The sequence below is a fragment of the Oryzias latipes genome, chromosome 5, assembly GCF_053564925.1.
Source record: "Oryzias latipes strain Hd-rR chromosome 5, Olatipes_Hd-rR_3.1".
Lineage (NCBI taxonomy): Eukaryota > Metazoa > Chordata > Actinopteri > Beloniformes > Adrianichthyidae > Oryzias > Oryzias latipes.
In genome coordinates this window covers 6,879,377-7,166,398 of record NC_136241.1, presented here as the reverse complement: position 1 = coordinate 7,166,398, position 287,022 = coordinate 6,879,377, and the positions used below count along the sequence as shown (strand labels likewise).

General features: G+C 41.4%; 10 protein-coding genes and 4 long non-coding RNA genes across 42 annotated transcripts; 7 read left to right on the top strand and 7 right to left on the bottom strand.

Moving 5' to 3' along the window:
• Positions 1-4,135: 4,135 nt before the first annotated feature.
• On the bottom strand, positions 4,136-7,039 carry LOC144992121 (uncharacterized). The gene is made up of 4 exons (XR_013655918.1): positions 6,861-7,039; positions 5,952-6,047; positions 5,382-5,457; positions 4,136-4,219 (listed from the first exon to the last, which is right to left on the bottom strand). It is a non-coding gene; the product is annotated as an uncharacterized LOC144992121 (long non-coding RNA).
• Positions 7,040-28,879: 21,840 nt separating this feature from the next.
• Positions 28,880-39,214, bottom strand: LOC144992120 (uncharacterized). The gene is made up of 2 exons (XR_013655917.1): positions 38,475-39,214; positions 28,880-29,368 (listed from the first exon to the last, which is right to left on the bottom strand). It is a non-coding gene; the product is annotated as an uncharacterized LOC144992120 (long non-coding RNA).
• On the top strand, positions 36,799-52,631 carry LOC101159006 (G-protein coupled receptor 37-like 1). Its single transcript, XM_004068589.5, has 2 exons — positions 36,799-39,251; positions 48,869-52,631. Exons 1-2 carry the CDS (start codon positions 38,424-38,426, stop codon positions 49,844-49,846), a joined length of 1,806 nt encoding a protein of 601 aa, XP_004068637.5. The 5' UTR covers positions 36,799-38,423; the 3' UTR covers positions 49,847-52,631.
• Positions 52,632-60,689: 8,058 nt separating this feature from the next.
• On the top strand, positions 60,690-64,954 carry rpusd4 (RNA pseudouridine synthase D4). Its single transcript, XM_004068529.5, has 6 exons — positions 60,690-61,159; positions 61,657-61,864; positions 61,948-62,041; positions 62,224-62,374; positions 62,452-62,549; positions 64,344-64,954. The coding sequence occupies exons 1-6, from the start codon at positions 60,736-60,738 to the stop codon at positions 64,587-64,589; spliced, it is 1,221 nt and encodes a 406-aa protein (XP_004068577.2). The 5' UTR covers positions 60,690-60,735; the 3' UTR covers positions 64,590-64,954.
• Positions 64,828-74,278, bottom strand: qrich1 (glutamine-rich 1). 3 transcript variants are annotated; one of them, XM_011474729.4, is made up of 12 exons: positions 73,815-74,278; positions 72,607-72,866; positions 69,949-70,023; positions 68,186-68,323; positions 67,317-68,117; positions 66,901-67,060; positions 66,388-66,542; positions 66,196-66,310; positions 66,007-66,115; positions 65,776-65,927; positions 65,616-65,706; positions 64,828-65,537 (listed from the first exon to the last, which is right to left on the bottom strand). In XM_011474729.4, exons 2-12 carry the CDS (start codon positions 72,853-72,855, stop codon positions 65,348-65,350), a joined length of 2,235 nt encoding a protein of 744 aa, XP_011473031.1. In that variant the 5' UTR covers positions 72,856-72,866; positions 73,815-74,278; the 3' UTR covers positions 64,828-65,347. The 3 variants fall into 3 exon arrangements, with proteins under 3 accessions (XP_011473031.1, XP_011473032.1, XP_020558744.1); XM_011474730.4 differs by having other exon boundaries at positions 73,730-73,848; XM_020703085.3 differs by lacking the exon at positions 73,815-74,278 and adding an exon at positions 73,498-73,735.
• Positions 74,279-75,199: 921 nt separating this feature from the next.
• On the top strand, positions 75,200-78,756 carry LOC110015099 (uncharacterized). The gene is made up of 3 exons (XR_013655916.1): positions 75,200-75,317; positions 76,277-76,749; positions 76,851-78,756. It is a non-coding gene; the product is annotated as an uncharacterized LOC110015099 (long non-coding RNA).
• A 1,123-nt stretch (positions 78,757-79,879) lies between these two features.
• Positions 79,880-83,676, top strand: LOC100049323 (uncharacterized). Of its 2 annotated transcripts, none has more exons than XM_011474727.4 (6): positions 79,880-80,159; positions 81,743-81,847; positions 81,917-82,035; positions 82,122-82,272; positions 82,338-82,456; positions 82,533-83,676. In XM_011474727.4, the coding sequence occupies exons 1-6, from the start codon at positions 79,934-79,936 to the stop codon at positions 83,547-83,549; spliced, it is 1,737 nt and encodes a 578-aa protein (XP_011473029.1). In that variant the 5' UTR covers positions 79,880-79,933; the 3' UTR covers positions 83,550-83,676. The 2 variants fall into 2 exon arrangements, with proteins under 2 accessions (XP_011473029.1, XP_020558748.1); XM_020703089.3 differs by having other exon boundaries at positions 79,900-80,159; positions 81,914-82,035.
• A 155-nt stretch (positions 83,677-83,831) lies between these two features.
• Positions 83,832-105,452, top strand: tmcc1b (transmembrane and coiled-coil domain family 1b). Of its 4 annotated transcripts, none has more exons than XM_004068527.5 (8): positions 83,832-83,971; positions 86,724-86,887; positions 90,238-90,281; positions 91,246-92,018; positions 95,255-95,674; positions 103,472-103,956; positions 104,038-104,173; positions 104,254-105,452. In XM_004068527.5, the coding sequence occupies exons 4-8, from the start codon at positions 91,419-91,421 to the stop codon at positions 104,566-104,568; spliced, it is 1,956 nt and encodes a 651-aa protein (XP_004068575.1). In that variant the 5' UTR covers positions 83,832-83,971; positions 86,724-86,887; positions 90,238-90,281; positions 91,246-91,418; the 3' UTR covers positions 104,569-105,452. The 4 variants fall into 4 exon arrangements, with proteins under 4 accessions (XP_004068575.1, XP_078803081.1, XP_011473027.1 ...); XM_078946955.1 differs by having other exon boundaries at positions 83,914-84,336; positions 91,756-92,018; XM_011474725.4 differs by having other exon boundaries at positions 83,924-84,336.
• Positions 105,453-110,496: 5,044 nt separating this feature from the next.
• On the bottom strand, positions 110,497-113,469 carry h1m (linker histone H1M). The gene is made up of 5 exons (XM_004068525.5): positions 111,769-113,469; positions 111,431-111,690; positions 111,257-111,362; positions 111,121-111,167; positions 110,497-110,918 (listed from the first exon to the last, which is right to left on the bottom strand). Exons 1-5 carry the CDS (start codon positions 111,884-111,886, stop codon positions 110,676-110,678), a joined length of 774 nt encoding a protein of 257 aa, XP_004068573.4. The 5' UTR covers positions 111,887-113,469; the 3' UTR covers positions 110,497-110,675.
• A 4,354-nt stretch (positions 113,470-117,823) lies between these two features.
• On the bottom strand, positions 117,824-122,109 carry LOC101163163 (uncharacterized). Its single transcript, XR_002873256.2, has 4 exons — positions 119,216-122,109; positions 119,067-119,149; positions 118,720-118,972; positions 117,824-118,620 (listed from the first exon to the last, which is right to left on the bottom strand). It is a non-coding gene; the product is annotated as an uncharacterized LOC101163163 (long non-coding RNA).
• A 7,397-nt stretch (positions 122,110-129,506) lies between these two features.
• LOC101158268 (uncharacterized) lies at positions 129,507-149,605 on the top strand. 10 transcript variants are annotated; one of them, XM_078947963.1, is made up of 15 exons: positions 129,507-129,807; positions 129,907-129,933; positions 130,065-130,352; positions 130,478-130,753; positions 130,905-131,192; positions 131,558-131,845; positions 144,238-144,354; positions 144,628-144,702; positions 145,931-146,059; positions 146,179-146,197; positions 146,778-146,797; positions 146,903-146,955; positions 147,050-147,125; positions 148,521-148,561; positions 148,651-149,605. In XM_078947963.1, the coding sequence occupies exons 1-15, from the start codon at positions 129,774-129,776 to the stop codon at positions 148,741-148,743; spliced, it is 1,824 nt and encodes a 607-aa protein (XP_078804089.1). In that variant the 5' UTR covers positions 129,507-129,773; the 3' UTR covers positions 148,744-149,605. The 10 variants fall into 10 exon arrangements, with proteins under 10 accessions (XP_078804089.1, XP_020558742.2, XP_020558741.2 ...); XM_078947958.1 differs by having other exon boundaries at positions 129,508-129,807; positions 144,238-144,399; XM_078947959.1 differs by having other exon boundaries at positions 129,509-129,807; positions 144,229-144,399; positions 147,050-147,086.
• An 861-nt stretch (positions 149,606-150,466) lies between these two features.
• On the bottom strand, positions 150,467-191,046 carry LOC101158014 (voltage-dependent calcium channel subunit alpha-2/delta-3). Its single transcript, XM_023954788.2, has 39 exons — positions 190,734-191,046; positions 189,749-189,830; positions 187,222-187,449; positions 185,790-185,906; positions 183,182-183,241; positions 177,797-177,959; positions 177,232-177,363; positions 175,867-175,927; positions 175,617-175,767; positions 175,461-175,535; positions 175,293-175,382; positions 170,149-170,262; positions 169,258-169,336; positions 162,715-162,848; positions 162,355-162,372; positions 160,059-160,130; positions 159,182-159,262; positions 159,024-159,098; positions 158,229-158,312; positions 157,873-157,944; positions 157,716-157,777; positions 157,568-157,635; positions 157,267-157,312; positions 157,053-157,150; positions 156,863-156,956; positions 155,316-155,411; positions 155,080-155,201; positions 154,515-154,592; positions 154,371-154,432; positions 154,243-154,287; positions 154,095-154,157; positions 153,510-153,580; positions 153,344-153,419; positions 153,148-153,188; positions 152,995-153,050; positions 152,790-152,907; positions 152,592-152,704; positions 152,374-152,456; positions 150,467-151,155 (listed from the first exon to the last, which is right to left on the bottom strand). Exons 1-39 carry the CDS (start codon positions 191,024-191,026, stop codon positions 151,063-151,065), a joined length of 3,666 nt encoding a protein of 1,221 aa, XP_023810556.2. The 5' UTR covers positions 191,027-191,046; the 3' UTR covers positions 150,467-151,062.
• Positions 191,047-191,591: 545 nt separating this feature from the next.
• Positions 191,592-197,257, top strand: parapinopsina (parapinopsin a). 2 transcript variants are annotated; one of them, XM_020703079.3, is made up of 5 exons: positions 191,592-191,724; positions 194,825-195,112; positions 195,333-195,661; positions 196,591-196,833; positions 196,934-197,257. In XM_020703079.3, exons 2-5 carry the CDS (start codon positions 194,881-194,883, stop codon positions 197,045-197,047), a joined length of 918 nt encoding a protein of 305 aa, XP_020558738.1. In that variant the 5' UTR covers positions 191,592-191,724; positions 194,825-194,880; the 3' UTR covers positions 197,048-197,257. The 2 variants fall into 2 exon arrangements, with proteins under 2 accessions (XP_020558738.1, XP_004068632.3); XM_004068584.5 differs by lacking the exon at positions 191,592-191,724 and having other exon boundaries at positions 194,639-195,112.
• Positions 197,189-270,455, bottom strand: cacna1da (calcium channel, voltage-dependent, L type, alpha 1D subunit, a). 13 transcript variants are annotated; one of them, XM_023954780.2, is made up of 49 exons: positions 270,145-270,455; positions 266,271-266,712; positions 265,209-265,314; positions 245,768-245,907; positions 242,212-242,387; positions 241,682-241,834; positions 240,229-240,425; positions 238,973-239,076; positions 237,568-237,734; positions 235,777-235,851; positions 234,314-234,401; positions 234,131-234,157; positions 232,447-232,607; positions 231,987-232,212; positions 230,151-230,358; positions 229,527-229,647; positions 228,493-228,580; positions 228,370-228,400; positions 228,137-228,291; positions 227,908-228,037; positions 224,796-224,855; positions 224,658-224,717; positions 223,289-223,395; positions 221,560-221,647; positions 221,364-221,471; positions 221,223-221,275; positions 220,997-221,143; positions 220,470-220,671; positions 219,967-220,125; positions 218,602-218,712; positions 217,045-217,128; positions 212,381-212,413; positions 211,382-211,510; positions 211,223-211,288; positions 211,050-211,141; positions 210,805-210,964; positions 209,280-209,407; positions 209,085-209,181; positions 208,896-208,998; positions 208,640-208,741; positions 207,302-207,435; positions 205,105-205,221; positions 204,369-204,757; positions 203,474-203,500; positions 201,607-201,735; positions 201,314-201,453; positions 200,770-200,876; positions 200,373-200,690; positions 197,189-200,280 (listed from the first exon to the last, which is right to left on the bottom strand). In XM_023954780.2, exons 2-49 carry the CDS (start codon positions 266,564-266,566, stop codon positions 199,975-199,977), a joined length of 6,405 nt encoding a protein of 2,134 aa, XP_023810548.1. In that variant the 5' UTR covers positions 266,567-266,712; positions 270,145-270,455; the 3' UTR covers positions 197,189-199,974. The 13 variants fall into 13 exon arrangements, with proteins under 13 accessions (XP_023810548.1, XP_078803072.1, XP_023810549.1 ...); XM_078946946.1 differs by lacking the exon at positions 224,658-224,717; XM_023954781.2 differs by lacking the exon at positions 224,796-224,855.
• Between the last annotated feature and the right edge of the window lie 16,567 nt (positions 270,456-287,022).

Sequence of the window (287,022 nt, the reverse complement as noted above, 5' to 3'; positions counted from 1 at the left end):
ATGTTAACCTTCAGGCTTTAGATCCCACTTCCCTGATTTATGAAGGGGAGAATCTGGCAAGAAAACCAAATTAATGTTTCTGCACCTTCATGCAGAGAGAAATGAGATGAAATTAAACCTTAAATCAAAACGTTACAGCAATAAATGCAGCTCGGTGGAAATGTTTTTCCCTCAGCAGCGGTGAAAAGGAACAATTCCTTCATGAAGACAGTTCAGAGGAAATTGTGCACGTTTTCCTGAGCTGCTGTTTGGATGTGAACTGTCTCCCACCCTCAGAGATCCTTTGCTTGAGGTTGCTCCCAAGGTCCTCAATACGGTTGAGGTCAGGGGAGGATGGAGGCCACACCATCAGGTTATCAGCTTTTCTACCCATAGCAGCCAACGATGCAGAAGTATTCCTTGCAGCATGAGAGGAAGCATCGTCATGCATGAAGGATTTCATTAAATGATATCAGCTTCAAGGTGGACCTCATGGAATCACACTTTCATGTCAATGTGAAGGGTGTTCATTTCACAAACCACACCTGGGGATGATGGTGGTGGTGATGAGGTGGGGGGGAGGGGTTAGACGGGTATACTTATCTCGCCAGTTTTGAACCTCGAGAATTGTGGTTGGATTTGTGGGAAAGAGCAGGTTCCACCAGGTTTTGGAGCATCATATTTGTGAGACCTGTGACTGTGACCTACGGTGGCCGAGAACCGCCATTGCAGCAAAAAAATGAATAAATAAAAGGAGCAAAAAATGCGAATAAATAATAAATGCTGCAAATAATAACCGCTATCAAAGCAAAAAAGAAAAAAAGTGATGCAAACACAAAAAAAGCGATGCATCTACGAAAACAGCTGCAAATAAAAGGAAAGCCACAACAGAAATGACATCACCAGGAAAGTGACGCCACAACAGATCGGGGATCAGTTCACCGAAGGCACACCAGAAGGGGATTGCCTTTTGCAATACACACCGCTGCACATCCATGATGCCATCCATGATGCCAAGGGTAGGTTGGTTGTTCGATTCCTGCCAAACCTGCCCATGTGTTAAAGTGTCCTTGGGAAAGATGAAAAACTCCACATTGCCTCCGGTGGTTATAGGTTGGCGCCACGGCCAACCTATAACCACGTAAGGCCTTCCCAGATTTGGATAGTTAAGTACACCAAAAATCTAATGTGCAGTGGGAAAAGAAAAATCACACAAGAGTCTACATACAGTTGCCTACCTTTGAAAAGGGAGAGCCAGGTGGATAGCAGGAAAGAAGTGCTCTGCCTCTATTATTATCTAACAGATTAACATGTGTAAATCAAGTCATACAAGTCATATGGCTCTGTGTCTGTCTGTACAAGTATGAGATTAAGAGACCAACACTTTCTGGAGTGAATGACATTTGGGTCTGCATCCCTACACATTTTTATTTTCTGTTCAATGAGCAATTCATCACAGACAAAAAACAGAGACAGCCTTTAGCACTTCCATGTCCTTATATGGTGGTGCATGCCGGTTCCGCTTGCAGTAATTATTACAACACACAATGTTCATGTATACAAAGAAAGAGGTAAATGAAAAGATGAAGCGTGGAGATTCTGTTGGAATGAAACTGCACAGATGGGGAGTTTCCGATTCAAACCAAAGATTTATTACCCTAACAATATTTCTAATACAGATGTCCGGGCTCAATCAATTTCCCTGAATGCCCATTATTAAAACACGGCTTACAGCAAACTCCCCACTGAAGTTTGTTATGAGGGGCCGTATAAGACATTATTTATTCTGAACCATTCACATTCATACATTCTTGCTCTCACAGTCATATATACTCTTTCGCATACATATATTCTCTTACGCATCCATATATTCTCTCTCTCACATTCATACATTCTTGCTCTCACAGTCATATATACTCTCTTTCGCATACATATATTCTCTTACGCATCCATATATTCTCTCTCTCACATTCATACATTCTTGCTCTCACAGTCATATATACTCTCTTTCGCATACATATATTCTCACTTGCACATCCATATATTCTCTCTCTCGCATGCATATATATTACTTTACACATACATACATTCTCACTCTCATTGTCACTCTTAAAAAAGAATGTATGTATGTGAAAGACAAGTATATATGTACGTGTGAGGAAGAGTTTATATGTGTGTGTGAGAGAGGAGTATGCATGAAACGGAAGTGACTTTGCATGAAAAGGAAGGCACTTTGAATGAAAAGGAAGGCACTTTGCATGAAACGGATGGCAGATGATTTCTCATGCTCTGATTGGACGAGAGGCCGCCACCTCCCATTTTGAACAGACGCTAACATGAACCAATAAGAAGGCCATCGGAACCTTAAGAAATATTTTATCTTCACCTCAAGTGGTCACAAATCTGTCTGCATCTCTAGAGACACAAAGGAATGTCTCAAATACCAATAATGGTAATAGAAGTGCCACCGAAACAGAAAATCCGTATCCACCTTATTCCTAGCCCCCATGAGCCTTTGCATGAATTATGGGCGACACTTCCTGTAGACGCCGGAACACGCATTTACATTAAAACAAATTCCTCTTGTTTTCGATCCCTAACTACATATAAATGTGGGAAAACCAGCTGTCATTTCTTAAAAAAGGCAACGGTGAGGTGGAGATGAAATATTTGTTAAGGTTCCGATGGCTGCAGGACCCCCGTGGCTACTTCTTGCCGGTTCGTTTTTTTAAAAAAAATAAACTTTATTAACAATATCTTGCACATACAAAATACCAAACACAAAACTCCACTGTGTGCAATATACAATCTTCACGTTCGCCATGAGAATGAACAAAAAAAATATAATGATAACCATGTAAAACAGGTTATGCAAAAAGAAAACAAAAATAATAAGGCAAAGGAATCTTTTAAAGTTTCAGGAGAGACCATGTTTCAACTGTTCTGACAGCTTTTTTGTTAGTGGAAGATTTAATAGTGTTCACATACAAAACCATTTCTTTCTGAAAAACATAAAACACGTTTTTTTTGTTGGCATATTTACATTTGTGTATAAAGTATTTAGCCATAATTATAAGTAAATTAACTACATATATTTTTTCTGCATTAAGTCTTCCTTGTGTAAAATATCCAAAAATAATATGCTCGTAAAATAATCTATAATCTTCACATAGATGAGTTCTTATAAAATGTATCACATCTTTCCAAAATAGTTGAGTGAAATAGCAAAACCAAATAAGATGAGGCACAGTTTCTGGTGAGGAATGACAATGAACAGTTTATGTCCAGATCTTTTTTAAACTTAGTAAAGAAATGTTTCACTGGATAAAATTTGTGAAGAATTTTGAAAGAAATTTCTCTGATTTTATTGGTGATGAAATACTTTTGTGGCAGGGTCCAAACCTTTTCCCACTGAATTCTACATCCAAAGCTGTTCCAATCTGAGATAACATACGGTTTTGTGGCAATCTCATTTTGAAACAGAGAACGGATACTTTGATTATTACTGCTAGCTGAAAAGCATACCTTTCCACACCACAAGTCTGTTAATTTGGGATTTCTTGCTGGTTCATGTTAGCGTCTGCACTGTAATCCCTAGCGAGTTGACTGAACTTAAAAATTATTGTGTAACAGATTACGCAACAGTTAAGTTATATTATTAAAACTTTTTATTAAAACATTTATTAAAATTCATATTGTCAGTTGGCTTACATTTTTATTATTTCATATAAAAAATATTAAGATTCCTCAACTTATAAAAGAGAGATTATTTACTTAAAGTTTTTAATATTTTCCAACTAAAAAACGCTTTAACTAACTATATTTTTATATTACTCAACTCATAAAATATGTAAAATTCACTCAAATGCTTTATAAATTCTTTAACTCATTAAATGTGTAGCATTGAAAATATTTAAAATTCTTCAGCTTAAAATGTATTCTAAACAGAGATATTGATACTGCCCCACTACATTTTAAAGGCTAACATTGATAAAAACCAACAAACGTGAAGGCCACACAATAGTGATTGCTTAATACACTTTTTTTAATTGCTCTTTAAAAAAAAAAGCACAAATATCAAGAGGATGAAGAAACAATAAGTACAATAAAACTGCATTATAGGAGTGCCACACAACATATTGACAAAAAGAGTTGGTTCAAGTTTTTTGGGGTGCTGTAGGTCCAGAGCATAGATGTCCCCGAAGAGTTAGAAGAGATCAGTCAGCCAGATGTGTGGGACCTAGGGTTGGGCGATGTCCCCTAATTTGGCCGTTGACGATGTTTGCTGTCAACCATCGGGATGGACGATGACATCGTCGGGGGGGGGGGGGGGGGGGGGTATTTTTACATTTTTCGTTCTTATATAACTGCTATTCGTTATTTTGCTTTTTTCCTTTTATTTCCCAACTAATGGTTAATCCGCGATGATCCAGTATAAACTGAGGGAAGTGACTTTTACAGAAAAAGTAACAAGCAAAATAGAAAAGAAGTGGTCCGCTCCCGCACTTAACTGGCGGAGTGGACCGGCGGAGGGCGGATTTACACTTTATGTTTGATGGGAAGGGGGGGGGGTACATGAGGCTCGTGTGGGAGATTTAAGACTGCGATCCGTCCCGCAGCTCTAGGGGTACGAGCTATCAAACTCAGAACCGGGTCTAAACGTGTGTCTGAGCACAGTTCGGATCGTCAGCACACACAGCGGTTTGAGCTTCAAAGCAGAAATGTCGCTCAGTCCTTAGAAAACATTCAATCACGTGGATTTGTGTTTCCAGTCGTGTCCCGACTAAATAAAGGCTGATGTTATTCACAGGATGCAGCGCCACCCAAAGCTAATGTTGTTAGCCCGTGTTAGCATACTGCTAATCCTGGCTACGTTCAGAAAAAGCACTGACCACACGGATTAAAATTCAAATGATGAGCGAACAGGTGTTTCATAATAACCGTAACATTATTAAAAGCACGTTTAGAAGATCGTCTCGTATTTTACCGAGCTGACATGTCAATGCATATAGCCGCTCGGCGCTGTTATCGTTTTGTATTGAATTGTTACCTTCAATAAAGTTTGGAAAAAAAGCCGCTCGGCGGAAGTTGTATCCTCTTCCGGTTTTCAAACTGCGCATGTGCGAATACTGCGCGTGTGCGAATGATGTATTCCGACCGAAATTGTGACCTTAGTGAACGTTTTTATATTCTGAAAACATTTTTCTGGGCCCATGTACACGGTTGGATTCTAATCCGACCATTGATCCCATCAGGATATTTTGTACATGTAACCGCGGCTTATGGTGTCGACGCGCAACGTGGCGGGGGCGTGGCATCACGATGGTGGTCTCTCCATCGGGATGTCAGTCACCCATCACGATGGACCATGATATCGTCCATCGGCACAACCCTAGTGGGACCACTGACGGCAGCATCAGGAGCATCACCACGACAACTGAGAAGATACCCACAGAAGTGTCTGTGAGGTCTGGTATTCTGGAAAATACAAAACAAAAAACACAGATGAGTTCAGACCCTCAAAGATATTCATCACACTAATGTCCAAAACTGACATTCCTGCCATCTGTCAATGGGAATCTTTTCATGCTAACATTCTGTTAGCTTTTAATCAACTGGCTGTGATGTTTTAAGGACCAACTCCAATTAAAATTGTGTTTTTAAAAAGTTCTTTAGCATTTTTCTGAAGGAGGACATTTATAAAATAATTTAAGACTAAAGCTTCATTTTTCTTTATTCAAATAATGATGGATCAGGAGCAGAAAAAGGTAAATGAAAATGTTCCCACTCCTTCCAATCAGGAGTCCCTGATGTTCGCCTTTCATCTTCCGTCTCATTTTTAAAACCATTTAAAAATATCACTCAGTTTACAAACTACAAACAATTGCCCTATTTATTATGTCACTCAATAAAATCTCAATCAATATTAAAGGATTAGTGAAAAACATTGACAGGGAGTCGTGTGCACTTACTGTACAGGTCTTGAAGAAGTTGGAGGCATCTTCATGCAGATAAACAGGAAGTGCATGGAGGACAAGTGCCCGTCTCATGTTCACGTCACGCTGGTCCTAAAAGAATAAAAAGAAATATCCATTACCATTGAAGCAAATGCAGAGCAAACACTTCCAATATTTATTGAAGGAACTTTAAGAAATAATAAAATGATACCTTTTCTAGATGTCTATTTCTAGTGAGAGGACAATACAGTGTTCATGGCATGATCCACTTCAGGTCAAAGACCCAAAGTCATTTTTAAGGCAAGTTACACCTTGGCTTCTTACAGCTGTTTACAAATGATTTGTTATCCGTTTTTGAATTATGCACATTAGAAATTCACCTGGAGGTCATAAATCCTAACCAAGCTGGCCAGTTCCTGTCTGTTTTGGTGGACTTAGTCTCAGAAAAGGGCAGCTTTAAGTTACACAAACATGTAAAAACTGCACAATTTCCTCTGACTGCATCTACTCTACATAAATCCATTTCAGATCTTGACAGATGAGTTTTCATGGTTTCAAATGATGGAATGGTGCTAATGCAACATCATTTTATTATTGTAATATACTGTCATAAAGACATGACAATATTCCAAAGTGTCTCCACATACATGGCAGTGGAAACACTTTGGAATATTGGCTATGTAGTACTGCAGTATTATATGTAGTACTGCATAGTGCCAAAGTAGCAGAACACAACTTGCACCTCCATTCCATTGTGCCACCTTCAGCCTGCAATCTAAATATGTTTAGTTAAATTGTAAATAATTTCAACTCTATTTAGACCTTTGGCTAAGTTAAAATGTGCATAAATGTTTCCATGCTGCCGTATAAATCTAATAATGGTAATAGTTCAGGATGAATGTATTAAATAAGTATAAAACTCACCCACTGACACCTCTTTTCTGGTGAAATGGTGACTTTCTGGTGAACTTTCTGAAGTTCAGTATCTGAAAAAGTCCAAAAGAGATTTTTCAATGTTAAAAAATGTTTCAATTATATTCTGATCAAAAAAACATTTATTGCACTACACAACCTATTGCATTTTTTGTTTTTTTTTAAATAGCTCTAGACAAATAACTGAGACAAGTTACCTGGCTGGCCTTGGCGTCTACCTGGAGGTGAAACACTGAACACTCTGTAGTTCGGTACCTGAACTTGAACACAACACGAGCACGTTGATTCATTTATTTTTACAAAAACCTTTTTTATAATGGAGATCAGTGATTTATAAAAGCTTAAAACTGCATTCAAAACCCAATGCTTCCATGTAGCAACCAGGCTTAAAACTTTTGGCGGTAGCTCCTCCCACACAACCGTTAGAGGCTTCGAGTGACATTTTTGGACAAATGTCCAGCAGCAAACTTTAGCCACAGACAGAAGCCTCCAACGCGAATTTCACACGCGGATCACGTTTAGTGTGATTGCAGCATAACAGATCATTTCTACCTCTGAAAAAAAAAAAAACTCATCACTGTCGTAACTTACGGGCAGAAATGCATTTTGGGTTTGGCTCGCCATACTTCTGCTATGACAAACTAATCATGTATACATTTCCACATTAATCTCTAAAACAATCATAACACACATATGTTTAAACAACAGTAAACCACATTTACGGTTGTATAAGAGCATTTTAAAGCATTCATTCAAAATAAACCATGAACGATACTTAACTTACCAAGTTAAATCAGGGCTGAAGACAAGACGGCACCATCAGCGATGAGGCGGATGGAAAAAAAAACCCGAGGTTGGGGCGTCTTGAAGCGGGACGAAATCGCAACGCTTTGCAGAAAAATAAAATGCTCGACTTTCAATTTCAAACGTCGCATACTCGCGTTCGGCAAATCCAACATGGCCACCTGAGCTAACGTAGAGAAAACGAAAGACCCTCCCACCAGTACGTGATGACGTTATGACGCTACTTCAGGGATCTTAAAATTTTTGAGTGCTAGATACAAATAAGCTTTAAAATATTTAGCACTGTTAAGTTAAATTTGAAAAAATCTTGATAGAGCTTAATACTTTATAGTTGAATCAACTACAAAATGACATTTAAGTTGTGTAACCTTAATAGTTATGAGTCAGTACAAGTGATAGGGTTTAGAGTGTGTTCAAAATGGGAGGTGGCGGCCTCTCGTCCAATCAGAGCACGAGAAATCATCTGCCTTCCGTTTCATGCAAAGTGCCTTCCTTTTCATGCAAAGTCACTTCCGTTTCATGCATACTCCTCTCTCACACACACATATAAACTCTTCCTCACACGTACATATATACTTGTCTTTCACATACATACATTCTTTTTTAAGAGTGACAATGAGAGTGAGAATGTATGTATGTGTAAAGTAATATATATGCATGCGAGAGAGAGAATATATGGATGTGCAAGTGAGAATATATGTATGCGAAAGAGAGTATATATGACTGTGAGAGCAAGAATGTATGAATGTGAGAGAGAGAATATATGGATGCGTAAGAGAATATATGTATGCGAAAGAGAGTATATATGACTGTGAGAGCAAGAATGTATGAATGTGAATGGTTCAGAATAAATAATGTCTTATATGGCCCCTCATAGTTTGTCCCAAACTTCAGTGGGGCCTCTCACATGTATGGCATGCATGATCTGCTGACAATAATCCTGATCCAGTTCTATGGGTTATATATTCTTCAATAATCAAAATGTATAAAAGTATAATGAACTTAGTAATCATTCCACAAGTACTTTGGGCCTTCTGGGAAGGTAGAAAAGCGCTTTACAAGTATCCGCCATTTCCCTTTTACGAACTGCTGGCTCCTGAGCTAAGGCACAACAATCTGACAGAGAAGTTGAGGAGCTGTCAGTCTTAAATACAGTCACAGGTGAAATGAAAGAGAATGTTTAGGATGCACAGGATGAGAGGAGAAAGTGATGAGTTAAATCTACCAGAGATCTTTTCACAAACCAGTTTGCTGAAATAAAACTAAATTGTTGTCATATTTGTGACAGCTGTCACTCTGTGATGCATGATGCAAATGTTCTTGAAGAAGTCTGGACAAAGCTGCGATTTTCTTTGTGTTTATTAACCCTTTCAACCATACACAACACATGCAAAGTTCATCTTTTGCATTTGCTTTTTTAGAGAACAGAGCAGTGTGCATGAGTGTTCTGTTTGTTTTGTGTAGAAGAGATGATTCAAGATCTAGGACACATGTCAAACTCAAGGCCTGCGGGCCAAATGTGGCCCACCATGTCACTTTGTGTGGCCCACGAGAGCATAAAGGTTTTGAATTTCTTAAAATAAAAATGTTTAATTGATTACATATTATTTATATGTAGCTGCTGTTGTAATTATTCAATGTTTGCAGGTCTTATGTGTGTATGCAGACAAAGTGTTGTCATCAAACCATCAGTTGGATGCAAGGCTGTGTGCAGCCTTTTTTTTTGTAAAATGTTACACGTGTAATACATGTTCTTTGCAGCTCCGTTTTATGTCATTTTTCTTTATTCACTTGGACAGTTTGATTCAATTCAAATTCACAAACTCATATCGGTAATTGAAAAAGTGAAACATAAACTCAAAAGGATCGTAAATACATAGAATTCAATAGGAAAATACTAAATTGAACTAACAAACTGACTAGACTTGACTTGACTGGACATCCCTGCCCTTAGACCCTCCTTCCCGGTAAGGAAAAACTCCTAAAAAAACGGATTCCGGAAAAAACAAAGAAACCACAGGGGTGCCCACATGAAGGAGGGATGCTCCCCCACGACGGACAGGCGATTTACCAGAACTCTTAGACAAGACCCCCCTTAGTACACACACCCCTCCCCCTTCAATATATACATTCTAACATAAACACACACACATGCACACAAACACCCTCTCAAACACCCATACACGCACACACATTTTACAAGGAAGGTGGGACCTGGGTCCATCTGTCCCCTACCCCTTCCCTGGTGGGGGGTGCGGGCCCCTTGGCGATGGCGGCCGTGTCCCTTGGGTGCCGGCTCCCTGGGCCCGGCGGTGCTCTCTCCGCGCGGTGGGGGGGTTCATATTACACCTGAGCCGGGGGTGTTCGTGTCCCTGGGGGGTGGGTCCTGGTCCTTGCCCCTGGGCGCTGGGCCCCGCCAAACTTCCAACATGGCCGAGCCTGGTCGGGCCATATTTATAACATCCCTTGTGGGCCGCCCTTTTTTCCCCGGGGTTCCCCCCTCCTGGGCGGGGGCGGCGGGCCCCTGCCTTGCTCCTACCTGGACCAACCGTGGGCCGGGTGGGTGGCTGCCTGGAGTGCGGAGCGGGTCTCCCTTGGGGGGTCCTGGCTCGTACCTGGGGTCGGGGCGGGGGGATGCCCGGAACTCCTGGGTGGTGGTGGGGTGCTCGTCTGGGGCTGTGGGCGTCCCTCTCCGGTGGGGCCCTGCGTTGGGCTCTTCCGGCGCGGCGGGGGGCTGCTTTCCTGGCTGGGCTGGGGCGGCGCTCTCTTTCCCTCTGCGCCTCCCTGCTCTCTGGCTCTGGGGGCCTCGCGGCGGTCCTGCTGGCCCTGGCCTGGGTGGCGGTCTTGGTCGCCCGGGGGGCGGTTGTTCCCTGCCTGTTCCCGTGTGGTGTTGGGGGAATTCCGGCTGCCGCTGCTGCTGCGGCGGGGGTATGGGTGTGGGGGTGGCTGGGCGCTCCTCCTCCTTCTTTTCACATTCCACCATCCATTTTAGAAGAACATAAACACTCACCTGAGCACAGGTGTTAGCTCACCTTTGCACTAATAGTTTGCATGATTGAATGAATGAAAGATTTCACACTAGTTGGTTTAAAGGCATAGGTATGCGTTCGTGAACACTATCTGTTTTGTGTGCATGTTGACATGTGGACATTTTTGCGGCTAGCAGGTGTGTTGATAATATTTGAGTGTGTGTGAACAGGCCCCGCCCTTTTTGTACTACATTTGAACCGTTCCGTAACGATAAACAACCAGTAAACCTGGCTGCTCTATGCTGCTTCATGGTCTTACCCCCCTTCCCCTCTTATTATCACCCTCCTACCCCCCCCTCTCTCTAACGTCCGTCTCTCTTCTTCCCCTCTTTCCTTTTCCGTCCGGTCCAACACCAAAGATTTTCAAACATGATTGAAATTAATAAAGTTTGGCCTCAATTACAAAAGGGGTTTATTCAGACATACCTTTGGTTTGTCTGAAGATGAATAACCCCTCTTGTTAAAATAAAATATGTCCAACAAAAGAGGCCCTCAGCTCTCATCTGTTTGCCTAGCTGTTGGACAGGACAAGTTAAAAAAAAAAAAAAAAAAAAAAAAAAAAAGAACTCATAGACAAGAATTACTTATCTAACTCTACAGCTACACTGACCAAAAAAATAAACGCAACACTTTTGTTATTGCTTGAAATATTGTTCACAAATCTGTCTAAATCTGTGATAGTGAGCACTTCTTCTTTGCCAAGACAATCCATCCCACCTCGCAGGTGTGCCATATCAAGATGCTGATTAGACAGCATGATTAATGGACAGGTGTGCCTTAGACTGGCCACAAGAAAAGGCCACTCTGAAATCTTCAGTTTTGTTTTATTGAGGGGGTCAGGGGACTCAGACAACCAGTCAGTATCTGGTGTGACCACCATTTGCCTCATGAAGTGGGACGATGCTCTAATCTTTGGAGTAAAATACTGTGGTCGATAGTGTCAAAGGCTGCACTGAGGTCCAACAGGACCAGAATAGAAAGTAGTCTCTTTTCTGAGGCCAATAACAAGTCATTAGAGACTCTAACTAGTGCAGTTTCCGTACTGTGGTGGGGTCTAAACCCCGACTGAAAGTCTTCAAAGTGGCTATTGTCCTGTAGGTGGCAGTAAAGCTCCCTAACTACTCTTGCTAGGATTTTAGAAATAAAGGGGAGGTTTGATATCGGTCTATAGTTGGCCAAGTTGCTACGATCCAAACTGGGCTTTTTCAGAAGAGGTTTAACAACTGCATATTTAAAAGACTGTGGCACGTAACCCATTTCCAGAGAGGTATTTATCATTGTTAATATGGGATCATCAATTAGGGGAAAAGTTTCTTTAAAAAGTCTAGTGGGAATTGGGTCTAACAGAGGAGGACGTAATAATTGATGTTATTTCCACTTGATCCACAATAGTGAAGCAGTCCAATGTTACAGAGGTTTCTATGGATGCCTCCACTTCTACCGCTTCAGCCTGCTCTGGGCTGATAGTAGGAATAACTTGATTCAACTTATGTCTAATATTTGAGATTTTACTATTATCATCAGAGCTGAGAGAAACAGGAACATGTGGTTCTACTGTGCTCTGACTGCGAGTTAATCCAGCAATAGTGCTAAAAAGAAATCTTGGATTGTTTCCATTCTCTGATATTAAGGTTGAATAGTACTGGCTTCTAGCGATACGCAGAGCATTTTTATAATTTATTAGGCTATGTTTCCAGGTATTCAGAGACTGCTCTGAGCCATTCTCTTTCCAATTTACGGGTTTCTTGTTTAAGAGAATGTGTTTCAGCGTTAAACCACGGTGCTACTCGGTTTTGTCTGACGAACTTAGGTTTCAAGGGGGCAACAACATCGAGTGTACTCCTGAGGGCTTGGAAGGCATCATTAACAAACTTTTCATTTATACTAGGACTGATGCTATGGGAGCTGGACTCTGAGTATTTTCTTAGAATGTCACTAAGTACTGGCTGAACTTTGAGTTTAAACTCAGACACAGAACGGTCAGATAAGGTTCTTCTAAGCTGTTTCTTATTCACTGGGGCAGCGGCATGTTCTAATGTAAACTGGAAGGTAATCAGGAAGTGATCAGAAATGATGGGATTAAGAGGAAGGACACTCAGCTGGTTGATCTCTACACCATAGGTTAAAACAAGGTCCAGGGTGTGCTTATGACAGTGAGTGGGTTCATTCACACTTTGGGTGGAACCAACATCATCTAATAAAGCTGCAAAAGCCTTTCCTAGGCAGTCACTGGGGTCATCAACATGAATATTAAAATCCCCTAATATTATAGTTTGATCAGAATCTAAGACAATAGTCGATAGTAAGTCGGAAAACTCAGTTAAAAATTCTGAATAGGGGCCGGGGCGGCGATAAATAATTATGAGTAAAACAGGTTTTCAAGTCTTCCTGTTTGGGTGATTTATAGACAATATGATGCTTTCAAATGAGTTATAAACATTTTTAACTTTAGGTCTGAGAAGTAATCTAGACTGTGATATTACTGCTAAACCACCTCCTTTCCCTGAAATTCTGGATTTCTGATAGTTAGCATAAGTGTGTGTGTGTGTGTGTGTGGGGGGGGGGGGGGGGTCCTTCATTCAGTCTAACATAGTCATCCTGTTGGAGCCAAGTTTCTGTTAAGGCTAGAAGACTAAGGTTGTTATCATTGATTACCTCATTGACTAAGAGGGACAATGGAACTAATGTTTATTAAACCACATTTAATGACATTATAATTCTGCTTGTTATCATTGAGAGTACTGCTGTCTGTCACTTTAAGGTTTCTGTGTCTCACTCCTTTCATTTGTCTTTCAGCACATAAGCTAAAGCTGAGCTCAGAGAAACGTTTTACACTGCTGCTCTGCGCCCGGGTCTCGTCTCTGGGTCGTCAGGTTGACCGACTAAGGCTAGCAGAAATGTTTCTGGAAAGAAGAGCGCCACCGTCCAGAGTGATTCTTCATTAATGGAGTTATGTGGGTTTTAATTAGCGGACAATTTTTAAAAGAACTTATGCTAGAGTGACAAGCAAAAATATGTTTTCTGTGCAACTGTAATTGTCACTTTCAAAAGTTATAATAAATAAATATTGAGTTATTTAACATTAAGGAGTGGTTACATTCATTTTTCATTACATTTAGTTACATGAATAAGTTACATCTGGCCCTTTGAGGACAACCACTGTGCTGATGTGGCCCTCGGGGAAAATGAGTTTGACACCCCTGATCTAGGAGATTAGGCCAAACAGAGTCAGTTCCTGCCTCTGCAGGCCTAACATGGACGTAAGCTTTCTGAACAGCTCTCTCTACTGGTGTTTTGGTGGCAGAGAAAAAAACCAGCAGTGACATCCATTCATATTCAGTTATAAACTGTGAACGTTTCTTCTTCCAGTTCTGGTTGAATGTCTGACAATAGCAAAAACATAATTCAAAAACAATCAAAATCGTTTTATTTTTTCTGAGAATGTCGCACACTTAGATTCTGTCACTGGAGCTCCTAATGTATTATTTATTCAAAGAAAATGTGATTTTTATTTCATATTTCATAGTCATCTCAAGCACTAAAACGTTAAAATTATAAGACTGATTTTAGGCACAATAATACAACAAACAAATCAAACTTGTTATTTTCTGACTTTTTTCATAATAGTCATCATAACTTTGTGTATAGTGTACAGGTTACTTAGACCTCTGAAATATTTTAGCAGAACTGAAAAACACAGCTTGATACCAGCAGTAATGGTGTATCTAATGTTCCTCAAACCATCTCTAAACCATCTCACATTAATTTGGGCATGCAATCAGGTGATTGAGCTGTAAATTCTGGTATTTACATTATTTAATAATACAAACAGAAAATACGTATAGCCTTTGAATTCTAACTTCAGTCAATCATCTATGTAGGGTAAAAACAGGTCGAATGCAGGTTTAATGTTGTCCATTACAGACAGAGCCACCATGACACAATTCCCCTATATCCAATGCCAGCTCCATTCAGCTGCTGCAGAGGGGATTCCTGCCTCTTTAGCGTTACACAGAGTGCTGCAGTACTCATTTATGTGTCCGCTGCGGCAGAGAGCAGTTCTGCAGCTTCCAGTTCTCCCTCCCACACAGAGCCTGAAGCACAGGTTCATGCACACTGTTGCTGGAGTGAAGGGAAACACCGCAGCTAGGTCTGTTACTGTTGTCTGTGATGGAGTTCAGGATGAAGGGTGAAAGTGAGTTTTGTTCAGCCTGAGGATGTCACAGCTACAGCAACAACGGTAATCCTAAACTGTCCAAGTGTCTTCATCTCCGTACACAAAGAATTAAGGAACACCGTGAATCCTTTGAAAAAAAACATGAATGTCATTCATCCCAAATACATCAGTGAAGATAGAATAAAGAGTATTGTGCACACATTTGTTATTTAAACAAATGTGTGCACAAATGTTGTAGCAGCTGTTAAGGAAGTGCATATATATATATAAACCTTGCAGCAGTGATAGTTGGTGCAATTACAGTGCAAATATGAATTATTGTGTGTGTGTTCATACAAGAGAGAGAGTGTGTTCAGAAGAGTTCAAATCTTTGAAAAAATACTTTTTACATGTATGTTATATACATACCTGTTGGCTCAAAAAATATTCACATGTCAACATGTACACAATACAAATAATGTTCACACACATATACCTATGCATTCAGTAGTGTGAATTACTTCATTCAATCCTGGTAACCTGTGCTCGAGTGAGTGTTTATGTTCCTCTAAAATGGATGATGGAATATAAAAAGGAGGGAGAGTGCCCAGTCATCCCCACACCAAGACCGCCGCGGCAGCTAGAACCCCCCAACACCAGCACGGAAGCAGATAGAAAACAACTGCCCCCCGGATGATCACATCCGCCACCCAGACCAGGGCCAGTAGGACCGCCACGGGGCCCCCCAAAGCCAGAGAGCAGGGAGTCATGGGGGGACAGAGAGTGCAAGCTCCAGCCCAACCCGGAGAGCAGCCCAATGTGGGCCCTCGCCCCAGAAGAGCGCCCACAGCCACAGACGAGCACCTCACTAACACCCACAAACACCCAATTTTTCAGTTACACTGCAGATGAGGGTGTTATTTCGTATTTTCAAATTGATTGGGCGTTTTTTCTGCTGTTCTTATTTTCTTGGTTCAGTTGGGACCTCTCCCTTTAGGTCGGCTGCTGTTCAGCCACTGCGGCTCTGGATGGGAAACTGCATCACAGTTTCTGCATTTGGCTGTCTATGCGGCTGTTCACAGAGAGGGAGGTTCCAATTATCAACGTTTCAAACATCTTGTTTTCATGCTAAGCCTGTTTCTCATTGTCTTTCCCCATCAGTTAGGGGGTGGGAGGTGTGAAAGAAGTGGGGGGCTAGGCACGGGGAGGGGGGCCCTATTTTTTAATTTTTGTGCTTGTTTATTTTAATCGTAATGCTTTTTTTATATTTTGTTGTGTTTTAATGTAAAGCACTTTGGTTATATTTTTAAATGAAAAGTGCCTTATAGATAAAGTTTTGATTTGATTTGATTTTGATGTTTTACACGGAGCTACTTTAGTTAGCTTAAGCTTGCGGCTCTCCTGGGACTTTCTGTCAAGCTATTTGTGTCTTCCAATGTCAGTAAAACTTTGTTTGTTTGTTTCACCTGTATTATTTCTGTCTTTGTACAGAGACACTACAGTTTTATTGAATGATGAAAAAACAATGCCTGGGTAAAAACAAGAATTAAGGACTAAAATTGGTTCATATTTATTTCTTTTGTAAGTGATCATGGTATATAAAGATAACATTAATAAATGTGAAATACTGTTATGTTTGTGTTTAAAATGATGAAGAGGCCTAGTTAGCTTCCAGTAACTTCTTTAATTAGCCACGTTATGTTACATTGATCACGTCACTTTCTTCTTCTATGGTATAACCTGAATACTAACCGGTAGTTACAAGTTACTGCATACAATCACAACATATACTAGGCATGTGTGATTATATATTAACATGTACTTTTTGACTTTCCGTGCTCTGTACATTGTCATGTGGGACCAATGTGTTTTCAGTGAGGTGTGTGTAAATTGTGATCAGTTTGTGTTGAGTGAATTCAAGACTCTTTTGGGTTGTGGCACAAACTGACCTACTCTGTATTTATTTCTCCAAAGGAAAACATGCAGCAAATAAGAAGATGGTGGTGTCTTCATCTAATAACTAACTTTCCAATGTCGTAAGAGCTTTTTATTTGATCGCACTTTTTAAAAAAAATTTCTTACTATATGTTTTACTGAAAATTCTATGGATTGACCTCATATTAAAGTTTCGATAGTCAACATTCAATGTCATTGATTCACCAAGGTCTAAAAAAGACAGAATGCAGCCAGAAAAAGGAGGAGCAGAAACTACAGGTGAGAGGAGACTACGCTGAAGTTGGCTTGCGATTCACAGCTTCCGATTCGCGAGGGCACTAAAGGAACATTCCCCTGCATTTTTCGCACTAAGATCACCCAGAACTAGGTCCTGTTGAAAAACCACAGGACCTGGACTGCTCAAACCTGGATTAAATTATGCATTAGATACGAAAGAATAAATTAAGCACAGTTTCTGATTTGTGAAACCTTCCAAGCAGGAAGTTGAAACCTTTATTTGATTTCTCAAAATGAGGAAGGGAGAGATACGATCAATGGAGGAGAGAAGATATATGAACAACAGAGAAAGAGATTGGTGAAACTGAAATGGGAAGAGATAACCATTAACATATCAAGGTCCAAAAAGGGAGGGGTTATATTACAAGTTACTTTGGTCACGGCATGTGTAATTATATATTAACATGTACTTTTTGACTTTCCGTGCTCTGTACATTGTCATGTGGGCCCAATGTGATTTCAGTGAGGTGTGTGTAAATTGTGATCAGTTTGTGTTGATTGAATTCAAGACACTTTTGGGTTGTGGCACAAACTGACCTACTCTGTATTTATTTCTCCAAAGGAAAACATGCAGCAAATAAGAAGATGGTGGTGTCTTCATCTAATAACTCAAGGGGGACCTGATCTGTGTTCGTCATAAGTTGTCCATAACAGACACCATGTTTGAGCACAAGGGTGTCCATCAATACACCTGGCATCAGGACAGCCTAGGCAGGAAGTCGTTGATCGACTTTGTAGTTGTCTCAGGCGACCTTTGGCCCTGTGTCTTGGACACTCGGGTTAAGAGAGGGGCAGAGCTGTCCACCGATCACTACCTGTTGGTGAGTTGGATTCGCTGGCGGGGAAGGAGGCCAGAAAGACTTGGAAGACCTAAATGCACTGTGAGGGGCTGCTGGGAATGTCTGGCTGAGCCCTCCGTTAGAGAAGTCTTTAACTCCCACATCCGGGAGAACTTCAAACAGGTACCAAGGAAGGTGGGGGATATTGAATCCGAGTGGACCATGTTCTCCACTTCCGTTGTCTCTGCTGCTGCTCGGAGCTTTGGCCACAAGGTCTCTGGTGCCTGTCCCAGCCGTGACCCCTTACCTTGGTGGCGGACACCGGAAGTAAGGGATGCCGTCAAGCTGAAGAAAGAGTCCTACCAGGACTGGCTGGCTTGTGGGACTCCAGAGGCAGCTGACAGTTATCGGCAGTCTGAGCGAGCTGCGGCGCGGACTGTTGCGGAGGCAAAAACTTAGTCCTGGGAGGAGTTCGGTGAGGCCATGGAGAAGGACTATAGGTTGGCCTCGAAGAGATTCTGGAAAACCATCCGGCGCCTCAGGAAGGGAAAACAATTCTCTACAGGTGCAGGTGGGGAGCTGTTGATTTCAACTGGGGACATTGTCTGGCAGTGGAAGGAATACTTCGAGGATCTCCTCAATCCCACTGACACGCCTTCTTTTGAAGAAGCAGAGAATGAGGACTTTGGGGTGAGGCTGTCTATTACCCAAGCTGAAGTCCCTGATGTAGTCAATGAGCTCCTCGGTGGCAAGGCTCCGGGAGTAGATGAAGTCCGCGCTGAGTACCTCAAGTCTCTGGATGCTGTGGGTGTGTCTTGGCTAACACGTATCTGCAGCATCGCGTGGCAGTCGGGAACTGTACCACTGGATTGGTAGACAGGGGTGGTGGTTCGCCTCTATAAGAAGGGGGACCAGAGGGTGTGTTCCAACTACCGGGGAATCACACTCCTCAGCCTCCCTGGGAAAGTCTATGCCAGGGTACCGGAGAGGAGAGTCCATCCGTTGGTCGAACCTCAGATTCAGGAACAACAGTACGGTTTCCGTCCTGGCCGTGGAACAGTGGACCAACTCTACACCCTCTTTAGGATGCTGGAGGGATTGTGGGAGTTTGCTTATCCAGTCCATATGTGTTTTGTTGAGTTGGAGAAGGCATTTCCCCATGGTATCCTGTGGAGGGTGCTCTGGGAGTATGGGGTCCGGGGTACCTTAGTGAGGGCTGTCTCTGTATGACCGGAGTATGACCCTGGAGAGATGTTCCAGGCATGTCCCACTGGGCGGAGGCCCTGGTAAAGATCCAGGACACGTTGGAGAGACGTTGTCTGTCGGCTGGCCTGGGAATGCCTCGGGGTCCCCCCAAAGGAGCTGGAGGAAGTGGCTGGGGTGAGGGAAGTCTGGGCATCTCTGTTTAGACTGCTGCCCCGGCGACCCAGTACTGGATAAGCGGAGGAAGATGGATAGATGTATCCCGGCCACTTGCTGGTGAAGGCAGGGAACATCCTGGACAGGTCACCAGTCTTTTGCAGGACCACAATCACACACCCATACACTCTCACATTCACACCTATGGACACTTTAGAGTGACCAATTTACCTATTAAGTATGTTTTTGGACGGTGGGAGGAGGGCCCGGAGGAAACCCACGCATGCATGTCTAGCATGGGGTCAGAGGTTTTACTTTCCACATTTAACTGACCTGAGACTATGCACTCCTTGAGTTGTGTGAGACTGAGCATAAATACACAACAGTTATTGCACAATATCTTGGTGGAACCTAAGTGTGATAAATTAAGTATTTTAAATTGTGATATAATTTTACATATAATAATAAACCGTTGATCAATAAATGACAGGTAGATTTAAACTTTATTTCCAAGAGACAATGTTAGTCAGCAGCATTGTTCAGTCTGTTCAGTCTTTTCTTTTCTCCTGTAGCCATATATAAAAGGGAGCATTTTAAAAAAACAATTCTTAAAGCACGATTGGACATATCCTAAAGGCGGTTAATTGCATTTATTTACATGCGTTCAAACACAAAAACTTATGGAAATTCACGTTGGGCGCTTGTAATGCACGCAGACAAGATGCACATTGCTCCATTGTCCGCACATGTTTTAAGTGCGTCCAAGGATAAAAGTCGGCCACACATACTTCCTCGGGGTCCGTTAAGCCAAGTAAAAAGTACTGCTTTTGAGCCTTAATTTGATTAACTCACTAATGTTGCACATGGAAACTTGTGAAATGCATCTAAGAAGACGGCAATCGCGGTATAACTTCCCTAATCTGGTAGGTGGCAATATTGCACATGGAAACTTGTAAAATGCGAAGAAGACAGGCTCAACGTGGGCTGGATTAGCATTCCACCGCGTAATGTGGGCGAGGTTAACATTCTACAGCGTTCGAGCAACTCCAACTTTGAGCGTTTCTCAGGCCGCAGCCAGGGGTAGTTGCAGGGACAAGGACACCCCCAGGCTCAGATGTGATGTGATCCCTGGCTCATTGTCTTGCCAGAGAACTCAGGGATCCCTCTCCCTGCGTGGAGAGAGGGCTGCCGGGCCAAGGGAGCCAGCATTCAAGGGACACGGGGTAACAGGTCGAGGGCCTGTTACCCCCCTCCAGGGATGGGGTAGGGGACAGATGGTCCAAGGTCCCCCCTTTCTTGTGAAATGCATGTGTATGTGTTTGTGAGGGTGTGTGTCCATGGAAGTGTGTTTGTGTTGGAGTGTATATTTCGAGGGGTAAAGGGTGTGTGTACTAAGGGGGTGCAGGTTAAAATTGGCGGGTAGGGCACTGAGAGGACATCTCCTGATTATTCACAGTGATGTCCAATCACCCTCCCCAACAAGGAGCCCTAAATGTCTAAGGTGTCCCCAAATGTCTAATATTAGACGACAACCATGGGAGGGGACCACTGCCCCCCCCCCCCAAGCAACCCCGGGCCCCCGCCCCCAGGCACTGCCTCCTGGGAGAGCTCTGGTCAGGCCTCGACGGGACCGGGGCATCAAACCAGCACGGGCTAAAACAGTTTGAGCATGTTTTTATTGGGTCAAATTACTCTGGAAGTGTGAGTATACTTCCAGAGATTTGTACTTACTCTGTTGTTTCATGTCCAAAAGCATACGCCATTAGACGCTATTTAAACTACCACTAGGTTCTGCCCTAAATGTGGAGGAAGTCAAATAAAAAAATAAAATAAAATAAAAAATGTTCTGGTAGAATATCGGGATACGTATCGTATCGTATTGTGGGGCGCGTGTAGGGATACCTATCGTATCCCCAGACTCTTGTCAATACACACCTCTAATATGAATCAAAAGCCTAGATCTAGATAGCATTTTTCAAAGCCAATCTATAACTTAAGGTTCATATCTCACTTTGGTTTGAGAAGGCGTTGTACTGGTCTTTACACTAAAATGTCTTTTTGTTTATTGTCTTATTATTTTGCTTAAGTCTTAATAGGTCTACATCACAATTTAAGATTTAAATCTATATCTGTTGTTTTTAATTTTATGTGTTTACTGTGAAAATCAAACTTTTACTTTACCTTTTTTTTTTTTTTTAATAAAACAGGAAATGGCATGTATGCATGACAGGCTTTGATCCAGATCCTTTGTTGTTTTGCTCTCAGTAGAAACAGGGAGGGTTTTTGGATGTGACTTTCATCGAGACTGGCAGCTGCAGCAGAGAGAGCCCGCTTAAGAAGCTTCTAGTAATTACTGGATTATAGAAGGGTAAAAGTAACACTTGGCCAATCTGAGGCTCTCATGATCATGATCATAAACATCAACACCCTCCTCCTCTCAGAAGCCATCTATTCCACAGTCTCCCCTCCTCCACCTGCTCTCCTTAGAGTGCTGAGTGGAGGAGGCAGAGCTGCTGGGAATCCCACAGTCATATATTATACAACCACTCTGTGCTGCAGTCATGGTGCACAGACTTTGGTCCTTAATAAGTGGTGGCTGTTTCTCTGAATCCAGCAACTCAGCCTCCACATGGAAAGATGAAATATTTTCCATTAAACTTATCAATTTCCTTTACAGCTCTTTCAAAAGAATCCCATCAGCTTCTTGTCAGCACACCCAGAGAAATAAGAATGCAGTTGTCCATATGTGTTACCCAAGCAACTGTTAGAAGCACAATTGTGGGGAGGGTGCGTAATGGTGTTCTTAATTTAGACATTCAGGTAGAAAACAAATCTGATTTAAAAAGCATTTGCCTTTTGTGTCCAACAAAAGCTAATACACTATCTTCCAACAAAGATCTGCTTTTGTGATATTCGTTCAAATAAACACTGTTCAGTTATAAGGTGGCCTGTTCGGGGCATTTCCTGGATCTGCCTCATATTGGTTTTTGAGAAGGAGCTTGTCTTAAGTGCCTCCATTCCGACTGAAGATGTAATTCCAAAGGATGTATTTGCTTTGGTTATAAGGATGTTATTAAAAGTGTGGTTTTCTTACTAGCTCACCAAAACTTCCTTTTGTCAGTGTGAGACTTTACTGCTGTGTTTGTGTGGCAGATACCTCAGTCGCTTGAAAGGTGAGAAGCTTCAAAGATGCCGGTTGCTGCTGTCATGACTGGTTTGAAGAGTGCACACATTAAACCTCTTTGTAAAAAAAGAAAACAGACCACATAACTTTTCACAAACATAGTAGTAGTTCTGGACTTAGTTTTTAAAGTTAGAAGACGTTTCACCTCTTATCCAAAAGGCTTTGTCAATTCTGACCCTTTTGGATAAGAGGTGAAACGTCTTCTAACTTTAAAAACTAAGTCCAGATGACAGCCCCTAAACCTACTACTATGATGGAATCAACCTGGATGAATGAGAGTCTTCATCGACAACTTCTCACTAACTCAAAATCAAGACCTAAAGACACTGAGGATAAATTAACAAATAGTTAAAATAATTGGCAAGTAAAACCAGGGGACTCAGGGCTCCAGACTGCGACCAAATGGTCGAAATCCCTTGTTACGCATACACGAAGCCAAAGTTACGCACGGATCTACCGTGAGACTGTTTTCACGTCTCACAAATTCGTCCGTAATTGCTGCGTTTAAATACCAGTGGAATGCTTGGTCATTAGAATTTTCCTATCAGCCTTCCCTTCTGTCCCAGGATCAGGTTGTAGGGCAAAGGCCGATTGCCTTTATGAGCAGGGAGCTAAAACCTACTGGAATGAATAAGTCTAACTACAGTTTTAGAAATCTTGGGTTTTTGGCCCTCAAGTGTCTGTGACACAGAAATTTAGTTTTAAGAGTATTTGTTGGGAAATAGGCTTGTTGTCCTCATGGACAATAACCCACTCAGTTACCTGCAAACGGCAAAACTTAGCGCTGTGGAGCTAGCAGTGTTATTTACTTTCAAATAAAGAACTCTCCTCTGCCCAGCTAACTGGAATGCTAATCTGACCTTTCAAGCGCAGTTTTCAAGCATATCTTTAGCTGCTCTGGGTCTGGCCGTACCAGAGGAAGCCTGACTATCACAACACCATCCTTCTCAGTTGATGGTTCTAGTTATACAATCGCTGCCCTCCCTGCCGACCCTGACTTGTTGATGCTCCAAGCTGCACATCTCATCATTGGCCGGTCCTTAAGTTCTGAAACAAAGGCCCCCTTCTAGGCCTGGACTGAAAGAGGCATGCAGGGAATTGAGGAAAATGGCCAAACAACGATCAAGGATAGGTGCAAGAGGAATTGTTTTGTATCACCAACTACAGCCCCCAGTGAAAGCAGATGTTTTTCAGCTCCTACTGTCCAAATACCTTTGAGTTAAGGTCCTAAAAGGTCTTCATGATGATCACGATCATCAGGACATTGACCGCACTGGTAGTCTGGTACGGCAGCCGTGCTACTTGCCCTGCATGAGACATGATGAATGGTTCATCCAACAATGTCACCGGTGTATTTTGGCCAAGGCAGCGCAGCCTGAAGATGCATTCAGGAGATGCCTGACTCCGTCCAAACCACTTGAAATTGTAGCTACAGACTTCACTGTCTTAGAAATAGTTTTAGAAGGAAGAGAAAGTGTCTTGATAGTCACCAACATTTATTCCAAATTTGCCCAAGCTTACGCAACCTGTGACCAGCGAGTAAGTACAGGGGCCAAGCCCCTCACAAGGGAAGTGGTTTTACATAAATGGAGCTTCTAAAAGGATCCAGAGTGACTAAGGAAATAATTTTTACTGAGACTTATTGAGGCGTCTCTGCAACTTAAATGGCATTAAGAAAGGTGGGACGACCCCTTCCACCCTGAGGGTAATCGACAGTGTGAACGGTTCAACAGCACTTTAAAAAAACAAAAAGAGATGGCCCCAGCATTTGCCGGAAGTTATGCGTACAACACCACTGAGCACCAGTCGACAGATTTTTACCTTAAGGGTTAATGTTTTGGCCAGCTACCCAGATTGCCAGAGAATTTCTTGCTAGGCACATCACAGGAAGACCCAACCACTAGAATTATACAGAACTGGGTGGAAGAACATCGTGGCACCCTGATCTCAGTTTATGTGAAGGCTAAACGATAAGTTGCAACAAGCAACAGGAAGGTAAATGAGCTATATCAGCCTAATGTAACAACCGTTCCCTCACCTGGAATGCTGTGTACAGAAAGAGCTACCACCTGGGCCGTCATAACATACAGAATTTGTGGGACCCCAGAGTATACATGGTGGTTAAGACTCCTGACCCAGAGGCCAGAGTATACCAGATACATCCCTGTTATGCTGTGGGACCATTAAAGAATGTTAACAGAGTTGAATTGAAGGTACTGCCTGCTGCCTCTTCCCAGCCATGCCAAAATCAACTGCTTCCAGACTCTGGTATTCATGATGACCCCCCCGGCAGACCTCATCTGATTCGGCTGATAAAAGTAAAGTAGAAGCAGTTGTTGTCACTCTAGCACTGAGGGTCAGGAAACCATTTCTTCCTGCAGCTAAGGCAGTGACAACAGGCTAAGCAGGACATAACTTCCCACGGTTGAATGGCTTGACACCTGTGGCTGGGCGAGAGCAGATGAGCTGTCAGGGTCGGCCCCAGAACATGACTACCAGGCAGCACAGCAATGTGCATCACCTTCCAAATTCAGCCAACCAGTCCTCCCAAATGGATAAATAAAGTTATCTATCTATCTATCTATCTATCTATCTATCTATCTATCTATCTATCTATCTATCTATCTATCTATCTATCTATCTATCTATCTATCTATCTATCTATCTATCTATCTATCTATCTATCTATCTATCTATCTATCTATCTATCTATCTATCTATCTATCTATCTATCTATCTATCTATCTATCTATCTATCTATCTATCTATCTATCTATCTATCTATCTATCTATCTATCTATCTATCTATCTATCTATCTTAGACGTTTAGTCCAAGGCCTAAATGTGACAGCACTGTCCATCCTCCGCTCCTTTTACTGGGAGGCAGCGCTGGACGAGGTGCGCCACAATCTGTGAATGGATTGTGGAAGCTTGGGCTAAAGTGTCTGCTAGCACTGTTGTTCGAGTTTTCACAAAGGCCGGCATGATTTATGAGGAGCCGCACGGCAACGAGACGGACTTTGACGATGATGAAAGGGAACCTGCCGTGTTTCATAGAAACGTATCCCAGCTGTTCATTTCAGATACAAAAGATGAGGACTTTGTGGATTTTTAGATGCTGATTGATGACTGAAAAAATAAACTCAGTTTTGCTCCCTCTGCCTTTTTAAAACACACACTAGCATGGATATTTTACCAGTAGTTTTATTGTTAAATACAGAAAAAAAAAAAACACTCATAACTGAAACTGTGGCCTTTAATCCAGTGCTGTTGTATTGTATGGAGAGTAGTGTGTGTTTGGAAATAATATAGCTTTAATTGCGTGTTTGTGTGTGTATGTCTGGCAGGTCAATGCGTGGCTCTTTGACTATCACAGTTAAAAATTTTGGCTCTTTGAGTCAAATTTGTTCGCCACCCCTGTTATAGTACCTTTACTGGCATAAAAATGATGTAATGTGGATTAAAATGTTAACCAAAGACCCCAGACCAAGTTAAGAAAGTGCAGTGGGTTTTTTTTTTTTTGCTGTGAGTTTTCTTGTGTGAAAATCACTGAATTTGTGTTTTCATCAACGTTTTAATCCATGTTACATATTGTTTTTCTTTTAAAGCCTCTATGTAATGGTCTGGGTTTCTTTGCCTTAGTTTATGGCTTTCATTTTGTTTCTGTCATGTTGGAGGTTTTTTTCCTGTTTTAGGTTGAAAGTTTTCCTGCATGTCATGGTTTTGAGTTTTACTTCCCTGGTCTCAATCTCTCCTGATCATGTTCACCTGTGTCTTGTCAGTTCTGTGTTTATTTAAGTCTTGTCTCTGCCTTCCTCTTGTGCTGGTCCATACTATCGTTTCCCTGTCCGTCTTCTACCCTGTTTGCCTGTTTACCACAAAGATTTTTGTTTTGGGTTCCCTGCTCGGCAGCGCTTTTGTTTGAGAATAAACCACTTGCCCTGGAACCGTGTGCCTCCTGTCTCTGTATTTTGGGTCTTTCATGCTGATCAAGCCTCGAACCTGACAGAATGGACCAATCATACTTCTTCCTGGACCCAGCAGAGTGAGACATGCGGTTACTGGAGGCTTACTGCTTCGAAGCAGAGAGGACCAGGTCATATTGGTCTTTCAACCGACCCAGACGACTGGTCCGACCTGCCGCCACCCGAGGACTGGCCCAATCTGCCAGCGCACCCTTACCTTTCCACGCCTGCGCTTTTCTTTGAAAATGAACCCCTTGCCCTGGAACCGTGTGCCTCCTGTCTCTGCATTTTGGGTCCTTCATGCTCATCAAGCCTCAAACCTGACACTCTAAAAAAAACGAAAGTCCCGCCCCGCTGCCTCGCTGGATTTGACATTAAAATCAGATCAACCAGAAAGGTCCCCCCCCCCCCCCCCCAAGTGACAAACACACGCCCTTAACACCGCCCCTAAGTGACGAAAACACCCCTTAAAACTATGCGCAAACCCAGTGAGCGCGCAGGATTGACACTCAGTTTAGACTGCAACCCTGCAGTTGTAAAATGCGGGGTCGCTCGGTTAGCATTGCGTTTGTGCGGTTGGAAGGATCGTTCACTCAGTTCCTGAATACACTTGCTCAGTTGTCGTTGCGCTGGTTCAATTAATGGCAGCCATGAAACTTCTAAACCGCGCGCACCGATTTCCAAACCGTGTCCACGGATTGATCAATTGTGCTCGTGTTGCGCAATCTAGCATGCACATACATTGCATGTGCATGTCTGATCAGAGCAGCTGGACTCAGTCATAGCTTCATGTTTGCAGGCAGTGGGGGGTGCTTAGTTACGGTGTGCAACGGAGGAAGCTTTGGACCGCTGTCCGTCATTATGTCGGACTCAGGAGAACCATGTCTCTCGGGAGATTTGGATCTATAAGCAGTAAAGCATCTTTGGGACGGGTGGAGGGCTCCGTAGATCTTACCTGAAGCTGCTCTGTAAAAACAGAAAGAGGCAGGAAAACCAATGTGCTTTTTGTGACATTGATATGAAAACAAAACATAATTTGTTTTATGATTGCATTGGTCATGCACGTGTTGGGGAGAATTTTTGCTGTTGGTATTGGAAAAACAACAAATGTGTTTTGGAGTCATGCCAGTTTTTTTTTCATTTTGTTCTTAACGTTGTCTTAATTACTGGGAAATGTTACATAAGAATAGGGTTTTGAAAACCAAATCCCTCTTTCTTGCGTTTCACAAAGACATTTTCTTTATTTTTTTTACCTCACCTAAATTAATGAAAATTAAAAACACAAGAACAATTTTCACTATTGTCCATGAGAGGCTATTAAGTTTATGTACAACTCCCACAGTGTTGAATCCTTTATGTAAGTTTTTTTCACTTTCCCTTGTCTTTTTGTAAAATGTCTGGTCGTTATAAAGTTCAACAGGAGTCAACTATTTCATGTTATTTTCTGACTGACTGCAGAAAAGGTCGATGTAATATCATTAAAATTGGTTAAATCAAGAAGTAATAATAATGGATGATTAATCATTATATGTGAGGACTCTAAATATGGAAGTTGTAATGGGGTATCAGAAGCTGCACAAACATTCAGTCTTCACATCCAACACCTACATGCAGGCTGGACAGAAAACTGCACTGTTTCTTAGTACCATCCAGGAAGGTTTCATGACCTCTGCAGAGGATGTCACAGTATTACTCAACTGTCCTGCTGGTCTTCTCATATCAACATTGATGTTTACATAGAAAGACTGGGCAGAATTCACATCTGACATGGATGTAAAGTTGAGGAGGAAGTGAAGCAAGGCAGCCCCCTGGTGGTATGATGTTAATGTTGCCCACACAAACCTTTCCTTGTATCTAAACAGGGAAGGAAACCTCACATTTTGAAGTTTTTTTGGGGATGTTGAGCACAAATGTGATGGTTTATATTTTTTTCCTTTCTATTTTCAACTCTTTCATAGATCACTTAATTTACGATGCAGCATTAAATCCAGGACTCATTTTCATTTAGCTACACCTTGAATGAAGAGATTATTGAAGAATATTCTCATAAGTAACTGTAAATAAATTCAGGCATGAAGGGGTTAAGGCCTGGGTGCCGGATGGTCACATTCACATGGGGCCCCCCCATGGAAATGTGACCATGGGCTGACCTGGGCTTGCCAAACCTGGCTGGGGGCATGTGGGAAGACAGAGCAGGAACTGAATCTGCAATCCTCAAATCAGAGACTCGCCGCTCTACGACTGCACCACAGCCACCCCTTAAAATAACTATAAATACATTAAGATATGATCAGTTTAGCAATGATTCATCTAGAAGAGGGTTTAGGGATGATTTCACTTTGAGACCACATCAAGGCCGTGTGAAGTCAGGATCTTGCTCACAAACCGAATGTAAATGGAGCTCACTCTGCAGATGATTCCATGGGTTTCTTTTGAGGCTTCATGTACATCGTGTGTTTTGTAACCAGTAAAACATTTGCACAAGAAAAGAAAAAAAGGTTTGATCTTCCATCTGTAGTTTAGTCCAATAACCCTTATCTCAAAAGGAACAGGCTGTTATAATCTCATTCTAGCTCTAAAAAAAAAACTGGCACGATAAACATTCAACTGGTGAGTGTTGTTGGTTCTCAGAAACAAAGAGTAAACCAACATTTGCTTTGGGATCAGCTGTCTGGTTGGTGTTAATCTTTAAAGTCTGTCTTTGAATGAGGCTTTTCTTCCTGCCTGAGAGCTGTGGAGTGAATGAAAGCTATTTCTGCTCAAAGGAACCCCCAGAGTGGGTTTAAGGGTTCACTCATGTTTCCTGTGTTGTCTTGAAGGCTAGAGAGGATGTTGCCCAGTCTGTCCTTCACCTAGCATAAGAGCAGGCCTCCGGCCAGCCACCACCGCCTGCCATCTTACACTGACAGTAAGCAGACAGCCTCAGTGTTTGGAGGAAGCATCCAGTTCTGGTGCTGATGGGAACCAACAGTATCCAGCTTCCTGTGGGAGCTGTGGGAAAATTAAAGAATAATCATTAGCACTGTAATTTATATTGAGCTTAAATGCTTAAATTATCAAAAAAGTTTAACCAATGACTTGACATGAATATTAACACTGGTGTTTTATTTTTTCTGTTTACAGGAACCTTTAATCTGATTAAAGGAAACAGGTCTGAAGTCTTGGAAAAGGAAGGTGTTTTTTTTTTTTTTTTACAAAAACAAAAGTGTGAAATATTTCAGGGAAAATGTCTTTTTGTGACTTTTTGTTTTCACTTTTGCTCCGTTCTCACAAACTCACGCAAGGCTGGTTTGCGTGCAGGAGACCCTCATCATCTGTCTGCTGCAGATCAGGCAGAAGTTTAAAAAGCAGGTAAGGAAAGTCTCTCAGACGTTTTCCAAGGGCTTATTGGTCTTGTTTACTGGGTAAAACACCACTCAATTTGTTTTTTAATTTTTATGGATCAACTGGGGTTCATTCATAGTGCACTATTTTTGCTCAGTGGTCCTTTGACTTTAAAATATTGTGCTGGGTTTGGAAATTAGCCCTGGTCATGAAAAATAAACATTTTAAACACTCTGCATCTCTTTGTCATTTAGCATAGAAAGAGTTGTTTTCCTCGTGATATCATTTTTGTAAATTAGTTTAAAATATTTGTTTTGATGTCTGATTAGCTGGAAACTGTTATAGAATGTGGCGTCTTTGAGGCTCATCAGAAGGATCAGGAACGTTTCTCCGAGCCTCTCATGCTCCCTTAATTCCTTTACACATTAATTTTGTATTTGCAAGTAAATGTTTTCACTACAGAACTTTTCATTCTGCAGTGCACAGGCATGTTTACATGTCTCACGTCTCAGGAGACATGGATCCTACGCCATTCCTCTGCTGTGAGCTTAAAGCTCACACATTCAGTACTCAGAACATTGGGTTGACAGTTTGCTACATAAAGACTCACACAGCCTCAACAACACAGCAGGGTTAGGCCTCTGCTTTCTTTCAACTGGGCACAGTTTTAGGCCCCCATGCTGTTGTGTTTCAACAGGTTTCCTAGGTAACAGAGAGCAGTACCGCTGGGTTTCCTGCCTATCTGACTGGAGCACAGCGGCTCCTCCCCTGCATCTCCCTTCTCTTCCTCCTCTCAGCTTGGAGGCTGGGGCAATTGGTGGAGGGTGGTGGGTGCTGTAGCTTAGCAACTCCCCCGGGGGATGGCTCGGCTGATATGCAGCTTTGTTGTAGAGTCCCTCTTTTAGCCAAGGAGGGGGTGCCAGAACAAAGCAAGCCTTATTGAGGCCTCCCCTCCTTCTTTTACCCAGGAACATCATCGTGGGAGGACAAATTTTTCAGCTGAACTGAACTGAGGCTCAGTTTACGTCTGAAAGAGAAACTTTCCACACAGCAGAAACTGAAGATTTCAACTAAGCAGACAAATGGCAAAAAGGAAATTTAAATATTCTCCATTGTTATTCACTAGCATCATTTTCACTTAGTTTTAACATTTTAGAAAACTCACCATAACTGTGTCCTTTTTCTTACGTATGGGTTATCTATCCTGCAACTTATCCAAAGAACGACAGCTCAATGTGACGGCAGGTTGGACTGTGAGCAGGTATGGCACATGAGACGGCACAGAACAAAGACTCAGTCTGGGCCTCATGTAACATCCCTGCTCTAGATTACTGGCCAAGTAGGAGTAGGCCTGCTCTCTCATCCAGCTGCTCCATCCCTGACTGAGAACCTTCTCTAAAAACACTGTTGTTAGAGTCTCTTCCATTTTCCTTCATGCAGCTGCAAATCTCTCCAGACATTCTCTGCTCAATAATATAAACTTTACGAAATTGTTTTAATAGCACTGATGTTGCAAGAATACAGAACTTTGCATGAAGATACTGCTTTAGATTCGTCACTTCAGGAGGGTGTGGGGGGTGGGGTGTGTTGAAGACTGCTCAGTGTTAGCTTTCAAGGATTCAAGGAGTGATTATTGCCATTTTCAGTGAACAGAGCAGTTTCACAGAACTGGAACTTGCTCCGGTGCTAGTGTGCAACATAAAACACTTAAGAACGGAAAGATAGAGCTGACAGTTGACTGTGGAATATTTAGAAGTGAGGAAATTTCCCTACTGGATTTGTTAAACAGGTGGTGTCAAAACAACAGGCAGACTGCTGGATCTGGATATCAGGCATTAGATCATCAAAGGAGAGACAGGGTGGTCAAAATCTAGGCGTGGGCCAGGGCAGGCGGCAGGCAAACAGAGTAAGAAACAGGGTCAGGAGACAGAAGATCATGTCTAGATATAACACTTAGTAAGGAAGGCAGAGTGGCACAAACAATACTTCGCACTGTGTGAAGTATGCTGTGGTTGATTGAGTGAATTAGAATCAGGTGTGTAGTATCTAGGACTTGGTGTTAGAACTCTGGAGATGCTTCTCACTGGTGACCAGAGGGGGAGACAAAATTCTGACTTCTGACAGAGCCCCCCCTCTTGCGAGCGGCTCCCGAAGCGAGGGGCCCTCCGACGCCGAAGTCAACTCCAAGGTCAGGGCGCTGGTCTGTCTGGGTGGCAACGATGGAAGTCGCTGCTCAGTGAAGGGTCAAAGATGTCGTCAGCGGTGACATGGGGGCGTTCCTCTGTTGCGTACCCTTCCCAATCCACCAGATATTAAAGCCAACCCTCCAGGAGCCCATAGTGTCTGTTACGTCCACAAATGTACAGGTCTAGGGCTGGAGTGTACGTAACATAAACACACACAATGTAAGAATTGTAAGGGTTTTATTGAACGAGGAGGAGGGGAGGTGGGAACTAAGGTTGGGCCATAGGAAGGAAATAAATAGAACAAAACCCAGCCTGGCTATCAAAGCTCTAAAACTAAGACAAGAAAACCAAAGTCTCACTGACTTATCTATAAAGTGGTGATAAAACATACAAGGAGTGGCACCAACCAACTTACCTAGTGTGTCTAACATAAAGCAAGCTTCACTCAGCACTTGAAGCACATGCAAAGGAAGGAAATAAGACAGACAATGAAAAACCCCTGCATGTAACAGTGTCTATAAGCTTTTCTGGCGTTTCCAATGCTGCGGGCAGCTCAGGCAACGGGATCAGCCGGCAAAATTTAGAGAAACGACCACTATCTGAGAGGATGATGGCAGTACCTCTCGACCGGGGTAGATTTGTAAATTAAAAAAAATGCTCCTTTTACCTTTCCACGGTTGGTTTCTCATCCAAGATTGGGTCCTCTACCAGAGGCCTGGGAGCTTGAGGGTCCTGCAGTATCTTAGCTGTTCCTAGCACTGCACTTTTCTGGACTGAGAGGTCTGAGGTCTTTCCAGGGATCTGTTGTAGCCACTCCTCCAGCTTGGGGGTTACTGCCCCGAGTGCTCCAATTACCACAGGCACCACTGTCACCTTCACTTTCCAGGCTTTCTCCAGTTCTTCTCTGAGTCCCAGGTATTTCTCCAGTTTCTCATGTTCCTTCTTCCCGATGTTCCCATCACTTGGCACTGCCTCATCCACCACAGCAACTTTCCTCTGTTCTTTATCCACCACTACAATGTCTGGTTGGTTTGCCATTACCAACCTATCAGTCTGGATCTGGAAGTCCCACAGGATCCTTGCCCTCTCATTCTCTACCACCTTCAGGTGTTTTCCATTTTGACCTTGGGGTATCCAGTCCTTATTCTGAACACATGTTCCTGTATATTATTCCAGCCACTTGATTGTGACGCTCCATGTATGCTTTCCCCTCCAGCATCTTACACCCTGCAGTTATACGCTGGATTGTTTCAGGCACCTCTTTACACTTATTGTCTGGTGTGGTAGATCTGAGCCTCTACCGCTCTGGTGCTCAGGGCTTGTTCCTGAGCTGCCAGGTCAGGACCATAAATATTTGGACAGAGACACATTCTTTCTAATTTTGTTTCTGTACATTACCACAGTGAATTTTAAATAAAACAACTCAGATGCCATTGAAGTCCAGACTTTCAGCTTTTATTCCATGGGTTGAACAAAAAGATTGCATAAAAATGTGAAAAACGAAAGCATTTTTTAAACACAATCCTTTCATTTCATGAGCTCGTACGTAATTGGACAAATGAAATAACTAAAAACAAAATGGTCATTACAAATATTTGGTTGAAAAGCCTTTGTTGGCAATGACAGCCTGAAGTCTTGAACTCATGGACATCACCAGATGCTGGGTTATCTCCTACTGAATGCTCTGCCAGGCCTTTACTGCAGCGGCTTTCAGTTGCTGTTTGTCTGTGGGCGTTTCTGTCTGAAGTTTAGTCTTCAACAAGTGAAATGCCGCTCAATTGGGTTAAGATCAGGTGACTGACTTGGCCATTCAAGAATATTCCACTTCTTTGCTTTACTAAACTCCTGAGTTGCTTTGACTGTATGTTTTGGGTCGTTGTCCATCTGTATTATGAAACGCCGTCCAATCAGTTTGGCTGCATTCACCTGGATCTGTGCAGACAGCATGTCTCTGAACACCTCAGAATTCATTGGGCTGCTTCTGTCCTGTGTCACGTCATCAACAACACTAGTGTCCCAGTGCCACTAGCAGCCATGCACGCCCAGACCATCACACTGCCTCCACAGGGTTTTACTGATGATGTAGTTTGCTTTGGATCATGAGCTTCTCCACGCCTTCTCCATACTTTTCTCTTGCCCTCTTTGAGGGCAAACGAAACCAAAATCAACCTCTTTGAGGTTGATTTTGGTTTCATCTGTCCAAAGAATGTTTTTCCAGAACTGTGCTGGCTTTTTTAGATGCTTTTTAGCAAAGTCCAATCTAGCCTTCCTATTCTTGAGGCTTATGAGTGGCTTGCATCTTGCAGCGTACCCTCTGGATCTACTTTCATGCAGTCTTCTTTTTATGGTAGACTTGGATATTGATCCGCCTACCTCCTGGAGAGTGTTGTTCACTTGGTTGGCTGTTGTGAACGGGTTCCTCTTCACCATGGAAATGATACTGCGAACATCCACCACTGTTGTCTTCCGTGGACGTCAAGGTCTTTTTGCGTTGCTGAGTTCACCAGTTCTTTCTTTCTCTCTCACGATGTACCACACTGTTGATTTTGCCACTCCTAGTACTGTAGCATTTTCTGGCATGTTTTTTATTCTGCTTTTCTCAGCTTAACCCTTGTGCTATCTTAGATGACCCCACCCTTACATTGACGTGTTCTCCCTACCATGACAAAGGTGGATAAAGGTGGAAAGATTTCATGTAATCCATGGACACCAGTGAAGATCACAAATCATTGAAGAAAAAAGGTTCAGAGCACTGTCTAGTGGGTCTAGATGACCCAACTCCCAATGGTAAAGTGCCTAGGATAGCACAAGGGTTAATGATGGCTCCTTTCACCTGCATGGAGAGCTCCTTTGACCGCATGTTGTCTGTTCACAGCAAAATCTTCAAAATGCAAGCACGAGTCCTCTAATCAACTCCAGGCCTTTTATCTGCTTCACTCATAATGACATAACAAGGGAATTGCCACACCTGCCCATGCAATAGCATGGAAGTCATTTGTCCATCACTTACAAGCCCATGAAATGAAGGGATTGTGCTTAAAAAATGCTTTAGTTTTTCACATTTTTATGCAATCTTTTTGTTCAACCCATGGAATAGAAGCTGAAAGTCTGCACTTTAATGGCATCTGAGTTGTTTTATTTACAATTCACTGTGGTGATGTACAGAAACAAAATTAGAAGAAGATGCAAGAGGGACAAAGATATGGAGGAAATGAAGAAACGTTTCTGTAAATGTTTGAGAGACAGCAGGTACGTCATAGCAGTGTTAAAAACAGGCTTGAAAAACATTCAGGCTAAAGCTACTATGGTCACAAGTGTCTTGCAGCTGTTTTGAGCAGAATTTACAGCATCACTAATCATGAAGAGAAGTTAAAGGAGCTTGTTTGTGTTGATTTTGTTTCAGACAGACATAAATAATTTCTTTAACTAGATGTACCAAAACACTGAAAGATTTTTTATCCTATGACTGTAACAGCACTAAATAATGATAAAAGCTGCTCGGATGGGCAGAAGGGTGAAGTATGTGTGATGGTGGGTTAGATGGTGTTTTTGTTTCTTTTTATAGTAAAAGTTTGGATAATTATTTTTTGTGAGTGACTATTTAGTTTACAGCCTTTTGCTTTTAATATCACTTTGGGTGAACGACACTTTGGATTTTAGTTGAACATTTGGAGATGTTTGACAACCATAAAGATTTATATTCTATTCTATCCCACCACTAACTGACATCCATCAAATATATAATTTTAAATGTTTCTATTTTTACACATAGTTTAGTCACTGTATTCTTTGAAAATCTTCCTAACACAAAGTTTGTATCAAACAGCTGTGAGGATGGAGAGAAAGAGGAGAAGAGAGAGAAAAAATCAGGACAGAAGGAGAAAAGAAACAGGTTGGTCTTATGGTGGACGTTCAGGGCAAAGCCAGTTCATACCAAGTCAGTCATTTTTAAATAGTATTCTTCATTTAAAAAAAATGCATTAGCAAGATGTTTAATTTATGTAAAATATTAAATGATTGTTGCTTGGCCGTATGATTTAGTGGAGAAGAACACAGGCAAGAGGTGAAGTGATAGACATGAGGTTGGTGATGCATCTGAAATCAAAGAGAGCAGAGATGACTTCAGGTAGGAATAATTAAACTATTGAAGTCACAAAAACGTAGATGCTCATTAGTTTAAACTTCTGCTACCACCTGTTCACTTACTTTGGGAAAACAAGTGTACACATACATGTCAATCAGTCCTAACAGAGAAGAATGAGGAGAGAAGTTTTGATTTGAATTTTTATTTTATTTGAAATGGTTTATTTCAAGCAATCAAATAGAAGTAGTACACAAAAGCAATATAATCATCAGTTATACATTCATACAGTAACTAATCAAACTTAGGATAATTAGACATAATTAATAAAAATTGCTTGAAAGGGAGTGGAAGGAAGCGAACTTATATAATCCCACCCCGTTATACTATAACCATTTTATTACATGATTTATCAATATCCGGTTCCTAGGTTTTATCAGACAGAATTAAGACTCATAAGGTATCAATAAAGCAAATGCCAAAGATGAATTACTTAAGTACTACGTCAAAAATAACTATTTTAGAAATCAACATGGCAAATGCAGCATCTGAAATATATGCAAATTATGTTACTTTTAAAAGTCATTCATATGCTTTAAAACATAATACTATATCAATAAAATAGACAACACTGTTTCAGGAATTTTCATAGCAAAATTTCATCAAGTATCAAAGTTAAAAACATGTGCAAAGTTATGCTACATTAGGAAAGATTTTTGAATCATTTTATCAATTTTAGGAGCTAGTGAAGTAATATCATCAAAAGTCAATCAATTTAACAATTTTCAATAAGTGATTAATCATTTGTTTTACTTTTTTAAATATTTTTTTGTATTTTTTTTTGTATTTTTTTTTTATAATAAGGTAATGCTGTAAGGGAAAATAAAAAGGGTCCATAATCTGTCGATTGTCCAAGGTTGGCATTTCTTCTTTTACTGATAACAGCTGATCTCCTGGGTTCAAAACAGTTAATAGTTTTCTTCGATGTTATGTCTGCAGACATTAGATTCAGGTCCATATCCTTCTTCAGCTGATATCAGCGACGGTGAAAGTTGAGGTCAAGTTGTCTGCAGGTCAGAACTCTCTGCTGTTATTCAGGTTACGTTAAAGTGATGAATCCAGGTGTCATATTTCTTGAAATAATTTGGCTCTTTGATTTATTACTCCACGTTGTTTCCGACAACCGTAATCAAGCACTTCTCAAAGTCCTTCATGGTGTGCACGACCATAACCTTGGCTCGGTCCGGTGGACCGAGTGGTTTGACGTAAATCCTGCAGCCTTTAACCCAAGTGTTCTCAATCTGCTTACGCTTCCTGAGAAGCCTGGCATGTTTTGAGATTTCAGCATTCCTTCTGGTCAGATGGTCGTTCAGATAAGCAGCCGAACCTTTCAGGTTCTTCCTTTGGTTCATCAAAGCTAGCTTGTGTTTGTGATTCACAAACCTGATGAGGATCGCTGGTTTATCCGTCTCCTTTCTCCTGGGGAGCAGGTGGCAGGTCTCGATGGTATTGAGATCCAGGGAAATCCCTTTAGATGTGAGAAATGAATGTATTTGCTGTTCCAGCGACGCTGCATCTATCTCCGTATTAGCACTGCTAGCTACGCTAGCGCTAGCATTAGCAGTGCTAGCTCCAGCTGTATTCAGCTTCGCTCGAGGCTTGATCGGTACTCCAGTGAGAATGACATTATTCATCCTTACTTGCTGTTCCACATCGTCCAGTCTTTTCTCCAGAATCTCGACCCGGTTTTCTCGCTGCTCGTTTTGAGCCCGAAATCTTCGGAACTCTTCCATCATATCCCAAAGGGGCGTTAGCTTAGCGGACACTTGATCCATAAAACTTTTCAGCGTTTCTTGAATAATGTCAAGAGATTTTTTGAGCTCTTCATATTCCTGGGGTTTCTTCGGGGGCATGGTCAGCTCCCTTTTTGGAGAAAATCAACTTCTTAAGTAATTTGAAGATAGTATCCGCAGAGAGCCGCGACCACGCGTCTTGCCTTAACCCGGAACCGGAAAAAAAAAAAACATTCAGATGATGATGATAATGATAGAGAGAAAGAGAGACGATCAGCTGATAATGAAGAGGGAGAAGAACAGAGAGGTAGAGAGGAGAAGGCTGGGGCAAGGCATTTCTTCAGAAGATCCTTCTGAATGGCCTTCACCACACAAATTTGGGGAATCATTGAGGCAAAACAATGTTGAAAAAAGCTCACAAAAATGTTCTGCTGGGTCTTATCCATGATCAGATAAGAAGTAATTAGATTAATACATTTAAACAATAAAGGTGTTGTGTGGGTGTTTAGATAGCTTTACGAGGGGTGGATGGGACGTTTTATTGTGTGCATTATTGTGTGCATTTATGCCTGTGTGTGTGTTTGTGTGTGTGTGTGGCCGCGTACCCCTATGAAATTAAGTGATTGTGCCCGTTTGTATGCACTGATTGGCTGGAGAAAAACATGCTTCGGCGCTCCGAAGTGCTTCTGATGTTTTATTTTGAAAGGTCTCACCGGAAGCTCGTATTAATGCTTGGAGAAAACCCTGAAGTCACTTTTTGGGGAGGGGACGTCCAGGGGGTGTCGCACAGGCTGCGTCCAGAGCTCGTCTCTGTCATTAGGGACTCCCGCAGCAGAAGCATGAGGCTGCGGTGGTGGCTTTGGCTCGTCCTCTTGCGGCCAGCGGAGCTCCGTGCCGCCCTCCCCGCCCAGGGGCAGGTGGAGGTGCACCGGGTGGAGGATGCTGGGAATGCGGGAACAGGCGGGGGTCCAAGGACTGAAAGAAGCTTTCCGTTCCGAACCCAAGGTTCGGGACTTGAGGAACTGAGGCGGATCACTCGGGGAGCCAAGGAGGGGAAGTTCAGGAAAAGTGATCCTTTCCATCATGTGGGTAGCGGCGAGGATCCACGCCGCCGCGAGGATCCGAGTGGATACTTCACCACCACCCGGTCCTACCGGCGCCCCGCCGCCCCGCTAAGAAACTCTTCTGTCGGCCGCGGCCCGAGGCTCCTGAACCCGCTGTATCCGATCACCGACGGCTCGTACTGGGCGTACGCGGTCATGCTGCTCGCGCTCGTAGTGTTCGTCGTGGGCATCGTGGGGAACCTCGCGCTCATGTGCACAGTGTGGCACAACTTCTACCTGAAGAGCGCGTGGAACTGCATCCTGGCGGGACTGGCCTTCTGGGACTTCCTCGTGCTTTTCTTCTGCCTCCCCGTGGTCATCTTCCACGAGCTGACGCTGAAAAGGTTGCTAGGAGACATTTCCTGTCGGCTCGTGCCGTACCTGGAGGTGAGGTGTTAGTAGTAGAAGATCCAAAATTCAGAAGAAATTTACTCAGCTGTAATGACTAAAGTAATCATCAAACTAATAAAAGAAAAGAAAAATACAGAAAATTAGTTTAAACATTTCCGATTTCTATTCTAAAAGTCGCTGAATCAGACAAAACCAATCACAATTGGAACTCGTGAAAATTGAAGCTTTTGCACAAACTGGAACATGAAAATAAATAAGATGTGTGTAAAAAAAAAACAACATGATCTAAGCTTGTGTCTTCCAACCAAAATCATTCAGCGTATATATCAACATTTTGCGGAGAAAACCTCGATGCAAACCTTTTCTTTCCTTTACTTCACTCCCACTCGTTATGCTTTCACGTGGAGACCCCTTTGAGATCCTGTCTGTGACGCAGAAATCCCTCTGTTGGGTCACAGAGGAGTCCAAATTCCAATAAGAGGCCTTTTTGATAAACATGTGGCAGGTAGTTGTGGAAAAGGTTCTGCTGGTTGAGGTGATGGCTGTTTGTGCCTTGACTCTTCGTTTCAGCTGCTGGCTCGCTTTTGAACAAACATTGACTCTGTTCCTGATCCAGCAGGCTTGTTAGGTCTCTTCTTCATGGATCCAAATAGCAAACCCCCTGTCCAGAACAGCAGCAAAGCTGGAGGTGCCAATCAAAGGAGAGAACACATTTTATTTCATTTTTTAAAATTATGACTTAGAAAAAAACTCTACCTGAATTTCAATACCTCTTCCATTGTAATAAAATGATCAAATTCGGTTAATTTAATGATCACAATGTTCTGCAAATATATCTCATATAAATAAGTTGCTTTTACCCAGGAAAATTCATAGTGCTTTTATTTTGGTAACTCAAAATATAGAAAGGGAATAATCAACATTGTCTAACTTTCACAACAAAATATTTTTCAGTATAAGAAAAAAAACTGAATGAATGTGCCCTGACCAATAAGGTTTTATAATTAGGGTATGAGTAAATAAAGTGCTGTTTTTTTTTAATATTGCTTAATGTAGCTTCTCCAGAACTTTTCAACAGGTCAGGAGCCTAAACGGTCCTTCAAAAATACAAGTTCTTCCCAGAAACAAGAAAGTGTGATGATGAGGCTGCATGACAGGGTGAAAGAAAGTTGCTTTAATGTGGCAAAGATGCTGTGTTGACATATCAGTCTGCACTGCAGAGCTGCAGCTCCGCTTTCTCACACGCAGAATAAACTAGTAACGGTCATCGCCACGACGTTGGCCTTCTATCGGAGCATTGTATACATCACTCTGATCCAACAAGTCGCAAAACTAGGATCTATTGCTGTTAAGTTCTGCAGAACTTTGGCCCGCATTGCCGACCGCATTTGCCAGATGCTATCCTCGTTCCTATCTGAGTCTGCTAAAAAGCACTGCAATTTTAGAGACCGGCAGCAAGTAAAAACTAAGTGGTAGATGTGTCATAACAACAAAAAAAGCTGCCTGTAAAATGGTAAAGGGCGTATACTTATATAGCGTTTTCTACCTTCTTACGAAGGCCCAAAGCGCTTTACAGTCACAGTCCCATTCATCCATGCACACACACATTCCCACACACATTCACACACTGATGGCGGCTCCAGTGCCGAACACTGGCGCCAACCTCCCACCAGAGGCAAGGTGGGCTTCAGTGTCTTGCCCAAGGACACTTCGACACATGGGCGTGCAAGGCGGGAATCGAACCTGCAATGTTACGATCATGGGTCGACCGCCCTACCGCTGCACCACGGCCGCCCCAGCGAAGGTCTTCCTGTTGTTTTGTGCAGAGTAGAGCTGCTCAAAGAGGCTCAGTAGGCTGTGCTGCCAACTAGCAGTCTGGGGTCTAAGTGGAAAACAAGAGCCAGCTGCTGAAGGACGCTCATGAATAATTAAATAAATATCGTGGTAAAAGCATTTTGAATCGATACAAGTATGCTAAATGATCCTATCGCAATATCTCGTCGAAACGATTCTTTCAAACACCTAATTTGCAGTAAAACACACACAGGAGCAGTGAATGCTGCAGGATGAGCAGGATGAGCCCTCTACTGTTGATGGGGAAGCATTTGTGGGGGGGGGGACAGGACGTCCCTCTGGGCGATGCAGAATTTCTGTTGCCTCTACAGCTATCAAGTCACTTAAATCCCATTTTGGTCATAAGCAAAAACATCTTAGAAGAAGCCGCCATCACAACATCATACTGATAATCTTCTCCTTGTCTCTCTTTTTTTGTAAATGGTTGAATCTCTTTCCTGCCAGTTCAGTAACTTTTTTCTTCTTAATTTCCTTTCGCAGCAGCCTTCAACGAGGGTCAGGCTCCTATCTGCCTCTGCCTTCTCTGTTAGCTTAACTAATCTCATGCTAATTAAGGCTCAGTGTTAGTTTTCTTATATTCAATTCAATTCAATTCAATTTTATTTGTATAGCCCAAAATCACAACAACAGTCGTCTCGATGGGCTTCGAAGTAAAACATGAAATCAAAAGGATCACGAATACAAAGAGTTCAATAGAAAAATACTAAAATGAACTAACAAACTGACTAAGCTATACTGGCATCCCTGCCCTTAGACCCCCCTTCGCGGTAAGGAAAAACTCCCAAAAAAACCGGATTCCGGAAAAAACGAAGAAACCTCAGGGGTGCCCACATGAAGGAGGGATCCTCCCCCAGGACGGACAGGCGATTTACCAGAAATCTTAGAGAAGAATTAACTTATCTAAATCTACAACTACATATATAAAAGTCCAGCAGACGAGCTTCATCCAGCCGTGGTTGTGGGGACAGTCAAAGGCGCTAGTCGAGCCACAGTCAGGAACCACAGCCAGGTGTAGGAGCAGGAGCAGAGACGAGGTACTCGGTCAGGTACAGAGCAGAGACGAGCCAGAGATGAGCCAGAGGCAGGATCCACAGCCAGGTGTCAGAGCAGGAGCAAAGGCGAGGTAAACGGTCAGGAACTGGAGCACGGATGAACCAACTGGAGTCTGGAAGCACTCCCACTCCCCAGGAGGGGAGAGGAAAAGAGGGACAATACATGAATCGCACTGCACCAAACAGAGGCATGGAGAACTAAATGATAAATTATGATCAAGAATAGAGGAGAGGAAGGGTAGAAGTAAAAAAGGAAAGAGGACAGAACCCCAGTGCACCATAGTTACCCCAGCTTCAACTTCTAGCAGCCTTTTAAAAGAAATAGTTATTATTAAGTTTAATTTAAACAAATTAACATTAAGTTAAATAATCTCTGAATACTAACTAGTCTGACAATAAGCCTGTCCAAAGAGGAATGTTTTCAGTCTAGCTTTGAATGTAGAAACTGAGTCGGCCTCTCTTACATGAGCTGGGAGTTTATTCCATAAGACAGGGGCTTGGTGACTAAACGCTCTACCTCCAACCGTACTTTTACTAATTCTAGGAACCACAAGCAGTCCTGCATTTTGCGAGCGAAGTGTTCTCATTGGATAGTAAGGGACTATGAGGTCCTTAATATAGGACGGGGCCATTCCATGTAAGGCCTTATAGGTTAACAGGAGGATCTTGAACTTGATTCTAGAATCAACTGGGAGCCAATGGAGCAAAACTAACACAGGAGTGATGTGATCTCTTCTGCTGGTTCCAGCTAACAATCTAGCTGCTGCGTTCTGAACAAGCTGGAGACTTCTTAAGGAACTCTTAGGACACGCTGCTAACAAGGAGTTACAGTAATCCAGCCTCGACGTAACAAATGCATGGATGAGTTTTTCAGCATCACTCTTAGAAAGTATATTTCTGATCTTAGCAATATTCCGCAGGTGAAAAAAGGCAGTTCTGCACGCCTGAGATATGTGAGCCTTAAATGATAAATCAGTAGTAAAACCCCAAGGTTTCTAACTGTGGAATTGGGGGTTATACTTATGCCATCCAGGGAGACTATCTGAGCAGACAGAGTATCTCTGAGGTTTTTAGGACCAAGTATAATGACCTCAGTTTTTTCTGGGTTCAAGAGGAGGTAATTAATTGTCATCCAGGTCTTGATGTCACTGATGCAGGCGTTCAGTTTCTCTATCTGGTCATTCTGGTCAGGCTTCATGGATAAATACAACTGCGTATCGTCGGCATAACAATGAAAATTAATGCTGTGTTTCCTGATTATGTTTCCTAGGGGTAGCATATAAAGCGTAAACAGGATCGGTCCCAAGACTGAGCCCTGTGGGACTCCATAGTTGACTCGAGTGCACTGAGAGGAATGGCCATTTACATTAACGAACTGATACCTATCGGACAGATAGGATTTAAACCACTGGAGAGCAGATCCTCTGATCCCTATGTCCTGCTCTAATCTATGGAGTAAAATACCGTGGTCGATAGTGTCAAAGGCTGCACTGAGGTCCAACAGGACCAGAATAGAAAGTAGTCCCTTTTCTGAGGCCAATAACAAGTCATTAGAGACTCTAACTAGTGCAGTTTCCGTACTATGGTGAGGTCTAAACCCCGACTGAAAGTCTTCAAAGTGGCTGTTGTCCTGTAGGTGGCAGTAAAGCTGCTTAACTACAACTCTTTCTAGGATTTTAGAAATAAAGGGCAGGTTTGATATCGGTCTATAGTTGGCCAAGATGCTAGGATCCAAACTGGGCTTTTTCAGAAGAGGTTTAACAACTGCATATTTAAAAGACTGTGGCACGTAACCCGTTTCCAGAGAGGCATTTATCATTGTTAATATGGGATCATTAATTAGGGGAAAAGTTTCTTTAAAAAGTCTAGTGGGAATTGGGTCTAACAGACACGTTGAGGATTTGGAGGACGTAATAATTGATGTTATTTCCGCTTGATCCACAGCAGTGAAGCAGTCTAATGTTACAGAGGTTTCTATGGATGCCTCCACTTCTACAGCTTCAGCCTGCTCTGGGCTGATAGTAGGAATAACTTGATTTAACTTATGTCTAATATTTGAGATTTTACTGTTGAAAAATGTAAGAAAATCATCAGAGCTGAGAGAAACAGGAACATGTGGTTCTACTGAGCTCTGACTGCGAGTTAATTTAGCTATAGTGCTAAAAAGAAATCTTGGATTATTTCCATTCTCTGATATTAAGGTTGAATAGTACTGGCTTCTAGCTCTACGCAGGGCTTTTTTATAATTTAAAAGGCTATGTTTCCAGGTATTCAGAGACTGCTCTGAACAGGAGCGGCGCCATTCCCTTTCCAACTTACGGGTTTCTTGTTTAAGAGAACGAGTTTCAGCGTTAAACCACGGTGCTACTCGGTTTTGTCTGACGAACTTAGGTTTCAAGGGGGCAACAACATCGAGTGTACTCCTGAGGGCTTGTAAGGCATCATTAACAAAGTGGTCATTTATATTAGGACTGATAATATGGGAGCTGGTCTCAGAGTATTTTCTCAGAATGTCACTAAGTACTGGCTGAACTGTGTGTTTAAACTCAGACACAGAACGGTCAGTTAAGGTTCTTCTAAGCTGTTTCTTATTCACTGGGACAGAAGGATGTTCCAGTGTAAACTGGAAGGTATTTAGAAAGTGATCAGAAATGATGGGGTTAAGAGGAAGGACACTCAGCTGGCTGATCTCTATACCATGGGTTAGAACAAGGTCCAGGGTGTGCTTATGACAGTGAGTGGGTTCATTCACACTTTGGGTGAAACCAACATCATCTAATAAAGCTGCAAAAGCCTTTCCTAGGCAGTCACTGGGGTCATCAACATGAATATTAAAATCCCCTAATATTATAGTTTGATCAGAATCTAAGACAATAGTCGATAGGAAGTCGGAAAACTCAGTTAAAAATTCTGAATATGGGCCGGGGGGGCGATAGATAATTATAAGTAAAACAGGTTTTGGAGTTTTCCTGTTTGGGTGACTTAAAGACAATATGATGTTTTCAAATGAATTATAAGCATTTTTAACTTTAGGGCTGAGAAGTAAGCTAGACTGTGATATTACTGCCAAACCACCTCCTTTCCCTGAAATCCTGGATTTCTGATAGTTAGCATAAGTGGGGGGGGTTGCTTCATTCAATCTAACATAGTCATCCTGATGGAGCCAAGTTTCTGTTAAGGCTAAAAGACTGAGGTTTTTATCAGTAATTAACTCATTGACTAAGAGGGACTTAGAGGAAATGGATCTAATGTTTAATAAACCGCATTTAATTACATCATAATTCTGCTTGTGAGAACTGCTGTCTGTCACTTTAAGGTTTCTATGACGCGCTCCTTTCATTTGTCTTTCAGCACATAAGCTAAAGCTAGGACCTGCTTGACTTTCCCTGCATGGGTTTTGCACCGGCACTAACCCTAAGGGAGGCTCAGAGGAGCGTTTTACACTGCTGCTCTGCGCCCGGGTCTCGTCTCTGGATTGTCAGGTTAACAGACTAAGGCTAGCAGAAATGTTTCTAGAAAGAAGAGCGGCACCGTCCCGGGTGGGATGGACGCCGTCTCTCCGCATGAGACCGGGCTTCCCCCAAAACGCGCTCCAGTTATCCACAAAACCAACGCCGTTTTCTGGGCACCATCTAGAAAGCCAGCGGTTAAATGATGAAAAGCGGCTGTACATTTCATCACTGACTAAGTTCGGCAGGGGACCAGAGAAAATTACAGTGTCGGACATCGTCTTAGCCAGTTTACACACCGAAGTTACGTTTAACTTAACCACCTTTGACTGTCTCCGTCGGGCATCATTACCGCCTGCGTGAATCACGACTCGACGGAACCTGGACTTATTCTGAGCTAACATCCTAAGGTTCCCCTCGATGTCACCAACTCTGGCCCCCGGATAACACCTGACTGTAGCTGCTGGGAGCTCCACGTTTCTAACTTCAGAAGAGCCTATAACCAGAGTTGAGTGTTCAGCGGGTGTGTCGCTGAGGGGGGAGAACCTATTACTAACGTGGAGTCTCGGGTGCTCTAAGTTTTTGCGTTTAGCACTATGTTTCCTCCCAACCGGTACAAACCCCTGACTGTCTCCCGGCTGTTGGGAGGGCCTGGGGTGCTAGCTAAGTTAGCCCTGGTAGCGCGGCCCGCGCTACGAGTAACGACCTGGCTAGCCGGCTTAGCTTCAACTGTGCGGAGCCGCGCTTCTAACTGCTCCAACCTGGCCTCCAAGTCTAACACAAGACTACACTTAACACAACTACCTCTATTTTCACTAAAGGAGGCAGGATCATCACTAAACATATGGCACATGGGGCAGGAGAGAGGAGGAGAGGCGGAAGGAGTGGTGGCCATGCCAGGTTTTAAGCTAAGGCTAGCGGTGTATAGGTAAAGAGAAGTGGTCTATTTAGCAAAATGAGAAAGTGAACAGCAAGCAGTTTAACAGTGGTGAATTCGCTAATAAAAGGTACTAGATGTGAATAATAACCCAGATAACCCTTAGAGTAAGCAATAGTAGTAAGGCTAATGCCAAACAAGAGGACAGCAGTCACACACGACTAGCACTGGGAATAGCTCACCCGGAAATGACGTCACAGGAAACCGTCCGCTCCCATATTGGGTCTGAACTGTACAAAGTCATTGAACATTTTAGAAAGCAGGTCTGCCCACGACCCCCACCTGACCTTCAAAGTGTGTGAGGCACAAAAACATCACCAGACTGCAGGAAGGACCCCCCCCCCCACCAAAAAAAAAGTTTTACTTATATTGCCCACTCTCTGCTCATTTGTTAAACATTTAACAATAAAATTCCGACATGGATGTTAAACTTCCTCAGAACCATGGATGTTCCCTAACAAGGAGTTGCCTTCACTTCATAGTGAAATGCATGTTGGGAAATGTTTGCATTAATAACTTTTCAGATGTAAAACGTTGCACCAAGTTCCTCAGACACAAATATCACCAGAGAGTTGCTTGGCGAGTGATAACAAAGCGTAGCATTGGGTTGGCTTTTACTCACAGAAAAACAGTGCAGCAGCATTTAAAGTTGGTTTCTCATTCTATGTTCGACACAAGAAACCTCCTCTGGATGCTCTTCAGTGGAGCGTCATGCTTTGATCAAAGCCTGTTGTCACAACACAATGGTGATGGTTAGAGCTGCACGATATGAGGAAAACCCGGGATGTGCGATATTAGTGATCAATATTGTGATAAATGAACAAATAGCAAAAACATCTCCATTTCACTGCAAAAGTTTAATTTTAATAAGAGTCAAAATACCTTCAATTATTCTCCAAAGACCCTCGTCTTATTAGGAGGGCAACATCTAACATAAGAGCTCCATCTGATTGGATAAGGGGATTTTTTTCAATTCATTAAATAGTTCAAGTTGCCATAAGATTGTTCTAGCACATTTACGGTTTACCATTTATTGCAATTTTCACCATCTTTTGCAATATGGATATTGCACAGCTTGTGTGCCGGCTGGGTCATTTTTTCACACAGACGAGAGGCATTCGAGTTCCTTGTACTGCTGTTTAATGTGGTGTTCCTTACTTTAAACTTTACACCGCATCAACATCCGTAGAACTAGCAGACAAAAGTAATAATTAACTATAACATATGAATTTCACATCTTCATAGAAATAATGCACAAAATAATACACATACATACCACTTTGGCCTGCTAATGAACCAACCGGTGAACTAAAACACAAAAAATCTTCTTAATTGTTCTCTTATTGCCGTCTGTCGTGCTGACTTCACATGTGCTGCCCTTATAGGAAACAGGAAGTGCCTCTCACAACCTGTAGCTGAACTCAGGTAATCTAAACATTAAAAAACTCTTCAAAATTAAATCTTACTGCTCCTAAAGCTTCATAAGTGTGATATAAAATGTAGAAAATACAAATATTTAAAACTACAAATTAAAGAAAAATAATTAAAAACGTTTTAGGTAGCACTGCGGCAGAGCGCCCTCTGCTGTCTAAATAAATAACTACTAACACATCAACTGCTATAGCTTGAAATCCCGATAACGATAAATTTGCGATTACTTGTGCAGGCTTAGTGATGGTGGACAGCTTTGTGTGTTTGTACCTAATGCGTCAGACCCGGTAAGTTAAACGCTTTTGCACCTTGACGATCTGAACACTTTGGTCTGCTGAAGCAGCAATGCCACCTCATGCACAAACATGGGCGGAGGACATTTGTTGAGAGGTTGCCATGGAAACTCATTGAGGCGGCAGACAGATCTGATACGGTGTGTCTTTTGGAAGTGTGGGAATCTGCTGCAGCAAACTGGCGGCCTGTTCAGGTTAAACCCCGCCTTCGTCCAACAATAGCTAGGTTGGCTCGGTGACCCCGAAACAGATTAAGCAGATTCAGAAGATGGATGGGTGGAGTAATCTGGTCACTGTGGAAACGGACATGAGAAGATCAAAGTGCTGGTTCTGCCTGGTAAATAATGGGGGTATCAGCCCCTGCCCCTCTTTAGAGACATGGTAAGATAGGCTGCAAAAACACGCTGTGATGTTGGTGATAGAGCTCCCCAGTTTTATGTGGGCACCACATCATTGTTCTGAACACTGAAGTTGGCTCTTTTTGCCTGCAGGCTTTGACACCTTGTCTTTCTTATGTTTGTGTGTTTACAACGCTCACACCTTCAGTGAAAGGAAAGAGCTGGAAGTGTCGTGAAGGGGTTGTGTTGGGTCAGTTGCATGAATTTTAAATGCTTCTTCTCTCTGCTGTTTCTGACAGGTAAGCTCTTTGGGCGTGGCCACGTTCAGTCTCTGTGCTCTGAGCATTGACCACTTCCATGCAGCCACTGGCCCCACCCCCATTCAGACTCCAAAGATAGAGCCATGTCAGTCCATACTGTCCAAATTGGGTGTTATCTGGCTGGGCTCCATGGTGCTGGCGGCTCCGGAGCTGCTGCTGTGGCAGCTGCTGCAGGAAGCCGGGAACCTGCCGGCTCCGCCCTCCAGCGTGCTGCAGAGCCAGCCTACTGGCTCCCTGATGGCTGCTCTCGGAGCTCCACCCGACACGCTGAAGATGGATGTCTGTGTCCGTGAACCATCTCAGGAGCTCCCGGAGAGCGTCTACGCCCTGGTGCTGACCTACCATGAGGCCCGCATTTGGTGGATCTTTGGCTGCTACATCTGTATGCCGCTGCTCTTCACTCTGGCCTGTGACTTGGTGACTCGGCACGTGTTAGCCCAGCGTCTTCCTCAAAATCCCATCTGCGAGAAAGTAAGCAGCAGGTGTTCCTCTTTGCCGTCATCCACAACAAGCAAAAAGCAGCACATGAGGGAGCAGAAGCTCCGCTCCACTGTGATGGCACTCAGCATCCTGTACGTCACATGCAACCTTCCCCAGAGCATTTGCAGCATCACCCTGACGTACATGTCTGCCCCTCTGATGGCTGCCCTTCCACCTCTAGTTCTGCCCGCCTTGGCTCTGCTGGAGCAGTTCCTGCTGTTCGCACGCTGCGCAGCCACTCCGGTGCTGCTGCTCTGTCTGTGCCGCTCGCTCGGCCAGGCTTTCATGGATTGCTGCTGCTGCTGCTGTGAAGAGTGCCTCCCTGACAGCACCTCCTCCTCAGCATCCTCTGCCTCCACAGCTGCCACCTCCGCCCTCTCCTCGCCTTTGTCTCTGTTACCGTCCAGCAAAGAGGAGATGAAGATCCTGCTGTCCACAGAGCCGGCAGGTGGCGCAGCTTTAGGAACGCCATGCTGAGCTCCACAAGCGCACCAGACCATCCTCTCAGTTCATCCCAATCTGCTGCTCACTGGATCGTCTTTTTTTTGATTATCTACTATTTGAACACTGAGATATTGAACCCTGAAAGAATGATGACAGCTTTGACACTGATTGTAATTAGAAGTCATCCAATCACACAACGTTTGGGTTTAATCTTCCTAAAAAACCTTTTTTAGAATCCACATTACAACAAAGACAAATTAAACTGCTGTGGTCCGCTGTGTGATGTACAACTCAACGGAAAAAAACATCTGTAGAATTTCTCTTATTTTCTCTTTTACATCTAATATTTTCCTAGTGAAGTGAAACATGGAAACCAAAACGTCGCAGGTTTCTTTTATGAAGCTCCTTTTATCAGTTAACCCTTGTGCTATCTTAGATGACCCCACCCTTAAGGCCTGTTCACACCGGGACGAATTTCGCCGGCGATTTTCGCCGACGTTTAACGCCTCGTGACTAAACAAAGGGCACCAACGAGAGTGTGCACACCGACGCGAAAAAACGCCAGGCGTTAAAGCGTCAAAAAAAAAAAACGCCTCGGGTTCGTTTTTTTTTTTCGACGCGTCGCGTCGAAATCTACTTGACCAATGAGAATGGCGCTTTTGCTCACGTGTCTGGAGCTTCTGAAGTTACAGCAAAACACAACTTGGGGGCGCTCAAACACAAAACTGCCTTGCTGAGCACACATACCAGCGAAGAAGATAGACGCCGAGTAGCGTCTACACTGCCGCGAAGCAATAATGACGGACATTCTAAAATATCCCCGAACCAAGCACCAGTTGGAGCTACTGGTGTTTGAAATATTCATGTTTTCTTTGTTTGATTCTGACAAGCGCGTAAATACTTGCTCTCTTCTTCTGAGTGAAAAGCGACTTTAAGAAGCGTAAAGTTGCGCAGCGCCACCTTGTGTACAGGAGTATTTCTGTTTTACATTAAGCGCCATCTAATGTCAGGGAATGAAATTGCATGTTCGCTCGGCTCATCGTCAGCGAAAATCGCCTGGGTGTGAACACAAAAAACGTGGCGAAAAACGCTGGCGAATAACGCCTGGCGAATATTCATCCCGGTGTGTACGGGCCTTTACATTTACGTGTTATTCCTTCCATGACAAAGGTGGATAAAGGTGGAAAGATTTCATGTAATCCATGGACACCAGTGAAGATCACAAATCATTGAAGAAAATAGTGTAACTATCCAGAGGGGAAGCAAAAGCCAACTGCTCATAAAGACGCTTCAAGGGAGAGCTGTCCGTCTCCCATAAACCGCATGACCCCGGACAGTCTCAGGCAGGAATTAACAATTAGCCAGGCAATAATTCCTTTTGAGCAAGAGCCCGTTCACTCCAACTCGCACAAACAGCCAAACAGCATAGAGGGTCACTTCAGTGCACAACCCTCTGACTCAAGGTTTCACCCTAAAGCTCCCTACTTCCCATGAGCCTTTGAGGTTGAAGGCAGGGCCAACCCCCAGGTCGCTACAATAGGTTCAGAACACTGTCTAGTGGGTCTAGACCAGTGTTTTTCAACCAGTGTGCCGCGGCACACTAATGTGCCGTGGGAAATGGTCAAGTGCGCCGTGGAGAAATTGCCCTCATTCACTGAACTTAAAACCTTTTCCATCTCCAGGAAATCAGCTCTTTGTTCATCCAAACAGGCCCTGATAAAACACTGAGTAGTTAGGAATATAAAAAATCTTAAAATTACTTTTTCTTTGTGTTTATTTAATTCTATTAAAGACATTTTGATAAGAATCACGGTACCGCGATTTAGCTGCAGCTATAACTGTGTAAGGAAAAGTCCCGCCCCTTTAACTGTCTCCGCCAATCATTCTAGGAGGCTTAATCACATGTCATCATTCTGACCAATCTGAAGTTGTTAAAGTCTTCACTTCACTTTTGTTAGTCGCTCAGTTCTAACAAAAATACCATCTCTTAGAAAAAAACAGCCGCAACTTCCTGCTTTTTCTGCCACAATTATCACAAAAATCCACGTGAGATTGCGCGGGGGGGGGCTGTCAATCAATACAGACCATGAATTTCTGCTTCTTTTTGTTTTTTTGGATGCAGGTGTGCCGTGGGATTTTTGTCAAGGTTAAAGTGTGCCGTGGCTCAAAAAAGGTTGAAAAACACTGGTCTAGATGACCCAACTCCCAATGGTAAAGTGCCTAGGATAGCACAGGGGTTACACACATTGTGAGACTTTTCCAAACCTCAGCTGCTCTTTGAGTTCCTCTTTCCAGCTCTCCTCTCTGCACTGCAGGTCTGAGTCCAGAGCTGCATCCCCTTTTTCCTCCACTTCTGTTTGCTTAAATCACGTAGCAGAGGAACAAGCGTCCACCTTTGGTCTTATTTTGGTGAACCCACACATCCAGCTGTGGTGACATTTGTTTAGAAGCCAGCCGGTCAACCATGACAGAGTCATCAATCAGCTGAGCAATATAGACAAAATAGTGCCAAGTAGGAATTTTAAATGTGTAATGTCGCTGTGTAGAAAAGGCAGTGACTAGGCTAGACACTGTTTTAATCAAAACAAGCGTAGAATTTGTTATTGACAGACTTATTTTTTTGCATTTTGTAGTTATTTCTAATGTTCTAATGCTAATTTGGAAGAATTCCAAATATTGTTTTAAAAGGGAATCACATGATCTGAGGATTGTGAAAGTGTAATGACAGGATTATTTGCAAGTTCAACTTTCTGTTGGTTATTGATCTTTTGTATATGCTACTGGTAAAATAAAACATGGTGTTTTTTTAGAAAAGAAATGTTTCGTCTCAGGAATTCCTCGTGTTTTTTTCCACCGTGAGAGGGTGATAAGACCACATATGGATGTTGTAAAGATAAACTTTTTTACATTGATCTAACTTAATTGTTTGCTTCAGTTAAGATAAATAATTCTTTTGAGTTCAGTCAACCTAAAAATAACACGTAGTTATCAGATAGTTATTTTACTTCAAGTCAAATTAATTTAATTAATTAGGTATAACTTTGGTGCTGCTGTTAGATCGACAATCAAAGGAATTGTGGGATACCATTCCCTTTGCCTGTCTGGGCAGATTTGTTTACTTCTTTCTGCACCATGAGTGAGAGGGAAGAAGAGGGTGTGAATTTATTTAGCACCACTAGAGCCATATGATATAGCAAAAACTGAAGACTCAGAGTCATGATAACTGTAAATGAGTTACATATTGCAAATCCACACTGTCATTCATTTTAATGATGAAAAATAAGAATATCTGCGACCTCAAACTTAAACATATGAGAGTTCAAGAAGTACAATAAATTAAGATGGAAAACCAATTCATTGAATTGGAATAAGATGACATTTAGTTAGATTAAAATGTAAATTTGAGTTGTAAAAACAATTATGGAGTTGGATAGACATAAGAAATTAGGTTGAATACACACACATATATATATATATATATATATATATATATATATATATATATATATATATATATATATATATATATATATATATATTAATTCATTCATTCATCTTCTTCTGTTTTGTCCCTTTTGGGGTCACGGGGCTGCCACTGGTGGGCGAAGGCAGGGGACATCCTGGACAGGTTGCCAGTCTGTCGCAGGGCCACATATGGGAAGAACGTGCAAACTCCACACGGAAAGATATACTATATATTGACATTCTGTTTCAAGTCCCCCAGCTGAATCCCATTGAACATCAGTGGAAGGCGCTGAAACATGCCATTTGGAGAAGACACCCATCAAACCTGAGACAACTGGAGCAGTTTGCTCATGAGGAGTGGGCCAGAATACCTGTGGACAGGTACAGAAGGCTCACTGACAAATACAGAAACCGTTTAATTGCAGTGATTGCCTCAAAAGGTTGTGTAACAAAATATTAAGTTATGGGTACCATCATTTTTGTCCAGCCCTATTTCATCAGTTTTTTAAAGTAATTCTTTTAACAAAAAACTCAAAAGTAGTGGCTGATTTTGATTATTTAATTTTCAATAAATTTTAAGTTATTGTTACTTTCAAACATTTGAAGTCATTTCAGTGAGCATTGTGGACTTTCTTTCTTTAACTGAGGGGTACCAACAATTTTCTCCACCACTGTAGATCAAACTGAGTTTGATCTACAGTGGTGGACAGTATTATTACAGTATTATTATTATTATTAATTAATATCTGAGCACTTCGGTTTCCCCACAGTAATTGTTGGTAATTAACTAGTGACTAATGAATTCCCCTCCCCGAATCGCCAAATTTTCGTGGTGGAGGGGTTTGCATGCTCGAATGACCCCAGGAGTGGTGTTGCTAGAAGCATTTGCCCTGTTGGGCTGTTTCATGGTAAACTGCTCCTGGGGGACGGGCCGGACTAAGGGCGATTCAAACAAAAAAACATTTCATTACAGGATACAATTATTCCTCCCAACAAGATTGACCTGGGCCTCAGCCTGGAACCAGAACTGGAGGAGGGACTAGTTTGTAATGGCTGTTACTTCCACCGTGTTTTCTTTTGGGGTCAGTCCAAATGAGCTCCATGGCTCCACCTCTGATTCTGTTTGTAACTTTGATGGACAGAACTGCTTTGGGAAGCAACACAGAGATTTGACTTCACCAGCCTTAGAATGGCATCTAGACAGTTATGAGCTGAGTGGTGTTCAGAGAGTGGGTCCTTTTCCCAGCAGAAACAAACTCAGACTTGGAGCTATGCAGCTTTCTGAAACGGTTCAATTTTCACCATTTCAGTCTGGACTCAGGGGAGGAAGTGGAGGGGGGCGGAGACAGTCCAGTTAGCTGAAACTTGGCTAGCCTAGGTTCCTGTCATGTTTGGTCAAAAAACATAAAGACACTGATAATGGTATGCCTGTTTTAGCAGGTTAGGGTTCGATTCCCTAGGATGCCCCGCAAAATATTTGGACTTTTACAAATGAAAAATGAGCATTGTAACAATAAAGCTGGATCAATGCTTATGTCCGCCTGAGGATCAGAGAAGAGTATGAGTGGAAGACGGCTTTCAACATTTGAAATGCTTGGTTCTGCAGTTCTGTCTAGCTGACGCCCCCACGGTCTGTTAAGTCATGGTGAACAACGTTCTTCATGGCTTTTTGTACACCTTTGTTTTTGAATACCTTGATCTTGATTTTCTCCAGAAATCAGTCCGACCACGTTCATCATGTCTGATTTGTTTTGCAACTCTTAAAGCAGAAAAATGTGAGCTCCACTCTCCTTTAACCCTTGTGCTATCTTAGATGACCCCACCCTTACATTGACGTGTTCTCCCACCATGACAAAGGTGGATAAAGATGGAAAGATTTCATGTAATCCATGGACACCAGTGAAGATCACAAATCATTGAAGAAAAAAGGTTCAGAGCACTGTCTAGTGGGTCTAGATGACCCAACTCCCAATGTCATAGGGCCAGTGGCGGTTCTACACTAACTTACTCCCTGGGCGAGTAACCCCACAAGCGCCCCGCCCCCTCCCGCACACATACAAAATTTGACAACATCCTGTTGTGTTCCCTATCTTCTATTTAGCTATTTTACACAAAAAATGCATGACTTTTCTAGACTCGTATTACAGGGGGGTCAAACTCAGTCACACAGGGGCCTAAGTTAAAACCATGCTTAAGGTTTTGGGCCGAAGAAGATAAACATTTACTGATCACACTAAAGCTAAACTTTTAAACCTTTTAAACAGAACTTTTTTAACATAAATATGAATAAAAACAGGAACACAAGTTAACTTAAACCCTAAATAACTTGTAATATTTTACCTAAAATTGTGCAACACCAACAGTAGAAATCCTCCAAAAAAACTCAATCCATAAAAAATGGTCTGCGCCCACCACCCCTGTTACGGTTTCTGATTCTTTGCCCTTGTGATTTATTTCCTTTTTGTTCTGGCATGTTTTGAGTTTAACTTCCTGTTTTATTTTGTAGGGTTTCCTGTTTCGTTTTTGTTGTGAGTTTTACTTTGGTTCCCCATCCTTCGTGATTGTGTTCACCTGTGTCTCGGTTGTCTGTATGTATTTAAGTCTTGTCATTCCCTTCCTCCTGGTCTGGTTTAGTGTTTCGAGTTTCTAGCCTGCCGTCTGCAGTGGTTTTGGTTTTGTGTCCTTAGTTTTGTTTATTAAAGCCCCCGTTCCCCTGCAACCTCCTGCCTCCTCTCGCTCTCTGCGCCTGGGTGCTTCCTCCCTTCTCCCCCCGTAACAACCCCTCCCCCTCCCCTTCCCTCTGACACACGCGGCTCCGTCTCTATGACGGGAGGCGCAGCTGCGGCCCAGAGTTGATTGTCAGATAGGAAAAGACTCCCAATCACCTGTTAGTGTGATTCAGCCAGCCACCGGCGAGTTGCGCCCCCCTCTCGAGCTTTTTGACTTATGTTCCAAAGACTACCGCAAAGAGGCATCTTGCAGCAGAGGGCGGTGGTCACGTGCGCGTCGGGTCTGCTGTGTCGGAGCAAGTAATTGTGGGAAATAATCCCCATTGCCTGCTTTTGTCGAAATTGGGTTGAGCACGGGTGTTTGTTCTGCCTAATTCCTTTTTATGTGCCTGTTTTACGTTGTTTCACTCTGAGTTATTTCATCTTTTTTTTTTTTTTTTTTTTTTTTTTTTTTTTTTTTTGCACCATAAGTGTGAAGAGGAAACAGGATGAAGACATTCTTAAGAGTCTGATGTGTCATATCAAAAGAGTTAAGTGTCGGCAGCTGAAGCAATTTCAAATTAAAAGCGCGAAGCTTCCTCTTTGAATATAGTAGCTTCTTTGAATATAGTAGCACATTATGTGTAACGCATCGGGCACGGCAAATGCCGCCCCCTATGAAGTGCCGCCCTGGGCGATCGCCCACATCAAAAACCGCCACTGCATAGGGCCTAGGATAGCACAAGGGTTACTCAGCTTTTTTGGATACATTTTGGTCTCTGAATCATTCAGTTCTCTCAAAAACAAGTTTTCTTCTGCACCAATTCGGACCCAAACTGACCCTGAAAAGCCATTTGATGTAGAAGTGGATGCATCAGACTCTGCTGTGGGTTCTGTGCTCTCATCATTTTCTGACTCTGATAACAGTCATGTGCTTTCTTCTCCAGCAAACTGACCTCATCTATAAAAACTACAACATAAGGGACAAAGAGCTACTAGCCATTAAACTGGTGCTTGAAGGAAGGAGGATTTAGGCGCGGAACATCCATTCACAATTTAGACTGATCATAAGAACCTCTCTTACCTGTAAGACGGGAAACGCCAAAACCCCCGGCAAGCCAGAGGGTCTTTGTTCCTCTACCACTTCCCTTTTCCTGTTCCTTCAGAACTGGAACCAAGAACCAGAAATCTGATGCTGTCTCTGGACAATATTCCTTGGACCATGACTTCCTTTGTACCAGAAGCCATCCAGCCTCTCTCCTGTGTCATTACTGCGACACTTCGGCCACAGAATCAGTGGTGAGAGAAGTTCAAAGTCCAAAACCACTGAACCCAAAGACCAACGCTGTCTTCCAGAAGCTACACGCTCCCAGATGTTGAAGTTATTTTTCATGTCATCCTGGATTTTTTTAAAGATGATTTATTTGTTGATATACAGGATGTTGACCAATTTTTCATGATCGTTATAAAAAATAAAGCAATTAATTAACTTTTAACTTGTTAAAAAGCTACTTTAATAAAGTTTTAATAAAAACCACAGTAGATATCTGCTCAGCTCTGATTGTGGAATTAAAGACATCTAAACAGACGGGATGTGGGCCATGTACTTGTTTCATCTTAAAAGAGGAAGTTCATCGCTTTCCACAGCTCCTTAAGCTCCGATCAAACCTGCGCATGCGCAAATATGATGTCACTTCCTCTGTGTGGCCAACATTGCAACAGCGCTTGAGGGGGAAAAAAATCTGCGCCGCTATGATAATAATAATAATAATAATAATACATTTTATTTAAAAGTGCCTTTCAAAACACTCAAGGATACTGTCCCAGTTCAAAAGTAAAACCAGAACATGTTAAAAACAATAAATAAATTGAAAGCATTAATAAATCAGATAACAGAAGATGAAGAATTCTGATCTGTAAATTTAAACAGGTTTTGAGTCTGGATTTAAAAATTGAAAAGGAGTCAACGTTATGGCACTGTGACGGTAGAGTCTCCAGAGGTTTATTGCTGTGATGTTTTGTTAGTCTGTGACAAAGTGAGCAAATTCATGTACAAATTTGTTTTAGACCTAAAAATGATATTCGTTATTACATCTTTTGAACAATCCGATCACTCTGATGCGTTTCACAAAAGCCCATTCAGGACGTCACACATCAGTAATAAACTTGTTGTTCAACAACGGTGCCATCTCTGAAAAAATGGACAAAAGAGCAAAGAAAACGGATTGGATTCGATTTGTTATTGCTGAAAAGCACACATTTTATTTTTCTTTCCAGTCTTTGCTTTTTTTCTTCAGCATGTTTATTTTGGTATCATTTTGACAAGACATATTTTGATGGAGAGCAAAATGTTACACGATATTTAAGGTATTTGTTCTGCATTCATATTTTGTTTTCATTCATATTAAGATTTTCAAAAAGTTTAGTTTTATACTTTATGTTCAGAGTGTTCAATAAATGCTTATCCTGTTCAGCAGAACCTATAGCATCTTGTGGATTTTGGCCCCCTGTCTGATTGAGTTTGACACCTCTCTCTGTAAAATGAGTAGGCTCTATAAAACTCTTGCATTTGTTAGTTGTTGTGTGAAATGGCCAAAATAAAAATAGGGAACACAAAACGATGTGGTCCATTGGGGTGGGGGTGGGGGTGGGGGCGAGTCCTGGAGAGTAAGTCAGTGTGGAACAGCCACTAGTGGAGGTTATTTTAGTCCAGTGAACTCGTTATGTTTTTTACATGTTCTTGTTGAATTTTCATCATCTTGGAGGACATATGTAAAGAAGATTAAGATTCAAACTGTGTTTCTGAGTATTTCTTTATTCACACTGTGGTGAGTCAGAAGCAAACAAAAAATGCCCTTTGAAAAAGCTTGTAACGTACAAACTACAATCAGCAGGTCACAAGCTTCCTGCTCCGCTCCATTCTGATGCCTCCACTGTCAGACAAATAGATCTATGTACGTCTTTGATTTCCTGGTCTGAGCTGGAATCTGGATCAGAACTGAACGGCTCGAATGCTCCGGTATTGCTCAACATTTTCTGTTGCACTGCTAAGTCTATGAATTGATGTGGTTTATATATATGACAATAAACAAACCATAAACAACATTAACATCAGTGGTTGAGCATAAAATTGCATAATTTCAACAAAAAGATTGCTTCATGTTGACAGTCCTTACAGTTTGTCTGTCGTCCTCTTGTGGTTACATACAGAACAACAAATAGCTTGCACTGAGGCTAAAGGATGGAAGCACTTTTAGAAAAGCATAATTAAGAAAAAAGTCAAAACCAGAAATTCTTTTCATTTTCAAAATGAAGCTGCAGTTTTTGACTCAAAATGAAAAATAAATCCTTCAAAATGCTTTTTCATTTTCTACTTTAAAACTGCTTTCATTTTAATTGTGAGTCAAAAACTGCAGCTTCATTCTGAAAAGGAAAAAGCATTTCTTGTATTGACTTTTATTTTTAATGATGCTACACAAATGCTTTTATACTGAAGGAGCAATTGGTAAGTAAAAATCTAAATATTTTTTTCCCAATATTTAAACTACAGTCCATTTTGTAGCCTACATTATCATCATGTTTGTTTGAACTGGGTTGAGCATATTAATGCCCTTATTGTGGCGGATCAACCTGAATTATTTTAATGAATTTAAAAATTGAATATGTTTTTTATGTCAAAGTGTTCAATTGACTGCATCTGAATACTGATGTTGAGTGTTGGGAACCTAAAGGTGGAGCGGATCTTTATACTGTATCATCTGAGTCACATTGAACAGGATTGTTTGCACTTTTTCACTGAATAAAAAAAAAAAAAAAACGACACAAACTTCAAGTTAAAAAGTGTTTCCTCCGCTGTCCTTAACCTGCGTCCTCAAGCCGCATTTCTGGAGCACGTGTGGCGTTAAATGACCCTGACCACTGCCGTCAGTGCTCTGCTGGGCCCCGCTCAAACCCCCTCAACGTGCCCTGCTACTGCTCTGGTAAACACTTTGCTTCACAAAAACTCTTTTGGGACCTGAAGTCTTTTTGGAGCACTTCTCATGAAGCCATACAGTGGAGCCACTGTAATGCAGACAAAGGTCAAGCAAAATGAATTTTGTTTAGTCTATCGCAGAGAGTCTGTAGGTAAAATGTTGATGATATATTGTAGTAGAAAAGGGTTAGAAACCATTAGACCTGCTGTTTACATACATGGACATCACATTTTGGGCTCCTTCTACCAGAGACTTAGTGAACTACTTAGTGGGAAGTGTTAGTATAAACAAAGTCATACAACCAGCACAACACAATTATTTTATGTTACACAAGTCTCAAATAAGGAAGGGCTAATGGCTGACGAAGTATGCATTATCACTTTCTAATGCACGCCATGGAAGCCTGACGGTTGCTTACCTCTACATGTAATGCGTTTTAAAATAAAATTTAACGATTCTTTTAAAAGTTAAAATTTCATACAGTTTATTTGGATTAGTTTAAAAGAAATATTCGTCTTTTTGTGTTTCACAACTTTATTTTAGAGACATGAAGCTCAGAAATAATTCACCTTTACTCCATTTTTTGTTTTAAAAAATAATTCATAATATTTGAATTTTTAAAAAAAATGGGCAGAACAAATTTTATATTTCATTCATTTTTATTATGCATATTAAGTATTGTTTTATAAAATTGCGTTTAATCTCATTTGCTCATCAGACATTTACTTTGAAAGGTGTGACCCGGAAGTTTTCTCGTTGATTTGCTTCCGTGTGTATGTCAATGTTGTGCAGCTCTGCTATGGTTGTCCTCAGGAAGATCCTCCATGTGAGTAAAAGCATCTCCAGCTTCAGGAGTTTCGAGGCTCCGTTTAGCCGCCTCCGTGGTCCGGAGAGCAGAGACGCTCTCACCCGGAGTCAGAGCTCCGCGGCCGGCCGCGCTCCAGCGCCACACTCCGGGGACAAACCGCGGCTCAGAGCGATCGACCTGGCTCACGAAGTCCGACAGGAGAAGGCAGAGACGGGGCGGCCGGGGCCCGCGGCGTCCGCTCGTCCTGGGCGGGTGGCGGAGCTGAAACGGTTCAGTCAGCAGCTCCAGAACGTCCATCCCAACGTCCTGGCCAAGCAGCTCCGCAGAAGCGTCCTGTACGCGGATGAGGACGTGGTGGTCATCAGCAAACCCCACGGGGTTCCTGTCAGAGGTCAGTGTGCAAGAAAACACTAGTCCGACTGCTGCCCACTAACGCTGCACGAGAGACTGTATCACGTGAAACTTCATTTGTAGCACTTTTCCTGCTGCAAAGCATCGCAAAGTGCTTTCCTTAACCCGTGTGCTAGCCTATGGGGTCAAAATGACCCCACTCTTACATTGACGTGTTATCCCTACCATGATTAAGGTGGAGAGGATTTCATGTAATCCATAGTGTAGATCACAAATCATTGAAAAAAATAAAGGCTCAGCGCACTGTCTAGTAGGGTCCAGATGACCCCACTCCCAACGTTAACGTGCCTCCAACTACACTCCTACTACAACCTAGCACAAGGGTTAAGTAGACTGATGTGAACGTCTGCTCTCAGCTGTAACTTCAGCTCCAGTGGAACAAACAGAACTGCTGGAAAATCCATTTTACTCAACGACAAAGTCCGTCTGTTTAGATGTTGTCTGACAGAATGACGGGAATTTTCTCTGCTCTCTCAGAGGACGCAGGAGCCAATTCCATCTCCTCTGTCCTTCCTGTTCTCTCCAAAATGATGAGCGGGATGAAAGTCAGGTCCGAATCTCAGCTTCTCCCCTGCCTGGGCCTGGAGAAAGACTCAACAGGAGCCCTCCTGCTGGCCAGGAACGAGGACGTGGTGGAGCACATCCTCTCCCTGAGAAGAAACAACCAAGTCCAGAGGAAATATTGGTGAGATCAGGTGTGGTCATTGCGGACCGACAAGCTGGAGACAAAGAGTCCCGTTCATGTCACTCAACCCCCGCGTTGTGCAGGGTTGTTGCAGTCGGTGTTCCTGTTCCGTCTGAAGGACTGGTGGACATCCCCATCATTGAAAGAGAGGTTGCAGGCTCTCAGCCTCACTTCAAGGTGAACCTCTTCTTGGTTTTTCTAAAGTCTTTCCATTTGTCAAGCGATTGTAGGAATTAGGTTTTTTAGACTTTATTTTTATAATTTACTATGTTTCTTATTTTTTTTCACTCCAAGAAAAGTGTGTTTGTACATGTGTGAGGATTCTTTGTAAAGCCTAAAGGACATGTCGTTGTTGTCAGATGGATCTGAGTCCGCTCTTTCGGATGAGCGATGCAGGAGACGGCTTGATCCGGGTCCGAGGCCAGCGCCAAGCCCATCCTGCTGTCACCAAGTACCGGGTCCTGGAGAGCGGCGGCGGCTGCAGCCTGGTGGAGCTCCAACCTTTTACCGGTACCACCGTCTGCTTTTTTAAAGTGCTCCGGTGGGGAATTCCACCCTTTTTACTGTTTGGATTCTTCCGTGCACAGAAGTGAAGCATCAGATGAGGGTCCACATGGCTATTGCTCTGGACTGCCCTATTCTCGGTGACCACAAGTACTCTCATCGGAACAAACTGGCACCACAGGTAAACATGCCCAAGCATTACTTCCAGACAAAATGTTACAAGAAGCCATTTTAGCGGGAGAAAGATGTGGCGTTTCATGGCTGCCGTTCATCGAACTAGTCCAAAGAAAACTGAGCGAGTGTGTTCAGGAACCGAGGGAGGAACCTTACAACCGCTAATGCTAACCGGGCGACCCCGCATTTTACAACTGCACGGGTGCAATCCTAACTGAGCGCGCTCCTGCACGCTCGCTGGGTTTGCTAGCAGTGTTCAGGGGGCGTGTTTGTCACGTTGGGGTGGTAACCTTTCTGGTTGTTCTTATTGGCCGAAATTGGCAAGTCAAATCCGCCGAGGCAGCAGGGCGGGACTTTTGTTTTTTTAAGAGGTTTTAAAAGAAAGAAAACGGTGGATGTAACGTGGATAAAAACGTTAACGAACGCTCAAGAACAAGGTGAGAAAGTGCAGCGGGTTGTTTTGTGCTGGACGTTTTTCTCATGTGAAAATCACTTTATCAGGTACATATACATGTAGACTATAGTTAGCCTGAGACAGCTACTACGCAACTCAAAGTACAGGAAGCGTGTATTAGCATGTGGCTAACAAATGCTAACGATGGAGCGGCATCTCACCCATGAAGCATGAAATGAATCTTCATTTTATGCTTCATTTTCTTTTGTGTTGCTAGTTAAATGAAGACCTGATTGTTAATCCTCACTGCTTGGAGTTGTTAAATCTTCTGAAGTATTTCTGCGATGAAAAACCCCGCTGCCCTTTCTTACCTTGGTCTTGTTAACGTGTTAATCTATGTCACATCGTCACACCGTTTGGTTTCTATAATGCCTCTAAAAAATGAAAGCCCCGCCCAGCTGGATGTGACCTGCTAATTTCAGCCAATCACATCAACCAGAAAGGTTACCGCCCCCAAGTGACAAACACAAACACGCCCCCTGACGAGCAAGCGAGCGCACGCCGTCAGAGCTTTACGATCACTCAGTTCCTGAATCCACTCACTGTCATAGCCATTAAACGCCGTAGAAAGAGCAAAGGCGGTTCTTATTAGCATGTGAAACTTCTTTAACCCTTGTGCTATCTTAGATGACCCCACCCTTACATTGACGTGTTCTCCCTACCATGACAAAGGTGGATAAAGGTGGAAAGATTTCATGTAATCCATGGACACCAGTGAAGATCACAAATCATTGAAGAAAAAAGGTTCAGAGCACTGTCTAGTGGGTCTAGATGACCCAACTCTCAACGTTAAAGTGCCTAGGATAGCACAAGGGTTACAGACCCACTGTAATGAACATGTTTTTCCAACATGCTCTTGTGGCTGTTTTCTGATGATGCACATATGTCTACATACACACACATAGGATTAAAACTGCATTTTTAAATCATACCGTTGTGAATCAGGAGCAGACGAAACAATATCTGTGATGTAGAAAACATGCTAGGCAGGCCACAAGCACCCTGCCAACTCAAGTTAATGAATTACTGCCGCTCTGCAGAAGCTAGGTCCTAGAAAACAACCCAGGCTTTCTGATTTGGGCTAAAAGTGGCATGACTAAAAGATCATTGCGAACCCTTTAAAAATGGATCAGGAGATGATGGGAGTGACACTAAGTTTCTGCCGTAGAAACATCCTTTTGACTTCCTGGTTTTCAGTAAAATGTTAAGTTGGGAGAGACACAACTTACACAAAATCCCTTTTGGAATATCCCGGAGCATGTTTACTGTCAATATGCTAAACGAATTAAAGACCTACATGTCCTTGTTGTTTTGGTACCAACCTTTCAAAACTGCTTTGATCCACAGAAACTGCCAGAACACATGTTGAAAAAGCTGGGGCTGGAACAAAGCCAGATCCGCTACCTTCCCCTTCATCTCCACGCCAGACAGCTGATCCTACCTGCAAGAAGCGGCCAAGCAGACATCCGGGTTTCCTGTCCTCTGCCCAAGTACTTCCTGCAAACACTGAATCGACTGCGCTTGAACTTCAGAGAAGACAAAGGAGACAAATCACCTTCTGAAATCCAGGAAACACCCGTCCAGAAGCGATAGCCGGGGCTTGTGAAGCGTGCTTCTGCCACACGCAGGAAGTGGGCGATTTGACCATTTAAATGAAATGGGCCGTTACCTGCAAGGCTGGGTTATAGCAGTCTTGTTGTTTAAGATGAACCAGCACAGGAGGAGCTGTAGAGCTGGACAAAATGCTTGGATAATAAACTGTCTCTGTGTTCCTGAGTCCTCCTCACCGCTCTCGCTCAGTGATGAAGCTCTATTGGAAACTACGACACAATGAAGAAAGGAACTGGCTTTTTTATTTTCAAATATAGCTTTTGTGAATCAGTGAGGGTCACCTCTTCCATTCGCTGTTCTGAATTATCGTTTGGAAAATAATAAAAAAGAAAAAAAAACAGGCACAAGTTTGGACATAAATACATGGTTTAAACTGCAGTGAGATCAACTGAAAGGTGGTCCCTTTAATGATCTGTTGAGCTTTAATGCATGAAGGTGAGACTAGAGAACAGTTGGATAAACGTTGAGTCACGTGGCTAAGACTTCTGCAGGGACACCTCTTTCTCACGAGCATTAACCGTGACCCGTCAGTGAGACTTAAAAAAGGTTGTCTTCCAGAGGAAGCGTCCTCTTCTGTAGCTGCAAAAGCTACGAGACGAGAAAGATCTCCGAAAAACCCGGCCAGTGTGGTTATGAGCAAAAATCCAAAATGATTGTTCCGAATGTTGTCCCGCTCTGAGGGGATTTCAGAGTCGGGACGGGCACTGCATAGTCAGTCCACTCAGCCCCCCCCCTCCACTTTAGCTCACACTGTTTTGACTGGCAGAGATGATCTCCTGGATCTCTCGGACCACGATGATTCGGGCCAGCATGTGCTCCACCTGCTGGCTGGCGAGGGGCTGAGACGAGTACCACATGGGGCTGTTTGGTGCCACCACAGGCTCTGGAGTCATGTAGTAGGCGTCGTTGCGGCCTTTGACACTCTGAGGACTGAAAAACAAAAGCAAAGCCCGACTGAAGTGCAAGTTCAAAATCCCGTCAGACTTTTTGTCTTCAGCAGCTGCTCACCATTTGAAGAGGTAAAAGTCATAAAGTTTTATGGGACAGCGAAGCGGATTCTCAGCGTCCTCCACCTGCTCTTCGTACATCTCGTCGGCTCCTGAAAGAGAGGTCAGGTGAGGTCATGAAGGCGCTCACACCCGGACCTCAGGAGGACCCAGGACCTCACCCTTCTGTCCGGCGCCGTGTTGGCCTTGAACTTTGAGAAGGCGGATGCTGGTTGCTTTGTCCTTGGCGTTCGCGGGGTTCTTCCTCGTGTGTCTCAACACTTTCGAGAAGGAAACTCTCATGTGCTGCTCTGGAGTCATCAGGTGGAAATACCTGCAAAACACCAGTGGGTCCTTAGCCTGTGACGCTCGGGGTCCCACAGGAAAAACTCCTGCTGCTGCTGCTCACTTACTTAGTGTTGAAATACATTAGAGTTGTGAGCAATGTGGACGGTGAATGTGCACCGAGCTGTTTGCACTCCCACAGCATCTCCTCTGTCACATGAGTTGGAATGATGTAACCTAGGACGCAGATAAAGAACAAGTCTGGGATTTTTGCTACGAAAGCAATTCCCCCAAAGTAAAAGCAGAATGTGCCGCACCTAAAGGATGAACACTGGGCTTCCAGTCATGCAGGATTTTGTGTAAACTCTCACAAAATCGTGTGTAATATGGATCGGAGAAAATGTCATCCACGCGTCCATTATCAGACAGATACTAAAAAAAGTAGAACAAAAGAAAGCAAGACGTTAACTGTGTTCCAATGGTCGGCTCCCTAAGAGCAAGAGACTAACCTTCTGTATACACAGGAACACGTAGTACAGAACATCAGGTGCAAAGTGTTCCTCCTCGGACCCTCGTGCCTCCTGCGTCATCAGGGAAAGGCCCAGGTTCAGCTCGGCTACGGCGCTGGATATCAGGTCCTCCTGGAAACGCAGAGGCTGACGACCTGGAAGGGACACGGACACGCTTTCACATGAAGCTCCAAGAGGAGACGTTTGAGCAGTGCTCCCTCGCTCATCATGGGGGTGCAATCCGTAAATAACCCCCCACAGGAGAAATCCACCAAGTAGGATTAGGAATATTTAAGGCTGGAGAACTCCTCACTACCCACGTTCTACACTTTTCTCAGACAGACGGGAACATTTTCACACTTTTCTCTTTTGTTTAAAGTCCAAAGTTCATAGAAAAATAAGTTCAGTATTACAGAATTAAAATAAACATCTGCTCATAGTTGAAGGTTTATGTAATTCTTAGACAGCCAATCAAGAAAACGGAGCACTGAACAGAATGAAAGGTTTACTGACGTCCTATTGGGGCAAAGCTGGTATTTTCCTGCTTGTTCAGTTCGGCGTTTTTTCGACTGGCCCAGAGGCGCCACACCTCCAGGCCCTCCTCCGGCTTCAGAGAGACTGGAACCAGGATCTCTGTCGGGGGTTCAGCATCACCCTCCGCCTCCCCTTGGCTCTGTTTGAAATCAAGAGGAAAATGTGAAAGTCTGCAGAAACGCACACAGCCATGCACCGCTTCTGGATTCCTCACTGCTCATTTGGCTTCAGACTGTCAGGACAAAAAAAAACTGAAGTGCGGGTTTAAAAAGAATATTGATATTTTTCAACTATTTTAAAAGAACAAGAGCAGCTGTATTGTCTGATGTTATATTTGCTGTATTGACCAACACAAAGACTAATCTTAGAAGTGAAGCTACAGGAAACGCTCTAACCTGCAGGTGAAGTTGTTGCTCTTGCCCTCCCCCTAGGCTCTGTTGGTGGTTGGGGTCCCATATCTGCACCGACTGTGTGGTGTTGTACGTCCCTCCGACGGTTTGCACTGCCACTGGGATGTGAATGTTCCCGTTCATGAACTGTGCAGGGAACAGCGTCTGGACTATTTCCTCCTGTGTTGCTGTGGAGGCTGACTGAACGTCTCCAGAACTGGACACAGAGCTGTTGGACATTTTGTCTTTGCTGTTGGTGGTGGTGACCTGCACTGTGCTATACGTCTCTTGTGGTATAGCGATGTGGGTGACACCTTGCTGCTGCGGGGTGGAGTACACTGGGATGGTCCACGTCTCCCCTGTGGGAGCTGTGATTGTTCCTGTAGTGCTGTACAGTTGAGTACTGTCAACGGTGAGCAGGTCTGGCCGCAGGGACACATAACTTTGCTGCTGTCCTTGAGGGATGGCCAGAACCGTGGCCACCTGCTGGCCCTGGGGAACAGCGTAGGACACCGCTAACGGTACATCTACCTTACGCTTCTTTGCCGGTTGGAGGACGGCTGCAACTGTGCCGGGCCTTCTTTCGGCCTCCCTGGGGGACTCCTGTTGGGAAGGAGACACGGCCTCTATGGTTTGGATCTGGATCTGTTGACCACCTTGGAGCTGGATCTGCTGGCCAGCCTGGAGTTGAATGTGCTGACCCCCTGGCAGCTGAATGTGCTGCGCTCCTTGTAGCTGAATCTGTTCGCCACTCGACAACTGGATCTGCTGGCCTCCAGCAACAGCTGCAACCAACTGAGCCTGGATCTGTGAAAGGAAGGAAGCTTAGTCCCAAAGTACCAACGTCAAACCTGTGAGGAAACCATGCATCATACCTGCTGCTGCTGCTCCTCAGTGAGCTCTCCTTGTTGGACAAACTGGGCTGTTGAAATCCCCACCAAGTCTTGCTGAGAGGGGGAAGTCACCTGAAGGACTTGACCGACGGTTTGACCCTGCTGCTCCTGGATCTGAACCTGACAGACAGGAAGCAAGACAGATATATCATCCCTAGTAATTTTGCCATCAATTCATAATAAGAATAGAGGCACAACGTGCAGGTTGTGTGTCATCTCAAGACCACAAGCTTCCCTTTAAACTTTTTACAAACAGGTATGTTTTCAACTGTAATGAGAAAAAAAACGCTGCTTAGAAGAGAAATGTTTTAGCTAGAATAAAGAAATTACATGTTTTACTTTGTCAATAATTACAGCATTTCTCACAAGCTAATCTTGTAGTTCTTTCTTTCACACTTAACACGCATCCGTTGATTTCAAACGAAAAAGCTTCAGGTTCATAAGTTAAAGAGGCCATCAATGGAACGGTGCAGGTTCTGTTGCAAACCCCACAAATAGAATCTACTTAATGCCCCATGCACAATAGAATTAGGAGAAGAGAATTACCAGTATATATTAACCAAATTGTTAAAGAGACATTTAATAAAAATATAAGAAAACCTGTGAAAAAAAACAGAATCCAGTTCTTCTTTCATTTAGTCTACTGCACCCTAGTTTTCTCCCTTTGAAATGTAATTTTATTTCCTAGATCCTTATACTTCCATCACTTCCTTAACCCTTCTGCTGTCCTAGGCACTTTACCATTGGGAGTTGGGTCATCTAGACCAGTGTTTTTCAACCAGTGTGCCGCGGCACACTAGTGTGCCGTGGGAGATGGTCAAGTGTGCCGTGAGAAATTGCCCTCATTAACTGATCTAAAAACATTTACTATCTCCAGGAAATCAGCTCTTTGTTCATCCAAACAGGCCCTGATAAAACACTGAGAAGTTAAGAATATGAAATATCATAAAATTATTTTTTCTTTGTTTATATGATTCTATTAAAGATATTTTGATAAGAATAACGGGATAGCGCGATTTAGCTGCAGCTATAAGAGTGTAAGGAAAAGTCCCGCCCCTTTAACTGTCTCCACCAATCATTCTTGAAGGCTTAATCACATGTCATCAGTCTGACCAATCAGAAGTGGTTAAAGTATTCACTTCCTTGTTTCGATTTAGCGCAAAAAAGTCTCTGTTCTAACAAAAATACCAGCTAAAGCTCGTCTTTAGCGGTGTAGCTTTCCAGAGAATCTGGTATCAGACTGGAACAAGTGAACAAAACCATGAAGCTCAAAGACGCTGGTCTTTCTGCGGTCGGCGCATTACGGGCACTACATCTCCCATGATGCAGTAAAGTGACTGTCTTAGCGCACAATGAGTCTCTCCTCTTAACGTCTTAAAACAACGAACACACATCAAACAGTTTTTGGATCTTTTGACTTAATTTTTAATACATCTTTTAGAAAAAACAGCTGCAGCTTCCAGGGTTTTCTGCAACAATTATCACAAAAATGCATGTGAGGTTGCGGAGGGGCTGTAGATCAATACAGACTGAGCTGTGCCGTGGCTCAAAAAAGGTTGAAAAACACTGATCTAGACCCACTAGACAGTGCTCTGAACCTTTTTTCTTCAATGATTTGTGATCTTCACTGGTGTCCATGGATTACATGAAATCTTTCCACCTTTATCCACCTTTGTCATAGTAGGGAGAACACGTCAATGTAAGGGTGGGGTCATAATAAATACAAAGTATGTTTATGAACTCACCTGCACCTGGAGCTGTTGCTCAGTCCCGTGATGGGCTGACATTTGAGGTGAAATCTCTGCTGACGTCACCTGCACCTGTAAACAAATACATACCGGTACATGTCAGGAATACAGCTACAGAACACCCCCGGAAGTCGCACTCCCATAATCCAAGGGTCTATTGTAAAAGCATCCCAGTGGTCTTTTAAGTGGACTAATATGAGAGTGCTATTTTCTATTTTATTATTCTGTTTGTGTTTTCAAACTTGTCCTAAATGTTACCCTAACATTGTGCTTCTTGTGTCCTTTTTCTCAACACTTGACTGTAAGAACACTTCTGAGGTCATGTAACATGTCTCAATGACAATAAAGCCTACTCTATTTTATTAATTTAGATAATGACATTTTTAGGCAAAATCAAAAAACGTGTCATTTTCTAGAATCTAGGACATCGTTTCTGACAAGCGCCAGTAGTTCATTAGAAATTTGCCTCGGAGTTATGGGCAGGACTGTTGTCGCCGAGGAAGCCCGCCCCCACTTCCCGTCATCCCACTTGCTCTCCCCAACGCTGAGAACTTTCAGTTTAGATGCTCTTCCACTAGCTTACAGCCCCTCACAACTCCAAGCTAACATTACTGGTGCAACAGAAATGGCCAGCAATATTGGAGCCATCTGCCCGTACAGTTTAGACCCAGATTCCAGCTGAGACGAGGCAAAGGAAGATGTACACGCAACAACGGTTTTTCCTATGGGCAATGTGGCAGTCGCCCAGGGTGCAATCTTCTGGGGGGCTCAGGAGCGCCCAAAAACACAGAACAAAAACCTTCCTCCTCTCCCTGCAGTTTTTCTAGACTCCAAGTTCTCATCATTGTCAACTTGCTGCTGTAATGACAGTGCTTTGCGTTGTCTGTGTGGAACACGCTGGAGGAGCGCACGGGGGCGTTGGGGGCAAAACCAACTCGCAGCTGCAGAGGCTGTGAACAGGTGGAGGACAAACAGGTAGAGAGGCAGGGAGGGGCTTAGACTCACTGCTTATGATTCCAGACCCTGCAACAAACTAACAGCTGCTGCCTGATAAAACAGAGTTTTCTTTCATGAAATTCATTTACTTTATTGAGAAGGAGTCTGCATCAAAGTGAATCTGTTTCCATCATCTCCCTCTTTTTAACTCTGGTGTTTGGCAGACAGAAAAGTCTATTGTGGGAAATGGACAAAAGATCAAAGGAAACATCAGTTTAGAGAGAAGAGGAAGGATGAGGAATGCAGGCGGGGTCCAAAATTAACAGCCGCTAGGGGCCAAATACGACCACATGTACTGATGGAGAGAAGACTTGGAGCAACATTAGGCTAATGATGGTTTGCACTTAATAAGACTGGTCTTCTTAACTATGTTACTGGTGGATTTCATCTAAACTTCTGCTGTTCTCATAAACAGTCAATGCTTCAGATGCAATCAACACAATCCTTTGTCTCGATCAGTTTCATGTGACACTTAAGCTCAAAAACAGAAGAATGTGTCCTTCAGTTTCCATTGATGCTCATTCATGAAGCAAACAGAAATATATTTATTCATAATTGGTGTCAGGGTCGTGTTCAAGAAAAAAAAAGAACAGAAAAATGTGGGAATTTTACCAGAAGCAGCCATCAAAAGAAAACAAGCTGATGCGTGTTAAGTGTGAACTAACTACAAACTAGATGTGAATCATGAATTCTACTATACAAGTATGTTTTACGTATATTTAACAATAAAGTAATATAGATGATATTTTGTTCTTGTGTTTTAACGGATGCTTTATGATGTTTCACCCAGGGCACCACACTAGCCAGGACCGCCTCTGTGTTCATGGATCCATTTGTCTGCAAGTGAATGCATCAGAATGGAGTGGAGCAGGAAGCTTGTAGCCCACTCACCGTAATAAAGGAATACGCAAATGTAAAATGTCCTTTTCATATATATATATATATATATATATTCAAAGAATTCTTTATTTTCATGACTATGAAAATTGTAGAGTCACACTGAAGGCATCAAAAATATGAATTAACACATGTGGAATTATATATTGTCACATTGTAGGTTCTTCATAGTAGCCACCTTTTGCTTTGATTACTGCTTTGTACACTCTTGGCATTCTCTTGATGAGCTTCTAGAGGTAGTCACCTGAAATGTTTTTCACTTCACAGCTGTCAGGTTTAATAAGTGGGATTTCTTGCCTTATAAATGGTGTTGAGACCATCAGTTCTGTTGTGCTGAATTCCACATGTGTTAATTCATAGTTTTGATGCCTTCAGTGTGAATCTACAATTTTCATAGTCATGAAAATAAAGAAAACTCTTTGAATGAGGTGTGTTCAAGCTTTTGGTCTGCACTGTATATGAAACAATAAAGGAAATTTCTATCGTCTTGTTCTTGACAGGAAAATTGCATTGCCTCTTATGTGCTTTGACTAATCTTCCTAAGTTGTTATTGTTCTAAACTTCACATAAAATGTGCATTTTCTGGCTCAAAATCATAATTTCTACACACATCTACACGTCTCTGTCAACCACACACTAGGTTTGTTTCATTTGAATCCCCAAAGCCTTGCATTGTTGTTTTCTCAGATGGGCTGAATATGAAGACACCTTCTGAGCAACAGAACAACATAGTAAGAGAAAGAGGAGTTTAAAGGTTCTTACTGGGCATGCCAGCTCCAGAAGAGATCCAGCCACCTCTGTGCTGTCAGTGTACACACAGTTGGCGACCTGCTGCTGGTACACCATGGTGGTTGTGGTGGCAGCCCCATCCTGTTGGCTGAACTCCTGCAGCACCTCTGGGCCCTTGGCGAGAGACTCCAGGAACTCCTTCATTCGGTGCTGAGGCACAGTGCGGGCCTTCTGCCGCACATACTCGTCAAAGGACACCACCCCACCCTCCTGCTCATTCATTCTTGATGGACCTGAGAAGTGATATTAAACAATACTCTTTAATGCAGACCAGCGTGTCATGTTGGTTCAGTGTAATGGATGCACAGACAACCTTCATGAGGGACTGTATATCATTGAACGTGGGTTTGACCATCTGAACACGTCAAACTATTCTCAGTTATCTCAGGATAACGTGATGAGAACTTGGAGCCCAACAATAGCTATACGAATGTAATGGATTTTTCTCAAATAATATAGTCATGTGATATACATTCAGATATGTCTTCAACAAATCCAGGGCTTCCCGTTTTTTTTAAACAATCTAGGAATTAGAGACACAAACGAACAATAAGATGACCTAATGTAGATTCCATCAGTTGTATTTCTGTTTGAAAATGGGTTATAGCATGCTAGCTTCACAGCGTTAGCAAGAGGCTGTTTGGTTACGGTCAGAATATGAGATTTGTGTTTATCGTTAAAGGGGTTCAAATAGTTATATTAGGTATAATTAACATGGTAGCTAGTCGGCATAGTTTACTGTAACGCAACATCAAAGCAGAAGTTCATTCATTGCACTAACTCGAGCCTAAAACTGCTAGTTGGGCTACTGTTAGCCAACTAGCTAGCTAGCTAGCTCGATAGCCGTGGATCCTGTCATGCTACCTTAAATAAAACGAAATCTTTTCCTTTCCGCCAAGGCACGGCGTTTAAAACCAAAAAGCCGATAAACGCATTACTGGTACCGCCAGCATGCTATTCTTTTGACCACATTGCCGTTTTGATATAAGCAAACCATGCCGTGACTACATCGCTATGAAATTTAACAACAGCAGCAAACAGTTTATGACGTCTGCACATTTTAAGCCTAGGTCTGAGGTCCTTTCTACGAACTCACGTCCTCACTGCTGGGGAGCCACGGGGTTTATTAATTCTCTGACATCTTTAAAAAAAAAAAGAAAAAAAGTTACCCTGACACTTACACTGGACCGCGATTCTTGCGACAGCCGTCTATCCAGATAACGGAAGTGCAGGCCCTAAAAACAACGCGACTTCTCGGCAGACTGCTCTGTCAGCTCCCAGCGGCCTGACGAACTGCGCTGCTCAACGGCAGTTTCCATCCCGAGACAAACGGCAGGAAAACCCCAAAAGTTTAAAAATAAAACCAAATTCACACCTTTAAACAAATGCTATTGACTGATTTCCAGTGCAAGGGACACATTTAGTCAATTGGATTCGGACACAAGATAATTTACATGTAATTAACTTTTTGCCCAAACTATCTCAACTTATAGTACAAATGTACTGTACAGCTGTAGTTTTTTATTGTTTTGTATAAGTCTAGCCTATTGTTTTTAATAAAAATACTTTATTTTCCAACTTTACAAAAGCGTCGTGTTTTCCCTGTAACAGGAATCTGACTTTCATTTCTACAATCCTATTTGTTGACATAGCCCGCAACACTGCTGATTGCGTAAATAGTAGGGGAACGCTTTGCGTGAAGTTTTAGGAAAGCCCGCTAAACACTGGACTACATGTGCCTTTAATAAAGTCTAACTTCCCCAGTCTGCCTTAAAGAGCCAGGCATGTGCCGGTGAGGGCGTCCCCTTGCTCTTTCCACAACAAACTGCCCCGCGCTGCTCTTAAGGTAGACCGGGTTAGATACCTTTTGCTAATAGGATGTGTTCATAGTCAACCGGCAGTGAAAGAGTTAATTTCCACTTTTTATTAAAACCTCCTGTGATATTGCAAGTACTATGGTGGAGCTGGTGTTGTCAATTATAAAACATGCATGACTGCATAATGTAGGTGTTTTCATGCATTCAGGAGAAAAAAGGTGAATTAAAGTGGTATTTTTTCCTGTATTGCATCACACACAAAAATTAACACCATCTGCAGCTCTTTGCAATTTTAACCCGAAGGTTGCTACAAAAGCTTGTTTATATTTACTCAGTCCATTAAATCAGCATGTTAGTTGCATGCACTGTAAATCAAAGTTAACTGGCTTGGTGGAACTTCCTCAGTCATTGTGGTGTCAGCTTGGCTTCATGTCTTCATGTGACTTTGTGACAGTAAGAATCTTAAAGTAATCCCTCAGGAGGCAGATTTACCATCAAACAGCTGCTGCAGGAAACCAGGTTTGTTGTGACCAGTTTCTCATCTACAACCTCTGAATATTCATTTTAAGATATTGTTTGTTCTACTTTTGCTGTTGTTGAAAGCTATCTTTAAGCATTTGCTCTGGAATTCACGGGATCCCCTCTTTGTTCTGGTTTTACAGGTAAGACAATGATGGGAGGTTGCCAAGATACCAGCTGGTTCGGTAAGTGGAATAAGCGGTCAGGTGGAAGATTTGATGCCTGTTAGTGTGCCTGTTAACTCACTGATGGTTGCGATCTTCATGGAGCGCTGTAGAAATTCTTGTGCTGCAGCTTCTCATATTGAGTACAAATTAAACGGAGGACGGAGAGGATAAGCAAAATCAGGTATCTTTACACTGTTAGCTTGTTTTAATGGGCGTTAAGAATATTAGTTTTAATAAATAAATTGTTTTCAAAAGAATAACATTTTGTTATTTGATAATTTCGTTGTAAACATGTTTGTTTGAGGGAAATTAACTTCTGTGTTTTAGCCACAATAATTGCTAATTATTTTTGAATGTTCATTTTCTGAGCATTACTATATGCTTTGTTAATTGTCAAAAGCATTAGACTGTACTATGCAAACCCCTTCATTCTATGTTTAAAATCAGTTTGCAGTTTTTGGTCCTCTGAGCTAAAAACCATGAATGATTGTTGCATTTTATTGGTTATTCATTCATTGTTGTAATGGATTAACTATTTTTGCAATGCAAGTCTTTTTGTGTAATAAAATGCAAATGACAGCTTGACATCTATGACCCAAAGGGTGCAAACAGATCAAACTGTGTCATTGTGAGAACCACCATGCTTTCATTTTGTTGTGTTATGCTTTGTTTGCGCTCAGATTAACAGTCAGGGTTATAGAGTGTGCAAACCCTCCAGATTACACAGGGAATTACAGGATTAAAGCAAAAGATCGTCAAAGGATCTGTGTGACTTCTAACCAATTCTTACCACTTTCAACTGTTTAATATTTATTTGGAAGTGTCTAGAAATGCCATCAAAGTTCTGGTTCATTTGTGGTCTTTTGGACCATTGAATGCATTGATGGTAGGTTGTAATTTTTTGGCCAGGAAGATAATAATCTGGTTGTTAATCTAAAGGGAGTTTACGGGAAGTACTCGAAAACTGGGGGACCAAATAAATGAATGAACTAAATACATTATAAGAGGTTTTAATATCACAGTTGTCCTAACAGAATTGCTTTAGAAGCAGCAGTAAAACATTTAAAAATTACTCTTTGAAGTGTAATTGTACTCAGATTTTTATGTTAATTAAAAAAATGTTTCTTTTTCTCTCCACAGAGATTTTGAGCTTTTAGTTTTAAAAATGAGGAACTCGCTTTATTTCCCTTTCAGAGTAAATGTTGTACTCTTTATAATTGGAAGTCTTTTTCGAATATCCCACTTCGTGGACATCTCTGATGGTGGCACAGACAGAAGGATGTATGCGGCAGCCGGAGAAACAGTCCCGCATTCAGAGAGCTCTAATGAGGACATTGGAAACAGTTATGGCAGAGCAGCATCACCACAATCCAGCAATGACCCCATCAGCCTGGAGGAGAGGAAACAAGGCGGCTTTGAAAATCCTTCTGGATCTGAATTCCCAGAAAAATCCCAACCTGCCTCAGGCCCACATTACACGGGGGCACCCAACCAAGAGCTGGACAGAGTAAAAACATCAGTTAGACACAACACTCCCTCCTCTCTACTCTCAGAGCACGGCAGCCATTTAACAGGGAGTCCAGCATCTTCTGTAACATCTGACTCTCTGACCAGTAAGCAAATGTATATACTTTGACTCAACACCCTGGAATATCAGAGTTTAGTGTAGTTGCCATATTTGGAAAAACTTACTCGACATTTTTCTGTCTTTCAGGTTTGGACAAATTCAATCAGCCAGTCCGAAGCAGTGTTCATAGCCTGCCTGAAACTGGGGATCCCTGTGTGATTGGGGTCACACCTTGTCCCATTTTAACAAACGTCAGTGGAACCAGTCTTCTTTGGGGCGATATGAAGCGCACTCTAGCTTTTGCATGGGAGCTGCATGTCTTTGGATCTGCCAGCCTTTTCATTCTAATAGCTCTGCTGGCAGTTTTGGGGATGGCTGGAGCATTCTCTCTTCCTCATCCTCTCAGCAATATCTTGACCTTATCAAATAGTCTACTCTTTACAAGTGGTGCTTTGCGCGCCACCCTCCTACTGCTCGATCCTTATGGTACCCGGCAGGTCCTGCCTCATGCCGCTTTAGTTGCTCTACATAATGCTCCTCTGCAGGTACTCGTCTGGATACAAATTCTTCTTGCTCTGGTCGCAGTTAAAGATTTAAATATGTTACTTCTCTCAATGAAGCTGCAGCACCCGTGGATGATTGGATGTTTGAGCATGCTGCACTGTACCGTCTTACTTATTGCAGACCTGTACTCCTCAGCCTTGTCCCCTGCTCTGCCTCTGATGCTGCAAACCCTGTCTCTTTGCCTGGGGGGCCCTATGTGCTTGTGCATCCTCATAAAGTCTCTTTCCAGTCACCAAACATCTTTTGGATCTTCTGTACCCCAGTGGGTTTCCTCACAGAAGACAGAGCGACTGGGAAAGCGAGTGACCGCAGTGTGTGCTTTCATTGGAGTGTTGTGCTGCAGCCTTCAGATGTACAGCCTCCTCTGGCTTCACGGGCTTCTGGGAAACTGGAGGCGCTTTAGTTGGGGTTGGTGGCTCGTTCAGTTTTGGGCCAGAAATCTTGAGTTGGCATGGGGGTTCTCTCTGCTATTCTTGGGGTCTTGGATCTTCTGGACACCATCTAGGACTCACACAAGAGGGGACCATTGGCAGGGTAGAAGTGAGGCGTCTAAAAGAAAAGAGGAAAAAAGCTTGAGGAGCAAAGTGTTGGGCAGGTTGCAGAAAGGCCTGCTGAGAAAATCTGAGTCTTCTTTGGAGGACCTGATACCAAACAACTGGGACAAGTTTAAAATGTCTAGAACAGGTATCAGCAACAATGCGATGTCCCCATATGATGAAGAACCAGCTACACTCACGTCTGAGTACAAACATGATCCCTTCAGCAGCTGCTGCAGCTCTGACTCTCAGGCTGCTCTGTATTGGCAAAAAGTTGGAGAACGAGAATGTGTTCTTTCCCTAATAGAGTTTGACATGCGACCTCCATCTCCTATCAACTTGCGGCGCAGCATCGATAACGCCCTTCATCACGGACACCTTGTGGCAGGAAGTCTTTTCACGCCTCCGCCTCCCTCCTGGACTCACATCATGGGCGTGGAAAGAGACGGCGATCTGACAACAGCTCCTCCAGCATATGGAGGCTATGGGTGGATGTTGGACACAGAGTCCCTGTCTGCTTCTCTAGACCATTTCCAGGCAAAGGAGCCTGCACAGTCACTCAGCACCACTCCTGATTGTGATGCCAGCATTGGATCTCCGGCTGCTGTACCACAGGAAGAAGAAATGTCCTCAGTAATGCATCAGCCCGACTGGTCTGACGATGACTGCGTCACTAACCTCTGAAGAAGCCCCTCGCACTCATCCAGCCTTTATCCATGGTCATTATCGCAAACATTAACATGGATTTTTCAATACATTCGTATTAATTAGAATCAGGTCCTTTTGGATTGTCATGTTTAGTGTTTAGGACATCTTAACATTAAATGGAAATATCAAGAAAGAAAGCACTTAATATAAACTAATGTTTCACTTAGTAAAGCTGGTATCAAACGACATGCTTGTAAATGAATGTGCTTCCTTTATTATTTATAGATAAAAATTTGCCACTAATCTGATTTGCCTGAATGCTCATTTCTTCCTTTTTATGACTTTTTCTGTCAACAAATAATTAAATGTAGTGAAATTCTCAGATGCAGACCTGAGCTATTTTTTAAATATTTTTTGTGTTTCTATTTTTTTAACCCTTGTGCTATCTTAGATGACCCCCCCCTTACATTGACGTGTTCTCCCTACCATGACAAAGATGGATAAAGGTGGAAAGATTTCATGTAATCCATGGACACCAGTGAAGATCACAAATCATTGAAGAAAAAAGGTTCAGCGCACTGTCTAGTGGGTCTAGATGACCCAACTCCCAATGATAAAGTGCCTAGGATAGCACAAGGGGTAAAGAAATTTACCGCACAAAATGGAAGTAAATACAGTATAAAACACAATTTTACACAATAATATTCAAACATTCCAGGGGAGCATAGATATAACGTGCATTTTACATCAAAACACTCAAGGCTCTACAACCTTTATATATACCGGTACATATATCTTTACGGTTTAGGCCTTTGGTGATAAAATGGAGATGCATTTCAATTTTTTTTAATTTATATGGGAGGAAAAAATATTATGGGATTTTGCATTCATGGATATATCATTTTCCAAATACAATATTAACATTAATTATGAGGGTTTCTTTTTGAGTCCACATTTTTACAATGGAAATGTACAAAAGCACATGTTCAAATATCAGAGTGAAGTTGGGGTGAATATGTTCTTTGATAAATTGCAAACACTTTCTCCAAAAAAAAGTCTACTTTCAGTACAATTCCAAAAAACATGGTTAATTGTTTCTGGGTATTCTTTGCAAAAGGTAGTTAGGGTCAATTGTTTTCATGTGTCTTAGCATGAATTGATTGGTGGGGTACATTTTGTGCATTATTTTAAAAGAAAGTTCTTTCATCTTATTATTTATCATGAATTTTTGGGTCACACTCCAGCCTTTTCTCTAAATACTGTTGAGGACAAACTGTCTCCAGTAGGTTTTGGTGCAGAAATCTCTCTGATTCAAGGCAAACCTCAGCATTCAGGGTCATTCGAATACAAAAGCTGATCATGTAGCCCCGCCCACAACAGGTGCAACTCGGTGGTGATTGGTTGCTCAATTAACCAACATTCTACAGAACCTATATGAATGTCGGTTCGAATCCGGTGTGAGAGCTCAGCGGAACGTTTCTAATGCACACGCCTAACGTAACGACAAGCGGTGCGATGACGCTAAAAAGTGGGTTTTTGTTGGTGGTCATGGCGGTTCTCGCGTCCTGGAAGCTCTGCGCCGCAGATGCGGTGCGGGGCAGATATCGCCTTAGAAGTTTGGTGACGGGCCTGGAAGTCGATCCCGCGGCCCAAAAGAGGCTCGGTTCGCTCACATTCCGAAATAAGGCCGACATAAATTCAACAAAAGGCAAGTTCTCCTTTGGTTTCAGACTTTCTATGTGGTTCTGCCTCAAAGCAGCAGCTGCAGCTGCCTTGTCAATTATATGAATGTCAATTATAGTCAAACCTGAGATAAATGGATTTTCATTTCATTTGTAGCCCATAATCACTTATTCTGAAAATGACTCCTCAAATGTAATACAGAGAAGTTGAATTTTATTTTTTTGTTTAGTTATCTTTTATTATAGCAATCTGAAGTTTAATAGATCTCAGAATGACTTTGGGGGAAATGGGTATAAATGTAACTAGAATGCTCAGCATGCTTGTTCTAAACTTCTATTTTACAGCTATTAGGAAGTGTTTCTTTGGTGTCCTGCTCAATCTTTGTCTCCAATGCACCTGAGTCAAATCACCTCATCAGTTCTCATGTTGACCCAGGTCTGGAGGAGCAGGAAAAAGGGAATAAAACATGTAGAAAGAGTTGAGGACCATGGTTGATAAACCATTAGTGTCCAATGATCTCCCCCCCCCTCTTTTTTTCTAATGTCAGAGGCTACTATGGAGAAAAATTGACCAAATGGTTGGAGATCTGAACAGTTAAGTGTTTCCACCTATGCAGTTAAACTTTTGGATGGGCCTTTTTTTTCCCCTATAGATTCTGAAGAAATGAAAAAATTGTATCTGAGCAAAATGCAACGTGTAACATAAGTGGGAAATTGACTATTTTTGTTTTATTCTTGACTCATAGGAACTCAGACACCCTATTTTTTCCCCCCCCTTGAAGTTGAAGCTGGTTATGAACTCGAAGGACAGTGTCACTTTAACTGACCTTCAACCAAGTCTGACTTTTTGGCTAGTATGATGGATTTGACCAACTATATGAGCACAATGTATTTTTTTTTCTTCAGAGTTGTTGCCAGAAACTATAAAAACTTTTTAAGTCATTTGATCAGAATTGTCTAAACGTATTTTCTGCCGAACTATCAGATCATTTGATCTACCTTATAGTAGCACTTGAAACTTGTCTGCTTGGGCTCAGAGAACCATAACTGCACAACTAAAGTAAAATGCAAACATTGTGTTGATGCAGTCTGCACTTTCAACACTTACAGACCATTACTACAACCGGTCAAGGGACGGATTGCTGTTGTTGTTGGAGCATGTGGTTGTACTTTTTATTGTTAAAAGGCATTGTGAATGCCTCTTAAACCATATCTATAGAATACCAGCAAATGCTGCTGGTCTGGTTTTTACAATGTATTTTATGAAGAAGCAGTTGATCTTCAAAGTAGTTTTAATTTACTTGGATAATGACTCCTAAATTATATTTGGGTAATGGGACTTCATTTACTTTGTGTGGTTTTCATTCTAGATGCTGTCATAGGCTGCTTTTTTTTATTGTAGCCATTGAAATCTCTTCACAACTTACTTTTGTGCTCATGTTGAGACTAGATACACATGTCAGTTGCTTGATCTACCATTTAGATGTTGTCATTAATTTTATTTGTATGAAATTCAAGAAAATTTAAAGATAAATGGACAAAATGTTAAGTTTGAACATGCATGAGTAAATGATCAGAACTGTTTGACTTGAATACACTTTGTTTCCAGTGTTATCAAAACTACAGCAGATGGCTCCTTCGGTGCAGTGTGGTGACAACCTGATGACCCTTGCAGTCAAAAGGACAGGTGCTCCACCCTTTCTAGTGGACAGTGGTGGGTTCCAGATCACAACTGCAAATGCTACTTTATTTTTCTGTCGCCTAATAGTGTTCATCCCAGCAGGTCAGGCTCCTCTTGTTCCTCTGTCTCAGATGCCCCACTATTGTGGGTTTTCTATGAAGAGGTCCCGCAGAGATATTCAGTATTCCACGCCCTATCGAGGCTGTTATGTTAACAAACAAGTGAGTGCTATTTCTCCAACATGGAAAGTCAATGAGGCTCATCTTATCAGCACATGATGTTCAAACTTGGCGTTTTCTCTCTGTAGGATGGTGATTATGTACTGCCGCTGCGTTTAATGGGGGAGCCAATGGCCATGTCTTGTCCTACAACATTACCAATGCCATACATTTTCTGCTTTCCATCAAGGATGCTTGTCAGGATGGCAGGTGTCTCAGCTAATGAATTCAAAGTAAAAAGTAGGTAAAGACATTTATTGACTTTCTAACGTACCTAGACAATCATCTCATGATGAGCATTGCAGTGTCAGGCACATGGCAGCCCCTGCTGTCGGCCCATTCCTGTGGATTGACTTTTCAAGAACTTAACGGGGAGTTGGTGATCCTCGCTCCCTACAGAAAAGCCTCATGTATAGAAACTAAGGTATGACGTTGAACCTTTTTTTTTTTAACCAAAAAACAGAAGATTCATTTGACTGACCGGTTGTTTAACTTTTCAGGATGATGAATATAGGCTGTCTCTCCAGTGGGCAGACTTTGAACTCTTGGCAACATGTCCTCCTGTAGAGCAGACAGATATTGACAAAGGAACTAATGCTATACCCAGAGACACTGATGTCGTCATGCAGCAACCTCCGTACACTTTTTTACCAATGTATTCCCAGTACGGACAACACCAGTCGATGCACAATCCACCTCGTTTGGTTCAACTACCCCAACCGCAGCTCCCTATTCTTACTGCAGACTCTCCTGAAAGCCCAAAGGAGTCTTTGGCTCAGCAACCACCCTTTAATTTTCTACAGTTGCCTCCATTCTTCTATTTCCCCCCACCTGAATTACCAGCACAAGCACCTGGAAAAGAGAATTCTGCTGCTCCACAGATCCAGATGCCTCCCATGCTGCAGTCTCCCCCGATCCAGATGCCTCCCATGCTGCAGTCTTCCCAGTATAAGTTCCCCATGTTCCCACAGTTTCCCATGATGCCGGAAATTTCCCAACCGACGCCTTCTTCTGCTCCCACGACCACTAAGGCTTTGGTTACAACACCTCCACCTTCCACTGAGCCAAAAGGGAAGCATGAAGTTCCTCGCCACCCACAGTTTCCATTGCTGCCTCAGTATCCTTTTCTACCAATTTCTAAACCTTCATCTCCAAAGTCGGACGCCACCAATGACCCCAACATCGCCCAGCCAGTCAAACCACAGCACCAGCTTCATCCGTCGTTCTCATTCCCTGTGTTGTATCCTCCCCTTGATCCTCATTCTTCAAGACAACTCCAACAGACTCGGACTCCTGCCTCACCTGCAGAAGTCACAAAGGAGCCTCCTGCTCAAGAGTCATTTTACCAGCCACACCCACTCATGCCATTATATTTAATTCCTAAACAGGCTCCTGTACCTTTATTTCTTAATCCCTCTGATAACCCAGCCCAGTCTCAGCCCTTTTACCCAGCCATGCCTCATATGTATTCTTTCCTCCCTGAACAGAGGCAGGTGCAGCTTGCAAGAAGCTGGTGAGGGTACCTGCTCGGTACCATGTGACTCTATAGATCCCTTTCCTGCAGACTTAAAATCATTAGTGCAATGGTGAGATGAATCATAAATGCACAATCATGCAAGGAAATAAAGTTGAATTTCAATTAAATTGACTTATTTTTTTTAACCTGATTTAAAAAACAAATTAATTTGTTTTTCCTTTCCATGTTTTTCAAAACCTTAAATCTAAGGCATTTTAAAGCCGCAGCAGTTGCTCATATCAACATCAAACGGTGATAACGGGGGGCTGAATCTGACCAGGCACACAGTGCCCGCGTGCACACCTGCGTGACTCGCTGGAACGGCCTGTCCGTCCGCACTGACGTTGACGTTGTGACGTCACCGTGGGAGTGTCCACCACCGGGGAGAATTGAACGGTCATCCACACAATTCCACGAGCGCTCGTAAGTTAAAACCCAACGAAAAACAGCCAAACCAAGCGGGGCGCGTTTACGGTCTGAATGGCGAGGGGGGCTTTCTTCTGGCGCTGTTCATGATGGGATGTCGGACTCGGGTGGCGGTGACGCGTTTCCTGGCTGTCCGCCTTTTCGCCTGTAGCTAACCAGGACTGGGGCGATGTTTTTTAGCTAGAGCTTAGCCAACCTGCTAATTCTGACAGCAGTAAGCTGCTTCTCCACCCAGATCTTCCCGGTTGAGTCACTAGCCTTTTAAACGGTGGGGAGAAGAGAAAAATTAACAAAAATAAACCTGACAAATTAAGTTCAACTTGAAGGACAACACTCGGCGCAATGGTTTATTTATGGGAATGGTAAGTTAACCGAATGAATCTCTTGTTTCAATGACGTTAATTGAAAGGATGGACGGGCTAACGCCGGTTGGGACCGCCTGTCTGCGGATTTCTCCGTCATGAGAACTCGTGTTCTGTGTGATCAGACCTGATGGGATGTGTTGCAGCGATGGCAGCTCAGTGTCTCGGTCTAAACCGGATAATTGAGCTTTTAACGCCTCTATGCATTTCTGTCGACACCCGCCTGCTTCTCTTTAACGCAGCACAAACTGCCACCGTTTAAAGGTCTCGTTTATCACGATTTAGTCATTTAGATGTTCTTTGCACAACACATACACCCCCCCCCCCCCACCACCATATTAAACCGTTTTTAGTAAGTTCACGACTTTGTTAAAAAATTTTGGCACGAATGTGGCTGATCAGCAGATCATGTTAGAAAATAAGATCAAAATGTTAGAATTGATTTTAGAAGCTCAAACTATAGATCAGTCTTGTTTGGGATGAAAGAATTGCACTTGACAATCACAAACTAGCTATACCACTCTTATATTTACATTTAATGTTTTTATAGTAAAAAAAAACCCAAAAGGGTTGGTCACAGTTAAACGTTACTTGTGGGACAGGTTTGATTTAATAGCTGGAGGTGTCTAGTTGAGCTCTAACACATTTACCACATAGACAGGCTTACAGTGAAGCCTCGCCGCCACACCGGTGTACGCCGTGAAGCGAAGCGAACGCCCTCTGGACACCCCGCTTTAGCTTCACCGCTAGCTGCTAGTCAGTGGAGCCGCCTTCGTGGGAGCTGCAGCCTTCAGCCTCCCGTGACCGCGTGGAAACGGCTCTCGTTTCAAATAAAGCAGTCGTGTTGACAAACTGTTCACCTGAATGTTTAGGTTGCTTTTTAAAGCCTGAGTGGGATCTTTGATTATTAGCGACTCGCTAATTTCACCCTCTTTATCTTTAGCTAACCGCCAGAGCTCGGACTATATTTGCTGTAATTTAACTTGTAAATAAAGTAGGAAGTAGGAATTCAATAAGTTTACACACATCAAGATTCGTGTAATAATATCCCCGTTACTCAGCAATTTAGTTAATTAAGCTGGGGTTGAATGCTGGCGGTAAACAAACAGCTTGTGTACTTTTTGTGCATTGTCAAGAGGAATGAGCATCGTTTGTCACTCAGCTAGAGGATGCTGTGCCTTTCGTTGACTCACTTTGTCCTCCATCGGAACATCTATGTATGAATGTATGTTAATTCTGTGTTCCTGTCAGGGGATTATTATTATTATTTTCATTTTCATGTCAGGGTTGACACACACAGGTTCCCTAGAGTGTTCTGAGCTGATGGCAAACGCATAAAGGTGAATTCCTCCGAGTGTCCTGAACAGAATGAAGCCACAGGCAGTGGACTGGATTCATACCAACAGTTCACCTAAATGTACAAAGTGAATATTGCATGAAAAAAAAAAATCATACGTTATTTTAATTGAGAAATAATCAATACAAAGAGACTCAAAGACTCCCATCATCCTTTGACCTATTTTAAAGATTCATGCCAATGAAAATTGAGTTTAACTCGTTCGATCAAAACTGACAGTTCCAATATTGCTCACTATATTTGTTGTAATGTTGGGTTGGGAGAGTGAGGGGCTGTAAGCTAGTGGGTGGGAGAGAGTGTAGACAATGGGATCATGGGAAGTGTGGGGAGGCTTACCACTGTCCTGCCCACAAATCTGAGGTGAATTTCTAATGAACTCCTGCTGCTCTGCTGAATTGAGTCTTTTGATCTGGACCAAAAATGCGGTAATCGTAACTAGAAGACCACTGGGAACACAGATCAAAAGATGAGTGGAGTGGGACTTACAGCGTGGTTTTCTTTGACACTTAAGTGATCCCCGGTGCTGAGGCCTCCCTTTTATAAACGCTCTCGCACAACTGCGACCTAACGTTATCCACGCAACAGAAATGGCGAGCAGTATTGAAGCTAGAAAGACCTACAAGGATCTAGTCGTCTACAAGTGGAGCATCAGAATGGAGCGGAGCTGGACGCTTGTGACCCGCCCAGTGTATTTTCTACATAATCTTTTTTTCCAACCAGATTTTTTCGTCTGCTTCTGATTTGCAATGTTTTGAATCAGGAAATACTCAGAAATGTATTTTTAAGCTGAAATTTCTTTAGATAAATATTCCATCATCAGAAAAACATCTAAAAAACACGATTTTCATTAAGTGGATCTTTAAAGCTAATTAATCTCTTAAAAGTAAAAGTAAAAATGTGGGTGTTTTTGAAATATAAAAATGTTTTTAAATAATTTGGTAAGAGAAAACAATATTGTGGACTTTAATTCTCTTTTTTTTCTGATATTTTTTCCTATTTAGAGTTGACTAATTGTTTTGTTTCTTTGCAGCATGTGTTTGCAAACTTTCCATGGAATCCCGTGACTGAAATTGACCTTTTTAAATTGGAAATTTTACCCCGACAACGTATTTTTGGATATTTTCTGGGATTATTCATCATTTTGTGAGGGTGGAAGGATCACCACCAATCTGCTGTGGATGGCCACATCTAAAGGTACGTGGATCTTTCATTTTACTCATGGTAAGCAAATCTTTTTTTATCCCTTGTGCTATCTTGTGGGGTCCAGATGACCCCACTCCTAACGTTACACGTGCCTCCAAGGCAAGACCCGTTGGGACAAGGCAAAAGTCGCTGAGCCTTTTTTCTTCAATGATTTGTGATCTTCCCTGGTGTCCATGGATTACTTGAAATCTTTCCACCTTTATCCACCTTTGTCATGGTAGGGAGAACATGTCAATGTAAGGGTGGGGTCATCTGGACCCCACAAGATAGCACAAGGGTTAGTCCGTCTTTCCTACATAAATTCTCTCATTTAAATGCAGAACATTATAGAATTTAAGTATGGCATTTCAGCTGGACATTGTCCAGATTCTTATGATCCCTGTCAGTTGACTTTCCTTCAATAGGATTGTCTCCTGTGCAAAGGTTTTCTAACATCTGGCATAGCCTGGATTGATTCATATGCACAGACTGTGCAGGTTTCAGGGATGGACCTTATATGATAAAGATATGACAGAAACTAACATGCTATTGTGCATCCGGAAGTCTCACCATCATGCTCACCACCGCCCTAAACGTCCCCGTCACCTTTCACAGCTGCACACACAGCTAATGCGTCTTTGGAGCACGCTCTGCACAGGCTGCTGGGTGGATGCAGCTCCAGACAACACTTTAGCCTCAGCCTCGGGGAGGGAGTCCGATGATGCTGCGTGGATGTCAGATAGGTTTTTTGATTGCGTGTTTGTCTTGGAATGGTTTGAGCAGGAAGCTCCTGGGATAAGAAGGTCAGTTTTTACAATGTCGTTTTTAAAGAAACTGTTGTTCTAGATAAAGCTTGAATGCTTGAACAAGTGAAGCATGTAATCCGTTAGCTACCCAGTTACTGCGTATGAAAACACACAATTTTACTGGACACGGTGTAACAAACCAGGTCACATTTAAACAGAAATTGTCCTCATGGCTGTAAGACTAAGTGTACTTTGCAGATTATAACTTAATTACGGTTCTCTGCTTCTTTCTACCGTAATTAAATGTACGAAAATGCATTTATGGCTTTTAGGCTCACTATCATGGCAGGTCTGTGCAAAGGCTTTTATAGCAGCTCTTATGGTGTTCAGTAGCAGTGTTTAGGAGCACTTTGTTTGATTTTTGCCACTAAAGATGTGCTGGGTTACCAAATGATCCTCTGTGGCCGCGCTGAGCCATGGGCTCATTTTTCTACACGTCTGCAAAAATAATCATGTTTTCATTGTCAGGGGCGCAATCGAAGTTTCACTTGTTTCTCTCTGGCCGCCAGTGGAAAAATGGACACTTTTTTTCTAATAATGCCTGTCAAAAAGAAACCAAAGGCTTTAAGAACCACTCCGATCATCTTATGAGCTACCTTAAAGGCATTCTCATTGGTATTTAAATTATAATTCGGATGTTTTCTTAGTCGAATTAAAAAGCTGATCCAGATTCCAGCTCAGACGAGAAAAACAGACGTACATGGATCTATTCGTCTGCAAGTGGATGCATCAGAATGGAACAGAGCAGGGAGCTTGTGGCTCCGCCCAGCGTAGTTTCTACATCACACCTACAACCTTTTTTAAACGGCTTATCACTTTTTCATCTTTCCCTGATTCCTGTTTTGACTAAAAGAAATACTTAGAACTGACATTTAAAGCTTAATTTCCCGTATATATGTCCTCCATCTGGAGAAAATTGCTTGAAGAACATGTTACAAACACCAAAAACATCATCGTTATCAGAGTGGGTCATCAACGCTCAGCTGCCCTCCAATATTTAAACCAACAAATACTAGAAAAATGCATGACATCTGTCATGAATTCATGGCTTCAATCAAATGAAATCCTCTGAGTTTAGAGGCAACATTGGAAGCACAAAAAAACAGCTGTTTGTGAATGAATGAAATGTAAACGTTTGATTTAAATTACAGCAAACATTGTGAGATTATAGATATAAAAGAAAGTAGCTTTTTTTTATTTTTACAGTTTTCTCATTAATCTGCACATGTAGAACGCTACTAACGGACATAATTAACTAACTGGGAGTTTTCTAAATCAGTAATATAACAAATACTTTTTATGCACTACAGAACATGAAAATGGAATAAATGTTGGAACATTTAACATTTCAATCTACCAAATAAGTTTATAAACAATGTGTTAGTCAGAAAACAGCAGGGATAGCAGTTACAGTCAGGACCATAACTATGTGGACAGAGACACATTTAGTTTCTGCACATCACCACAGTGAATTGTAAATAAAACAACTCAGATGCCATTGAAGTGCAGACTTTCAGCTTTTATTCCATGGGTTGAAATAAAATATTTTGTTTGTGTTTAAAAAATGCTTTCGTTTTTCACATTTTTATGCAATCTTTTAGTGTGTCAAATGTGTCTGTGTCCACATATTTATGGTCCTGACTGTATGCATGCCTAAAAGCCTTGAAAAGATTCTGCTGTGGAACCGTGTACTGATGAAGGTCACCGACATCAGAGTTAGGTAGATGTCTTCAAGAAACACCTGAAAGAATGAAAAGAAGCTTTCCAGTTTGTCAAGAAGTTTGTAATAATTCAATAAAACAATATTCTTCAATGTCATTTGGCAATGGCTTTGAAAGTGAATAAATATTGCGATATATTGTTACACATCATAAATAATCTACCAAAGGTGAACACAAAATTTGTAGGAGCTGTTGTGAAAGCAAACTCAAACACCAGAGCTCCTGAAAGTTGTAATGAAAATGCGGCGTCATGGTTACAAGCTCCCGTTCTAACTATTAGGTGACCCGCTGTGAGCTCTGTTGGAATAGAAGGATACAATTCTCAATAGTAATATTGACATTACATTTCAGGGGGTGTTTGGGTGAAGTGGTTTTCTAGAATTCAAAATTTAAATTTTAAAACATTCCATATAAAAAATTGGGGTTTTACATTTCAGCCAGAAAACAAGGGATAGTAAGTAAAAACCAGAAAAGGGCTTTTTCAGGTTTGAAATGGTTTGGTTTGTATTTGTGGGTTTTCTAAAACCAAAGATCTCATTCTGACCATATCAAGGATTTGTACAGAACTATAATGATTTTATGTTTTATTTTCAGCAGTCGGTATACTGTAGATGTGATTTCTATAGGAATGTAATCCAATTATTTGAGTAAAATGTGAGGTCAGCTTGTTGAATGAGACTGGATTAGTGCTATCATTCTAGACGTAAATTAACCCTTCTGCTATCTTGTGATAGCACAGGATAGCACAAGGGTTAATAGATAAACCAGACTGTTTTAAACTATCTGTTACTAAAAACGGTGTTTTTTCCCCCCCATTGTTTTGTGCTTCATGCAGCCTGACCGGAGCTGGGAGTCAGAAGCAAACAGGTTGGACTCATGGTGAGCTCTCTGTCACCCACTCCTGCCTACTGTGTTATTTACTCTCTGTATCTTTAACCGTACAACACATCAGATTTAATATTAACTTTGACATGATGGGATTTAGGCTTACACAAGAAATTGTAAATTAATCTGGATATCAGTCTCTGCGTCGCTAACGATGGCGTAAACTGCAATAAATGTTTACTCACATATCATCTCACGGCAGCGTGAAGTGTGATTGACCCTTTTACAACGATGACCAATCAAAAGGAGTCTTTTGATGTTAGATGCCTGCTTTTAAACATAAAACTGTTGCATTGAAATGGTAATGATGTATTTGGTTGTTTTACCATTTGTTCATGTATTGCAAGTCATATCATCAGCGTAATATTGATCGCTAACATCGCAGGTTTTCCTGCTTTGTGCAGCCCTGATGGGATTCAGGATTGTTTGGACTTCAGAGCACCGCATTCATCTAAATTACACAGTGGTGGCCATTTATTTTATGCTTTATTTAGTGCACATTTATTATTTCTTCTAGTTTTCTGTGAGTTGCATCTGAGCACCGAATCTGAGCTGTTCAGTGAATTCTTATGAAATGTGACTTTCCATGTTCTCTCAAACCTTTGACCTTTCATGTGGTGAAACTTTAAAACCAAATGGGTCTCATCTCACATTTTATAAAGTTTTCACAAGAACATTTTCACTTTTTGAATTTGCTTTTGTTTTTGCATTCCTGGGTTGACGATTTAAGATATTCTGATTGACGAGGAACTGACATCAGCACCTGCGTTGTCTTTGTTTTCAATGTTTGGAAAGAAAAAAAAAACTTTTTTAAGAAGACTCATGCTGAGATGATGTAAAGCATTGTTGAAGTCGGTGTCAGCCCAGTGGATGCTGCAGATGTTTTACGTTTTGCTTCTGCTCATTCCTTCCTCACTGCTGCATGCTGTAATGCATTTTATTTTCCTTTTTGTGGTAGACAAGCATGACATTGAGCCAGGCCACAGATGCATGCCCACTCAAAAGGTCCGACTGAGCGCCCAGCCCTCCGCTTCCCCGGCTTTCACCCTGCCTCCCGGGGGGGTGACGGCGGGGCGTAGCTAGCTTCCTGCACCCCTAAGTAGAAACTGGCTGTGAAGCTGGAGGTCTCTGATGGATCAGGGTAGTAGTGAGCAGAGTCCAGAGGAGCCGGACTCAGCGGGCCGAGCGGAGCTGGAGGTTGGCAGGAGGGCGTCGGAGTCGGAGCACGGCTTGTCCAAAATCACCCATAATGCCCTGGAAAACATGGGAGCACTTGGTCACGGTTTGAAGCAGCTCTTCCAACCCCAGCGCCGGCGCTCCTCAGTTTCTCCGCACGAGTCCGCCTCGACCCTCGCAGGCGCCCTACCCTCTGAGCCCGCAGACGTAGGGCCAGATGTAGGCGACACGCCCGCCTCCTCGGGCCTCCCTCCGGATTCTGACTGCCCTGCCACTTCCGCTCCTCCTGCAGCTCTGAGTCGCGTTCTGCAGCAGATCAGAGGCCCACCGATGATGAAGCGAGGCACCAGCCTGCAGAGCCGCCGCAGCAAGTCCGGGGTGAGCGGGGACCCTCCTCCCAAAGGAAGCCCGCAGATTCACCGGCGGAGCACTCATGAAGCACTTCTGCAGGCTGGGCGCCCACGCTCCTCCTCCACCACGGATACACCCAGCTGCCCCGCTCTGGTGGACATACTAACAACCTCCGGATACCACTCCACTGAAGAGCCTGACAAGGTGGGTTCTTATCTCTCCCAGTCAGTCCTTAGTCATACAGCTGTGGACTCTGTACATAAAAGAAGGACTTTGATGGGTCTGCTAATGTGATAGACTCTCACATTACTCTCACATTTACAGCTTCTTTTAGTTTATAGTGGATCTGGCCGAAATCCTGGCTTCCTGAAATCCTTCTCTCCTGTTGTGTCATGAAAAGGTTTGTCCAAAAGCACAATTTCCTAAAGTCCCACTCTGATCATCTTTTGAATTATTTTCAAAGCGTTCCCAGTGGTCTTTTAGTTATGATTAAGCCAAAATCAGAAAACCTGTGTGGTTTTCTAGGACATAGATTGTTGACACAGAGTAAGCCCGTCCCCACTTCCCCTCACTGTTGATCCCAGCTCTCTCTTTACATTCTCTCCCACTAGCTTACAGCCCTTCACACCCCCAAGCTAGCATTCACTGGTGGAACAAAAATGGCAGCAATATCAGAGCTGTCCAGCCGTACGGGTTAGATCCAGATTCCAGCTCAGACCAGGAAAACAAAGACCTTCATGGATCTATTGGTCTGACAGTGGAGGCATCACAACGGATCAGGGAGCTTGTGGCTCGCCAAGAAGCATTTTTTCATCTGCTTTATATTCACAAAGAATTTAATAAAGAAATACTCAGCAGTTTTGAGCTTAATGTTCTTTATATGTCCTCCATCATCAGAAAAATGCAAGATGTTAAAACACCAAAAAAAATCCATTTTAAATACCTGACTGATTCTGCTGTTGCCCTTTTAAATAGTAGCTCTTTCATAAAACAACAAAAAGCAGATTTCTGATTAGACTAGTGAAAAGTGCTACACAGACGAGAGGAGATGTGTGCTATATTTGTTTGACTTTTAAAGTTAAAAAAAGACTTTGCAGTGTCGACTGACTCACGCACTAATAAGTCTGTGCCAAGTGAACCGTCAGAATTGGAGTAAAGGTCTGTTAATGGTTTAGATGTGCTCGGATGCACCACTGAACGGAGAAAAGAGCTGTCAGGGTTGGAGGGTCAGAGATAGCCTTTGACTGGTTTGGTTGGTTGCTATGTGCTTTAAGCCTTTCTAAATTTAGCATTTGTCTTCTCTGTGTACTTCAGGTCAGAGGAAGCTTGCAGGGGTAAACAAACTCAAACTTATGTGATGATTTCTTGTGTTGACGCGTGATGTTTAAGGTGAAACATGGCCATTCACAGACTTTTTTAATGAAAGGGATTTAGATAATCTTCTTGGAGTCTGTAACTGACCGCAGAGAACACATTTTTGCAGAATATTTAATAAATCTTTCTATAATTATGAATTCTGAAGACAGTTTGCTAGTGGAAAATTCTTTAAAGCAGGGTTTGTAATGCAGAAAAATTCTTTGACTCATGTTTTGGAAAGAAGGGTTTCAGATTCCATCCTTGAGCTTTTATGGAGAAAATTCATACAAAAAATGTGAGTGGGTGATACAACATCACCCACTCACTCTGCATTTGTCTCACAGATGGCTTCACATAGATACCATAGTCACTTGTCCAGCATAGATGATGGGGACTTGGATTGTTACCAATTATCTAAATAGACAGAATCAATGGGAGCTTGCAGTGTCCCTCATGGACTATAAAGAGCCTGCTGCCTTCATGGATGCAGGACTGAGAAAGAGCAATGTATCTGAAGCTGATCATATTTGACATAAACCGACATGAAGAGAAATGATAAATGGTGTATAAAACAATTTACCACCTTCTTAGAAGGTCCAAAGCACGTCCCATTCATGCACTGATTGCTGAACACTGGTGACAACTTATAACCACCAGGGGAATTTAGGGTTCAGTATCTTGCTAAAAGACACTTCCACACATGGACACGCAGAGCGGTAACTGACCCTGTGATCTTCCAGTCAGAGGCTGACTGCTCTACCCTATATGATGCTTAGATAAAGTTGTGGCCTTGTGAATCTAGGGTTAGGATTAATCTGACCTAAAACCGATGGCGGCCCCCAAAGAGGTATGTTTGGTGCTGTTTAATGTGCACATTTAACAATGGAAACGCTCCAAATACCGGACTGGACGGGACCGCTCAGTGGAAACGAGGCTTATGTTTTTAGGTGTCACTGATACAGAATCACCAAAGGCAGGGATGCAATCCTAGGACCACTGTACCCATTTCCTGAGTTTCTAGTGGCGAGTTTTTGATGATAGATTCTTAAGAATATCTTATGTGGTGCCAAATACTGGGAATGTTCATTTAGCATGCACCATATGCTGATGACAATGTGAAGTTATGAGTTAACTGTTGGGTCAAGTCAACTCTAGCACTGGACAGTTGCCTGTTAGTGTGTGAGGAGAACAGGCTTACAGGCAAACATCTTAGCTGAACCTGGATGCAGATTATGAACCAAACTGCAAACAAGTGTTGTTATTGGCTACTAAAAAAAGAGGACAGAGCATGGAGAAAAGTGTTACAATCTGGAAAACAAGTAGTGAGAACAGTATAAAAGATGATAACGGTAAGAGATACAGAGTGGTGAGAAAGATCATCTGGATCACATAAACGGAGGAGTTTGAACCGTGACCATTGACTGTTTATCAGTGTTGGACCAAGTGAGAGTGACGTCACCCACAGTTACTTCCTGCTGCAACAAAATGGAGACAAGGCAGTCGGTCGAGTCAACATTTCTTTGACAACCACTCCTTCTTTTCGGGAGAGAGCTTGTTGAAAGTCCACGCCCCTTCTACTTGAAAGCAGGAGACCGCATACTTTCATTCATTCATCTAATTGGTCAATTTATAACAGAATAACTTGTAATAAAGAAAAAAAGACAAAACTTTAACTACAAAAAAATCTACAAAACATGTTAAAAGGGGGGTAGGGGTCACACAGTCCAGTTCTCATCTACAGTGCGACAAATGCCTGAGAATCCAAATAATGTTGGTTGCAGTTCATGTTTGTGATGTCCCATGAAGATAATTAGCTGGCCTGCCAGTTTTGAAGTGTGTTCAATTGTCATACAAAATGATGCTGCAGGCGGTGTTTTAATCTGCACTCCAAGTCTTTTTAAGCACGTTGAAGACACAATGTTGTGCCCAGTTCAATTGTCATACAAAATGATGCTGCAGGCGGTGTTTTAATCTGCACTCCAAGTCTTTTTAAGCACGTTGAAGACACAATGTTGTGCCCAGTTTTAGAAAAAGGACCGTAATGATCAAAAGAAATGTCTCTTTTTTGTTTTGCCTCTAAACAGGTGGATCGGTATGACGGATCAGGCCCTGCTGTGTCGCCAAATGCCCTCCCTTATGGGGCAGACGGTTATGATGCTGTTGACGGCACCCCAGACCCCCAGCGCACCAAACAGGCCATAGCTCAGCTGCAGCAGAAGATTCTCAAGCTGACAGAACAAATCAAGATCGAACAAACTGCTCGCGACGACAATGTGGCCGAATACCTGAAACTGGCCAACAACGCAGACAAACAGCAGAGTGCACGCATCAAACAGGTGTTTGAGAAGAAGAACCAAAAGTCGGCTCAGACTATCCAGCAACTGCAGAGGAAGCTGGAGCACTACCACAGGAAGCTCCGTGAGGTCGAGCACAACGGCATCCCTCGACAACCCAAAGATGTTTTTCGAGATATGCACCAAGGACTGAAAGATGTTGGAGCGAAGGTTTGTGTCACAGAACATTTCCATTCTCGTTCCTGACAGGGATGTATCGATCCAAATTTTTTTGTGGCCCCTTTCCAGTTCAGAGTAATTTGATTTTAAGTATCTTCCGGTACCGAGTCCCAAACTGATACACATTTAGAAAATGAACAAATATAACAAACAGATGCAGGTTGTCCTTGATTTGTATGTTATTTACCTTCTTTAGTCATTTAATACTTGAACAGTCCACTTCTGTCATATCATATCAATGTAAGCATTTATAAGTTTTGTTTTGGAGACATAATTTGTTTTTCAGATAACCTTTTCTCAGAGCTTGCACTGTGTAGACAGTCGCTTTGCAGCCATCTCAATGCCGTCTCCGTTTAATTCTCGTTAAAAGTATAAAAATAAATCTATTTTTAATGTCTTTTAGGGTTTCTCTTTGTGTTAAAGGGCCTATATCATGATTTTCTTAAGCATTTTAGAGTAAACGATATCCATATATATACATTTTTTTGGATGAAATATGAGTTATTTTTGTAGTTCTTTTTTTTTACCATGAAGTAAGACAACTCGATCTCTGAGGCTCCGCCTTTCTCTTCTTGTGGGTGCCGCCAATTCCATGATGTCATCCTAGTGCCGGCCTCAGCAGTGTGTCTGCGTCTCGTCCACGAAAACAAACAAACTCCAAACTTTTGCAATGATGGATGAGGATATTGTTGATATAAAATGAAAGCGTTTAGCCGATCACTGCTAGCTTCGTGGAGAAAGTGGGCGTGTCTGTTGACCTTGGTGGCGGGGGGCTGGCAGGGCACACTCTTCCTGGAAGTGGCTGATCTTCACTTTGTGATGTCACAATGGGAGGACCCACTCATTTTTGGGGGTTGTCAGAGAGCAGGTTTTATAGGAAAACTCAGAACGGATGTGTGAACGGATCAAAATACCACTTTGGGGTTGTTGTTTTTTTGTGAGGAATTAACATTATAATCCACTTAAAAGCCCAAAAAGTTGATTTTGCATGATATAGACCTTTAAAGACAAACCGACAGAGACGCTTGCTGTCAGCTTAAAACATTTAATAATAATAATAACACATTTAGTTTAAAAGGCGCCTTTCTGAGCACTCAAGGTCGCCTTACAACAGATATACAGTATATAAAACACAATAAACAGTTTAAACAACAACAAATTAAATACATACACATTTACATAAAATTTATATAAAAACATGAAGATGTTATTGTTGCAGTTCACTTTAACAGTAACTTTTTCATGTTTTTATATAAATTGTATTTAAATTTGTTAGTATTTAAATTGTTGCTGTTTATAGTTTTGATTTGGAATGTGGGAGTTTGTCAGTGATGTGGAGAAAACCTGATAGAAGAGGAGGAGCGGAGAGAGCGAGCATGGGTGGCGACATGGAGGAGGTCAGAGAGACATGGAGGTGCAAGGTGGTGAAAGGCTTTAAATGTGTGGAGCAAGATTTAGTGTCGAATGCGGTGGGATGGGATGACTTATTCAAAGAGTTATTGAGCCTGGAATGTCTGTGAATATCTTGCTAGCTTTAATGAGATTTTTGTCTGCCTCCTGCTCAAGCTACTGACCAATTCTGTGATCTGTTCATGATCTGCACATTTCTAGTAGAGAATCTGTATTACCGTAAAATGCTTGAAACATATAGCACTGATCAAATTAATAACATCTGGGGATGTCCCGGTCTGATCATGTATGTATGTCTGTCTGTCTGTCTGTCTGTCTGTCTGTCTGTCTGTCTGTCTGTCTGTCTGTCTGTCTGTCTGTCTGTCTGTCTGTCTGTCTGTCTGTCTGTCTGTCTGTCTGTCTGTCTGTCTGTCTGTCTGTCTGTCTGTCTGTCTGTCTGTCTGTCTGTCTGTCTGTCTGTCTGTCTGTCTGTCTGTCTGTCTGTCTGTCTGTCTGTCTGTCTGTCTGTCTGTCTGTCTGTCTGTCTGTCTGTCTGTCTGTCTGTCTGTCTGTCTGTCTGTCTGTCTGTCTGTCTGTCTGTCTGTCTGTCTGTCTGTCTGTCTGTCTGTCTGTCTGTCTGTCTGTCTGTCTGTCTGTCTGTCTGTCTGTCTGTCTGTCTGTCTGTCTGTCTGTCTGTCTGTCTGTCTGTCTGTCTGTCTGTCTGTCTGTCTGTCTGTCTGTCTGTCTGTCTGTCTGTCTGTCTGTCTGTCTGTCTGTCTGTCTGTCTGTCTGTCTGTCTGTCTGTCTGTCTGTCTGTCTGTCTGTCTGTCTGTCTGTCTGTCTGTCTGTCTGTCTGTCTGTCTGTCTGTCTGTCTGTCTGTCTGTCTGTCTGTCTGTCTGTCTGTCTGTCTGTCTGTCTGTCTGTCTGTCTGTCTGTCTGTCTGTCTGTCTGTCTGTCTGTCTGTCTGTCTGTCTGTCTGTCTGTCTGTCTGTCTGTCTGTCTGTCTGTCTGTCTGTCTGTCTGTCTGTCTGTCTGTCTGTCTGTCTGTCTGTCTGTCTGTCTGTCTGTCTGTCTGTCTGTCTGTCTGTCTGTCTGTCTGTCTGTCTGTCTGTCTGTCTGTCTGTCTGTCTGTCTGTCTGTCTGTCTGTCTGTCTGTCTGTCTGTCTGTCTGTCTGTCTGTCTGTCTGTCTGTCTGTCTGTCTGTCTGTCTGTCTGTCTGTCTGTCTGTCTGTCTGTCTGTCTGTCTGTCTGTCTGTCTGTCTGTCTGTCTGTCTGTCTGTCTGTCTGTCTGTCTGTCTGTCTGTCTGTCTGTCTGTCTGTCTGTCTGTCTGTCTGTCTGTCTGTCTGTCTGTCTGTCTGTCTGTCTGTCTGTCTGTCTGTCTGTCTGTCTGTCTGTCTGTCTGTCTGTCTGTCTGTCTGTCTGTCTGTCTGTCTGTCTGTCTGTCTGTCTGTCTGTCTGTCTGTCTGTCTGTCTGTCTGTCTGTCTGTCTGTCTGTCTGTCTGTCTGTCTGTCTGTCTGTCTGTCTGTCTGTCTGTCTGTCTGTCTGTCTGTCTGTCTGTCTGTCTGTCTGTCTGTCTGTCTGTCTGTCTGTCTGTCTGTCTGTCTGTCTGTCTGTCTGTCTGTCTGTCTGTCTGTCTGTCTGTCTGTCTGTCTGTCTAGGATCAAGACACAAAGTTAAGTTAGCAGGATTTTCACAGATTCAGGCTCCAAAAGTCTTTTAATAAATGTTGTAAACGGACAGACAGTGTCTATTGCATTTCGTCTTAACGCAAACAACCACCTTTAAAAAGACAAATAAATAAATCCATAATCTTTGAAAAACAACCAAAACTAATAAATGGTTCCATTAATCTGATTTAGTCATGAATACACTTCATCATATTCATGCTTCAACAACGATTTTCATTGTTTTTTATTTTTATTTGAATCAAGTATGATCCAAAAGGTTCAATAGTTCTGAAGATACTGAAGCTACAGTCTGAGTAATCATCACCCTACTGCTGTACTGCAACCAAGATTTTTTTCATTTCTATTAAAAAAAAAAAGATTTTGAATGTAAACATGGATCATAATTAGTCAAAAAAGACGTATAGTTCTAAAGGTGCTAACGCTATAGTTTCCAAACTCTGATGAGTAATGATCTATTTTGTAATAGTTGACATTTTTCTAGTTGGTGTCCTATTTTTACTTCACAGAATGTCTCTGACCAACCTGGATCTGTTTCTTCTGTTTTTTCCTTTTTAAAACAATGTTTTATAAAAGTATCAGATCGGGACTCTGCATGGGCACATCCTCAAAATCATAAGACCCTGAATCAGATCGGGACCCACTCATAATAAAATAAACATCTAAACACTGACCTGAATACAACATTTGATTCTGATTGGGCCCAAATTCTGAAACCTGATTGGATGGGGGTGTGCATAGTTTCTACTTATCATTAGTTTAAAGAATTTTAAAAATAGCCACAGAGGCAGTGTTTGATTCCTCCGCTGAAGGGCAATCATCATGAGTGGGTATGAGTGATTATGGTAAAGGCCCAGCAGAAGAGCTTATGTGCCTACAGTCTTAATGAGGGCTGTGGAAATGACCCACAGCCCCACGCGTAACTACAGCACTGTTGTTTCTATGGTGGTAACGTCTCATCAGTGGCTCTATGTGTGTGCGCTGGAGTCGTTGTACAGCTTTTTAAAGCTGTACAAAGGCGCAAAAAGGTCAGAACCAGCTCTATAGGCATCGCCGTACATAGCACAAGTCAGATGTCTTTCACATACTTAAAAAAAGAATCATTTTTTTATTTTTAAAAGTCAAATTTGAGATTATTCTGCCGGAGCTGATCCATTTTTCCTTACAGGTGCCCCTGTTTCAGCTGCTGGTGTGTGTAGGAATTCTCTATAAACCTGTGGTCTGTAGCTGCTGCTGCTTAGCTTGATCAGGTGATTCTAGATTCTGATTGGCTGAAATCACCTAATCCAGGTAAACAGCAGCAACAAGAGCGAGTGCTGAAACAACAGGGCAGTAGCTCTCACTGATCAGTGTTTACGGCATAGTTAGGAAAAAATGTTGGAAATTTAATGAATCTATGGACATGTTTTTAGTTTTTAAGAGTCATACATGAGGGATGTGGAATCCAGCCCACCTTAAACCTAATAAACTGATATGTAACTAAAAGAAATGCAAAAGTTAATGTTTAATGTCATTGTTACACAGTGCTCCTGTGTTTATAAGAAATGACCTGCAATGGGTGAAATCCACAGAGTAGAATTACAGATGTTTTACCTGTATCGTGTAAAATCCATTTTAAGTGTATTATAATGCCCAGTTTTCACAAAAAACAACCCCATAGCATTTTGATCCATTCACGCATCAGCTGCATTCACACCGGCCACATGTAGCAATGTGCCGTTTCATGAACACGCGTTCGGCCGCTGGTGTTCACACTGGACACTCAGAGAGCGGCAGGGATTCTTCTTCTTTGGTTTTTATATTGTCTACTAGCGCTCGTCCACCACCTACCAGAGATGGAGGCTCGCATTCAAAGTGGTGCAAATCCCATTAATCCTGTTCAACTTTCAGCGTTTGATCAATGAACACCCAATTTGTGCGTAGAGCCCGCGACCGGACTAAAAAACTTGCGTAGCGACGTGTGATCACGAGCGTTTCGGACGCAGAAGCCTGAAATTCTAGTTTACGCACATTTGCCTAGACTTGATCGCAAGTTGATGCAGCTGCTGTGTAAGCGTCATTACTCACCAGCCCCTCCCAATCCACAAAACAATCGGGTTTTCACATTGTGACATCACAAAGTGGAGAGCAGCCCCTTCCAGGAAGAGTTTGCTCCGCCCCCAGGCTAGCAGACACACCCACTTTCTCTGTGGAGCTATCGGTGATCGGCTGAAGACATCCTGCTGAGGCGGGCTCTAGGCTGACGTCATGAAATGGGCGGAGCCCACAAGGAGCAAAAGGCGGAGCCTCCGAGATTGATTCGTCTTATAAACTGGAAAATATGCTGTGAAAACAACTCATATTTAATTAAAAAATTTCTAGTTTCTAGTTTGTCAAAGGTAATACATTATCAATTATATGGGTGTAGTTAACTTTGAAAGGCTTAAGAAATGGAGGATATAAACTCTTTAAGACTGTAAAACTCCTCACTACAAACTCTTGACACTTATCTCACAGACATGAACATTTTCACTCTTTCTCTCTTGTTTAAAGTCTCAAAGTTCAAAGCATTCATCACTCTTTTCGTAATGTTCGAAGACTCTTAAATATTCTTCATCATCCCTCTCCACCAGATACAGCAGAAATAGTTCTCTCACTCGTTGCTGAGAAAGCATTCGACCGGGTGGAGTGGGACTACCGTTTTTATTCACTTAAAACATTTGGCTTTGGCCCAAGGTTTATCTCATGGATGCGTATTCTCTACTCTTCCCCAGTCGCAGCAATTCGTACCAATAATAATCATTCACCTTTTGTTAAGCTGGGACGTGGAACAAGGCAAGGATGCCCTTTATCACCTTTATTATTCGCTTTGGTCATTGAACCTCTGGTAATTCCTCTTCGAGGCGATGATTCTATTAAAGGTATTCAGAGAGGAGATTCTGAACACAAAGTGTCTCTGTATGCGGACGACACACTACTATATATATCTGATCCACTACACAGCCTGCCTCATTTACTCACACTTTTGCGTAAATTTGGAAAAATATAAGGCTACAAAATAAATATGCACAAAAGTGAACTGATGCCCATAAATCCTGTTGCACTAAAAGATGTGTAAAAATTCCACACCATTTAAATTAAGCCAGCATAAATTCAAGTATCTAGGGATTTGGATCGCAAGCAATCATAAACAAACTTTTTCCATTGTTAGATAGTTTAAAACAAGACTTGCAATGCTGGCAATCCTTACCAATTTATTTGGGAGGCAGAATTATTGTTGTTAAAAGGAACATCCTACGTAAGTTTCTATATCTTTTTCAGTCGATACCTTTATTTTTAACAAAAAAATTATTTTCTAACCTAAATAAATTGATTTAATCATTTATATGGAATGGAAAGACTGCCCGCATTCGCAAAAATATTTTACAATACCACAAAGATTATTGGGGAATGTCACTTCCCAATTTCCAATACTATTACTGGGCTGCCAATATCCGTACATTGCTTTATTGGCTAAAGACATCAAGTCATAAGGATCTTAAATGGTTAAATCTTGAACGAATGTCATGTCAATCTGCCTCTTTACACTCTCTGCTTTGTTCAACAATACCACTGTCACAATCTCTCAACAAATTTTCTCAGAACCCAGTAGTTAAACATTCACTTAAAATCTGGGCACAATTTAAGAGAAGCCTGGGCCTTAAAAATATATCTATATATGCCCCAGTTGTGAGAAATATTATGTTTATCCCTTCTATAATTGATACATCTTTTACATATTGGTCCGCAAATGGTTTAAGAACCCTGAAGGATCTGTTCATCGAAGGTCAATTAGTTTCATTTCAGAGACTAAGAAGTGAATTTCGAATTCCCGATGTCCACTTCTTCAGATACCTTCAACTTCAAAGTTTTTATCTACCACACTCACCCATTTCCCCTTGCCACCACCAGACTCACTTCTTAAAAACATCTCCACCTTTAATCCACAATCAAAAGGACTCATCAGCAAAATCTACACAGCAATCAACTCATCCAACACAGATGCACTGAGAAAGTGGGAGGAAGATTTGGCTACAGACCTATCAGAGGATGTATGGCAGACTGCTCTTCAGGATATCTATATCTATTCATCTATTCATCCTCAATATGCTTAAGACAAAGGGTTACTCCCATCAAATTCTTGTTTATTGTATTGAATTATTTTTCTTTTATCGTGCAACAGGGTGGGTTTGTTTGTTTGGGGTATTAAAAAAAAGAGGTTTGAATGTCTTTTATACTGTATATGTTGCTGAATACTCAAATAAAAAGAAACTTGGTATAAAAAAAAATTCAAAGCATTCGTAGTAAAATAAGTCCAGTATTCCAGAATGAGAACTTGAGATCTGATCACGATAAAGATTTATTTAGATTTGGCAGACTGACTGCATGGTGTACAGGAGACACAACACAGAGAAGACTGACTGACAATCATGGCGCTGGACATGTGCAGGAAAAAAGAAAGTCTGCAAAATTGTACTGAAAGGAATCTGCGAAACAGCCAGAGCATGAACAATAAATCACGATATAATGAGGGAACAAAAAACAAAGGAAAAGAACATTACTGCACCTTATAGAAAATGGATTTATGTCACACAGCTTTTATACTGAAAATACTTTAGAAACATTTTCTCTCTTTATAGTCATCGGTCTTATGTCACTGAGAAATTTCTGTTTCTGGTTGTGCTTATTTCAGGTCACAGGGGGTTTGTCAAGCTTTTCACAAGCGACTCACTCGGCCGCTGGAGCTGTGGTCTCCAAACCCAGAGAAATCGCCTCCCTGCTCCGCAACAAGTTTGGGAGTGCTGATAACATTGCAGCTCTGAAGGACTCTTTGGATGAAACCCAGGGAGACGAGGGCGTCGGGCCTGGGGCATCACGGAACCTCGGGACCGGACAATTACAATCCAGCCCAAAGTACGGCAGCGAGGATGACTGTTCCAGTGCGACGTCCGGTTCTGCAGGAGCCAACAGCACCCCCGGAGCACCTGGAGGTCCTCCCAGCTCCAGGGTCAACACTCTGGACCAAGCCCAAGCCTCAGGCTTTGATGTCGTCCTCCACGAGATCCAGGAGCTCCGGGAAAACCAAAGCCGACTGGAGGAATCTTTTGACAACCTGAAAGCCCACTACCAGCGAGATTACACGATGATCCTGGAGGCCCTGCAGGAAGAGCGGTACAGGTATCAGGAGCAGAGACACCGGTTCATTGGATCTGCGTGTTTGTCTGTTTTCATGCATTTTTATCTGTTTGTGGTTTGCAGGTGTGAACGCTTAGAAGAACAACTAAATGACCTGACGGAGCTGCACCAGAATGAAATTCTAAACCTAAAACAAGAACTCGCCAGCATGGAGGAAAAGATCGCCTACCAGTCTTATGAAAGAGCCAGAGACACGCAGGTAAGTCTCACCTAGAGCATCTCCTAGTTCCTGCTTCACGAGATATTCCTCTAAGGTTTTTTTTCAAACTGAACTCGTAGGAGGCACTGGAGGCTTGCCAGACGCGCATCTCCAAGATGGAACTGCAGCAGCAGCAGCAGCAGGTGGTGCAGCTGGAGGGGTTGGAAAACGCCACGGCGCGGACTCTCCTCGGAAAGCTGATCAACGTGCTGCTGGCCGTGATGGCCGTGCTTCTGGTGTTCGTGTCCACCGTGGCCAACTGCGTCGTTCCCTTGATGAAAACGCGCAGCCGCACCTTCTCCACGCTCCTCCTGGTGATCCTGCTCGCCTTCCTCTGGAGACACTGGGAGGCCATTTCCGAGTACTTTCATCGCTTTCTGCTGCACCCCAGATGACCGGCTCAGAGAGGAACGTGAGGGAGGAGCAGAAGGAAGCCAGCGCGCGGTTTCCCTCCTTACCCGTGTCTGACATTCATTTGGAGAATAAACAGAGCGAGGCTGAATGTTTGGAGGAAACTTTGTGTCTTACGTGCAATGGTGGCGCCAGCACACGCTGCAGGAATCAGTGGAGGGACTTGAAGGATGCCCGGAGAGAACTGCACAATTGATTTCTCTCTTCTGAGTGAATTTGTTTACACGAGGAAAATTGTATTATTTCTTCAGAGGAAATTAGTTCTATTACTTTATGATGATTTCAGTGGTATTTTGAAAGTCACTGCTATTTTAATACAGCTGTTTTTTAAATGGTCTTTAACAGTGATGAGCTGACAGTGTTCTTAAGATTTTTTTATCCATGTTCCTTTCTTTCTCAAGCTTCCTCACTATCTTTGTGTCTTGAATTTCTTTCGGCCTGCTTCTGCCCTTTAGTCCGTTTTTCTGAGCTCGGGTGACCAAGTACGACTCTGTGCGCTCGCCGTACCTGCAGGTTGTGGTGCCTCCGCGTCAGCGTCCTTCTTCTGGAGTCACACTGGATCAAAAAGTTGTGCATTTGGGACTGTTTTATCTGGATGTGGTGAGTCAATAACACTGGTTCTGCCACAGCTGCGGTTCCACTATCAAAGGTGTGCGTTTGGAGTTGCGCCCCGCCAACTGGCTGCTACGTCTAAAGCTCTTTATTTGCAGAGAAACTGAATGAACATACTTGAAGAGCCGCTAATGTGCTCACAGACTCAGTGCTTCCGTACTGTTTCTACTAGTGACAATGAAACAGAAATCCTTATTGGTTTATTTTTTGTTTACTTTTGAAATGATGAATAAATTTCATGTTTTTGAAAGCTGAAGTGTGCGACTGTTCCTGAAACAAATTTGGGTTGAGATCCTTGGATGTACGCTTATCAAATCTTGGGTCTAAATTTAAACTCTTGAACTTGACTGATTATTAGAAGTCTCTTAGCTCATGTGTTATCTAGTGGGGTCCAGATGACCCCACCCTTACATTGACGTGTTCTCCCTACCATGACAAAGGTGGAAAAAGGTGGAGAGGATTTAAAGGAATCCGTGGACACCAGTGAAGATCACAAATCATTCAGTGCACTGTCTTGTGGGGTCCAGATGACCCCACTCCCAAAAATACAACTCTGTATTTTTGTAGTACCACTATCGCATCCAATGAGTACCTCCTAATTATTTTGAGCTGTCCAAACGGTTCTTCTCATCCCAAGCACTGAATAGCTTTGTTGTCCTGCATCTAATGAATAAAGCTTTATTCTTCTGTACATTCAGACGTGAAAAAGCCTGAAGCTGGATGGCCATTTTTCTTTTTTTAATTTTTCTCCCCTTAACTCCAACATTTCAAAAAACTGGGAACAGAAAAAGGGTCAAATGACTCGAGCCTGTCTATTGGATAAATTCACCTGCCAATCAAAAAGTGATTTGTTGTAACTGGGCTGTAGAAAGTCTTACTTGAAGTGTAAAGTTGACTCTTTAACTACAAACTACATGTGAGGTTTTTTTTTAATTGACAAATTTAATTAATTTAAACAACTAAAAAACTGCAAACAAATTTCTTAGTTGACAGTGAAATAGTGGATGGGTTTTCTGGACTCAATCCCAGTGATTTCAGAGCAAAGGTACACGCTGCACGGCTTGGCCGTCCATCGCCGGTCCACACACTCCTGAGATATCATGACGAGTCAAATGTCTTCCTCTGCTACATGTTTTTGGGCAGTGGGAGAAAGTCAGATGCATGCTATTAAAATGTGAAAGCATGGACCGCTATTAAAGGTTAATGAGTAAGTGAGTTTAGTGCTGCTGGATCTAAACATGAGACTCATATATGTTATGTGTCGCCTTTGCAAATCAGTGAACCTCTTTGCCTTTCCGCTGCTCCCTTTAGAGGTCGCCATGGCAAATAGTTGGTCTCATCAAATCCTCTCCTTTGCATCTTCCTTCTTCATATACCATCCATCCTCGTGTAGCAGGATGATGCTGCACATCTGCAGGCAATCCCCCTGACTACCTAGGGGCAGTTTAAAAACGGTTTGGTCCAGTACTCAAGCACTTGGTGTCTGGTGCTCAAACCCCATCCATTTTCTGGTGGCTAACCCTCTGTGCTTCCTGGTAAGTGTGGTGCTGCTGTCTCCCTGGGAATCTGCTTTGGGATTTTTAACCTAATTGTGTTTTTAGCTGGGAAAAGAGCTCTGGTATCCAGAGCTCCCCTCTACGCCCCAGTGCGCTTAAGGCGTGGATGAGTTTCTCCTCACTGCTCAGGTGATCTGTGTTTTGTTTGGTCTGAGCCTCTGCCTGTTTTTCAACATCTATTACTTGGATTTTAACTGATTTTTGTCTGTATTTAGGGGCAGCAGAGGCACACAGCTGCTTTTGTTTGGCTTTTTTGTTTTCTTTTTTCTTCCTGCTGTGACCACTTGCCACTCGTGTCCTCCCCTACATCCATGAACCTCTCTGGTCTTCCTCTTTCCTAGCTTTAATCTCAGCATCCTTTTGCCAGAATCTTCCCCGTTCCTCCTCTCAACTTGTCCAAAAATCTCCATCTGCTTCCCTGCATTTATCTTCAGAACATCTACCATGATCTGTTCCTCTGGATTTATTTCTGATCTGTCCTGTTCTCAAAGAGAACTGTAACCATCTTCATCTCTGCTTCCTCTAGCTCAGCCTCGGAGCCTCTAAACCAACAGCATGGCTGCTCTTGACACTGTCTTCTCCATCTCTCCGTTCATTCTTGATGACACTCTTTAGTCAAACATCTCACCTGAAACCTTCCTCCACTCGTTCCAGCCTGCTTGAGCCAGACTCTACACCTCTTTCATTTGCTCTGACATCACCTCCATGCTGCCTCAACCACTCTATGCTGCTCACACGCAGAGGAAACTTTTGTCTAGTCCACCTGACAATGTTCCTCCACCTCATGGCACGCTGGTGTTTGATGATCCCGGCTCTAATTGTTTGCAGCTGCAGCTCTGACAGGATCTCCTGCAGAAAAAGAAATGCAGACGCAGAGGAAGTATTTGCGTCTAACGCAGTGTTTATGTGAAACTGATCCGATGTGTGAGTGGAAATCTTCCAGGAGCTGCATTTCTGTTCCCGTCTTTCAGGATCATTGAACAGCGGTTTGACCTTCCAGGGGTGGCGCTGCTGCGTCTGTCTCTGTGTCGCTGCTTCCTCCACCTTTGTCCTGTCAGTCACTCAGACGGAGAAAACAAGAGTTCATTCGCTTGTGGGTTTCATCAAACCATTTGGAGATGTTTAGTGGAAGCCACATTTCAATTTTGCAGTCTTTCAAATTAAAACTTTTTCTTTACCATTAGTTGTGTTGGCATCTAATTATAGAAACCTTTTATCTGTTCTACTTATACCTTTTTCAACTCTCATAACAGAAACTTCTTTATTTTTGTTAAAATTCAAAGCTTCGTCACCTCTTATTGAGCTGCTTTGTCATTTATAGAGAGAAGCAAACATGACATTAAAATAAACCACATTGAGAAATGTCTGGGGTGATGTTTAATACATCTTATACTTCATTTATTTTTTTAATACAGTTAAATAGTAAACAATTCTCATTTTGGGCTGAAGGACAGTGAAGAGATGAGACCAGCCTTAACAGCGGCCAGGATCACTACAGTATCTTTAGTCATTCATGACTAAAAAGGTTTTCATTTCCAAAATTATTTGAGAGTCAACATCTGCAGAAACACGGATACCCATTTGATTGAAACATGTTTTTGTGAGGGCATGGAGACGCTTCCTTCTGGTGATGAGTTTGTGTTGAAATAACTATAAACACTGGCTCAAATAAAACCTTCTCGACAGACAACAGATCCTATACTTAGCAACCGATTCAGAGAGCTGTAAAGAGCCGCACAAGCTTTAACCCTTGTGCTATCTTAGATGACCCCACCCTTACACTGACGTGTTCTCCCTACCATGACAAAGGTGGATAAAGGTGGAAAGATTTCATGTAATCCATGGACACCAGTGAAGATCACAAATCATTGAAGAAAAAAGGTTCAGAGCACTGTCTAGTGGGTCTAGATGACCCAACTCCCAATGTTAAAGTGCCTAGGATAGAACAAGGGTTACAATATAGCTCTTGGTGTAAACAAAAACTGAGCTAAACTTCGGACTGGAAGAAGCTAAGCTGGATTTTGTAGGATGGAGTTTGTAGGAATAAGAAGGTAGATGCATTATATAATTTTTCTCAGTGCAACGTTTCTTTTGTGCACGTTCTCTGATCACCTTCAAGGAAAAAAATGTCTTTGGAAACAAATTAAAATGTGGGTGTGTGCATGGTTCAAGTGACCCAATTCGGATTTTTTCCTCTCATGTGGCACAGATCGGATATGACCGGTGAACATGTAAGCAGGAAAAAAAAGCGCATGAATTCAGATAGTCAGATCGGAATCAGGCCTCATTCATGTGGAAATAAATCGGATACATGCATTTGCGTGTGCCATGTAAGCAGACAAATCTGATACTCCCCAGTAATGCGAGTCGTACATCAGTGACGTCAACTCAGGACACCAACTGAGATCACATGACTTAAGGTGCTTTTGTGCGCTGATTTTGCTGTTCGAGGACAGCTGGAGCCACATCAGCGTGTTACCTTTGAGCCTCAGGCTTCAGACCCTAGTCGGAAACCGCCGTTATGTCCGTTCGCAAACGGTAACTAATGAAGCAGGACACCGTTGCTTTGGAACAGGATACAAGCCGTTTCTTTGCTTGGATCAAACTGTTGGTACAGCACGTCTGCAAACACTTCCTCATTCAAAACTCAGAGATCACATAAGCCGTCCGAGCAGCCCTCCTTTTTCCTCACGCCTCCAGTCGCTGCGTTGCTTCCATGACAGCCGCAGTAACAAAAGTCAGGAGGTCCGCGGAAGGCGGTAATGCTTCTACGTTACGTAGTCCTCAGAATGTCTATGTTTGATAGTTTCAGCATTGTATTGTGTAAATGTAAAAATCGGATACGGGTCACTTTTAAAAGATGTAAGCGGGTCGTCAAACAAAAACGGATGTAGAGAGAAAATTGGATTTGGGCATCAAGACCTGCAGTGAAAATGCAGCCTAAAGGCCCGTACACACATGGACGAATTTCGCCGACGTTTAACGCCTCGTGACTAAACAAAGGGCACCAATGTGAGTGGGCACACCGATGCGAAAAAACGCCACGCGTCAAAAAAAAAAAAAAAACTCCTCTGGTTCGTTTTTTTTCCGACGCGTCGAAATCTATTCGACCAATGAGAATGGCGCTTTTGCACACATGTCTGGAGCTTTTGAAGTTACAGTAAAACACAACTTGGGGGCGCTCAAACAAAAAACTGCCTTGCTGAGCACACATACCAGCGAAGAAGATAGACGTCTACTCTGCCGCGAAGAAATAATGACTGACATTCTAAAATATCCCCTTACCAAGTACCAGTTGGAGCTACTGGTGCTTAAAATATTCATGTTTTCTTTGTATTATTCTGACAAGCACGTAAATACTCTCTTCTTCTGAGTGAAAAGCGACTTTAAGAAGCGTAAAGTTGCGCAGCGCCACCTTGTGTACAGGAGTATTTCTGTTTTACATTAAGCGCCATCTAATGTCAGGGAATGAAATTGCATGTTCACTCGGCTCATCGTCAGCGAAAAAAAAAAAAAAAAAATAAAAATAAAAAAAAAAAATTCGCCTGGGTGTGAACACAAAAAACGTGGCGAAAAAAAGCTGGCGAATAACGCCTGGCGAATATTCGTCCCGGTGTGTACGGGCCTTAAGAGCACAAGGGTTAAGGAGGGGCTACCAACCCAAAACTGAATACGGGGGGGGAAGAAACTTGTGTAATTACAAACAGATTTCATCCAGTTACATCTGCACAAGGAAACCAGTACTGAGATTCAAGAAGATTTTATTGTTAAACAAATTCACAACAGCAAATTAAAAAATGTTCAAATGTTTGCATTTAAGTTGCAAATGCTCTGAAAAGAATAGACAGACATTCTTAAGGCAAAGATCTGAATGCAAATCCATTCTAAAAGATGAGGCTTTTGCTAAAAACAGAATTTAAATCTTATTCCTTTTTCCCTCTTTTGCCAGTTCTTTTAGAAGCGGGGGCCTCACCATCAGCCTTGGCCACCCTCTGGGATACTTTTGTTGTCCTTTTGGTCGACTTTGCCACTTCAGTTGCAGTTGAAGTGGAGCTTTCTTCAGGCTCTTTAGATTCAACTTTCTTAGCTTTTGGCTTCTTTGCTGGAGCAGCAGCCTTTGGAGGAACATTTTCATCTTTCTTTGACTTTTTGGGAGGCTTCGGTTCCTTAAAGAGAAGTGATAATTCCAACGATTCAAATCATCCAAATTTCAGTCCTTCAGTGGTCAAAGAACAATTTCCAAAACCCTATATAGTCATTTCATTGTGTGAATGGAAGATTCCCATATGACAGTTTGAATTTCCCTTCTAAAGAGCTTCAAAAGTAAAATTTCTCTTTTAACTGTAAAATCTCTTAAGCTCATCTCACCTTTGAGGCCTTTTTCTCCCCATTTGCAGAGGTCTTGGCAGTGGCCCCTGGGGAAAAAAAAGATCAGAGTGAGGGAAATGATTAATTTAAATAAAAGCCTTTTTGCTTCAATTCAGACAAAACCTCATCTTCACACCTGTTTTTTTGGTCTTCGTTCCATCCTTTGCCGCTTTAACAGCTTTCTGCACATTTGGGTCCACATTTTCAGCTTTTGGCTTTAACTCCTTGACTTTTGGAGCCAGCTAAACCACAGGAAGCAACTGTCAGTGAGTTCCGTTAATGAGTAGCTGTGCAATTGGCATGATCTTACTTTAAATTTGCCCTGCGCGCCTGTGGTGGCGGCGGCGGCGTTGGCTGGCCTCACCAACGTGCCGCTCTCCATTCCTTTTTTCAGCGCGTTGCGGACCAAGTGCTTCAGCCTCACCACGTCCACAGAGGGATACGACTGTTTGATGTAGCTCTGGATGGCTTGAGAAGAAGCGCCTTTGCGGGAGTCGAGAGCAGTGAGGGCCTCTTTCACCATGACCGCTGTCGGCGGATGAGCGGCGAGTTTACGCAGCGCCACGGCGTCTAGACAGGAAGGTCAAGTTGACAGGTTATGGTTGAGACGCGTAAAGTTTGGAGACGTTTCTGCGGTTCTGTACGGACCTGGCGTCTTCTCAGCGGTCCGGCTCCGTGCATCACCTGAAGTGGACTCAGCGGAACCAACGGGGTCCATGGACGACTTTTTGGAAGGCAAAACCGAACAGGCGTAAATCTGCGCCATCGTGCCGCGCGCTTTATGCTGCCGTTTCCGGTAAAACGAGACCAGGTGAATCTAATCTGACCTGATTAGACCAAACCAACAGGCAAAGCAAGCACAAAGACCGTTTTCCAATTCGACAAAGTAAAAATCCCGTAATGAAGTGTGATTTGCACTGTGCTGTTTTCAATTATGATTAATGTTGTCTATAATAATTCCACCGGATATGAATTTGGGATAGGAAGGCATTCTTTGCAGATGATGGAGCCTTGTTGGGAGAGGGGACGTAATCCGTTCTGTGGAGAGAAAGGTGCAAGACGCAGATAAGTTATGGAGGTGGGAAACTGCTCCTATGATTGGGGTTTCACATTTTCAGGGGCTAAACCACAATGCATGTTTGTGAACATAAAATTATATGGAGAAGTATTGGAGCAGGATGTTCAATAGAGGTGCAACGATTCATTTTCAACAACCATTTGATTCATATCATAATTTCTGGCTGCCGATATGATATATAGTTGATATTGGTTCATTTTGAATGATCCGATTCTCTGACCTAAAGTGGATCCAGAACATCTTTATCCAAACTTCCAGCAGTGAGACTCAGACAGAAATTCCTGCTACTGAACAGTGAAGTTTTCCACATTCTTGGATTTCTTCCAGATCATCAAGTGTAAATGAAATATGTGTCCAAACAAACAAGTAAACAAGAATGAATGTCAAATAGAGATAGAGATATAGATATTCTTTATTGATCCCACATTGGGGAAATTCAATTGCTACAGCAGTTTAAAAAGCAGAGGAGAAGAATGACAGCAATGTGCAAAAGAATGAAGAGTGTTCAAAATGTGCAAAAATACAATAAGTGCAAAATTAGAAAAAGTAATGACTTATGTACACTATTAATTACGACATTCACATTTTAGTTTCCTAAAGTTCAGCCCACTGTTGTTTTTTTACATCCAAAGAATCCAAAGGGAACATTCTTAGAACATTCCAGCACACTGGATGGTCACATGACTTTATACAAAGTCTGTCCACACATTGGACTGGAATGATGGACTGATCTGTGTTTGATGATGTCATCACGTGTGTAGTCTGCTGTGATGCACTTGATGGTTTTTCTGTTATAGTAAAATAAATCCAAATGGTATATTCCACACAATTAGTGATATAGTTGGTTTAATTAATTTTGAAATGACTTTACAATGTTTTAGGTCGATTCTATTAACAACTTACCTCTGACAGATGGATCTGGTTGGATCATTCATCGATTAAGTCGATTAATCGGTACACCCCTAATGTTCATGCCCCCACAGATCCAAATCTGTCTCCATAGTTTCCATATGGATCTACCGGATGATATTTTACAGGATCCACAGATCATTATTTCTGTATTTAATTCAACTTTCAGTGACATTCTGTGAGAGCTAAAAGCACTGACTGTGATGAGGGGAGATTTTCAGACAACACAACTTCACTAAAACTAAAGTCAGCCAAAGTATTTCTCAATGTTGAAGCCGGCACAGAAGTGATGCATTAAGAAAACTCTTCTCTGTGTTTAAAATGTGTAAACATGTATGTACAAACTGTTTCTTTCAGGAGAAAAACTTGACTCAAACGGTGACTTCTCTGCATTTCATGAACACCACAAGATGGCGCCAAACAAGCTCAAGTTACCTCTAAGAAACCTCTAAGAAAACTCGTGATATAAATGCATTACAGCTCAGTGATGATTATCAGACTGATTGAGATAATTGGGAGTTTTGGGTCAATTTATAAATGTTAGAATTTTATTATAACATGAGGAATTTTGATTCAGTACTTGCAGTTTTAACTGTTTAAATGAATCTGTGTTCGGACATGATGAATTAAAACTGAAGATGGACATGAAACTGAATGGATGCAAGGAAATGCAAAAGAAAAATACATTTAATATCCAACAGCATGCGACCTCTATCTATGGCAGCATTATTATCTCATAATTCAAAATATTAATCTATGCCAGAAATGTTTTTTTTTGATTTTCCCAATGAAGCTGCGTTCGTCTATAATGAAAAAAAAAAGAAAAAGCAATCTGCCAACCCCCCCCCCCCCTTTTTTTCTTCTTCAATGCTGCTCATTCTGTAACTTAATTAAAATGATTTAAATACATGGTATTTGATATTTCATTTTCAAAAATTTCTCTGGTAAATGTACAGCAAAATTAAACAAGACATATCCAATTTGACAATTATAATGGATTATAATTGCCAAGAGCGGATTGCATTTTTCACATCCTCCTCGCAAAAAGTGTTGCATAATTTAATTCCAGTCAGCATTTCCGGGGAAGTGGGGGGTGTCATTGTGAATGCTAACTATAAAGTGAGATGGGGTGCTTGTCAACCAGGGCCTAGCTAAAATGACTGTGTGGGATACATTTAATAGATTTTTATTTAAAATCAGAATTTTTTCTGCTGTGCTGGGTCTCAGCCTGGTTCTTCTTTGGCTGACGACTTCGCCAGCCTTAGAGAAAATCCTCTTACAGGGCACAGAGGAAGCTGGTGTGCATAAAAACAGTTGTGGGTATCAAAACTTGTGGACAACCCAGCATCTCAGTGGGTCCTCAGTTCTCGGAATGAGGATACTTTAAGCACCTAGAAAGAAATCAATAGCCTCTTGTCATGCACCAGCTTAAAATGAGCATACAGTGGTGGACAAAATTGTTGGAATCCCTCAGTTAAAGAAAGAAAGTCCACAATTCTCACTGAAACGACTTAAAACGTTCAAAAGTAACAATAACTTAAAATTTTTCGAAAATTAAATAATCCAAATCAGCCATTACTTTTGAGTTTTTGATTAACAGAATTAAAAAAAAAAAAAAACTACTGAAATAGGGCTGGACAAAAATGATGGTACCCATAACTTAATATTTTGTTGCACAACCGTTTGAGGCAATCACTGCAATTAAACGGTTTCTGTATTTGTCAATGAGCCTTCTGGGGGGTATTCCAGGAAGCATGTTTAAACTAGCCTGACTTTAACCCTTAACTCTGGCTGAAATCTGCCTGAACTTGCTTACTCTGGGTATGTCTGTTCCAAAAGACCGGAAATGAGTTGGCGTAATTACGCTTGATTCGGTAACCTTAGGTTAATGCACGTGCACAGCAGGTACATAAAGACATTCTCAATAGATCGCCAATTTCCGGAGTCACCATGGAAACGCGTCGTGGAAAAAAAAAAGAAAGCGCTACACTTCAGTGAGACAGAGTCTGAGATTATAATGACGGCGTATGAAGATTATACATCCATCAAAAAAGTAACACGGCTGCATCATCAAAAGAAAGAGTTTCTGCTTGGAGAAAAAGAAAAGACAAAGTAAACGCACGAGTTTCTGATCTTATTTCCATTTGCCTTGTGACGCATATATATATATTAACTAATCCAATTTTGCCAACTTAAATGAAATACTTCTATTGGTAACAAGTTGAGTTAAATTTATTCAACCCAATTTCTTACGTCTATAAAAATCAATAATTGTTTATACAACTCAAATATACATATTTATCTAACTAATAACTTCAATTCAATTAATCTTTTTTTCCATATTAATTAATTATAATTCTTGAACTCTCATATGTCTAAGTTTGAGCAGGCAGATATACTCATTTGTATAGCAATGAAAAGAATGAAACAATATCCACAGCGTGCATAAATTCAGTTAGGAATTTTCCACCATTGTTCTTACAGTCATTGATGGTAAGGGTGCTATATAAACTCATCATCCTCTCCCTCCCTCTCACTCATGGTGCAGAGACTTAAGCACAGTAGGACAAAATAACTCGGCAAAACACAGTAAAACAGCTAAACAACTAAACACATTTGGTCAAAAACCCACACTTAAACCCAAATCCGTCCAGACAGGAAAAGGGAATGGTATCCCACAATCCCTTGCACTGCCCATCTAACAGCAGCACCAAAGGTACACCTACTTAATTGAATTAATGTAAATGAAAGTAAAATAACTGTCTGAAAACTTGGTGTTATTTTTAAGCTGACTTAACAAAAAATGATTTATCTTAACTGAAGCAAATAATTAAGTTAGATCAACAATGTAAAAAAGTTTATCTTTACAACATCCATATGTGGTCTTATCATCCTCTCATGGTGGAAAAAGTATTATCTGAGCTTCTTCATCCACTAAATCATCTTCAAATGGACACGCCATGCTGCTTCACCTCTCTGAAAACAAACTAACCTTCAACTAAACCTGCTCCAGACCAGGTTATGTTCAGAGCATGAGTTGCCATGGCAACTTGAAATACCCTGAAACATAACTCCACTTCTGGAACCGAAAGCTGACGTTATCAACTTCCTTATCCTCAAACTTACCGTGGGAGCTAGCATAACCTGCTTTCTGGAATACCCCCTGCACCTGTCCACAGGTATTTTGGCCCACTCCTCATGAGCAAACTGCTCCAGTTGTCTCAGGTTTGACGGGTGTCTTCTCCAAATGGCATGTTTCAGCTCCTTCCACAGATGTTCAATGGGATTCAGATCTGGGCTCATAGAAGGCCACTTCAGAATAGACCAACGCTTTTCTCTGAGCCATTCTTGGGGGTTTTTGGCTGTGTGTTTTGGATCGTTGTCCTGTTGGAAGACCCATGACCTGAGACTGAGACCAAGCTTTCTGACACTAGGCAGCACATTTCTACCCAGAATGCCTTGATAATCTGGAGATTTCATTTTACTTTGCACAACTTCAAGACACCCTGTGGCAGATGCAGCAAAGCAGCCCCAAAACAGAACTGAGCCTCCTCCATGTTTCACAGTAGGGACAGTGTTCTTTTGGTTGTATGCTTCATTTATGAGTCTACCAACATAGAGCAGATGTGTCTTACCAAAAAGCTCCAGTTTTGTCTCATCTGTCCAAAAGACATTTTCCCAGAAGCTTTGTGGTTTGTCAACATGCATTTTTGCAAATTCCAGTCTGGCTTTTTTATGATTTCCTTTCAACAGTGGTGTCCTCCTTGGTCGTCTCCCATGAAGTCCACTCTGGCTCAAACAACGACGAATGGTGCGATCTGACACTGATGTACCTTGATCTAGGAGTTCACCTTTAATGTCTTTGGAGGTTGTTCTTGTCTCTTTGGATACAGTTCGAACTGTCTCCTCAATTTGTCATCAATTTTCCTCTTCCACGTCCAGGGAGGTTGGCTACTGTCCTGTGGGTCTTAAACTTCTGAATAATATGTGCCACTGTCGTCACAGGAACTTCAAGCTGCTTAGAGATGGTTTTATAGCCTTTACCTTTACCATGTTTGTTTATAACTTTGTTTCTAATGTCCTGGGACAATTCTCTCCTTCTCTTTCTGTGGTCCATGTTCAGTGTGGTACACACCTTTTCACCAAACAGCAACGTGACTATTTGTCTCCCTTTGAATAGGCAGACTGACTGATTATGGGTTTGAAAACAGCTGAGATGTCAATTAAAGTACATACCTGGGTTCATCATGACCCCCTTGGCAATTATTTCTCAGTCTTTACATCTACTCTTCCCGCTGTCTTAGCAGAGCTGGGAAGATCATAAAAGACAGTTCCCACCCAGGCTCTGGACTGTTTGACCTGTTGCTCTCAGGCAGGCGCTACAGATGCATCAGATCAAGGACAAACCACCTCAAAAACAGTTTTTTTCCCCAAAGCTATAACCATCCTGAACTCCCACATGCACTGACACTGACAGCTCCACCCCCATGTCTCCCTCTTTCACTATGCGCATCATGTCAACACCATCTCAATATGTGCGATATATTCCCATCAATGTGCAACATAGTAAGTGCAATACATCTCTGCCATCATGGGCATAACTGTTTTTTGTTTTATTTTAACTACTACCTCTCCGTGGAAATTTTCTATTTTCTATTGCACATTTTGCACCTCTGTACATTTTTTGGTACTTGGTATATTGTATTCTTCATTTTGTGAAAATATTTTATTATTCTATTATTTCTGTGAAATCATTTTCTATGCATGTCAGCACAAAATTGTGAGCGGCTTTTTTTTTCTCATTTCATTGTAAACACATATGATGCAAATTGTACATGTGCACAGTGACAAAGGTTTTTTTTCATCTTTTTCTTCTTCTTTTCTGGAGGTACCATCATTTTTGTCCAACCCTATTTCATTAGTTTGTTTTTTTAATTAATTCTGTTAATCAAAAACTCAAAGGTAATGGCTGATTTTGATTATTACATTTTCAATAAATTTTAATTTATTGTCACTTTTGAACATTTCAAGTCATTTCAGTGAGCATTGTGGACTTTCTTTCTATAACTGAGGGGTACCAACAATTTTGTCCACCACTGTAAATGAGGATGAGGATGGTAAGCCAGCTCTTTAAATCTTGGCTCCAATAAGGTTGCCATTGACAGAGCTGTGACCTTCTCCAGAGCTGAAAACCTCTCACATAGATAATTCATCCGGTTAGTGGCCAGTTTCTCCCCCAGTGGGCGTGTAATCTGTCCACATCGGCTTGAGATGTAATGTTTCAGCATTTTAATTATTAGAATGACTTTGGAGGCCGACACCCATTTTTCTGCAGAAAGCTCAGCCGTGGCCAGTTGAAATGGCAAAAGAACGCTCAAGCAGTGGACATGGTAGTCCTCTGAGGTGAATGGAGGGAGGTCCGTATGGAGGGTGGCCAGAGCTGCCCTCAGTGGCTCTCTCTCCTTCAACAGCGTTTCCAACATACTGAATGTGCTGTTCCATCTTGTTTCCACCTAAGATAAGACGGCAAGTACGTTTTATGGAGAGAAGAAAATAACACAATTACATTAACTACAACAAAAGCAAAATCTTAACAGCCAAGCAGTAATCACCTCTTGAATTAATTTATGCTCTGGCCTGGCCAGCTGTTTCTGCATCTCTGACAGCTTCTCCTTGGCTGTGGTGCTGGATTTAAAAAGACCAACGATCCTACGGCCCCTACTTCGGGTGTCCTCCAGCTCAGGGGGTTTGGGCAAGGGACCTTTTCACCATCAAATTAAAAATATGTGCAAAACACATTACATGCTGAAGAAGAAGTGCACACGCAACCATGTTGGGAGCACAGTCTGTAACCAGGCCTGTCACCTGGAAGAAAGATTCCAACATGTTCACAAATCATGTGTATTAGGTAGTGGGAGGCCATATTGATGAATAATCTGGACTTGTATTGATCTCACACCTTCCCTTTAATTCCCCATTCTTCCATGAGGAGATTTTTGGGGAAACTTCTGAACCCCCCAGGACCACACAGGCCAGCTTCACCTAGAATGAACAAAATCAAACTGAGATAAATAAACTGAAGCAATGCTCAAAGCAGGATGTACCTACCTCCTCAGTGATAAAATGTCATGTTCCAGCCCAGTAGGCATCCATGCGAATGGATGTCCACATGGCTGCTGTTAGGCTGACAGCAGAGGCCCTGCTAAGCACAGCTAAGGCCTTCTCCTTTTTGGCATTGTACTTTTCCTCCACCAACCATTGTCCTCAAGGCCTTCCTACTAGGAATTGTGTAGGAGGGGTCCAAAAGGCTGAAAAAGGCTTAGAAGTGTCTTTAAATGAAATACAGCTCATTATGTACACAAGCATAGATAATGTAAATGCTACATAACTATTAGCCACCTGGGGCGGCCATGGTGCAGCGGTAGGGCGGTCAACCCATGATCATAAGATTGCAGGTTCAATTCCCACCTTGCACGCCCATGTGTCAAAGTGTCCTTGGGCAAGCCACTGAACCCCACCTTGCCTCTGGTGGGAGGTTGGCGCCAGTGTCCGGCAGCAGAGCCGCCGCCAGTGTGTGGATGTGTGTGTGCATGGGTGAATGGGACTGTGACTGTAAAGCACTTTGGGCCTTTGTAAGAAGGTAGAAAGCGCTATATAAGTATTTACCATTTACCTTATCTTGAAGCCCTTGACTTTAACAATTGAACATAGTTGTGCATTCATTACAATCATATCCACCAATGCAGCATCAAGCTCTTGCTTTCTTGACACTGCAAAACATACATCACATGAAGAAAATAAACGCTAGGCAAAAATGGTAAAATATTTGTCTTAAACCCATGGCACGTTAAGGCACGTTAATGTTGGTAGCGGGGTCATCTGGACCTTTTTTTTTCAATGATTTGTGATCTTCACTGGTGTCCATGAATTACATGAAATCCTCTCCACCTGTATCCACCTTTGTCATGGTAGGGAGAACACGTCAATGTAAGGGTGGGGTCATCTGGACCCCACAAGATGGCACAGGGGATATAAAGGATTCCTTTTTAAAATGACAGAAATACCTATTTCAACTACAATTATCAGCAATAGCTATTAAATAATGTTAATAGTGTATTACCTTATTGGGAGAAACCTAGATGAAATGATCCTAAGCCACAGAACGTTTTTTACCAGGAGCCATGATGTTGATTGCGATACAGGGCAACAACCGAACTGATCTGGAAATGTTGTTTGGGATTCATTTGTATTTATAGACATTAGCGCGCCTGACTGTTCAAACACAAGTGACATCTGATCCCTGGTTCGACCGAACGATGCATTCGGCGCGTCATCAACCACGTGATCTGCCAAACATTGGCCCCCCGAAACATTGTGCTGAACCACTCTGCTCCATGACGATGAAGCATCCGTGTCAAACGGGCCATCCCTACTGTTTTCTGTCTGCCATTAAACCTATTGCACATGGATCCAAACGCCTCCGCCTCGTTGTCACACATGAACACAGAAACATAAAGGCCTGTTCAGCGGCCACATTTGTTACAAAAACCAACCATGAAGATATTTCTGTTGGATATCAGCAGCCAACATAGACACACCAACATCAAATGTTTATCTGAAAAATGTTTAGAGGAATTTTTGATCATTTACCAAATCCAAAACTGATCATAATCTATATCGAATGAAGTCATTGTAGTCATTATACCCAGGTGCCATTTTTTCTGGATGTTTTTCATAATGATGCTAAGTAAGTGGTTCATCAATGCACAGATGTAAGAACTGAAGCTGCGTACATGGAACTTGCACTTTTTTACACCAACAAATGAGTGTTTTGCTTCACAGCAGTCATAAGTTCTCCACTCATTGTGTTTGTACAAATGTGTCCCTATTGTCCTACTTCTCCCCCCTTACTAGCATATACAGATCACATATGAAAAGTTCTGATAAAGGGGCATTTTTATAAACACTTTTTAAAAAAAAAAAAGTCTCAATGCTTGTGGTAAACAGCTGGAGATTTTTGTACTCATTTTCTGAAGCAGTTAACAAGCAAGCTCCTTCAGTTTTCTATGTAAAGATCAAGAACTGTAGGTTTAATATTATCCACCATGTAGCAATAGCTGTTGCATTGTTGTAGTCAGAAAGTTAACGAAAGTTGAAAACGTTTTAAACTTTCTCTGCTTTCGTGTCAGATGATATATTAACTGTTCCTGACTTTGTTTTTAATCATTATATTCTCAAAGGTGCACCAAACCCAAGCTTCAAAATTCTTGTAAAATTCAGTTCCTGATAAATCAAAAGACTTTACAAAAAGTCTTAAGCTGATTGTGTTGCTCAGCCTTTGACACTTTTCTTTGAAAGTTTTTCATGTTCTTCATGTGCATGCAAAGGTCTTCCTTGGTGCAGCAGTGTTACTGTCTAAACATTTCAGCATGAAGTCTTGGTTAGTGTGTGTGTGTGTGTGTGTGTGTGTGTGTGTGTGTGTGGCTTGTTGCCCTTATAAAACTGACTGAAGTGGACTTAACGATCAGAAGCAGGAGTGTCCTGGCCACAGACACTGTTGTGTTCTTGTGACACAAAACAATAAAAATGAAATGTGGGAAAACAGTAAGTCGACTGCTTGTTGTAAAAGAGATTAAAGTTAGAAAACTTGATAAACAAGGCAAGAAACAGATCTGAATCATGTTCGCACTAAGGTGGTGGACTTTGTACAGAGATGTTGACACCGTCCGGATTCCAGCCCAGGTTTTCCTACCTTCTCCATTCCAGTCTTCACACCTGCAGCTCCTCACAATCAGCCCAGCATGAAGCAGCCAAGATCCAAGACTCCTCTGCCAGATGATCTTCTGATTCTGCTCTGTTTCAGATCAGCTCCAGCTCACTGTCCAACTCCACCATCACCGCTAGAATCTCTGCCTCCAATGCGGAAATGCTGTGGCGTTTCATCGCTGCCATAAATTGAACGAGCGCAAAGACAACCGAGCGGGTGTATTCAGGAACTGAGTGAGGAACCTTACAACCGCGCAGGCGCAATGCTAACCGAGCGACCCAGCAATTTACAACTGCACGCCTGCAATCCAAACTGAGCGGTGATCCTGTGCGCTCACTTCCCCTTGCGCGCTCGGCTGGGTTTGCGCGCAGTGTTAAGGGGGCGTTTTTGTCACTTTGGGGGGTGGTGTTCAGGGGTGTCTTTGTCACTTGGGGGCGGTAACGTTTCTGGTTTATCTGATTGGCCGAAATTTGCATGTCAAATCCAGCGGGATTTTTATTTTTTTAGAGCAGCGGGTGGCTTGAGCTGCATGCGACTCTGCTTCTTATTGTATTTTCTATATACCGTACTTTCACAACCATAAGGCACATTTAAAAGTCTTAAATTTTCTCCAAAATGTACGGAGCGGCCTTAATGTGTTGTGTGACTTCGGTAAAGAGGACCTAGGAGAGAACAGCTTGAGAAGGGTACGGAGAGAGGTGAGGATGTGAAAGAAGACACCCCCCCCCCCCCCATAGTAAAAAGGTGCAGATATGTTCGTAATGCAGAACAACTTCGTTTTGGAAACCCTGGTAATGCAAAGAGAAGCGATTATGAAGCACAAACTGCAAGTTATCAGCTACTCGGAGGAACATGGGAATCTCAACTCAACTCAGCTCTCAAGTCAAGCTCTGCTACAGCTTCAGCTCCAGCCTTCAGGTCAAGTTCTGCCTCAGCCCTGCGCTTCTGCTCCTGACCTCAGACCAAGCTTTGGTTCTGTTCTGCACCAGCCCTTTGGCTCAGCTCTGCCTCAGTCCAGCATTGGCTCGGCTCCAACCCACAAACCAAAATCCACTCCTGCTCTCTGGTTCCAGTACAAGTTCCAGTTCTCGGACTCAGCCCAGCCAATCTCTCAGTTCTGCAAAGTCTGTTAAAAAAAAACAACTCTTTGACTAACCTCTGTTGTTGTGTGCCTGTGTCCCCTCTTACAGATGTGGCATCTGCATTGACCGTGAATAATATATACAGTCAGGACCATAAAAATTTGGGCAGAGACACATTCTTTCTAATTTAGTTTCTGTACATCACCAAAGTGAATTTTAAATAAAACAACTCAGATGCCATTGAAGTGCAGACTTTCAGCTTTTATTCCATGGGTTGAACAAAAAGATTGCATAAAAATGTGAAAAACTAAAGCATTTTTGAAAAAACAATCCCTTCATTTCATGGGCTCGTAAGTAATTTGACAATTGACCTCCATGCTATTGCATGGGCAGATGTGGGCAATTACCTTGTTATGTCATTATGAGTGAAGCAGATAAAAGGCCTGGACTTGATTAGAGGTGCTTGCATTTTGAAGATTTTGCTGTGAACAGACAACATGCAGTCAAAGGAGCTCTCCATGCGGGTGAAAGGAGCCATCATTGAGCTGAGAAAACAGAAAAAAAACATGTGAGAAATTGCTACAGTATTAGGAGTGGCAAACTCAACAGTGTGGTACATCCTGAGATAGAAAAAGAAAGCACTGGTGAACTCAGCAACTCAAAAAGACCCGGACGTCCATGGAAGACAACAGTGGTGGATGATCGCAGAATCTTTTCCATGGTGAAGAGGAACCCGTTCAGAACAGCCAACCAAGTGAACAACACTTTCCAGGAGGTAGGCGTATCAATATCCAAGTCTACCATAAAAAGACAACTGCATTAAAGTAGATCCAGAGGGTACACTGCAAGATGCAAGTGTGACCGAATGCCCTCTTATATTCACGCCCCAAATGGAGACTGGATTTGGTAGTGGTTAAAAATATACAATTTATTAAAAACTTAACACAAGTTCCATAAAAGAGACATTTACTGTATACTCTGACAGTTGGACTGTGCCTCAATGATGGTGGCTGCCTCCAAGGACTCCTCAACCCCACTACACTGGTGGGTAGCCAACTAACAACACCAAGGGATATCGCCAATCCAACCCTAGCCAGGAGGGACCTGCTCAGGGCCCAAATACACAAACAAACACAACACCAAGGTTATAATAGTTTCGGATTTTTTATTAGTTTTAGTTTTTATTTCGTTTTGAATTTTTCTTTTTAAATTTATTTAGTTTTAATTAGTTTTTAGAGGCAGCTTTACTAGTTTTTATTAGTTTTTATTTTTTTGAAATTGCTTCGTTTTAGTTTAGTTTTTATTAGTTTTAGTGTTAGTTTTAGTTTTTTCTTTTTTTTTTTTTTTTGTAAATTAGGATATTTATCAGGTGCATGATTCAAAATCACCAGAATAAGTATTGTATAATAAAAACTCAATCAAAGATACATTTTGAAACACTTATTATTCAGAGGACACAAGGACAACCATCCTTAAATCAAAATACAACAGCCGATGACAGCATTACGTTATCTGCTCTCGCTTCTTTTTCGGGGGAGGGCGGGCAACAGGCTAGCTTGTCTAGGTACTGTTGATTTGCATTTTTGCGTGCGCTTCTTAAATGTACTTTAGGTTCGTAGGGTTTTTCCCTTTGAGGAGCGTTCCACAAATTTTGTCTCCTGCTTCGACTACAAGGCACTTATTTTTGTTTTCGACGCTGTTATATCCAAAAAAGTCCCAAATAGGACTCTCCCGCTTTCTCCCAACTTTTAATGCAGCCATCACGCTCATGTAAATGTCTATGACCACGCTAGCCGGCAGTGTCTGACAGACATCATGTGACGTCACAGTCAACGTGATGCCGTAAGGGTCAGATACACAGTAAAATTATCAGCGTGAAGTAAATAAACTTTATTTCAACCCAAAAGACTTATGTATTAACAAAGACGAAAACTAAGTCTTTTTTGGGGTTAATATTATTTAGTTTCAGTTCGTTTTATTCACACAACAAACAGTTTTAGTTAGTTTTCGTTTTTTTAAAAACTCTTGTTTTTATTTTTATTTCAGTTAACGAAAATGTTTTTTCAGTTCTAGTTTTAGTTTTTTCGTTCGTTTTCGTTAACTATAATAACCTTGCACAACACAACCCCAAACGTGATTAAAATAAAATACAAAACAGAGGAAGTGCACCTGAGCAGGACACAACTACTTGTAGGCTGAAACAGGGGTCCCCCTTACACAATGCTACCAGCTACTGAAAGGAGGAAGGGAGAAAGCAGCCACCCCCAGCCAGGTCCAACAACAAGAGACTAAAAGTTTAAAAAGGATAAAAACAAGGGTGTCAAGTTTGATTAAAACATTAAAAGCAAAACAGCAGTGGCAACTCTGCTGGAAAAAGACAAATAAGTTAGTTCTCCCTGGGACAAACACATCCTGTTTACAAACCCTTATGTTACCTCTCATGCCCGAGGGTCAGAACTCATTCCACCACCTGTTAGTATAAATACAGTTTGAAATGTTGCAAACTCAAATGCTTAAAAACTTTAGTAAAAGGACTCAAAAGCTTAAAAACTTTAGTAAAAAAGGTCCACATGTCAAGCTCACCCACCAAAGTCAAACCAGCATCTAGCTGGGACTTCCACAGCTGCTATTTATCAGCCTCATGGGCCAATCACAGCTCAACAGACAGGTGCTGGCCATGAATGTTAACCTATGGTACACCATGAGGGACAAACTACCACCCACAGCCCTGCCTGTCACATTTACCCCCCCCCCCCCCCCTTTTTTTGTATCCGTGCCCCATGGATGAAAAAACAAAACATGAACAAATCTACCTACTTAACACCATGGTCGAAAAACGGCTGTAATGCAACCGTCTTGCCTAGTTACCTGGGAGTTTGTAGCCCCATCTGCCCGATTTAGCACTGATGCTGGGAGATGATGCAGGTTTCTATGTCGTCCTGCTGTGGCGCGTGTAGTCCTCCTCGGACCTTCTGGGTCAGCCCCAGTGGGTACCATTGGAGCTAGGAAAGGTTCTGTAGGATGGACGCACTCTTCTTGAGCTGTAGCATTGTCCACAAGGTCACTTTGAAAGGGGATTTGTACTTTAGATGGTTCAGGTTGGCCTCCTATGGGGTCAAGCATGACCCATGCACCCTGGTTGTCCTCCCACCCACTAGACTGCATTCTGGTTACCTGAGGCACTGCCTGCGTGTGAGGCAGCTCTGAGGCCCGATCCACATTGGTCGCCTTCATCATGGTTCGGTGCACTTGACGAATCCTACCCAGATCTTGAACGGGTGCAACTGAGTACACAACTCCATCTGGTGCAGGGGCCTGTATTACCTTATGTAAAATAGGACTCCAGGCATCCTGAATCTTGGTGCGACCGCGCACCAAGATTCCAGGTACACTAGCTGCCCCTCTGCCAATGGATCACAGAGGGTTTGTCGGTCATGCCGGTCTTTGCGCTTTAGTGCAGCTGCCTGTAGACGTTCCCTGGCACCATGGAAGGCCACTGCAAGTCGTCGCTGGTGTTCTCGCACCCAGTCAGTCACTTGCCCCTGTTCGGACTCTTCTATCCTGCCCAGAAGGAAATTGACAGGCAGTTGAGGTTCTTGACCAAACATCAAGTAGTACGGTGACTCACTTGTCAACTGATGAATAGTTGTGTTGTAACAGAACACCAATTGCGACAAGTATTTTGGCCAGTGTCTTTTCCTCTCTGCTGGCAGTGAGCGCAACAAGTCATGCATTGTCGGATTGAACCGCTCACACCGCCCATTTCCCTGGGGGTTGTATGGTGTAGTCCGGGATTTCTGCACTCCGTACAGGTTACACAGCTGACTGACAATAGCATTTTCAAAGCTGCATCCCTAGTCGGAGTGGAGGCGAGTGGGAACCCCAAAACGGAAAAACCACTCCCGAACAAGGGCGCTGGCCACCGTTGTGGATTTCTGGTCTCTGGTAGGCACTGCCTGTGTGAATTTAGAAAATACATCTGTCATTATCAAGACATGCTCTCTCCCGTCAGTAGCTGGCTCCAGAAGGGTAAAGTCCACTGCTAATATCTGGTTTCGGCGGGAAGCCAACAAATGCCCCATGGGTGCACTGAGTTTTGGGCTGAGAGGTCTTTGCCTTACTAGCTCAGCTGTGTGTTCAATCCCCTGGTGATTATGGTCATCATGCAGCTGCTGCAGGACTTCTTCTTTGAGGCACATAGGCAACAGCAGTCGTAGGACCTCCTCCCCTCCATCTGGCCGCTATACCTTGCGAAAGATTAAACCATCCTTACTTGTGATCTTGTCCCACTGCCGTAACAACAGTACTCGAAGCGGTCCTGACAGTTTGTCCCGGGCACTGGAACTTGGGGCTTTCTATGCCTTCCAGAATTCAAGAAAGGCACCAATAGTTGGGTCTGCTTCCTGTAACAATTTGAGATCATTTAGAGTATGTGAGGGAAAAGCAGAGACAGCCGACTGGGACATGCGGCTCCTGTTGAACAGCTTGATGTATAGCAACCGGGACTGCTACTCCTTCCAACATTGACCCAGTACTCATCCTTGTCATTGCTGTGGGTGGCTGCCTAGACAATGCATCTGCATTTGTATTAGCCCGCCCCGGTCGATATCTTATATCATAGCTGAATGCAGACAGCTCAGCCATCCAACGATGCTCAGTCGGCCCCAGCTTGGCTGTTTCCAAATGACTTAATGGATTGTTCTCAGTCCACACAGTGCAATGCTGGCCCCACAAATACTCCCTAAACCTTTCAGAAACTCTAATTTCATGGAACTATAGTTTTTCTCTGCTGAGCTGAGGCTTTGACTGGAATAGGCGATGGGTCTAACCCTGCCATCCTGCTCTTGGGACAAAACTGCTCCAAGGCCTGCATGGCTTGCATCCACTTCCAAAATAAATGGGAGGTTAAAATTGGCAAATGCCAGGGTGGGTGCACTCACCAGTCTTCTCCTAAGCTCATTGAAAGCTGCCTCACATGCATTGCTCCAGTGGCTGCCCAGTGGTGGTTCTTTTCCTTCTGCCTGCCAATTCAGCAACCAGGCGATGTAATGGCACAGCCAGCTTTGAAAACCCCTCCACAAACTGCCTGTAATAACTGGCAAATCCAAGGAAGGACCGAAGCTCGGAAACAGTTGTGGGGTGTGGCCAATTGGCCACAGCTGACACCTTGGATGGATACTCCTTCACGGGAGACCAGATGGCCAAGGTAATTAACCTCCTTCCTGAAAAAACAACACTTTACCAGCTTAACTTTTAGTCCTTCTTTCTGCAGTCGACTCTGCACCCGATCCAGATGATTTAAGTGATCCTCCACATTGGAAGAGAACACAATAATATCATCCAGATATAGTAGGAGTGATTGACAATGCTCTGCCCCAAACATCCTCTCCATCAGCTCCTAGGGCCGACTCCCACAGCTGCTGTTTATCAGCCACATGGGCCAATCACAGCTCAACAGACAGGTGCTGGCCATGAATGTTAACCTATGGTACACCATGAGGGACAAACTACCACCCACAGCCCTGCCTGTCACACAAGCCACTCAGAAGCCTCAAGAATAGGAAGGCTAGATTGGACTTTGCTAAAAAGCATCTAAAAAAGCCAGCACAGTTGTGGAAAAACATTCTTTGGACAGATGAAACCAAAATCAACCTCTACCATGGCAAGAGAAAAGTATGGAGAAGGCGTGGAGAAACTCCTGATCCAAAGCACACTACATCATCAGTAAAACACTGTGGAGGCAGTGTGATGGTCTGGGCGTGCATGGCTGCTGGTGGCACTGGGACACTAGTGTTTATTGATGACGTGACACAGGACAGAAGCAGCCCAATGAGTTCTGAGGTGTTCAGAGACAAACTGTCTGCGCAGATCCAGGTGAATGCAGCCAATCTGAATGGGCGGCGTTTCATAATACAGATGGACAACGGCCCAAAACATACAGCCAAAGCAACTCAGGAGTTTATTAAAGCAAAGGAGTGGAAGATTCTTGAATGACCAAGTCAGTCACCTGATCTTAACCCAATTGAGCAGCATTTCACTTGTTGAAGGCTAAACTTCAGACAGAAAGGCGCACCAACAAACAGCAACTGAAAGCCACTGCAGTAAAGGCCTGGCAGAGCATTCAGAAGGAAAAAACCCAGCATCTGGTGATGTCCACGAGTTCAAGACTTCAGGCTGTCATTGCCAACAAAGGCTTTTCAACCAAATATTAGTAATGACCATTTTGTTTTCAGTTATTTCATTTGTCCATTACTTACGAGCCCATGAAATGAAGGGATTGTGTTTAAAAAATGCTTTATTTTTTCACATTTTTATGCAATCTTTTTGTTCAACCCATGGAATAAAAGCTGAAAGTCTGCACTTCAATGGCATCTGAGTTGTTTTATCTAAAATTCACTTTGGTAATGTACAGAAACTAAATTAGAAAGAATGTGTCTCTGTCCAAATATTTATGGTCCTGACTGTAGAAGTGTGTTTCTGTGGTCATCTGCTGTGCTTCAAGTCTGAAAGCAAATTTAGAGATCATTTTATTTTTTTATTTATTGTGCGCGATTTTATATTACTTGTTTTGGTGTATAGAACTTTGTGTTATGTTACATATGAAAAGTGTTAGATAAATAAAGATTGATTTCATTTAATTTGAACAGATATCTACACCATATTTATACTCCGGCCATATGTGCTGCACAACATGCGAGAGGAAGTGTTTCTGTGGTCAGCCGCTGTGCTTCACTGCTGAAAGTAAGTTTAGAGATGTGACAAAAGGCAAAAAGCCTAGAAGACAGAGAGGGGTACAAAGTTGAGAACATTCAGCTTCATGATGAAACCTCAACTGCTCTTCACACTGATGTGTAAGTCTCTCCTTTGAGTTTTAGTATGAACTATAATCTAGAGTTACCTTAAACCAGAGGAGCAAACATTGATATATTCGTGTTTTCTTGTTTCCACAGATTTTTTTCTGGTGTTGGAAGCAAACGGTCAGTCTCTGAGTTCAGTGTAGCTGCGATCTTTACATTTTCTGTGATTTGTTAACAGTAAAATGCTTTGAGGATGTCATTTACAGATGAATGTGAGCCATTAAGTGTCATGTCGTCCTCTGAAATTTCAGATCTTTCTCCGGCCAAACTGACGGTGGATGTAGCCGTGATCACAGAAACCGATTTGGTGACATTAAAGTGTCAGATTCCATCTTCAGCTTCTGGATGCACTTTCTTCACTCCAAGTGAAACGTTCTTTGAGGGCAGCTGTCTGCTGAGGCTGACAGGAGCTGAACTTCTGAATCTGACTAAAAGAAGATCTCCTGCTACCATTGAAGTTAGATGTTTTTACACAGAGAAGAGAGGAGCTTTCAATTTGACATCTGTGGACAGTGATCCATCCATCATCGAGATAAACAGTAAATTTTTGTGTTTTTAAAGTTGCTTAAAATATATTTAATAGAAATGTTGTGTTGTAGGTTTTTTGCTGAATCCAGCTGAAAAGTTTTAATGTGATCTTTAATTTCCTTTATGTCATTTTCAGACCTTCTTCCTCCTGATCTGAGTGTGAATTCACAGGCGATCACAGAAACAGATTCAGTCACATTAAACTGTCAGCCTCCGGTGTCTGTGACAAAATGTAATTGGCACTTTAAGGGAAAAAAGCGTGCCGAACAATTCTCCTGTTCTAAGACACTGACTGGAGCTGAGCTGTTAAGAATGGCGAGTCAAAGTGTTCCTGCTAAAGTTCAAGTTTGGTGTACTTACCTTAATGGTCATCAATCTCCAAAAAGTCAGCGGATGACCATCACTGTCCAGTGTGAGTAAACACAACTGCTGTGGTTTAGCAGTGAAAGTGGAGAGAATGAGTTAAAGTCAGATTTGATCTTCTTAAGGAGGAACATTGTAAGAAAAATCTGCTTTTTTATTTTCAGTCAGAGGTTTCAGCCATGAAATGTGTTTTTTTTCAGTTCCTCCTCCTGAACTAAGAGTGAATCCGGCTGTGATCACAGAGAGAGACTCGGCCACGTTGGACTGTGTGACTCCATCATCTCTTTCTGTCACTGAATGTCATTTCTACTTTGTGAGAACAAAAACTACCAGAAGCAGCTCCTGCATGCAGACGCTGACAGCAGCTGAACTTCTGTTCCTGTCAGGACAAAGTTCACCTGCTGAGGTTCAGCTGATGTGTTTTTACCCTGTGGAAAGAGACGCAAACTCTCTGTCTCCACACAGCAATATCAGCTCCATCCACATAGGTGAGTGATCAATCAGGTTTTTTTAACAACAGTGTATGAATGTGATCACTTGTACAGTTCTGATAATGTTGTAGGTCCTTTAGAAAAGACCTTGACAACAACACAGAGTACGTTAACTCACAGAGAAACCTCGGTTATCTCAACAACAATCAAAGAAATCATTTTAACATCAGCACCTGTCAGCTCAGGAAGAACCACGGGTAGATCATTTCTTACATCTCTGACATCTGTGAATCATCAACCAGCTAACAGACTTAAGCATTAAATATGAAAACATGAATAAAAATATCATCTATATAAAATGCTCCAGTTTATTTGCTAAGTGCTAGTTTGTGTTTTAACCCATGAAATGTGTTTTTTTTCAGTTCCTCCTCCTGAACTAAGAGTGAATCCGGCTGTGATCACAGAGAGAGACTTGGCCACGTTGGCCTGTGTGACTCCATCATCTCTTTCTGTCACTGAATGTCATTTCTACTTTGTGAGAACAAAAACTACCAGAAGCAGCTCCTGCATGCAGACGCTGACAGCAGCTGAACTTCTGCTTCTGTCAGGACAAAGTTCACCTGCTGAGGTTCAGCTGATGTGTTTTTACCCTGTGGAAAGAGACGCAAACTCTCTGTCTCCACACAGCAATGTCAGCTCCATCCACATAGGTGAGTGATTAGCTAATGTGTTTTTTTATCTGCCTTATTTAAATATGGAAATTGAGAGGTTCAGTTACACTTTAATATTTGTATGATAAAATTTTCTTTCAAAATTTCAACTGTGACTCCAGCAGACTGTCGATCCAGAGGTGAGACACACATATAACAGTTGTGTAAAATATTTGATACAAGCAGCTGAATGCAACATTTTTCTATAATCCAATAAATATAATAACCGACTCACCAAAGAGCTCTCGTAGTTCACTTTCTACCTCTCTGACATCAGGGAATCCCGTTTCAACACAACGCTAACTCTAATACAGTCAACCTTTACAGGCGGTAAAATGTTTCTTAATTTACAACAAATTATGTAAATAGTGTAGTACTTTTTCTAAGAACAAATGGTTTGATTAAATATGTGTTTAGTTTTCAAAGAAACAGTTGTGTTTGAGGCTTATAACTGCTGTACGAGCTGAGACACTTGTGTTTCTGACTGACTTCAGTCAACTGTAACTAAAACTAGTCTTTTCACTAAAACAAAGGATTGACATTAATAACATTGTTGTTTTTTGCTCATGTTTCTTTTTGAAACAACAACCCTTTTCCCTTTTCAGTCTTCAGCTTGGTCCTGGTAATAGTCAATCTAGTTTATTGAAATGCAGGTTTAACTTCTTTAGATTTTTTTGGTCAAAGTGCCTTTTGGCAAGAGATGGTGACAAAGACTGTCCTCAGTTGCCAGATTCACTCAGATCATTGTGAGACTAAGTGCTAGAGTAAAGAAAAAACAAATGAGCATTTTAAAGAGCTTTGAACAAACACAGAGATAATAACCAATTGCAGTTAAGAAGGATAGACACTCGGCAGCAGATTATTGACGGACTCAAGCTCAGGTGTTTAATTTTATTTTTTCTTTTACATGTTTTCTTCTCAGAAAACCAACAGATACATCTTTCCAACAGAGAAGAGTGGAAAAAGCTTTTAGCCTTGCCAGGTGCTGTGGTAACTGTGGGCGTTATTATACTGGGATTGACACTCTTCTGGTCCAACAGAGAAAGTGGTAAGAACAATGATAACTCCTCTAACCTTTAAGGAGAAAAAGTTGCTGCTCCTGCATCTGCTGCTTTGTGTCATGGTCTACCAAAGCCCCTGACTTCTCATTAGTCTGCCAGCTTGGTAAATTTGAGCTCAAGTCCACATGACTGCAAAAATATAAAAAGTATTCCACCAAGTTTCTGAGAGAGTTTCTATAGTTTTTATAACATGTCATCTCTTTTAAACCAATGAACAAGGCAGACTTTGATCATTTTGCGTTGCACATGAATACCAGCTGGATGGTTCAGTTGGCTGGGTAGGAGTGTTACTTTGTTTAGAACTTCAGAAAATGCATTTTTAAATCAGTTAGATAAGTGGTTTGCTAAGTTTTTCAAGAAGGTGAGGTATTAATGTTTTCACTGTAGATGTGTCATTTTATGTACGTATACTATGTTCTGTTGATAGAAAATACACACCATTTCTTTTCTCTTCTTCCTCAGATTTCCAGAGGAATGTTCTGGTAATGCACACATTTGCTAATTAAGCATTTATTTATCTATAATGACATCAGCTAAATTGGGCCACTTTTTGGTTAATCGCTTGGGAAACTGAGAAAAAACAATGTATAGCATTTGATTTTGTTCTTAATATTAATAATACTTGTTTTTAATGCTTTTGAGTTGCATTCAGAAGATAGAATTTTATTGTTAAAACGCTACAGTACGGTGGCCAACAGGGCTCACACTACATACAAAGGAAACAACGCAACGGCATTACCCGAAGCACAACAAAGTTACCCTAAGCACAACGAAATTACCCGCAACACAATGACATAACCTCAGCAACAGCATTAACCTCAGCACAACTTAAATGAGGATTTTTTGTTTCCTACCGGTGGAAAAAAACAATTCAGTTACAAACTACTCGGTTCGATGGAGTTGTAGGGCCACCAAAAAAAGTAAAATTACGAGATTTGAAGACATAAATTTACAAGAAAAACTTTTGTAATTTTACAAGATTAAAGTGGAGGTGAGCAGCCAGAGCATCAGCAAGGTAAAATGTGATTAGGTATAATGTACCACTCAAAGTGCAGAGTTAAACGGACATGTTAAGCTTTATAATAAAATTATATTACACCCCTAATAAATATGTATACAGTATATATACACACCTCATCCTGGATAGTGGCTTCTATGCTCACTAGTTTCGGACCTTCTTCCTTGCGGCTAGCATACAGTCTCAGGGTGCTGGATTTGGGATGGAACCCTCCATGCATGGTGAGGAGCTTTCGTGTTTTAACATCCGTGGTCTGTATGTCTTCCTTTGGCCATCTTATTATTCCTGCAGGGTTTCTGATAACTGGCAATACGTAGCTGTTTATTGCCCAGGTCTTATTTTTGCAGTTGAGCTGGCTTCTCAGGACTTGCCTTACTTGTAACGATCATTTGTTAGTCTGTTGTGTTTTGTTTGATAAATGTTGATTTAAAAAAGTTTATTTTGAAGGTAATTTTATTTTGAAAATACCAGAAGTGCTTACCTTGCTTAGCGCAAATTGTATGGACAGAGAAGAGAGACGCTGGAAGCAGAAGCACCACGTTTGTATGCAAAGAATACCAGATGTGGATGAGAGGACACTAAGAGTAACTCGCATCTCGGCATGCAGCCAACGAGGTGATTTATTTATTTGTTTAACTGTCTGTTTACAATGTATGTTCGTTGTCAAAGAAGTTTCTATTATGTTTGTATGTGCAGTTTTCACGGTGGATTTGGAGAGACCAAATAAACCGTTATGAGAACCATTTGCGTCTGTAAACGCCTGGTGTGGAGATACATTACTCGTTGGAGGTATTTAGCTGTTGCTAACACTCGCTCTTAGCATATAGCTTGATGTCATCCATGTAGAGGAGGTGCCTGATGTTGGCCCCATTTCTGAGTCGGTATCTATAGCCAGTCTTGTTGATTATTTGGCTGAGGGGGTTCAGACCTATGCAGAACAGCAGTGGGGACAGAGCATCACCTTGGTATATCCCACATTTAATGGACACTTGTGCAAGTGGCTTCCCATTGGCTTCAAGGGTGGTTTTCCACAGCTGCCGGTGCTGTCCAGTTCTTCATACCTGAGACTCTTTCTTGGATGTCTGCCACTGTGATGGATACTGGATTCTGTTCAGGGAGGTTGCTATGTTCTTTTCTCAGAGAGACCAGCCATTGGGCATTGCTGTTATGTGCTGCCTCTTTCTCCCATATGTTTTTCCAGTACTGTTCAATTTCCAGCCTAGGTGGGTCTGCTCGACTGTTTTGACAGTCTATGACTACTACGACTATGATTACGACTATGAGTTTCTCCTTTTTTTTTTACATTTTTTGATGCTGGTGTGCAGCGGGATTTTTGTCAAGGTTTAAGTGTGCCGTGGCTCAAATAAGATTGCACGAGGGGAGAAGATAACTTGGAGCTGCAGAGGATGAGTACAGGTAGAGAGGCGGGGGCGGGGCTTAGACTCACTGCTTATGAGTCCAGACCCGCAACAAACTAACAGCTGCTTCCTAATAAAAAATAGTTGTCACGCATAAAATTCATTTAGTTTATCGGGTTTAATGGATTCAAAAAAAAGAATAGAAAGGAGTCTGCATCACGGTGAATTTGTTTCCATCGTCTCCCTCATCTTCACTCTGGGTGTTTGACAGACAGAAAAGTTTATTCGAGGTTGTGGAAAATGGAGAAAAGATCAAAGGAAACATCACGCTAGTAAATAATTAAAATAAATAAATAAATAAATATCCTGACAACATTTTGAATTGATACAAGTATCGCCAAATGATCTATCTCAATGTATCGGTAAAACCCTTATTTTCTAACCCCCCTAGTGTTGCGGCTCCCTGTGCTTTCATTTCTGTGGGAAACTGATCCAAATGGCTCTTTGAGTGGTAAAGGTTGCAGATCCCTGGTCTAACCGCATGTGAACCATTTTACCAGATGGCCCGATTTAGCTGATGTCTCCCTAAGTCTTGTTTAAATGACATTAATATTTCCTTTTTCTCCTTCTGCTACATGGAGAATTCACAAAATCCTGATGGAGGACTGGTAACTTTTCACTTTTTTGTCAGATATTTCTCCAGTTTATCTAAGTTTTCAAGTGTCTAAAACAAAAAAGTAAGAAAACAAACAAACAACATAAGGAATTGTTTTTTCTTTACATGCCAAAGAACTTCAACCCAGGAAACAATGAAACCTTCAGCTTGGTCACCTACCTACCCGTAAATGTTCATTCTACAGGTGAGCTGCTGATGTTAAACCTAAGAAAACAAGCAAAACACAATTTATTCTTTTCAAGACTGCCGCTCTTTACCTTAAAGGGGATAACATGAGTACAAAGTTTAAGGAAAAACAGACTAAAATTGTTAGAGAATGTATATAGTAAATTCTGTTCAGTGCTGCCAGACAGTGTTTTACAGCCCAAAAGTCATCTGAAAACCCCCGGACCCAGCAAAAAACCCTTTTATGGCTGTGGACCATAGGGAGTGGTGAACGGACCCTACCCGCCACATAAAAAACGTCTCTTAATTTCGGCGTGGTCCTCGAGGTCTTTTAGGTGGGCCCAGATGTCTGTGATGCAAAGTTTGCAATGAACCTTACTCTCATCGCTAATTGATGGTAACTGAAGGTCACTGTTGCTTTTCCACTCCTTTCTCTAACTTTTCCATATTGTGCTCACTTTGGCATTTTTGCGCTAGACTACCACTGTCTCTTGCTTGTAACTAGCTGGCTGGCAAATGACCAAAGCCTGCGCTACATTCAAACAACAATCCTACACTAGATGACGGGTGCAGCGCAGAGGTCTGGCAGCAGCGCGATTGGAGAAGGCGTGGCCAGAGTTCAAATATTTCAACTTTGGCGTGGTTGTGGTGTCAACAAATCAGGGACTCAATTTTTTTGGTGCTCGAGAAACGCGTGCTACTGGAAAACACTGCTGCCTGGACAGCTGTGTCAGAGGGCCGACTCCAGATCGAAGAGGCACGTGGGGCGATCCAGCCCTCAGTAAACACTCCAGTGGGCCGGAGTGGTCTTCTGCCGGGGACTTGACGTTCTGTGGGGCAAGTAGCGACTTTGTGATGACAGACAGAATTTGCACTCAGTGTATTTAAAAACGCATGTGCAGTGACGTATGTATCAGAAGATGTTTGATTGGCCGTTCTGCCAACGTCAATCAAATCATGTACTTCTCAGTGAGGATTGTGATTTGCAGACGCATTTTTTAGAAATATATTCTGATATTTTTGATTATTCATCTTTGCTGGCCTGTGATCTACCTTCATGTCCTTGAAGATCAACCGGTCAATTGCAATATAGATATATACATATATACATACATACATACATGTCCCCTGTTCTAGACAGTCTGTCGCAGAGGCCATGACCCCGTTTCTGGAGGAAGCTTCAGATTTAACTCCAGTTAAACTAAAATGATTTTTTTTCTGGTATTTTTTCAAAAACGAATTATCTGTTTTTTTTCTTTCAGAGTTTGTGCCAGTCCAATCAGAGTGAATCCGCCTTTACGTTTCCAATGAGTTTGCTGCAAAGAAGATTGAACAAATCTGAAGAGTCCATATCCATGTCTGATACAAAATGCATTTTTAAAAATTGTAAAAGGAGTTTGTACTTTAAATGAAAAAAAAAGCTATTGTACTTTTTACCATTGATGCTAAGTTTTAAACATATAAAATTGCAACGTCTCATTTGAACTTCTATTCGAGTCAATATTTGTGTTTGCCGATTAGATTCAATTCGATTTTGGTTCATTTTAAAGGATATAATTCAATCAGATGTACTGACCTAAGATCGATCCCGGACATCTTGAACCAAAAACCAGTGTGACTGAGGTATAAATACTTGTAAAGCATTTCACAACTTTATTACGGTAAAATGAAATACACTACAATTTCTGTGTACTCTATTTTATTTTACAGTAATAAAGCTTTAAAATAAAATACAATACAGTGCATAAGTACTTTATTGTATTTTTTTTTTACAGTTTTACTACCCTAGAATGAAAAACTAGTTACTGGCATCCAACTGCCAGTAGTTATTGTAAATGTTGCGACAGTAATTGTACTGTACCTTGTTTTATGTCTCTTTTACGTATTTTCATTTCCAGTTTATTAACATTAAAATAAATATGGTAAATAAAAAGTTACTCTGGTTCTCTTATGACAACTACTGTCACAAGAACAGGCAGACGGTTGGTTCCAAATCTAGCTGTTACGGTTTCTGTTTCTTTGCCCTTGTTTAGTGGTTTGTATGTTTCGAGTCTCTAGCCTGCCGTATGCAGTGGTTTTGTTTTTTGTAGTTTTGTTTATTAAAGCCCCGTTTCCCCTGCAACCTCCTGCCTCCTCTCCTCTCTGCGCCTGGGTACTCCCTCATCCTGTCCCCGTAACATTATGGACCAGCCATACCAGTACCCAGCAGAGGGGACCTGTCTCTGGTGGACCCCTGGCTCTTCCCAGATCTACAAGGACTTCAAGGGGAGTCCCCTGTTCGGAGTCGCCTAAGAGGGGGGTCGTCGTCATCACCGCCGCCCCCATTCTGAGTCCTCCCCTGTTTCCTGGATGCAGCAGGACGTTCTCCGGCATAGGTCCTTCCTGGACCCCCTGGACCAGGACCTATGGCTCTGGGAGGACTTAATCCTGGAGGAGGAGGAGGGGGCCGCGACCCAGTGGACCTCTGAGTGTTTTCAGCTCCCTGCCTCTGTCTTCAACGAGAGTCTAGTGGCTGTAAGAGGGGGCCGCCGTCGTCGCTGCCGCCGCCCTTCTCGGTGTCCCGTCGTGGACCTGGAGGCACCCCAACCCGTTCCGGCTCCGAGGAGGGTTCCGGACCCACCACGACCCGGTCCCGCTCCGAGGGGGGTGCCGGACCCACCACGACCCGTTCCTGCTCCTAGGAGGGTCCTGGACAGGGGGAAGGCAGACCCTGCGGAGGGGTTGAGGAGGCGGAGTCAACCAATCAGAGAGCAGGATTCGGTAAAGTTAGAAAGAGCTTCACAGCTTCAGATTTCCTGCTTCAATAACTCTTCTAATAAACGTTCAAATGTGACAGCAAGTATCTTAATCATTCTGTATCGACACAGAAAGTGAACTACAAATGCATTTCTAAATAAAAAATTCATTTTTTTCCCTCTATTTTAATGAGAAATGATCTCTTCGTGCTTTAAATGCAGACATGTAGCTAGACGGCTGTCATTGGCCCGTCAGCAGGAAGATCATCTTTGTTGTAGCAGGACAATAGGGCCAGGGCTATTGAGCACCTTTATTATAAATCGTATGGATTAACATTTGAAAAAATATATTTGATTAGATCAACGTGTTCCCTGCAGCTGTCGCGGACCCAGGCGCTGCGACGGCACAGTCGCTCAGCGGGATCCTCTTTCTAACTTTACCAAATCATCTGAGTGCTTCACTCTGATTGGTTGACTCCGCCTCCTCTAACCCTCCCTCCCCCCATAGTTTCATTTTTTGGACACATATCAGTTTTGACACAAGTTTCTCACAAAGAATGTGTCAGAGTTCAAAGCGCAGTTGTAGCGCACTTGCGATTTGCGCCAGCAGATTCAGTCACACGCAGAATCACATTTGAGCAGTTGTAATCACAGTTTTGAAGTTGTAACTCTAAATGAACACATGAAAATGGGAAATTTCTCAGTTCACAGCAGAAGATTTTTACTAAACAATGCAGATTTTTGGTGCACAAGTTTTCACATTCTATTTTACAAGTTCTCAGATCAAATCTACAAGTGCGTTCTTTTTGGAGCATATTTACCTTGATAGAGTCTGGGCAGACGGCAAGCAAACAGAGCAAGGGTCAGAAGACAAGGTCTAGATACAACACTCGGTTATGAAGACAAAGTAGCACAAACAATACTTCACATTGTGCTCTGCTCAATGCAGTACTTCGTCGGTGTGCGACAGAAGGAAGTTGAGAGTGAATGTGGAAAAGAGTAAGGCGATGAGGTGTACGAGGTTAAAGGGTGAACGTAGATTGAATGTGGCATTAAATGGGGAGTTGTTGGAAGAGGTAGAGTGTTTTCAGTATTTGGGGTCGTGTGTCTGTGTGGATGGTGGAATAGGGGGAGAGGTAGAGTTTAGAATGAACAAAGTAAAAAAAAAAAAAGATAATGCATTAGGTTGATTTAATTCGATGCTGGCTCAGACCAATGTGGTTTTAATTATTTTAATAGAAGTCGATTAATCTATTAATATTACACCCCTATTAAACATTGTCAGGTTTTCTAATGTCTCCTTTTTCCAAACAATGTCAAATGAATATGTACATAAAAATGAATACTAAATAATAAAAGTTATAGTGAACCTTAGAATAAATCATGGTTCCATTTGTTGAAAGCTGAAACAGCAGGGTAACTTTATTTTCCCCACTTCTCACTTCTTCTTACCTTTATCATTGGTGACAACAATGTATCTTACAGGTGAGCTTCCAGAGCAGATGTCTTTAACTACTCTAGAGAGATCAACAGGGAGTGTGGGAGAGAGGTGGAGAGGCATGTGTAAGCAGGTTGGGATGGGTGGAAGAAGGTTTCAGGTGTGATGTGTAAGCAATGATTGTCATCAAGAATGAAAGGAAAAGTGTTAAAGACTGTGGTGAGAGCAGCCATGTAGTTGGACCAAAGATCTGTCTAAGGACACCAGAAACCAAATTGTTGACCTGCACCCGGCTGGGAAGAATCTGCAATAGGTAACGGAGGAGCATTTCAAGGTCCTGGAGTGGCCTAGCCAGTCTCCAGATCTCAACCCCATAGAAAATCTTTGGAGGGAGTTGAAAGTCCGTGTTGTCCAGCGACAGTCCCAAACATCACTGCTCTAGAGTAGATCTGCATGGAGGAATGGGCCAAAATACCAGCAACAGTTTGTGAAAACCTTGTAAAGACTTACGCAGACAGCCCATATCAAGCTGCAATAGCAGTGGTGACTAAGGCTTTAGGGTGACCGCAATCCGGTCACTGATGTATGGGGGGGCGTTAAAAATACTGGTTGTCATTCTGCACTACCAGTATGGCCACACTCACTATCAGCTCAATAGTGAGCACCTGTGAGACTCAGCCAGACACTTATTTAACTCAGCCAGCTTGCATTCCCCTCCCTTTCTGGTGTCCTTAGACAGATCTTTGGTCCAACTACATGGCTGCTCTCACCACAGTCTTTAACACTTTTCCTTTGATTCTTGATGACAATCATTGCTTACACATCACACCTGAAACCTTCTTCCACCCATCCCAACCTGCTTACACATGCCTCTACCAGGGGAAGAAGCTGTCCCAGCCAAATGCCTACCACAGATCAGTCCATGTCCAGCTAAGTGGATGCGTCATTGACGTATGTTGTATCATCAAAGTCAAGTCAAAGAAAACTTTATTGTCAATCTCTACAATGTTTTCACATGCATAGAAATTGAAATTCCGTTTCTCTTCAAAATCCGGTGTAAAACAGGGAATCTAACTTAAAGTTACTGAATAAATAGAATAAGACGAACCAATAAGGAGACTTTAAAAAGAGAAAAAAAAGAAGTGACTGTAAAAATTAGAAAAAATAAAATTACTGTAGTATAATTATTCATTTTTTTCATTTTTTTTCATTTCAGTGCTGATGAGGTAGATGATGTGTGTGTGTCAGAGTTCACCAGGACAGGGGGCAACGGGGGGGGGGGGGGGGGGGGGGTGGCTGGGAGAGAGTTCAGCTTCCTGACAGCCTGGAGGAGAAAACTGCATTTAATTTCAGCTAAAACTGACTATGCACCTCATCTGTCAACTTAAATAAATTGATGCCAATAGAGTTTGGTACCGGTAGTTTGATTTCTGAATGTGGATAATAAAACTGCCTGCTGTGGGCTTGTAAGCTCAGAGTGGGATCACATCTTAAGAAAGCACTCCACCACCTGGCTCTCCCTTTAAACTTTATGCAGACTCTTATGTGATTTATTCTTTTCCCACTGCACACTAGGCTTTTGGTGTCCTGAGCAATCTGAACTTGGAGAGGCCTTCCACGGCCACAAATTAATCGGAAAATTTTCTAGGTAGAATCCACATTTGTTTTTCTTACACTTATAAATGAAACTTCATTTACACATTCACTGGTCACCTGTCCAACTGCTCGTTATTTCTAATCAGCCAATCGGATGGTAAGTTAACCCTAGTGTTATCCTAGGCACTTTAACATTGGGAGTTGGGTCATCTAGACCCACTAGACAGTGCTCTGAACCTTTTTTCTTCAATGATTTGTGATCTTCACTGGTGTCCATGGATTACATGAAATCTTTCCACCTTTATCCACCTTTGTCATGGTAGGGAGAACACGTCAGTGTAAGAGTGGGGTCATCTAAGACAGCACAAGGGTTAAACTAAAAAAGAAAGAACCTGCATAATCTGCGTTTGTTTTTCTAATGCTTTTAGGTCTTATGGTTTTTGTCTGCATCTTATTGCCTAAATACAAAGTGTCCTTCCTACGAGTGGGATAGGACACCTGGTAGCCCTGTGACCCCAAAAGGGACAAAACAGGTTCAGAAGATGAATGAATGAACTTTCTGAATTCAGTTGTTAGAGGAATAAATAATGAACAAATGTACTGACTTTTAAAAAAGAGCAAACTTAACAAACCAATTCACAGTTCTCTGAAAGACAAAGAGTTCGAAACCACATTATCAGGGCTGTGTCTTATACTCCGGCCGTGTGGGCTGCACAACATGCGAGAGGAAGTGTTTCTGTGGTCAGCTTCTGTGCTTCACTGCTGAAAGTAAGTTTAGAGATGTGACAAAAGGCAAAAAGCCTAGAAGACAGAGAGCTGTACAAAGTTGAGAACATTCAGCTTCATGATGAAACCTCAACTGCTCTTCACACTGATGTGTAAGTCTCTCCTTTGAGTTTTAGTATGAACTATAATCTAGAGTTACCTTAAACCACAGGAGCAAACATTGATGCATTCGTGTTTTCTTGTTTCCACAGATTTCTTTCTGGTGTTGGAAGCAAACGGTCAGTCTCTGAGTTCAGTGTAGCTGCGATCTTTACATTTTCTGTGATTTGTTAACAGTAAAATGCTTTGAGGATGTCATTTACAGATGAATGTGAGCCATTAAGTGTCACGTCGTCCTTTGAAATTTCAGATCTTTCTCCGGCCAAACTGACGGTGGATGTAGCCGTGATCACAGAAACCGATTCGGTGACATTAAAGTGTCAGATTCCATCTTCAGCTTCTGGATGCACTTTCTTCACTCCAAGTGAAACGTTCTTTGTGGGCAGCTGTCTGCTGAGGCTGACAGGAGCTGAACTTCTGAATCTGACTAAAAGAAGATCTCCTGCTACCATTGAAGTTAGATGTTTTTACACAGAGAAGAGAGGAGCTTTCAATTTGACATCTGTGGACAGTGATCCATCCATCATCGAGATAAACAGTAAATTGTTGTGTTTTTAAAGTTGCTTAAAATATATTTAATAGAGATGTTATGTTGTAGGTTTTTTGCTGAAACCAGCTAAAACGTTTTAATGTGATCTTTAATTTCCTTTGTCATTATCAGACCTTCTTCCTCCCGATCTGAGTGTGAATTCACAGGCGATCACAGAAACAGATTCAGTCACATTAAACTGTCAGCCTCCGGTGTCTGTGACAAAATGTAATTGGCACTTTAAGGGAAAAAAGCGTGCCGAACAATTCTCCTGTTCTAAGACACTGACTGGAGCTGAGCTGTTAAGAATGGCGAGTCAAAGTGTTCCTGCTAAAGTTCAAGTTTGGTGTACTTACCTTAATGGTCATCAATCTCCAAAAAGTCAGCGGATGACCATCACTGTCCAGTGTGAGTAAACACAACTGCTGTGGTTTAGCAGTGAAAGTGGAGAGAATGAGTTAAAGTCAGATTTGATCTTCTTAAGGAGGAACATTGTAAGAAAAATCTGCTTTTTTATTTTCAGTCAGAGGTTTCACCCATGAAAATTGTTTTTTTTTTTCAGTTCCTCCTCCTGAACTAAGAGTGAATCCGGCTGTGATCACAGAGAGAGACTCGGCCACGTTGGCCTGTGTGACTCCATCATCTCTTTCTGTCACTGAATGTCATTTCTACTATGTGAGATCAAAAACTACCAGAAGCAGCTCCTGCATGCAGACGCTGACAGCAGCTGAACTTCTGTTCCTGTCAGGACAAAGTTCACCTGCTGAGGTTCAGCTGATGTGTTTTTACCCTGTGGAAAGAGACACAAACTCTCTGTCTCCACACAGCAATGTCAGCTCCATCCACATAAGTGAGTGATCAATCAGGTTTTTAACAACAGTGTATGAATGTGATCACTTGTACAGTGCTGATAATGTTGTAGGTCCTTTAGAAAAGACCTTGACAACAACACAGAGGACGTCAACTCACAGAACAAGCTCGGTTATCTCAACAACAATCAAGGAAATCATTTTAACATCAGCACCTGTCAGCTCAGCAAGACCCACAGGTAGATCAATTCTTACTTCTCTGACATCTGTGAATCATCAACCAGGTAACATTTAGCATTAAATATGAAAACATGAACATGTACACTATTTATTTGCTATATACTAGTTACTGTTAAACTATTCCAGTTTCATGTTCCTAGGTCATGGTTAAATATTTTTTACTTCTATCATATTAGTAATACTGAAAAATACCTCTAGTGTTAAAGAGAGCGTGCTGTTCTGCCAATTTGATGTCTTAAGACTTTTTGCTTTCATTTGTCTTCTGGAAACAGCTGTCACTGAAGAGACTCATGCCACAACGACCTTACTTTGGACGTCTAATGTGATTTCTGCGACTCAAATCAAAAGTGAGTTTTGTAAACATCTCATAAAATGAAACAAGCTTCAGCATTTGCATTCACTGTCTTTTAGCATAAATGCGTGTTTTGGGTTTCCGCGGTCAGAACCTTCACATTCGTGTGTGTCAATTTTCTGGATCGATGTACGAAACACGAGCCTATTGAACACACTGAAGGTTTACCAGTTGAACTTTGACGAATCAGGGACTTGGATTTGGTAGTGATGTATGAGTAAGCAACAGTCCAGTGTGAATACCCGCATGGAATTATATACAAGGAATTATATATGGAATTATAAATGTTATAAATTGGGATAGAGCTGTTAAGGAAATGGCCTGAAGCAAGATTCACAAGTTTTTCTCCGCTTCAACATTTCACACTAAGCCTCTTTCAACCGTAGGTACTTGCACTGGTATAGGGTAGCCACAGTGTGAACACCATATGCTAGAAGTACCTTCAACTGCCGCGTTTAATGTGTTTTTGAATGGGGATTACATGCCCAGTGTGTACATAGCATTTACATGAAAATACACACACATCGTGCTATGTACACACTGGCTATGTGATGCCTGTACAAGAACACGTTAACCCTTGTACTATCCTAAGCTCTTTAACATTGGGAGTTGGGTCATCTAGACCCACTAGACAGTGCTCTGAACCTATTTTCTTCAATGATTTGTGATCTTCACTGGTGTCCATGGATTACATGAAATCTTTCCACCTTTATCCACCTTTGTCATGGTAGGAATAACACGACAATGTAAGGGTGGGGTCATGGGATAGCACAAGGGTTAAAAAGCAGTTCTTGAGTGCGCTTTTAGCATATGGTGTTCGCCATGTTGCAACCCTATACTTTTCTTTCACAGGTCTTATTCGATATATGAAATAAATAATTCCATCTGGGTACAAACCGCAATCATCAATTTGTCCTCCGCGATCAATTTTCAAATGGTTGACAGTTCCGTGACTTAAAGAGGACGCCATCCATTAGTCACTACCAAATCCAAGTCCTTACTTGGTCAACTTTCAACTGGTTTAATTTTCAACATGTGTTCAATGGCTGCGTCTTTTGTGCCTAGAGCCCAAACACACACAATTCCTTTGTGGTTTTTTGTGTGTAAATGTTTCCATTGAATTCATTAGAATTATACTTCCTGTAAGTACACCTTTTTCAGTTGGTTTGGACCCTCTGAAAGTAAAGTGAAACTGAATCTTTGTGGGCATGGTTTCCTTCCAGAAACACAACAGGAATCTGAATCAAACTGGAAACGCATGTTGTACACGTTTGTGATCGGACCGGGTTTTGGAGTTACAGTGGGAGTCGTCTTACTGGGAGTGACACTTCTCTGTTCCAAAAGAAGAAGAAGTAAGACCTGTACTTTCTCACGACTCTAACAGATTTCTGTTCCTAAGACCACAAGGGTTTTATATCTTGATGATGTCATTGGTCACTGATGGCTGTTTTCTTTTTTCAATAATTTTCAGAAAAATATGCCACAAAGAGGTAAGGCATTAGTTACTGTGCTCGGCTCAACCACAGGTTCAAGGTAAACCCTACCTGCTAGGTAATTTGGCATCATCTTGCTAGACTTATGTATGACAAACTAAATAAAACAAAAACAGAATTAATTCTTCTTAAAAAAAAAAAAACTACATTTGGGACCTTTAATTAAGTTGTTGTCTAAATCTATTTATTTAGTTACAGGGTCATCTAGAATTTGAAACACACGTACGCAGGCATGCACGCACGCATACACGTGTAACAAGGCAAACAAAATGAAACATGGGGATGCAGGAACATAAAAACAACACTCCCAGAAAAGAAATAGAGCAACAAATCATTGTTTTTCTTTTTCTTAAATCAGTTAGAATTTTTTAGTTTTTTTCATTTTAATTACTTTATTAAGAATGTTGTTTATTTGGTAGAATATGAAAAATCATATTCTATGTGTGTTTAAAAGCATTTACATAAAAAAAAAAAACAATTTAAGCTATTTTTTTTTAACTTTATTTATTTATTTGTCAAGACCTGTACTTACTTTGGGGTTGCATTAAAGATTTCTTTGATTTCTCTCTTCACACAGATCTAAAGTTTACTCTACTGGTAATGCACACATTCATTGACCCAAGAAAGATTAAAGCTTTACCACTGATCATCTTTAACTTGATTTGATTCTATTAACAGAGATTTTGTCTGATCTGATTTCAGCTGACATCATGGACACGAGGAATAGTCACAGCGAAGACCAGGAAACGGCTAAAGTTAGTATTTTATTTATTTATTTATTTTGAATGTGAAAGTGGACAAATCAGTAACTTTACACTTTATCAATCCTCTCTTGTCTTCAAAACCTAGTTCACTGCAGGTCCTTATCATGAAATCACAACCTTAGGTATGAACAACATTTTTCCTGCAGTCAACTGTCCAGCTGGTGAGTTCACATGTGAAGTGAAAGTTCTCGCTCTTCCTCTAACGGCACATGGTTTTGTTTTGAAATCACTAATCACTCAACGCTCTAATGAGTACTACATTTATCATTGCTTTCTTTGTTGGCTTTCATCAACAACCACTTTTATTTTTCACACACTTTGAAATAGCATTCCTCACTTTAAATTAGGGATGGGTATCGTTAGGGTTTTAATGGTACTACTACTCTTATTGATACTGCTTATCGATCCGGTATTTTAACGATACTCTTATCGATACTTGTTGGGGACGAAAAATAAATAAATAAATTAAGAACATATCGTGTTCTATTTCCTCATCATGCACCAACATTGTTTTTTTTTTTTTTTGTTTTTTTTTTTAACTTGTCCTGTCCAACAGCTAGGCAAACAGATGAGAGCTGAGGGCCTCTTGTGTTGGACATATTTTATTTTAACAAGAGGGGTTATTCATCTTCAGACAAACCAAAGGTATGTCTGAATAAACCCCTTTTGTAATTGAGGCCAAACTTTATTAATTTCAATCATGTTTGAAAATCTTTGGTGTTGGACCGGACGGAAAAGGAAAGAGGGGAAGAAGAGAGAGGGACGTTAGAGAGAGGGGGGGGTAGGAGGGTGATAATAGGAGGGGAAGGGGGGTAAGACCATGAAGCAGCATAGAGCAGACAGGTTTACTGGTTGTTTATCGTTACGGTACGGTTCAAATGTAGTACAAAAAGGGCGGGGCCTGTTCACACACACTCAAATATTATCAACACACCTGCTAGCCGCAAAAAATGTCCACATGTCAACATGCACACAAGACAGATAGTGTTCACGAACGCATACCTATGCCTTTAAACCAACTAGTGTGAAATCTTTCATTCATTCAATCATGCAAACTATTAGTGCAAAGGTGAGCTAACACCTGTGTTCAGGTGAGTGTTTATGTTCTTCTAAAATGGATGGTGAAATGTGAAAAGAAGGAGGAGGAGCGCCCAGCCACCAACATTGTTTTTTGACAAAACATTTTACTTTATAAATTTTTCAAACTTGAAAAGTAAAACACATGAAAAAAGAAGTTATTTAAAGAAAAATAAACAGCAATGTTTTACATATTGCTGTCATGATGTAAATACAAACCGCGACACTGCGACTCCTGCTGCTTTATCAGCGTGGTGATCAAAAATCCCACACCGTCACAGCTTTAGTTTATATCTTGTGGGCCACAAAAAAAAAAGCGGCTTCTCCAGTACCGATAGCAGAACCGTTTAGGTCAGATCTTACCGATACTGCGGTCTTGAAGAATGTTGCCCCGGGGCTCGTTTAATACCGGGGGTCGGTACCCATCCCTACTTTTCATGTTTTTTAAATTGTATTGATTGCTAATCTATTTTACACAGAGTTTGAGTGGAAAACGGACCAGCAGTCCCAAAATGAAAGTGTAAGCAACACGCAAACCTGTTTAGTCTATTTGCTGTGAACAAAACAAGCTACAAGTTTAAGAAGCTGTTGATGCTTCTCTGTCATCAGTCAGACGTCTACCACGTTTATGCCAGCATCGCTGAAGAGGATTCTGCACCGGCACTCAGAGATGTTATGTACCACAAGCTGCAGTCCCACTGACAAACTTCTACTCTACGTCTACCGTCCAAACAGCAGAGGAGTGTGTGTTAATGTAAAAAAAGAATCCACAGTTTGGAAGAGTAAAGGAAGAGTTTGCAATGCTTGAATCTCACGATTGACAGCAATGTTTATCCTTGTTTCCCCATTTACATCTTCATTTTCTTTGCCTGGGCTGAAATCCAGCTCAAAACCGTTCCAACATTGCTCACCACTTTTGTTGCACCGGTAATGTCAGGTTGGGGGTGTGAGGGGGCTGAAAGCTAGCTGGAGAGTTACAGCAGAGTTAGCCTATGGATGACAGGAAGTTGAGCAGGCTTACTCTGGCTTACTCTGGTTTACTCTGCTCTAACGGTCCCACCCACAGCTCAGAGATGAATTTCTGATGAAATACTGCAGCTCTGTAGAAACTATTTTCTGGAAAACAAACACAGGTTTTTTTGGATTTTGGCAAAAAAACAAAATAATGATAAAAAGGCCCCTGGGAACACTTTTACAATAATAGATCAAAAGACGAACTGTGATTATCATGACATGTGACTTTTCTCTCCTTAAAGCATTTTGTTTACTCACCTTTGTGTTAATTTGTCTTTTCTGCCTGTTAAACCTTCGCTGCAGTTTGTTGAGGGAAATACTGGTTTAGGCGTAAATAATAGTAAATCTTTGTGCCTTTTCACGATGCTGAATTTATTTACAAATCTGTCTGAACATCTTGACTAAAAAGCCACATGTAGATTTTATCACCCAAATGACTGTCATTGTTTTGTGTACTGTAAAGGTGGAATTGTGCATCCAGGTATTTGGTGATGATTAAAACAAAAAGGTAAAAACCACACTTCAAAAATAAATAACCTTAAATACTGAAGCTCATCTTCTTCTTCCTCTGTCAAACCTCTCAACCACCAAAGAAATCAGTCTCTTCAAATTTGATTACATAGTAATTTAATATTATTTACCATTTTAGCCTCTTTTTTTTGGACATCATCCACTTTCTAAAGCTGCCTATTCCTGCTCATAGTCACCGGGGTGCTGGGGACCACCCAGCTACTGTTGAGTAAAGGCAAGGTACAACCGAAATGCTTTGCCTGTCCTTTGCAGAGCCACACAACCACACGCATTCACATTAACCCCCAAGAGACAATTTAGAGTCGCCAATTAACCTAAGAAGTTTTCGGACTATGGGAGGAGGTCAGAGTGTCCCGAGAAAACCCACAAACACGCACAAACAAACTCCACAAAGAACACCCGTTCAGGATTTGAACCAGAGCTTTCTTACTGTGAGGCAAACGTGAGGCTAACCACTTTACCACTGTGGAACCCTTTAGTTTAGATCATATCTTCAATTATAAATAGTGCATAGCTTTTTAATAAATTCTCAAATATCGCACGGTCTCCAAGGATTCTCCAATAATTGGAGCTAAAATTCCTTCCGATTTTAAAACGAATGATGATTATGCTCATGAAGGATTGTGAAATTTGCAACTAAATCTAAAAAACCATTTCTGTGGTTTTTTCATAAGATTGTCCAAAAATGCATATACCCAAAATTATGAAGGTTTGTGAAATCCAAATGCATTTTTCTCTGTGAGGTTCTGAATGTCATTTTTTTTAATAAAACCCATTTTTATTGGTTTAATATTTATAAAAATCTTAGCTCATTCTACCAAAAGAATGAAAAAGCTTTCAAACATGCATGAAGGAAAAAAGCACCAGAAACAAGCAAAAGGAAAATACACATTATTTTTATTTGTTCATGATCGTTTCTGGACATATGAGGACATCATGAAAACTCATAGTTAAATACATCAATATAGCAACCTTCAAAAACAGTCTGCAACATGCATCTTTAGTTCCTCTCAGCTCTCTGTGTCGCTGGATATCTCACATTATTTAAACAATTCTTCATTTAGATAAAAACAACTCTTGTAAATTTTATGCCTAAGGATATGAGAGCATCATGACATTTGTTTTTAGTAATTTACGGCCCGTTTGAAAGGTTTCCCACTAAACAACATCCTTTTTTTCTTCTCAGAAAAAGAAACTGCACTGTAAAAACATTTAAGATGTTACTATCCTCCTCTGCACAATGACGTTTTTCAGACAGACGATAAAGCTCTCTATGTATTTAACTATAATGATTCAGCACAGTTTCAGAACAAGGTGAGAAACTGTCAGCACTGTAGTTTCATTGGACCCAATAAGGTCACCAAGCGCTTCCATTATCTGGTGGTTTCTGCTTTTGTGGAAGCAAAGCTTACTGAAAGGTGTGTGAGCAGTTTGATGTCTGACTGATCATGTGAATCCAAGCGCCTTGACTCATGGTCACCTGCTGATGGTCGCTGCGACCAGAGGCAGCAGGCCTGCCGTCAGCGGGCTGGAGAGACGCGAGGCTGAACCGCACTCCATGGCATTCTCCTGAAAGAAACATACAGTTTTGTCTAAATGTATGCATAAAAACTAGAACAGCAGAAATCTTTGGGCACTTACTGAAACATGGTTAAGAAAAATGCGTAAAAAATAAAAGTATTTGTTCTTCTAACACATTCACACCAAATAAATCACATTTTGATGACCTGAAACTGTTTTGGTAATGGATAGATATCTGATAAATCATGTAATATAAGGGTTACGGTAGAACAGTGGTCGGATTATGTAAATCCACTTCCTTCCACTCTCTTTCAAGCATTCTTTGATTTAATGTCTAACTATCCTAAATTCTATTCTTCTTGGTATAACTGCTGACTGTATTGTTTTGTGCATTATTCTTGCTTTGATTGCTTTAAATAAACCATTTAAAATAAAAATTGTTTTATAATAGCAATTTAAAGCTACAGTTGTGTGGTGGCCACATGTAAAAAAGGCAAGAAAATCATCAAAAATAGATAAAATAAAAAACAATAGTTTAAAATTATGATATTCTCAAAATGTATATCTAAATGTATTTCTAATAAATAATATATCATAGATATTTAAAAAGTTTAGTAACCAACATATAACATATTATTATTTTAAATTTCTCTAATTACAGGTTCTAGTCTCTGTGTAAATTTTCTTAGTGATAAAATGTGCAGCACGGATCTCTAAAAGGACACAAGTTGGCTGTTTAAGGCCATGAGAGGATCCGTGGGAACCCTCAGGGCTGTTTCAGTTCCATAAAGTCCTTTAAATCTGAACTGAAAGTCACCAGACAATGTCTGTCACAGGGTCCCGTGGTTGAGCGACAAGTTGTTTTAAAAACTGTAGGAATTTAAGGTTCACCTAAATTTCAGGAAATGTTTAATTGCACAAGTTTTAAAAGCCTTAACACTAAAAGGTCTCATGAGTCAAATTTTGGAACAATTTTAAACAACATTTAGCTATTTTTTCTTTTTTTCCCCTCATTTTTTTGTTATAGTGTTAAATTCTTTTTGTCTTGTTTTTTTGTTTTTTTCAAACTTTATAAATGGAATCTATGAAAACACACCATATAAATCCTATAACTGCAGACTGTTCAGCACAAGACTAACAAACTAAATAATGTGTCACACTTTTTAATGTCTTTTACCGAGAACCTCCATGTAAACGGGCTAAAGCAGAAGCATCACACAGACTGGGAACTGGAACTGGAACATTCAGACTGTGCGCTTTTCATACCTCAGGATGGAAAGGGTGACAGGATTCAGGCTTTTTTCTGTCTTTCTGGAACTTCAGTCTGTCACATTTTAGTGACTCATTGTGTTCAAAGCAGTCAAGGAGGGACATTCACAAACAGGACAAGCTTAAACGTGCAAAATAAACACATTTTACTACCTCTCACAAGAAATTCCTAAGTAATAGTTTGAATCATTCTGTTTTAAATCCAGAAAGGATATACATGATCTCGATAGGGTCCATGGTCACAGGAGGAATGCTGCTGCAGTCACACTTGTTGTCCACAACAACCATAAAGAGGTTACTGCTGGGAATCTGCTGTATGACAAATGATCTGCAGCCCAAACGCAGAGTTCCGATGTTACAGTCAGAACCTCAAAGGTCCACTAAGACACGAGGTCCATGGCCTGAATCAATACCTGACACAGTTGTCGCACTGAATGTTGCCCGTCGTTTCTTTGATGGTGCGTTCAGAGACGAAAGCAGGGTACTCTGTGTCACACGGTACCATCATGGTTTTACCCCGAGATCTTTGAGCTAAATGCGAGAAGCGATCAAACTGGAAGTTCAATGTCATGTTGAAAAAGTCATACAGAAGTTTCAAATTACAGAAGTGACAAATACCTTTTACGGTGAGATCAACGTTCCACCAACTGTACAAGTTGAACTCCAGCAAGAAACTAAGAAGACACAAACACCAGGGGTAACTGTTTCTTTCTTTTTTTTTTTTTCAATCTAAGTTCTAATTCATGTATTCACTTTAATTGAAACACTTACATAACTAGTTCTGTCAGAAGCCACCTTACCACGGAAAAAGGCTAGAGGAGAAGTGAAGCATTAGAGCGCAACTAAACCACTGAACTCAATCAACAGTCTGCATCAACCGGCTCTAAAAATGTCTCCACAGCTAGGTAGGTGAGATCATTTAGAGTAGAAATGCACAAAACCACAGACATGCACTCCTCATACTCACATCCGATAAGGTGCGTGCACTGTCGCTGCTGCCAGAATAGTCTCTGCAAAGGGCCTGGTAGTCGTACAGAGTGATCCTACAACATTTTCAGCTCATGAGAAATACAAATCAAATGCAAGAGCTTGATGAAGAAAAGCTTTAGACTCTCATCCATTTATTTACTGACCGTTTGAAGGATCCCATTTGAAGAAGCTTGTTCATGACGGCCCCCTCCACCTCTCCAAAGAACAGCCCTGTCTGAAACAAATAACTGCTCCTGATTTGAATACAAATATAATGAACGTCTGTTTCTAAGAGATGCAATATGTGGTTTTAGTCATGAAAAAAATCTGTTCATGCTTTTACTCTGATCAGATCAGTAAGCACAGGTTGTTGCCACACTTTCATCCTACACAAGTTAAGAAGTTTCACTTTAGGTTTTTATCAGGTTGGCCTGTACAGAAGAAAACACCAAACCTGTTGTTTCATGACGTAATGTTGAAAACAGGAAAGAGAAACTCTCATAAGGAACCCATCGTAAAACATTGAAAAATAAAAATTATTTTATAGTAATTTTTTTTTAGTTTAGAATCATTTGTCGTATTTTGATTAGTTGTATTGTCCTAACAATAAATCATCAAAAACAACATGTGAAATCATTTTCTTTTAATTATCCAAAAAAATTCTTACCGGACTTTTAAACTGCAAACTTCTGGGTTCTGATTGATCAGAACATGTCATTGAAAGTGAATAGAAATGTAAGAAAAATTACCTGAGATTGTTCTTCAGTAACAAGAATGAAGCCGTTGTTGTCAATTAGGTAACAATTGACGTCCTAAATTGATTAGGAATAAAAAGATTATTAAAAAAAACATGACAATGTAAAGTTTATTGAACTTCAGGTCCCTGACTGTACTCACATCATTATCACAGCTGATACTGCACTTTCCATCCAGGGCTGTACACTAAAATTAAAACAAAGCCAGTTTAGCTTCCAAGATAGTCAAAAAATGAGTTATTTGTTTAAAATGAGTCAGAATGTGGTAACCTGTCTGCAGGCAGTCCAGAACTTCCTCTGAAAGTACTCCAGCTTCATCTGGATCCCCACAGCTGAACACAAGACCAAAGAACAGTCAGTTTTCTGTGTCACTGGGAGTCTGCTGGTGGCAGAAATAGATTTTGAGGTTATTACCAGCAAATATTGGGGATTTTCTATCGTCTTGGAGCTGAATTGCAGTGCTGGCCAAAACCACGCTCTTGTTTTCTAAAGCTGCAAGGAAACAGGAAAGAGTTTGATGAAACTACCTAATCTGGTCACTAGATAGCAGCGTGCACTCACCTGATTGCACGTGATGATGCTAATGAGGTAAAAGTATCAGCTCGTGAATGTACACTGATGGTGTCGAGTTAAAATGGGATGGCTCCCATAGTTCAAAAATGACAGCTTAACCTAAAAATTGGAAATTGTGATTCCAAAGTCAGTCTGGATGAAGTCTGTGTTTAGTATCCTACACAGTTTACAGTCAGTTCCTCCATGTGCCATTCATCCACTGAAAGGTTGTCAACAAGTAAGATGTACTGCACTTGAAGAAACTGTTATGAAGTGTGCTGCGCTGGAGAATAACATCTTTATGATGGAATAGCACGATGCCAAAGTAATAGCAATGTCAGGCATTATTCTTTACAGGCACAGGGAGCTGTTTAAATTTTACAATCCACTCATCAAACGCTCTGAACAAAGGCTCTGCTGAGCGTACCTGTGCTGAAAGGAATGGAGTAGACAAATGTGCCCGGGACCTGCTCCGCCGCTCGCTTGTACCAGAGAGGGAAGTGATCAGCATTAAACACTCCCTCCTTGTCCTCTGCTGTCAGGAAATCTCTGCAGAGACAAAGAGAATATAGCTGAGGTGAGGAATGAATGATTCCATTCATCAGGCACAATCACCATGTGCTGTAAGTAATGATTAGAGAAGCGTTGAGCAGCAGAACTCACTGATTGGAGAGCTGATCGCTGGGTATAAACAGGTTGATTCTCGACAGACCACTGCGGGTTCCCAGGAAAGTAATCTCCACTCCTTTGTCTGAGTTCCTGATGGTGTGGTGGAGAACAGGGAAGGCATACAACATCCGTATATGAGCTTCCCTGCATTTCTGTGAAGGGTATTTGGTAGATCTTTCATGACTGTGGCTCTGAAAAATGATTTCTAACTGCTGCTGATACAGAGAAGGAAGGGATTTGATGCAGGTCAGAGGGCTCAATAAACTGAATGAAAAATATGAGGAAAGTTGTTCTGTTTAGGATTATTTCATTAACTGAGGAAAAAAATGTTTGTCCAGTTATACATTCATTTTATATTCCCATTCATTCTTGGTTGCTGGAGCCTACCCACTGCTGTCTGATCAAGGCAGGGAACGCACTGGACTCCCGTCCATTGCAATGCCAAATGACCAAACCCACACTCACATAGACACCTAAGGGACAACCTTAGAGTCACTAATTGACCTATGAAGTGTGTTTTTGGACTGGGGAGGAAACTACAGGCATCCATAAAGAGAACACGCAAACTCCACACAGAAAGTATTCAGCTGGGATTTGAACCACGTCCTTCTCAATGTGAGTTGAGAGTGCTAGACACTATAGCACTGTTCAGTGTGCTAGGGCTCTGTATGTTTTGCGCTCAGTTGGTTTGATACGCATCTTGATACACGCACGGTACAGAAAAGATTCAACTAACTTTGTGACGATGCAGTCCAATTCTTTTACCTAAATGGATGCAGCCTTGATATCTATTCTTCAAGTGGCAATTAAAACAATGAATACAAATTACTTATATCATTGCTTTCTGTTTTTTACAGACAATTATTTATTTCAAGAAACAAAAACCAAAAGTTTTTTGACAGAAGAGCTTCAAACATTTTGGGTCTTTTAGACAGATGTGTGCAATAATAATGCTTTCTAATCAGCATCTCGATATGTGAGATTATCTCAGTAAAGGAGAAAAATCACAGACTTAGACAGATTTGTAAAAAAAAATATTTGAAATAATTGGTTATTTTGTGCATTTAGAAAATGTTTCAAATCTTTGAGTTCATATATGACAAATAGCAGCAAAAACAATAGTGTTTCATTCAAAATTTGTATTTATTTCCCACAAGTCTATTTTTTAAAATCTTTTAACTTGTCCTGTCCAGCAGCTGGGCAAACAGATAAGAGCTGAATGCCTCTTGTATTGGACAGATTTTACTGTTAGAATAAGGGTTTATGGATCCTCAGGCACAGGAGGTGTATATTTGTATAAACCCCTTTTGTATTTGAGGCTAAACTTTATTTGTATTAATTATATTTGTATGTATTCCTTGTTGGACCAGACGAAAAGAGAAGTCTATGCAATAATGCTTTGTAGATTTATAAAGTAATAAATGACTAAAAGGAGAAAAATCTCCTTCAGTTTATTAGTGGCATTGCAATAGCTATAAAGACTCAGACATCTACTTGGTTGAAGCTGGTACAAAGAGGATTTGATAGCAAAAAATTCTCACTCTGACTTGTTGAGCGCCAGTCCGGTCCAGTACGCCTCCAGAGGAGCAGTGACCACGGCATCAAATAAAACCTCCTGGATCAGCTCTCTGTCACCTGTGGGGATCAACACCTGTTTTTCCCTGTAGACTTCAATATTTCCAAAAAAAACAAGGTTCTCAATGCCTCAATGGTGATCCAGATGTCTCTTACACTTGAGGTTGAGTCGGCGGCCTGTCATGAAGAGTTTGATGGCTTGAATCTGGGTCAGGTGGCGGTGCTCATGCTCCTCTTCTGTGTTGCAGTACGTCCTATACGTGTGGTCAAAAAAACAGAGCCACACTGTTAGGCCTCAGGATGCCTGGCGAACAGAGCAAAGAATTTCTGTCACGCATGAACAGTCGTTTCCGCACAGCCCCTTCCTCACCATTCATCTGCAAGGGCAACATCTGGCTGCTCCAGATCACGAAGCCCTGAAAAACACAAGTCAGTTACGCTTCAGCAACGTCAGTAAGTGCTGGCTAACGCACCCCGTTTGTTTTACATGAGCTAAAGTAGCGACAGCAGCGTGTTCTGACAGTCTGAATTAGGCCCACAAATGTGTTGTCTCATGCAGATTCCGTAATCTATTTTCAGGCTGTGTCAGCACAAATCATGACAAGACCTTTTCCAGGAGGCTGATCATTCCCTGCACAAGCACACTGTAGAACAGACAAAGACAGAATTACCTGCATCAACGGATACATTTCCTCTGAAAAAATACTTCCCATGACCTCTTGAGAGAGCTACACCAACACTGCAGGCAAAAAAAATAAAACAGATTTAATCTAATCTAAGATCAGGACATTAATATGCAGAATATAAGCTTCTTTCCACCTGAATGGAGTTCCTTTGATGTCAGTGTAGTAATAGTCGTAGTGCATCTTGAGCACTCGCCTCTAAACAAGACAGGAAAGGATTATCTGCTTTGAGAGGACAAAGAACAGCCGTCGTTTTTTATGCAGACGGGAAACTTCCTTATCTGCCTCCTCACCCCTCTGTCCACAGTCTTCTTGGTCTCCATTGAGAAGGTCCCTGTCCTCCTGTTCACCATGGCGTTCCGCAGCTGAGAGATAAAGTGCATAAAAAAGGAAGAAGCAGAGAGATCCAAGTTGGGTGAAGGATCCAGCCGGTTGGATTTCAACGTTATCTCCATGTGACACTGAAAACTATTACACTATCAGGATCATTCTCCAGCTCATTTCATCTAATCTAAAGTCTTTGTACGATTGGATAATGTTATGAAAAAGTAATGTTGCAGATCGAAACGCATTTACCCTGTCATGTTGTGGGAAATGTATGCGTTAGAAATAAAGACAGTCAAACAGGCTTTTTTTTTTTTGCTCTTACAATGTCATCTTTGTCTTCCCACTCCACCTCTGACAGATCCACGCTGCTGTAGTGGGGCTTCCTCCTTTTCTGACTCCCCTGGTACTGCACAGAGTATCACAATGTTTGCAGTTTAACACTGCGTTAGAAAGATGGACTCTACTTTATACATGAACGGTCTTAGTTAACCTACAGATGGTTTACTTTATTTTTTTTACTGCATGAAAACTTGCCATACACTCTTGTTGACATAGCATGGTGAGAAGCTTGTGACAATTTAATAAATTATCTGTGAAATTAATGCTGTCAGGTGAATTATGAACAATTAACATGATTGAAAGAAGTCTGCATCTCAGCATAAAGTGAACATGTCTGCTGCTGCATGTTGCCCCGATCTGCATGAGACGACAGAAGACTACAACCACAGCCACGAAGAGACATTTACAAAGACCCAACACAGACCAACACACACAGGTGCACAGAGAGGAGTCGCACTAACACTGGCACACACAGATCCACTAGCACAGCCAAGGCCCCAGAGGAACCACTGGTCCTAGAGCGAGGGGGCTGTGGTCTGCCAGCAAGTGTTAAGTTACCTCTGGGAAATCTCAGGCCAGCCTGCCCTATGAGCGGCCTTTATCCCTGCATGCATACATCAAAGGAAAAGGTGGGGATTACAGACCATACGAGCCCATGTAGCTCTCTAACCAGATAACACATCAGGCTCTGTGTGCCCTCATATTTTCCGTTACATTGGAAAAAAAAACACAAAAAAACTGGGTAAAGTCAGGGTATGCTGTGAGAAAGCTGAGTTACCAAAGGGCGGAGGTCGGGGTGGATCAGGATATAGCCATTATTTGTGATGGCAAACACATAACCATGGATCCCCAACTGGAGACAGAAAAAAGACATGAGTGAGGCACACAGAAGGAACGCATGGAAGCATTAATCTGGTATAAGACTGCTGTTTGTACCATATGTTTTGGGATGAGCTTCATCAGCTCCTGCAGAGGAATGTCTGTTCCTACAACCCCCAGCAGAATACCCTGGTTCTTCTGCATGAAAAGCCACAAAGCAAATGAACAACTTTAGTTCGACTCAGCATTCATCCTTAGTCACTTTAAGGAAAAGTAATAAAAATAAAAAGTTGAAAAGACAAATGAACAAATGTGCATGTGTGTCAGCTACCATGAAGGCAGAATGTCAATTCACTGATTCACGAGTAAAATTTGTCTTGATGATGTCAAGAAAAAGACAGAAATAAATCTTTAGACTCACCTGTGGTTGAATGCCTGTTAATTAGAATTGTGCAGTCTTAAGTTTGGCTTTTCTCCTAAGACTATGACTGGGGTGTACTCATTTTTGTAACATGGGCTTGAATTCATTTGGTAGGAAAATCCCTTTTTTGTGTAAAAACACAGCGTGTCCACGGCTCAGCTGCAGCACAGATGCGCTTTTCCTCCCTGCTCTGAGTCAAAGACCCGGACTGAAGGCATAGATTGGATGCTCTGAGCGGGCAGCTGTTGTCACCGCTTTGATCTGACTCCACGATGCAGTTTGAAGACCCCCACTGAGCTGACATCACTGCTCCTCCGTTTGGAGGCTCAAACCCGGGACAGGAAGCATGTCGAGTGTCTGCCTTTGACACTGTAGTTGGAGGTTTGTGTGGGAAAATTGCTAACGCAGAGTCTCAACTTAAGGACCGCTGCTTTAACTTAAACCCAAAAAATGTTCACTCATGACTAAATAATATATTAGTCTAAAATGATGAAAACAGTTTGTAAAAAAAAGACAATGAGCCTTTTTTTGGAAGAATCTTACCAAAATATTCCAAATGAGGAATGTCCTTACCGTTTCGTTCTTTGTACTGAAGACTGGCATGGCCACAGTTGTTGTCAGAGATGGACCGGATTTGACTTTCAGCTGAAAAAGAAATCAAAAGTTTCTTCTGAAGCTCACAAGCTTTAAATGTTTCCAGTTCTTTTATCCCTTGTGCTATCCTAGGCACTTCAACATAGGGAGTTGGGTCATCTAGACCCACTAGACAGTGCTCTGAACCTTTTTTCTTCAATTATTTGTGATCTTCACTGGTGTCCATGGATTACATGAAATCTTTCCACCTTTATCCACTTTTGTCATGGTAGGGAGAACACATCAATGTAAGGGGGGGGGGGGGTCATCTAAGATAGCACAAGGATTAAGGAGCCAAGGCCTGCAGTTTTTCATAACCAAAGCAGGAATAATATCTTGTGTAATGTATTTAGTATACATTTAGAATAGTAGAAAAAAGTGTTCATAAATGTATCATAATGAAATCTAGCTCTGACTAAATCTGGTTTAGATTTAGAAATCATAAGGAAGCAGCTGTTTGTATTTCAAAATCAAGCATCTTTTTCTTGAAAGTCCCACCCTGATCATCTTCTAATGTATTACTGAAGTTCCCAGAGGTCTTTTAATTATGATGATTATGCCGTTTTTAGCCAAAACGAAAAATATTGTGTTGTTTTTCTAGGACATGGTTTCTGCAAAGTGGCAAGAATTCATCAGAAATTCACCTCTGAGATGTGGCATAGAGCAACCCCACCCTCTATCCCTTTTTCTTCAATGATTTGTGATCTTCACTGGTGTCCATGGATTACATGAAATCTTTCCACCTTTATCCACCTTTGTCATGGTAGGGAGAACACGTCAGTGTAAGGGTGTGGGGTCATCTAAGATAGGACAAGGGTTATTCGTACATCAAAGTGATGGTTCCTACGCCATCCATGGGTATGTATACATGAATGAAACATTGTTGTCCCTCTTTGAACTAATGAGAAACAAATGCTTTTCAATGATTAGGTAAGGCAACTTTGTTTATAGTGGTCACTTTTTTAACGCAATAAATCAAGCTCTACTTGACTTTAGTCAATGATCACTGTTTTAAATTAAGCATATGTGATTTAAGTGTCTTTTTAGTTCTGTTTTCAGTTTTTTTTAATCTATGCATTTTATCATTGCTGTAATGAGTTTGACAAATCTGTTTACATTCTTTATTGCTTTGACTACAATTCTTGAAATAAATCAATAAATCAAATCAAATCAAATCAATCACTGTTGATAACTGATAACTGAGGGGGGAGGGTGTTTTTTTATTATTATAATACTGTGTGCTTTATGTTTTAAATGTAAAGTGTTTCGAGTTGAGCAAGGCATGACAAGCACTTCTTTTGTAAAATAAAGTTTGATTTGATTAGAAAAACATTGGATTTCATTATTCCATTATTGGATGAAGACTAAACCAAAAATCACTGCCTTCTCCAGTTTGAACCTTTATTTTTTTGAGCAAACGCGAAGCTTAATGGTTTAAAAATAAGCCAGATTTACTGACTGCGGATCTAGAATTTGCTTTACTCATGGAAGGATGCAGCATCCACTTAGGTCTTGCAGCGTGCAGGCTGGCATGACGTTAGATGGGTTTCCATTTCCGCACGCTCGTGCTCACGTAGGCCGCAACACGTGAAGCTCCGCGTGTTCAGGCCAGCTTGACAAAATGAAGAATGGAGGGGCTGCAGTATTCATCATTTCTCACAAAGGAGCAGGTTTCTCGGTTGCTTTCCTCTCCACGAACATGTGTGCACGCCAACATGCACACAGGTAAACCCAGCGACGCCTCTCCCACCCCCATCCTTCTCTACCTCTCCTCTGCCTCTTGCTTGGTCCGCTCTCCAATGTCAGTTTTATTATGGGCTTTAGGAGATAAAGTGCAATGATCCACAGAATGATGAATGGTGTGTCTGAGGGTGAGATACAAGAGCACACACCCCAGCGGATTATCTGCCAGCTCTTCTGTGCACGTGTGTTTTGCCGTGTACGTTCTCTCCAAACTGGAAGGAAGTGCAGTAAATGCACCTATGCTGCTCGTGTCCCTCAGAGGGAAAAGCCTCCTCGCACTTGCAGCTCTTTGGGGAATAATGAAGCATGAGGATGATACTTTACTATTTAACCTCTCAAGTCACTTTCACTTTACACAACACAGCACGGATTTGCTGAGTGTGTGTGTAGAAAACCTCTGTTATCTGCCTGTGTAAGGCTCCCAGCTGTTCTCTCAGCCACTGGCTGGTTCTTATCCATGACAAGACCGAAATGACAGAAATGTGATATTCACCTTATGAGCCTGAGAAAGCTGATCGGGAAGAAGAAGCACAAAGAAAGAACAGTCAGGAATTTCATAAATGAACAGTCTGCTTTGACTTTGTGGACACAGATGCACATGGGGGGGGGGGGGGGGGGGGGTCTATGCAAATTAATGAAGCTCATAATGAAGAATCATTCCAGCAGCAAGAAGAATGATGATGAGAAGGCCAGCCCACTAATGGCCACTTTCACAGTACAGAGTAGGCATCTTACTGTAGCCTGCAATGCAGCCTGAAGGATGTGGGGACGTCGTAACGGTGGATGCCGACATTAGGAAAGAGAGGCATGATGGGTGCTCAAGTAAATGGACAAGGAAGCATCACATACTTACAGCACTGTCCACATAAGCTTCGGTCCACACAGTGTCGTGCTCGTGATCGATGACTTTCGGTCGACTCATGACATGAAGATACCGCATCACATTTTCCTGAACGTCAGCCAGGGTGGAAATCTGACTAAAATATCCTACAAGGAAACATGGGAAACCAGACTGAGAAACATGGATTCAAATGAGCAAAGTTGGGTAACACTTTATATTAAGATTCATTAACAAGCTTTGTTAACACATTAACAAGCATTATAAATGAATTTATAGGGTGTTAGTAAGACATTTATTAGTACAATAAGTCTAATAAGGTTTATTAAATTACTTAGTTAACACATTTACAAGCATTATTATTAGGATGTTTTCAAGATGCTAATGATGTATTTACTGATACTGTAGGTGCCTAACAAATGTGTCAGTGTTAATAAGCTTAATAAGATTTATTAACAACCTTTGTTAACAAATTAAGAAGTATTATTATTGTTTGGGGTTCTAGTAAGATATTTATTAGCATTATAGATGTCTCACACAAGCCTTAGTGTTCATAAGCTTAATAAGTTTTATTAACTAACTTAACAAATTAATAGGCTTTATTAATATGTCAGATGCTGGTAAGATATTTATTAGCATTATAGATGTCTTGCAAATACCTGAAAGTGTTAATAAGATTCATTAACATCTAAAGTCAGACCATTGTCTTCTGAATCCATATTACTAAACTGCTTATAAGCTTTACAAATGTATTAATTAACTTTGTTAATAGTTTATTAATTGTTTTGCAGCACCTCATCTAAAAAGTGTGGACGTTTTTTACCACAAACAACCACAAAGCATAAAGATTGTAAAAAGAACTTTATGACATTAAAACAGACTAAACATACACAAATCGTTCTGTAAAAGATATAATAATTTAATTCAGACAAATGATTTTTTTTGTTAAAAACATATATATTGGTGTTGGATGACTAGCATCATAGCTAATAGGATAAAGTATTAGCCTCTATCCTGAGTGAAACATTCATTGCAAATCCCATCACCAGGAGACAGTTCTCTGCATTCAATGCCAACAGCATTCAACCACATTTGCCTTGCTTCAAAGTCCACAAGAAAGTTGCAAAAGCCAGTAATTTTTGAAGAACGAAGACAATAAACCTACAGGAGCCATGCTAAAGCTAACACGCTAACGACCGACCGGTAAAGAATAAAACATGGGCGGGGCTTTTTTCGTCACCTGTGTGAAAGCAAAGTCTGAGAGGCCATTCAATTGGCTGAAAGTGAGCACGCCTGTTTTGCTGATGAGTTTGATTGACAGATTCATTAGCCAATGGGGACATTAGTTAACCTGCTCATCTTTGATTCTTTTCATTATCAAAGGTGGGCAGGTTAGCGTGTTAGCGTTAGCACGGCTCCTGTAGGTTTATTGTCTTCGGTCTTCAAAAATGACTGGCTTGTGTAACTTTCTTGTGGACTTTGAAGCAAGGCAAATGTGGTTGAATGCTGTTGGCATTGAATGCAGAGAACTGTCTCCTGGTGATGGGATTTGCAATGAATGTTTCACTCAGGATAGATGCTAATACTTTATCCTATTAGCTATGATGCTAGAGTCATCCAACACCAGTCTATATATGTTTTTTAATATTTTTTATTTGTCTGAATTAAATTATTATATATCTTTTACAGAACGATTTGTGTATGTTTAGTCTGTTTTAATGTCATAAAGTTCTTTTTACAATCTTTATGCTTTGTGGTTGTTTGTGCTAAAAATTAAAAACGTCCACACTTTAGATGAGGTGCTGCAAAACAATTAATAAACTATTAACAAAGTTAATTAATACATTTGTAAAGCTGATAAGCAGTTTAGTAATATGGATTTAGAAAATAATGGTCTGCCTTTAGTTGTTAATAAATCTTATTAACACTTACAGGTATTTGCAAGACATCTATAATGCTAATAAATATCTTACCAGCATCTGACATATTAATAAAGCCTATTAATTCGTTAAGTTAGTTAATAAAACTTATTAAGCTTATGAACACTAAGGCTTGTGTGAGACATCTATAATGCTAATAAATATCTTACTAGAACCCCAAACAATAATAATACTTCTTAATTTGTTAACAAAGGTTGTTAATTAAGCTTATTAACACTGACAAATTTGTTAGGCACCTATAATATCAGTAAATGCATCATTAGCATCTTGAAAACATCCTAATAATAATGCTTGTAAATGTGTTAACTAAGTAATTTAATAAACCTTATTAGACTTATTGTACTAATAAATGTCTTACTAACACCCTATAAATTCATTTATAATGCTTGCTAATGTGTTAACAAAGCTTGTTAAGGAATCTTAATATAAAGTGTTACCCAAAGTTCTTCCGTCACACAGGCGGTAAAGCATGATATTGCGCCATGTGGCAAAAACATCCTTAAGTTTCTCAAAATATCTAAAATGACTATAGTCTTATACCTAAAATCCATATTTTAACCCTGGAAAACCCATGGGGTCAAATTTGTTTTTACTTTAATTTAATTTTTAAAATTGTATTTATTCATGGCAATTTTGTTTTTATCCTTTTAGTTTGAACTTTTTTGGCCACTTTTAATTGCTACAATTTAAGAGCAAAAAAATGTTCTTGGTTAAAATAGTTTCCTTTTTTTATTTTTGGGTTTGATGCACAGCTTCTAATGTTTATCCTTAACTTCTGAATTTATTGTTAAAGTAAATGAATTTCTTCTGAGGATACTTAGATAATGAAATAAAAGCAAACCCTTCTGAATGAGTTTTTTTTCTGTTGGCCCTCATTTCTGTCGACTCAAGCCTCCTGCAAAATCTTTGAAGTCCCCCTTTGATGAAAATCATGTTTTTTGAGATTTGAATAAGGTCGCTCGGTTGGATTTAATGAGCTTTTGTGATGTCACAACGGCCCAGTGGCGCAGTGCGCACGCTCCCTGATCGGCCCCGTCCAGCGTGCAAAAGCTCAGGTGCGGGAGAGGAAGAGATGGCGCATTGCTGCATTCCCCGCACACATTTTAAGAGCATTGTTGGCTGCACATAGTTAAAATGAAAGTCAAAGTCCTAAATGTGTTCTCCGCATTTGTGTCTCTCTCTGACCGAGTTTAAAGGCTGGCAGTCTCCCCCATTTACCAGAGAGGGTAAAACCAAAAACAAGAATCAAATGAGGGGACCTTTTATATTATTGCTTCGATTAAATTAAGAAAAATATCTTAAGGTTCAGGAGGCCCTGGCAGGCTGGCTCCCCAACCCGCAACGCGTTTCTCTCTGGCCCCCAGCTTGCCTCCCGGGAGCCGCCATAGCGATCAGGACCGCTCCAGTTCTATCGGCCCTGTGACAGACTGTCCAGGGTGTGGCAAGGCTTGTGCTTCAAAAATGTTTTCATTTTATGTGGTGTGCAAGTTAATTTAACAATTCATCACATCAGTTCTGAGCCACAGCCAGTTCTGCTTCCTGCTGCAATGCAGCCTAAATTATATTTGTCATTCAAAACATTGTTCATGGTCTTATCAAAGTTTTTTTTGGTGTAATTTTATTAAACAGCAGGTCATGTACACATTTGTATTGTCGTTCCAAACATTGTGTCAGTTTGGAAACGAAACGAAGTCACTTTTCACGTTTTCTTTATTGCTAAAGGGAGTAGAGACTGTCAGTCAGTGTTGTTTATGCCCCCCCCCCCCCCCCCCTCGTGTTAAGCTCTTCTCTCATGCAAGACACAGATTGTAGAATATGGAGTCTAAAAATAATAATGACCTTTTGCAATCACACAATCAACCAATAAATCTCTCATTAATACACAAAAAGATTATGAAATTGTTAAAAACCTGCACACAGGTTTTAAATTACCCATTATTTTATTAAATATATTTCAGTTTGCTTTAAAAAAACCTGTTTATAATTTTAAAGCAGCATTTTTATGGCGTTTCATCGCTGCCATAAAGTGAAAGGGCGCAAAGACAACTGAGTGGGCGCATTCAGGAACTGAGTGAGGGACCTTACAATCGCACAGGCGCAATCCTAACTGAGCCGTGATCCTGTGCGCTCACTTCCCTCCTGTGCGCTCCCAGGGTTTGGGCGCAGTGTTAAGGGGGCGTTTTTGTCACTTGGGGGCGGTAACCTTTCTGGTTGATCTGATTGGCTGAAATTTGCATGTCAAATCCGCCGAGGCAGCGGTGTCGGGACTTTCTTTTAGAGGCTTTAATAGGAAAAAAGCAGCGGCTGTAACGTGGGTTGAGCGGCTGGGTAGCTCGGTTGGTAAGGAAAAGGCTACCATGCAGGATTCGATTCCCGGAGTGGAATGAACAATGGCACTGGGGGCAATTGCCATATCAATGGAGAGCAATTAACATCACCCGATGAGGGTCTTTGCGTAAGACTCTTAACCCTTGTGCTATCCTATGACCCCCCCCTTACATTGATGTGTTCTCCCTACCATGACAAAGGTGAATAAAGGTGGAAAGATTTCATGTAATCCATGGACACCAGTGAAGATCACAAATCATTGAAGAAAAAAGGTTCAGAGCACTGTCTAGTGGGTCTAGATGACCCAACTCCAAATGGTAAAGTGCCTAGGATAGCACAAGGGTTAACGCTACTGCCTCCCGCGCGCTTCGACTGTAGCTCACCGCTGGATGGGTGAAATGCGGAGAAGAATTTCCCCATTGTGGGATAAATAAAGTAAAATGTTAAAGAATGCAGTGATTTTCACATGAGAAAAACTTCAAGCACAGAAAAACCCGCTGCACTTTCTTACCTTGGTTTTGGGTTGTTGGTTAAGGTATTAATCCACGTTACATCCGCCGTATGTCACAGGTTTGACACAAAGAGCCGAAATTTCTAACTGTGATAGTTAAAAAGCCACGCAGGCATTGACCTACCGGACATACACACGCAAACACGCAATTAAAGCCATATTATTTCCAATAACACACTCCTCTCCTTACAATATAACAGCACTGGATTGAACTGCGCCGTTTCAGTTATGGATGTTTTTTTTCTGTATTTAACGTTGAAACATACCAGTAAAACATGCATGCTAGTGTGTGTTTTAAAAAGGAAACGAGCGCAAAACTGAGTTGGTTGGGATTTCTTTTTCCAGTCATTTATCAGCATCCAAAAATCCATCAAAGTCCTCATCTTCTGTATCAGAAATGAACAGCTGGGATAAATTTCTATCAAATACGGCAGCTTCCCCTCCATAATCGTGTCTCTTTGCTTTTCCAGGGTTTCCAAGACAAAGTTGTTCTGCATTATGCTCATATCTGCACCTTTGTACTATGGGGGGGGGGCTTTTTTTCACGTCCTCACCTCTCTCCGTTCCGTTCTCAAGCTGTTCTCTCCTAAAATCTTTACCGAAGTCACACAACAACACAGTAGGGCCGCTCCGTACATTTTGGAGAAAATGTAAGACTTTCAAGTGCGCCTTATGGTTGTGAAAGTACTGTACATAGAAAATATGATGAGAGGCAGAGAGCCGCTCAAGAGCTGCCTTTTAGCCACCCCCTGCTCTGAAAAATGAAAGTCCCACCCCGCCGCCTCGCCGGATTTGACACGCAAATTTCGGCCAATCAGATCAACTAGAAAGGTTACCACCCACCAAGTGACAAAAACGCCGTCTTAACACTGCGCCCAAACCCAGGGAGCTCGCAGGAGTGAAGTGAGCGCGCAGGATCAATATTTTAGGTAATTTAAAATGGTTTTTCACAATTTCATGATGTTTTTGTTTATTTATGAGAGATTTATTGGTTTACTGTGTGAGTGCACAAGGTCATAATTTTTTTTATTATGAACAATTTGGGGCTCCACAGCAGAAAGGGGGATCAAGGGCGGGGCTACTCCGCTCAGCAACAATGGCCACGCCCACATAGAGGAAACACGAAAAATGGCCTTTTAAGACATTTAGGTTGTTAGGTTTTGGCTAAAAACGTCTTAATCATAATTAAAACACCACTGAGAATGTTTTTATTTTAAAAAATTGTGATGTGGGACTTTAAATATTTGTCATTATTTATATTTCTCTCATCATAAACTCTCTGAGCAGTGGCACAAACTTCGTAATGACCTGGTAAATTTCCGGTTTCGGGGCTTGGAGCTGAAGAAATCATTTCGGTCCAGCTCCTGCTAATGCTAAATTGTGCTTTGCACTGAATGTGTGAGACTGTTTAACAGTGGGGGATTTTGGGGGGGGGAGGGGGGGTTGGGCCTTGTCATTCTGCAACCCCTCTGCGATCTGTTTTCCTGGCTGTGACTTTCCCTGTCAGAGGGCACTCATCCAGAGAGTTGACATGCAGAAGCCATCAGCAGAGAGCAGCTGAGAGGTAGGCAATGACAAGAAGAGGGATTAGAGCGGATTGACCTCTGACCCCCCCTAGAGTGACACTCCATTGCTTCTTGGAAGACAGAGTTTGAGCCACCGCAAGCATGCACACAGAAATGCATATGACACACAAAGGTGGCAGACACCCACACACATCTCCTCATAGTTCTAAAGTAAAACCGAGCTGTAAAGTGCTTCATAAAAAACGTTTCCAACCTTTGTTTGCACAAGCCATCCATTTAAGGTTATCAGCAAATGCAGACTCTCGTCCAATCAGGTAGGGGAATATGCGCACCTGAGCAAAGGACACAAGAATGAGGCAGCTTCAGAAAACTGAATAAATGCAGCCACACACATCAGTGCTGCAATCCAACTCTTTTTGTGCTTCAAATAATTGTAATTCATGGATCCAATGTTATTATTCCTTTTCTTTGTCTGCTTTGGACAATGAGGCTGTGCAAGTGTCTTTTTAAAGAATGCTGTTTGACACTTTGCCAGACCTGCACGGCTCATTGGCTCCAGATGCCTTGCTAAGCATAAAGCACATAGAAAACACGGAATAGCTGCTATGTCGTAACCCTGAGGGTACACGGGCTAGAAGGGGTGGGGTACCACACACTGCCAACACACATGCTTGATAGGACTAGAAAACCCCCTGCAGCTGATGCTTTTAATGCTCTGCAAACCCCGCAGCAGTTGATTTCATTTCAATCGCATTTAAATCTCACAAAGACAGGATTCCAAAGCTAACAGTGAGGCCAGGAGGAGCTGTGGGGAGCCTTTCAGACTGAGCTCTAACACATGCACTGCCCTTGAAAGCAGTTAATGTCCCATGCTTTACTCCTTATGGGGAAAATATTGAGCCTTAATGCATCATGTTCAAAAAAATGTCTCACGCTGACATGGATTTTACATTACAGGGTACTAATGAAGTAAAAAACCAATTCCTCACAACATCAGACAGGAGTTTGAAATGGCATGAAGCATTAGAATGTGCATTTACTCCTGAAGAAAAAGTGCAGAGAAAGCAAAAAGTTTAGGAAACTGTGTCGCAGTCAGAACTGTGCAGAACAAGAGAGCAACACGGAAAGTTAGGTCAAGACTCACTTTTCTTTCTGGCCAGTTGAACTTCTCAAAAACGTCATCGTACATTTCAGTTGCGCCGTCAGTCACCAGCATGATGGCCTGGCTGCAGACACTGCCGCGTCCGGTCTGATTGAACTGCAGGGAGAAGCAAGGAAAACCTGAATTACCCACACAGCCTAGGTCTGCTCATGAGCGCTAAGGCTCACGGGTTTCTGTAATGTGTGCTTTATGCAGATGCCAGAAGACGCAGTGCGGTAATTAAGTGGTTTATTGACCTGTGATGCTGTGAACGTGGAGGTAAAGGAAGGCGCTCGCTGACACAGTTGCAGGATGAGTCCTTCTGAGCTCATCTGCTCTTGCACCGCACAGGGCAAGAGTGAGTAAATGTTCAGCAGCTACAACAGGTTATAAAACACAATCCTGGATTGCTGACATCAAACTTGAGTTGAAGTCCCACTCCAATCATCTGTTGATCTATTGCAAAAGCGTTCCCAGCTGTTTTTTTATTATGAATTTGTCATTTTTAGCCAAAACCAAACCACCCGGGTCACCTTTGGTTTCTGCAGAGACGCAGTAGTTCATTAGAAAATTTACCTCTGAGTTGTAACTGGAACTGTGGGTGCGGAGCAACTCCACCCGCTTCCTGCTGCTGAGAGCTTTCTGTTTACACTCTCCCGCTAGCTTACAGCCCTTCGCACCCTCAACGTAACCTAAGGGTGCGATAAAAATGCCGAGCAACATCAGAGCTAGATGTCAGCTCAGACGAGCAAAGCAAAGACGTTCATGGATCTATTCGTCCACCAGTGAATGCATCGGAATGGAGCGGAGCAGAAGAGCGCTAGTGTCTCTCCGACAGCAGCGTCACAGCTACAGGCTTTTTTTGTCTTCTCCGCTACCACCATTTGAATAAAGAAATACTCAAAAATTCGGTTTCAATCTTGATTTTCTTTATATATATGTCCTCCATCATGACAAAAATAGCACCAGAACATTTAAAAAAAACCCAAAGTGGAAATCTTTTGCTGTAGTGGGTCTTTAAGAATCGAGAGGTGCTCCATAGCAGCAACAGTATTTTTCATACATGACAGGAAATAATCCTTTGTGTGTGAACAGCACATAGAAGCACAGCATTGAGAGATTCACAAAAACGAGTTTCATAAGTGGAAGTATTTCAGTTCTTGTTATAACATTTACACTTGATTGTTTAATTTATAAATCTGCTGCACAAAAATCCATCCATCCATCCATCCATCCATCCATCCATCCATCCATCCATCCATCCATCCATCCATCCATCCATCCATCCATCCATCCATTAACCTGCTGTATCTCCTTTGGGGTCATGGTGGCTGCCAGGTGGGGCAAACCCTGCATAAGTTGCCAGCCTGTTGCAACTTTAAATGAATTACACTCAAAAGGAGTGTAATTCATTTCTTGAAAAGTAGTGGAATGAAGCAAACGTGTACGATCCCTATCCAATTCAATGTCAAATTGTATTAGTGGAAAATTTAAAAAACAAAAACATCACATTGGAGGCATAGAAAGGCCAAACTGTATAATGCAAAGTTAGCTTAATGTATTATATGACATTTAAAAAAAAACTTAAATACAACAAGTAGGCACAAAACATGACACACTTTTGCTTCAATACATGGCATTTTTCAAAAAGAATTGTGATTGAAAATGTTGAATCATTGAAAAAGACCGACTGTCACTCTTTGTAAATGTTGAGACTCTAGAAAAATGAGGAACCTGCTGTCATCAGATGGTGCCTGAGCGTGTTTGAGCTCCGTGTAATCCACTCTCTGTGCCTGAGTCTGCATTGTTGAAGTGGTATGTTACTGGTGTTATTCGTAAATACCCTGTTGTATAAATGAATGCTAATTACACCAGACACAATCAATGAGCGGGATCCATAGTGAATTGATGCCGATAAAATCTAATCAATCCAAAACCCTTCCAGCAAAATGGTTGAGTCAACATTTGCTGCTCTGAAAGAATTGAACCGAAAATGTGTTCTGATGTTCTCAGACAAATGCAAACATAAACATGAAGGATTCATGAAGAATAGATGTGGGTAATGCTAAGTATCTGTGCAGTTCAAAACAGAGTTTGGAACTCTGTTGCTTTAACCCTTGTGCTATCCTAGGCACTTTACCATTGGGAGTTGGGTCATTTAGACCCACTAAACAGTGCTCTGAACCTTTTTTCTTCAATGATTTGTGATCTTCACTGGTGTCCATGGATTACATGAAATTAGTTAGTGTGACTTATCTTATATTTAGTAAAATCTTGGGTTTAGGAAAGCTCTATTTTCCTCCAGTCACAACACGCCAGTGTTTGGTTTCTACTTAGCTGTGTTTAGGTCCAGAGTTTTCTTTTTTTCTCTGCTGCGTTCTCCTGCTGCCTTACGGCACCTTGGTTTTTGGTCTTTGTTACTCGTTTTTTAGTTTAGACTTTCTTTTCTCCTGTTTTATATTTTTCTTTTACTGAGTTCAACTTATTTCAACTAAGTCCCATTAAAACTTCACATGACTATAGCAGAAAAGGGTTTTTTTTATACTTCTTTGTGCCTTTGGTTTACTAATTTTAATATTGTATGTTAGAAAACTTTTAGTTTGTTTGAGGTAGCATTAACTTATAAAACCTATGGCAATCAAATTACGTTTTAAAATGTTGAAATGGTCTCGGATCAGGATCCTCTTGGGGTTATCCAGACTAAAAATTGTTGTTCTGGATTGTCAGGGGAAACAAACTCTGGTTCACTTGAAGCTAACCAAATGTGTCCACTCTGAATACACCCTAAGACATAAAAACATTGACTTGAGCGTTCAGGAAAAAAAGTTTCTTATTTACCCACTGTCTTAAATTTGATCCACACATTTTCAATATATTGTAGCTGTATTAAAAAGAATTATGTATCAACAAATTGGAATTCTTTTGAAACAGCAAGTATTTCATTTAAAAAAATGAATAACAATAGAGGAAGTACAATTTTAATCTATTTTCAAAGTTTTCCCAGTGGTCTTTTAGTTATGATTGTGCCGTTTTTAGCCAAAATTAAAATAAAAACGGTGGTGTTTTCTATGGCATAGTTCCTGTAGAGCGGCAGGAGTTCATCAGAAATGTACCTCTAAGTTGTGGGCGGGACTGTTTGGGAAGAGCAGCCCCGCCCCCCTTCCCCTCTCTGTTAGAAGCGAAGCATACCCGGGAGCTTGTGGGCAGCCTGGCGTTCATTCTACATCACAAATGAACAGCATTTTCTCCTCTGCTCCTGACTCTCAACAATTTGAATAAAGAAAAACTCAGAAATGCAATCTTAATCCTAATTTTATTTATATATGCCCTCCATCATCAAAAAAGGCCACAAGAACCTAATATAAACACCAAAAACACAATTTTCAGTGAATTGGGTCTTTAAGAGCTTGCTGTGTTTCCTTACACGACAGAGTTTTAGGGCCACCAAAACAAAAAAAAAGTAAAATTACGAGATTTAAAAATGTAAATTCACAAGCTTTTTTTAGCAGCAGAGCAGACTGACTTAACTTAGTTGAACAGGTGAGCTGAATGTTTATTGATAACGTTCCAAATGTTTGGAGTTTCATTTGATTGATTTATGATTTATTCATATTTATTTATTGATGGGTGGTTTGCAGGATCTCTGCAGCCGTTGATGAAGACGTCGGTGTCCCTGCAGCTGTCCACTTCAATCCTTTCTTCCCCCATGAAACCAAGATCTCTAAGTCTGTGCGATGCTTCCGTCTGAGGAGGAACACTTTTTGGCATTTTCAACGTTGTGATGCTACTAGTACAGACTATTTTCATTCATCTTTGTTGTTTTATGTTCAAACGGGGAGTTTCATCTGGAGGAGGGGGCGTATGTAACACTGGTTACACATTGGTGTCCTGTGCATGCCAGGTTCATGACGTAATGAGAATCAAATGGACTTCAGGGTATCTGAATGAAAAGGAAAATAAAGTATTGGTCCTCCTCACCCAAATGTGTCTCTGAGCTCCTTATTTCACTTATGAAACTCTGCTTTACCGACACTGAACCCCGGAAAGACGGCTACACTGACAAGAATCTGATTTTGTGTCGCCAAAAAGTTCATAATTTCTTTGTTTTTTGAAACCTATCCGGAAATAAAGCTTCACAAAATGCTCCACATCTGTCCTCTTCAAGCTAGGCTCTGATAAACAGACAACATTGGTGCTTTTTCCTTGTTAATCTGTGACTTCTTTGTCGTAAATGTACAACTTAAAAGTCGTAATTAAAAAAAAAATGTTTGTAAACTGACCCTAAAACTCTGTTGTATCCTTAAAATGCTGATTAATAGCAATATATATTTCTGCGCCTCTGTTATTCTTCTTTCTGGTATTTCTAGGGTAGTCACTGCTTATGTAAAGACAGCATCTCTTTGATTCTTAGATATACTGCTGACTTTTAAAGACTCAGCCCACTGGACATTAATGTAGCTGTGAATTTGAGCAGTGGGGAAACCTGATTTCCATATTCACTGTGGAGCTTTAATTAATCTGACAAAAGCAGAGGTGAAAGCTGCGCTCCCTCGGCTTCAGCAATGAAGCCACAGCTCGCCTGAAAACAGGGAGATAAAAGAAGTGCAGCCTGGCTCCTAGCCTTATCTCCTCTGTGTTCTAATCAGTGGCATTATTAATCACTGACATTAATGAGAGCCATTAATCACTCTTCAGAATGGATGTGTCTGTATTTGGAGGGTGGAACGGAGATTGCACCGGCGCGTTTCGACAGCCGACAAACCTCCCGAATGCTCGCACATATTCGACTGCTTTCTGTGATTAGCTGGAACATCCAGGCTGTTGTACATGAACACTTTCTGTCAGCCAAAACAAATGTGGCTTGTAAAAATGAAATTTTTTCCCTCTGTTCTAGTCAGCTGGAGCTCTTGAATTAAATGGGAAGATAATGCATTCGTCAAAGCTGGGGAACTCACACTCATTTATTCCTTTTATGTCAAACAAAGTGATCAATAAATGAATCATTCCATGAAGAATGTATTCCTGCCAGAAAGCACTGAACAAGAGCAGATCTGCCTTTTAATGCGTTTAAGTGGGATTTCTGCAGGAAAGATGAATGAACGACATCTTTGTTTAACTTTTGTCAAGCTTTACGCAGTGACACTTACGTCATTGAGGATTGTGAAGGCTTCAGACAGAGCTTCACCCAGCAGCCCGATCCCTTTGGCAAACAGCTTGTCCAGATGTTCCCGGAAGTGCTGACAGACGAAAGAAAGCGCTTCAACTCCTATTGAAAAGCAGGATCACGACGCGATCCATAATTATGAGGGACTCACGTCTTTGTTGGTTCTGTCAGCCCGAACCAGAGTTCCATTCAAACAAGGCTCCACATAGTGGATCTCCTGATTGTACTGTGGAAAAAGAAAGGGCATACAGTGAAAAGCCAGACAGTGGCTTTTATTAAAAACTGTGACTTCTTTGTGTGAACGTACTGCTATTATATTAAAGAAGTCATCGTCTCCCAGAGTGTCCAGTATGGAGGAAACAGTCTGCCTGGCGATGGTCAACCTCAGTCCTTTCATGCTTCCACTGACATCCACCAGGATCACCACATCCTTGGGAGATGTAGCTGCCTGGATGTACCTGTAACAAGAAATTCAATTTTACACTCTACTGTTAGGGAAATAAGAGACATTCTCATTTTTCTTCCACTATTTTGTATGGATTTGCATGGATATAAACCATTTTCGATTCCTGCAGTCAAAGCCGATGACACCATGCTCATCTGGATGCCATTTTACTCCTAGAAGATAGATATTAGACATTTAATTACTGTACGAAAAAGGGGACATGTAGTTTATTGTACATAAGTATGTTGTAGCTGGAGGCAAACTGAGACAGGACATTTGATTAAAAAAAAACTTAGGGTAGGTTAGGCTGATCAAAGAGCATCACTTTTAACATTTTTAAAGCATTTTTATTAGTCCATATGATGCTATTTTTGCTGCATATGTTTAAAATCATAACAGTTAACCAGATTTGTTTAAGACTTTAAAATCAGGACTTCATCAATGAATCTTTGGTGCCACATTTACTCCTATGGATGCATGCGGCTGCAAAAGTTCCACTACATTCAAATGTACATGACTTCATTTTTGAAAAATGATTGAAAGGCAAAACATTAAGATGTTTATGTGTAAAATTAAAAAAAATATGTTTTCCATAGCAAAAAGTTCCAAAGAGGCTTTTAAGTTTGAATTTTGATATCCTGGGAAACACATTTGTGCCTCATAAAAAGCAGATTTTCAATGTTATTTTGAGTTAGACACAGATTTGTCATCAAACTGCTGAAGTCACTAATGCATAGAAATCTGACTAATCCTCAGTTTGGTTCTTGATTCAAACCTGCAATACAGTACTACTGTGGAGTCAACAGTTCACATATCAAACATAACATTTTTGTGGTTTAAGTTGACATATTTGAGATCGGTAATTGTGGAATATTTTTGTTTGTCCACAAAATATATTTTGATTGATTACCTATTTGTTAACATGAAATACACGCTTAAGATAACAAAAAATTAAAGCTCAAATGATTTATTTTCTTTTTAAAGAATATTTCTGCATTTTCACAAATATCAACTTCAGCTAAATAACCCTCTTCATGATCCTATGGTGGTGTACGGATAGTTTGTTATTGATTTGTGTTTTTCAGATCAGGTTCTGTTTTATGTTCAGGTTTTTTCAGGTTATGTTTTGTGTTATGTTTCTGTTTCCAGGTGTCTGTCCAGTCAGTCCATGGTTCAAGTTCAGTCGTCCGACTTGGTTTCTGTTTTTTCTGTCCCTGTTCTCTGGTTTATCCCCTTCTTTTTCTTTTAAGTTTTTCTTTTTTTTTTTTCTTTGTCAGAGCCTTTCCTCCAGAATTGGTGTCCTCCAAACCACCATTCCTGACAGATGTGTCTAAAGTTGAAACAGGATGCTTAAGAGTTTAACAAAAAGTACTGCCATATGCAACTAAATTAAGAAAAAAATTCTTTGTATTTCCCTATCATTGAAATGAACAGATGTGCAAACAAGACACCTGTAAAAAAAACAGAGAAAGCCCACCTGGATACTGCCTGAAGAAGCCTTTGGCACTCCCAAAGTACTGCCAAATAAGAGTCGGATCTGTTTCAAAATTATCCACAAACACTTTGTTCAAGGCCTCGGACCAGTAAACCCCATTCACTATGTCTGGATCTGAAGATGAACAGAGATGGGGGGGGGGAAGAAAGACACAAGTTAATTAAATGGTGATAAGGGAAACCATTTTGGTCACCATTACTGTCTGCAAGATTGACCTCTGTTCCTTATTGACTCCCTCTGATGGAGCTACAAAGGCTGTGACTAAACTGCCCCCTCCCTGCCTGCTCCAGGAGGGGCCTGGCTTTGTGTTGTGAGCGGAGTTATAGTGAGTTCATTACAGCTGCACAAAAGCCAATGGATGACGCTCGGGGGGGAGAGTGACGGCCCACAGAGACGGAACAGCCGGGTTTGAACTGCACTCCAGAAGAGAGGCCTGCGTTTGGCTTTTATTGATCCCTCAGCTCTACTCGGTGACACGGAAACAGCTTCAGCTTCTTCTTCTATCAGCTTCCTGTTTTGTAGCTTCATTATTTTTGCAGAATCTCACCTTTGTTGTACATGTTGGTGGGCACCTGCACCACACTGTGGCTCAGGTTAACTGACAGGTTGTTGAAGTGATCATTGGGCTCCAGAATGAACTCTCCCCCCAGCTCCACGTTGTTGCCTTCCTCATCCACTTCGTTGATCAGCACGGCGTTGAAGTACTCGTACTGAAAAGGAACAGAAATTGGAAAAGGTTCACCTATATGCAGAAAGCTCGTACTTTTGTTTTGTTTTTTACATTCAATGATTTCATGGACTCATCACACTGGAAACTAAACTAGCTAATGCTAAAAAAAAATAGCTCATAAGCAACATTTTAGGACCTAGTCTATTAACCCTTGTGCTATCTTATGGGGTCCAGTTGACCCCACCCTTCCATTGACGTGTTCTCCCTACCATGACAAAGGTGGATAAAGGTGGAGAGGATTTCATGTAATCCATGGACACCAGTAAAGATCAAAAATCATTGAACAAAAAATTTTCAGCGCACTGTCTAGCGGGGTGTAGATCAGTGGTCCCCAACCTTTTTAGCGCCACGGCCCGGTATGACGTCACACAAAGTTTTCACTTACCGGTCTTTTTTTTTTTTTTTCAATAAACTTTGTGCACATTTTTTAATTTAACGGACCGGTCTTTAAGATGTTGGCGGAGGATTACTGTAGCAATGCCACACAGAAGGAGGAACAGATACGTGACTACACAAACCCAAAGGTTTTATTTTGACACGCATGGATACAACATCGCACAGGAGTCATCCTCCTCTCCCCTTCCCACACTCATGGTGCAAAAAAGAAGTACTGTCTATTGAATGTAGCTTTCTTTTTTTGGAAGTGGATGGCTTCTCTTCTATCTCCTGGCTGGGCCTTTTCCTCTTGGCAAAGAAACTTTCCAAAAACGTTTGGTTTTCCTCATTTTGCTAGTTCCTGGGGTTTATTTTACCGGTAACCTATCACGTGACCGAGAAGAGCGTCTTTGCCCGCGTTAATGGTGACATAGACGGATGTGACAGAGAATCGGGCAATTTTTCAAAATAAAACATCTTTCAGATTCAGATATAAATAAACCGGAAGTGAAGTATGTTATTTATTATTTCTGTGCGGCCCGGTACCAAATGACCCACGGACCGGTACCGGTCCACGGCCCGGGGGTTGGGGACCACTGGTCTAGATGACCCCACAAGATAGCACTAGGGAAAAAGGGAATTTACAGACTTAGTTCAAACTGGTGGGCTATGCCAAATTCTATCAACTCTGCTTTTTGTATTAGAAGTGCTTGACACTGCTGCAGATAGAATTGCTGGTTGTTCCATAAAATCCATTATAAATGTGTGAACAGAACTGAATGACATGAAGAATAGAAGTGATAATAGCAATTGTTCAAAATGTTTTTCTGGAATAAAAGTGTCATTCGTACATTAGCGCAAGACTATGTTCAAAACTATTGTAAAATTATAGCTAAAAATGTATCAATGATAATAATAATGCAATATTCTTTACTGATCATAATCATTAAGCACTCCGCTTTGTTACAAGCCCTTCATTTTGATACTGGTTCTGTGATAAGTCATAATAATCTCTCGAATGTTGTAATATTTTTTCTGATGCCAATATAAAGCACTCCATTCTGACTCTTGTCATGGGTTATGTTAAGGATTTCTGGAATAATGTTATGTCTTTAATTAAAAGTACGAAGAGAAATACAATAAACATGTAAAGAAAAAAAAAGGAAAATAGTTAAGTAAAGTGTAGGGATGTGTTTTTATTTAAATGTGCTTCCTCCCACTCCTTTACAAGCAATTAATGTCTATTGATGCTTAAGAGTAATTATAATAACATCTTTGACATTTGTCTGTGTATTTGCATGTCTTCTTTTATTTTTAATATTTTTATTTTCCAACCAAATCAGGACTTACCATCTTAAGTTTGATATTTCTATGTATAGATGTATCTCTCTTTTGTCTTTTGTTTGTCTTAATTTCTTTTGTTTGACAGATTAAAATATAACAATTACACATCCAAATCTAATACATCGTTCCATTGCTCCAATTAAATTTGGTTTCTTAATAGCGTTCATTTTGAAACACTCTTTTCATCTACAGACTATCGTGGTGCCCCTTTTATTTTATCTGTAAGGCCAAGGTTCTGTCTTATTGCTTTATAGGCCATTAGCATTCAGAGTATAGTGAACTGTCCCAGGGTTCACTTGCAAGTGAACACAGTGTTTTCGGGCAGACAACAGTTCACTATTTGGTCCACGTAACGTTTCTAAAGCTTTCACATCTGTTCAATGAAGGTGGACAAAATCTGGTTCCTAACAACATCAGGATGAAATCCATTTTAAAATGAGCTTCTAAAAAAACTAAGAACCTCCTGAAAGGAGCCAAACTTTGAAAAGAATTAGATCTTTCATTTGCAATGAAACTTTTTTTTTCTTCCTAAAATATAACATGACGTCATTGTCTGTGGTTTTATGAGACTGGTTTGCTTTGTGTTTCTTCTGGACACATGAGCTTTGACAGGAATTTGGTGTACATTTTCTTTTTCTGCTCAGCTTTATTCTAATGAAAGACCTAAAACAAAGTAAAGCTACGAAAATATTTAAGGGACAAACAAGAGTAAAAATGTAAATACACCAAAACAGATTCCAAGTATTTGCAGACACACATTTACAGAACATGACTGCAAATGCTGGTAAAGTGTTTCAATTTCAGACAAAATGGCTCATTTGTTGTTGTTTTTTTAATCCATTTTTAGGATAAATGTTAAGACTTGGGATTCATTTGAGGAAGTTTAACTCAAGTAAAACACTTTGAGCTCCTAATAGTTTGCCTGCCCTGTCCTTCACTGTCTGCTGCTGAAGAAGAAGGACTAACTCATCCTGTCTTAGCGGCCTCTCCGTGGCCTCCAGTCCTTAATATTTTTACTGAGAGAGAGAGGGAGATGGAGGGGGGGAGAGGGGGAGGAAGAGACGGCTGATGGACTCCCCAGCATCACTCTCAGGGGGGACTGAGCGGGCATCACCATCAAGCAGCCCCTGACAGCTCATCCCACGCCTGAGCAGCTCTGTGACGAGCTGCGGCAAGGAGGGCGGGTGGGGCGGGAGCTGTGGAGGGGGAGAGAAAGTTGCAGACTCAGCAGAACCTGAGTGCTGTAGAGATGTGCGTTAACCACCGGCGTTTTAGCCGTAGAGCAGGCCGCGGGACACTGCGGCTCCCGAGACAGCTGACTGACTCTCAGTGCTGCAGTGGCAGGAGGCCGTGCTGCAGAGCTCTGTCCTCCATCACAGGCTGCCGGGGCCTGAAACCTGGGCCCCCGCGTCCTGTGGTTATTCACATTCAACCCTTCTCCCCCCCCTGCTGTGCTGCAGATGGATTCAGTCAGCTGATTGGGCTTTTATGCTTAACGCTTTGGTTTGTTCTCATTTAGATCAAATATCCCTGCTCATCTTTTATTTCATTAGCAAATTTTCTAAATTTTTACAAGAGTTTACTTATAACTTTATCTGATTGTGGCGTCAGCAAAAACATATACAAACATAACAAAATACACTTTCATTCAAATTTTTTGGGGAGTAAGTAATAGGATCAATCCAAAATATTAGTTTTTTTTTCTCTAAAACATGCAAACATCTTTAACTCATATAAAAGACTAAACTTTTTGTAAAAATACAAAGATATTTTTGTGTAAATTATTGTTAGAAAAGATGCTTTACTTATTTATTTATTGGTTTATTCGACAGGGACGTTGCACATAAAAAGCATTTCTGTAAATGTACCAAAGTTAACCTAAAGGCTATTTTTCATCTAGTCCCTGGAAAGGTGTTTAATTTTTCTCCCTAAAAACTGAAATGCAACATAAACATAGATGAGAATTATAGTGTATATAAACATGGCAAAGGAATACAATAATATAGGTAAAAATGAGCAATAAAAACGATCTTAACAGGTAAAAACGAAATGTTTATGAAAAGTTCTTACTCTGCAGTTTCCTTCATTCCCAAAAAAAGGAGTAGAAAATAGGAAGTACTATAATATTTTAAATGAGTTTTTGTGTTGTGGTTTCATTGAAGTTAAGCTTTAGGACACAGTTTGATAAGTGAACTCTCAGACCCTGAAAGTGCTGAGTGGACTCAGGTCGGAGCAAAGCTTCAGACTGTCCTGCAGGAAGCAGCAGAGATAAGAGCAGCTGGCTTCGCCGGCTGTGGTTACTGAAATGTGAAAAATGTGCAGCAGAGGAGCCCAGATTCACTAAATGACGCCACAAGGAGCAATGACTGCCCATTATCACAGGTTGATGTTGAACTTGCCCTAATAAAATGGAATACGACATGTAAATTGAAATGAAAAAAATCTTGTTGTCATGCATTAATTGTATACTAATTAAACTCTAAAAAAAATAAATGTTTTAATCAATATTTTGACCAAATGTTTTGTGAAATCTAATTAATATAGACTTAATAAATGTATAATAATTCAAATTATGAAAGAACTTTGTATGCAATTTTACTTATGTTCGACTTAAATGAAATTTACCTTTTAAATGTTCAAATAACGTTTAATTGAAGAATTTTGCATTGAGACAGGCTCTTAAAAAACAATAAAATCCTGGATACTGCAGGCCTGTGATTCACCTGATTTGAACGCTTTCTTGCAATGTTATTGTCACAAATTGGAAACTCTCCAAGTGTCTGGTTTGCTCTAAAACAGACAAAGAAAAAGCCCTTTTCTCTTCAAATAAATAAGATATACACGTTATTGTTTCACGCGCGTCTGTTTGCGCAACAAAGAAATGGACACAAAACAAGGAAACCAAAAGGATTCGCATGATGTAAATGCTTCTATTAAGCGCAAAGTGCTTTCTGTTTTATGTTGCTCCAGTGGGTTTCCAATCAAGAGCCATGTAAGTGAGTCAACGCTCCTCACAAAACCCGTCCATTTATCTTTGTCCAGCGCGCAGAAAGACGCAGAGCTGGAATCCTGCATTCCGCCGGTAGAGACACGCAGGGGGCTGGAAATCCGCAGTGACTGAAGCACATTCCATGAAGGAAAGCAAAAAAAGCAACTAAAGACTTTTCAATTTCGTCTTTATTTTACTTTCAGTTGCAGAAAAATATGAGAAAGGATGCAAAAAATCTCAGCTTAAAAAAAAAGTGTCATCCACCTGCAAGCTGCACACAATTCAGCACCAACTGCGTTATTTAAATGCACTTTCTCCAGTTAAGGTGACTTATGATCCTCTAGTAGCGCAGCCTTCATCGTGTGGGACGTTCAATATCAGCAAAACGCATGTATCAACGCGCTGACAGCACAATTAAAAACTTCAAGTGCCTTTTACCCGCGTTCACCTTGTAGCCTCTGCACCCCCCCCCCCCCCTTTCTTCCATGGCTCACCTGCAGGTCGGGATTTTCCTCGTGTTGTCGGTGAGCTTCTTCTGCTGCCTCCACCAGCCGCTGGAGGAAGGAAAACGCTGGTTAACAATATTTTGTATAGTCCGTCAAAGACAAATACTCTGTAAAATCCACTTTGAAGCAATGCACCACATGTTTCCTGAACTGGGATGCGTTTCACAGAAGATATTTGCTTTTTTTTTACATTTTATTTTGCGCATTGCAGGCGACGTTTAAAACGGTTATTTATTTTTATTTTTATTCAAGTTAATTAAATTTAGTAATGCAAAGGATGTCTTGAAAACCAATTATTCCTGCAGAGGTTATGTGGCGTATATGCCACAAAAATGGTGTTAAATGTTTGGGTGGAGGTTGGCGCAGGATTTTTACCACCCTCATGGAGAGAGAAAAAAATGCTTTTTTTCAGTTAAACGGAGCTGAAATCACTTTCGCCTTTGGAGCCGAGGAAGTAATTAACATCTGTCAAATGTGTCAAAAATAAGTGCTGCGTAAACACAACCGCTGGGCCGTGGTGGCCAAATTCAATTGAGCTCATTTCGAGATGTTGTGTCGTCAGCAGAGAGCTTCCTGCGCTGGATGGAACACTTTTCCGATGTGGAAAGGATGCTGCAGTGGAGGCCTGTTTCCAGAGGACTCAGTCCGTCTCAACTCCTGGAGCCACTGCGCCTTTTGAAATCTATCATTACTAAACACTCTCAAACGTACTTTGTACTAAAAATAACCATGTTATCTTTTCTTTAAATGTATTTGGAACTCTTCCTTGTTATGATTTATCGCTCACGTGGGATTATCTGCAGGAAGATAAACGTTATCGTCCCCCAGCAGTCCCCGCAGAGGTGTTCTTTAACAATGATTACGAGCGCGGAGGGCGCAGAGAGGCGGCGGCTGTCAGGATCAGACCCTGCAGCGCGCCGAGGCTCCGTGGGATGACTGACTCCTTCAAATGACACATTAATTAGAGCTAATGACGGAACTGTAGCGGGGATTGATGGACGCTCAATGTCACGACTTCATGTTTCATAAAACATCTTCCAGGATGGTCTGATCAAAAACAGAAGTCTCTCATGCTCCAGTGGAACAGAGAGTGAACGAGAATTGTTTTCATCTCAACCGTTTCTAATTAAAAGGAAGTGAATGGAGTCAGTGGTGTTTGGGTCTCTGGGTATCAGTCAGCGGCGTGTCAGACTTGATTTCCCGCTGACAGGTGAGCGGGCTCAGTGCGCGCGCACAGTCACGGAGATGCGTTAAAGCGCGCGTTTGAGTTGTTTTGATCGTGTCGTTTCAGGGATTACCTCTTCACACAAAAGATGCGTGGTTCCCACTTGTAGTTACTTCTAAAAATACTTTTTTTACTCCATCACAGTATTTTAATATGATGTTGACGCATAAAAAAAAGGTTTGTTTTATAAAAAGCAGCAACAATTTAGTTTACTAAACAATGCTTTTTATTCACTACTCGTGTTTTTTCCCTCACAAATCCTTCGCACAATCCAACTTTGTTCATGTTTAAGACAACAATCTTCTTCCACTTTCGGCTTCTCCCATCAGGGGTCGCCACAGCGAACAAGTCGCATGGTAAATTTGGCAATGTTTTACGCCGGATGCCCTTCCTGACGCAACCTTCTCTAACCGGGCTTGGAACCGGCAGAGGTAGAGAAGGGAACAGGGAGCAGCCTGGAGTCGAACCCGGGTTTCACGGACGGAAGGCGCCGCAAACCAGCACGAGCTAAACTGTTTAAGACAACAATAAATAATTAAAATAACTTTATTTTATACTTTTCTTCAAAAAATCTACAAATAAAACAAATCATTTTGATTTCATCCATCTTCACACAATAACAACTAACATTCTAGTGTGTCAACTAAAGATTAACTAACTTAATCCAACCATATTGATCTGTCTGAGGCAAGTTGTCAATCAAATAGACCTATACCATTAGTTTCAAAATGAAAGAAATCGATTATCAGTATTGGAAAATACCATTTGGATTGAGACACGGTAGGTTTATTTTACTGTAATGTAGAAACGATCAAGTGCATCATAGCAGACAACACGTGATGACATCACAACACGGATCATTCCATCATTCCAGTCCAATGTGTGGATAGACTTTGAATGAAGTCATGTGACCATCCAGTGTCTAGAATGTTCTAAGAATGTTCTCTTTGGATTCTTTGGATGTGGGAAAACAACAGTGGACTAAACTTTAGGAAACTAAAATGTGAATGGATCTGTTCAGTAGCAGGAATTTCTTTCTGAGACTCACTGCTGGAAGTTTGGATAAAGATGATCTGGATCTATTTTAGTTCAGAGGATTGGATAAAATTGGATTGTTCAAAAGCATTGTTAAAAGGAATCGTCATTATGTTTCAATTCTTTAATTCACTGATTGGATTTTTTTTCCATTACTGCCGAACTTTGAAATTATACAGCACTTTTATGTATCATTTTGCTTTTTCCAGTAAAAAATCTAATTTGGTTAATTGGCTCTGATCAAGCAAACATAAAGTAACCATTAAGCCCAACATGTGCACACTCTACACACACCAAAATAAGCCAATAAAACATGGGATCTTCCTCTGAACATACCCTCGTGGCCTCCGCCTTTTTCCGGAACATTTCCTCCATCTTCACGGCCAGATTTTTCACCAGTTTCACACCATCGATCTCCTCCACTTTGACTGACTTTACAAGTTCTTTACGTTTCTGAAAATGTCCAAAGAGAAAGCTTTCACATTAACTCACGCCACAACTGGAACTTACAGAGATCACCTGCGCTTTAATTGTTCACTGAATAAGACAAGACAGGCGATCAATGAGACAATCATCTCTTCTTTGTGCACACTGGATCATCACCTCTGCAACCCCCCCACCCCCACACACCTCCCTGAGCGACAGGGAATTGTTAAACAAGGCTTATAAGGCTTCACATGTTGGCTGACGAGATACAGGCAGCCAGCCTCAGATGAGCGGCTGATAAAATCTTTGCTGCAGCACAGAATGACTGATAGTCCTGATCTGGTCTCAGTTATTGGCTGCACATGCTGTGCTTCTCTGTGCTGGATTGGCTGGAGACGGTCATGTTGGGTGGCCGCGGTGGGGGCGGGGCTGGATGGGGAGGCTGTGCATGGAAAGAGGGTAATTGAAAAGGAGTCAAAGCACAGGAGAAAGATAATAACGTGACAAGCTTGGGCAGCTCTGGGTAATGAAGTAAACCTCACATAATGCTGATTCTGCTGGATACTCTGGACCTCCAGAGACAGAACAAAGCCCCCCAGCGCTCAGAGGAATATGACGTTACATAATTCCACACCTCCCGGGCACCAACACGCACGCACACAAAATAATACCCCTCGATCCTCTCCCCGGTCATCCACGCCGACGATAAACCAAGCTCTGGCCACAAAAGGTTTGTGGCACTCATTCAAATCCCGTCCTCGTTTTCTGGACAGGATGCGCACAAAGAAACACACACACTACTACATGAGGCGACAAATTACCTACTGAAAGAAAGTGTGTGGAGTTGCAGTGGAGCAGAACAGTTCATTTCACGCCTGTCCTCCTTGCCCCAGCACCCCGAGTCCCAATGTCCCGGCCCAGACCCCCACCGCCCCGCCTCCCCAGCCCCGAAACCATCAAGCAGGGGTTAAGCTCCATCCATCAAACGCTCTGATCATGATTATTGATCAGAGTAATGACCAGTGCAGGGGGCTGTGGGCCTGAGGAGCCTCAGTCTTTCCACATTTTACAGAAATCAGAGTGAAATCAAGAAAAATCACCATGAAAGCAACTAATGATCATCCTTAATGACGAAGCCCTAACGACCCGTCAGTTTCCTCACGGCTCACTGCTCTGTGCTGGCTGGCTCAGCATAGCTAGTCCGCACACAGGAGCATGAGCAAAGTGCTTACATGAAATAATGGACACGTTTGTGGGTCGGATTGTAAAAAGGACAAAACCCATTATATGGTGACATATTTGCTCTACCTGCAGTTTAGTCTCATATAAAGGTGGTTGTTACCTCAGGGCAGGATAGACCTGGACTCTGCGCCTTGAGCCTCTTTCTGAATGCAGTTTGAACACTTTCTCCATATTTGCGAGGACCTCCTCTGACAGATGCACCTTCCTCCCACAATCCAGGACAAGCAGCCAAAATTCTGGAATTAATCCTGGTGTTGCCTTTGATGGACGGGCTGCTCTCAGAGCTGGAGTTGGTCCCCGGACGGGGTGCTGTGATGGACCACAGCTCCTAAAACAAACCAAACCAAAAGGATTCATGAAAGTCGCTGATTATCTCAGGATGAAAGTATCTGTTGTCACTGAGGAATCTTCACAATTATCCAGAGAACTGGAACATCCACAAGCTTCCTGCAAGCAGAGACACTTTCATGGAGGGAACTACAATGCAGTGCCCCAATTCTCAGGGGGTCAGACCAAATGCTGGCGCGGTTATTTACTCAAATGAGGTTGTGATACTTCTTGAAGTGGTAGATTTGGTGCTTTACCTGTCAAAATGAATTTTGCTCAGACAGTTTTTGTGTGCAAGATGGCAGAAGCAATCCTTCATCATTGAAAGGCCTTTCAGGACGTCTGTATGGTGGAATCTGCACTCTTTTAGCTGTAATGTGCATCTCTATGCTCTGAAAGTTGTCATTGCATTGTTCTTTTGATCCGTAGGTTCACCACAGTGTTCAGGGCACGACTGTTTTTTCCTGTCCTCCAGGAATGAATAATTGCATTTTATGCCCGGTTGGAGTTCCAGCATACGACACAGAGTCTTTCATGTATCAGAATATTGCTTTGAAATGAAAAGACTGGCGCAAGATTCACAAGATTTACACCGCTTTGACATTTCGCACCACGCCTCTTCCAACTGTAGGTGGCAGAAATGTGCTAGTAAACAGTAGCAAAAAAGAGAAAAGAAATAGGCCCTCCCTGCTTGTCCAGTGTGAACATTGGGGGCTAAACGTACGTTCTTGAAAGCGCCTGTCCGTAGCTGAAGTCTGAAGTGTCACATCATTGTTTGGTGTGTCTCTGTGTTTATTGAAACATCTCGATCCGCTTTACCAGACAGCACAATCTGGTTTCAAATCATCCAAAAATCCTTTCAAATAACATTTTCAATGATCAATAAAAATGGCAACGAAAGCTTGAGGCTAATTTGACATTTTTTCTTTGAAAAAAGACTATTTTTGGATCAGAAAAAAGCTATAATCCCTTCTTGTTCTGCAGTGAAACCAAACAGTTCTGTCTTCTAACGGACTTAAGGAATTCGTGTTAGCTGTAAGGTGTGATATATTCTTCTAAATCATGGGAATATTGTCTGCCATTTTTGTTTTTAATAATTCCCTCTCATCTTTAACCAAATAAAACTATGTATTTAGTAAAGGTCCCACTCCAACTTGTGTCTGAGTGTAAATCTCTGCAAGAATGATGAGCACACTGCTAAATGTAAAGCATAAGAAGCTTGCAAAATAAAGAAACATTAATGCAATTTAAATAGTTTTAAACATGGCTAAAAAGGAAGGAAATGGTTGTTTTTTTTGTAAATCAGAAATGGGTGCGCTAAACACCTCAAAGCAGCATGTTCTTCAAAAACGGGCCACCATTTAAAAGGAACATAGAACAATGAAAAAATAATTACCAAACACATTTCATTAGCTTCTGTGCTGCTTTTATTCAAGTCTATGTGTTTTTTTTGCGTTTTGTATGCTATTAGACTACATCATTTGTGACGAAATAAGACAAACAAGAATATTCAGATCAACATGGATGTTGTAAAATTGCAGTGAGGAAGCCAAACATTTTGAGTAAATAAAGTTCCCAATGAAAGCTTTTCTTGAAAGCTTATAGGTACAACATAAAGAGATTTGAGAACTGGTAAAAAAAAAGACGGATGCTTGCACGTAGATTTCGGTGTGTGCTATCTGTGCTTCACAGTTCTACGGTTCAAGCGGCTCCAGCTGTTCACTTTACAGCCTCTTGCTCCTCCACTTTAAGGGGAACAGACATTTCACCCCCCTGAGTTCACTGCCAGCATCCTCTTAAACCGGAGAGCCCACCTCTGCCATCACGTATGGATAGGTCTGGATTATCTCTCCTTCTCTGACTTCCCTGTTCATCCTATCTCACCCCTCACACACACGTGAGTTATCTAACCTGACCGCATTTATTCAATTTGTCCCTTTGTTGCATTCATATTCAGAGGTTGGAGCTCTTGACTCCAGAGAGTTTGCTGGAGAGATGCAATGAGAGAGGTATCAGCTCTGTGGTTAATGGGCCGCATCAAGTGCAAACACACACCTACACATACACACACACACACACACCCACACACCTACACACACACACACACACACACACACACACTTGTCTGTGCCAAACACACCTGAGCCTCTAAAATAATGCCTCAGCATTCCGCTGAGGTGCACAAATGTCTCTTCAACCATTAGAGAAGGAATTCAGCGTTACAGCACACGCGAGCAGGAAGCATCAGACAAAGGGAACTAACATTTGTGACCAGGGAAGTCTAAACGTGAGACCTGTACCTTTTGCAGGAGCTGGGATCCAGAAAATTTTGCAGAGATGGATTTAATTTCCCCACCAAATGCAGAGGCCCAAAGCTTCACACTGACAAAGAGGAGGTAACAGAGCAAAAGCACTATTAGTTGAAAACAAAGATGCATTCAAACTAAGCAATAATAAGAAAAAAAAAAAACATTTATGTTTTGTTTTCACCAGCAAAAGCTTCTATGAATGAAATCTCTGTGTGGCACAACATGTAAAACTGTCAGTGAAACTCTATCGTTTTATCCAATTTGTGTTTGACTGAATGATGAAAAACATTCATTTATGCACAGAAATACTGGAAGACATACGAACACAATCAAAAGATTTTTGCTGTCAAATAAAAGTTCACATCTTATTCAGAACTCTTTTGTTTCACGGCTTGTGTAAATTATGCAATGTTTTAAAAGAAACAAAAATGTTTGAAAGGAAATAAATTTCGTTTTTGAATCATCAGACTTACACATGAGCCTGTTCTGGACCGCATGGTGTCTTTTTACTGGTAGATTGGTGGCTTTTCAGAAAAGTTTGAGAAAATAAAGGTGTTCATGTAATTGTTCTCACTTTATGTTTTATTATCATTATTATGATTATCATTTATTGCAGTAAACAGGGAATAAAACAATTTGGTTAAAATTAAAAGTTGCATATTCCCAATTGGGTCAAATCTGTTGCTAATAAAGAGAAACAGAAACATGTTTTTGGTTGAAAATATGCTCAGTGAGGTAAAACAGACACAGATGCAGCAGTAAACAACAAAAAAGTGCTTAGCTGTTCCCTCCGTTTCTGCTGCATTTCAAAACTATTAAAGTTACACTGAGTAACATGTGCTATTATTCATATCATCAAGTCTCTGAAACATGCCTGATGGTGCCTAAAAGGGATATTTCCCATCGTCCGATTTCCCTGCTTCTACATTTGCAGCAGAACAATGAAGAAATGAAGTTTGACTTCATTCGGACTTACACTGAGAGAGGAATCCCTTGCTGGGACCCCGCCACGTTGGCCAGATTCAAGAATCCGACGGAGAGCAGAAGGATGCTGATGCTGCTCCTGTCCCCCCGCATCTTCAGCTCAGAAAATGTCTGCACAGTAAAATCCCGAGGAGCGCTCAAACCCTGGTGGAACTTCTCCAGCTGCTGCGGCTGCCAGCACGTCTCCCACTGTATCTGCCTGCGCGTAACAGAGAGAGGAGGGAGAGGATGAGGGAGCACAGCCCTCCATCCTTTCCTTTCCACCGCCACCCCTGAACACCACATGTTCGGCTGCAGGAATCAGGGAGCCCCCCCCCCCCCCCCCCTTTTTTTTTTTTTTTTTACAAAAAACATTATTTTGGAGATTGCAGGGCTCCTGCGACTTATTTTGCACAATGCGCAAATGTATTCACAACGCATGAGAGTGACAATTTTACCCTGCTGCATGATTGTAAACTGACACTGTTTAAGGTTTATTATGTGCTATTTTAGAAACAATTCCAACCTGTATAAAAGTGCAGATGAATAGAAATAAAGAATGCTTCATGGCCACAGTCAAGCACGTTTTGTTTGAAATTCCATAGCCTCCAGATCACCGACAGAAGATGGCTCTGTGGGAGATAATGAGGCTGCAGATATGTGATGAAGGCTTCCGCAGCTGTAATGACACACACAGAGGCAGAGAGGATGTTGACAAATCGCTCCAACAAAGACGGAAACACTTCAGCGGCAGAGAGAAGAAACTTTCATTAAGTTTGCGCATTAATCCGCGATTGGCTGAACTCTAATAGCCTAATTAATCATTTGGCTCGATGACGTCATAGTGAGAGGGGCTTTTTTTCCCGGGATTGTTGTGCTGCAGAGCCTGGAAGAGGAGCCGAACGCATCATGTAGGGACAGCGTCCCTCTGTTCAGTCACACCGGAAGATGTCCCCGTCGCCCTGCGCTGTGAACGCATCACAGGGGTCGATGATGATGTCAAGGTGGGTTGAAGCGGCTCGCCTCTACCACCTCCTTCCGTGACACCATCACCTCAACAGGAACCGTGTTTCGACTTGAGGCTTTTATTAGTTTAGTAATTGCGTCGTATATCAAAGTTGAGCGTCCTGGAGAGCCTGGGACAGGCCGATAAGGCGCCTGCGCCGGATGACGGACAATATCATCCAGCCCTGTCCTCCTGACCGGCGGCCTGCGCGCAGCCAGGAAGCTTTAATTAACTCAAAAACACTAAATAAAAGCAGCTCTCTGTCCATACATTCTTTGCTTTTATCGCGGCTGTTGCTGATAACAAACTGCATCTGTTGGGCTGCCGAAGTGTCCTTGAGCAAACCAAGCCTCAACAAAGTTGCTGCTGCTGTTGGTTCTTTATTTTCATTTAAAATAAACCCCACAATTACAGCAATTTGTTGCAACTTTATGAAATATGAATCTTCTTTTGAGTAGCTGGGTGCAAAGACCCCTTTTCATTGAATTGCTGCTCAAATGAGGGAAAAGAATGAGTTTCATCTGAGGAGCTCATCCAGACTCACAGGGACACGAACGGTGAGATCTGATTTTTTTTGTTCCAATCCTGGATATTATGTGTTTTTGGTAACATCTTTCTAAAATAAGCAAAAAGGAAAACAGCAGCTTTGAGATTCCTGATGAGGAGTTTTATCATAATTCCTCTCAGGTCAGAGAACCATAAAAACTGACCGTATTTAAGATTTATCATCTCACTTGGAAAGAAGACCCTGGTTTAGCCTAAACTAATAGAACAAAAGTCCAACAACCTGCATGTCAGATTTGTTTATGTGTTACTCAGTCATGGCAGACTAACACATTTGGATGTTTTTCACAAATTGATGGCACACCCTGAAATAGTAAAGTAACAGTACAAATGAAAGGTTTATTGTATTTTTATTCCCATACTTTAAATGTTCCTGCTGCTGTTTCAACCTCTTTGAAATTAAACACAGATCACATTATTTTGCTGTTTTACTTTTAATGAATGAAATACTTTGGGCAGTTCTTGAGTAAGAGATGTCAGACATCCTCTTTGTAATTGTGGAAACAAGTTGTAGTTTCTGCAGACCCACTCTGATGAAAATTGCGTTTTTGGTGTTTTTCATGGTTTTCTGATGAGGACTTAACGAAAATTAGGCCCAAAATTGCATTTCCAAATATTTCTCCATTGAATTTGTTGTGAATCAGCAGCAGAAGAAAAAAATCCTCCTTGAAAAAGATTGTTTTTGTGATGTAGATACGCTGGGTGGGGCCACAAGCTCCCTGCTCCGCCCCTTTCTGATCATCCACCTGCAGACAAATAGGTCCATGAACGTCTTTGTTTTGGTCTAAGCTGGAATCTGGATCCGAACTGGACGGATGGATAGATCTGATATTGCTGCCATTTTTGCTGCACTGCTAATGTTAGGCGGGAGGGGCTGTGAGAGAGCCTGGAAACAGATAGCTCAGTTCACAGATTGCAGTAAGATAGCTCAGAAACAGACCAAAAGTTGATTGGAGTGATTTAGCGTTAGCTGACAGGTCTTCTTGCTAAAAGATTGCACTTTTTGCACGTTTTCCAAAAATATTTTCCTTCATTTTACGTTGTTTTTGCGTTGTGTTTCGTTAAAGAGCCTAGGACAGCACAAGGGTTGCACAGCAATCTCCCCTTTACGCTGGATTGCAGAGTCCCAGAACAAAGCTTTCATTTACTTTGTGTTGCAGACAGCAGTGAAGACGCAGAAACTTAACATCCTGCATCATTGGTCACTTTCATCCTTTGGATGATGTGTGGAAATTTCTTCAAACGTTTTGTTTTGCTGTACTTGTGTAATCAGGAGCAGACGGTGTTAAATCCCGACCCTGTCAAACCTTTATCCAACATTTATCTGTGTCTTGACTTGATTGGATGTAAACCTCTTAGAAGGTGAAACATCGGACACCTCTTTTCATTCTCTGCTGTTAAGTCTGCAGGCTTAACCTCGCCTTACTTCTGCAACATACGGATTACTCAATTCAAACCTGAGACACAGATTTAAAGGTTCTCTCAATAGATAATGTACGGAACATTAAAAACAGGAATCACTTCCTCTGAAACTCGGAAGAGATGGGATCTAAAATACATCGCTTTCTAACATTTTTTTCAAATATATTTTCATCATGTGAATTAAAATATGACAACTAGTTTTTTTTATAACTTTTTATGCAGATGCTACACTTCTAATTGTTTATCATTGTGTTAAAAAACGTTTAAATAGATTCAAATATGTGAACGTTTGGCTTTGATGTGGAATTTGGGTTCCCATGATTGCATAAGCAGTTGTAAAAACACTGTGGTTGGTTGACTCACATGACAGAGAGAGGTGGGGTTACAGGCAGGGAGCTGCGTAGAGTTATTCACAACAATATTTGCTTATTTTGAGCAAAAATAAAACCGTTAGAAGAAGGTTGAGTAACTTTGCTTTAACTACCAGTTATTGTGTTTATGTTTCATTCTTGAGTTTTGACTGAAACAAACAAAAAAAACCATCCAAAAATCTCTCTCTCTAACTATCTATGCTGCTTTACAAATTATTCTTCCTAATGAAACAATACAAAAGATCAAGGGGTTTTGAGGATTTGCACCTTGAATGACGTGACCTGGCTTGACTCGGTCCATAGTTCACCTCCTCTGACCCCGCCTTGTGCAACAGCAGGAGGAAAGGGAAGCAAAGTGGTTGTGAGAGAAGAAAAATAAGGACAAAAAAATCTAGTTTAAATGTAATTTGTGCTTCTTTTAACATTTATTATATTCTGAGAATTCACCTTTTTCTGCAGAGTTTTGCAAACAACTTCCCCACTTTGATACCTGATGAGTCCTTTTGTAATCAATCAAAAGGTGAAAGATCAGGGATGATCATTTGGAGGAATTACTCCATGCTAAGTCCAGATCAAAAGGATTTATTCCGGGCATTTAGTCTGAGTGCTCTGCCTCAAGAAGGGAGTAGTCTTGCATCCAGCAGCTCGGCCCGAGAGGACACTGCAGTTCTTTCAGCTTTTTGTTCGGCTTTGCGCCAATGCAGCCCTTCCAGCTTTTACCCAACGCTTCTTTCTATGTAGGTCCAGAGAAGGAGCCCCCTCTTTCACGCACTGGATTTATCATTCTGGCCATCATCATGGCCATTTTTACCATTCCTGCCATCGTACTCAACGCTACAGTGATCATTGTGTCCCTCATGCACAAGCAGCTGAGGCAGCCGCTCAACTACGCTTTAGTGAACATGGCTGTGGCTGATCTGGGGACAGCCATGACTGGAGGAGTGCTGTCCGTGGTCAACAATGCCCTGGGGTACTTCTCCCTGGGCAGAACAGGCTGTGTGATGGAGGGCTTTGCGGTGTCCTTGTGTGGTGAGTGAAAAGAGAACTAATATTTCTGTAACAGTTCATTCTGGCTAAATACTTCTAGCAAATGCTCGGGATAGTTTTTCTGTGGAATCAATGTTTAGGGTTTTAGGAAGTCAGTTAAGTATTTTTACTTTGATGAAACTGAAATATTAGAATGCTGGATAAAAAAAGCAGAGTGACAGAATTTTCCATGAGCCTCAATGAATGCTTTTCCTTTCTGCAGGCATCACATCCCTGTGCACAGTTGCTTTGATAGCAGTCGAGAGGATGTTTGTGGTGTGCAAGCCTTTGGGACAGATGACTTTCCAAAAGAAGCATGCCGTTGGAGGCATCGTGCTGTCCTGGCTGTGGTCCCTTACCTGGAACGTTCCTCCGTTGTTGGGATGGGGAAGGTATGAGCTGGAGGGGGTTGGGACATCTTGCGCGCCAGACTGGCACAGCAAAGATCCCAGCAATGTGTCCTACATCCTGGCTTACTTTGCGGTGTGCTTTGCGGTTCCGTTTGCCTTGATTGTGGGCTCCTACACAAAACTGATGTGGACTTTACACCAGGTAAGACGATGAACAGTGAGGACATTTAAATCCATTTGAGACTGTCCATCTTACTACAAAATTATCATTTGGAAAACATGTGTTATAAAAAAATCAACAAATGCCATCAGAAAACAAAACTAAATAAGATATTATTACATATTTACTGAATGTAACAGAGGTGTTAGATCACAAAATTCATCCGCTATATGCTTCTAATATTTTAACAATAATCTAAAGTTGAAATACCGGTAGGTTTTTACTTTTCACCGATGCTAAAAAAAAACCAGAAAAAAATCTACTTTTAAATGATTTTAATGACAGTAGGGCTGCACAAAATGACAAGTTGCGCTAAGTGATATTAGTGATCAAAATTGCCCTGACGATATGACATGCGACACATGAACAAAAAACAAAAACAACAAAACCCTTCATTTCACTGCGACAGCTTCATTCGAATAACTGTCATTAATAACAGTAACTCAAACTAGAAGGAGCTGCATTTCCAGAGGATATATTGCTGAAGGAAAAAGAATTGTGAATGAATAATTGGCAAAAAATAAAGAAAGAAAGAAATGATCAAAGTTGACCATAAAAAAAAGTGAAAACAGCACAATAACGAAAAAGATATGTTTGTGAAAAATGCTTTATAGCGTTCAACCAAATATACTTCAATTGACCCGCGTCTACAGAGGAGGCAGGCATCTAACATGACGGGGCTCCATTTGATTGGTCAAATGCATTAAGGGGTCCATTTAATTATTTAAATGCTTTGAGTTGCCATGTGTTAGTAAACATTTAGGGTAACCACTTACTGCAGTCCATGCTGTCTTTTGTGATACGCGTGTCGTACAGGCTGATATCACGATGACTATAGATTTTTATATTATTGTGTTGGCCTCAATCACAGGTCTCCTTTATGCACTTTTAGCCGTGACACTTTTTCCCAGGTTTCCAGGATGACTTGTGTGGAGGGGGGCGCAGTGGCCAAAGGGGAGATGAAGGTGGCCTCCATGGTGGTTCTGATGGTCCTGACATTCCTGGTGGCGTGGCTCCCTTACACCATCCTGGCCCTGCTGGTGGTGTACAGCCCGGACATAAAGATCCATCCTCTGGTGGGCACGGTGCCCGTGTACATGGCCAAAAGCAGCACCGTGTACAATCCTGTTATCTATATCTATCTCAACAATCAGGTGCTGTAACCTTTGCATGAACACGACGCCTGTCCTGACAGCTGTTTGTTGATTTCTCGGACAGCTGCTGAGAATCTGTCGTCTCTTTTTTGAACTTTAGTTTCGCAGGTATGCCGTTCCCTTCCTGCTCTGTGGGAGGGAGCCCCGGGATGAGGACGAGGCGTCAGAGACCACCACCACCATTGAGATCACTAACAAAGTGTCTCCCAGCTGAAAGCTGCTCAACATATGGAAATAAAGTGATTTGGGTTTTGCCTTCAGTGTGTTCTTCATTTAAAAAAAGAAACAAAATGCAGGCAGGTTAAAATCTATAAATTATTTGATCTGGTAGAAGACAAAGAAGAAAAGTTATTCATTCAAAGTTATTAATTAAATTTATTTGATGATGATTAATAAAAAACAAATATAAGTGTTGATTTAAAGAAAGTCAAGGCCAAATGAAATAAAATAAAAAATACAAAAAAAATGTATAGATACAAAAGTTTGATGGTTGATTATATATTAAAGCATTTGCTACTGAGAGACAATATGACTTAGGGAGAACGTTCAAGTAGAGAACATTATCAAGGTTCTTTCTATATGTTTGTACATATTTTACAATATTTTCTTTTTAAAACATCTTTCTGCACACTAATAGTTAACATAGCATTTATAATCATAAGGAGGTGAGAACTGATAGAAACATTTAAATGAGTGTGTTTCTTTGTAAACGCATCTTTTTCCAGTTCACTGTTTTCCCACCTGTGTAACAAAGAAAAGTGCACCTTGAAAATATTTTTTTTACCCATCATTCCCAGCATTGGAGGATGAGGTGTTATTGACAGATACAGATTCCACTGAACTATATGCACGTTCACAAAAAGTACAAAATCGTCTCACCTTAATACACAAATTTGTTTAGAAAAAGGAGAAACAAAAGCACTAGACATGTACTTGTGCAAAGACAAACAGCTATGTGCTAATATTTAGATACCATGGGTATAGACTGAACCTAATTGTTGTTTTATTTTCTCAGGAATCCCTGACATGAGGTAAAAGTAAGTTCTTCTTATCTTTAGTTCAACACAAGTGTTTTACAAAATAATGCATATCTTTGTACTGTAATTGCTACGTGTAGTACAATGTGCCTTTTATGTGCATCAGTCCTTTTATGACAGTTATCAAAAAGGAGGAGAATGCTTTTTTTTTTTTTTTTACTCACAAACGATTCAAAGAGCCCTTTCAATGTGCACACAAAGTGGAAAACCTACATTTTCATGACAGTATTCGGTTGAAATAGAGTGCAGGACGCACTTGCCTAAAAAAACAAAACAAATCAAACACCATGAAAGACTGAAATATCCTGTGTGGAAATTTAACTTTCTATGGAAATGCTCATTTTAACCACTTCATTCTTTATGAAGTGGGCTAATGAATGATAAATACTGATAAAGAATTATTTAGTTGCTCCTTTCTTGTTTTGTTTTTTTTGCCTTCACGCTAAAAAAACCCAAAAGAAAACTCAATCCTGCCTTTTAAAGACTACAAAGTGCAATCTGATAATCTGAGGAATGATATGTTTTTACGATCACTTAGCGAGGTATTCTGTATGCAAGAACCAGGCAGGCTGAGAGAAAAGGAGATGCAGGGGATTGTTGGGGGGGGTGGGGGGGGGGGGGGGGTTAAATATTGCTTTGCCTCTCCAGCATCCTGACTAGAGGACATCCTCTGTCCTTCAACTAGTGGGACTTTTTCTGACTTTTGGAAGTTTGTCATCAAGCTCTGACACAGTAAATAGAAGCTGTTAAAAGATGGACTCCCCCCCAAAAAAAGAGTGTGTCAGTGTCATGAAGAAACATTGGGAAATAAACAGCCGTATCTCTGCCTACATCAATCCCTCATTTTAGCTTCAGCAGCAAAAAAAAAAAAAAAAAAAAAAAAACAGCATTTCAAAAGGGACCTCAGAAAATGTTTAAAATGTCACAAATAAAACCAAACAAAAAAACACAAAGAAAACAACAGCAACAAAAAAGCAGCCCTGGTGAAGCTCGATGAGTTTTGGATTCTGGATTTTGGTGCATGCCCTGAACAAAGTATGCAAAAAAAACCGGAGTAAAGGTTCGGTGCTGGAAGCTTGAGTTTAAACCATGTCCGCGTCTGCTCATGCGTCTGCTCTCTGGCATGCATTTCTAAGCTATCTCATTGTTTGTGTGTGTGGGTTTTTTTTTGTGTGTGTGCAAATGTGTCACAAAAGCCAAACCTGTGCAGGCAAAGGAAAGTGTGCATATCAACAAAAAATAAAGGCAAATAAATATCTCTGAACTCTACCTCAGGAGTCACAAGGGTTCATATTGCTGACCTTTTAAATAATACGCAATTGCAAAATATAAAATATCTCTTTACAAAGTTTTTTCTTCTTATATAATACAATTTAAAGTCTATCAGCTAAGAAATATTAATCAGGCTATTTTAAAATGTCAGGATAACCTGTCTGCTAGTGCATTTCTGACAAATGCTTTTGTTGCGACTCTATACAGTTAGTGGGACAGTTAGTTCCTGCATAATCTGGTCCAGCTCTACTGGTACTCCACACATTTTCTCTTAGCTTTAGCCTCCTTGCTCTAACTTCGAAGCCGTTACATGTCTCTAACAACTACGTGAAAAGATATGCCTCTATATGCTTGCATTGAAAACTTGCATGATATGCCAAATCCTAATAAAGTGACGGAGGTAATGACATCACTAATCTGATTGTCATCACCCTAAGACACCCGCCCTTCAGAGTCTCTCACACCGCCGCTCGCCCGCCCGCCCGCCCGTTGGTCCAGTCAGTCCAAATGTCCTCGCTTCCAACTGGCTGCAAGCCGAACCTGAGTGTCACCTCCAGGTCAAGACGTTGGAGGGAGGGTCCACTCAGTCCGTGTGTGCTCAGTCGCTTTGCTTTGACCTTCTTTCCTGGCAGGTGTTGAGCGATTAGAAGAACAGGACTACAGCTGCTTTTGTCTCTCATCAGTATGCCTTTTCCTTTCACAGTAAAGGCACTTCTTTTGGTCAGACAGATGCATTTCATTTTTTTTTTTTGTAGTTTTCACAATGATTTTTTCAAATCAATACCTATTCTATCAAGATTCTAATCTTATCAGGAGATTTATCAAGCCAGTGCTATAAAGTTGTGATGCAGATCATCTCATCTGCCAGGTCCTCCTCGTAAGGAGCTCTAGGTTCTGTTTCCGGATCCTCGTCACTGTAGTTGGCTCCGGCGTCCTGCACTTCGTAGTCTCTCTGAGTTAGGAAGGGGAACACGTTGACCCCGTTCATGCCGGGGGCCATCCCTCCGTTCAGTAGGTGGCTGGCTGCACTCTCCATCTCGTCTATCGTCATCTCACACGCATCAGCGATCTCATGCTTGGTGGCGGCGACAAAATTGGGATCTCTAGCGTATCTCCCAAGGCCCTCCGATATCAAAACCTGCACAACAAAATGTGAAGGAAAGTGTGTTGATGCATACTTTTAAAGAACAACGTGAGTGCAGAATGAAACAGAAATAAGCTGAAACCCACGGCCTCCACCAGGCTGGTTGCACTGCCTCTCTTCTGGTGGTACTGGTTGTGGTACTCAGGCGGCACCTGCAGGTGAACAGGTGAATACGCCCTCTGGGAAAACTCTGGGTCATCCGTGTACCAAGAACTCTTGCGCACAGACACTTGGCTGCCTGAAACACTGTCCCTCTGAGGGCGGTCCACACGGATGAGGGGCGTGTAATATGGTGACTGGTCTTTACTGGCTGGAGTGGCCGGGGGTGTGGCCCACGAGCGGGTGGAGCGGGTCGGGGAGAGGCGGTGGGCTCTGCTGGAGTCAAGGCCTGCTACAGCCATGACCTGGGGTCAGGAAAAACAAATCGGACATTTGTAAAAATGATGAAATGAGTTCCATCCAAAAGAGAGCGTGCCGGAGTACCTGATGCTGCATAAGGTGCAGTGGTAAAGCTGTACGCTGATGTGGAAGCTCATCCTTGCTACTTTGTCTGCGCAGACACTCAAAGTTGAAGGACGGCCTTCTGTGACCTGGAAAGGAAACAAACCATTAAACACATGAGACCAAGATGGTATGTAGAGATTAGAAAACATGTACCTATTAGGAGGCAAAAGAGGTAAGCCTTTTCCTTCCACTAACCAAATGGAAACATCAGCTTTGAAAAGGTCTGAACACCTAAGAATGTTCAGAACATTGTCATCAAACCTTTTCAGGTATAATTGTGGAATAAGCTTGTTATGAATGTAGATATATTCAAAAGCTTAACTTTTGATTTGTTTATGTTTTTTAGTTTTGATTGAGTTTTTTCCTAAATGAGTTTGCTTTGAGTCATTTTAAGAGTCATCTCAGGACTCTACCCTAATCATGGCTGAAAGCTGATGCCCCCTAGTGGACAGTTTGATGCTTTGATGTCTTTTTGTTTTCACACTGAATGCTGTGCAGCTCAAAGAAACCGGCATGAAGGTACCCTGAGGTGTGGCAGGAAGCAGCCTTCTCTTGGGTGACCGCCGTGAGTCGTGGTACAGAGGCTGCTCATCGTCGTCATAGTAACTGTCCGGGTGATGGTAGCCTTTGGGAGTCTCGTACTCTGTGTCGCTGTTCTGATACCTGAGAATCCAAATAAACGCAGGGCTTGCTGACTCAGTGCAAAGCATGGAAAAAACATTTTTTTAGATTACAAGTCTGCTGTTTTATGATGTAAAAAAATAGAACATCTGGTGCATTTTCTGACAGAATCGAGGACAAAAGACAGACAACTACCTGTCCCCTGACAGCATACTATCATGCTCATAAAACTCCTCCCCGCTGTAATATTCGCCAGAAAAGCGGTCTTCATCAAACTCTTCCTCCCTGCAGATGGTGGGGTGCCGGCCGTCCCCTCTGTGGGACCTGAGGGACAGTCAGGGGACAAAAGTTATTTTTCTGCACGCTGGTAGTCAGACAGGTTTATGGAGAAGGGCCATGCACTGCCATGCAGAGACAAGCCTCCAGGGGGCAGCAATACAAGGGACTACCCTTGTTAATATTAGGTACAGTCAGACAAAACGGTACAACCTTTACATTTTCTTTTCATCAATTACTAATGTTTCTTGAGAAGAAATAAGGACATGTGTGTGCCAAGGGTATTATCTCATCATATACATGGATACTGCTTACTATAAAAGGCTTAAGAATAGCATGATATTGGCCCTTTAAGTTATTTTCTCAATAATACAGAGGTGTTTCAGTTTTAAATTAATTCAATCTAACACAATATATAATCTTAACTTTGGCACATGCATAAAGCAGAGCTGGTTCCCAGCAGTACGGGTCCTTCCATGCCAGCTTACTTCCCCTTCTTATTTGTTAACATTTAGCTTGTAGATCAGCTTTACTTCTGTATTGAATTTCATTATTTTCACATCAAGCATATTCAGTAAGTGTAATCTTTTATTTTGCTCTTCATGTATTTTTAATTCAGCTATGTAGATTTTGAGCACATTCTTTACAGGGTTTTTTATTTAAAAAAAAAAAGTCCCTTTGCCGATATGTAAAGTTAGAGATATTAGCAAAGGTAAACATTACGTTTCAGAAAACGTAATGTTTACCATAAATATGTTAGCCTAAACAGTAAATCATTTGTAGAGTTTTGTGGATTTTCACAAGAGGAAATTAATACTGAGACTGAAAATCTTTAAAAAGTATTTAAAGTTCCACTCTGATTTATTTTCAAAGTTTTTCCAGTGGTCTTTGAATTACAATTTTGGCGTTTTTAGCCAAAAAAAAAAAAAAAAAAAAAAACTTGTGGCGTTTTCTGGGACATAGTTTCTGCAAAGCGGCACAAATTCACCTATGAGTTGAGGACGGGACCATTGGCACACAGTAAGCCTGCTCCCACATTCCAGCATTGATGTGTTCACACTCCCTCCCGCTAGCTTACAGCCCCTCACACCCCCAAACTAACATTACCTGTGCACAAAAACGGCGAGCAATATCAGAGCTATCCAGCCGTCCAGTTTAGATCCAGATTTCAGCTCAGACGAGGAAAACAAAGACGTTCATGGATCTGTGTGTCTGACAGTGGACGCATCAGAATGGAGCGGAGCAGGGAGACTGTGGCTTGCTGTATTAACTTCTTCGTCACAGCTACAAGCTTTTTCCAACAACATTTTTTTGTCTGCTCCTGATTCACAACAACTTAAATGTAGAAAAACTCGGAAGTACAAATTTAAGCGTCATTTCATTTATAAATGTCCTCCACTATGAGAAAAATGCCACAAGAACATGTAAAAAACTCCAAAAAAACAACTTTCATCAGAGTGAATCTTTAAATGGTATTTATATACCGAACGTTAAAGAGTGTGAAAAGGATTGTAGTTTTATTTTTGGACAAAAACCAGAACATCATCCACTACAGTTCTGACCTGGAACGACCCGTATGCCGACTGCTTACATCGGTCCTTGATTGAAATACTGGACACAAGTGTGCCCTGATAAATGCAGACACAGGACTCGTCAACATGTAGCACATAAAGTGGACCTTGCAGGGATGCAGCCATTCACCAGTCCATTCCACGTCAAAACGGAAAACAAAAAGGGGCTTTCTGCTGCTCACATCGCTTGAGCCAAACCTAAAAAAGCAACATACCTAACATAGGTCTCATAGTAGCGCCTTCTGTCGAAGAAAGCAGAGGGATGGTTGAGAGAAAGCATTTTAGTCAGGAGGGAGAGTGAAGGAGGGAGAGGCCACAGAGAACAGCGTGGAGAGAGAGAGGGACATATATATACCATACAGTATATGAAACATATACAGCATTGTCATATATGTGTGTGAGGAGGAAGGTGTGGAATGGCAGAAAACAGCTCCAGTTCTGGATGACAATTCCATTGGGTAAGTTTGAGATAGGAATCGTCCTTCATGCGTACAGAGGCAGCCGTGAAGTGAACCTCCAAGGAGGAGGCTCAGCACTGGGGCAGCTGACTGAACATGCCAGGGAATCTTAGGGAGCAGAGAGGTTGTTGATCAATTCTTAAATAAAACTGTCAGAAGGAATGCAACCTCTGGGATTCATTTTGGAAAGAATGGTTTGAACTCAAGGTTTAAAAAAAAACAAAACAGTTTATGCAGCAGATAACCTCAGGTTATCTGCCTGCAGAGAAGACTAGTGAAGAATCTCTTATTTTGAAATTTCAGACGTGCGCCATGGATGATGTGAGTCGTGGCAGAGGGCAGATAGAACGGGCGAAAATATTCACTAACCCTTAACAAAAATGAGTTCTAAGCTGCCGGGAAAAGACTTTTCATTTTTCTCAAAAAGGACAAACCTGCCATCTTCAAAAATAACAAATATTTTATGATGCCGAGGGATTTATTGCAAAAGAAAATGTCCATTTTTTATGATCCATTTTCCTTGAAAACTTTATTTGATGGTGCTTTCCATGTGTTTACATGTAAGCTCAACATTTGGAAAGGATGCATGAGACATGACCAAGACATGATTCATTCATGAAGTATCTGCTCAGTAGGATCGGACAGTAGATACCTTTGACCCTGGGGCGTCCTTGGCTTGATGTAGTCGTAGTAGGACCTGTGCAGACCTAGGTATCCGTTGGGGGGTGCGTGATCGTAGTAGCGATGGTGTCCTCCGTTAGGAAGGCTGGACATGTTAGCATTGTTCAGGTTGATGTTGGTGGATTTGGGGGATTTGCCGTAGGAGTTGTGGTGTCGGTGGTGATGGTGGTGGTGGTGATGGCGGTGGTTGGGATGGGACATTGCGTTGGCCCGGGACAGGCGCCCCACCGGCTGCTCCATGTGAGCATAGTGGGGGGGAGGCTGCACCTGCAGGGGGCGCTGAGTGGCGTTGGTCTGATGGCCGTTGGATCGGCGGTGACCTCCGTTCATGAGGTGGTTTCCGAAGAGTCCCCCATTGCGCTGTGAAGGAACGCTTAAAGTAAAAGCGCTGCAGCTGGAACTCTCCAGTTACATTCCTGGTTTTGTTTAGGAAATTATATGAGCAAAAATATGTTTAGAAGCTGATTCATGATGTGAAGCATGTGAGCAAAATAAAGTATTAGAGTTTTAGAGGCAAAATTAGCAACAACAACAAAAAAAAACATCTGAATTTCAATAAAAAATGAATAAAAATGAATGTATTGTTCAGGCTGTTAAATTTAGATCAGCCGTGTTGTTTCTGTGTTTTACCCTGTAGGAAATTTGACATCACAAAACTAAGTGTTGCAACAAAAACATTTCCCTTTGTGTAAATTCAGATGAGTTACCCTATAAATTTCCTCGTCTTCCTCTGGAATAAAGTCTACTAGATCGTCATCTTGCAGATCACATGATATCGCTCGACGAATTTCAGGCCCAATATCATGAAGCGTGCGAAGGCCGGCCTGTAACCATGACAACAAGAGGGCTAAGAGCTACGGCTGGGACCTTCATCTCACAACTTTGACAGCACACAGCCAGGACAGACAGCACGCACACCGAACGAGCACATCCATGTTCTGCGCAGCAGCTGACATTCACACGGCTGACAGACGGAGAGAACATGGCAGAGCAGAGACAGAGACGACAGATGTGCTCTCCTCAGGTCAGCAGAAGTGTTCCCATTAGCGGCCATGCTTTGTCACTTTTAGTTCCCTGCTTTTGCTTCTTCAACCTTTTTTCTTCAGTCCTGTGTCAGTGTGCGAGGCCAAATTAGTTTCTAAAAACAGATTGTACTGTCAAAATAATACAAATAAATAAATAAAAGATGTTAATTGCCTAACAGATATATGGAAGTACATCTAAATCAGGGGTCTGCAACCTTTAATGATAAAAAAGCCGGTTGGGTCACGGAACAAAACCCACCGTGAGCCGCAAAGTCCCACTTCATCATCTTTAAAACGTTGTATTTTCTAGGCCAATAACCTACCGGTATTTATTTACATAATGTAGTTTGTAATATTTACAACAACTGATATGTGCCAGTGTTACATCATTATATAGATAACGATTTTAACTTCTTTTGCTTTTGGCAGCAGTACTAGTAAGTCTTGACACATTGCGTCAAAGAAAATCCTTCAGGTGCAACAGATTTACTTGAATTAGAAATGCAAGAAGTCAAATACAGCCGGCCTCTTCTATCACTAGGACTTCATCCTTTTTTTACCTTTACTGTCAAATATAAACCCGAACACAATGGTATTGTCTCCAATTTAAAAAAATTCATCTTTAATCTTTAAATGCAAATCCTTTAGAGACCTTCTTTGGGGAAACTTGTGATTTCGGTGTTGTTACGTCTTCTTGTGGCATTTTTCAGATGATGGAGGAAATATATAATAAAAATGTGTCTTAAAACTTGAATATCTGGGTATTTCTATATTCAGGTCATTGCGAATCAGGAGCAGATGCATAAAAATTTTATTGGAAAAGATTGTAGGGGTGACGTTGAAGTTACTACGGCAACCCACAGTCTCGCGGCTCCGCTCCATTCTGATGCAGACAATCAGATCCACGAACGTCTTTGTTTTCCTCATCTGAGCTGGAATCTGGATCTAAACTGGACAGATGGATAGCTCCAACGTTGCTCAGCCTTCTTGTTGCACTGGTAATGTTAGGTTGAGGTTGTGAGGGGCTGTAAGCTTTTGGGAAAGCATGTAAACAAATGCATGATGGGAAGGGGCAGACTTCCTGTGTGCCACGACTCAGAGGTACATTTCTATTGAAGTCCTGCCGCTCACAGTTTTTTCTTTTACTTTAGCTAAAGCGGGTATAATGGTAATTAATAAAGACCACTGGGAACACTTTTCCAATCGCCCATAAATGATTGGAGTGGAACTTTAAGACCTTTGCTTCTAAACAGCAACAAGACTTGTCATGCAGCAAAAGCTCAGAAAATGTGCTTTAAGGGTATTTTAATGATAAACCACTCTGACACTAGATTATACCTCTTACCATCATTTTCCATCATTTTAAAAATGTAAACACCAAACTGAATTAACCAAAACAAATAACTAAAGCTGCAGAGGCATTATTGATTCAAATCATTGACATTTTTGTTCAAAGCCAAAGAGCCATCATGGAGAGGTAAAAGACCCTCAGGTTGCAGACCCCTGACCTAAACCATATATCATACATTTGTAGGATTAAAAAAAGGCTGCTAGCTTCATGAGTGTCATGAGCTGCGACTTTAAATGCACAGAAAACACATGAGGTGTTAGTGGAGAGAACAAAGGCACGCTTCACATCCACATTTAAAGACAGAAGCACTAAAGACTGGAAATCACAAATTCATACTGTCCACCCAGATCATGAAGGTCCTACTGGATCATGAACCAGAACATTAGCACACCTCATGGTAGTTTAATGAGATGCACACAGACATGGAAAAGACCAAACGGAGGACTGCGGTGAAATCCACTATTGAAATGTTCTCCACAGTCTCAGCGCTCTCCTCTCACACCCGTGCAGACGCACCTGAGCACTCACCTGCAAGGCAATGGCCGTGTTGTTCTGGGAGGGGTGAGCACCCACCAGGCCTTCCTCTTTACGTTTCTTGAATTTCCTAAAGTAGTCCTGTATCAGGAAGGTGGCATAGAACTTCCCCACGGTTACCTCATCATCTGAGTGAACAGACCACACACATGGCTTCCTGTGACAGCCGGTCGCTACACAAACAACAGCCTGGGAGTCAGAAGAGGAGGCTCTTCTCCTCCAGTTCCTTTTTATCTGAGAATGATCGCTGATGTGGGAAACAGCTGAGCTCATCGTAACCGACCAAGCACCCCAGGCTCACATTTTCAGGCGTGCTTACAGCGTATGAAGAGCATTGTTTAAATTCAAAGCCGTTTTTCAAAATGCTCTAAAATTTGCCTCAATACTGAAGTTTTCATCTAATAAAAGAAAGAATAATTTTTCACCTTTATAGTTGATTTGTTTTTCTCTTCTACAGGAACAATTATAAAGAGGACTGGGTGGTGAAAGAAAACTCCAATCTACATTGAATCTCTTCAAAATGGGATTTATCCTTAAGAATGTTTCTGTTTATGGTTTTATTGAACGTTGTCTTTTCCTTTTCAACTAGTAGGACAGTAAATGCTCCAAATCTTTCAGAAACTTTTTGCACATTCACACATGCACCTGCATCGTGCATTTAACCTTAATTTTATTTACACTTTCTAAATTCTGCCCATGCTCGATGTACGCCCTATCGTGAATACTTCATCTAAAGGGATGCATGAAAGCCTATTTTTTAATTTGAAAGAGTGTGTGACAATGACTCTGAGGCGGGGGTCTGAATCACTTTGAACAAGCACGCTGGGGACAGAGATTGCACTGGGAGGCAACACTAGTTCCATGCCACCACCCTAAAACAGAACTGCTTCAGAATATTCTGATGTGCTTCTTTGTTTGGGATACAGAGATATTAAAATGAGAGGAGAGGAAGATAAAAACAGCTGAAGCAGTTAGAAGAGATGAGAAAAAAACACAGAGAAAGCAGAAAGAGTCAGCGAGGAAGAGAAGCCGAGAGAAGACGGAACGAAGAAAGTAGTTTGAGAAACAGGACATGCACTGTGGTCTACATGGCCATTCAAGCCCAGTGTTCAGGACAGTTTTCAGAGAAGTGGAGACCAAATGCAGATAAAGTGGGGGGGGGGGGGGGGGGGGCAACCAGGACAACATGGGCAGAGCAAAAACAGAAAAGGATACCGTTTCATCCCATAACAGTTGTTAAAAAAGCGATTTAGTGTGGCTTCAGTTTGGTTTAGGGGTTGAATACATGATGATGAAGATGAATTCAGTCAACATGCAGTCGGTTCCACTAACCACCAGCAGGGGGCACCACTTGATCCAGCAGCTTCATGCTGGTTCTTTTCCAGATCTTCTTGATGACGGCCCGCAGCTCTTCATTGGCCTGCTCTAGATTACCTGCACCACAGGGAACAAAGTGAGAACTCCAGCTCACAGCCAGCTGTAATCCATCCCAGCTCGTGATCATTGCTGTCACAGAATTATAGAGATATTTCCAGTTTTCTTTTTCTTTTAAAAAAGCAATAGGATGTCATTTGAATTCAACTTGTACCTTCTGTTTTGATTTTCAGGGCAGTGCGCACCAGGGCAAACAAAGTGGCGTTAAACATGACGGTGCCATCGCTGTTCAGAGGCATGTTCATGGCTACAAGCCTCTAAATGAGAAAAGCGGGCAGACGTTTAACATGACACGCTGACAATCTGTTCTTGAGAAACGTGTGAGTGACAAAGGAGAGGAGACCTTGCAGGCCACTCTGTGAGGACACAGTTTGCCAAAACCAAGAGGAGGCTGGATGCGACGGAGAAGGGTCACAACATCCAGATGTTTGATTCTGCCTCTGTACAGGAAAAATAAAATCGGATTTAGGAAATGGACTGGCACAAGTGCTGCACATCAACTCATAAAATCAGTAACTTAAAATTATAAAAAGCTCACTTTGCCTCCGGATCGTATTCTGACCAAATTCTTTTGAATTCATCAAGGTGGTGAGGACCGAGGATGGACCAATCACGTGTCAGATAGTCAAAGTTGTCCATAATGACGGCTACAAACAAGTTGATGATCTGCATAATCACAAGAAATGTACTTTTGATGTACATTTGTACCTTTAGTGACAATCCTTTTCAGAAATAATATATTTATACTTTTATATTTTTTTAGATCAAAATATTTCCTTTGACTTCCTTTTTTTAATGGCTGCTCTGACAACAAAGCAGTATGTTTGTTTTTTCACAAATTTCAAAACCAGCTTATAATGTTCGGTGTCATTTCCAGTCATTTAAAGACACCATTACAAATGAAATAGCTTCATGGCAGCCCTGCGGGGCAGTTTTAAGGACGCTTGTTTAGCTAGCTCAGGAATCTGCAACCTTCAAGACGAAAAGAGCCATTTGCTCCAATTTCTTACTAGAAATAAACACTTTATTTTTTTGCGGCCAATAAGTCATTTATTTTTTGATGTAGCATTTATATGTTTCCAATAATTGAATATTAACAGTGTCTATATGTATCTATGTCTATTAGCTTTGATTTCTTTCACTTTTGACAGCATTAAAGACAAGTCCTTTCAAAATAAAATCCGCATAGGATCTTCCTGCTGCAGCAGATTCACTTGAATTACATGAAAAAAGTCAAACGTAACATTTTCTCTCATTAGAACGTTGAACGTCGACATCCTTTTTCTCCTTTCACTATTGAACGTAATCATGGCAGGGTTGGTGTTGAATCAATGAGAAGAAATGTAAATGTGTAAATCTAATGACATACTCTGATAATGTTGCCTCTAAACAGCAACTAGACAATGTTTTGCAGCAGAAGATGAGAAAATGTGCTTTAAACTCATTCTAATTAATAAACCAGTCTGACAGGAGATTAAACCTTTTAGCACCATTCTGCTAAATTATCAAACTTCAATTCAAAAATAAATGAAAAACTAATCTAATCAAATTTACAAAACTATTATTCATTCAAATTGATAGTTTATTTTGTTTATTTTTATTAAAACCAAGTAGCCACAATTGTAGGTTCAAAGAGGAATGTGGCCCCTCAGGTTGCAGAGTCCTGACCCAGATGAACATCAAACTCTGAATGCACAAGTATTGGAGGAGCTGCTGTTTGATGCTGGATGACTACAGTAATCTTTACTTTTCTGAATAACAATACACTGACTAGATACAGTTTTTAGATTCTTAATAAAAAAATCTGTTTCCTAGACAACACACACTCTCCAGTCTTCACTTTTGGCTGCAGTAGTCATCCAAACTCTAAGAAATAGTTCTTTCCCTCTTGTTGTCTTTTTATCAATTGTAAAGATTGGTTTTCAAATAATGGCATTCATTCCGTGCTTGGTTTATAGTTGAGTTACTCCTGGACGTCAACTGTAAAGTTGCATTTGGTAATAACAGCTGCAGAAGACAATGCAGGTTTAAGAAAACTATGAAAATGTCTTGTTTTTGCATACTAAGAATGCACAGAGCATGTAGAAGGTAATGAAGTAGACTATTGCAAATCCACTGCCACAGGTCATCTCCTCTCCAATGTTGTAGTCAGACTCTGGGTCACAGAGCTTTCCAGGCATGCAGGCCAGCATGATGTCCTGCCACGCCTCCCCAGTGGCACACCTGAACATCAGACAGAGATCAACACAAATCAGGATCTATAACGTTCAAAGGAATTCTGTTCATAATTTTAGGTTCAACCACAGACCTGAATAGCAGGAGTACAGCTTGGGGAAATGTTTGGAAGTTGTTATTTCTGTTAATCTGTGTCCCATCCACCATGGCGATCTTTCCAAACACCTGAACCAAGGCAAATTTCCAATTTCAGTTCAGCCTGAACAGTCAAAAGTTGAAAAACATGTTCTGGGTTGGGTCACCAACCTGCATGCCGATGACAGCGTAGATGAAGAACAGCATGGCTATCAGGAGCGCAACGTACGGCAGAGCCTGTCAAAAAGGAAAGGGGAACGTTACGGAAATAAATGTTGCCACTTCAATGTTTCTTTTAGCAGCAAAGACTTGAAAAGAAGTTCATCTCACCTGAAAGGACTTGATGAAAGTCCACAGTAGGGTACGAATGCCCTCCCCTCTGCTCAGGAGTTTGACCAACCGCATCACCCGAAAGAGACGGAAGAAAGTGATGGAGATGCGAGCACTGTCCTCGGTGTTCTGCAGAGAAAGAGGACTTCCTCAGAGGAGTCCGGGAGCCACAGCATTCCCAGTCAGTGCAGAGGACCTGACTGTGCTTTGCAGGATGAATCGATTCCAGACCAGAAACATATGAGCTGAAAGAACCAGCACTGCTTCTCCATCACAGCTGTACCACTGCAGGGGGTCAATAGAGTCTGCATTTTCCCAGAAAAGGACCGTTCATTTTTGACGTGAACTAAACACAGTGCAGTTGCAGCGGATATGTTTCTGTCAGTCTGCATCCAAAGCAGTGTCAGGCTTCCTGCCTCCTTACAGACCTACAGGGGAGGAAGCAAGGAGGCGAGCATGCTGGGAAAAAAAAACCTTGCCATACTTGTTAGGACACATCTGCACAAGCATGGCACCCTCATTCCAGAGTCACTGCATGCGGAGTCACAGTGGGACCGACCCAAATGGGTCGACCAGGAGGTTGGCAGGTCATAGCTGGGTGAGCCAATCCCAGTGGGGGGTCTCCACCAGAGACCACGTAGCAGTGTCAGCAGAGCAAACGTGAAGAGCGGCTTACGACCGCTCCCACCTCACAGGACGCAAGCGTCACGTTTGAGTGACACTCTCTTCTTCATAAAAACTCCAAACACTTGAGGAAAATGAAAAGCTCTACAGAGATATGCGAATAAAGAAACCAAACGTGTGAGAAAAATCTTTAAAAAAAACAAAACAGCAAATAGAAACTTTAATATGACAAAGTAAAAAAAAAGAAATAAAAAAGAAATGAGCCATAGATCTTAAAAGATGAAGAAGAGTAAGAAAGAAGGAAATGCAAATTCAAACATGGCATGGCCCTGATATGTGGGGCAGGGGGAGGGGGAGGGGGGCTAAGGATCTTACCCCCATCTCATCCACCTGAGGTGTTTCTGTTGGCTTTAAAATCAAAGACCTGTATTAATGACTTGCATAGGGTTTTAATAAACTGGGCTAAACATATTTAACACACAACACCAGCACAGGCCAGTCGAGACGCAGACACAAGATGCTGCAACCGACGAGACAGAAACGTCCTACAGTTTCAACGCAACAAAGACAGACATTCCTTTACCATACTCCTATGCACATAATAATACTGACAGACAATTATGTTACACTATTCAAGATAACTGCCACCACACAAGTTCACATCTTTCTATGTGAGACACATGATCAGAATACAACATAAAAAGGCTAAATCCACATGTAAGACACAACTTTATCACTCCCCCTGTGTCCTGGTGATTACTTAGATGATCCATTGGGTTTAGATGGTGAAATGTCTGGCTGTTTTAAACGATAGTAATGAGAAATACAATGACTGGCAGAAGAAATACTGAAAAACATGATTCACTGCTTGTAGAGATCCTCCATTCTTGCACTTACACTCTTGTAGTGTTCATGTGACAACAAAAATGTAAAAACATTTGGTTTGGCTGGACAAATAAATTGTAAAATGCTTCGTAATCTAATTGGGTTTGTAAAAACCTTTAAGATTATTTTAGGAAGTAAAACATTCTGTGACCTACAGGAAATCAATCATCCCAAACACGTTAAACACACTTTCATTCACACAAGTTCACACATTCACTCTCAATGTTTGTCATATGCAATAAAATTAAGTCATGACAGCAAGCATTTGAGTAGAGACAAAATCCAGGTGCAAAATATGAAACACAAATTAAAAAACTCAGATTTTCAAAGAAAAGAGAAAAATTCAACTCCAGACAGAAATGGCTTCATTTCAGTCTCTCAGCAAACTGTCAGCATGAGGTGCAGAATGTGCAGAAACAAAAGTAGAATCAGCTAGAGGAGGTTCTTTTGGTAATCCTGGCCACAGTGCTGATGGAGCATGCCTTCTGCATTGCCACATTGTCGGGGAACGCTCGAGCAAGACAACTGAATGATGTGGAGCCAGTCCAGACTTCATAGCAATGCAGCAAATCAAGCATGCCAGCAGTGCGCTGCAGAAAACCGCCACAGGAGGGCGCTCTCAGAGTGTGGTGGTGCACAGATGTGGATGGATGGCAGGAAAGAAGGAAAAGAGAAAGAGGAAGAAAGAGACCAGCTGCTAATGCTGGAAGAGAGAATAAAACAGATACTGAAATAGAAATAGCGGAAAGAGAAGGGTCACTGCAGGAGAGGCCATGCACCTGACTGGAGTCTACACACCTGCGCTACACCTGAGCTCCACTTTGAGCTTTAAGAGCTCACTACAGGAAGACAGGACAGAACAGAACACAGACAATCACTCACAGGGACAGAAACACAAGATCATCAAAGAACCTCAGACTCAGCTGCACATGTGGTGTGCTTCGGTTACTCTGCTTTTTTATTATTAGGATTTATTTGGTTTGAATCAAACAGTCCTACATTAATACTGCTTATGAAACAAACATAAAGTTGGACTTTTTATCTGTTTTCAAGTGTTAAAAGTTTCCTCCAGGCCACTGCATGACTTGATTTCAGCTGTATTCAAAAATGAGATGGCCTACACAACCTTAAGGAATGCAAATGATGACACTTTGAAGCATCTCAACCTCCTTAAGGTGCCACTCCAATCATCCTTTGATCCATTTAAAAATCTATCCCAATGTCTTTTTAATTAGGATTCTGACGTTTTTAGTCAAAAAAAAAAAACGGTCGTTTTCTAGGACATAGTTTCTGCAGAGCAGCAGGAGTTCATTAGAAACTCACCTCTGAGTTGTGGGTGGGACTGTTGTCGCAGAGTAAGCATTTCGTCATTTCCCCTCATCGCTTTGTTTTCACTCTGTTTACAGTCCCCCACACCCAGAACCTAACGTTACCGGTAAAACAAAAACGGCGAGCAATATCAGAGCTATCCAGCCGTACAGGTTTTTTGAGCCAGACGCCAGCTCAGACGAGGAAAACGAAGACGTACATAGATCTAGTCGTCTACTAGTGTATACGCCGAATAGAAGCGGAGAAAGGAACTTGTGGCCTGCCAACTGTAGCAACTGTGTCACGGCTACAGGCTTTTTCAAAATGTATTCTGTGTTCCTGATTCACTGTGATTTGTAAAAAGAAATTCTCAGATAGCCTATTTTAATCTTAGTTTACCTTAAATATGTCCTCCGCCATGAAAACAATGCTACAAGAACGTGTTTGAACCACCATTTTCATTGAAGTGGGTTTTTAAAAATTTAAAATGAAGTCAAGTTTCATAGATTTCCCTCCAAATGATCCCTATTGTTGTGTAGGGTTTTCCAAGCTCTGAGCTTCAGGGCCATTCTGTCTGGAGCTAAAGATTGAGAAGAACAGCAGGCAAACAACATCAAAAGAACCAAATTAAAAGAAGGAACAAGTGGTAAAAGATGAAAGACATGCATCACAAAACTCTGTGACAAACACTGACCGGAGGGGTAGGGAGCGAGTGACCAAGAGTCATCTGTGAGAGGGAGGAATGGAAATGATTTTAGGGAAGGATATGACTGTGGGAAACGTTGCACCATACATGGGGAAAGGAAATGACCATTTGACTCATGCCGGGACCCAAACCTCAAACATATATCATGCAAATCTGTAGCATGAGGACAGTCCTGATGCAATGAAACAGTTTCTGTACGACGTACATGCGATGCAGATCAAACCTTAATGAAACGGCCCAATAATGTCTCCCGAAATGAAAAAAAAACACAATTCACTCATACCTAAAACACAAACTACACCCATGTAAAACACACACATGCATAACAATGATCAGCCTAAACAAAAACAACCAAAAAAACAAACATTTTTGTTACTATTTTAAAAAAATTCAATTCTATAAAACTCATGCAGACACACATTTTCTAACACAACACTGAAGATGTGAAATGTAACTCCTGAAAGACAGCACTGCAGCTCAGACATGACAGCACTCAGTCTCTAGCGTGAGCCTTTACGACTACATCCATTCTGCAGAATTTTGGTCTCTGCTGAAATCTAAAACCTTTGCACAGAGCCCTCCAGGTGCCAGTGGTTCACAAAAAAAAATCTGATAACCGGGCACACGGATCAATAAACACGGCCTGCGACTAATGATGACGTCACGCTATTTGATTGACTGTATGTTGTCCAATGACGTGTAAGATTGTGATTGGTCTGGATAAATTACAGTAAGACTGTAGAAGAAGAAATATCGAGTTCTGTTGGAAACAAAGCTCCCACATAGAGCGAGAAGATCTTCTGAACTGGCTTTTATTATTGTTGTGATTATTATTAAATGCCTGTTCACTTACAGTTTTTTCAAATCCATGCGCCCAGTGCTTTTTTTTGGCCGAACTGGTCCAGAAGAAGGGTTAAGATTAGGCTAATACGTGCTAACAACCTTTAGCCGTGGATAAATTTAAACTGGAATAACGTCAGCGTTTATTTTGTCTGGACCCGACTGGAAACACAAATTCACATGATTGTTTGGATGGTTTCTCAGAACTGTTCATTCAAAAGCCGCCTCCCCCCATCTCAAAGCCGCACCTCTCCTTGTAGATACAAATCTCCGGAGAGACCCGGTTCTCCTGAGTCCAGCAGCTCCCTCATGCAGAAAAGGCGAGCGGACTGCGGTCCGAAGCCTCCTCCTTACCGCACACCGTAACAAAGAACCCTTCCCTGCCTGCGAACACGAAGCTACTGCTCAGAGACACGCACGTGCAATGTGTGCGCGCGCAGTACGAGCACAATTGATTAATCCCTGCGCACAGATTGCTAAACCGTACCCACGGATTAATCAATCGGTGTGCACGGTTTATCAGATTTGTTTTTTATCCACTGGCACCTGGAGGCCTCCATACACCTTTGACATGGTTTGCAAACTTAACAAGTTAGTAGAAATAAAGACACAATTGTTTAGTTTTTACGATCCAAACATAAATGATTAAGGTTACCAACTTTTTTTTAGGAAACAACTGTCAATAATTTGTTCTTTATATGGAAAGATAACAGAAATGTTTATTTCTTTAGGTCATGAAGCCATCCTACAGAATTCAGTGAACATTTTGTTAGAGTCAGTTATGGAGGAGTTCTAAAGATAAAGTTGAGATCAACAACAGATTACACACAAGCAACATTAGTTTATCATTGCCATACTTGCCTCTACAAGTTTCTATGGAAACAAAATAAACACAAGTTAAGAGTTAGACCAGCATGACCTGAAGCATCCTCCACCGAATCAAACATCCCAGAAAAACGTGAATGAAACTAGTTTGTAACATAGGCAAGATTTTTAAACACACAAGAATCACACGTGTAAAGACAGTAGTTTAGCTCAAATCGACCGAAAGTCAAACTGAAGCTTAACAGAAAAAAAGAAGAATTTAACTGCCTATTATTAGTTTTTTTTTTTTAATAACCTTAAAGGTAAATGTAAAAAAGCTGACTGAAACTAAAGGATTCATCCTCCTGGTTTGTGTCAAATTCAAGTTAATTTATAAACAGAAAAAAAAGAACTCTTGACTTGCCATAAAAAGTCTAAATGGGTTTTCCTGTCAGCCTTCAGTTTGACTTTTAAGACAGAAGAAAGCGGTACTTACATTAACTTCAGTGATAGCAATATCCACCACGCTACCAACAACAATTAAGGCATCAAATGTGTTCCAAGCATCAGCAAAATAGTGCTGTTGAAGAAAACATGTGAAGGAAAGATGGCAGGGATGGAAAAGAGGAGACAAACCAAACAATTAAATGGCAGGGAGATGGGAGGAAAAAGAGAAGGGGAGATAAAGTATCAAGAAAGCTTAGCGTAAAGGTCCTGCCATTTAAACAAGGTGTGCAAGTGACCAAACCAGGAAAAGTAAGAGCCATCATACTGGTCACCACAGGGAGTGAGTTTCTCTCTCGGGCGAGCTCCAATGAAATCCCTCACTCTGAAATCTATCAATGATGCTTTAGCTGCACACGAAACTTTAATTCTCATCGGTTAACCACAAAGTAATGCTTATTTATTGAATAATATTACAGCTGCTGGAAGGATTTATTTACTCATTATTGGTCAAATAGAACAACCTGAGCTGAGACCTTTTAATCATAAGTATTTGGAATTTATCTCTAACTCCAAACAAATGCAGCCTCCAATCAGCCATATTTCACGTTTGTAATCAGAAAATTTTACCTAGCTTTCCTTAATTTCTCATCTGCAAAGCAGACGTAACACAACCATGTTTACAGTTTTGTCACTGTTAACACAATTTTGTGATAACTGTTTTAACCAAAGTGTGACAGTAATCAAGACTTTGTCGTTTAAGGCCGCTGCACAGCGTTTGCACACACCTCAGAGACTCACATCCTGCAGTGACATGAGAACAGCAGCCACACTTACTTACATCAATCTCACTGAGAACAATGTCTACTATGCTGCCAATCACTACCAGGGCGTCGAACACATTCCAGGCATCCCCAAAATATCCCTGAACAAGTTTCAGTGAATGGGTGGAGGGTGAAATGTAATATCATCAGCAAAAAAAAACAAACAAAAAAAAAAACAAGCTTTCACTGCAAATATGAAGTTTAAATCAAGAACTTTTCAGAAAACACATTTTGATTTCACCTGAAGGGACCGTAATTACAGCGAATCTATTTGCAGCTAAACAAACAAACAAACTATGTCCAGTTTTATTTTTGCACAATAAAGTAATACAGAGAAATAACTGTAAAGCAACAAAAGGGTCAGGCCGACACTCCACTCCACACTTCTATCTTACTAGCATCCTGTCCTTCTTCGGAACACAAAGCTGTCGGCAAATTGAAGGAAGGAAAATCAACATTTATTCTTAGAAATGACACTTTTAACAACTGCTAAGCATATGAGGCTGAACTATTTGGAAATGCAATGTAGCCAAATGAGAGGATGTTGCACTCTAAACAGCTAAAGCTAACTGCAACCAGGTCCATCACAGCAAAGGCAAGGACAAGTCAAATGACCATCCACATAATTTTAACAATCATTGGTGGGAATGGAGGTATAAACATGCAGATGTGGCTTCATTTCCACTCTGAATCATCCCAAACCTGCTGTTCTGACCCAAACTCAACTAAAACATTCAATGGAAACATGGGCTTTATTGTTTGTTTGAGCCTAAGGACATACTCACCCTGGGTTTGAAAGCGATGAGTTTCAAAAACATTTCCACAGTAAATACAGTAGTGAAGACCATGTTGAGAATATCCATGACGTAATTAAAAAGTGCTGACTGGCCGTAGTGCTGCAAGAGACGGTGGACAGTATCAGTCAAGACAAACAGATCAACAAGACAAAATACTAACAAATTTATGACAGCGACCTAAGTAAGACATGAAGGCACAGGTTTGAATCTTAATCAGGACTTCCAACCACTCAGCGATGTGTGGTTAGTAGAAGCAGGTGAGGCACTGCTTCACCTGCTGTCATTAGACCTAAACTAATGATAAAATAAATGTTGTCTAATCTGTTATGTAAATGTAATTTATAATTATGATCATGTTGTTGTTCACCTTTTGGCATATCCCTTCAGAGGTTGCCACAGCGAATAACATTTGACTGATTCAAACATGTTTGATTTTTAGGCTGGATGCCCTTCCTGACAAAACCCAGTATTTTATGCAGGCTGGGGACCAGCAAAGGGGGGGGCAGACTCTGCCTCTTGATAGATTGCGCAATCCTATGTAAACAGGGTTGATCTTATGCTGTAATACTTTATTGATATTTTTTAGACATTTTTTAACAATTTTTTGATCTGACGATGAAAAAAATTGCTTGTTTTAAAATTTACATTTAAATACTTTTTTTTTTTTACAAAAATTGTTCAAACGTTAAATGCATTGTAGTCTATATTTGCCAACCTAGTGAGCATCGATGCACACTGGTTTTTCGCAGAGACTTGTGGGAAATATTCAGGGCACTCGATTTCTGGAATCGTAGATTCGGACAGCACCACAAAATGGCGAACACACTATATAGTGCACTATGTAGTGAGTAGTGAAGGAATTCTGACAGCCACAATCAGTAGTTGGTAAATGTATTGGGTTGTTATGTTTGTAAATCTGACTGAAAGGGTCAGTGTCTCAGCAGCCACAAACCTCACGTCACTGCAACCTCCAGGAAATACAAGGACACAGCGGGTAGTTTGCAACAAGTGTGAACATTTTGAATTTTTAAAGGTTTTTTTCCAATACAAAGCCTAAATTTCTTTGAAGGATCCCAACTGACATGTTTGAGTCTTGTCATTGGTTTTGAAGGAGCACTATGGCGTTCCTCTCCTGAAGGTCATGGTTAAAAAGTCACACCAGTGAAACATTTAACCAGTTACGGTAAAAAAGTGTGAACATTACTGTGAATAACACTTCATAGGAGGCTTTGTGATTAATGCATAGTAGTGACTATCCATCAGTTTCTGAGTCCTTGTCTTAATCGTGTTCACCGAAACAGGGTTTTATTTTACTCACATCACATGACAGGTTACTGACTGATGATGTCTCACCTGCACTGCCAGACACAGTGTGTTGAGCATGATGAGCACAAACATGATGTACTCAAAGCCTGTGGAGTTCACCACATACCAGAACTTGTACTGGTATGGGTTCTTAGGGATGTACCTCCTCAGAGGACGAGCCTTAAGAGCGTACTCCACACACTGTCGCTGTGAAAAACAAAGCAATACCATACCAGTCAAAAATGTGTCCATACAAGGACGCCAACTCATATGACAGATCATAGAAAAACAGGAATGTCCAACTACGGTTCTCAAAATCTAACATTGTTTATCAATATTTACTGATTTTCTGATTATCATAATTGTTAAGTTAAGTCAGTTGGAAGCGAGAACCCTCTGATCCAACCACGCTGCATCAAAGAGGCAGAGATGGTGGAAAAACAAGCCGATCCTCAGAAGCAGAATCAGAAAGTCCTTGTCTTTGTCATGGAATCAGTTGAAATGCAAAATTCCAGTGGTTAAAACCCAACGTCATTGTTTACGGCACAAACCTGGTTCTTGTCAAGTTCACAGTTTTTGTACTCTTTTTCTCCTTGCTCCTGAAATGTGACGATCACAAAACCTACGAAGATGTTCATCATGAAGAAAGCGATGATGATAATGTAGATGATGAAGAAGATGGAAATTTCCACACGGTAGTTGTAAATGGGACCAAAGTTCTCTCTGTTGGAGTCGATGGCTTTGTAGAGTAATCTGAAGAACAACAACATGAAAATGAGAAATAAACTTTATCCGCAAGACTTTCTTTATCCCTTGTGCTAACTTGTGGGGTCCAGATGACCCCACTCCCAGTGTTAACGTGTCTGGAACCTTTTTTCTTCAATGATTTGTGATCTTCACTGGTGTCCATGGATTACATGAAATCCTCTCCACCTTTATCCACCTTTGTCATGCTGGGATAACACGTCAATGTAAGGCTGGGGTCATCTGGACCCCACAAGATAGCAAAAAGGTTACGAAGACGCTCATCCTCTCGTTAAAGCCTTAAAGCGAAAGCAGTAAACAGATTCAGTCTTACGCTGGCCAGCCTTCAAAGGTGGAGACCGTGAACAGGGCCATCATGGCCATGAGGACGTTGTCAAAGTTGAAGTCACTGTTGTGCCACACCCGCCGCTGCATAGTTGGCTGATTTACATCTCCATCCTTGTAGACGATGTAGGTGCCTCTGTAAGAATAGAACAGAAATGAGGACCAGCGTGAAATCCGCTCACACACTCTGAAGAGGTAGGAGAGGAAACACCAACTTGCACACTTCTTGGCTGGACTTTGCTTCATCTGTGCAGCGATAAAATTTTCCCTGTAGAAGAAAAAAATACCTTTGTTCTGGTTATTAATCTCAAAGTCATTTCACTTGGATACTTTGATGGGTTTTTTTTATCTTTGACCTTGAAGAGCTGCACTCCTATACAGGCGAACATGAACTGAAGCAGAGTTGTGACGATCATGATGTTACCAATAGTTCTGATTGCCACAAAAACACACTGGACAACGTGCTGTAAAACAAAAACATTGGAAGCTTTGAGATTCAGCTTTATCTTTCTAGAATTATTCCATACATGTAAACTAAAGGGTTAAGACTACCTTCAGGCCTTTGGCCCTGTTGATGGCCCTCAAGGGACGGAGAACTCGAAGAACACGAAGAATCTTCACCACAGAGATAGCTGAGGACCTGGGCAATTCAGACAGTTTAAAAAGGATTTTAACAAAATAGAGTCATGGATTTGAAATATTTTGTTCAAATAAAACTGCATGTATGAAAGTACATTTTGTGTCCCAATAAGCTGGTTCTACTTTAATTTAACATCCATCCAACCGTTTTCATTATCTGTTGACGAGGTCGCTGGAGCCAACCCAGCTACAGTTGGGTGAAGTCGGGGTTTACCCTGAACAGGTCACCAGTGAGTTGCAGGACCACACGCTCAAACACACTTACACACACTCACATGCACACCTAGGGGCTATTTAGAATCACCAATTAACCCAAGAAGTATGTTTTTTGCACGAGGAGAATATTTAAACTCCACACAGAAATGAGCCAGTCGGGATTTGAACCAGGGCGAGAGTACTAACCACTAACCCCTACCGCTGCACCATAGGGCGGGTGTTTTTCGTTCTAATTTTTTCCATGTATTTAGTTCTAAAATTTTTAAGAACTACAAAAACTAAGAACTCCAAACAAGCTGGACTTAGAAACTAAAAGATGACCTGCAAATAAATCACCATTGAAAAGCCACAAAGTGTTCGTGTCACAGACATGATGTGTTTAGTTTGTGTGCACGTCACGCAAATGCATATGTATTTAATAATAATCATAACAATAATTAAAGCATGTTAAGAAGATAATCTCGCTCCATGTCAGAGCTCTGCTTGTTTGCAAAGCACCGCACAATATCTTCTTCAATGGGAGTATCGTAATTTGTCCAGACCAATCACTATCTGATATGTCATCGGACCAACGGAAAGCGAATATCATAATATGACGTCAGCATTAGTCGAAGGACCCTGAATGGTCGTTGCAGGCCGAATGGTTATGATACCTACAAAGGCATTTAATTGGGCAGTTTATAACTTGGAGTAAAGAAAAAATATCATGAGAAAAAAATTAGGAATACCAAGAACATGTTAAAAATAGGCAAGAATGCTTCTAGCAAAAATAATGACTGTTATTAGCTGTTTATTTCTCCACAAAAAATCAATGAGATTTTGGCTTTGTGGGACCAGCGGGTACTTCCTGTTTTAAACGAGAGGGGGGGGGTTACTCAGTCCAGTTCACATCTACAGTCAATGGCTATAACTCATTTTCTGCATCACCACAAATAAAAAAGAAACAGTTTGTACTGGTCAATTTTTAATACTTCCACAACATTTTGATTTGTAATATTTGAGGATAGAGTATTTAGGAAAGACAACACAAACTGGTTCGTCCGTTTTTTTTCCCTCAGATACTACTTTACATGTCAAGTAGTATCTGATGACCAAACGGATCATGTTTGTGACACGGACGCCAGATTGTGGCTTTTCAACTTTTAATTGCAGATCATCTTATAGTTTTTAATGAGCGGATGAGGCTAGAGCCCAGCCTGTTTGGAGTTTGGTAAAAAAGTTGAACGAAAAACACTCTTGGTGTTTTTTTAATTGCATAAAAACATTAGAATTCTAATTCTCCCACCTGCTTCTATAGATAACAGTTTTTGAGCCTAATAATAGAAAATTCCTTTGCATCCTCTTTATTCTTTTTTGGAAAAGGTTCCTGTAAATTCAACAAAACTGTCATTTTGACTGCAACCGCAAAGAGAACGTGTTTACTCACTGAATTCCAAAAGAGACGAGAGAAACTCCAACCACCAGCAAGTCCAGCAGGTTAAAGTAATTCCTGCAAAACGCTCCTTTATGGAGAAAAGCTCCGTATGTCGTCATCTGAGGGAAGGACAGAGCGTGTTAAAGAAGTAAGGCAAACATCAGACTTACATACACACATTTACAGTGTAACGTTGCATTCTTACACACGCACACACATCTTAAATGAACATTTTTCAAACATAGAAACACCTTCTCAGCACTCTCACACACTCACACTCGAGTAGGTCACTCTGTTTGGGGTGGCGTTCTCACAGCAGGAGGCTAACTCTACCTTTGCCACCCCCACGGCCTTTATCTACATGAATGTAGTAGTAAGTCATTCCTTTCACAATCTACTATGGAATGAGGCAATAAAACATGCATTTTGTTGCCACGATGCTAAGGGAGTTTTCCCACCTGCAGCAGCTCTAGTTATAGCGATTGGAAAGCAGAAATGGCCTTACTTTCACATTCATGCGGACCGTCCCCCTACGGCACATTCCACTATGTTCAACAGTTCAGAATATAAGGGAGGCAGCTCCCAATTCAAACTTCATAGTTCAGCAGGCACAGAAGCAAAACCAGCCAGAAGAACTCTTCTTCAAATAATAAAAGTAAAAGGCTCATATCTCTGAGTGCATGCAAATGTGAAGCTCTGCAGACAGGCGAAGACAGGAGACGGCTAACCAAGAGCCCTACAGAATTTAGAGTGAAACAGCGGTCAGATTTGTCCTCGTGCAGCCGCAGAGGCTACTCCACATAAATATGCAGTCAGTCGGGGAAAGCAGACTGAACCATGCTCTGCGGGAACATGGTTGATTTTGCCCCCTCTTTTATGGGTAATCTGAGGAACAGTCAGTATGAGAAGCCATGAAGTAAAGCTTTGACTGGAGCTGACTTCACCATCTGGACACCACCCTGACCTTAAGCTCAACTTCAGCCAAGGCCTCTGTAATGTCTGAACAGCCCATTAAAATTGGTAGCATCGCACAGAAGGGGTTGCATCGTATTTTAGTCATTTTGCATCACCATAATAATTGTAGCATGACTGACTGAATGACGGGACGCCCATGTGAGTAAAATGCAATGTAGATGTGATGTTTCCTTCCCTCAGCAGAGAATAATATGACCATTTGAACAGGTCTGTTTTTCCTTTTTTAATTACTGTGTTAGGGGGGGAGGTAAAACTGCAGTTTTTATTGTACTCTTTTTAAAAGAGGTGCCATAAAGAAAAGAATTCAATGAGAGAAAGGAAACAAACAAGCCAGGTTGTGCTGAGTGGCAGGTGACACACAAGGAGAGAATGCAGCAAGGCTATCGCTGTCACTTTAAGGGGTTACCTTTAATACGATCTCAAATGTAAACATACTAGTGAAGACATAATCTGCATAGCCTAGGACCTGGAAAGCAATGAGACGTTGGGAGCGTTACTGGGGTAAGGTTAGTGACAGCACGGACAGGGGACACAGAGCATTTACCTTCAAAACGATCTCAACAGTAAAGATAGCGGTGAAAGCATAGTCAAAGTAACCAAGAATCTGCAAAAAGCAATGTAGATGTTTAACAGACAGATCATAGTACAGCTTTGCACATCATATGTAAACAAGGTTAAAAAAAAAGATAAAAAAATGATGGATTTTTTTGGAGTGCTGCAAAAAGTGCACTCATTTTAGCCATACAAAAATCGCTGATTGTATTGCATGTGGGGTTACCAATGCAGAAAAAGTCAAAATCTCTTCAGACCTTCCAGAAGCCTGGAAGGGTTTTTAAAAATGTTGAAATACATGGAATGCTTGGGCACCTCTTTAAATATGTCAAATGAATACATAAAAATGAGTTTTAAAGGGCCTATATCACGCTTTTTTTTGAGCCTTTAAGAGTAAATCTTTGGCACATTAAACAGCCATCTGAATGAAATATGAGATATTTTTGCAGCTCATTTTCCTACATCGAAAGTGAGACGACTGAATTTCGTACCTTGATGATCTCCCGCCTATTTTGTGATGTCATCCTAGAGTCGTGTCTGTGTCTCACCCACAAACAACTAAACTATTGCAAAGATGAATGGACAAATTATGGATATAAAATAAGAGCGTTTAGACGATCACTGCTTGCTTCGTGGAGAAAGTGGGTGTGTGTTAGCCTGGCAGCACCGACTCTTCCTGGAAGGGGCGGTTCTTCACCGGTCTACGTCACAATGTGAGAACCCGCTGGCTTTCATGGATTGAGGGGTGCTCAGAGTGCTGCTTTTTACAGGAAAACAATGAAAATAGTGCTTTGAGTAGTTTTTTGGTGAACAATGAACATTGTCATGCACTTGTAGGCTCAATAGGACTACGTTCACACTGCAGGGCTAAATGTTCAATTCCGATTTTTTGAAAAAAATCGAATTTTTTTGCAAGGCCTTTAACATTTCCAATTAAATGCGAACTTTTGTGATCTCCTATGTGACCGTGAAATGACCCAGAAGTGACCCGCATGCGCAGAAGAGTACTCAACGGTGAACGACGTCACGCGATGTTTGCGGAAGTAGCTAACGTTAACAACGGATGTCAACAACAGTGATGTCAACAGCGGAGCTCTTTTGCATTATTACATTTATTTTCACAAAGGAGCCAGCACAATAACAATCTTCTCATTTTATGAAGGCATTGGAGCCAAGATCGTCTGTACCCACTGTTGTGGAATGGAGATGTGTATGTGCTGGGGTTGCTTGCGTGTGTGTAAGAGAGAGGAGAGAGCGCGTGCAGCGCAGGAGGGAGTGAGAGGGGGGCAGAGGAAGTGTGTTGGAGGCGCGCATTCATGTTGTGTGTTACGGAGGAAGGAGAACGGTAATAAAAGAAGGCTTCCCCCCCCGAAGAACTGCTATTGACTCTTTGTTAACCCGGTCTGGAGAATCTGAGGGTCCGAACGGGGAAGTGAACCCCTAAGGAGGATCTGCCTTCGGCCCTGGAGAAGGTCTCCCCGGCGCTTATGATCACCGTCGGAAAGGGAAAAAAGTCATCCCGGGGAAGGTTCAACACCAAGCTCGACCATTTCGCTGGAAAAATTTTCAAAAACCTCCTGGTTGCGATAAGAGCCCTGGAGTTTGGCCTGAATAGAGCGGTCACCCCAAATATTAATCAAATCGCTTCCCTTCCACTGACTGGTCTCAGCAGCATCGTCCGCCATGGTTGATGTTTATCTTCTCGTTCCCGCCTACTTCAACGCAGAATTACGACCTTTGTGGCATATCAATGACGTACGGGTCGGATTCATGTGGCCTGGCCGTTCAGACGGAGGTGTCATTTGAAAAGATCGGATACGTTTCGGATTCAGGACCACATACCCAAGTGGCCTGGGTCGCACTTGAAAAGATCGGATCTGTGTGGTTCAGACTGTCATGAAAAGATCAGATACAGGTCGCGTAGGGGCAAAAAAAATCGGAATTGGGTCGTTTCAGCCTGCAGTGTGAACGTAGCCAAAGTTGATTTTTCATGATAAAAGCCCTTTAAAAAGTTGCCCAGTGTGCAAACATAGTGACAAAATACTGAATGTGTAGGCCAGTTTTGCAGATTGAAATTTTCAATGAATCGTTTCTCAAATCATGAATGTTGGAGTGGATGAAAAAAAAAGGGTGACTTTTCATAAAAAGTAAAAAAAAAAAATCTAACTTTTGCCTTATCCAGGATTCCTTGTTGCTTTGACAAACCAAAATGTCATTCAAATGAAACAACAGCTTTACTTATTAATGCAGATTCATGTTTAGGAAAGAAAAGAAGATGGAAAGACAAGAGACAGAGAAAGCCACCACCACTCTGAGGCCAGTGGAGAAGATGCCTCAGAGAACGATGAAGACCTTTAGGACCTGCCTTGACCAAAAAATGATCACCTTTCAATTGGATTCACAACATGTAAAATACTGTGGATGTTTTAACACAAATCTGTATTGCCTTAATGATGGCTACACACTACTTTCTGATAAGTTTAATGACGGTCATTCTGAAAAATGCAAAACAGGGGTGGGAACTCCTTTTGACGAACTCAATGTTTAATAGTTGGGTCATATTCTGTATGCATAAGAGTTAATGTGTCTGTTTATGATTAGGAGTAGCAATTGAATTATAGACAAGTGTATGTGGATGTTTATGTATTTTCCAATCAATGTCATGACCAATTATCCTACGTTTGATACATAGATCTATATTTCTGCTGGTTGCTTAGTTTTTTTTCTCGTTTTTTTGTGATTGCTTGAACTAAACCGTTTCCAAATCTAAAATAATGGCAGTTACTATTTTGCTCTTAATAAATTAACAATCAAAGGTGACTAAAAACAAGCAAATGAAGAAAGAAAGAATGAAGATTAAAAGAATAAAAGCTGCATCGTTAAAAATACATTTAGACTTAATGACCAAAACACAATATTATAGATCTATTCAATATGTAGTATGAAATCGGTTAACAAATGCATGATATTAGTCATTTAAAAGCCTCTGCAGGCTACAACAGTACTACTAGAAAAAATACTCATGACTACTTATTCATTAGCTTGTCTTAACCTCAAATTGTTCAGATCCGAGTTACATTTGTGTGGACACTTTGTAAACTTACAATGTTTCTGGCTGAGAGGTTTCGGATGGGGTCCTCTGCGGCGAGAGAAACGGAGCTGAGCATGATGAACACCAGGATGAGGTTGGTGAATATGTGGTGGTTGATGAGTTTGTGGCAGAACACGCGGACCCTGGAGAATACAGGAAATCAAGAACACCAGTAGGATTAAAAAAAAAATCAAACACAAAAAAACACAGTTCTTTTATTAGTAAATGTAGACGTTTCTCACGGGTTTGTGTTGCTGAAGATAAAAAAGGCGCTTCCTTCTGGGATAGGAGTGATCTTCTCCTTCTTCACCAGGTCAGAGATGACTGGCCGAGGTCCAGAAGGGACGTCTGGATCTTCTTCTTCCACTGCATTGTCCTCAAATTCCTCCTCATCCTCCTATAAGCAGGAATATGTAAATTCTGATTCTGCTGGCAGGTTACTTTTGTCCATCAAATTCACCAAATGAGGCTGTACCTTTTCATCTTTCTCATCATCCTTTTTGTCACTGGAAAAAAACATTTTTAAATAAAAATGTCTTCAAGCGTTTGGTAAAATTGTGTTATTTTGCTTGTTAGAGAAATGCAGTGGTGCCTTCACCCTTTTTTGTCTCCTTCATCTGTGTTGAGAGACTCTGCATCTGCCAAGTTGTCCACGGCGATAGCCAAGAAGACATTCAGTAAGATATCTGAGTGAGATGTTAAGTCAAAATATGAATTAAACTAGAAGGAGCTGCATTTCCAGAAGACTCTCTGGCATCCGGGAAGATTCAAAGAAAAGTAAAACTAACATCTTGACACAAAATACATTTTTGAAAAGCGAACAAAAATGTCTCTGTTTTTATATATTTTTTATTGGGATTGATTTGACATTCTAGACGTGAGGGAGCTTTGTTTGTAAAAAGTTTCTTTCCTCCGTCGTCTGATGTCATGCCACAGCGGGGGAGTTTGTTGAAAAGTAATTAAAGTTTGAAGTCAATTTGTGAAAAAACTGTAAATTGCATAATCACAAAACTGAAATATGGTGTAGTGCAAAGCCTTGTGAGCATTTTATGGTCTTAATGATGTCTCTAGCTGAAAAAATGCCAAAAAAAGAAGCTCCGTAACAAGGTCGACTCTGCTGAAAATGTCGAAAGCTCTCCCATTGAAACCCACCATAAAGCTGAAATTACCACAAAGCTTATAGGTTTATATTACAAAAACTAAAACATATTTTAAAAATCTGAAAGATAAGAATCAGTTTAAAGTCTTGGGAATAATTTGCAGTTTGAATGGTTCTCTAGCTAAAAGTAGGAAGTTACAATGGTTGAATGAAGCAAAGGTTTTTTGAGGATTCCCCATGTATTTCAATGGAGGCAAAACTCCTGGAAAATCCTGGAATATCTTTTAAACGTTCAAGGATTTGAAGGACCAAAAGTCATAGCTGGAAAACGCTGAAAGAGCTGAACATTTGAATAGTTGAATGGTTAAAATAGCTAAAAAAAATTGTAGAAGGAGTTAAGCCGCAAAAAATGGTGGAAGATACTAGAATAAAGAAAGAGACAGGAAAACAATCCACTCCAAAACTCCATATGCAGTCTACAGAACATTTGACATCTATGTGTCTTCATGTGTGCCATTATGATGGGAGGATACAGTTTCCACAGATGAAGAGGATGATGAAGTAGAAGCACACGATCATGCCAGTGGAGGAAGGCCCTCCGTATGCCATGATCCCGTCATACATGACAGCGTTCCAATCTTCTCCAGTCAGGATCTAGATGGATTTTATCAGCTCATCAACAGAGCAGCATCAAGCAGAAAAGCAAATCACAACAAAAAATAACATAACAAGAGTTTTTCTGCAGCTTTTTATTAGTATTACGCTTAAATGGACTCCGGCTGGCTATTGATTTTCAGTCGATAAATTGTAACATTTATTTTTTGCTGCACTTCTTGGATGCCAGAACTATTTCCTTGCAAAAGATTTAAACCCAAAGGTTTTTAATATTCATAGGTTTTGTGATTTTATCTGCTTCCAATGTGGCCTTTATGAAATATTTAACTTTAGCTTTAGAATGAAATCTCCTTTTAAAGTTTTTATCTACCTGGTAGAACCGCTAAATCTCCATAAAACTAGTTTGTGCAATAATTCCTCAATAGGTGTGATACAAAATCTTTGTTTCTTGTTGGTGATTGTTTGTGTTCTCAAGTTTTTTTTAATCAAAGTCTGGAGTGTTGTGGTTTTCCTCCATCCTAGTGAGGTAAAGGAAAATGTACCTGAAACACAGTAAGGAGGGCCTGTGGGAAGTTGTCAAAGGTGCTCCTTTTTGTCTGGGTTTCATCAAAGTTGAACTTTCCACCAAACACCTGCATCCCCAGCAGGGAAAATATAATAATGAAGAGGAAAAGAAGCAGCAATAAGGAAGCGATGGACTTCATGGAGTTGAGCAGCGATGCCACCAAGTTACTGAGAGACTGCCAGTGTCTGCAAAGAACAAGAGCAAAGAGAGACAAGAGATTATTGCCAAACAACTTGGATTTTTGCTCAAAGAATAATAACTTCAGGATGTCTTTTACAACAAAATTGTATTTAAATTAAATGAATGAAAAGAAAACTATAGTGTTCAAACACTTTCTGAGTTAATATGATGTAGTTTAGGAGATTGTTATGGTGAGGGCATTAAAGACCCACTCCAATGAAAATGTTTTTTTTTTTTTTAAATGTACTTGAGCATTTTTCTCACCATGCAGGACATATATTACAGTGTTTATGATTAAAACTGCGTTTCAAAATGTTTTTTTATTCAAATTGGGATGCTCAGGAGCAGAACGCAGTTTGAAGAAGCACACAGTGGTTGACGGAAAGGGGCTGGTCAAAGTCTTCCTGCTCCATTCCACTACGATGCATCCACTTGTAGACAAACACACACATCAGTAGGCCTGCACAATATACTGCAAATTTATCATTATCGCGAAATCAAGCTGTGCAATATGCATACCGCAAAAGACGGCAAAAATCGCAATAAATGATTACCTTGAATGTGCTAAAACAAACTCATGGCAGCTTGAAATATTGAACAAATGAAATAAATCCCTTTATGCATTTAACCAATCAGAAGGACCCGTTTACCTTGTTGATCAATCAGATGAGCCCTTTTATGTTTGATGTTTGCCTCCTACGTCGACAAGGGTCATTTGGAGTATAATTTTTAAACTGTTGCAGTGAAATGGAAATGACGTTTTTGTTTTTGTTTTTGCTATTTGTTTATATACCGCAAATTATATCGTTATCGCAATATTAATTACCAATATCGCATATCGCGAGTTTTCCTCATATCGTGCAGCCCTACACATCAGTATCTTCATTGTCCTTCTCCTTAGATGGCTTCTGACCTAACTGTACGGCTGGACAGCTTTAATGTTGCTCGCCATTATTGTTGCACCGCTAACGTTAGGTTGGAGGTGTGAGGGGCTGTAAGCTAGTGGGACAGAGTGTAAACATAGGGATGGTGGGATATCAGCAGAGGCTTACTTCAGTGCCAACAGCCCCGCCCACAACTGAGAGGTGAGTTTCTGATGAACTACTGCCGCTCTGCAGAAACTATGTCTTAGAAAATGACACAGGTTTTTGAATTTGGTCTAAAAATGGCATCATCATAATGAAAAGACCACTGGGAAGACTAACTGCAACCTTTAACGCTTGACTTTAAAGTAAATATGTAGATTTAAAGCCCTATATATAAACTAATTGTGTCCTTTGGCAGAATAACAGAGTAATCTAAGCATGGCGGTGGAAGGATGCTGAAAATTCATTATGTGAAAAAGAAAACCATCAAATGTCTGTCATAACCTAAACCTGAATGACTAAACAATAGGGAAAATAATAAAACATTTTTTCTACTCTTATGTGCTTAAATTTTTTTTTTTTTTTTAGTATAAAACACGATCTACAGTATGAAGGTCCTTAGCTGATCTGATCTGATCTGAAGACCCTTTAAAAACTAGATTTTATATTCTGCTTCATAAAACCTCGGAGTGTAAAGGCTACTCTTCCAGAAGACGAAAGTGTTAGAGTGCGAACACGCTTTCACACTCAGGGTGATGGCGTCTTACCGTGTGACCTTGAAGATTCTTAAAAGACGAACACAGCGGAACACAGAGATCCCGAGGGGAGACATGATTTCCAGCTCAACCAGGATGGTTTCAGTAATTCCTCCACACACCACAAAGCAGTCAAAGCGGTTGAACAGGGACACAAAGTAAGCCTGAAGCCCCAGACTGTACATCTTCACCAGCATTTCACAAGTGAACAGGGCCAGCAGCACCTTGTTGGCCACATCTGAACAACATAGACAGAGAAAAGGTTTTAGATGAGGTTTCCAACGTTTAATGCAATTACATTTCAGTATTTTTTTCTTTTATAAACGGCAGTAGTGGTATTTGCTTCTGCTTTTCTGCAAAATTATTAAAGTATTGCATAAGACACGTCAAAGCAGATTTAGACTTAAGTGCAGCGATCATCTTCAGATGAGGTAAAGAGGATATGAAGCAGTAAAACATGCCATCCACAAACCCTGCACTTGGGTCAGCCACAAAGGCTGGTTGTAGTGTTCTGAGGAAATGGTGAGTGTGTTAAGGAACACAAGAATGATGACCAGCCAGTAGAAAGGCACCGACTTAACAGCCAAACGGCACTTCCTGCGACAAAACCTGTTCCAGCGGCGCCAGCGCCGACTGCAGAGGGAGAGAGGACATTTGGCAGGAAGCTTGATGTCAGTTTCAACACAACAGGTGGGGCTGTAACGATGAATCGTCTTAATCGGTGAATCGATTTCTATTCCAAAAATCCAACCAGATTGATCTGTGTGAGCTAAGTTGTCAATAGAATTGAATCGATGTAAACCATTGTAAAAGAGTTCCAAAATGAAATAAATTGATTCTTGGAATATTGGAAAATACTACTTGAGGTTTATTTTACTATGATGTAAAAACGGCCAAGTGAATCACACACGTGTGATGACATTGGCAAACACGGATCAGTCGATCATTCCAGTCCAATTTGTGGAAAGACTTGGAATAAAGTCATGTGACCATCTAGTGTGCTAGAATGTTCTAAGAATGTTCTCTTTGAATTCTCTGAATGTGGAAAAACAACAGTGGGCTGAACTTTAGGAAACTAAAATGTAAATTGATTTGACATTCATTCTCTATTTACTTGTTTGTTTGGACACATATTTCATTTACACTTGATGATCTGGAAGAAATCCAAGAATCTGGAAAACTTCACTGTTCAGTGGCAGGAATTTCAGTGTGAGTCTCACTGCTGGAAGTTTGGATAAAGATGATCTGAATCAACCTTAGGATAGTGAATTATATAAAATTGGATTGTTGAAACTAAACATTCACCTCCACATTCATGGTATAAAAGTCAAGTCAACAAATGCTGTGGTGTCGGTGCAAAAATATTTAAGTATGGAGCTGAAAAAAATACTTTTCCTTTGCTATTTAAGATAAAATTCCATTTAAATAAAATAAACAGAAAGTGGTTGGAAAACCTCAACGTGGTGTGACCTCTGCTTTGTTCATCTAAAAAGAAATGTGAGGAAATTGATTCAAGTAACTAAAATGTAGACAATTATTTATTTATTTCATCTATGGTCCCCAAGTCTTGCTGGGTAATGAACGGCAAAAGATGTTTCTATGTTGTCCATGTTATTATAAAGGTTGGGGGTCCAGATGGAAACCCTGCCTTCAATCAGGTTCCTGCAGTCCTGGTGTCCTTCACACATAGATGATAGATAAGTAGATAGACGGACAAAACAAAACCCAAACATAAAACTTTTTGTGCAACATATTTCTTCATATTTAGAAATAAGTTTAAAAACACGGCTCCATCAGAGATAAATGAATTGCAAATGTAGACATCGGTATGGGAGGTAGGGTCCATATTTTACCCCTTTGGGCCCCTGTATGTCCAAGCCCAGCCCCAATTAACAACAAGGATCCAGTAAAGTATGACTATGGATCCTCAGGGGGGGTCAAATTCTGCAAGTCATGCTGGGGAGTAAATGAGCTGGAAACCCTGAGCAAGGATGTTCACGCGTTAAGCTACATGCTGATCTTATAAAACCTGTGAATTCATCACCCCAAGCTCATTATAGAAACTTAAAAGTAACATAAAACTATGTGCAAAAAAAAGACAAACTCCACTACTAGATGTTTCTACAATTAAGAGATTAACACAAAAGCACACTCACCTGAACTTTGACTTGGAAATCTTTTGACTATAAGAAGAAAAAAATAGAAAAGAAATTGCTGTAGATGTTTGAATGTAGCAGGATTAAAACAAAGAAATGCCATGACTGTATGAAATATAAATCTGGTTGATAACAGTCATAAAAGTAGACTATTCTTCATTATGGAGAGGTGGACATCCTCACCACAGAGGTCCGCAGCAAGGCGTCTTTTCATCCTCCCCGTTTTGGTTCTCCGTGTTCACAGACTCGGTTTCACTGGCTGGTACACTCGCTAAAGCAACAAATACAACATGTGTTAACAGGGATATTGTCAAATCTAAAATGCAACAAAGAAAAGCTTTCCAAGCTTGAAAGAAATATAAGATTCTTCCAATAAACATATCGGAATTTTTTTTAATTATAATTATTTATAAATAATTATATTTAATGATAATTATTATTATTATTTTTATTATAAACAATTCATTTTGAGGTTCTGAGTAAGCAATATCTTGAATCCAATCCTTCAGAATGGGTGGAAGTGTGGAATCTCACTGTCAACTTAACTATGGGTTACCAAGTGCTGAAACAGCTGATACAGAAGCGCAGAGTGGACAGCCGCTCTGCCAAAGCTGACGGATGCAGACAGTGAGAGGCAGACCAGGAAAACAGAGTCAAAAGAGAAAAAATGGATCTCCTAAAACCGTCTCGGAAACAAGACACTAAAAACACCAATTTGGCAAGACTGTCTGCAGGCAGATGATGATTAGCTGTAAAACGTGGCATCTTTAGTTTATGTGAGGCAGCGATCTCCTGCTTAGCTCACGCGGATGTGTTGGCTTTGATTCCTGAGCTGTCGGACCGCTCTCAGCTCTGAAAATAGTGCTGACTGCTGGAGAGCTGATCTGGGTTTAGCCCGGTTTCCTGAATTCATACTTAGCAGATGCTTCAGGAGCGGAGCAGGAGAAGTTGACTGCGGCTGATCAGGCGCAGATGTGCATCATTTCCAGTCAAAGGCATGAAGATGGGAAAACAAAAAGATCTGATTTCAAGAAAGTGCCGCAACGTGTCAGGAAGAGGAAGAGTGTTTGTTCCAACCGAAAAAGTCCAAAATGCCTGACAAAGTTAAAGGGAACTGTGCAAACTCTATTGTCCGTTGTTCTTAAAAGGAAAAAGGCAAAAATTGTTTGAAGAGCCTGAAAAAGTTCAGTTTTCAATTCTTACACGTGGATAACAAGTAAAATGACCTATTTTTAAAATCATACCTCTGAATATTTTTTATCAGAGCAACATTTACTTTGCAGATTTGCAACCATCCATTATTGGGTATTTGTGCCACAAACACAAACGGCATGTTAACGAATTGAACATATAAAAAGTAAATATCAAAATCCTGATGACCAACATTCAAAATGAAAAGATTTGGGCTTTTTTTTTTGAGAAAATGAAAAGTTAATGAATTCAGGCTTTTAAAATCCTGGTTGTCCTGGTTGCTAATGTCTAATGCAAGTGTCCAGTAAAACACTTGCATTAGACATTAGCAACATTTAAATTACAAACACAAATCCTGGTTTGATCACTTCTGATTTCAGTAACAACACACAAACATTTCCTCACAGACACACAAAAAAGCCAGAAAACAGTTGAGGGAGAAGCGTAGGATTTACCATGAGTGTCAGACGACTGGCTGAACCAACCAAACCTTCCCTTCTTCTTCTCGGTGAGGTCAGCCAGAGTCACCCCTTCATGTGTAATGTATGCCAGCCCATGCAGAAATACACAACGTCACAGAGGAGGGACATGGGAGGGGGCGAAAAATGGACGGCAATCAGCATGGGTCAGCGCAGACAAGCACCACAGGACAAGAACAGTATTCAAGAATGTCAAGAGCTGCATGGGCTTCAGACACTAGGGAGGAACAACACAGAGAGATGTTAGTCACACGAAGCATCTGCACTAACATGTTAGCATGTTAGCTGGGCTCAAATATCCTTTAGACACACTGCAGCTGGGATGCTGGAAAAAAAAGGTCGACACTACAACTTTGAAGACAGACGCTTTCGATGGGGTGTTCTCACGTTATGGCAAACATGTGGAGCAATGCTGCCGATGGGAAGGAACAGACAGGCGGGGAAAGCGGCAGGAAGCAAAGCACACATATGCAGCAACGGGAATAAGGAACTAAACAGACCCAACAGCAAAAGGGGAGCAGATTTACGGAGAGTTGAGAAAAGGGTGGTTCTCGCTTTCTTTTTGGTTTTGGGGGGAAAAGTTTTTGAAGAAATGAAAAGCGTTGTGAAAATACATTTGAATTCAAAAAAATCAAGTCCCACTCTGATCCTGTTTTGACCTATTCTGAATGCGTTCCCAGTGGTTTTCAGTCATGATTATGCCGTTTTCAGCCAAAATTAAAAGAAAACCTGTGTTGTTTTCTAGGTCATAGTTTGTATGTTTTCTATGTCACAAATAAACTCTTCTAAAAACAACATTCTTTCAGATAATTCACAACAATTTGAATAAAGAAATACACAGAAATGCAATTTTAAATCTTAAATTTTCTTTATAAATGCCACTGGTAAGGAAAAGCCACACGGACATGTAAAAAACACAAAAGAAAATCTGTTTTAAAGTGCATAAAAAATATTGCCAGAAAATAAAGTGAAAAATATTTGTTTTATTTGTTTGAGAAGTAAAAAACATGAAAAATGATAAGAAAAATGGGAAATTATTTAACCAGCATCTGTTTTTGAGTTTTAAGGCTTATTTAAAAAACGCAAATTAGGTTTGAGCTTTTTTAATACTTGCATTACAATATTTGTAAGATTTTTTATCCTGCATCATTGACATTTGCACAGCAGAAGGTTAAATTCTGGCTTCATTTTATGCAAAACTTTAACTTTTTTTCCTTTACATCAGAACATCCCTGTGTAAATACAGGGTGAAACCTTCATATTTAAGGCAGGAAAACTGCTTTTCTAACGCTGGATTCGGTTGAAATTCTGCTTTAATTCCACAGTTTTCCTCTAGCTTTACCTGTTCTTCTTAAGCAGACTCCTTCTCTGTCTCTGCTAGATGAGTAAAAATAATATTTGGGGCATTGAGAAAAGTAGAGCACAGTGAAAAGCTGAAAGAATTAAAACAAGAGAAGCTCAGCTTTAAAAACAAATCCGTAAAGTAGGAGTTCTTGTAATTAGGAATTGAAAAACATGTTGAGTTATTGAGAGACTTTGTAACATGTTTTTCTGTGTTTCAGCAGTTTGATCGTGTTTTCTTGGGCTGCCCTTCATCCAGGCCACTTGAGCAACTCAGCGTCCCGCAATCACAAAGCTGTCAAAACAAGCTGATAACAAACACTGTAGGATACTTTTCTTGGCATTGCAGCAAGCGTGTTAATCAGTTTTATGCTCTGCAGTGTGGCGGCAGCACTGCCTTCGCCGCATAGGAGAGGGAGTGCTTACGGTTGCGCTTGCCCTCGTCAGCCTCATCCTCGTTGTCAGGGTCGATGTCTTCAGCCTGAGTTATCCAGTCCAGGTAACCCTTCAAGTCCTCCTCCAGCTGCTGCTTCTCACGCAGCTTCTGGAAGTCTCCCCGAGCTTTCGCCTTCTCTCGCTCTTTGGAAAACTCTCTGGGGTTAAAACAAAAGCAAAACCAAGCTTATAAAAAAGAACACAAAAAAAGCACACAAACACGCACAAATGCACAAAAGTAGACGACAAACACTAGGAAATAGTCAAAGCTAGCAGAAGCACATTTTGCTCAGAAAATAGTCAACAGGAAATCTGTCATTTTCCTCTAATTATTAGCAGGCAAAATGAAATGTTCTTGTTTTGGGTCTATATTTTGTGAGCCTTGTAAATTTCTGCAGCCACTAGAGGGAGATGTGCGCCTCATGAGAGACACAAGTCATCCTTTTAGAGGCCAACTGTAAAATGCTACTGCAATACAGACAAAGCAGTTTAGGCAGATGGACAATCTCAACTCCTCTCTTGTATGTAGTGTACTGACTTATAGTTGTTTTCACAGTGATGTACTGATTCATAAAAATAAGAATGAGAATTTTCTATTTCATAAAAAGATATAGCACTTCTGTGTTTAAGAGTCGGACGCTAAAATTGACTTAAGGGCGACAGCTTGATGACTGTGAGGATTTCCTTTGACAAAATAAAATGTCTTTCCTGCTGGTCAGCCACCTAGTTTTCATGCTACCCCCTCACCACGCACACAAACACACACACACACACACACACACACACACACACACACACACACACACACACACACACACACACACACACACACACACACACACACACTCCTAGGGCTGGGAAGCAAACTGGGCTCTCTGAGAGCTTACAGAAGGAGTGAAAGGCGAAGAATGAGATTAATTTTCCCTCTCAGGAGGCTTGCTGGATTGAGGGAGGGTTGGGGGATAATTTTGCACACTTTGCACTTGCTGTTGAAAAGCTGTGATAACTTCCTATTAAGAAAAGTAAAACAAACTGAAAAAAGCTTAAAAAAAAGTTTTTTTTGGTGAAATTTGGGCTAACTGCAGCTCATTTCTTTGAAGGAAAGGTTTTGTCATTTTATTCGTTGCATCTACGTGTCATAAATTAAAAAAAAAAAACATTTCTGGCACAGCACACGGCACTCTGGTAGCAGCCATTCCTCCATGGATCACAGCAAATCAAAACCACTGCACAAGTTGCCTCTTACCCACTTAGCACACCTAACACAAGATTTAACACAAAAAAGGAGCCCAGAATAATCAGGCTGACAAAATAAATCCAAGGGGTTTCAAATCCGATAGCATCGTTGACCTACGGGAGCAAAATGCAACAGGTTAAAAAACAGGAGGGATCTTACCCGCTCAACACACCCAAAACCAGATTGAGAACGAAAAAAGAGCCGAAGATCACAAGACTGACAAAGTACACCCATGGAAGCTCAAAGCCCATTGCATCGTTCATCTACAGAACACCAGAAGAGAAGAAGACAGGAAAGAGAAGAAGACAAAGTGGGAAATGAGATGTCAGAAGTCAGAAAAAAGCAGGCAAGGAATGAAAATAAGCCATGAAATAAAAAACACCCAAAAACCTAAGGTAGTTTGTAGTAACATAAAACTAATCCAATGAGACCTTCCTATTGTTTAGGCCGTCAGTTTAGAGTGTTTTAAACCACAGAACTCAATTTTGTTAGCATGTGCAATGCATTGTGGGTTTTTGGCACCTTCTGGACACTTTTGAAAATGTAACAATCGATGAAAATCATCAACAGGCAGTAAAGACCCTCTCCAACATAGTGTGTTTATCGGCAGCATTTTCCATTGAAAAAACAACAAAGGAAATATGGCGAGTCTTCATAAATTCTCTAAAGGTGAACAGAATACTATTTTCTGTCAGTTGTGGAGCTTTGTTCTGGCTCTGTTAGGGTGAAACTATTGATAAAAGAAAAAAACAACAAAGTGATGCTCGTTGTGTACGCACTTCTGTGCTTGTACTGTTGGTAGAGGAACAAAAACAAAGCAACAGCTTAAGCCATCACTGCCGTCCATATTGCCTAACCCTTGTGCTATCTTGTGGGGTCCAGATGACCCCACTCCCAACGTAAATGTGCCTCCAAGGCACATTTACGTTGGGAGTGGGGTCATCTGGACCCCACTAGACAGTACGCTGAACCTTTTTTCTTCCATGATTTTTGATCTTCACTGGTTACATGAAATCTTTCCACCTTTATCCACCTTTGTCATGGTAGGGAGAACACGTCAATGTAAGGGTGGGGTCATCTGATTGTAAAACTGGTGTACTATAAGTGGAAGGATGTTAGCTTATGTTGAACTGAGAAACTACATTGGCTGTTAGTCTGTTGGAGTTGGTTTGAAGATATTTTGCAGGACAGTTGTCATCAAAATAAAAAAATATATTTTTGATCAAAAACTTGAAAAAACCCATGGAGTCATTTAGACAATCAATCTTATTTGAGTGACATCCGCTGCCGCAGGATGTTCTCAGCAGCTTCATCATCACGTTGTCACTCACATTACTGTTATGTGTCAAACTGGGGGACATGCTGAAGCTGAATGAACGTGTCAGTCACGGGTCTCTAAACCTGGTACTACTCACCCAGTAGAGCACGTCTGTCCAGCCCTCCATGGTGATGCACTGAAACACTGTCAGCATGGCGAACAGGAAGTTGTCAAAATTAGTGATGCCGTTGTTGGGACCGTGCCAGCCTTCCCTGCACTCTGTGCCGTTGATGGGGCATTGGCGCCCATGTCCTGAGATCGCACATGGAGCTGGTTCCTCCTCTGCTATCAAATCTGAGACAAGAGACTTCAAGTCATCCGAGCGAAATTTACTGTCTTACAAATCCATCTTCAAAGCAAAAGTCTTTGTCACATTCTTAGTACATTATTAAAAAAAAGGAGCAGAGTTTGTGGGGTGATTTTAAAAATTATTGTATTAGAATGATTAATGTTTAGAAGTGAGTGCTGACAGGATAAATTCTACGTTCACAGATGATGCTTCTTAATTTCCAAAACCGTGTCGTTTTATTCAACAGCCTTCTGTCTGCTTTGTTAATCACAACCGTTTTATACTAATTCAAAAAAGTGCTTGTTTTTCATACAACAGCAGGGGGCGCTAATCCAATAATGCAAAATTATCATGACAGAACCGTTTATAAACAGCCCCCATGCCATTCCTTATCTACCTACCTTCTAAAGAAGTAAAGTTGTTTTAATTGAAGCCAATTCTGGTAAGGAGCCAGCATGCACTGGGGTGGGCTTATGATTTTACCAGGGCAAGAAAGCAGCAGGAAGTGACAGAATATAAGACAGGAGACTATTGACCAAAATGGCACAGGAAAATTATTTTTTAATCTTGTTCTTTATCTTACTTTGTAGACATGAATGTAGTTTTTGTGTACTGTTGAATGTCTGTTGAAGAAAACCCCCTTTGCAAAGAATCACCACCCTTTGCACAGAGCAACCCCAACATGTTTGCAAACAAAATGTGGATCATACAGATGTGTTGGTTAAGCATACAATGCTGCTGGATTATGTAATCGATGTCAGCGATTACACTGTAAAAAAAAACAGCCACTCCAATAAATTTCTGTAGGTAACTGAGGATTAGTTTTCTATTAGAACTTTTTATCACCAAACCCAACACATACAATGATTTTCTTGTTGATATACAGCAAAAAAATATATTTCCTTGGTCAGTTGCTGCTTGTGCAACTGCTGGGAAGTCTTGCCAAAACGTCAACATTATCGAGGAAGACCATATGACGGTGTGGGTGTAGTGTGCGTTAAACAGTTGGACAATTGGAAACATGGAGTGCAGTGTCTTCTCAGTGTTACAAGACGCATTCACAGCCAAACTTTCAACTTTCCCACATTCAGAGTGAAGCTGACATGAAGATACTGAAAATGCAGCTAGTCGTGAAAGAGAAAAGAAAGAAAGACATGTCCAATACTCTCTTAGTCAAGACAAACTGAAATGACGAAGACATTAGGTGGCCTATTTATGAAAGGCTGGTATGCTTTTATATGTAGAAGTCAAAAGCACTTACCTGAGCCAGGCATATAGCAGGTTGCATGCATTTTTCCAATGAAAAGCTCGAGGCCAATAATAGCATAGATGATGATGACAAACAAGACCAGAAGGGCAATGTGCAGCAGAGGGACCATGGCTTTAATGATGGAGTTCAACACCACCTGTAAACCTATAGGCAAAGAAAGAAAATGAGCTCTACACAGAAAAAAGCTTCACTGTAAAATGTGGATAACCTGGAATAAAACATTGACTGGCAAGTCATAAATCATAAAGGTCAAAGTGCGAATGAGAAATGTGCCTTTTTAGAAAAAACAGAAGCATGTCAGCATTTATTTTCAAAATTTGGCACCGGTAGAGTAAAAAGCCAAAATCGATTCTTAAAAAGATCTCAGATGTATTTACTGTGATTGTGTTTATTCTTGTATCCATGGCGCCTAAGATGAAAGTTCTGCACCACGTTTTGACCAAACAGTTCAGTGAGCTCAGGAACAATGGTATGTGTTATGCTCAGTATAAGTAGTGTCATATAAATGCATGTTAACTCACTGGGTACTCCTGAGACCAGCCGCAGGGGTCGCAGCACACGGAAGGCTCGAAGGGCTTTAACATCAAATCCACCTGGCTTACCCCCGTGACCATGCATCGACGGATGGTTATTAGCTCCATCGCCTTCTACTTTCGGTTCCTCTTTGGTCAAAAGCTCCAAGACAACGCTGAAGAGTCTGTTGGCAACCAGAAATATCATCTTCTTGGATAATGTTACACCACTTTAACCTATTTATAGGCATTTACTTCATAGCTGGAATAACTGGCATGACTTCCATACACTGGGATGCAGCTACACTTGACACCAAGGCTCCTTTCTATTGTTTGTCACATTGATTGATTGATTGATTGATTGATTGATTGATTGATTAATTGATTGAATGATTGATTGATTTTTAAGCAGTATATATATATATATATATATATATATATATATATATATATATATATATATATATATGAATGTTACATGTTACATGGTAATAACTTGGACATTGATGGATTATGAAGTCTTTTTTCGGCCACTAGTTTTACATTTTCTACAATGTAGCTCGCCTTGGTAGAGCAATAGCCCGCCATTTGCAATATTAAACTTTTACAATTATTGTGTCATTGGGCAGGACACTAAACCTGTATTGCCTTAATATTGTAAGAAATCTATGCCACTGTACATAAATGGTTTAATGTAAATGTCAACCCTTTCATGCAAATCTATTTTTCCCTCTACTATTGCTCACCCTTTTGTGTGTCATGTTTCTCTAAGAACATTAGATTATTTACAGCCACCCACAAACTAAACTGAAATCACTACAGCACAGTCAGTATAAATAAGACCCACAATACACTTGAAAATAAACACTGACTTTTATTTTTTGCCGAATAAAACACCAGCTAGTCATAAACACTATTAACAAAACAGAAATAATGATAACATATATCAGCATCTAAAGGCCTCAGGCTTAATCTTCTGTTTATGTACAAAAAGAACCTGAACAGGAGATGGATGCAACACATGAAATAGTGACAAAAATGTGGAATACACAATCAAAGCACACTGAAGAAAGCGTTACATTACACTCAGATATATGGATCACCTAAATTGAGTTTTAATTTTGTTTTTAAAGGCAGTGGATGACATTGTTGATACACGCTAAACAGACCATTGATGTTTCCGGTGTAAAATCTAACGTTTTAAGTGTTGATTTCAATTTTTTTTGCCATTATAATAACCCATAAATATGTTCATGCTTTATTACCATTTACTGTATGAGAGAACTGGACAGAGTGAGTGTGACATTACCCATAGAAAAAGACATACTCCGGTTGTAATGAAATCAAGTCAATTTAGAAGCCATTTTTTTCGCCTTACAGACGTTGGTCAAAACCAGAAATTGTCAGTGAGCAGCAAATCAACATTTCTATGGCAACCACATTCGGCAATCCGAAGTGAGCTTGTTGGAAGTTCACACTCACTGGACTACCACTTGAACGCGGGCTCTGGAAAATCTGTTAAACAAACATTTCGAATGTTCAAGGTGGGGGCCAGCAGACACCCGCTACTTGCATTTAGGCATCTGATTGGTCCATTTATAACTTGAATAACTTGTACATCAACAACGAAAAAGGATAAGTAAGAACATTTTTGAAAAAAAAGGTAGCGGAGCAAGAATTATTGTTTTGACCAAAAGACTGACTAATAGCTGTTTTTTCCATAGAAGACAATGGGATGTTGGCTTTGTACTTCCTGTTTGGACAGCCAGGGGGGAGGGGTCACTCAGTCCAGTTATCACATACAGTCAGTGTTTAAAACACAGGGATGCAGACTAATTACCCTCTAAAATTCGGTAGTTAACTTGTGGACAGTTTATAGCAACCAATCACCAAAAGTTTCAGGCAGCCTGACGGAAACCCAGAGAGGCAAAAAGAAACAAGCCTCCACAGAGAGGCAGGGAAACTGGAACTGTCTCGCTGTGAGGTGACAGTGTTGACAACCACACCACATGCTGTCTTAGTACAAATCAAGACACCTTCTTTCAGCTATTTTTGGAGAAACAACAGTGATTTGGTTATTATTGGGATTGTATACTGGTTTTTAGAACAAAAAACTTTCCCACAACCTTTAATTTCCAGGAAACCATCAATCAAAAAGAAGATAAAGAAACAAAGCCATAAAATGATAATCAGCAGTATGAAAGGATAGAAACTTTCTGAATCACTGCTGTTATGGTAAAACATCCCTTTTAAGTCCTAATAATAGGATTAAACTTGTTAATTTTTATACTATAAGATAAGAACCAACAGGAATATCCATGTGAAGACTAATTACCATCTAATGAATCTACCATTTAATGTTGTTTGATTCTTATCTGAAAAGTGGATTCTTCAGCCTGAGATGGAGACTTGGCTTAAATTTAAATGCAAAGACTTCAGCCTTGACTAAGACTTGACAAATGGAAGTGAGAACATTTCTGGCTCCTGCCACCGTATGAACGAATTAACCGCTCATCCATTTAATATCTGCAAGTGTGTTGCTGTTTAAAAAAAAATTCAATTTAGGAACCAAGCAGTAACCCTGAGTCTTTATCCTTTTATTTGCAGGTACTACAGCTAAATAAAATACAACTCAATCAGTTTCTTTGGACTCATTGCAAAGCTGGACATTATTTTAAAAGATGGAATGAAAAAAACTATAACTATTTATAGTAAATAAATGGAAAATTTCCTTTTAAAATGTTATTATATCAATTAATAAATGCCATAGGTGCTTACTGGATAGCCCTGGATTTACGTTTTGTGTTTGAAGTCTTTTCTCATACCAAAGAACAGTCTGCAGAGATGATCTACACAACGACAGAGAAGCCTATCAAAGTGTCATTTCTCTGATTTAGGAGAAGCAGTCACTCCTCATAGCAGGAGCAGTCATCTTTGCATTTGACTGGATGGCAGATTAACCCTGCATGCGGCACGCAGGCAGAGATCTGACCCAGCTACCCACTGGACTGTGTGGATTAGAGGAGGAACAGAGGGAGGCAAAAGATGGGAAGGAAAAAAAAACAGCAGTGATATGGATCGAGAAAATAAGAGGAGAGTGTGCAGGAAATAGGAATGAGGGTACGTGAGGTGGGGAGGAGTACAGCCTGAACTATCTGCGATGTGAAAATGAAAGGGGGTTAGTAATCAGAACATGCAAGAAAAGCAGAGGATAAGGCAGAGAGAGTTTAAGAGACAAAGTATGGAGAGATGGTGACTCACTCCAGTGGTGCTAAAAATCTGATTTATTCTCTGTGTCTTTTCTGGGTCAAATACTGTGGGTGTCTGATGGTCTCTATTAGCACTTGCCACTTGAAGCAGAGGCCTAAGCAACTTTAACTTCTTGCACAGAACTGTAAACTGCTAAACTGAGATCAAGAAAAAACATCCAAACAGCAGACTAAAAATACCAAAACCTTGAGACCTGAGCTGCAAAAGCACACTCAACGGTGACTCTGGTGGGTTTTTTATGCATTACAGCAGCACAACAACAACAACAACAAAAATAGAGAATTTGTGGACTTACCCTATCACCACAATAACAAAGTCCAGCATGTTCCAGCCGTTTCTCACATATGCATTCTGGTGCATCACTAGGCCATAAGCAATAATCTTCAGAAAGGTCTCAATAGTGAAAATGATTAGGAAGGCATATTCAACTGTTTCCTGCAGACACACAAAGGGCAAAACATGGGATTAGTAACAACAAGGACACAGTAAAATCCCCAAACACCAGCATTTTTTGAAAAACAAAAAAAAATTAGATGAAACAAGCAAACCATGTTGAGTTGTTTTCTGAGCATAAGTCGCTTTTTTTGTATAGTTTGGCCGGGGGTGCGACTTATACCCAGGTGTGATGCATATGGGATTTAAAAAGAAAATAAAGAGCACTGTAGGTGTGTGTAGGTGTGTGTATCAGTTTTTTTGACTGACAACAATGCAGAAGAAGAAGCATCAATCAATCTTACTTGTCTTGTTAAGTACATTTCTCCAAAAGGGCAACTTATACTCCAGTACAACTTATATATGATTTTTTTCTTCTTTCAAATGCATTTTTGGCTGCTGCGACTTATACTCCAGAGTGACTTATAGTCTGAAAAATATGGTAAACTCAATGGGGCCACGGTCAGGCAACTATTTTTTTTTCCAGAGGGGGACAAAGGGAACATCCCTCGTGTTCCTCCCTCATGGTCTGACTTAGTTCCTTACATGCTTTTCTTTGCATTTCTTTAAGCATGACCTCAGAAACCCAAGGTGCGCATGAACATCTGGAAATGCAATCAACATGAAGAAGAGCACAGCAGAAACATCAGTGTTTGTGTTTCGAATATAAATCTGTGTTGCAGCAAAAGCGTTTGAGAGGACACTCGATTCTTGACTTTGTCAGTTGCTCGGACCTGGACCGCTAAGAGAGAAACAGACTTACTTCTTCTGACTTACTTTAACACTTTAACAACACAACCAATACAAAAATGTTTTGATTATTGCCTTGGGTAAGTAATACACACAATCAATGGTTTTAGAAATGTGATTTCAAAACGTGCTCTACCAGGCAGGCAGTTAATTAAGCTTAACTATACAGTTATGTACCTCCATTGTATATTATGGATTTCAGAAATAAATCATTAGCAGTAATCGCAAAGGACAATCAAGGTCCAAAACACTTAGGGAACAACTAGAAGACATCATTGCAATAATGGCTATTATACTATAACTTAAAAGTTTCTTGCTGAAGTGGTTTAGACCTTTACTGAGCTGTAAATAATCACTTCCGTTTGTTGTGTTGGGATGACGTTCTATCTTATTTTTAAAGTTACGCGCCTTTTCTCTTTACCTCTTACTTTGCTTATCTCTTTGGTAACTTAAAATTGAATTGAATTTATTTAGACATATTACAAGCAGCAGTCCCTCCCTCCACACCCTCATAAAGTAGGTGTTAATCAATACTTTTAAAAAAAAGCATGTTGACAGAGCAAATTTTCTCATAACAAAAGAATCATTTATTCTTGATACATGAAGGAAAGGATAATGGCCGACGAAAATAAACGCACGCCGTGGAAGCCTCCTGCAATACCACGGTGACTTACAAAAGAAATATGTATTCAATGAGTATTCAGAACTTTATTGTCATTTATTTTTTTGGTTTAAATAGCTTTTTGTACTAAAAAGTGTTCCCTGTGGTCTCTAAATTATGATTATGACGCTTTTATCCAAAGTGGAAAGACTGTGTCAGTTTCTAGGACATAGTTTCTGTAGAACGGCAGTAGTTATTAGACACTTTCCTGTGAGTTGTGTATGGAACTGTTGGCGCAGAGTAAGCCTTCTTTCACTTCCCATCATCCATTTGTTTACATGCTCTCCCGCTGGCTTAGTGCCCCTCACACCCCCAAGCTGACCTTACCGGCGCCACAAAAATGACGAGCAGCATCTGAGTCATCCATTTGTACAGTTCTGAGCCAGATGCCAGCTCAGACGAGGAAAACCAAGGAACCAAAGAACCACAGATCTATTTGCCTACAAGTGCATGCATCAAAATGGAGCGGAGCAGGGAGCTTGTGGCATGCCATCAGAAGCTTCTGCATCACACCACCAATCTTTTTCCAACTGAATCTTTTTGTTCGCTCCTAATTCACAATGATTTGAATACAGCAATACTCAAAAGTGCTATTTCGGAGTATTTCAAATTTCAAAGTTTATTTGTATATTAATGTGTATATCCTCATTCAACAGAAAAATCCCTCAGTAGCATGTGAGAAGCACACAAATCCGAGGGGGTCTTCAAGGTTAACAATTAAGAATTAAAAATAAGTCATTACTAATAATGTAGTCAAGCTTGAGTTTGGATTTGACATTTGAAACCTACATTATAAAACTATGCTAGTTAAGAAGCATAAAAAGCACGTACCATTAAGCAGATAAACTGTTGTCACTGAGGGAGCTCTGCTCTGTGATCTCTGCAGACACTATAAATGCTGCAGCCCTGCAGGCAGCTTTGGGTTTTGATGCATTTTTCTATCAGTTAGCTGCAGATTGTGAGAGGCACTTAGCTCTGAATAAGACACATGTGCCTCTTTGTTACAGATGTAAAAGGTTGAGTTAGGCTCACGGCTGCTGCTGTTGTGACAGAGCATCCTGGAGCTGCAGGCAGCACAAAGAACAGAGCGAGTCAAGCAAACAGTGGAAGGAAAGTGACAGAGAGACAAGCCAAGAGTTTTTGAGGCATTAACAAACAAAGCGTGGGTGGTTAACTGCTGCATGGTGGTTAACAAGTGATACAAACAAAAATAGTTATCTGGCAGCTTCAGAAATGCCATTATATGTTCATTTGGCAAAGTGTTCCAGTAAATAAAAAAAACAAATATATAAAATCAAGAAAGAAATATTGACCTAGTCTCTATTTCTTTCCCTTTTTTTTTACTATGACAATGGCGCTAAACTGCTGGTGTTCCCCACCGTTATGTGGCTGCTGACTGGTCAACCACTGGGTGGACAGGGGTGGGAGCTATCGGGGATGCTTAATTTTTGTCTCATTTTAAAAATAAAAATAAACTCTGAACATCACAAAAAACAAATCTTTTAATAATAATAATAACGACAGATAACAGCAGAGGAACATATATCTCTTTGTTGTTTTATTGTCTTGAAGTCGTAGCCCGTTCTTCCATTTGTTCTTCTGTCTCTGCATTGATCCCTTATCCATTTGCAAGGAAAACATTCCACATACTACTTTACTCGTGTAGCACGTCGATGAACTATTTTTAGCTCTCAAATTCCTCTTGATTTTAAAACCAACTTTTTTCAGAATAAAAGATAGTTTAAATGTAGTCGTTTTTCCTCCTGTGACCAAACTTTACAGCTCAAGTGATCAAAGGTGTAGCTGAGAGAATTCATCCGTCCGTCCGTCCGTCCGTCCGTCCGTCCGTCCATCCATCCATCCGTCCATCCATCCATCCATCCATCCATCCATCCATCCATCCATCCATCTTCTTCCTTAGATCACATATCTAGGGGCAGCTCTCTAAAAAAAGATGTCCAGACTTCTAGACTAACCCAGACCCCCAGACATGTTCTGGGTCTTCCCCGGGGCCTCCGCCCAGAATCCGGTTATTTTTCAAAAGAAAAGATTTTTTAAAATAAAGTTTGTCAAAACTTAAAAGAAAAAAAAAAAAGAACCAGGCAAAATTCATTATTTCTTCTGCGGCCCGGTGCCAATTGATTTTTTTTTTTTTTTTTAAATTAGTTTCTGTTACTAACGGGTGCGCACGTGTTAGTTACTAAGGGATGACATGATATTGAGGCTGCTTATAGTAATCCTATAAACTTTATTGATACTAATCTTTTTTCTTTTCTTGTCCTTCCTTATTTCTTATTGATGTCCACCAATGTTAAGGCAATGTCACACAGAAACTATGTACGTTTTGCGCATATTGCACAGATAAAAATTGGTCATACGTGAGCATATATGAGAGAAGTGAGAAAAGTTGTGGTGTTTACATGAAATTTTCCACAAATGAACCATGTTAAAACCACAGAAGAAATACGATTAAAACACGCAAGGAACACGTATGTCAATGTAGAACATAAACGATGCGTGATTATTGATCTGTTTATGTGCAGTTCACTAGGAATTCTTGCGTCAATTGCGTAATTTTAACGTGATATGCGCGTTGTGTACGTGATCTAAAAGGTATACATTGGTGGAACATGCATGGAAAGTCCATTAGAAATATATGGAGATACATGAAAACCCACATATTAGCGTATGCATCTCACAAAAATCACGCACAATTGCGTACATTTTATGTGAGGATTGCATATAAACTAGGTAAAATACGCATAGACTGCGTAATTCTAACCCACCAAAAATAACACAGCCTTTACATTGGTGGACATCAATAAGAAATAAGGAAGGACAAAAAAAGAAAAAAGGATTGGAATCAATAAAGTTTTGGGATTACTGTAAGTAGCCTCATGTAACTCATGTCATGTCAGTTTTATGTGTGCCGTTATGAAAATCCAGTGCAACGTGGCATGTTTGCTTCCCTCAGATTTTTTATGTCAGCTGGAAATATGTTCACATCACTCGCTGCGCCCTCCACCAGAATGTGTTCCAACATTGTCCATGGCCAGAATGCATCCCAGAGAGTAAAACAGTGAACCTCCCAACCCCCACACCCGTGGCCCCAACTGCCCTCTTCTGCCACCAAATCCAAAACCACATCTACGGGCACAACTCAGTTCATCTCGCAGCTGATCAGTTCATTGTATGACACATGATGCTGCTGACCCGCTGAACCATACACTCTTTGCTCCATCCATATGACGGAGTCAGGCGGACAGCAGTGATGTGAACGCATCAAGAGTCCAGAGTGGCCGCCTGCAGTTCACCTCATGCAGAAAGCTGCTTCCCTCACCGCATTACACTGAAAAATAGAAATAAATTTTAAGCTGGTGTTGGATTTATGGCTCAGTTCATTACCAAGAGCCGTTCAAAAGACCGGCTCATTTGGCTATTCTTATAAGTACTCATTTTTAAGAAGACAGCCTGGAGGGAGGATTGATCTGGATCAGAATGATTGAAATTCAAATTTTCACCAATAACTGAGTTCAAATTATTTTGGAAATATCTATTTTAGCTTCGTTAGACATGTGTGGACAAGATGTTAAAGTCTGATTTGATTCATTGTAAATATACATCTGCCAGCATTTACAGTGTATGTGTATAAAGTCTGTGTACTTTTAATTATGTTATTAATGTAACAGCTCAACCAGGGGTCTGCAACTTCTAAAAGAACCATTTGGTCCAGTTTCTTACTTAAAATCCAAGTGAGAGCAGCAAATTCCCACTACTCTTTTTATAGAAATACACTTTTTCACAGCATTTATTTAGAACATGTAGCTTTAAAATGTTATAGTTTAATGTTATTTAAACTATAACAGTGTTATTTTTTTTAAATAGGCTTTATACCAATTTAGATCTCTTTTGCTCTGACATCAGGAAATTCAGGTTCCTTTCAAAATAAAATTCAGCGTCAAAAAAGATCCTCTTAAAGCAGTACATTTACTTGCACTCATAATGCAATTCTGTCATTTAAAATTTTTGCTCCTGAACATAAACTATAAGTTCTGCCGTGCAGCAGAAGATAAGAACATGTGCTTCAAACTGAATCTGATAATAAACAGTTCTGACAATAGATTTGTTCCTAATTTGGTCATCTGATGTGAGCATTTTGGAGGATTTATAAAACACACGAGGTGTGAGTATCATAAAGCAACAAACCACCTGTCCCTCGCCCCCTGCCCCGTGTTGGCTTCATGAATGTAAATCAATGGGAACTAAAGGACACATTTTTCTGTTTTAGTGCTTAAGTGTCACAAAAAACTGAACAAAGAATAATGATTGTGTGCGTTGCATCTGAAACATTGACTGCATATGAGAACAGCAAAAGTTTAGATGAATCAGGTATTCACAACTCATGTGATATTTGTATCTAACATTAGAAGGATAGGCTTGTTTGGGCATTTATGTAAACGTATAAAACTCAGAAGAAGGAGAAAAAAAGGACAAAATAAAGAACGGTTCCCAGCCGACCGGGAGTAGATTCCCATCATTCATGTTACTGAGCCATTCAAAAGATTCGATTCATTCGCAGATGTCACATCACTATGCAAAACACAATCTTATTTTTGAACCGGCAGTACTGTGTTTTAAAATGATCCAAAAAGTTCTAAAGTCAGAACGATGAGCCTGCAAAAACAGAACATGCTAAACAAAACTAGGAGCCTTACACAAAAATAGTCATCGCAGTTACAAAATACAAAGTTTAAAAGAATAATTCAGCATTTTTGAAGATAAGAACAACTTTTTTGCTGAGTTAGGTGAGAAAAAAAATCCGCCCCACTCTCTTGTCTGCATGATAAATGATGGTGAACAATGGCTTTTCTTAACATAGAGACTGCAGCTAAAAAAGAAACTAAACTTGTTTCTATTTTTAAAGTACTTCAAGCCTAAAAACTAAACTCACACATTCTTTTATTTCAGTACATTTTAAAGGTTAAGTCAAATCCTTTACCTTAATCACATTGCAGTCCTACTTTTACTCTTAAGTTCCTGTTTTACTTTCTTTTAAAGGTAAAAAAGAAGATAATATTTAAACTAAATTATTAGGTTTAGCTAAATACAGGAAAATCAACCCGCTTACAGTATCACTTTAACTAAAAACTTTTTAGTATATTGTCACATATGGCTGCAGTGTATGTTACACAAATTTTTTCTTCTTATATTAAAATAATTTCAAATTGTGCCTATAACAAGACAATGTATTGATTGATTTCATGATTTACAGAGAATTATTTTAAAGTCTCAAACTAATTAATAAATCATTTCCAACAGCTGAACTGTAGTTGTGATGTCATAAAAACAGGCACTATTTAATGATGTGGAAGGATTTGAAAGTGGCTTGTAATGTGCTTGTTCTCGTTGAGTATCCATTAACCAGTAAACATAGTGACAACATGTCTGTGAGTCGTCCTTATAGTCCAAAAAACTTCACATTTGTATCTGAAGTTTGAACATGATTGAAGATTGAACATGTCAACATGTACACAATACAAATACAGCTCACACGCACACACTTATGCACACAAACACACGTAAAGCATTTCATTCTGTCACGCACACTACTTGTCCAAAGGTAAGCTGACACCTGTGCTTAGGTGAGTGTTTATGTTCTACTGTGGTGGATGATGGAATGTAAAAAAAGGGAAATTGTCCGGTCACCCCCCACACCAAGACCCCGGCAACTGCATGGTTCTGCAGATAGAGGAGATCTGCCCTTTGGGCAATCACGTTAGCCACCCAGACCAGGACCAGCCGGACCACCACAGGACCCCCCAATACTAGAGAGCAGGGGAGAACAGGAGCATGGAGAGTGCAAGCTCCAGCCCAGGCAGAAGAATAGCCCTCCCACCGCACCCATCCTAGGTCCCAACCACGGAGAGCCCCCCCAGACACATACAATCACCTCACCACCACCCTGGCTTGTAACAACCCCGGCCACGAACCAGGGTCCCCAAAGGGAGACCCGCTCCACACTCCAGGCAACCACCCACGACTCTGCAGGAGGTCCAGGAAAGAACAAGGCAGGGGACACTCACCCCTGCCCAAGAGATGTTGGCCGACCACGCTCCCACTTTTAGTATTGTAGAGAGGCCCAGTTCCCAAGGGCAAAGACCAGAACCACCACTACAGGGACACAGACACCCCCAGACTCAAATGAGATGTGATCCTTGGTTCATGGTCTTCCCAGAGAACTCAGGGATCTTTCTCCCCGTGTGGAGAGAAGGCCGCCAGGCCCAGGAAGCCAGCACCCAAGGTATACTGTCAACACTGCTGAGGGCCCTGTTCTCCCCACAAGGGATGGGGAAGGGGACAGAAGATCAGAGATCCCACCTTCCTTGTGTAATGTATGTATGTGTTTGTGAGTGGGGGGGGGGGGGGGTGTCATGGTTTGGGTTTCTTTGTATTGGTTTTTGCTTTCCGTTTTGGTCACTGTCATGTTTGAGTTCTGTTTCCTGTTTTATTTTGAGAGGTTTACTGTTTTGTCATGTTTTTGAGTTTTACTTCCTTTGTCCCAATCTGTCCTGATCATGTTCGCCTGTGTCTTGTCTGCCCTGTCTATATATAAGTCTTGTCTCTGCCTTCCTCTTGTGCTGGTCCATTAACGTCGTATGTCTCTCATGTAATGTCCGTAACGTCATTAATGTCTCTTCCATGTACGTCTTCTGCCCTGTTTATCATGCTATGCCCACAGTGAGTTTTTGTTTCTGTTTCCCTGCTTAGCAGCGCTTTTTGTTAAGTTAATAAATCCCTTGGCCAGGAACTGTGTGCTCCCGTCTCTGCATTTTGGGTCCTTCACGCTACCACAGCCCCCCAACCTGACAGAATGGACCAGCCATATTTTTTCCTGAACCCAGCGGAGCGGGACATGCGTTTGCCAGAGGCCTACTGCCTGGAAGCACAGAGGACCAGGTCTTACTGGGACTTTGACCAGGCCAAGTTCTTCGCTCCTGCCATGGTGGGGAGTCGTCTTGCCATGAGGGGGGGTCGTCGTCGTCGCCGCCGCCGTCCCCGTCCCCGTCAACGTCCCGTTTTTGTTCCGGCGGTGGTCCTGGATACACCACAACCTCTTCCAGTGGTGGTCCCGGATGCACCCCAGCCCCGTCCTGTTCCGGTGGTGGTCCCGGATGCACCACAACCCCTTCCAGTGGTGGTCCCGGATGCACCCCAGCCCCGACCTGTTCCGGTGGTGGTCCCGGATGCACCAAAACCTCTTCCAGTGGTGGTCCCGGATGCACTCCAGCCCCTTCCTGTTCCGGTGGTGGTCCCGGATGCACCAAAACCTCTTCCAGTGGTGGTCCCGGATGCACTCCAGCCCCTTCCTGTTCCGGTGGTGGTCCCGGATGCACCAAAACCTCTTCCAGTGGTGGTCCCGGATGCACTCCAGCCCCTTCCTGTTCCGGTGGTGGTCCCGGACGCACCACAACCTGTTCCAGTGGTGGTCCCGGATGCACCCCAGCCCCTTCCTTTTCCGGTGGTGGTCCCCAACGCACCGGGATCCGACCCTCCTGTCCTCTTCACAGACGACTCCGACGACTGGCCTGACCCCTCAGAGGACTCCATGCCTGACCCACAGGCTGACTTCATGCCTGACCTGCCGGCTGCACCCCGACCCGTTCCTGCTCCCAGGGGGGTTGCGGCTGCACCCCGACCCGTCCCTGCTCCCAGGAGGGTGGCGGCTGCACCCCGACCCGTCCCTGCTCCCAGGGGGGTGCCGGCTGCACCCCAACTCGTCCCTGCTTCCAAGGGGGTGCCGGATGACTGGCCCGAGCCGCCGGAGCTCGACGACTGGCCCGACCCACCCGAGCTCGACGACTGTCCCGACCCCTCAGTCGAAGACTGTCCCGACCCCTCAGTCGACGACTGTCCCGACCCCTCAGTCGACGACTGTCCCGACCCCTCAGTCGACGACTGTCCCGACCCCTCAGTCGACGACTGTCCCGACCCCTCAGTCGACGCCTGTCCCGACCCCTCAGTCGACGCCATGCCTGACCCCTCAGTCGACTTCATGCCTGACCCCTCAGTCGACTCCATGCCTGACCCCTCAGTCGACTCCGTGCCTGACCCCTCAGTCGACTTCATGCCTGACCCTGACTCCATGCCTGACCCTGACTCCGACTCCATGCCTGACCCTGACTCCATGCCTGACCCGCCGGCCGACTCCATGCCTGACCCGCCAGCCAATTGCTGGCAGAACTCAGTCTTAGCCACGCTCGCCCCAGACTTTATGCCAGACCCGCCTCGTCTGCCACGCCGGACTGCGCGGCTTCCCGGCCGTCCTCCGGACCTGCCTCGCCCGACAGCGCGGCCCCCCGGCCGTCCTCCGGACCTTCCTCGCCGGTCAATGAGTCCTCTAGACTCATTGTCTCAACCTTGCTGGTGTACCCAACCCAGCCTCCTAGGACTCTGTTGCCCTTATAAGTTCGTCCTCCGGGCCCCCTCCTCCTTGGTGGACTTTTGGAACCTCGGTGCGGTTCCTTGAGGGGGGGGTACTGTCATGGTTTGGGTTTCTTTGTATTGGTTTTTGCTTTCCGTTTTGGTCACTGTCATGTTTGAGTTCTGTTTCCTGTTTTATTTTGAGAGGTTTACTGTTTTGTCATGTTTTTGAGTTTTACTTCCTTTGTCCCAATCTGTCCTGATCATGTTCACCTGTGTCTTGTCTGCCCTGTCTGTATATAAGTCTTGTCTCTGCCTTCCTCTTGTGCTGGTCCATTAACGTCGTAATGTAATGTCCGTAACGTCATTAATGTCTCTTCCATGTACGTCTTCTGCCCTGTTTATCATGCTATGCCCACAGTGAGTTTTTGTTTTTGTTTCCCTGCTTAGCAGCACTTTATGTTAAGTTAATAAATCCCTTGGCCAGGAACTGTGTGCTCCCGTCTCTGCATTTTGGGTCCTTCACGCTACCACAGCCCCCCAACCTGACAGAGGGGGGGGGGGGGGGGGGGGGGGGGGGGTTGGAGTTTATTGTTTTGGGGTGTGTGTAATAAAGGGGGCAGTTAAAATTGGTGGATAGTAGGGAACTGAGAGGACATCTCCTGCTTGCTTACTGGCACTGATGTCCAAGCATCCCCCCACCAAGTATCCTACATGTCTAAGTTGCAATTAAAATCAAAAGGAGAGGGGCCCAAGTACACCTATGCCAAGCAGCTCAGACCCCCAAGGTGCATCGCAGGCTTTGAAATCTGCCAATGTCCTGTTGATCAAGAAACATCAAGTACAAAAGGGGTAGAAATGTTTAACAGTACAATGCAGTGTGGCTGTGAGACAAATTTTATCATTACCTATTAAATATCCAAACAAAAGTATTGCTGAAACTCTCGTGGTTTACTTGAGTGATTGACTAAAGAAAAAAACGTCTGTCCCTCTGAGTGTGTATCGTTAACTAATATGTAATTAGATTCACTAGATTCTGGTTGCATGAATTCCCAATCCCTGTGACCACATTTATTTATACCTACCTACCGGATTTTTTTGTTTAAAATGTCCCAAGTTGGGTTTTGATTTGTAATATTCTCAAAAAATTGCTGTCTGATTTTTCTAAAGGAATATGCTGTTCTCACATGAAGATGCACATATGTGTTGAAAGTTGTTTTGATGCAAGTTTCAGAGACCTTCTAACCCCATGTAGAAACTATCCGTTGGTTTCCAGCTGATTAGTCGACCCAAACAGCATCTTAAAAATCCAACAAAAACAAAACTGTAAACAAATTAGTAGCCTTATGGTTCAATGGTTACATTTACATTCACTCAGTAAAAAGAAAAGCTTTGTCCTCTCGTTGGAAGTAAAATGTTTACAGTTAGACACAACTGTCCGACTAATCCCCTGACACAAACCATATGCACGCTACGTGAATTGTATAACAAATTATGCATGCGTGCTTTTAACTGGACTTGATGTTACACTCATTTCCCGACCACCTAACTGTAACTGTGAGCTTGCATGTCTGGACCTCAGAGTGTGTCTCCACATGTCTACATTTCCATGAGTCACGGCAGCATTGTTCATGTTTGATACCTTTGTTTGAATAATTACAGAACAAAACGTTAAACTGTAATAATTTTATGCAAACCCAATACTTTACAGTTTGTAGAAACTGAACTATATCAATGAAATACACCTTACAAACTCTCTGATTTTGTTTTTTTAACCACATGCAGTTAATGAGATTTCCTTCCCCTGTCTTCACAGATCGGTCAGGACTAACCAGGAGAGGAAAAAGCAGCCTGTGTTTTCCCACTGTCTTCTTCTGCACATTTGTGCAGGAAATAAGTGTGCCTGACTGCAGTCAACATTAGAATGGTTGTTCAAGTGTGCAGTATGTTTGCAGCATGCAGACTGTCTTCATCTTGTGCCTTTTGTAACAAGGTTGTGTAACACTAACCAATCCGTCCTTGTTGTACTAATTTTTACAGTTAGTATTTATCTACAATATTTAAATAGTCAAAAATGACTGAGCCATAGTAACTGGCAACAGGTCTAGTCTGATAGATGTTGAAGGGCCTGCAGGGTAACCTTTGACCTTAAAGACTATGTTTTCAATCAATCAATCAATCAAAATGTATCTATATACAGCACATTTCATGCTTTGTCTCATCTCAAAGCGTTTTACAATTACACAGAACAAAAACAGAAACTAAAAGAAAAACCCAGCCAACCCTTTACCCTACCCATCCTTCTATTAATACATGCATCCCATGACCCCACACACAAATACTTCTTAAATATGAAACTTATAAAAGAAACAGAGTGTGGGAGGAATTTGCAATCTATTGGTTTGCTCTGGGAATACGTTCTGGCTCACCAGTGCAGCCAGTCTCACTGCTGAGCCCTGCCTTTTGGTCAAATAGAACAATCAGCCAGGAAATTAATTTTTTGGCCACAATAGAGACGCTAGCCTGCCAGCCGACGTCTTTGGTTCTCTTCTGGGGTCAGCCGTGCTCGTCCTACCTGCATAGGTTCCTCAGTTGGTGAGGATGGAAGGACAGGCAGAGGGGACAACCTCCCTTGAGGCCGCTGATAAAAGGGGTACACAGCTGGCAAGGAAATGGTGTGTCTCTCCAGGTGGTGGGATCGAAAGGGGTTGCCTATTAAATTAGCCAAGGAACTAAAGATCTCAGATCAGGAGGTTCATCCTGAGATTTTAGTTCATCCTTCAAATGTTTATCTAATCCTTTGAAAAATATGGATTTTAGTGTTTCTTCAGTCAACTTAACATCAGCTACCAAGGTTCAAAATTCAACTGAATAATCTGATACAGATCGCCCCCCCTGTTTTAAGATTTTCCAAGCGGTGGGATGAGTTAGTGTCGTAATCCAGATGGTCAAAAACCATTTTACGTTCATCCACAAATTCATCATAAGCTTTGTGGTCGACAGGTAGGGAAGAGAATCTGGCTTCTGCCCACTGCAGTGCTCTCCCCATCATTGATCCACACATATAGGCGAATCTTTGTAGAATCAGTTGAAAAACATGCAGGATGTTGCTGGAACACAGAGGAGCACGGGAACAGAAATTCTCTGCAAAAATTGGGCTGACCAGAAAATAGTTTAGGATCAGTCAAAAGAGACTCGCGTGGTGGAGCTGGAGAGGGAGATGCCATGTTCAACTGGGTAGGGGCAGAAGCAGAGGCCTGAACGGTGAGCAGGGCAGAGACCTAGCTGGTCAACTGTGAGGCTTCTTGAGAGAGGGTTTGGGTTCAGTTGATCAGAGCCTGAATGCTCTGATCATGGTTTTCAACCAAAGTTCTTTGAAAGGAGCCCGCATGTGACAATGCAGAGTTGTCGGTCCAGAGTCTGCTTGATCCATGTTTGGACAATTTGTTCTGGACGCCCTGATCTCAGCCAGGCTGAGATCTCGGAGGCGCTCTGAGAGCTCGGAGGTGGGCTGAGATCTCGGAGCCGGGGAGACAGACAGACTGGCAGGCAGAATCAAACAGAGGTTTGTGGAGCCAAAACATCCAGATGGCTGAGCTTGAGTTAGTAAAAGGACAATCTGGCACAGAATGGCTGGAGGAACCGGGCTTTACACTGTTGTCCTGATGGGTGAAGTGGCTCCAGCTGGGAAGAGGGTGGAGCAAGAGAAACACACAGGAACACAGGCAGGGATCCCAACAAAATTTTTGTTGGGCATTTTCTGGGCATTTTTTCTTTATATATTTTGTGTCCATGTTTTCTTTTTAATATCATTTTTCCATTCAAAAAACGTTATTTTTCCCCCCTCCTCTTTCCCCGCCCTCATCTGCTGAGCAGCACACTCAGAAGGTATCCGTGCACAGCTACAACAGCTCTGACTCTGCTGTCACTATCACTGCCTCTTCCCCCATTACACATTTCCATGCTAACACTCACACTTGCAAGCACGTGCAGAAATACACATTCAAGATAACAAGCAGGGACAGTGCAAGTGTGAGCCGCAAATGAGCAGTTACGTTAAGTGACTAAACACATTCTTCTACAATCATCTCCACGGGAATCCCCAGTCCACACACTGCTTCGTGCGCCAACCACTACACTCACATGTTCAGAGCCAACTGCTTCCATTTCCAGTTTTGCACTCTTAAAATACAGCATGAAGCACATCCATACAGAATGTAAACATATGAGTTCCACATCACACATCCAACCATCTGAGTTGATTTTCTCCTGAGGGGTTTTCTTGGACAAAAATAACAAAATTAGTCTTATGTGTGTTTTAAAAACAATTAATACATTTCTCATAATTTTTACTTGTTTGCAAGCACTTTGATTTCTTTAATTTTTCCATTAGGTATTTTGGACATTGACCTTCCTGACCTTTAATCTAAATGGACATATATATTGCAGTGAGGATGACTGATGAATTAGATTAGATTAGATTTAAATTTATTGTCATTACATTGTACAGTTTGGATCTAACCAGAGTGCATTAGCAGTAAAGTTGTCTTTTAATTCCCAGTTTTTTCAATAATGATTGTGCTGCTTTTTAGTCAAAATCCCCCAAACCTGTCGTTTTCTAGGACATAGTTTCTGCAAATCAAGAGTATTTCTTTAGAAATTTGTCTCCGATCTGTGGGCGGGACTGTTGGTGCAGAGCAATGAACTGTCTACAAGTGGATCAGAATGGGGAGAAGCAGGCAGCCTGTGGCCCACCGAGCATTTCTCCTGCATCACAAATCCGATTTTTTTCAAACCACGTTTTTTTCTCTGCCACTGATTCACAACAGTTTGAATAAAGAAAACCTAAGAAATACATATATTAGCTTCATTTTATATACATATGTCCCCCAACATCAGAAAAATGCTACAAAAACATGTGAAAAACACCAAAAACACTATTTTTATCAATGGGTCTTTTGTCTTCCACTTTTTATTTCCATTCAGGCATTTTACTGTTCATCATATTTATATATAGTAAGTGAATGATAACATAAGAATTTTTTCCGGTTTTAGTGTCGCACTAAAACATTGCAAAGGAGTGTGAAAAACATCTGAAATGCGCTGAAACAGAGCACATCGTTTTGGTAAAAACTGACTTTAGATAATCTGAATTAGCTAACTACAATTCTTTTCAAAGGCTTCTTCTGCACGGCTGAACCCCTCAGCCCTTCATAAGAAATGACACAGGTGAGTATTTTTAACAAGCTGTTGGTGAAAATCCCATCTTAAAGATCAAATGTATTTTTATCATGACTATTTTGACAGAATATTTAACACAAATGAGATTCCTATCTTATATTTAACAACAGAGTGTGCTGCCTTGTGTCAAAAGAGAAACAAAGGGGGAATGAAACTAAAAGACAAGCATGAAACTATCATTACTGAGAATCAGTTGTACTTGTTAAATTTAATGGAAGAAGACATCGTTCAGAGTAATCATTTACCATCTCTGTTTAAAGTGCTTTCAAGATATTCTCTAAATTGAAATATCAGCTTTATAAGCTGTTTCTTTCTTTCTGCAACCTGATATAATCAGCACTAATCATTGTGAACAATATCGGTCTGCTTGGCTTCATGCATTTCTTTTTTTTTTAGAAAAGTTTACGATTTTACAGCTTTTACTATTCAAACACATTTTGCGAAAATGGTTTATTCTTAAGCCCAGCATCTGTTCTTCTTTGGACATCAGTCTCTTTGCGTGGTCCTTCTGTATCCCCAAAAAGTTCATTGTCTCAGGGGTTATATAATAACATCGCTTTGGACTGTTAACTTCTGCTTCGGTGCCCTTTACTTAATACCAGACATGATATACAGCATGTCACCTCACAAAGGATGATAAGTATGAATCACATTCGCCATGAAAAGGTCATTATTTTGTTCAGCCACTTTCAGCAGGAGCTGCCCAGGGTGCTGAATATCAGATGGATAAGTCAGAAATGACCTTAAAACAAAGGCATGAGTGTTGCAGACTATTTATCTATTGCCTAGACAAGGTGGGTGCAGAGGAGACAAGGTCACGTGCAGGACTGACCGTTTTCACTTTGACAGGGAGAGAACTAAGGAGCAGAGTGAACTAAGCAAACGATGGCCTTATGACGGATGTTCTGACAGGGTTCGCCGTCTCCTTGCACACGGATCTGTGCGTTTCTGTGCTGGGTACATCCTCTTACTCACTTGTGCCTCCTGGTGGTAGCAAGAACCCAATCTTTTGCCCTCTGTTCTGCCTGAGGAGGAAATAGCTTTCTATTTATAATGAGCTTCTGCATTTAACCAAGCCTCACTAACAAGATGAACAGACTCGGGCTATTAAAGCCTCTGTGACTTTGCAGCAGCTCTGCAGTCACTCAACACTGTGCACAAAGAAAATATTTTACTCCTCAATTTAGGGATCATCTACATAAACCTACACTGTACAAAAAAGAGAGCGCAAATCTCCTAACCTAGATGACGCAGAGCTAGGTTTCGTTTGAAAGTGTCTGCGTTAAAAGCTGCACTCGTCTGTGATATCACCTGATCCTTGTTTTACACATTAGGTCACTCGACACCCCAGCTCAAGTTTCATATCAGTCACCTGTGCAGCTGCAGAGCAGAGCGGCTGAAGCTGTAATCTTGCTGGCTGCTATTACAGAACCAGTTCAGCACTTCTCTTTCTGCAGCTCCTTTTTGTGACTACAGCATGAGCTCTTTTAACAACAGGGCCGGGCTGGCACACATGCCCCATAAAAAAGGCTATTGTTCAGCCTCTGCTGAAAGGCGGACCATTTGGTATTTCATATACCCTTGACTCAGCTGAATTAAAGCAAAGTCCTGCGCACGCAATATAACGTTGTACAGGGTGCAATTAAAAATAATAAGTCTGAGTGAGAGAAAAAAAGGATATTAATAAAATGAACACTACCACATTGAAGCATCAAAATGTATGAAAAAACAAACAAACAGCAAAACCAAATCAAATAACAATCTTGCATTTTGACTCATTAGTTTAAATGCAAGCCAAGTCTGTTCTTTCCCAACCAGACAGTAACAGGAGCTTCCATCAGTCCAACCTGGCACTCACAGCCATGATAAAGTTATACCTGCCATATTAAAACTGAGTAGCAAGAACAACAAATCCTTGCTATAATGGCTGAATATAAAAATGTCACAAAAGCAACATGAATCAAAATATTTGAACTAAAAAGCTTGGATCAGTTATTCCAGTCAGTATCAGAACAAATGGGCAGGTGGAAGAGTGTCTCCACTCAAACATGGGGATTTATGGGTTTAAATCCAAAGCTAATTGTTAAATTGGTGCTGGTTGGATTATGGGGTTAAAACACCAAATGGATCTCAGTTGGGAATGTGAGTGCAGATGACAGCTCCTCAGGTACGGTGACCCTGAAGTGCAAATCACACCTGCAAATGACTCACTGGAAAAACCTATTTAAGATCACAATAACGATTACAAAAAGCAAAATTAATAATAAATAAATAAAACATTAAATTTTATAAATCAAGACAATTCCAGAAACTAAAACACAGTTTCAAAAACAAAAAAAAGAATAAAAGTAATGTTTCAGAAAACAAAAATACCTTCCGGATATCAAAATGAAATGTTAAAAAAGAAACACAATAAGATAATACAAAAGGAAGCTACTAAAGGACATTGCTAATTGGATGATGACATTTAAGTTTTGACATTCAGGATTGTTCAAATGTATCTTCAGTGTCTGCATACTATTAAGAGTTGTATGCTTAATACAGAACGTATCTAGTATCACGTCATGCCTAACAACTTTCAGCTGAAATGATGGACCATCTTGTCATCCAACCAACGCTGTCCCACAGAACCAACCTTTGCCCGTTTCTCATTGAGTTTCATTTTTAACATTTTCTTTTGATTTCTGGAAATTACTTTTGTTTTCCAAAATGTTTTTATTTTTCAGTTTTATGGAAACCAATAAAGGAGGTTAATGGATCATTGCTGATTGGATGAAAACCTTTGTCCATCAGTTAAGCTGAAAAATATTTAGCATGAAGCAATACTGGATTTGCTCGATACTAATCATAAAGCTTTTATAAATATGCAGAAATTAAAGACTCATTTGAACGTCAAACTTTTTCAATTTTCTTAATGGGTTTTGCTTTTTAACGTTTCATTATGATTTCTGGAAATTACTTTTGTTTACTGATTTTTCTTGTTTGGTTTCTAGAATTTTGTTTACATTTCTAAAATGTAATGTTGCTTTTTTATTTTATTTGTTTGCCATTTTTAATTGTGGTTGTGCCAGAGTGGGTCTTTCGGCAAGATTCATTGTGCCACTGCCTGACTATGTAGCCACAAGGGGGACCAAGTCTGGGTCCCCCTGTGCTGGTCCCCAGTCCAGATAAAATACAGGGTTGTGTCAGGAAGGGCATCCGGTGGAAAACTTTCTCCCAAACCACCTGTGCGAATCAGTGAAAGGTGGTTCTCTCTGGCGACCTCTGAAAGGAAATGCTGAAAGCGGAAAAACCTTTTTAATTGTGGTTGTTTTTAATATGTTTTTGCATTGAAAGATTTGTTGGTGTGATTTGATGGGTAGGTCTTTAACCTACGGTTGAAGACCGTAGGTTAAAACCTCAGACGGTTTTAACCAAAGCTGTGGCCTCATGAAAAAGACTGTAGGATGTTCCTGTCTGTCATTTACAGCAGGCGGTATTCTCAAAGGATTTTCTGTTTCATGAAGCCCAAAAAAGTCAAAATGTCTACAGAAATGCTGCGTGGACTACTTATTAATCGTTGAACTCTACAGCTCACCGCTGCACCACAGGCTGCTTCCGTCTTTGGAGAGTAAAATTATTTCTACCAGAACAATGCTTACTGCACTACATCACCCATAATTCATCATTCAGACACAAATTCAAGAAGGTACACTGGAGGGTGCAATGACGACAAACTCTAAAAATAGAAAGCTGAACAACACTTTTGTACAGGAAAATGGTGACATGATAAAGCAGCGATTACACCGTCTCAGAGACACAAACTCCACATCTGCACAGTTCAACCTGTTTGCACGAGGAAGCCTGGGATTATTTGTTCACATCAATTCCATAAATTCCATAAACTAACAACAAAAAAAAACTAGATGCATTTGTTTAATGTGCCACCTTGTCACAGGTCAAGGATTTTCACATCATGTTTTGTGAGGAACATTTGACAACAGATTAAGGGATAAAAAGAAATTAAATAATTGACTCATTAACCCCAGACATCTGAATTTATTTCCAGCTATAAAAAAAAAATCATTTCTGTTTTTGCTTTTACTCTATAGATGCTATATAAAGGGAGCAGAAATGCTTTGATGTATATTTGCATCAAAGGCATTAGGAGTTAAATCTGTGTAGTAAATTTGTAATAACAATCATCCCAGGCAAAATGAGAAAGACTTTAGGAGAAATTCAGATCACTCACCAGGTCGTGGTTTATAGAGTTGGAATCATCTTCAGGAAAAGGGATATACACAGCTAAGGCCATACAGTTGGCAAAAATAGCTATTAATATAAAGATATCAAATGGCCTGAGAAAAGGAGTTAAGGAAGATAAGAAATCACATCAAATGTACAAATTTATGGATACACCTTTTACATGGATAGACCTACAGCAGCTTCTGTATGTTATGCCCTTTTTTTCCTAAGTCCTCATTGGATAAGAGTCAGACTGTGCTGCAGAGTGTGTTTCTAAGTCTGCACTGAATGTTTCTGGAACATAATGCAGCTCCAGTTTCATGGTCTGGCTTTATTTTCTAGGGACGTCTTTGTGTTTGTGTGCTAGATAGTGTTTTGTTGTTGTTGTTGTTGTTGTTTTAACAAAAAAAGATCTAGCTTGAACAGAAATGTACTCATGCTTCTCACATAATGCAATCTCCTTGTGTTTTTGTTATGGCACCATCTGTTTAAGGAGGTGTGTGTTGGCTGAATGAGGTGACTTTCACGCTGTCCTTATGGGAGGCATGTGTTTCTTTGCCTTTCATCTTCACTAACTTTACAGAAAACACATAGCCTGGCTTAAAGCTACAAGCCTAACGCAGCTAAGTCATGTCTTTTTTTTTCAAATCATCTACTCTGCATTTAATATAGCTGGTGAATGGAACTATAAATTTAGCATGTATATATCTCAGTAAGAAATCTACGAGTTTTTTTCAGGGCACAACCAGACAAAAAAGTGTTCAGAATTGGTGCCAAACCTACAAAAGATTCATTGTAAAAGTGAGTGTAAACACGCTGTTAGCCCTTGTGGTGTCGTGTGGGGTCCAGATGACCCCACCCTTACATTGACGTGTTCTCCCGACCATGACAAAGGTGGATAAAGGTTGAAATAATTCATGTAATCCATGGACACCAGTGAAGATCACAAACCATTAAAGAAAAAAGGTTAAGCGCGCTGTTTTGTGGGGTCTAGATGACCCCACAAGATAGCACAAGGGATAATACTGCGCTGTGCATTTCTTAAATATTTCCACTCAGAAAAGGATACTTCCACTCGACGAGGCTGATGCAGGCCCTGCGTATGGGGTTGTTGAGGTTGAGGCAGAACAGAGCCCTCTGTGGTCGGCTGTTTGCATTGCTTCCCTGTTTCTTGCTCTTGGCATACTGCTGCCGCTTCTTTTGTGCTAACGCACCTACTGGGATGGTAGAGGTTGCTGGGGCATGGGGAACCGGAGGAGCTGGTGGTGCCTTGGGTGCTGGGGCTGGAGCTGGGGCAGGGGTTGAGGATGGAGGGGCTTCTTGGGCTGCAGGGGCTGGGTCTGGGGCAGGCCCGTTTGAGCTCATGGTGTGGGCGTAGCTCTTTGAGAAGCATCCAGCAGCATGGATCTGCCAGGGTAGACTAGGAGGTTAGAGGAGGGCAGAGTGGTCTGACCGACGAGCTGGCACGTCACCAGGGTGAGGGACTCTGATGCAGCTGGCATAGTTTGCCTCTGAAAGGTGAAAAGAGAGGGGATCGGGTGCATTACACACTATTTTCCAACAAAACACTTGAAAAGAAAGATGTGCAGGCGTAGGTGGATCAGCTGTAATGTGTGTCTTTGCATGAGTGTGTGAGCCTTCACACAACTGCCATACATTTCACTGGAAATGTGCATCAGCCAATCAAACAATCAATCTGTCTATCCTTACTTAAACTCAGGTTTGGTAGGGGGTGAGAGCCTCAAATACAAACAACAGGAGCCTTATCACCCCCAACTCCTACACAGGTCTACACAGACACAACTTGCATGTCACTGAATAAAAAGCCAAGCCGAAAAGAGGAAAAATCTAGGCAGCAAAACCACTTTAAGACCCTTGTCTCGAAATAAGGAATGTCCTGACAGCGTCACTCCGACAGCCTTGCAGCATCAGGACCACTGACAGCTGAAGAGATGGCATAGAGAGTGTCTTTATTTTATGACGCCTTACAGGAGCCTTGGCTCCTGGTGCACACTCCTGTCATCCTGACCTGCACCACCCACCTAAATATAGTTAGAAGTCTAGCTCCTAGGCATTGACTCAGTCCAGAGTTATGCAGATCCTTTTCCCATCATGCTTTGTGTTGCATAGGATCTAGTCGAATTTGTGTCGGCATAAAAACACAGCGGAGTCAGAGGACGTGCAGAAAACAGACCAGTTCTGGGTGTCAAAGGCACACGAGGGGCTTTAAATGGCAGCACACGATGAATGAATTTATAAATTTATAAATGATCTCAGCTTTAGCATTGACTGTTTTTTTTTGTTTTTGTTTTTCAGCCTTCCTGGTTAACTCCTCAAAATGAATGTGCGGCATGTGATTGTGTACCGCTGTTACAGATGCACATATGTTCCTGTTATCTAACTTTGATTGTGCTAAAGCCAAGGACTCATTCCTCGCTCGCTGTGTTGAAAACAGCAAGTTACAAAGCAAGTACAGGCTTCAAAGCCAATGGAAAAAAAAAGTGTCTTTATTAGTTCAATAAAGTTCATGGTGTCTGTATTGTTAACTGACTTCTTAGGTTCTTCTGTTATCAGACACGGTTGTGTGTTTTGACAGACGTCGAAACATGTCAGGTATGTCAACAAACACACAACCGTGTCTGATAACAGAAGAGCCTAAGAAGTACGTTTTCTTTATATCATCACCTATTATTTATAGAAGTGCACAAAAGGAAAACCGACTGGATTTTCTCACATCAGCTCGACTTCAGTGTTCAAATACAAAAGCACCACCAACACAGCAGCTTTACATGTAACAGAATTCAGACGACGACATCAGAACTAATGAAACCAGTCCACTGAAATGCTTTATTGGATTATGTGGGTGAGAGGAACCTTGAAGGAACCTGTCCTGCCTGCAGAGAATGTGACGTTGATGTCTGGGTCTGTTCAGATGTCATGAGGTATTTCCATTTGCTATGATGTCGTCTCTTCTTTGCCCTTTCACTTCAACGTTGCATTTTATCCAAACATTACGATTATTTTCCACAACTCAACCCACTGCAACCCCCTCACATATGTATGCTAAACCTTTATTGGCTTTAATATAGAAAATAACAGTTATTAATCCATTTTTTGCACCGTTTTTTTGTTTAAAAATGAGTCTTGATGGTCAGCTGGGGAACATTCTAGCAGTCATCAAGCAAATTGCAGGGATCTGGACATGACCCTTCAACTTCAATTATCAACACAATATATTTCACACATCATGAAAAACGGCCAAAATTGTCAAGTCAGATGCTTTGTTCAAATTTTCATACCATATTGCCTCTTAGTAATCTATATTAAAGCACAGAGCTGCAGCAAAAACTGTTTATCTGTCCAATTTTTTTTAATATTTTAAAGCATTTTAAAAGCGTTTTCAGTGGTCTTTAAATGTGATATTGTCAAAATTTACACAGAGTAAGTCCACTACCGCTTCCCATCATCCATCTGTTTACATGCTCCCCTGCTAGTTTAAAGCCTCTCACACCCCCAGCCTAACATTGCAACAAAATTGCTGAGCAGATTCCAGCTCAGACGAGGAAAACAAAGACGTTCCTGGATCCATTTGTCTGTAAGTGGATGCATCAGAATGGAGCAGAGCAGTTGGTTTTTGTACAACTACACTTTTTTTCAAACTGCCCTTTTTTCATCTGCTCCTGATTCACAATAAAAAATTCTTTAGAAATGCAAAATTAAGCTTAATTTTCTTAATGTAAGAACATGTTAAAAACACAATTTTCATTGGAGTGCATCTTTCAATCATGCTTTACATCAGCATCAACATGTATAGATATTCCTAAACAACAAACATCTGTAACTATATAAGTCTAATGAAAGCTGCTCTTGGCTATAGAAGAATAGGGTGGTTGGGTATTTTGTAGCTGGAAAAATGTCCTACTTTTCCAATCGTAATCAAATTAGGTTGAATTGGATGCAAAGTCAAGGTAAATTAAAGTGCTGAAACGACACAGGAGTTAATGGCTGCCTAAAGTCTTCAGAATAGAAGAGGATTCTATTCCTCCATTTCATATCTAAATACATAAAAAGAAGCTTTAAAAACCCCAGAAATGTGAGGCTGCTCTGCTCCACTGATTCATTTGTCTGAAAGGCGACAGTGCTGAGGGTCTGCAGGAGAAGGTCTGAAGCTGCTTCTCTGTGCAGTCTGCAACAATCCAAACAAACAAAGCCCGTGAAGCTGAGAGCTGCCTCTGTCAGGCATCACTTGGCCACATCAGTGGTGTAAGTCCTTGAACTGCTAGCAGGCCCCGCAGAGGAAGAAGCAGAAAAGGTCACATTGCAGCACAGAAATAATCTTCTTATTGCAAACTCAATCTAATATGCCCGCGTGCCGAGCTTTGGACGCGCCGTGGCAGCGTTCGGATCTCTTTTGTGCCTCGTTTTCTCCCAAGGACTCGGCGCGTGAGTCGCGCGCTCAGATGCCTTTTCTGAGGCAATTCTTCCATCGGTGGATCGACATTGACGTCCAATGATGAAGATAGAGGGGTGTTTTTTTTGGACAACACCAAGGTAGGACATTACAACCCCACCCCACCCCAAAACCCGACAATGGGAATACAAATCAAAGAAATCAGTGAAATGACCGCCTGACTCCAGGCGCTCCTAAAGAAAACTGAGCATCGCTGCTGCCAGATGCTGCTCGCTGTGCAGTCACCGCTGGAAACATCAGCTCAGCGGTGATGCTCTCACTCAGGGGTGGTGGGATCGGTCCACATGACATGTTCGGTCTGCTCATGTCCCGATCTGCATGCAGGGACCGGTCCTCAGAGGTCCAAACGTGGACACAGAGTGGCCGCTGGTACCTGCCTGCCGTCCTGTCACGGGACCGAACACGCGCCGCTGTTGTCTGCGCGACGGGAAACGCAGCCATGCTAAAAAGAGGCTACGTTCGGAACCGGTACCTTGTCTGAAGACTTCACAGATCAGCCGCGGTCCCCTCTCCGATCACGAGTCCAGAGCTTCGGCGAGCCACTAACGCGGGTCCGGGGTCGCTAACGGCGGCTTGAAAAGGCATCAGCTCCCGGAGCAGGAGAGACGCGAACAAGCCTGCGCGTTAATTACGCTCCTCCATGATGACCGGGGAGAGCTAGAGACAGAGGAGTGCGCACCAGACAACAGAGCATCCCCGTCCGCCGCCTGCTTATCGTCACGGCGCCACTGAACGATGAGGAGAATGACAGAAAGCTCCCCTCCTCCTCCTCCTCCTCCTCCTCCTCCTCCTCCTGGTCCTCACTCCACTACTAGCGAAGGTCAAAACATAGGTGCGTTGGCCAAAGTCCATCTGACCTCCTTATCTAGAAACGAGGTCCGCCAGAAGTCCCAAGGTCAAACTGAGGAGAAGCAAAAATCCAGGATGCTGCTGGACTTTCAGGCTAAGATGGTGATGGTGGACAGTGAGGTGATGGGCAAACAAATGAGGTTTTAGAATTGATTGCAATATTAGAGCATGGGAAATAGACAACTACGGACTGACAGCGACTCTGGAAAAATATGGAAGGTGAAGGAGGTCCCCAGTTGGAGGACCCGGGCTCTATGTGCCAAACGGGACGAATGGCTTCAGAAGAAGATCACTAATCAGAAAAATGGTGAAGAGGAAATCTGCAGATTTTTTTTCTCACAATGTTGAGCTTTATGTGAAACAATCAGGAGACACCGCAGGCTTACACCAATCCATGGGGTGCATCAGAAAGCATGTTCTGAGGGGGGTACTTGAGGGATTAGTCTGCTCTTCACCCACTTAACCAAAGGTGGTATTGTGCAGAGATGGGGAATAATCAAACCAGAAAACATATGCTGAGGATTTTGTTTTGATTTAAAAATACATAATGTACTTATGTTTTTTGTTTTTGTATAAGTCAGACTGAAATCTCATTTGAATTAGAAACTTTTAAAATAGATGTATTAAAAACATCTGCAAAAGTAACTGTATTTGATCGATGCTGTTTGATTTTCTGTCAAAGACTTAAACCAAAGTGTCATAAAATCATAGCAAACATCTAAAAATAATACAAATGTTAGTTAACCTGCATTACTACATTATTAGTAAAAAAAAGTGTTTTAAACATTGACAGTTTAAAGGACAAATGAAGACTTTTCAATCTAATCAAACTTTATATGTAGAGAAGTTTTCAGAGCTTAACACAAAGTGCTTTACAGAATAAAAAGAATTCAAACTTTAAAAACCACAAACAAAAACTTACACATGAAAGTCCTACTCTGATCATCTTTTGATCTATTGTAAAAGCTTTTAATTAATTATTATTACAGTGTTCCCCCTCGTATTCGCTTTTCACTATTCGCAGTTTCACGTTTTCGTGAATGTATTTTTCAGTCACATGACTCCTCTGGTTAATTACAAAAACTAAAGATGCTTGTATGAGACTTTTGCATCAGAAGGAGGTGCTGCGGGGGAGGAGAGGGGCAGTGATGAAGAGCACGCCGGCCCGTCTGCTTCCTCGCCGGGTGCTAAGGAATATTTCACAGCTGGCTCCACCGGTTCCTGGATCGCTATAACCAAGGTTTGTGCCCCTGGATGGAGAAATGGCATCAGCTGACTCAAAAGCGACTGGGAAAAAAAATCCTAACTCGCAGAGCAATATAATCACGGAGAATAATTATCATCCGGAGAAGGTTTTTAATGTGTATGAAACCAGTTTCTTCTGGAAGAAGATGACCTCTCACAGAGACACTCCTAATGTGCGTTATAAAGTACACTACGGTAAAGTCTAGTGCTCTGTATAATTGTTCTACATGTACACCCTCTATAGCTTACTGTCCCCTACACTTCCAACCCAACATTAGTGGCGCAACAAAAAAAGACGAGCAATATTGGAGCTACCCAGTTGAACAGGTTTGCCAGATGCCAGCTTGGAAGAGGGAAAAAAAAACGTTCATGGATTTATTTATCTACAAGTGGATGCATTGGAATGGAGCAGAGCAGGGAGGTTGTGGCCCGCCATCGTAGCGCCTACGTCAAAACGACAAGCTATTTCCAACAGCAGTTCTGCGGGTGCCCCTTATGACAATAGTTAGAATGAATGCTAATTTAAGCTTCATGAAACAAACAGCAAAAACCCAATTTACATTATCCAAGAGTAAAAAAACATGAAATGATATAGATGAGATTCAAAATAGAAAAGGAAAAATAAAATACAGATAGTTAGATTTAGCAAAGTAAACCAATAGGATTTGGAAAATATTCCTAGGAGTGTTTGATTGCAATGTTCCCAGTTTTCATTTAGAAGTTGCTTTTATCTAAAGGGACTTCCAATATTTATCCGTCATACACACCAATTAGTACATCCAAGCCAAGTGGAGTTAAGTGTCCAGCCAAAGGACACAAAAGTGTCCCTCCAGGGAATCCAAGCAGCAGCTAATCAACTGGCAGGCAGCTTCTCTGCCTTTTGAGCCACAACTGCTAATATTGGTTTAAGATTTCCCTGCTGTTAAATGACAAAAACAAACATATCATTTAGCCAAGAAATGTCTCTTTTCGGTAACAAAACCTCTTCCCCCATCCACTCACTGAGGTACACTGAGGTCATTCAGTGGTGGACTTACCATTAGGCAAAGGTAGGCGATCGCCCGGGCCCCAACACTCTTCTGACCACTTTTTACAGCCATCATCATTTAACTCTGTCATAAAAAAAAACAAATCTCTGAACTGGCATAAAATTGATCATGTGAAAGTGTTTGCTTCCCCTCGTCCATCTGCAGAAATGGTCTATTCCAGTCAATAGTAAGTCAAGAGACTAGCAGGTTAGCTAGCAGACAGCTAGCATTGCCAGACTGGGCGATTTTCAGCTCAAAAGGGCAGTTTTTAACCTGACTTTGTGGGCAAAAGTTGCTTTAGGTGGATGGACATAATTTGGGATCAGTTCTGGAGTTTTTTTGCTTTGAGTCTTTCAAGCAGGGATGTGTGGTCTGGGGAGAGGCAAGTGACAGGTAGTGCTTCACCACCTGCCGTCATGAAACTTTCTACTGATAATAAAATAAACAAGCGTTCACACTAACCTGTTTCATAAATGCAGTTCATAAGTTTAATTTTAATCGTTCAAATCATTTTTATCCTCAAAATCACTGTATTTTGCATATTTCCTGTTTCATTTAAGCACAAGCTGCGAGCTCTGCTGCACGAGAGAATTTCTTAAAATGTGGTCAAAAGAAGCATAGAGATCCAAAGGGCTGTGAAAAGTAGGGAAAGGCAACGGCAAAGCAAGAAATGTATTGCCATACTTCCAAAATTGCCGGAAGACAGACAAAATAGGAAAACAAGAATAAAAAAATCTTTGCCCTCTTTAGTAAAACCTGACAAATGGAAAAAAAAGACAGAAAATCGCCTTTCTTCCTACAAGGAAGTGAGGGGTTTGGAAAATTTGTGCATCATGGCAGGTTTTGTTGAGGACAGCCAGAAGAAACAAACTCAAGAGTGAAGAACAATAAGTAAGATTTATTGTCCTGGGTTGAAGTCTGCAGACCTGAAGGAGCTTGGTAACCCCCCCGCCAGCAGGAAGTGAGCAGACAGAGCTGGGAGGGGGAGAGAGTCTGGATGCCGGTGATGAGTGGTAAACACTGGGAAACCTCGGGAGAGGAGTTCCACTTTATAAAGTCAATAGAATGTCTTGGGCTTACAATGAGAATCCGTATGGATGGAGAAGCGGGGACGAGGCGAGGCGAGGCAATGACGTGACAGCTTAGCGATCCGTGCGGATGCGTGGAAAGAAAAGTTTAGCAGGATGGCTGGAAGTAACCAGTGAAACTGACGTTCCGGCAATGAGTGAAGCACAGAAGCGAACTTATGAAGGAGCACGACCAGGTGTCTGACATAGAGCGAACCCTGGCCAAACAAGGTAAGTGCTGCAGCAGTCATGACACATTTAGTACATGTAATGTTTTTCCAAGTAAAAATAATGTATATAATATAAAATAGATTTCTTTAACATTTAAATGTGATATCAGTTATTAAATTCTTGACATTAATGTTGTCTAAAAGTGGACCAGTAAGGAAATTATTCAACGTTGTACACTATATAAGGATTTAAAAATGAAATAATGAATCCAACCGCTGCAGAGGGCCCCTTGTCATTGTTCCCCTGAGGCCCCTAAACTGCTAAGTCTGCCACTGAAGTCATGCCCACAGAGAAAGAAAGCCAACAACAGCTTACACTTGCATGGAAACACCTCTCAAGCATTCGAGCAGCTCCTTTTACACACTTCAGTTCAAGTCTTTCTCATTTTTTTCTCATTTCAGCCAAAAATGAGAAAAAAAAGACCATGACAACCAGAAATGAAACCGACAAAGAGAAAACATTTTTTATCAAATATGCCGACTCACAACCCGAGGGATGTGACAGCTCATCTACCATAACATCTAGTGGTGTCACAATTCATGCATTAATTTATCTTCCTACAGATTGATCTGTTTTAGGAAAGTTGTTAATTGAATTGACCTAAACTGTTAAAAAAATTGTTTAAAAATGAAATAAATCAATGACGTAAAATGACAATTAATAAATAAATTTATGACTTAAAAACGAGCAGATACATCATGGCGATGACATCAGCAAACATGGATCATCATTCCAGTCCACTGTGTGGAAAGACTTTGAATTTAGCAAAGTCATGTGACCATCCAGTGTGCTCGAATGTTCTAAGAATGTTCCCTTTGGATTATTTGGATGTGGAAAAACAGGAATAGAAGGATTCTGTAAAACTTCACCTGCACTGTTCAGTACCCAGGTATTTATCTCTGAGTCACACTGGTTGAACTTTTGGTTCAACCAGGTGCCCTGGATCCACTTTAGGTCAGAGAATCTGACCAAATCGGATGAACCAATATCGTCTATGAATCACATCGACAACCACAAATTATGATATGAATTGAAACATTGAAATGTATCATTGCACCTCCAATGACTACACATGTTTTTAACTAATCAGGTAGTTATAACTTTGAGACCATAGCAAAAATCCTGTAGCAATGTGGACTTCTCGTGATGGTGCAATGGGAAACATGAGTTCTGCTTTAAAGTACTTCACTATCCACAGTGTGCAGGCGTGCTACAGACCACACATTGTGTCAATTGTGTTGCAAAATTCCTACCTGACTGAGCTGGATTTCTGCTTTATCTTCAACACGCAGTAGCCTGACACAACCAGAAGACACTCATCTTCCTCGCCTCCCTGACAGACTGGTCAGTGAATGATCTGCAGCCGCATTTGGTGAGAAGCAGAAAGTTGGAGAAAGAAAAGCCAGGAACCAAGTCCTCTGTATCAGCTTACCTGTCAGGATAATGGTTTCTTCTAGAACTATCCTGAATTATTCACCTGCCCATATGGTGAGGATAGTGTGTGTGTTGCTATGTGTGTGTCAGCGTGTGTTTGTAGATCTTTTTATGTTTCTTGTATTGTTATCTTTTTTGGTACTTACTCCTTAAAAATTGCTTTTTGCATTGCCACACACAGCACCGCAAATGATCCAGTTATAAAAAAAGTCACTTTGTGGTACTAAAGCAAAGCAAGTAAAATGTACTGAAAAATTAAAAGAAAAAAAAACATTAAAAAACAAGTGGATCCAACTGCAACTCAAATATATTACATTTCTTTCTTTGGAATCAATAACTGATGATGAGGCTGACCATCATTTTCATGGAACTTGGCTTTGTTAAAGCTGATGTGTGAGTATAAAGAAGCTTATAGATCTAGTTTGGGTTAGCTTGTTTAACATAAATAAATACACAAATAGAGAACACTACTCTGTGCTTAAAGACTGTGTTCACAAACGTAATTCACACATTTGCTAATCTGGTCAGGTGTAGATAAAGATGAAAGCTGGTAAAATATATGTAAAGAGACTTTGAAAGTAAAAAATAAATAAATAAAAAAACTCGTAAAAGATATTTTCTAACAGCAAAAAGTTTCACTGTTTAAGGGATCATGTCTTTAAAAGTAAAAAGTAAAAACTTTAAAAGTGTGATTCACATTTTTAATATTAGTTGATCACTTAATGATTATGGTGTGAAGTGCCACATCAGGTTTTATTGAGTCATCTGGACCATAACATTTTCTAAAAATGTTGCTCCTAAAACTGTTAAGACCAAGAATGAAAATAAAAAAGACAAATATTAGCTTTGGGTATTGCAGTCAACAATGCGAACGGTGCTGTATGGCCTACAGGCGTTACCCGCCCTCGCCACCCTCGCCCAGCATGGCACACCCATTGCTAAGCAGCCACTATTCACCTCTGACCCCCCCCTCCCCTTCTCTTTCTGTAAGGCTGGTCTGAGCTGTACATTACAAATTCATGTAAAAATCACTTTTTTTTTCAAAATGGCAGCCTTTCTGTTCATTTGATCTCCATAGCAACCATTTTGTGTTTCATTCGCCTGGGGATACCAAATAGATCAAAATGAGTTTCAGAAGAATAAGCAAAAGTACACTTTTGGATTTCCATAGCAACAGAGGTTATTTGCCAACCACGCCCATATTCCTAATATGTTCATATCCTAAGTTATATTATTTTGACTAGCTCGACTCTGGGATCAGTATATTAAATTTTCGCTAGGAGAACACCACTTTTGCAAGATCACCAAGTGCACGCTATTCAAAATCTACAACTTCTAAATGCAACATATTTTCTCCAATTGCTTCCCAATAATGCCCAAATAGTTAGGAGACCATCCATGAAAATTTTTAGAATTTTGAATTTTAATTAAAAATGGCGCTCTCTTCCCAAGGTCAAAGATCGACGGTACCCCAAGCGGTGGTTGTAGACTTAAGCTTCTGTCATGTGTGTGCAATTTTGTCATATTTCGTGGAAAATCGCTTGGACAAATGTTTACGATTCCTATATTGTGGGAAAACATGAAAATCGCTAAATCTAACCTTTTACCTCAAAATGCCCACCAAGCCGTAGGCCGTGTGGCTATCCCATAATAGTTTGAAAACTTTGATTGAATATCCCCGACATGTGTGCATTGGTTTCGTTAGTGAATTCTGACATTTTTTTATGAAGCCCCAATGGAGATTTTTGCCCCAGTCCTTATTTTTTTACAGTTTTGCCTGCTATGATGTTATCATTGAGGGGAGAAGCCAAAATTCAAGTTCACCTAGGACTATGTACATTTTGGTGAGTTTTCAAGCATGTGGTGAAGGTCAAATTCTCACTTTAGGTAAAAAGTCTTTGTAATTTTTTAGCTGAGTTAGCAGAATCTTTAATACTAATTCCTACATTTTTTCCACAGTAGCTTCCTAATGATGCTCAAGAAGTTAGGAGACGATCAATGAAAATCCCTAGGAGAGTTTTTGTTCGTAGCTGGCACTAAAGTTTTTTTTTTTTTTTTTTTTTCAAATCAAGAGGGCGGCCTCTCCCAAGGTCAAAGGTAAACTAAACCTCTGTGGTGGTTGTAGACGTAAGCCAGCAGCATGTGTGTGAAATTTTGTAAAGATTTGCAAACTAAAGTTTCCTTTTTCTATATTTTGGAAAAACGTGCAAATCCCCAATTATCAAACTTTGCCACAATATGGCCACCAAGCAGTAGGTCCTGTGGCCATCCCATAATAATTTGAGAACTTCCTTTGGATGTGTGTTTTGTTTCGTTAGTGTATTTTGAAAAAAAAATTGTTTTGGCTCCATAAGCGATTTTCAGCCCGTTCATTTTTTTTAAAGTCTTGCTCAATAAGATGTCATCGTCGCGGGGGAGGGGTCTTTCACTATGTCTAAAATTCATTTTTGCAGATGTTGGTGAGTTTTCGCGCATGTGGCTTCGCTCAAAGACGCAGAAATTGTAAAAACAACATGGTCCTCGCAGCCAGTGACTGCTGCAAGCCATAACATTTTGTATGATTGATGATTGATGATGACTGATGATGTTTTAAATATGAAATAATTAGATTTTCAAATAATGAAGAATGCGTCAGCGGTTTTGCCTCACAGTGAGAAGGCCCTAGTTCGAATCCCAACAGGGACCTTTCTGCGTAGAGTCTTCACGTTCTCCCGGTGCATGCGTGGGTTCTCTCTGGGCAGTTCAGCTTCCTCCCACAATCCATTGCTTGATAAGAGATGACACTAAAGCAGGCATGTCCAAAGTCCGGTGTGGGTACCGGATGTTCTCGGGTTGCCGGATGTTCTCGGGGTCCTTCGGGGTCCTTCGACCAATGATGACGTCACACTATTTGATTGGCTGTAAGTTGCCACGACCAATGAGTTAACGTCGCTAAGTTTTTTTAAAAACTTTATTGACAATTGCGGTATCATACATTAACAATGACATTAACGTTAACAACGAACAATAACGATGTAATCAATATTGCCTCGAAGATCAGTCACCATTGCCAAATATAACATATTGACATAGAAAATAAAGAATAGAGGGGAAAAAAAGAAACAATGAACATAACACACAAATAAATAAAAACATAAGTAAAATAAAATAAAGGAACATAGAAAACATCTAAGTAGTCTAATACTAGTTAAGTTAGAGGTACTCGTGAAGTTTGTATTTCTGAACAAAACTAAGCAATTTCAAGCCATTCTTCTTTTTCATATAATGAAGTGATTGAAAGCAAAAACAGAGCTCTTTATTAAATGTTATAAAAGTGGTTTGGTCTTCAAAACTTGACCTCACCAAGATGGCGGTGCTCTCCTCCCATGAGGAACCACGTGATGTCTCCTCTAGTGATATAACTCATTTGAAGGACCCCGAGAACATCCGGCAACCCGAGAACATCCGGTACCTCTCCGGCCCGTTGGCCAAATGGTTCAAATTTCCACTGGCCCACTGGCTCCTTTAATAAAAATCCATAATATGCGGCCCCCCAGCACTTTATAAAATTAGCAGAAATTACATTTTGAAATTCAGCATGAAGAGGCACTACCAGATCAGACATGCTGTCTACCGCAAGCTAACTGGAAATGAACGGTGTGAAAACGTGACAAGCTGACCGGGATTTGGGGTAAAAACATGTAGATGTATTTGCTCTAAAAGAAGAAATAGAAAGTAAAATGTTCGTTAAAAAGTTCATTCTGATTTAAATGTAATGCTGCTAAAAGGGTTAATAGAATGTCAGGCCGATGGTTGGCAATTTTCAGCGTTCTAATGCTAATATAACAGACTATTTTCATTCATCTTTGTAGTTTTATTTTGAAAGGGGACGTTTCATCTGCAGGAGGGGGGTGTATGGAACACCGTTTACCTTCTGCATTGGTGTTCTGCGCATGACAGGTTAATGACGTACTGAGAATCAAATGAATCAAAATCAAGCACGGCTCCGATAAACAGACAACTCTGCTGTAGCGGGTTTAATCTATTTCGACTTTAATCTCAACTTTTACCAATAAGTCAGAAACCAGAAAAAAAAAATCCTCCAGTATTTTTTTCTCTGGCCCGTCTTGGAAAACACAGATGGGTCACTTATCTACAGGTGGATGCATCGGAATGGAGTGGATCAGGGAGCTTGTGGCCCGCCAATTGCAGCTTCTACTTAACATCTCCAAACCTTTTAAACAGTATTTTGTCTTCTTCTACTGATTCCCCACGATTTGAATAAAGAATCATTCAGAACTCCAGTTTCAATTATAATTTTCTCCATCATGACATAATTGCTACAAGAACATATTAAAAACACCAGAACACAGCTTTCATTGGAGTGGATCTGTAATCCTTGTGCTATCCCAGGCACTTTAACATTGGGAGTTGGGTCATCTAGACCCACTAGACAGTGCTCTGAACCTTTTTTCTTCAATGATTTGTGATCTTCACTGGTGTCCATGGATTACATGAAATCTTTCCACCTTTATCCACCTTTGTCATGGTAGGGAGAACACGTCAATGTAAGGGTGGGGTCATCTAAGATAGCACAAGTTTTTTAAACTGATCCCTACACCTAAATCCAAGAAGACAAAATGAAGGCATGTGTGGAGAATGCTTTTTTAGCTAAACGACCGTCCGACTCAAAGGGGTTTTCACAGAACCACTGCTACAGTTCATCTACTGTTGCATGAACTTTCTCAAAAAATTTCACTCTCCTGCAAAGGTTGCTTACCAAATTACTCAAAAAGTTGCTTTCATTTAAAAAGAAGAATCTGTTTTTGACCTGATTATGGATTTCCCCCTAAAGCTTGCCATATGGAGGGGAAGATAGTGGAAATACTTCTTTGCATTATTGTGTTTGTTCACCTGGAATGGCTTTAATTTCATTTTGTTTTCTTTGCATTTTTGGAGGAAAATTGTTAGATTTCATGTCTTTAAAACGGTTTGATTCCATTCTTGGATGGTACATATTCTGATTTTTTACCCTTTAGCTTTACTCACATTCACTTCAGGTTTTCCTTTTTTTCAGCAGCTCATTTTAAATTAAATTGCAATCCCGCCACGTTAACAGTTTGCAAACATTCATAAGTGGAGCAAATTTAGTTTTAAGCCTTATTTTGTATAATTTTGGAAAAATAAAAACAAGTAGAAAAAATAAACTGAAATGTAACTTAATATTAATCTTGCCTAAAAATCCACCCAAACCCTAGTTGTTCCTGTAGCACGATCATGTGCACTGATGCAACACTCACTGTTTGTGCATGTTTATGAGAGTCGTGCATGTGTTTTGTGTGTGTGTGTGTGTGTGTGTGTGTGTTGGAGCTGCTTGAAGGAGAGCAGTACTGATGGAGCCTGAAAGCCCTGCAGCGCAGCTGTTCTCCCAGTGCATCGTCAACTTCGCTGCGGAGCCCACCACAAACGCTCAGCCTTAACCCCTGCTCACACACTCCCCTCCTCTATCAGCATCTTCATCTTCTTCCCTTCATCCAGTCCTGCTGCTTATCTTAAGCTCTCTACTCAAATCTTTACATTTCTCCTCCTCAAATATTTCTTTTAACCCTCTTTGCTGTAATTATCTCTCATGCGTGTTTCATGTCTCTCTTTATCGAAGCCTTTCCAATATCATTATACAGCGACAAGTTCTTTTCAGTTTTTCTCAAAGATAAATAAAGCCACAGCATCCCCCGCCCCCCCCAAAACAATCACCTCGTCCACTGGTGAACATATGTGAGTCCTATTCTTTGTCCTCATGCTCTGTCAGAGGCTGGAGCTTCTGGGAGATGGGCAGCTCTCAGATTGAAGGGCGAAGACCCCGTCATCCTGCTGAATGTGAAGCGATGGAAAGAAATGGACTGAGAAGAGCAGAGAGGAAGAGGCTCCAGCCTGAAGGAGCGACTGGCATTCAGCCAAGGTTCATGGACATGATTGTGAACCTCTGTGTGCCGACGATGGAAACTGCAGCAAACGTGTCCATCTGGACGTTTTCTCAAATCATCGGGGTGGATGTGTTGGAGTGGTTCCCTTGAGGAGCAGATAAAGCTGCATTGGCAGACTGTGTACTACATTAAAGTATTGTTTCAAAAGTGGAAGCTTGCTCCTTTTTTTTTTTTTTTTTTACTGGCAGAGAGATTAAAAATAGAAACATTCATGCTCTCTGAATGTACTTTCCCTTCAGGAAGTGTGCAGCTGTGGGTGTCAGGCATTGGGCGAATACCATCACATGGTGCTGTCTTCCCAGGCTGCCATTGGCTGGCACCTGTGGAGCTGTGTGAAGAAAAGCCTTTCTGACAGGACCCAGGAGCCCAGAGGAGTTGCTGGAAACTGGGAGGACAATGTCGATGGAACCAGGATAGCAGCAGGGAGCTCAATAAATGGCATCAGGCAGGCCGTGAATGCAGAAGTGCTGGAGTGTGACCTCTGATCCACGGCAAAGGGCAGGATGCACTGAGATGATCACATGTCCAAAGAAGCGACGTGTGGTGACGATTTTGTCGCCGTATTTTATAGCATGTTTCCTGATCTTTCAACTTAATTCCACTATATCCTGACATTATTCTGCTGATATTAAGTAATACCTCAATTTATTATTAGTTTCTCTTTTTAAAATTAACTTAAAGATTCCCTAATAATGGACTGAATGGGTGAATGTAAGCTCCTAAAATAAAATAAGCATAGTAGCACTTTTTAATATTATGCAGTCTATGTATTATTCATTGTGGATGTTCAGTTGAATATCTTCAATCTCAATATTCTGTTTCCATTAATGCTGCTGAGCCAACTGCTTTGTAATGTCATTATAGATTTTGACAAATAAAGTCTGTCTGATGCAAAGCACTAGCATTTGTAGGAAGACACTGTCCTCCTGTGTCCAAAACCTGTACTACATGCCATGCTGTGGCTCTGAGATCTGTTGAGGACCTGGGAGGTCAAGAAGGCAACTAAATATTTACATTGTCCATAACATAATGTGAGATATATTTTTGCTCAAATCTGTAATTATTAATTTGGTACTCAATTAAAAAAAATCATTTTTTCACACTAAATAGTTTCCATATTTCAATACTGTTGTTGGAGAAGTTTCCTATAGAGACTTATTTTTAGAGTTAATGCTGAAACCAAAAAATGTATTTAAAAGTTATTTCAAAGTTATATATAGGATGAATCCCCCCACACACAAACACACACAAACACACTCAATTTCTTAAGTAAATTCTACATAATGAGTTGCTTAATCTTAATGTATCTTTTCTGTAAACCCACAAATCTTGAGAAATGCAAAAACAGGTAAAACACGTCTTTAAACACAGCCAGCTATTTGTCTGACACATTGGGAAATCTTACAAGAATTGATTTTTTTTATAGAAGTATTGAAGTAAATCTAACTTCTGTCATAAATATAGAGATAATTGAAATGGCCACAGACTCTCTGATTACATATTAACGCAGGATATTTAATCACTTTTTAATAGTAATACTAATGCATTTTACTTAAAAGCGCCTTTCAAAACACTCAAGGACACTGCACAGATATTACACTATTGTTTCTCACTTGCAAACCTTGTTTGTGTGACTCATGCAAGACATTTACTCTATTTTTCCTTTAATTTCAAAGCACTTTGAAGCCTATAGGTTTTTTCAGATATTGAGAGGACAAAAACATTTTCTACACTTAGCTTAATTGACCAGCTCTGACCTAACCAGATTCCATCATCTCCAACTTTTGTGGAGTGAAAAAAACAAGGAGACAAATTGGGGCCCATCATTCATTAACCATTCTCAAATGACATTTGCAAGCTTAGCATCTCTGAATGTTAAGTACAAAGCGTTTAAGCTCTGATTGCCTATGTTTAAATCTATATCTGTTATATTCCTCTTCATCCGTTTTCTTAACCCTCTATATCTCTTTTGAGGTCATGGGGTTGCTGGAGCCCGTCCCAGCTGCTGTTGGGTGTAGGCGGGGTTCACCTTGGACAGTCTGCCGCAGGGCACCCAATCACTCCCACACACACTCACACACTAGGGACACTTTAGAGTAATCAATTAACCTATGAATCATGTATTTGGACGCTGGGAAGAAGCCGGAGTGCTCGGAGAAAACCGATGCATGTACTGGGACAACGTGCAAAGTCCACAAAGAAAAGTTCCGGCTGGGATTCGAACCAGCGCCTCAGCATTTTTTTTACTTTTTCTGTTTCCCCCTCTGACCCAAAGATGACAAAAATGCAACAAACGTGAGAGAAGACAGCTAAATATGAGCAAACTGGAAGCTAATTTTAATAATTTAAACTTGTACATTTGGTGGCTTATGTACACGCTGCCCATTTTGTTTTCTAACTTCAAGCTTTATAAATCTGTTTAGCGCCTTTCATTCTTGTTGAAACAGAAAGCACTTCAAGAAGTGTTTATTGCCATATTCAGTGAAGTTTTGCAGAATTGGAATTTGCTTCGGTGCCAGTGTGCAACAGTAATAGAACAACAGTAAGCAAAAATTTAAAAATGACACAATGGTCAGAACAATAAATAAATAGAGTAAGTAGTGCAAAACAGTGCCAAAAACAGTGCAAACTGAGAATGATCAAGGTGCAGGTAGTAGGCTGGTGACTGACTGGACATAGAAGTGAAGTTTAAGGGGGTTGGGGTTAAAAGGTGTTCATGAGTCTGACTGCAGAGGGAAAGAAACTGTTCTTGTGTCTTGAGGTTCTGGTCCTGATGGACCTTAGCCTCCTGTAATGGAAGAGTTGATGATTGATTCAATGATGGCCGTGTAGAACTGCACCATCATCTGGGCCGGCAGCTTGGCTCTCTTCAACTGCCGCAGGAAGTACATCCTCTGCTGGGTCTTTTTGAGCAGAGAGCTAATGGACGGCTCCCACTTGAGGTCCTGAGTGATGGTGGTGCCTAGGAAACGGACGGAGTCCACTATGGTGATGGGAGTGTCTGTCAGGATGAGGGGGATGAGGGGATGAGGGGGATGGGACTTTCCTGAAGTCCACTATCATCTCCACTGTCTTCTGGGTGTTAATCTCCAGGTTGTTGATGCTGCACCACAACACCAGCCGGTCCACCTCCCTCCTGTAGGCAGACTCATCATCGTTAGAGATGAGCCCGATGAGGGTGGTGTCATCAGCAAACTTGATCAGTTTGACAGAGTCATGGCTGGAGGTGCAGCAGTTGGTGTACAGGGAGAAGAGCAGAGGAAAAGTACACAGCCTTGTGGAGATCCTGTGCTGATAAATTGGGTGGTCGAGACATTCTTTCCCAGCCGCACACACTGCCTCCGGTCTATAAGGAAGTCAGTGATCCACCTGCAGGTGGAGTCAGGCACGTTGAGCAGGTGGAGCTTTTCCTGGAGCAGAGAGGGGAGAATAGTAGTGAATGCAGAGCTGAAGTCCACGAACAGGATCCTAGCATAGGTTCCCGGGGAGTCCAGATGCTGCAGGATGAAGTGTAGGGCCAGATTGAAAACGTCGTCAACAGACCTGTTGGCTCTGTAGGCGAACTAGGTCCAGGGAGGGTCCAGGAGGGGAGAGGTGAAGGATTTGAGGTGGGGGAGGACCAGACGCTCGAATGACTTCATGACTACAGATGTAAGTGCCACAGGCCTGTAGTCATTGAGACCATTTATGCGGGGCTTCTTGGGAATAGGGACTATGGTGGACAGTTTGAAGCAGGCCGGGACGTGGCAGGACTCCAGGGAGGTGTTGAAAATGTCTGTGAAGACCGCTGCCAGTTCGCCTGCACAGTGTTTCAGGGTGGCAGGGGAGCTGCCATCCGGGCCAGGAGCCTTCCATGGGTTTTGCTTCCGGAAAAGCTTGATCACCTCCTCTTCTGTCACTGAGGAGACAGTGGGGGGGGGGGGGGGTCCGGAGGGGTCGTGCTGTCCTCAGTGAGAGTGGTGGGGGAGGAATGTGGCTCCAAAGTTACTGAGGAAACCTGTGCAGTGAGGGGGGTGGAGGAGGGGAATGGGACTTCAAACCTGGCATAAAAGGTGTTAAGCCTCTCAGCCAGTTGTCGGTCGTCAGCAGCATGTTGGGCTCTGGGCTTGTAGTTGGTGATTGCCTAAGCCCTCTCCAAACAGAGGTGACGTCGTTGATAAAGAATTGCTCTTCCAGGCGTTTATTGTACCGAGCTCTCGCCTGTTCCAAAATGGCGCAGTTTCAATTATGGGTGTTTTTCTTTTCTGTGTTAGACGTTAAAACATACCGCTAAAACATGCATGCTAGTGTGTGTTTTAAAAAGACAGCGAACGCAAAACCGAGTTTGTTGTGATTTTTTTTTTTTTTATCAGTCATCAATCAGCATCCAAAAATCCATCAAAATCCTCATCTTCCGTATCTGAAATAAACAGCCGGGCTATATTTCTTTTAAACACACCAGCTTCCCTTTCGTCATCGTCACAGATCATCTCGTTGCGTGCAGCCCCAAAGCTCGAGTGCAAAGTGCAAGCAGACGCGTCAGCCCAAGCTGAAGTTCTACAGTCCAAAAGTGTGGCGTAACTCGCCCAGCGCTGCCTCCCAGTAAAATGAGCGGGGGGTGGGCAGCTTTTCATTGTAATCGGCTGAAAGTGTCAGGTTTGGGGGGGCTGGAGAGCAGGTAGGACCCAGACGCAGAGGCAGGAGGCACATGGTTCCAAGGCAAGAGGGTTTATTGAACAAAAAGCGCTGCAGAGCAGGAAACAAAACTAGAACTAGACTCACTGTGGCTTGGCAAGAACAGGAAACATGGCAACATCCAAGACATAAATGATGCTACGACATGAAGACGTTAAGACGCTAATGGACCAGCACAAGAGGAAGGGAGAGACGAGACTTAAATACAGACAGGGCAGACAAGACACAGGTGAACAAGATCAGGACAGATAGGGACAAGGAAGTAAAACTCAGGAACATGACAAAACAGAACACCTTTCAAAATAAAACAGGAAACAGAACCAAACATGACAGAACAAGAAATAAATCAAAAACCAAGAGAAAAGAAACCCAAACCATGACAGGAAGTTTCTGCGCTCGAGTCAATCTTCCAACACAGGCAACTTCGCCTTGTTTCCGAGGAAACTCAGCTGCTGCGTCTTCTTGTCTTGTCAGGGTTTGTTTTCAAACTTCCTCCACTTGTGAACCACGGATTCATTCATTCTCTGGCAGCTGCTTGATTCCCGTTTCCCTCCGCATAGCTGATAGCTTGCAGTTTAAACTGTGCTTCATAATCGTGTCTCTTTGCATTTCCAGGGTTTCCAAAACAAAGTTGTTCTGCATTATGCTCCTATCTGCACCTTTGCACTGGGGGGGGGGGGGGGGGGCTTCTTTCACGTCCTCACCTCTCTCCGTTCCGTTCTCAAGCTGTACTCTCCTAGGTATTCTTTACCAAAGTCACACAACAACACATTAGGGCCGCTCCGTACATTTTGATAAAATATATGACTTTCAAGTACGCCTTATGGTCGTGAAAGTACGGTAGAGCCGCATGAGAGCC

What these genes read in the sequence shown, in the direction of transcription:
- LOC101159006 (XM_004068589.5), top strand. Translation starts at nt 38,424, where the DNA reads ATGCTTCGGCGCTCCGAAGTGCTTCTGATGTTTTATTTTGAAAGGTCT. An exon ending in GGCTCGTGCCGTACCTGGAG is followed by an intron (nt 39,252 to 48,868) that starts GTGAGGTGTTAG and finishes TGTTTCTGACAG; the next exon opens with GTAAGCTCTTTGGGCGTGGC.
- rpusd4 (XM_004068529.5), top strand. Translation starts at nt 60,736, where the DNA reads ATGTCAATGTTGTGCAGCTCTGCTATGGTTGTCCTCAGGAAGATCCTC. An exon ending in CCACGGGGTTCCTGTCAGAG is followed by an intron (nt 61,160 to 61,656) that starts GTCAGTGTGCAA and finishes CTGCTCTCTCAG; the next exon opens with AGGACGCAGGAGCCAATTCC. An exon ending in GGAACAAACTGGCACCACAG is followed by an intron (nt 62,550 to 64,343) that starts GTAAACATGCCC and finishes TTTGATCCACAG; the next exon opens with AAACTGCCAGAACACATGTT.
- qrich1 (XM_011474729.4), bottom strand. Translation starts at nt 72,855, where the DNA reads ATGAATGAGCAGGAGGGTGGGGTGGTGTCCTTTGACGAGTATGTGCGG. An exon ending in CAGCTTTGCCCCAATAGGAC is followed by an intron (nt 66,543 to 66,900) that starts GTCAGTAAACCT and finishes TGTCCCTTCCAG; the next exon opens with GTCGTCAGCCTCTGCGTTTC. An exon ending in CTAATGTATTTCAACACTAA is followed by an intron (nt 65,928 to 66,006) that starts GTAAGTGAGCAG and finishes GGTGTTTTGCAG; the next exon opens with GTATTTCCACCTGATGACTC.
- LOC100049323 (XM_020703089.3), top strand. Translation starts at nt 79,934, where the DNA reads ATGCACACGCCTAACGTAACGACAAGCGGTGCGATGACGCTAAAAAGT. An exon ending in ACCCTTTCTAGTGGACAGTG is followed by an intron (nt 81,848 to 81,913) that starts GTGGGTTCCAGA and finishes TGTTCATCCCAG; the next exon opens with CAGGTCAGGCTCCTCTTGTT. An exon ending in CCTCATGTATAGAAACTAAG is followed by an intron (nt 82,457 to 82,532) that starts GTATGACGTTGA and finishes TTAACTTTTCAG; the next exon opens with GATGATGAATATAGGCTGTC.
- tmcc1b (XM_004068527.5), top strand. Translation starts at nt 91,419, where the DNA reads ATGGATCAGGGTAGTAGTGAGCAGAGTCCAGAGGAGCCGGACTCAGCG. An exon ending in TGAAAGATGTTGGAGCGAAG is followed by an intron (nt 95,675 to 103,471) that starts GTTTGTGTCACA and finishes TGCTTATTTCAG; the next exon opens with GTCACAGGGGGTTTGTCAAG. An exon ending in CTGCAGGAAGAGCGGTACAG is followed by an intron (nt 103,957 to 104,037) that starts GTATCAGGAGCA and finishes TGTGGTTTGCAG; the next exon opens with GTGTGAACGCTTAGAAGAAC.
- h1m (XM_004068525.5), bottom strand. Translation starts at nt 111,886, where the DNA reads ATGGCGCAGATTTACGCCTGTTCGGTTTTGCCTTCCAAAAAGTCGTCC. An exon ending in AACGAAGACCAAAAAAACAG is followed by an intron (nt 111,168 to 111,256) that starts GTGTGAAGATGA and finishes TTTTTTCCCCAG; the next exon opens with GGGCCACTGCCAAGACCTCT. An exon ending in GGGAGAAAAAGGCCTCAAAG is followed by an intron (nt 110,919 to 111,120) that starts GTGAGATGAGCT and finishes CTTCTCTTTAAG; the next exon opens with GAACCGAAGCCTCCCAAAAA.
- LOC101158268 (XM_078947957.1), top strand. Translation starts at nt 129,774, where the DNA reads ATGATGAAACCTCAACTGCTCTTCACACTGATGT. An exon ending in GATGACCATCACTGTCCAGT is followed by an intron (nt 130,754 to 130,904) that starts GTGAGTAAACAC and finishes GTTTTTTTTCAG; the next exon opens with TTCCTCCTCCTGAACTAAGA. An exon ending in TGCAGTCAACTGTCCAGCTG is followed by an intron (nt 147,126 to 148,520) that starts GTGAGTTCACAT and finishes TATTTTACACAG; the next exon opens with AGTTTGAGTGGAAAACGGAC.
- LOC101158014 (XM_023954788.2), bottom strand. Translation starts at nt 191,026, where the DNA reads ATGTGGTGTTCAGGGGTGGCGGTGGAAAGGAAAGGATGGAGGGCTGTG. An exon ending in CTTCTTCAGGCAGTATCCAG is followed by an intron (nt 175,928 to 177,231) that starts GTGGGCTTTCTC and finishes TCTATCTTCTAG; the next exon opens with GAGTAAAATGGCATCCAGAT. An exon ending in ATCAAAGGAACTCCATTCAG is followed by an intron (nt 157,636 to 157,715) that starts GTGGAAAGAAGC and finishes TTTTGCCTGCAG; the next exon opens with TGTTGGTGTAGCTCTCTCAA.
- parapinopsina (XM_004068584.5), top strand. Translation starts at nt 194,782, where the DNA reads ATGCAGCCCTTCCAGCTTTTACCCAACGCTTCTTTCTATGTAGGTCCA. An exon ending in TGATGTGGACTTTACACCAG is followed by an intron (nt 195,662 to 196,590) that starts GTAAGACGATGA and finishes ACTTTTTCCCAG; the next exon opens with GTTTCCAGGATGACTTGTGT. An exon ending in ATATCTATCTCAACAATCAG is followed by an intron (nt 196,834 to 196,933) that starts GTGCTGTAACCT and finishes TTTGAACTTTAG; the next exon opens with TTTCGCAGGTATGCCGTTCC.
- cacna1da (XM_023954780.2), bottom strand. Translation starts at nt 266,566, where the DNA reads ATGAGCTCAAACGGGCCTGCCCCAGACCCAGCCCCTGCAGCCCAAGAA. An exon ending in GGACAGACGTGCTCTACTGG is followed by an intron (nt 239,077 to 240,228) that starts GTGAGTAGTACC and finishes GGTGTTCTGTAG; the next exon opens with ATGAACGATGCAATGGGCTT. An exon ending in TGCACCTTATGCAGCATCAG is followed by an intron (nt 200,691 to 200,769) that starts GTACTCCGGCAC and finishes TCCTGACCCCAG; the next exon opens with GTCATGGCTGTAGCAGGCCT.